This window comes from Desarmillaria tabescens, assembly GCF_030435595.1.
Source record: "Desarmillaria tabescens strain CCBAS 213 chromosome Unknown EV420scaffold_3, whole genome shotgun sequence".
NCBI lineage: Eukaryota > Fungi > Basidiomycota > Agaricomycetes > Agaricales > Physalacriaceae > Desarmillaria > Desarmillaria tabescens.
The window spans coordinates 320,762-568,535 of NW_026848302.1; the positions used below are offsets into that span (position 1 = coordinate 320,762).

A 247,774-nucleotide genomic window follows, 5' to 3' on the forward strand; every position below is an offset into this window, starting at 1 on the left:
AAGTCTCGGTGACCGGAACGATTGATGTGTCTTGCCCGGCTCGAACTTGGCTTGGATTTCCCACTCCCGCTCCAAGCAAAAAAATGTGATGCAGATGTCGAAGGCGTTGATGATGCAACTGAGTTCATACAGAAGAATCGACTGCTATCGAGGGTGAGACAGGTTCGAGTGACCAGTGTATCGGTCTTGCTGCCGGCATTGGAACAGAATGAGCTGGATCGGTCCTTTACTCGTTGTCTTCGTGAACCACTACCGGTGTCAGAGGTGCCTTTGTGAAAAAATTCCCGTATGTCGACGACCGCCCATGACAGTGACATCAGATGCAGGACGTCGGCGACGCGCCGGCCCAAAAGCAACTTGGACTCACAAGCTGTGATTTCAGTTGTAACTTCACTCTTAAATTTTCGGAGGTGTTTCTCATGTGCATGTAGCGGCCATTATTGAGAGAGATTGTTGCGAGACCAGTAAGTTGAGAAAAAGAAATCTCAAGTTACAATCTGTGCAGGGACTCAGTATCAATGTCAAAATGTTCGTGTCACTCATTGTCTTACCAGACATAGGCGATACACACTTGTCGTTGCAACGCTGTCGTCGATTCATTGCGTTCGGACAGTCAGTGGATACTCTGACATGTTGGTCGGTGCCCAGAAGGATCTATCATATGCAGTGAATATAATTTAGCCAGAAATCTTCGTCCATGGGCCATGGCGATCGTACCTGGATGGTATGGTAAAGAACCGGAGGTGATCTGTGCCTGCTACTGATTTCACTTGGAGGCATAGGTTAGTATGACGCATTAGAGGCAACCTAAATATGAAAGACTTGTCGATTTTGGTGTCAAGAACACCTTGGAGTAGCTTTGAATCAAGGAAGGATAGTACTCACTGTGCGAACTTTCTGGGTGTGAATGATTTGACACGATACACAAGAGTCCACAAGTCCCTGAAATGAAACGACGCATCGGCAGATGTCAAATTAATTACTGCACCGCAATGCGCGGTCCACTCTAGTTAGTATTCGTCGTGCTTGACTGTCCCTGAAACAAAAACGGTTGATGAATCCTTGTGCCTAGCGATCGTTGTCGCCCCTGCCCAGCGGCGATTTTCCTAGGTAAGGGCGCCTCAATCTCAAGGTCCAAGATTCTAAGTTGCCTGCTCATACAAATTTGTTACATGGAGACTCGACGGAGGATAAGAAAGTCCAGACATTACCCTGGCGGCCGCAGACTATTTAAGCAAAGCGTAAAGAATAGAGAATAAATTTGAGAGTAGAGCTGAGATAGAGATGTACACCAAGTAAACAGATTACTCGTTGGATCTTGTTTCTGATGTACGTCTGGTCAAAATGACTGCAAAGCTTCAGGTGACGCGCAACGCGGTCACGTGATCGGATCCGCCACACTTTGCCAAAGCGACACAAACACTGATGGAGTATAAGAACTGGGCGAGACACAAATACGAACCCACCTTTCCTTTCCTTCCTACTTCCATTTGCTCAGATCCCGGTGATCTTCGAGCCTTTACACTCTAATTTTATCCAGCCTATTTGCACATCTCTATAATCCTATTCCCCGCTTCTTTTTTTTACCACAACCTAATACGCCATTCGAAATGGTTTTCGTTCCTGCTCGCTTCACCGTTTTCGCTGCCTGTGTCTCTCTCGCCGCCATTTCTCAGAATTCGCTCTCTGTCGATGCCGCTGCTCTACCTCGCTCTGATGTCACGAACACTAAGCCCGCCGTTCGCAAAGAAGCCCTGCTTATGCCCCTTCCTCATCATAAATCTGCGCCTGTATCTCACAAAGGCAAGAAGACTGAGAAGAAGGGAGACAGAAAGCACAAGGAGAAGCAACATAACGCGGTTCGTTGTCTTATTTTCTGTTGATGTGCCCGAAGTTGACGCATATATGCGCCTTGATTTGTAGAGATTTGACAGTCCGGACGAGGAGCCTGCCGCCGTGCTGAAGATGTCGGAGCAGCAAGCCTACTTCGACCGTGATGGAGCTCGCGCCCATGGTGGTCATGGTGGTCATCGCAAAGTCATTTCCGATGGGAGGAACAATCACGCTCGCGTTCACCAGCGAAGTCCTGATCACGACCATGATCATGAGCACGACCATGACCATGACCATGACCACGATCATGACCACGACCACGACCACGACCATGACCACGACCACCATCACCATCGACGCTCTGCACTTGCTTTCGCGATGTCCTCTAGAGTTTCTTCCTCGACGAACAGACACTCTCGTCGAAGTACCTTAGAATGCACCGAGGAAAATGCGCAACAAGGAACTATCGATGTTATGGTACGCCGGCAAATCTATTTCGTAGATACATCTAACCATCTCTTTATAGTCCGACGACAAGAAACTAGGGTCGCTCTTGGTAAATGGCACAGACAATTCCGTATTCGTATCACCGAATGAGCAGATGCTCTTTTGTCTCATCGGAACGGCTGTCGACGTCTCAGACTCGCATAATTTCGTTCAACTTCAGATACCCACCACTTCTGCGGAGTGTCCCCGTTGCGTCACATACCGTACAGAATCTTCGACGCCCTCAAGCCTGTACCTCGCACCTTGCGGACAGATCAGTGCTGGGAGTGATGAGAGTCAGGACTTCACATTCGCTGAGGATACTAATACTGTCAATCCCACGTCCCGCGACGCGTCTCGTCCTCAGGCAGCCGATGTCGGTGAACGCGTGACGGACTTGGAGGAGAGGAACGAGGTGTTGAGAAACGCATCAATGGTATTCAAGCCGAGTAATGTTACAGAGGATCCGGGTGCGAGCGCCGAGGAGAACACGTCTACGGTGACCGTGACGGAGACTCGGACTGCTACTGTTACTGCCACCATCACTAGCACGGCATCAGCGCTTTCTTCGGCGACGGCACAAGATGCTTTGACTTCTGACTCTGACTCCTCTACGACTGTCATAGTACCCGCCTCGACGGATTCCAGCAGTACTCCCTCGACTACACCCAGTTCACTCAAGATCGAAGTCTATGTACCGGAAGGAGCTTCTGACAGCCAGTCGTCATCCTCGCAAGCGGCGACTTCAAGCGCGTCTGGCACCGCAGATACTCTTACATCGACATCTGTCAATCCTGCTCAAGTCGCTTCTGCAACTGCTGCTTCTGATAGTTCTGCTTCTTCGGCAGTATCGACTACGGACACTTCAAGTTCGACCGCAATGGTGGCAGCCCGGTCACGGACGACGGCGGTGAGTACCGCACCCTATGAGTGGAAGTTCAGCAGGAAGTAAGGAAGTTAACTACGGAGCCTTTGTGTACTGTAACAGCGAATGGACGTTTTGAAGATCTTTGAGGAGTCTGCACTTTTATGTTCTGAGTAATATCCATGACGATCTCCTTTGATAAAGATCGAGATGGCATACACCTGATCAATATCACGGTCCCACTAACGCGTCTTCATTGAAGATGACACGTTAAATTGCATTAGACATGCGCACTGTAACATCGAACATTACGAAGGATGCAATACTTATCATAGAATACCCCTTCACCCCAATAGCCGCATTCTGACCACCGTCCTCTGTCCAGGAAAAAAGGGATGCGAGTACTCTGGGAGGATAGCAATTTCTAATTCGCCATGCATGTCTTTGGCGATTCTTATATCATCATTCTTCTCTGCTCGGTCATGCATTGTAACGTGAATACGATGCACGCAACGATAGCGCGTAAGGATCCCTCCATGAGCAAGGGTTACAAGACGAGTCTTTGGACTGGGAAGGAGATCAATTAATGGAGCCAACATTGAAAAGTGGAGGGAAGACACTGACTCAAATGCGACGCCGCCAACCCTTTCTATCTCGCCCCTCAACCTGCCGACAAAATCGACCACAGCGGCTTGGCGGTCACAAATTGCATAGTCCATCGCGACAACAGAATATTCACCATCAAAAGCAAGAAGCTCGCCTTCCTTAGCTGTTGTCTTCTCTTGACCGGGGCCCCCGGTATCATGTTGGTCCCTTGACGAGTGCTTATCCACTCCGTCGGCTTTCTTCGGACCGTTTCCCTTTTCATTTTCCTGCCGATGCTTCATGACAATCCACTCTGCCTGTGCCTCAAAGAACCCTCGTAGACGCTGCTGATAATCGTCAAGGAGACGCGGGAAGGAGGCGTATTCAGGGTATACCGGTTTGCGTGGTTCCTGGTGCTCTTTCGTTTAGCTGATGCTTCAGAATCCGGACGTAGGACCTCACCATTCGAGGGGGTGGTTTGTCATTGGCCATTGGCACTTCTACCCCTTCCTGCCTGCGCCTCCTCAGCATTTTGGTCCTGTGACGACATGCTTTGCACATTTTCCACTTGTACACCTCCACAGGCGGAATGACAGTATTACAATACCGAATCGTGCATATTCGGTACCCGGGCGGGAGGCTTTGCGGATCTGGTTTTGGCTGCTAAGAAGATATCAGAAAGGGACAGAGTAGCGAGGAGGACGACTTACACTAGAACTCGTCTTCTCCTTATCGGGGGTATATGTTCCCTTAGTGATTCCAAGCCGCTTGCGCTGATACTCCCGGTGATGTTTTCGACAGGCTTTACAGCATTTCCACGCGTATCCTTGATCGAGGAGAGCACCACATGCAGTGATTGCACATTTTCTCTGGGGATCTGGGGTACTAGAAGACGAGGCGACCGACGACGACGGAGTAGCAGCGACTTTCTCTGGGCTCCTGGGAGGTATCCGTATTACCAACCTCACTGGCTGTGCGGGGGGACGTGCCGGTTGGGGAGGAGATTCATCATCATCCTCGCTTGTAGTATCTCCAGAGTGTTGTCCAGATTCAGCTGTTCGTCGTCGACTCATTCCTTCGAAGAGTGCCTCTTCATCGCTGCTGCTCAGATCCGTGAGGTCACTATCCCATCCAGATATGGATTCCTTTTCAGGGAAAGGGTCGGGAATGCTGGGTACGGAGACTGAGGGAGTAGTAGCCGGTTCCGAGGCCTGGAACTGCTCCCTCTTGCGCTTGGCTGGAATAACGATTATCCCCGCGCGTTCCTTCCTCTCTCGTTCTTTACCTTTGTTGGATATTCTGTTTTTCCAGTCCTTCATCACACATGACGGACAACGATGCGCAGAAGAGGAGGCATGGATGAGACCTCTGCAGTTTGGCGTCGCACAAGGACGGAGAGGCTGTGAGAGAGCAAGGCTAAGAATTATGTTTTGAGTCAAACTGCTGGGGAGAACGTACCGCAGGTGCAGTCTTTTTCTTCTTGGGAAGAGGAGGTGGTGGTAAACGTGGTATGGTCGGTGCTTGTGGTATTGATACTATAACTGGTGGAGGTGGAGGTGCCAATTCGCTATCCCTGCGTACAGTCACCTCAGGCTATTCCCTTAAAATCAATACAATTCCAAAGACACAAGGTAATGATATCATACCTCGGGATACGATAAATCATCCGGTATCGGAGTACTTGCAACATCATCCGGAATGACGATTGGCGAGTCCTTTGACTTCCCAACGACTTCCCTTCTCTTCATAGAAGTAATGGGTACATCAATATCGAACGCGCGCCGGGGCTTCGCAGTCTTGGGAAACTGTCCCACCGCAGCCAAAGGTCTGCACCTCGCGCAAAACACGTCTTCATCAGCAGAGTTTCGCGGCGTCAAGATCGAACCACAGCCGAAGCGCATGCACATACGGATACTGTGGGGCGCGATCATCTGTGCTGGGGTGGGGATCGTCTGAAAGGGTGAGTGGGGGAAGACAAATTCGCCTTTCGAGTTAAAATGCACTGGGATAGAAGGTGAACCCGAAGGTGGGTAAGGATTGAGATTTGGAATTGGTGCTATAGGTCCAGATGTGGCTTGTTTCGGCGGGAAGACGGAGCTGGGTCTGTCAAGGTACTTTCTTGCATTCTACAACATTTGAGCATTAGTTTTGGATTCAAGCCTTTCTTAAACATTTTGATACTCACCTTTGGGTTCATATTTCTCTCCCCGGCTTTGTCCTTCAATCGAGTGGGCGCCAATCACAATCAGTCAAAAAAGTCCTGAAAATAGGCGCTGATGACATACATTCTGCTTCTGCTACGCACGATTTGTCAGTTCTCTATGTTCGCATGGAAGATCCGGGAACATCAACCTTATCGTTGCCGAAGAGTCTCTGCATGCTCTCCTTTTTTTTCTCCTCCCATGCGCGAACACTCGCTTCTACTGCATCCATATCAGGGTATCATCAATTAAGCGCACTCAGTCTCCGACGTAACACAAAAACACTTGAACAGCAAAGTAGCACGGCGAGGTAGGCTAGGGGAACAGCGACGACGACTGTTCATTTGATTTTAGAGTCTAAAAAAATTTTAAGTATGAAATTGAAAGCCCGCAGTGCGGGCGTGTGAATTCTTTTTTTACGACTCTGCCTGACTGGTTGAATGAAGTTTATCTCATTTGGCGACACGCTTGGGACTGTATGTACGTTGACCAAGTCCGTTAAATACACGCCACGGAGAAAGATCCAACCGTGATAGAACAAGCTGAAGGGTCAATTGAAAATAAATCCTGGGAAAACTTCCTATCCTCAGCGTATATGGTATAAGCTGGGGGCTAAACATGAATAAAGGCGGAGTGGTGAAGTACAAAGGGGATATGGACGATGGCCAGAATGGATGTATTACGCTGTCGTTGCGACGCAAGAAGGTGGACACCATCTAGAAATGTCAAGACAACGACGCGCGAAGTCGTCTCAAAAGTCTGACGCGCCCGGGAAGGTCTAACGTACTAGAAAAACGACGTAGTCACTTGAAGAAAGCTGTGCGGCGGTGAAAGGCAAGTTCGATATAGAAATTGCATGTACTACCGACGCCAACGCCAACACCGCAGTTGACCGCGCCGAGAAAAAACGACGATGGCGATGTTGCCACGGACAGTACTAGCCGCAAGGAAGAGAAAGCAATATCGAGATGCCCGAAAACTTGGATAGAGATGTCCGAATGATCCTGGGCGCCACCGATGAACGTATCATAGTGTGTATGCATTGTATAATAAGGGATTTGTAGCTTTTCCACCGTGGACCGCGGCTTGAGTACAGCCCAAACAGACGTGATTTGTATTCAGTATTGGTTGGTGTTGGTGTTGGTGTTGGTACCGGCACAAGGTCCCAATAAGGAACGGCCGGGCCCACAGTCCAAACATGGCAAGCCATGCGCTGTGGCCACGAAGGCTCATACCGTTGTGATCACACTGTTGAGTGTGTCGCGCGGAGTAGAGACACATCGCGGGGTATGTAAGGAAGCAATACAAAGGACAATGTAGAGACAGCATTAAAGTTTACGGAAAACATCAAATACATATTTTGCTAAAGATCCACAAGTCTTATCTATCTGCTGCGAGGAGTGTACGAGTCCCATCATACCCGGATACAGAGGAATACAGTAATGATGGTGTTGACTCCATCTCAGAATCTCGACGGCAAGGGAATGGGAAGAAGTCAGTAAGTGAATGAGTGCCTTCCTGTGTGCGGGAATAGGCGCATTCAGATAATTATCGAGCGAAAATTCGCAACGGCAAACTTGCAGACAGCACTGTGGCACGAGAGCTAGTATCGGTAGAAAGATAAGACAGACTTGGAGGACGTTTCAATGAAGGAATTGATATCCATTAGACACAACTTCACCGCTGCCATAACATTATCTATATCACCTAGGATCCATGGTGGGGCTGCTGTAAGACACGGGCAAGGTCAGATAACGAAAGCTCTTCACAGGGTACACAATTAAATCAAAGGGAACATATCTCGCTCGGAAAGAATTGTATCGAAACCGGTGGAACCGACGAGTCGGAACGACATAGTAGCGGAAGGCGACGAAAGAAAGACATCAATTCAGACCAACAACCATCGAAGGCTGTTGAACACCACGGTTACTGTGATCCAAGTCGTAACGGAACAAAATTCAACAGGAGTACCAAGAGCCAACCAGGAAGCAATTCGAGAGATGTGCAGTGGCACGTCATGGAACCGGGTAAGGGATTGTTCCAAATTCCAAGCAATGAGACATGTGCGTCAGCGATGACGACAAAAGAACATGTTAATAAACAAGAATACATAACAGACTCAGACATGGCGCACAGGCCATGCGCTGATGGAGAGGGAGATTACAGGTCAGCAGCGGGCCAATGAAAGATGCTAAACACAATGGCAGCGTCTGACCCATCCACCGACAAACATTGACAAGGAACCAGACAGCGGGAAGGGAACGCGAGCATCAGGCGAGCATAACTGACAAGGTCCGCCATTTCCCTGAACAGCGTGCCTGTAGCAATGCTCGAGCCTTAGCCCCTGAAAACCACAAAGCGGAAACCGAGTACAACCAAACAGGCAAGCTCCTTCGAAAAAGAGACTGCCTGCGGATGGAACACCGAGTACCACCAAACTGGTGAACTCCTTCGGAAAGGAGGCCACCAGCGGACGTAACAACCGAGTACCACCAAACTGATGAGCTCCTTCGTAAAGGAGACCATCAGCGGACGTAACAACCGAGTACCACCAAACAGGTGAGATCCTTCGCAAAGGAGACCACCAGCGGAGAGACAACCGAGTACCACCAAACTGGTGAGGTGGACTCCTTCGTAAAGGAGACCATCAGCGGACGTAACAACCGAGTACCACCAAACTGGTGAGGTGGAATCCAAGATGGGGAAATTAGTATTGCACCCTTGTCTGCGACCCTAGAACGACGGGGAGATGCACTCTTATCACATTTTGCCAGAGTAATGGGTCGGGTAAACTGCAAATGAGTACGACAAAGTAACACGACAAACCTTCTTTCTTGCGGCGGGCTCTGCAGGGTTGAGATAGAAATTTCAGCGATGAGCCAATAGATCAGACAGTCGGCACAGTATGATCAGAAGCACATATAGTATCGGTTCCTCCTGGGATCTTGGACAAGGGATGAGTATTGGGCCAAGTCATTGCAGACTTAGCGATATTGAGCTTTTGAGGTAGTCGTAATAGACAGACATATGGAGACGGTAATTGAGCCAGAATCGTACATGAACGAGAGCACAAAGTTGTAATGAGGCTTAAAGCGGACTTGATATACTCGAGGGGATTCTTTTCGGCGTTCGGAGCGGTAGAAGTTCACTTGACACAAAAATTCACTTCGTGCGATGGTTCGACAAGGAGAGTTTGGCTTGAGGTGGTTTATTCTTTGAGACAAACCAATTCATATTCCATCGTTTCGTCCCTAGTTGACGTGGTTCGCCAATTGAATATCAGAATGGGCACGTAGCATGTGAAGGACAATCACAAAACTAGTCAAATGTGCGTGTATCAGCGTGAGAGAAAGGCGTAGAAAGATGCACGGATCCGAAAATACGCATTGAATCTTGAGAGAAGACGAGTACCTTAGCGACGATGTACTCTCGTGATCACTTATCAAGGAGGAGTTGGATTCAAAACGCCTCGGTAGAATTAAACAGGGAAAAGGATGAAGCCAAGACGTTAGAGCGCAGCAATAATAGAGCCTGGAGTGCGCCATTAATAGTATGAACGGGAATAGACAGATGGCGTCTGACCTTGCTCTCAAAGATAGATTGTTAGCCTGAGAACTTGGTGTGTGATGCGGTTTCTGATGTTCCGATGCCACGTCGGGCCACGTTGTATAGACAATTTGACGCAGGAGATCTGAGATACAATTATCGGCGTCCTTGCTTTAAGAAGGCATGAAAAAGGATATTAGGACGAACCTAAGGGTTAATATACCGTGAACAAACTTACCGGACTCCAAAAAAACCCAAATGGTTCTTCGAATGATTCTCGGAGGGTCCGTGATGGCGCGATAGGGACCAATAGAATCGATATTTATGATCTGAAAAGCTGAGCGCATGACCAGTAAAAATGAACGTACTATTCTGCCCTGAACGGCTGATATCATGGCTATAGTTATCCCTTTGGAACTAAGGATTTATTGGCTGGAAACAATAGCAGATACGAAGGAAAAATCTGGTGGGATTCTCGAATCGCGAAGTGCGAAGCACGGACTTCAGCATGGCACTTGATTCAGAGCGATATCGGCTGCAGGAGGACAGAGGAGAAGGCACGCCCCTCGTTGTCGGGGACGACGCGTAGAAATAGATTTTGGAAGTGGTCATGGTGGTCGAAGACAGAGAGGTAGGCGTTGTTTGGCTATCTTTGCACTATCGCCACTTCCTCGCTGGACCATGAGTTCATCCTTGCTCACAACTTTACCGTCACCTTCAATCTGCCCGCAATTTTCGCCATGACGTCCCTAGGTTACTGGAAGAATTGCGAGTACAACACCAATGGGGCTACGCGCTCTCTTCGCCGTCTCCATTGCCTTTGAAAAGTGACATGCAGCGCAACGCTCCGACGCGTGTCGAACTAGTCGTGACTTGGACAGAACAACGCGCAGAAAGCCCTGAAGGCCTCAAAATCTTCGAACACAGATGGACGTAGCGCTTAGAGGGAACGTGACAGCGATATTGCAGAAATCACTAGCTTTCCATTGATGCAACGGTGCGTGTGCAAGCTATGGACGTGTATATAATCTTTATGTGTCTCCAGAATATCTACGAAGGCCACACTCAGGGCCGAATCAACTTGCTTTTATTGGTCCCCACTAGTGGACCATTTCACAATGCCGAATCAACATTACCGCTGCCACGATGGTGCGGCGGTTTTCTCACCGAGAAAGAGAAATGGCGCGGTTTTCATTTCAGTATTCGACTGAGATGACCAGCCTCTGCAACCGAGATGCATCACCGGCACAATACCCGGCAATTCCGTCTATTTTATGCCATTTGGAAGGCACCAACAGCTGAATCACTGCCTCAATCACCGCGCTCTGACCTTGACTACCAATTGACGAATCCTGTCGAATATGGTATTTTCGTCTGCCTCAAACCCTAGTGTCTATGAACCACCCGACAGCGGGTACTATGATTCCGATGCCAGTTATGTACCCCCTTCATCCGACATCCACGGCGGCAAATGCAGCATCCTTTCAGCACATACCGATCCATCTACACGCCCGACAACCTATAACCAGCTCATTGATTATCTCGGCATGCTTGCTGTCCAAGTTATCGATCCTGCAGATCTCTCCATCGGGAAGTCTATCGGCGTTGGGGCGACATTTCATGTCCAAGAGGGGACCTTGAAAAACCATACTGTTCTTTCAACCCTGGTTGCGGTCAAAACACCTCGCGTGAGCGTACATAAAGATACCTTCCTCCTTAGCTCCCTCATTCGGGAGGTCCTCGACGAGATCAGAGTGATGTCGTATTTTTCGTTGCACCCAAACGTGCTTTCGATCTTTGGCGTCTGTCTTCAGAAGAGTGGCGAGGAACGACTTTTACCGCAGCTTATTGTTGCTCGTGCTGTCGGGTCCCTGGGGTCATTGCTGCGAAAGTCAGCTAGCAACGGCGGTGAAGGAATGCCTTGGGAGCTGAAGATGAAGTTCAGCCTCGAAGTGGCAGCTGGTCTGGAGGCGTTACATCAGATTGAAATCGTTCACGCAGATGTCAAAGCAGACAATGTTCTCATCTTCTACGATGCGAAGAATTGGGACGTTCCGACTGTGCCTCAGCTATATGCCAGGGTGTCGGATTTTGGCTTCTGTGTACCGGATACGTCGTCGAGAGCTGCATATGCTGCGTCCAGGGGCACAGCTCGCTTCAGAGCGCCAGAGGCACTAGCGGAGGCACCGCCTTCCTTGAGGCAATATGCGAATCAGCCAGAGAGGGATGTGTATTCCTATGGGGTACTGCTTTGGGAGATTTTTAATGACGGGACTATGCCATTTGTGGGCGTAGGTGATGCGGATGTGGCAGCCCTGCAGCTAGGGACAGAGGACGGCGCTGCTAAGCACCTCATTTCCACTTTTCGTGGAAATAGCGGTGGCTTAATGATAGGTCCTCTCGGCGCTATCCAAAGGACAGTTCATAGAGACCCTCTAAGAAGAAGCAAGTGGCAAGAAATCTTCGATGTTATTTGTGCGTCGAACGACCTTCGATGTATGTCTCCGGATCCCAACAGGTCATTTGTCGACGTAAGAGTAGACCTTTTCATGCTCGCCATACACATGGCTTATGTGTTCCCAGTATTTTACTCAATCGTGGTGTCGTCAACGAGAAATATCGTGGAATATCTTCCAGTCTCAAGGATTATGGTTGCCAACCATTCCGATACCGTCTACGGTACGTCCTGGTCTGCTCACGCTTTTGCTACTAACCAATAGTCTATGCAGTCATCTGCTGATGATAATGCCTATTCTGATGTTGTTCTTCGGGAGTTGGAAAGCTCAATACAATCGAGACCTTCTGACTGGATCACCACTATCAGACTCGCCCTTCACTATTTCATGAGTCGCGACTTAGATATCATGGAGAGCTTGCTGCGACGTTTTGTCCAAAGTGATATTGCCGAGCTCGGTGAATATGGGAGTCCTCTCCTCCACCTAGCCGTTCGAGTGGACGCTGTCGATGTTATACGTGCGCTGCTCGTCAAGGGAGCTGACGTTCATGCCGCTGATATCATAGAAGATCAGACACCGTTACATGCAGTTCGCTCTGCTGAAGCCGCACGAGCATTAATAGAGTTCGGAGCGAACGTAAACGCGCTGAAGCGCTCTACTCCTCTTCATTTGTGTATATCAGCAGACATAGCCGAAGCTTTGTTGCAAAACGGCGCTGATGTCAACGCCCCTGACAATTACTACCGTTCCCCGGCTCTACATACTGCTCGATCTCCCGGCATCGTTCGGGTTCTCCTCAAGTACGGTGCAGATCCGTTGAGTAAGGATCGATTCGGAGATACAGCGCTGCACCGCGCCGTTTCTGACGAGGTGGCTCAGTGTCTGATGGAGACCTGTCCTGAACTTGTCTACGTCAAAGGCGCTCTTGATGGTACACCCCTTCATCGTCGTGTGGCAGATTGGTCTGCGGAGACCATACGAATGGTGATTCGTCTGGGTGCAGATGTAGATGCACCCAATTCGGATGGAGACACTGCCCTCCTCAGGTCGCATGAGTTCACCGGTTTCCTGTCCAACGTGGAGGGCGTGCGTGTCCTCATCGAGGCAGGAGCCAAAGTGCCGTTACCCAAGGGTGACTTCCTTTCGGCGACGCCGTTGCACGAAACTGTTTCACCGCCTTTGATGGAGTACCTCCTGGAACATGGCTTTCGGCCGTATGTTAACATTCGACTGAAAACGAATGATCAGACTCCGTTACACGTTGTAGCCGCTCGCGACATGGCGCTTCATAAATCATGGTCGGTTCGCCTTGGTAACCAAGGTCGCAGGGGCGGAGAGCCAGCATCTTCGTCTACGCAGTACGGTGGAATAGCACATCTCCTCGAGCAGTCCTCCTTGGTTCCATCCGTGGACTTGATGAAGGTTCTCCTTAAATATGGCGCCTCCCCAAACATCGGTGATGATGAGGGAGACACACCCCTTCATTTTGTGGCGCGAAATTCTGTTGGCCACCTGGAGAATCTCGACCTTCTACGTCTTCTGTTGGAAGCAGGCGCAGACATCAGTGCTCGGAACTCTGCAGGCGAGACGCCTCTTCACTGTGCTGCTCGCACCGAGACCGTCCTCGAGTTTCTTCGTTTGGGGGCGGATCCAACGCTCGCTGATCACCAAGGTGTAACCATCCTTCATAACGCATGGCGCTTCACTGGAGATTGCGCGCGCATAGTCAAAGCCCTTACTGAGCATGGTGCAGATGTTGATGCTGCAGATAAGCAAGGATCCAGGCCATTGCACTATGCGTGTCGTGGCTATGGGAAGAGTAGCCTAGGCCTGTCGCAGATCCAGCGCTGGGCACAAAGTACGCGCTTTCACCAAGGGACCCCTCATTTACAACCTACCATCTTCGCTGCATTCGAGAATGCTCTCCCGACCGTCAGGGCTCTGTTGGATTGTCGTGCTGATATCCATGCTCAGAATAAGGCTGGAGAGACGGCTGTGAGGGTGGCATCGAGACATCCCTTCGGACGGGAGGTGTTTAGGTTTTTGTGTGCGAGGGGAGCTGACATAAGTGAGGTTCCGAGGCCCTGGTGGAATTTTGACTGAGCAGTAAGGGAACTGCATCGAGGGAAGTCTGGATATATACATGAGTTGACAGACTCTGACTGATTCACCGTCCGACGTCACATCATCCTGTTGTTCTTCAAACTTCACGCATCTTGTCTGTCGCTTCGCTTCCCTCCTGTCAAACATCGTTTATCGCCGCGAATGAACAGAATTATTGTACAGATGAATATATTGCAGACTGGAGTTTATTCGACACAGTCCGGAAGGACAAGATATCGTGGATACGAAGTATTGTGCTCGATGACACGCTACCAGTGTGCTGCTCAAGTCTTCTATCATGCTATCTCACTATATCGAAGTATAGATAACTCTTTGTCATCGAGGTAGTGCTTCCGACAGGGGATGACTTGGGCGAAATGGCTTAATCATTCATGCCATTTAGTCGGAGCGCTCCGCATAAGGAAAAGTGCGCCCTTATCATGATTTTCTATAATATACATCACTTCTTTCCTTTAGATTTTCCGAAATGAACGGCGTGCGCCGCCATACTCAGGAGATTTATTTCTCTACACTCGTTTCTTCTTCTACCGGCAAATCAGCACAAAGAACGAGTAATCCAACGCATTATGAGACAAACCTTGAATCCGTCCATTATCTCCTGCAGAGGACATAAAACGTCCTCGTAAAACTCCTTCCTAACCTCCTCCGTCTTCTTTTGGAGGGGTGTACTCTTCGTAAGGCACGTCATGGCTACACCTGCGTACTTCGAGCCCATCTTGGTGCTCAGCCGATGAGCATGGTCTAGCAAGCGCTTATGATTGTCCTCCCTCGATCCAGTCGTCGCCATCGCCAAAGAAAAAAGCACCTACAACGTCTTCCCGAAGCCGATCTCGATGAGTAGAGCCCCAAGGCTATACATATCATGTCTGATATCAAACGTGACAACACTGTCGTTGCTTCCACCTTGTCGCTCAGGATGGTGATACAGACGGTGAATAGGATCTGTCACAGGAAAGCGACCTGAGGAGACCGCCTGAGAGCGGGCAGTTGTGAAGCCAACGAGGTATGCTGAACTGACATCAGCGTCCCCTTTCCTTCCCTTTACCCCTCCCCTCGTCGATACGAGCACATTGTCACTGCGAATGGATTTATGAACCCAACCAGCCGCATGAATCTCCATCACTGCCGTGGTGATCTCCACTGCAATACGAAAACTACCTTCGAGCGCCATCCGAATGTCATTGTCCAAAACGTAGGCGAGCATGGGAAGACGAGCCGGATTAACGATCCCTGGGGTCAGGGTTGGAATTTGGTAGACAAGGAAGCGTTCACTCTCATGCCACACAGTAAAACCGAGGCATGAGAGAAGGTGCATTGAAGGAAGATCAGGTGAACGGAACGCCGCGGCCATCTTTGTGAGCGCGTCCGAGTGGGTCTCATGTTTCTCCAAGTAAACTAGACTTGAGCCGTATTGGGCAAGCACACGATCGGTAATGACAGGTTTGACAGCAGGTATCAGCGAAGACACTGGAATATGGTAGGTTTTAAGATTTTGGCCGCCGTGAATTCGTCTTGCCAGTGCCAATGCGCCGATCAACGGTTGATCATCTGTACGAGATAGGCGCTCATACAAGGAATCGAAGTTTTTGATAGCCAGGACATTCAGCAATAGACTGTACGTGAATATCATCGATCCGACCTCCTCCTCCCACGTCTTGAGTTGAGAAAGCAAATCGTCGACTCGCCTTTTCTTCCACCCGATCCAGCTCAGTTTTGTCCTAACCCTGATGTCTGAAGGTAGTTGGTCCCTTAGATCATACAGTAGGTCCCCAACCTTTTGCAAGGATTGACGGAAGACTCGTTGGGCGTCCTTGGTAAGACCTTGCTTTTGTTAGGAATATAACAGCTCAGTCAGTCACACGTAATGGTAGTGAACGGCTGAGGTGTGTCGAGGGGCAATTGGTAAATATAAGTGGCCAGAGAAAGGAGGTAAAAATATATATAGTAAGTAAGTTGAAGAAAGAAATACCGAGAACGGGCTAGGGTGAATCCTCAACACTCCCCCTGAAGCCTACGCCCGTAGGATTCTACACCTTGGTCATCCCCATCCTCTTCAACAACTCCGTCGCTCGTGGTTTCAGAACACTCTTTGTGAAGATATCGGCAAGATTATCTTCAGATGCTATGTAACGTACATCCAATTCACCTAGTTTGACGCTGTCACGAATCCAGTGATAGTCCATTGCGAAGTGTTTAGATTTGCCGTGACCTTTGGTATTTTGCGTTAGGTTGATCGCCGAATTGCTGTCGCAATTTAAAGGGTATGGGCGGTCTTTTGACAACTCGATTTCGTCTAGAAACGATCCCATCCACAATGATTGACGCCCTCCATGAACTGTGGTGACATATTCCGCTTCAGCCATTGATAACGCGACTCGTTTTTGAGATCGAGAGCTCCAGGAAACAGGTCCACCAGCCATGGTGAAAACATATCCCATCGTTGACTTCCCAGATGTCCTATCATCACCATGAGACGAATCCACGTATCCAACGGGAGTCAACCCATCATCATCAGCGTTTCCTCGATGGTAAGTGATCCGATATTCAATTGATCCTTTTAGGTATGCGAGAATGTGCATGGCACGATTCCAATGTATAGGGCGAGTGTCTGAGGCATATTGTTGGAGGTAGTTCATAGCAAAGGCAATATCAGGCCTCGTTCCATTGGCAATATGATTGAGTGATCCGAGAACACCACGATAATCTTTATCCCCCATGAATTCTCTATCCGCATTTGGAACTGGCTGGGGCTGCGTCTCGAGGTTCATCAAGCTTCCGACCGGAAGCGGAGTCACTTTTGGCTTGCAGTCCAGCATCCCGAAGGTTTCTAGTGTCTTCAGTATCAAATTCCTTTGGTGCAAAGAGATGGTACCAGCTTCTTCATCAAACTCCACAGTCATTCCTAACACACTATTGTGCTTTCCCAAGTCTTTTATCTCATAGACGCTCCCAATCTCCTTTCGGACACATTGGCCTTCCTTCTCTGATGTAGACGTGCCTGAAACATCATCCGTGTACATGCATGTGTACGTTCGTTCGGGTCCATTCTTTAGAAGGCGTATGCATGGATCCGCTCGTGATTGTTTATGTCCTTGGGCTAATAGAGTATTGTTCAGCTCATGAAACCATGCATTCCCTGCATCCATCATCCCATACATCGCTCTCATCATCTGCAAGACATATTCTCCCTTTGGATAGTCTCTTGTTACTATGTCCTCATATCCTTGTGGCAGTGAGACGTAATTTTCTCCTTGAGGCTCTGCATTCAGGTATGCACTGACGAAATCTATGAGCCAGAAGTTGAGTCCATGGGCAGCGACAATTGCGAAGAACATTCATAGAGATTCATATCGAACAACGGCGGCAAAGGAGTCATAATAGTGAAGACCTTTGATTTGGGTAAACCCTTTGACGACGAGTCTGGCACGGCGTTTCACGAGTTCTCCAGTTTCACCATCGAGCTTCTTATCAAATACCCACTGTGTGTCAATTACCTTCATCCATGACTCCTTTGGTATGACTCTTCAAACGTCTCTCTCCTCCATGCATCGGATTTCTGCATCCATTGCGGCTTTCCAAATCCTAGCTTTGGTCATAGCTTGGTGGTAGTTCTCCGGTACCCACATATCATGTCTGTTGACAATGTTACTGATTTCGGAGGCTTTCAAGGCCATGATGTCTTCTACGTCGTCTTCCTCTGCAAGTAGTGGGACGATGTTGTCATTTGCCCAATTATGTCCTTGTTGTTTTGCAGTTTCCTCACGTCGCATGTACTCGTTTGACTCGAGTAATGCTCTGGTAGGCTTTGGAATGTGGGATGGACATCTTGCTGGAGCAGTATTTTGGATTGCACGAGGTGGAGGCGCTTGAACATGTACATTTGGTAATTGGACCAGAGGCAATTGAACTGGTTGATCACGATCAGGGCTATTATTATCGATTGGTGGCTGTGGAGGATTCTCGATCGTTTCGACGAGTGGTTCAGCAATTGTTGGGATTTACAACTTCAAGCTTGTACTAGAAGATTCCCGAAGCTTCGGCTTACTCATTTGTCACGATACTTAGATATATTTAGTTACTTTGGTAGAATATTCTAGATACTTTTCGTAGTATATAAGGAGCTCATTAGGAGCTCTAGTAGCTAACAATTCAGTATTATACCTACTGCAAGCCTCCCACTGCAATAATTCCAACAGCAATATCTTCATACGCTATCTCCCTCTCATGAGAAGAAACGGTATGCGTAGGAGCCAGTTCCTTGAAGATAACATCACGAGAGACTATGACAGTGTTGCCAGGTACATCCAACAGAATTCTGTATGATCCATGGCCTGCCAAGCCAACAAATCGGCCCTTTTGTCCTCATGGAGATAACTTGCTGTGTCCTTTTTCAGTGGGGATCTTTGCATAACACGTTGATCCCCACACTCACAGATGACCTACTGTCTGTCGTGTGCCAGTCCACTCTGCTTCTGGAACTTTCCCCGGATGTCATGCAGATGGGAGCAAATTTCCGACCTTGATCGCATAATCACAGGCTTCAGCCCACCACCCGTCGGACATCTTCGCCTCTAGGAGCAAAATCCGGACCATCCCAGACACAATCCCCAGTGTATGTTCAGCCATCCCATTGGCTGCCGATGAGTAGGGAGCAGTAAATTCAAAGATTACTCCCCTCTCTAATCCCCATTTCTTCCACAGGTCATTACGGAATTCATTATCACAACGAATTTTCTTTAACTTCTTCCCCATTTGTCGTTCAGCCATGACAGTGAATTGGTTCAAGGCCTCGAGCATAGTTTTGGCCCTTCGATCGGATATATAATATGGCGTTTTCTGTGACGTTGCATCATCTGCAAATACAAGTGCATACTTTGCTCCCCCAATAGATCGGATGTGAGCAGGTCCCCAAATATCCACCATCACCCATGCTAAGGCCACTGTTTCCAGGACCACATTAGCATCAAATGGCCATCTTTTCTGATTCCCCAGGATGCAAGGTTTGCATTTTCCCTCAGCACGTTCCCCTTCCTTTATGTTCAGACCATCAACTAGCGCAAGTTTCTGCAGCTCAGTGATTCGGCTGATACCATGGTGAGCAAAGCACATATGCCATGTTTCCATGGGTATGGCTGTTTCCAGAGATCTAGCAGCAAGTGCAGTATACTCTTCGCTGCGTAGCAATGACCCATTGATTGCATATAGGTCATTTACCATGGTCACGGTGAATTGCGGGATTCCTTTCTGGTCAACGAAGGTTGCTTGGTTCCCCCCAAAGGTTATGAACCACCCTTCCTTGTCTAATCGACTGATTGATATTAGATTCGCCGATACATCTGGACAGTGGAGAGCTTTGCTGAGCGTGAATATGTTGTTAACGCCTGAGACAGATGATTTCAAGGCTATGGTACCGATCCCTTGTATGTTCAGTGATGCGCCAGCCTTTGACGAGGTTCCTAGGGCTGCACGCCATAACCATATTGTATGGAAATATGGCTTCCATGTACAGTATACGTACCGACACCGTGAGCACCTCGAGCCATACCGTACAACACGGCTGTCGATGGCCATATATTTGTGGCAGTGTTACAAGGGGGGAGCACGCATTTTTAAGTCCATAAATGCTCTTGAAAACAGACCAGAATTACTCACCATCATGTTCTATGTGTCTCCGAGTCAGATGCAACATATTGGGCACCTTTGCGAGTTCAAAATATTGCATGCAAAGCACTATGACATCACCAATGACCCCTTAAGTCTTGTGAACTGGGCCAAAATGGTCAATTTCATGACCAGAAGTGCTCTGACGATGTTGAAATGTATGGTACATTGATTTTCATCACATTCAGCACTAAAATCAAGTCAGTTCTAGAAACATACCCAGTAGCCATGAATACGGCCGTATATATGACCGTCACAGCTATAATTGTATGGTCCGAAGCCATCAGTGCCCTTGACCATACGGTTTATGGATGGTTATGGATGGTGCGCAGCCCTAGAGGTTCCTGATGTTTGCACCCAAGGGCATGTAGTGGAAGAAGCAATCTCTGTTTTGGATGAAATGGGTGGATGCTCCAGAGTCCCCATACAGCAGTGAGTTGTCTATAAGTCCTTGACTAGTATTATTGACCACGAATGCTGCTTCCTTCTCTTCTAAGATCTTCTCGATGGCCTTCATGTCCTCTCTATCAATGCGCATGTTCAGCGCCAGTGACGTTTGTGTAGACGGAACCTGCTTCGGACGATGTCGCATTGGAGGTCGCTAGATTTGCAGAGCTCAGCACGGGTGCATCCCGTTTCCCTTTCCACCAAGGCGGATACTGCCCCTGTCTCCCTCCTCCTAATTTCCAGCATTTGTCGAGGGTGTGTCCCAGTCCCTTGCATGCATCGTTTGGGGTGTGAGATTTGTCTGTCCTGGGGGCTGCATTCCTTCTCGAGGAAAGGCTTTGTACTTGAAGGGTGAGCGCTTGAATTGATGCTTGCAATGCTTGCACAGTAGACTCCTGAGTAGTTGAGGGGCTATTAATGGAGTTCTGTCTGACTACTCATTCACCCACCCATTAATTGCCTGGTAATCTATTACAGACTGCCATGTCAGTACAGGTGTAATAGAATAAACCCTTGCAATTGTACTTTAGCATGATACATTATTGATTCCCGCTGCAAAGGAAATTTGGTAGAGGAAAATGGGTGGCCAACCAGCCTCTGCATTGTGACCTCATGGCCAAGAGGTGTGGTCATTGTCGACGATGACGAACAAGGTGCAACCTGCTTGGTAAGATCGCGCCTTGGTTCCCACTTGGGTCCAACATGCTGCAGATCAAAGATTCACTGTTCCTTGCCAGCAGATCAGGTTTGTTAAGTTCTTTTGATGTGAAACCTGATGATGATGTTGTACCTGTCACCGTTTCATCACTTTGATTTATTCCCTTCACCCTTTTAAGTCTGTCCCATCCATCGCAGTGTTGTTCTTGTGTGGCTTCCAATGTCTGGCACATATGTTTTCCAAAAAAGATTTTTTTCAGACCCATGTTTTTTGACTTGTCGTATTGAAACAAAATATGAATATATCTACACGACTACATGGTTCGATTTTTTGGGCTTGCAGGGACGACCTCGCCTCGCAAGCGGGACTATGCCGGTGGCCAACCATGTGGGCATGTTCACCCAGAGGTCGATGCAATGCTGTTGCATGCGAGCACATATGTCAGCCTGACATAGGGAATATGCATGCTCGCCCTCAGAGATGTCCTCTCGTGCAGCACGTACCAACCAGGTCCTTCCTTCTGATGCAAAAAAAGCCTTCACCTGTTTCATCTTCCTCCTCTAATAGAATCACCTCCTCACTGCCAGCGATGAGCGCGTGCCCTTGTCTTGCACCATTCAATTCTCAAGGCTACACGTCATTGCGATCAGATCAATCAAAGCAACAATGAAAGTCACTTACCCTCCACGGTCTTTTCGGCATCAGTGTCATGTCGATGCACCTGCCAGATCCAGCTCATTGCGCGCCATCCCTCTGTTTCCCCTGGTAAAATCTCTTCCAGAGGACGGACATCTGTAGCGCTCAGCTCCTGCAGCTGGCGGTCCCATCCCGACTTTCCACCATCAATCGCACTTGCTAGAACCATGAGATCACCACAAAGTTTCCGATATCTGGTCACAGCTTCATCAATGTTATGGATGACATTGGAGACGGTGGATCTGGCTCATGTGCTCATCATTTGTCCAGTGACGTGTTTGTCCTTGAATTTGTAGAGATGGGAACAATAGATCAGTAGTCAGCACATAGTCATCAAGCATTCATAGGCCTCCACCTCCTGCAGTCGGAATTTGAAATCCATGAGCTTTTGTCTCTGGCGAAGGCATCCCAAGCAAGCACTTGGGAGAAAGAGTGGCATCGCAACAGCATCGAGAGCTTCCTCCACAGACACCTTCGGTCGCCATTTACTTTGTCGAGCCTTCTTCTGTCTCCCTCGTCCCACTGTTTCTGCAGTGATCTGCTTCTGCACTCAGGGCCTCAGCCTGAGACCTAGCAAGCAGTTGTGCTTTGTTCCACTCAGCCCGCCACACTGCAATGCCAGGTATATATACCTGCTGGACCTCGAACCACGTATCCATACAGCATCGTAGTCTGTTCAGACCTTCGGTGACTTTGGCCCAGTCACGATCCGTCAAATGAGCTCCCAGAGCTGCATGAGCTAATTTGAGATGTCATCTACAGTGAAGCTCATCATCAGCTGATTATCAAGTGAGATTTACATGCACACTCACTGATCGGATTCCAACTCAACACCTTGCAGGATCATTGTGCTCGGCCTGACTTCATGGCGCACCACAAAGATATCCTCACTATTTTCCTCAGTGAAATCTGCGCTCTTAGCTGTGCTCTCAGCCATGTCCTCATTCACTTCCTGGGCTCCCTTGTCGTGCTCCTGGATCTCATGGGCAGCGATCTTTGCTATTTCCGTGGCTTCCTCTTGGGCGAGGGTAAGATGGACTTTGGAAGTTGTCAGTTCTACACATGGTGATAAGAATCTTCAACCCAAAAATAAACCTAGAGATACGTACAAGCGACAGTGGTTTCAAATGGATTGACAGCATTGACTGGATCTCGCTCCCATGCCTCAATAGCCTCACTCCAACATTGAACATCTTGCTTGGGTAGAGATGCAGTGAACTCAGCGTAGACAGCGCTATGCAAGGTTCTGGCTGGGATGGCCTCCAGGATCCCTTTCAACAGAGTGGAGCCTGCCAAATGAATATAAGAAGTGGTGATCCAAACAGAGACGTCAAGACCCACCCATCAACGCTGACTTCCTATAATTGTAGTCGCCGATATGGTTGTCCAGGGTGTCGAGATATCCTCCCGGTCCCATAACCTTCAAACTGGCAGCAAGCTGGTTCAGTCTACTCCAGCCATGTTCGGGGGCCTCTCTATTGGTCAGCCCTACATAGGGTGTCTTGTTGAAGGAATACTTCACATGGCAGCTGGGTATATGGGCTGGGAGATGAAACTTCGGAATTAGATAGACAAAATCGCCGGGGTCTTGATGTGGTGTCATCGAAGACGGATAGATTGCAATTCGTTCCCACAGTTTTTTAGACCACTGGCAATTGATATCGTATGAAACCACAATGTGCTGCAGTGTTGACTGTTGCATTCGGGAGCAAAATATATAATCCATCCAGACTTGTCTTTTGGTCCCATTCAGTCTCAGTCGGCAACATAGATAAACTGGACTCACTCTTCACTGTGGTCAAGTATTGTCACCGCTCCAGGTCCCTTCGCATCATGCCGAGCACAATCCACTGTCGCAACCCTGCTCATTGCCAAGCCAGCACCATGTTTGGAAGTCACCAGTTTGACGGCCTGGTGGTCTCTACAATCACTAGGGTCATATGGTATGCACTTGCCGTATTCTGCAACATGCTTCCTAAAGCTTTCCTGTGCAACAACAAAACCAGCTCCATTGACAAGGCTTGGATCTCGTGCTGCGTTTGAGACTACGAATTGGACAAGTCAAAAGTTGGCGTCGATAGCGAGGAAGAGACTGTATTTCCACCTAAAAGGGTGATCAGGAGCACATCAACATCAATACATTCAGTATTCACTTACAGATTCATGGTATCATTTTCCCAACCCTCCTCCAGGTTAATCCCAGGCCAAGGACAAGCCGGGCATTTCACTGCCAATGATCCCACTGGAATCGGCAGCTTCCCAGGTGTCAAGCCTTTCAAATCGCGTGGAGATTTGTCTAGCATACGCTTGAGGAGCTTCAGATAGCGCCATTCACGAACCATCCTCATGAATGCCTGGAACTGACTCTGCAAACACCAGTCAGGAAACTGAAACGCAAAGCTGAAGGCATGACTTACTGGAGGTTGACACGTTCCTGTGTTGTCTGTGAGCCGGACAAGGGTGTGATAGAACTCGTACCCAGACACTTTCAACATAAACGACAGCAGGTGGAATACTTCCAGCATCTGAAATGTCATCGCCATCTGGGGGTGTACAACAGTGGAAGGAAAGAACCAGGACCAGAGGAGTTGTCACCAACGAGGGAGAGATTGCATACAATCGCAGTAGTCGACATGTACGGTTTGAATTCCTTCAAGATCCAGAACATGCAATTGGCCACGAAGTGGAGTGGGACAGCAAGTGTCCGGGTCATGACCCAAGGCCATCACCAGACCCAGCACTCCAAGTGTGGTCCTCTTGAAGAAAGTTCCAGTCCATTCCTAATTACTGTGAGAATGCGCATCGTAAAAGCAGATAAAGGAATACCTGAATTCTATGCAGTGGATTGCCATAGTGCCAGCAGACCATACACTCGTCGCAGTACATGAAACGTTCGTTGCAGGAGGCACATCGGTAGAGGGTGACTTCCGCTGCAGAAGTTTGACACCGAGCACATGAGAACCCAAACTGCCTAGGGTGTTCATCCAGAAACATCTCTTCGAGGAAACTCCCATGTGAGCTGGCAACCAATCCTGGAAGTGAGGATCATCCTGAGATATAGATTAGGAGGGCACAGCATGAGAGAGACTGACCATACCTGGTGGACTTCTGCATCCTCAGTCGACGCCCCTGGGATCCATTGCTTGATCCTCTTCCTCTGAGTCAGAGTTGCTGTTTTCCTCTTCGAGCGTAGGACCATTGAGCCATGACAGATCTACTCCTGAAAATTCCTCGAGAACAGGATCGTGCAACGCAGAACGAGCTTTGGATGGACTGGGAGGCGCTTTGTGATAGGTAGTCGTCGTTTGAAGCCTTGAGTGGCTGGTTGCATTGACATTATAATCTGTATGTCATAGCCGCACAGGACATGGTGCAGTCACAGTTTCCTCGAGCTGATCTTCTGAGAACGAAACATCGGCCGAAATTTGCGGTCATTTGATTTTTCACATGTTTGGGAGCATAAAGGATGGTTTAGCTAAGCCTAATGACCTGACAGACCAAACACCACCAAACCAAAATGAGCAGCACAAAAGTACTTAGATATGATTGTAGGACCTAGAAAACATGTAGAAGTACTACTAGTCCTCGTAAATGGTAGTAATCCCAGCCACTGTCATACTGGTAATAGGAACTTGGGCATCCAGCTCATCATACCCCATAGCAGTAACCCATGCATCAACATTCGATTCGCTCCCACTCTGCAGGATTGACATCACTTCCTGACAGGCAACGCCACTTGCCAGTACAACAGCCTCGTCTTGGCTCTCATCTTTAACTCCAACCCGACTTTCTTCGCTTTCTTCCCTTGTTTGCCATCAGTCAAGAGGATATCATGGCCATCATCCGCCCAAGCCAGAAGTGAAGTCGAACAGCTAACCTGAGAAGAGAGAGTGCTTGCATCGTCGTCATCATCGTCACCTGATAAAAACTGATCTGTCGAATCCTCGCTAGTACTGGATGACACCGAATCGTCGCTGACAGACTCTGGGATACTGCACATGAACTTATACATCGCAAGCTCATTTTTGGCGATTTGGCTGCCCATAAGATCCAGCCTGGTCTCGATCCGCTAAGACCAACAGTCAGTTGGATGCTAACATCAAGGTGGGATGACCATGCACTCAGTAGCACTCTTGTACGCTGGCTTGGTATTCCTTTGCCCAGTGATTTGTAACAGTTTCTGGGTACAATCGCACCCATATGTCCATAAACCACTCCCAGAATTCGTCGGTCTCCTCATGCTCGATGGCATGCACATAGACATCAAAGTGCTCTTTTAAGGTTTTTTGCATAGAGCAGCTGAATAGCGCTTGAGGGATCCGTTTCTACACAGAGCAAAAGTGAGGATTGGTTGTATGTTTGGAAAGATACGACACCAGACATACCGGACATGGTGGCAGACCCCAGACATTCTTGTCATCGTCGTCAGTCCATTGCAGTGAGAGGGAGGATAAGGGACCAACGCTTCGAAGCGGGGAGTTGGGAGACATTTGGGAAGCTCGTGGTTGCCGTATATGGTCTGATGAGTCATCCAATCTATGAGAAGGCTCGGAGAAGCCAAAGAGGGACACATGGTAATGCTCGCTGCATCAAACGATCTGCAGCATTGGTGAGATATATCCTTCAGTGAAATTTTGGGAGGGATCCATGTGAGGCATGTGTGCAAGAAACTGAGATGATGGTAAGAGAGGAAGAAAAAAGTGCAAGCATGTTGGGATATGTCACATGGGCTTTGACATTACAAAACAAATCAGGTAACTATAGCCGAGGAGGACACGGAGTAAGGCAAAATCCTATGTCTGTTGGTATGCTAGTGTACCCTCATTGAATGCCATCCTGAGCTCACTGATGCCAGATAGTGCTGAGCATAGGAGGTCCTGCAAGAGGTTGACCACTTCTTGAACTTGGCTACACAACTTCTCAGCGACCTTCCACAAGTTGGTACATCCCATTCGCCAATATATGCTAGTGCTGATGATGTTGATACGAGTTTGCATTCTATTGAACGGCTCGAGGGCTTCTGATATCACCATGCTCGGGTCAGTGACATGAGCCTCACAGGCACGCAAGCATACAGCAGCGGCTAGCATGGCTGGAGGTTGGTTGTTGAGATGTCGAGTCAGCCACGCCTGGTTTTTCTCGATGCTAGCTTTCCAATCATCCAGCATGGTTGTTTTCGCAACAGATCTGGATAAATGAGTCAGGCATTAATACAGTAATCATGACTGAGTAACGCATGGGTAAGTGGCTGAGGGATGACAAGGTTGACGTGGCTCCTTGGGAGTGACATGGCGGCAAGGTCGTTCATGGTTATCCGAGGACGAAGGTGCATAGTGTCTGCATGCTTTCCTGCAGACTACCTCGCGATTTCTGTAGAAGCAAAGCACATCAAGTTCGGTCATCTGCGGTTGATGGGGTAATCATACCTTTCGTAGTATCCCTGCTGTGCCAAGGCATGAGCACCAGCTTTTTCATCTGCTGTGTGGTACTTGCGTGGACGACCCCGTGGCTGACAGGAAGGTAGGGCAGGCGAGGTGGTGTTTGGCGTATCCACAGCGTCAGATACTGTGATGCTGGCAATCTCGGTAGTAGCAGTGATGAGGTCAGGATCCATCATGGTCAGCGGTGAAGGGAAAATTACGTGCCGAGCGAAGATGCCATGGCTGGTTTGCAGGGTCCAACCATAGTGGTTTCTGCTGATATTAATTATATATTGAGCTTAGAGGACCTCTGGAATGGAATTTAGCTGCATAAATATCATCATCTGACCTTTAGCGTCCCTAACGAACAATTAGTTGCAGAGGGAGGACCTGCGAAGATGTGAGATGAGGGTCGACAAGATAGAGCAAGCACTCATATAGTGATCACTAGTGGTAATCATCATCCATTCGTCTAATGACTTTATACTGATTTAAATTCGTTTGGGCAGTTGGACGGGATCGTCTTCATGTACCATTGCCCAACTCATATGCAAGGTTTTCAGGCTCATTTCGCACTGGTCCTAGGATTCTGATCTAAGATTTTCTCGTAAATAAGACCTGGGGAGGGTAGATACTGGGTGTCAGGGAGGGTCTGACCAGGATTTGCCAGGCACGTTGTTCAGTTGGCTGCTGAGATCGGGTCACTAACTTCATTGGTAGGTGCGGTTGGCCTGTCTTTGGAGATTTTCATTGGATGACTACAAATGAGAGTGTAGATACTACAAGCAGGACAGATAGAATACATGACAGGGGTTATGAGTACGGTAGATAGTCATCGCTCCTGCAGAACTCCAGGCCCTCTCTACGGCCTCACCATCAGTGTCTCCATGAGGGTACAGGTAACTACCATGGTATCCGTGTTTGTGCGTATGTGTAAAGTGGTGCATCTTGATTCGGAAGTTGGTGTCAAGAGTACTAAGGAGTGAGTGCTCAAACGGGAGGTACTGCGGTCTGTATTCAGCATCAGGGGCATGAATGATGCTGTGTCACTGGCAGGTACTCACATTTTGTACAATTGCGTAGAGGGGCAATGCCACCGGACCATAGCAAGGGCGGCGGCTCTAAAAAGACATTAGTATATTGACCATATGGCACGTGGTAATTCACAACTTACAAGTCATTTTCATCAACGTCGACAATGCATGCCATGGCGAATGATTGTGCTTGAGAGTCAATGGGAGTTTTCCCATGGTTTATATCCTTATTTGATTCTTATACGGTAGTTTCTGAACTTCTGAGCTGCAACTGTACAGTTTCAATCCAAGCCACCAGATACTTCGGCCATAACTTCGGCTGCGCTGCTAATACCTCGGACTGAATGTGTGCCATGGAAGCATTTCATTTAGTTCATATTGTAAGCTGCAGAGGTATTTTTTTCGGTGCGACTGGTATTCCGCAACACTGCAGCAGTTTTTTAAAGGTATAATCACAGTATATATTTTGGGTGGCTAGCTAAATCTAACTACGATACTAGAGATATTTTTTTTTGGCACAGTTTTATATCAGAATATCACAACAAATGAGTCAATAACAGCATGAAAGGAAAGCAGGTGGGAACATGAGATGAGAGCTAAGATAAGTCCAAGAAAAAAAGTGGCGACCTCAAAGAACACAGACTTTGCCCTGGCTGAGTGCCGTCTGGAATGCCTCCTCGGCCTCTGCACACGTCTTATACTTGCAATGGCATGCATGTGCAATGCCAGACACCAAGGGCTGAATGACTTCCCTGTGACGCCTGTCAGTTAGATTCAAACAGCAAAGAGACTGACATACCAATTGGAGAATATACCAACCTCACGGCCTGCAGTAACAACGTACCACGCTTCACTGGACTGCCCAACAGCGGGATTGAATGCACACCATAGTGCGAACAATGGAAGCCAGAGTGGACTTGTGCTGGTGGCTGTTGGGTAGGAGGGACACAAGAGGACTGACGACGATCTGCCTGGCTGCATAGACAGCAGGGAGGAGGGTTCTAGTGAACGGATGCAACACCACACCGGGCAGTGTTGGAGGAAGCACCAGAGGTTACTAGTAGGAATGAGAATTAGTATCACTCTGCACTGACAGGCGTAATTGGGAGACTTACCCAGGAGCTTGGGCAGGGGAGGGACTGGCGACGGCGGAACCAGCGACGGCTCCCTGAGTCGACTCAGCAATGGGAGCAGGAGCTGGTTCACCCTCCGGCTCTCCAGGAGCAGAGGTGGACGTGCTGGCATTGTTGGCTGAAGAAAAGTCAGTCAAGGTGGTAATGCGGGTGAAAAAAAGACTGACCATTCAAATTGAGCGCATTAAGCGCCTCTAAAAGCGCCGCCAGGGCCTGAGGAGTAAGGTTAAGCTGCGATTGCTGGGTCATTTTCAGGGTCGAGTGATGGTATCAATCAAGGGATGAAAAGCTCCCATAAGATGATTACCGCCTTTTAAATAGCCTCCACAGCAATTTGCTAGTATTTGTAGCGAAATTAAGATTCAAATGAATGAGCATAGTCCTGGCTTCTCAGCTGGTGCATCGGCAGCGGAGAACCCACTGGTCAACTGTACAGTTGCTGTGGCTTTTCCCCCTACACGGAGGTAAAGCATCACTGTTCTTATGGTAATTTCAAAGACGGTAATTATGCTATTGGTTATTTTAAAAGCTTCCGCTGATGTTCTTTTTTAGATGGCAACATTAGGCTCACCTCCATCACCGCCACCACCAGGTCCCACTGCATCGCCGCCACCAGTCCCTGTAGAGCAGAAGAAACCTGGGCCAAAACCTTGGGCAACACCCGAGCAGTGGACATTTCTAGAGGGGGGAGTGCCTGAATATCATACCGCCCAGTCAGCCAAAGGGAAGAATGCGGCAATTGCTAGTTTCATAAAAGACTTTATGCCCAGATTTTGGCTTGAGTTTCCGCTGGAGGGTGCCAGATCTAAGGATGGTGATATCAAGGTTAGTCGAATTACCTTGCTTACTGTGACTGGCTTGATGGACTTGGAGCTAGCGCATGAGAGAATGGTTTCAAAACCACAGGTCTGCCAAAAAGGTCGAGAATGCTGCTCGCATTGCTGGCATCTTTGTGAAGCCCAGGACTCGTGCGTTAAAGGCGGAAGAGGTGTATTCATGCAATTACTATGTTGATCGCATCAAACCGCTGGTGGATCAGAGGAAAGTTGGTATTAGCAGTCGAGGCGAGGTACTTAAATTGATTAAAGATACGACCAAAGAGGTGTTTGAGGTGGAGAGCGAGGTGGTTCAGAACCAGGTGTTGGAATGGACAAAGGAGCAGGTTCCGTTGTCAGTCATGGAGGATGGTCCCATCACTCCGGAAATGTTTGCTGCATATGTTTGACGTCCTACCACCCACATATTTTGTCTAAATAAGAATTATAGTGCAATTGCTGCAGTTCCCGATCAAATAAAGACTTTTATGGCGGCACTCTCTAAAGTGACAGGGTGCGCAATGATGATGATATTTGGAGGACCCGACCCTTGGGAAAATGGCAAGATCTCAACATATGGGTATGTCTGTGGCTTACACAACTAGTTCTTGCAAGCGTTGCTGATGTAGAATTCAGTTTTCATGCAGGAGAAGATGAGCATGGAAGAACCTTTGGCCAGGTCTTTCCTAAGTTCAAGGAGACATATCTAACGCCATTTACAAGGTTCCTTCAGCAGGTGTATCGTACGTGATTACATAAATGAGCCTGGCATTAATTGACGCTGTCATGACAGCCACGGATGTCCATTTGGCCTGAGCTCTTCGAACATGATGGCGACTTGGTGGGTCCATCTCAGTCAGTCAAGGATGCTGTAGATGTTGAGATGGATGTTGGGGAGACTGGGCAGCAAAAGCTAGATGAAGAGAAGATCATGGAGAATGCAGAACCAGATGACAACATCGACAAAGAGAGCCATGATACCGGTAATAATGTTGACGTCAGTGTCCCAGCTGGCAAAGAACTCGGTGCTTCCGATTCACTGCTTTCACCATTGCCATTGTCACCTGTACCATCTGCTGAAGTTGAGGCCCAGCCTCCTTCACAAGTTACGATGCCCAATCCTCACATCAATGGAGACGACTCTCACCAAGCCAGTGAGGAGGAGAAAATCAAAGAAGAAAACCGTGCTTGCTCTGCAGAACCGCTAGATGAAGTTCCCTCAGACAAACAGCCATCAGAGACAAGGACATCGGAATCTGCCACCGCTGCTTCTATTTGGACTGAACTCGAAGAACCCCAGCCAACTGGCACGAAAACTCATAAGCGCCAAGGCACCCAGGTTGAGGATGGTCTTACAGCGACATGGGCCAAAAGGGTTCGTTCAGGCCTGGCGCCAAAGGAAATTCTTATGCTTGCTGAGTGTGCAGAGCTTGAGGGAGGGACAATAGCTGTACCCAAGGTTCCTAAACGTAGAGTCAGGAAGACGTAGCTAGTTGAATGTAATGTAGCGTTGTGTAATAGATGAAGTTGGTCTTGAAAATCTGAATGTGATTCCCTCAGACTTATTAAGCAGTTAGAAGTTCAGCGTAACGGTAGCTACTCATGATGACTGAAGAGCAGTGTTGCCAAGTTCAAAGTCTTTGGATTGGGGCGAGCGAGAGTGAATGCTGATTCGAGGCGACTGCCAAGGCAGAAGCAAAGTTGGGCAGGACTTTTTTAAGAAATGTTTTCACAACGAAGACATGAGAATGGAAGACATTTCACAATGAAGACATGAGAATGAGAATACGAACCAGGGAATGTGGATGGGGATCAGGGAAAACCTCCAAAAACATATCAAGGCTAGGGAGAGGAGGGCATGACATGCGAAGGATCTAAAAATAGTGCTCACACCTGGAGTGTAGCATGAGATTCGCAGTAGGGGATGACATGACAGGCGAGGAAGCCCATAAATAGTGCTAACGCTCGACGGTAGTGATGGATTCTATATTTACCAGGTAAGGAACAGGCTTCAGGAGAAAAACAGACTAAAAATACCTGATCTAGGGATAACATCTAAAATTATCAGACCGAAAATCGGGTACGGATCGTGGACAAACATTAACGGTATAATCTATTCCATCAAATGATTCATGCAGACTATTTTTGGTCTGCATAGCGAGTGCCACGAGAGCCCAAGCGCGCCCAACCCTGATGCTGGCCTCACTGCTGGTCTCAATTAATTAGATGTTGACTACAATGGGAGGGCTTGATACATTAAGGCATGCTCTGCTGCCGCAGTCCTTTAATTGATTGTAAAGGGATTAATGCCTGGTTCGCCATGGGCAATAAGGTGTGCGATAACGACAGTGAGGTTGTTTTCAGCATAGAGTGTGCTGATGACCGAGTCCCATGCCTCAGGGAACGAGTCTAGGAGTGTGGTCTTGAAGCTTTTGTCGTCAATACCTGCGCCTGCATCGTTGGCCTCCTTCTGTAGCTTTCGCATCCTTTCAATATATCCACCGTCTCCGCTGACCTTTTCTCCATCTTGGTACTTCATTGCCTTCAGTGTCTTCTCCCTGCGGTTACAGATTAAGTCTGAATATGCACCGTATTGGGTCTTGAGTACATTCCAAGCCATGTGCGATGGTTTGTGGGGATCAATTCCGATGCCAAATACATCCTTGACATTCCGAATAATCGACACGAGTGCAACACTTTCACGTTGGGCATATTCGAATAAGTTCAGGGAAAGACTGTTGATAGGAGTGGATGGTAACGATGTGAGTGTAGTTCCAGGAATTACGACTTTATTTTCCCAGTAGTTGATGAGGCCACTGGGTATTTCCTTCAGTCATCATGACCATTTCAAAGGCTGCCCAATTCTCGCCATTAAATTTCTCGTCGTCCTCCAGTTTAATTGGGAGGACATGCTGTGAGGAGGTAGTCGTCATGATAGGGGTTGGACAATGTTCGATTTGCACTGGTCTGTGCGATTTAATGAGTCATTCAGTAAGTACGTGTGTGTTATTGACCAGGAGGGATGAGCACGGGAGCCCATAACCTGTTAGGAATATAACAGCTCAGTCAGTCACACGTAATGGTAGTGAATGGCTGTATTAAATACGCTACCTGTTAGGAATATAACAGCTACATCAATGTAGCATAAGAAAGAGGCAAGTAAAGATAATAAGAACAATATACACACCTCAGTCAGTCACACGTAATGGTAGTGAACGGCTGAGGTGTGTCGAGGGGCAATTGGTAAATATAAGTGGCCAGAGAAAGGAGGTAAAAATATATATAGTAAGTAAGTTGAAGAAAGAAATACCGAGAACGGGCTAGGGTGAATCCTCAACAGCTTTGCATTGCTAAGATGTTCATGGAATATCTCCAATCTTATCTCCACACACTCCAGGTGATGCTGCATGGACCTGATGGTTTGATCTGCGGAACGATAGTCTGAATACTTCGTGTGGATGCTGTTTATCAGTTTGATAACTTTGATGGTAGTGGAAAAGATGTCCATCTGAAGATTAGGCGGTCGACGTAGAAATTGAAAGAGAAGGGAAGCCGGTGATGAGCCTCAAGGCTCTGTACGCTCAGAATTCATGGTTTTTAAGCATTATAATAAACGCCTTGTCCACTTAGCGGACTTTCACTAAGTCAACGATTGCAATCATGGCAATACCCACTTTTACCACCAACTATCCATCCCAACTCGTATTCCGCATCAATATGCGCCACTTCATTATTGCCACCAGGCACTTGATTGCAGATCTCACAGAATTAGGACCATCATTGACTGCTCAGCACAGCCATTGCTGACATCAGCATCAAGCATCACTTAATAGAATGCTGCCGCCAAAGTACCTATTCCATGGCAAAAGACTTAATATCATGACCTTTCCACCAGCTTTACTAAGGCTGTTACAATGCCAAGACAATGCCGCACGCATCTACTTCAGTGTACTACCTTCAGTGTACTTTGCCGCAGCAACACAGCAGCCCAAGAATCCGTATGTCGGCAGAATTCTTTCTGATCACTAAGTCTATACGTGGTAAAACCATGTGGGTGCTGTTACTTTAGAACTCTGGGAGCATGCGTTTTGTATCATTTCTTACCAATCAATGTACTAAGGACTTACTAAGGACTCGTTTCAAGTATTCTAATTTTATTCCGGACTTGTAGTATAAAAGCTAGTGTAGTAGTAGTTGCTAGACACAAGTTACTGGACACTAGCCATCATCCACGTTATCGACCACTGTTATCGCTTGTACTCGCTAGGAGATAGACAATAACAACATAGTCACTCCAAGTTATACTCTCTGTCATGGCTTTTCTTCTAATGGTATTGGTGTACACTCATATTGCGCCAATACACGGAATTTGGTATCCACAACTCGCTTTTATCTTTTAATCCACCAGCATTGTTTCACTTTCACCAGCCAGCATCGTTTTCATCAGTTTTCACCTTCTACATCGCCATCGTTTTACCCAGTTCAGTTCAGGATCGTTACGTCCCCGTGTGGACTCAGATTAGTATTGTTATTGCTGCCAGCAGCATCTGTCACGGAATTTCGGTCAACAGCTTCAGTATAGGATCATCAGTCACGGTATTTGGTATCTTGCCATCAGTTTCAGTATAGGATTGTCTCCATGTAGACTCAGGCTTAGTATCAGTTTTGTTTTGCCATCGTTAACCTCAGTATAGTTTCAGTTTCAGTCCAGCCCAGTCTCAGCCATCGTTTTGCCGTCACTAGTTCCCCCTCATATCATCGCCAGCCAGTCTTATCTTCGTTTTACCGCCAGTTTCTCATTTCTCAACTACAGTTTTCGTCTCTTGCCACCACAGTATTTGTTATCTTGCCAACGGTATTTCTCTTTGACGGCATTTTCGCTAATTCTGTCAACATCGCCCACGGCTTTTACTAGTTAAATTGCCGTCACTTCGTTCACGGTTTGCTGGTATTCCCAGTTATACCAGATTCTGTTCCTTCTCGTCTATCGAGACCCTTCCCGGCTTACAGCCAACGTTTTCTAGTACTCGATCGTTAAGGGTACTACTTCGCTGACTGAAAAGTCGCAGTGTATACTTGTGTTCTTGAGGAATTCATCGCACGGAGGTGCACCAAAACACTCGCACAACAACAAAGCCTTTATTGCCGCTACACGCCATTTGCCGTGAACTCCTCTAGAGTTTTGGTTTTTGCCATTGCCATGGAAGTTTAGGCTCATCACTGGATTGTTTTTCAGTAGATTATGGAAGACGTAGACAATGCTACCTGCTGACAACCATCATAGAGCACAGCGCTTACAGGTGGGAGTCACAAATCACGAGAGACCGGAACTGTGCTGAGGCTAACCTGGTGTTGACTAAGACAATGACTTGAAGTCATTACACAGTATCTGCCGCGACACCTATAGTCAAATGCAATACATGTAGCGCACCACCCAATGTCAAGTGCAATCCTTGTTCAGGGCACTCTGAACGGCACTTACAATGGCAAGTTGAAAAGGAGCACAAGGATTGCAGCGAACAGTGCCGAATCAAGCACCTACAAGTTACTCCGGCGGTGGACGTAAACCTAGTATTTGTGGATTCAGGAAAAATAGCGCCATGTCAAAAGTGCCCATCTAAAGGAGATCACAACGAGGTGATGAGTGTTATGGTCAGCACTGGGAAGACTTCGGATGTACCTACTTTTGCTCTTCTTCTCAATGATTCGAGTTTTCTCAAGAACTCGAAGAAGTAGTGGTATGTGTTATGGTGAAACAAGCCTCAGTGACTGTACGACCAAAGGGTTCCCTTTAGGGCTTCGCACCGTACCGTATACAGTATACAGCCATATAGCCACGGTACAGTGACAGGCGACGGGTGGTCCATAACTGTACCGTCAAGGCTCTTAGAACTGGGTTGACGGTATGGTACGGGTATATAGACGGCCGTGCCGGTCGTCAATATGGCCGTTGAATAATACATAACTGATATTTGAGGCTTTGGAGCAGCTTCAGGTCCTGCCATGGGCACGTCATCATCTGCATCGTGATAAAATTTGATTTTCAAGTTTCCGTTGGCATTGAGGGCACACTGATCTGTCATGATGCTCAGAATGTGGTCGTAAGTCTGCGAAAAAAAGGGCCATTATATACTCTTTCGTGAACTCCTCTGGCTTAAAATTCAGCAGTATTTGACAGGTGCACAGGCTAGTGGGGGGCAAATTATTGCGCAATATGTGTGGGTAGTCAAACTCAAAGGATGAAACAGTAGTAGAATAGAGGCAGCAGAAGCAGGAAATAGAAAGTATTCTATGCTGGTAAGGATTAGAGCTTGAGTAGAGCGAGTGAAAGAAGATCGGGTGGTAGCACTGAAGAGCTTGTGGTGCCAGCACATTGTGGTACGATGTTAAGTGTATGGCAAACACATGTACAGCATGATCTAATGACAGTTATTTTTAGATACATACATGGCCATTGATTACCATATGACAGCCATGTTTATACGGTTGCTAACGGGATACGGGATGTCCGTATACCATCCGTTTCTGGGTGAGTTATTTCACCAGATGGAACGGGTATGGTACCTGTATGACAGCACCCATATAACCATACTATACGGTGATGGTGCGAAGCCCTAGTTCCCTTATTGGATCTAGATTGAGTGACCTGGAGAGTGACGAGGTGCATATCACATCACGTGAAACCACGCTAATGTGATACACATCCAAAGCTGTCGTGTACATACCGATGAATCATGGTCAAAGGATAGCGGCCATCAATAACTTCATTGACATTGGCAAGTAGTGCCATTTTTCTTGCATGTCTATTGCCTCCCACACATTTGTTCAGGTGACAACTGTTCCTGAAATCAACGAGACGAATTGTGTTGTGTGGTCAAGTGGTGGTTCAGAGCATTGTTGTGATAAATTTGTACCGTCATCATTTCACCGTCAATCTCACTCTGAGTCATCCCGGGATCCTGAATATCTTCCATGTTATACAACTGGCTTTAGTTGTCCGCTACCCAGGATACCACCTCGCAAACTCGATAACTTGACACTTCAATTGAATCTACAATTAATCTCACCTTTTTTTTGCGTTATCTACGGTATTCAGAAATTCCTAGGTGTGAGTATTGCTGTACACCTGTGAGTCGGCATTCACTAGGACCTCTTGAATCTTAACTGATCCTTTTTAGATCGGTGTCCTCTGTGAAAATTAACAGGGAGGAGTCCAAGTAGTACGGACTGAAACCAGTTACCATGGTACCACACAAGTACCAGAACATTAAATCATTATCCTCTATTGGAGACCGGGGTGCCTCTCGTCCCGTTATAGTAGCAGGAAGGCATTTTGCTGCTTCGGTCATATCAGTACTCTCTTTTTGATTAGGAAGAAAATGGCAGACAAACTCCTGTTCTCTAAGATTCTACGATCACGTATATCATTTTATAAAGGGAACAGGCCAGACGTCACTTCGAACATATCATATTATTATCTCAAACTCTGCAGCCGTTATATTTCATATTTATTGACTCCTGGTCGTACTTAACACCGGCAGATATCTTCAATTCGGAAGATGTCAAGGCATATCACACCCATTTCTGCCATGTTTTACTTGAATCAAGTACCATATCACGGTACTTGAAATGCACAAAGATATCTTACACTTGATATCTATGGACGATCAATTATACGTCAATGTTGTCGCATGTATCATTTGTATCTCCGCACGTGACCGTTAAATTGCCTTGTCAGCGTGAAGCGCGTGGCCTGAGAGTAACATAAATATCGCTTTTTCTCGGAAACATGTCAGTAGTAATCAATTCTATGGTTGAAATTACGAATATTATCGGTTTAGACTGAGAACGCGTGGGTTATTTGAATAAAACCAAGAAACAATGCTTCAACCATGGAACGTTGGCCGCGTTGTTTGTCGTGTTAGATGAGGATAATCTCTCTTTAATCGCCTGCTCTCTTCTACTCTCCTGCCTGATAGTTATAAGCATAGTGCATGGATAGGGTAACCTGAGACGGAACAAACCTTGAAGCCGTCCATTATCTGCCTCAAAAGACACAAAACATCCTCAAAGAGCCTTTCCCTGAGCCTTACTGGATCCTTCGGTTGCCTACTCAACAAGAGGCACATCATTGCCGCATTGGCGTACTTCGAACCCATCTTATTACCCAATCGACGGGCGCACTCTTTCAGGCGCTCATATTCTGTCTCTCCACGCTTCGGCTCTCCCAACACCGTGCGTGCGGTTGAAAGTATTGCTCCCAATGTCTGGCCAAACCCGATCTCGACGAGCACGGCCCCGAGATGATACAAATCATATCTAACGTCACCCTGTTCCGCAAAGTCGTTTGGCGCTGGGAGCTTTGGAAAGCCTGGATCTTGAAGATGTACAGGTTTGAAACCTATAAGGTACGCAGAACTGATTTGAGCGTCTGTTATAGCACCCTTCTCTCCTCCTTTAGTCGACAGGAGCACGTTATCGCTGCAAATGGCTTGGTGTACCCAACCCACTGCGTGCAGCTCCAGCACCGCCATGGTGACCTCTGCTGCGATACGAAAGCGGTCTTCGAGCGCCATCCGGATGCCATTACACAGGGCGTTCGCAAGCGTTGGAACGGGCGCCTTCTTGTCGGGCTTCGGGCTCATGGGCGGGAGCTGGTAGATGAGAAAATACATTCTACCATCGTACTGCTTTGCAAAGCCAATGCAAGGCAGGAGGTGCTCTGGTATAAAAGGAAAATCCGGCCCATAGAAGATCGCCGCCATCCTTTCGATGGCGTTTCTCGTTGCGGAGTCTTCAACATGGCAGTGGGCCTCCGCGTACACCAGGTCTGTGTTGTTTAGGGTGGCAAACGCGCGGTTCTTGATGGCAGGTCCAACCCTTCTGAGGGCAGAGTTGGGGATGAGGGGGGGCTGTGCTTTCTCTGCGCGATTATGAATTCGTCTCGCTAGTGCCAACGCGCTCGTCAAGGAGTGATCGTACATCTTCAACGAGTGACCGTCCATCGTCAATGAATGATGGTACGTCCCCAACAATTGTTGGTACAGAAGGTCAACGGTTGTGATCTTCAGTAATACACCATAAGCGCGGATCGTCAATCCCGCTTCTTGCACCCACATCCTGATCTCGAAGACTAAATCCTTGATCCGCCTTTTCCTCGGCTCAATCCACTTCAGCCTGCCCATGACGATATTCGGTGAAAGCTGGACCCCCAACTCGAACAATAAATCCTCGACATTCTGCAAGGATTGAAGGAGAGCACTTTGGGCGCGAGGTGAGAGAGTTGACTCTGCTCTCCTGAGATATTCGTGGAAGATATCGAGTCGAGTTTGGACACACTCTAGGCAGCTTTCTGTCAACTGTATGGTTTCAGATACAGCACGGTAATTTGAACATCTTGCGTGGATGTCGCCAATCAACTTGGCAACCCTGTTGGCCGTGCTGAGACTGTCCATGCAAAACGTCGACGTTCAGCGATTGCCATTCTTTCAACGAAAACCAGCTCACCTATTGCCGGGTTGCTTGGGATCCATGAGAGAAGAGGAAGACAAGGCGCTTGAAGGTGGGAACCGCAGATCACGGGAGACTGGGACCTCGCTGATAGAGTGCCAAGGACAATCTGGTGTCGAGGAAGAGCCTGATTCGATGTCTTTACACTGTGTCTGTCGCGATGTCTATGACCAAGGGAAATATTCAGATGGCGTACCACACACTGTAAAACAGAAGCTGTCTGCAGAAAAGTCTCTGTAACACTTATAACTGCAGGAGGAGAAGCGCAAACATTGTACCAGGCGGCGCCTAATCAAGCGCCTACGAATTCTTCCGGAAGCGTACGGATGCTTAGCGCTTGTGGGTTCGGAAGAAGTGACGCCATCTCAAAAGCGCTCATCTCAAGGAGACTGCCATGCGGGGATGAGTGCGATGGTCAGTAGGGAGACTTTGCACGTACTTGCCTTTGCTCTTCTCTCAAAGATTCGCGCCCTCTCGAGAAGCAGTGGCGTATGTCATCGTTCAAAGTGGTATGGTAATTGTCGGTGGAGGGCTGCGGCATTATATTATACTGAACCAGATAATCACAGCTGCAACTTAAATTCGTATCCGACGGACTGGTTGATCAGGGCTAAATCGAGTTTTGGAGTAACGATGGCGCTGGCGTGATATACATCAGGCTACATGCCATACCATTGGACCTACATTGCCTATGTTGATATGAAACGTCGCCAAAAGATTACAGCAGACGAACCTCATTGCTGTATTCTTTGGCGCAGAAACGCATCCTCATGGCCAAACTCTAGGAACGTGTTGTATGCTTCCCATATTGTTCTGACTTGATAAGACGTAAAGAGTAGTGGTCATGCAGGATGTAGAATGCCGTATCAGAGGGCCGGAGACGTTGTACCCGGAATGAGCCTGTACGCTAGAAAATTAGACCTTGGCTAATTAAAGCTAGGACCCCCCGCGACCCGAAAAGGCTCGGAGCTTTACAAACAAATCCATACTCTCTATGCTCAACTGAGGGGAGAAAGACATTGCTTCGTGGGCAAGCGCTGGCTTAGGATCTCCGTCCAAATGAGATCAGCGGGTCTGCGCAGCGCTGGCCTGAGACAAGACCTGTAGTGATCGACGCCATATGCTCGAGATTACTCGTCGTGCGAGGACTATGGTTCAAAAGCAACGAACGATAAGGTCTTATTTGGACAAAAGTGTAAGAATTGCACGACAAGACCTGTAACACAATGGAACAGGCAAAATAGACACAAACTCCAGCTAATAACGCAACAAGAGCCTTAAAGTTTATCAGGACATTTGATCACAGTTGAAGCAATTCAAACTAATATACCTTGGGCTGTCTTTGAAAACGGAAACAGAGAACATAGCGTGACTGGCTGACATTTGAGTAACGAGGCGACTCCCTGAACTTTATGAAAAGGATTGAATTGACAACTCGAGCAAAAACAGCACCAACACACCTTAATGCCCCGGAGAATTCATTCTACTCGATTTGCATCTGACCCATGCTCACGATATGAGGGACGTAAGGACAGAATTAAGCCGTAGGATCTCATAAAAGAAGCCCTTTCCAAGTCCAGGAGACACATCAATCCTATAGCTAGAAGCGGCACACCTTTAAGGGACATTGATATACAGCATATATGCGTCAGTCCTCGTTAGGTCCAGACATAGCTAGCGTTCTCCACGGTTGATTTGTTGTCATCGAGATCATTGTAGCGAATCAAGATCTCAGACAGCCCGAGTGCTGTCCGGGGCTATGCAGAGGTATCGATATACAGCTCAGCGGAAGTGATGATGACGGCAACAACGGAAGAAGTGAAGGTTGTTGTGGTATCTTTGTACCGTTCCCTTCGCTTGTTCCAGTATGCTTTAGCCGTCTGCGACCCAAAGTACCTTTGCTACAAGCTTAGTAGCTTCGTCCCAGTTGAAATCCTCATCTAATCGATGTTCTTGCTGTGTTATCTGCACTCTCAGCTGTATTTTGCTGTACTGTTCGTTGCGAGTCGAAGTTCAACGAGATCTACCTGATCTTTTCGTGCTCATCTTTCGTAGGCTTTTCTTTATTATTCATTGAACCCAATCATGCCCCCCGCCATCGTGATACGAAGTCGCCTACGCTCCGCTCAGTCCTCAGGTCTTCGGGGTTTCCGAAGTTCGATTCCAAACGTCGTCATCTCGTCCTTCGCCCTCGAGGCCATCCATTTCTATGTCCAAGACAACTCGAGACGGTCCGATTGCTCCTGTATTCCTACCACCTTATTCATCACAATGTACATATAAACATTAAATTTATTGCCACGCGTCAGTTATGTGGTGGTTGCACGTGAGAGACGTAAATAACGGTAAACTACCGTATCAAAGCAAATGCCCTTGAGGAGGGTCAGGTCAAAATCTTAACTTATTCCCTTAAAGGTTTCGCGTTGGGGGGGGGGGGGCGCTGACCTCAGGAAAAGATTCTGTGTTTCTGATTTATACTGCCCCAGTGAGGCTCGAACTCACGACCTTCCGATGTCAATATAACAGTCGGACGCTGTAACCAACTCAGCCATGGGGCACACAGGCAACTTGCCAAGGTAGTCCAATAGAGCACTGCGTAGACTGCTACCTTGTATATACTTTTCTCATATGTAGTAGTACTCTAAACAATCAATCCGATTTAACCTTATCCGACGGTTTCCACCTCCCCAGCAAATGATTTGCCCTAACAATCAACAAATCCCTCAACATCTGCAAAGACGCTGTCACAACATTTAGTTTGCTCCCTGGGACCTCGTGCCAGTCAATAGGCACTTCCGCGACAGGTATACGGAGCTGCTTGGCAAGTAGGAGGAGCTCGACGTCGAATATCCACGTAGGCAGATGCTGGTGAGGAAATATCTGCTGTGCCGCAGAGCGCGAGAATAGCTTGAACCCGCATTGAGTATCACGGATGTGTCCGACGCCTACGATTCGTAAAATGGTGTGTAATCCGTACATGAGGATGTTCCGTAGTAGCGAACGCTGAGTAAAATCCTAAGTCACGGCGAAGGGAAGGGGTAGATGTTTACGTACCTTTACGACCGCGTCAGTTCTGACGAGATGTGCCCGACTCCCGACGACGACTCCAGCACCGCAGTTTGGCGCAATATCGTCCATGGCGCGCCAGAGAAGCTCCAAGTCATTGAACCGACTCGCTCCGTCCGCATCGACCATCAAGAGCCTCTCCCCACTCGCATAGAGCATCCCATGACGCACCGCACCGCCCTTACCCAGGTTCTTCTCCAGGGTCACTACACGGATATCACACTTCGGGTACTTCCCCGCGAGACTGAGAGACGCGGCAGAGGTGTCGTCAGAGGAGCCATCGTCAACGATGAGCACCTCAAATGAGTGCGTCGTTTTGCTGAGGTGGTCGATAGCGGAGGCGAGCATGATGGGGAGGCGTTCGGTCTCATTGTAGGCGGGGATGACGACGCTGAGGTCGACAGTGCTGGGGTCGGAGAGACGTGGTAGGGGCTGGGCATCGGTGCGGTGCTTGTGTGAGCGGTATTTCTTTTCGGAGTCGTGTGTGACTATTGGGTCGGGAGACCATGCGATGAGTGCGAGGTATAACTAATAACACGGTTAGCTCAGGAGTTTGAAACATAATAACGAGGAATCAGAAAGGGTTATTATATACCCTGACCCAGATGTTTTCGTCCTCGCCACGGCGTACAAAGACCCGTGACTCGAAGAACAAGGATGAAACGGGTTTTCATCTCGCTGAGAGATATTGCAGAGCAGGAACACGTACAACTATCACCACCCCAAAGACTGCTGCGATGCCAGCATAGACGATAGTGGAAGTTTCCATAGCGAATGCGGTTACGTTTTCTTGTCTACGAGATACTCATTCGACCCCAGACAATTCCTGATTGAAGAGAACGAGAATAATGATAGGACGATGTTGAAGGGAAGGAGGCACGCTGGTGCGAAGACATGGTGATCGAGCGTGAGAATCTGGCGACTACGCAGTCGACGTGGAGCTTTACAGTTGCCTTATGTGGAATTCTACAATATTTACGAAAATAAATGTTAATGAATACTTCTGCCTGCGAGAGACAAGGTTGATGAACGTCTGAACAGTCGAAGGTAGAATGATTGGTTTATAATAAGATGGTCATATTCACTAGAGATAAAATCAATGACTGAGATAGCCAGTAAATCAATACATGGGCATCTCCACATGATACAGCTATCCTTCAGGTCCGACTAGAATCCTTGGAGACGCATCATATTCGCCTCGGTGTGTCGGCTGCGCCGCAGCGGCCGCGTCAGATGTCAGTGAGAATATCCTTCAGCGGGGTTATGCTCGGAACAGAGTCGCAGAGAGAGCTCTAAGGAGGCGACAACCTTGAGAAATTTGGGCAGATATCCCTTGTCGCAGATGTATCTGATGATAATGTCAGAACCCCAACGAAAAGATGAACAGAAATCGACGATGATTATCGAGAGGAGCAAATCGAGTTCTTGATATCAACAAAGAGACACATGGACTTGAAGTGAAGACGACATGATTGCTGGTTCATCACAATGAAAGACAGACGTCTCCTAATGACTTGCAGTGTTCGCGTTAACCCTAGAGACAGCCCCATGACCAAGACTCAGTGGTTGCAGTTTTCCCCAGCCGAGTCTTACATGAAAGCGCCGTTACACATTATAACGCAACTTACGAACTGCGAAGACGGGCATTATGCGATATATAACGTTCTCCGACCTCCAGACGAAGGGGAAGAAAACTGCGAGACGAGCCGCGGTCATTGGGCGGGAAACGTGTTGAATGTGTACATCACAAAAGGCCTCTTATCTGCCATACCGCAGCACCACCAGTACGATGGGAACCAGTTCGCTTCGGCTAAGCGAGAATAAGGTCCCAGCACCAAATTTATGTACGCGACCATCAGAGACTACGGTCACGCGCAGGCTTTCGAGCTGTATCGCAAGCAATTTCCAGCAGTGGTAGTATGTAGAGCAGCGATGACGGCGGGAGGAAACTTAGGTCGAGTCCCGATAACGGCGATCTCCGAACAGGGGAGACATTTAGTGCTGTGTCTCTCTATTAGTGCACCCACCACCACTGTTTCTTTCTCTTTATCCCGCTTTCTCCTCTTTAGATAATGTCCTGGCAAGGTCTCTACTCGTTTACCTTTCCGTACAAGGAAAGATACTGATGATGACGCCCGGCAGCATACGTCGATACGAATCTCGTTGGTAGTGGCAGGATCCAGAAAGCAGCTATCATCGGCCAACAAGGAGGCATCTGGGCTGCGTCGCCGGGTTACAACGTGAATACCCTCTCGCGATCCATGCCTTGATCGTGTGCTCATCATCGTCGTTCTCTGTAGCTCTCGACGGAGGAGCAGAACGCTATCATCAAGGGTTACACGAATCTTACGAGCGTCCAAGCATCAGGTATCCGTGTCGCTGGGCAAAAGTTCTTTACCCTCCAGGCGAATGAGCGTAGTATATATGGGAAGAAGGCGGTATGTGGACTTTTGGTTGTAGCGATGGGCTGGGATGCTGATTAATTGTCTTGGATAGGCGGATGGCATCGTGATTGTCAAGACAAAGCAGGCGATCCTTGTTGCTGAGTACGTCGCGCCCATTCAGGCGCCGGAGGCTACGCCCATTGTAGAAGGGCTTGCGGATTACTTGATCAGCGTGGGGTACTAGGCTCGAGCTCGCTACGCAGAAGAAGTTTCGGAATGTATTAATCTAACGCCTTGAAAAGACAGTTTTATATGTATATGAACCCTTGAACATTTCTGCAAGGATTAAATAAATGGAAGAGTGGTGAGTCTACTGAACGCCGGATCTACAGAATTTCTGATTTTTATATCAGTGCGTAAAACCTCCGAACGACACCGACGTGTGATCAATTGCTGTTGCCGTACGACCGCACTCGGTTGAGGGCGACAAGGTGGTCGATGAATTCGAGTCTCGGTCCTGATACCCGCCCTATTCGAGATGAAACTGACTGAAACGTCGATTGCGGTCATGATTCTACAGCACCACGGACACCATGGGTGTCCTCCAAGAGGCTACCTTTTCGTCAACAGAGGGGAGCACCTGAAAGAAAATCCCTGGCGCCCAGGGTAGAAGCGACGCCACAACCAAGTGTTAGGCCACCGAAGCAACCCCATTTCGCGACCGATATGAAAAATGAAAAATTACCAGTCAGGTATAAGTGAACCGGCTCGACTATCGGTTGATACTGCGGATCATATTGGTGCTCTCCACAGCTGCTTTTACTACCTTTCCGCTGCGTTCTGCTGCTTCCATACTCTGTAAAATACAGCAAATACAGCACCAGTATGTAGAACCCCCGGCCCGGAGGAAAAACAGTTGATGAAAGTGAAACCAGGGATCACGTGCGGACATATGACAACCATTCTGGCCAGAAGGGAAATCGAATTTGGCTTGTCAACTCATCATCAATTCACCGCCAACGAACCGACCAGCCCAGTCAAACTGGATTCCACATTCTTTTCTTTTCACGCCCTTTCTTTTCTATATATAAAATTCTAAATGCTTGGACTTGTTCAAGACCACCGTATGCTTCGCGTACGACAAGCCAGTGGAAGCCAGGGAGGGGGGCAGAGCACGGATAGTGGTAGTGGGACGTCTGCTACAGCGTCGCAGGGTACCTCACCATCGGCGACGGCGACGAGCTCAGGTGCGTATTCGGTGCTGTTCATTGAGCCACGGAGCTTGACCGTAGATTGATCAGGGACTTCAGAGACTACGACCTCTGCGTCGCCCACCAGCGAGACCTCGACTAGCCAGACACCGTCCGTGACTACGTCGCCGACCTCTACTTCGTCGTCTTCATCGACATCAGCTACGTCGGCCACCTCTGCGGAGACGACAGCAACAACTGCTACCACAGCAAGCAACACCTCCACTTCGGCCTCGCCCTCTACCACCACTACTTCGGCTACTTCGAGCTCTACATCTATCACCAACACCTCAGCTTCGACTTCTGCCACGAGCGCCGCCACGACAACCAGCGTACGTTGCTCATCATAACCGTTCCTGATTTTTTCTCATACCGGCATCTATAGGCCACCTCGTCGGATACCCATGTGGACACCACAGCAGCAGCAGACGAGTCGTCTACGGGAAGCTATACGACTTTCACTTATACTCAGACGAGCTCGTACCGTACCGTGACCCGCGTTGGCACGTCGCAGCTCCCAGGCTCGACCGTCAGTGCCGGAGCTTCAGGGTCAAGTTCGAGCTCGCTCAATACCAAGGCCCTCGCTGGAGGGATAGCAGGTGGTCTCATCGCTGTAGCTATTCTAGGATTCGGTATTGCGTTTGTCCTGGTGAGTGCTTGTTTTCTTTTAGGTTGGCCTCAAGTGGCGTGTCCGACCGTTTTTACTCGACCGAGGTTTCCCCTTCTCAGCTCAGGGCCGAGTAAAGAGGCCGGTTTGGCTGACCGTGTGATATGGGTGCCTTTTTTCAGGAACTATTTGATTTTTAGTTCCACTCTCCTGTCCTGGGAGGCGGAGCGGCGCAATAGGGCATTTTTTCGGCCTTCTTTGCTGGATGGTATCGTACAGCTCGTTAGCCGAGCTTGTCGCGATAGATGGATGTTTCAGCCCTTTTTGATAACTTGTTTTATATCACTTTGTTGGGACCTTCGGGTGCCCGAAGTGCTTTCATTCAAACCAGTTACTGACTCTTTCATACAGCGCCGCAGAAGGAACCGTCGTCGCGCCGATGAATTCGAAGCCTCACAATTCCGCCGCTCTGCCATAGTGCTGGACGAAGATACTCTCGATCCCCACCGACCTGCTGCTACTCCACCGCAGATGTACGAGCGTGGACACTCTGTCGCACCGTCTATTACGAGCACCACCAGTCCCGGAATGGCGGGACAAGGAGCGTATTACGCTGCGCAAAGTGATGCCGAACAGTACGAGCCATACACTGCCCATCCTTACGCTGCCACCCCGTATGCCACTACCACTGCACCTCCCGTCACTCAAGGCCCGCCTCAGCCGACACACGTCCTCCAGCCCCGGCCACAGTACACCTTTGGCCAGGTTCCTACTCCCGCGCAAAATGTCATGTCAGATGACGGACATGAGAATATGGAAGGTGCCTACAGCTCGGAACCCACCCCACAGGCTCCGTACAACCAGGAAGCATACGGTAACTACCATGCTTACTCACCGGATAACGCGGGATATGGAAATACTGCTGGCGCGCACGCGAGGACCAGAACGAATGACGATGATGCCTATGGCGGGATTTGAGATTAGAGGGCCTTGTTGTATTTTCTGTGTGCTATCCCTCGACCTCGCTCGCTCTAAACAAACAATTTCCTCTATTTATACCTTTAAGCTTCTTCCGGACTCGCCTACATTTTTTTGTTATTTTTATTTTAGAAAACCCCCGATTCCTGTGGCGAGTCCCTGTGCCTTGACGCCCTTCTCCCCCTTCCTTTGAGTCCGTCCTTCCCCCCCCCCCCCCCCCTTCTCACTTCGTATATCGCTTACTGTATACCAATTGCGAGCGATACCTGTCAGGTACAAGGTTTATTAACCCATTCCCCCCACCTTTTCGTGTACACCACACTTTTTGTGTTATGGTATTCTTGTGTGTGTTCGTATATAGCTTATTACTATCAATCGTATGGGATACATTTGTATTATCTATCGGATGCTTGATACAATGCTGTGCGATGGGTAGTGAGTGTTGGGTCCGAGACTAGCTGGTTGACGGTGGCTACAGATGGCAGATGTCCCGCTGTAAGACGATGTTGATGCATCGAGCCTGCGATGAGAGGAGAGCTGAAATCGTTTCATCGGCAACAGTCAGATGGTGTGGAAGAGAAGCCCATATCCGCCAGGTTAGAGAATGATCATCGCGTGGACAATACTGAGTATAGCACCGGCGACAAGATGTATCTCGCCTATGGCTCCAAACACAGATGATAATTGGGCTTTGCCTTCGATCAGACCATGACTAGTACGGTTATTGCCATCAGAGCCAGGGCGATGCTCGCTTCCAGTCTAGGTCGCCTCCGCGGACTAGGATATGATAGTCACGGTACATCATGATGGATCAAGGGCATCAAGCAGACCGTCGTTGCGTCGGTTCCGCAAGTTAAACGACATATGAGTGAGAACCGAGACTAGAACATAGTCACATAATCGGGCAACAAGGAGCTTACATGAGGCTTGTACGAAGTGTTATCAACTGGTTCGTATGCGGGGCCCTCCTTCACGCCCTTCCTCCGAATATCAGATAGGACGTCCATGCGTAGCTTGAGCTTCCCGAGGTTTCTGGACTACAGACCTTTAGGTCGGACTCGAAACCCAAGGATAAAGCGACGTACCTGGATGTCACACCGCTTCTGCCTAGTCCTGAACGCTTGGATCTTGTCGATGCCGGCAGGTACGCAATCTAGGAGCAACGCTAAAACTAGAGAAAGTTTGAGCGTTCTACGTCCGTCTGCGCAGCGTTCCCAATCTCGAAATCGGCACATAGAAGGGTCGGTGCTGACTGAGCGTCATCGTACATGCGGCTTAAAAGACGTTGAAGCAGCGCCTGCAAAGTCGTCGCAAAGAGATGACCGGGTTTCTTGTGCGATCTTAACCGAAGACTTGGCAGTGGTTCGTTCGCTTGCCATTCTGCCATATCACATACCCAGAACAGTGCCATCGGGATAAGAGGGCCCTCAGAGGTGAGAAGATCGTGCGTAGTGCGGTCCCATGAGGACCGATTCAACCGTAATTTGTCTGAACGGGTCGGGTCATCGAGTTCTACGGGTTGTCGTAGATAGATATTCAACTCGACATCTGTGCTCCGGCATTGGAGAATGGAGAGAAGACCAGAACAGTGATGGGCTTGGTTGGTAGGAGACAAAAGGCAGTCCCGAGAGGATATTAGCAATGATATGACCTGTTTGGGGTGGTGTATGAATGCAGAATCTTGTCTTCTATAAAATGCGCCATGAGGAAGAAGCATGAAGAATGTTTTGAGGGAATTGACTTACATACAAGGGGTTAACGTCCTCTACGAGTCCGAGAAATGTCCTTCTCCAGGCCTGCCTTATGCGACATGTGTCTGAAGGCCCAAGAAAACAATGAGTGGTGGATGTCGCCGGCCAGCAAACGATCCATGAAGGAGGTTACGTATAAGAAGGTTTATAGCTCAAATGAACGGGGTTAAAGGAAGCGAGGCAAGAGACGGAGGGACGAAACTGGAAAATGGGTGCCAGAAAAGACGAAGTTATAACCCAGAGGCTTAGCGACGGTTAAAAAAGAGGTGGAGACGAAGAAGAACCAAGCGAAGGCCCAAGATTCAGAGTCGTACGTGAAAGGAAGACATCTGCGGCTCGTCGTCGATGCTTCAGCTTTCCGTTCCGGTCTTGATGAACGCAAGTCCACAGCGCTTGATAATGTTATGGATGACCTTCGACCTTGATACCTCTTGTAAGGACCGAGATGGGCAAAACTTGGTCAGAACCTTTCAAGGCTGGGAGGAAAATAAAACACCCACCAAAGGAATTCATTCCTTCATGGACTCCCTATCCAACAAATTGGTGGCCGGTAACGACAACGTGGGAGTAGATCAGAAGGCAACTCCGGTAAGCGGTCGAAGGGAAGGCATGACCGATAACGCGTGTTCGTCGTGTTCTTCTGCAGCCACAACCATCGACAACGACTCCTTCAACAATGAATCCTCAGATAAACACTGTGTCTCTTGCCTCTGAACCGTGGCATGGATACGACCTCAGCAACAGCCCTCTCCAACACCCGACGTTGAGCCTTGATGGCTTCGACGAGAATATCAACGATGATGAAGACCCGAGCCAGACCTTTGTCATTTCCTCTCCACCTATTCCCTCCGGTGGCACCAGCAGCTTCGGAAGCGGCAGATCCTCCTCTCGCACTCGAAGGATCGGCACCAAGGAAATTCGCAACGATTCTGTAGCCAGTGAGTGTATGCATGGACTCTTTAACTCGAGTGACCTGATGAGGCTGTTCTTCTTAGGCGAGGTTGATTTTCTCCAAACGAGCGGCGATGGACGTACCAGTGATCCGTCTAACGGTCGAGGACATGAACGCACAAGAGAACCAGAGAGTCATAGCCACAATGTGGCGCATCCGGCGGCCCGTCATTCAGCCTCGCACAGCCGCTACTTGCCGCGGCGGAGTGCTCCTACTAGCCAGGCTACGAGTCCATTGACGCCAGTAGCTCCTTTACCCCCAACAGGCGGTAATCCATCGGCAGGTCCGTTCCCAGTAGCTGATGATGCTACATCTCGTATGTCGCTTGTTCTTTTTTGGCATCAATTCCTATACCAAAGTGATATCTTAGAATTCACATCGGCAACAGCCCAGGGGCCACCGCCGCGTGCAGGGACTGATGTCAAGTCAACACTCTGGGAATTCTATAACTATGAAGCTCGTACTTCTGACAAGGATATGCTGAAGCACTGGCATGATGACATGAGTACACTCCTCATTGTGGTAAGTGATAACTCTGTCTGTAATGATTAATTCTCATTTATTGACTAAGGCTGCCCTCTTCTCTGCTGTGCTAACTGCATTCATCATTGAGTTCTACCGCAAGCTGGAGCCTGACTACACTGCTATCTCTGCTTACCAGCAGCATACTATGTCTATTAACATCCAAGCTCTGCTCAATGCTAGTCTGAATCTGCCTGCTGAGCCAATTTATGATGCTGTTGATCCAGTCATGGAATTTCAGCCATCCCCAGCAATTGTCTGGACTGTAGGCTTATGGTTCTCAGCCTTGGCTTGTAGCATATCAGTTGTGGTTCTTGCCTGGCTAGTAAAGCTGTGGTTCCTAGCTTATATGAAAGGGATGAATAATGGAAATGCTTATGACTGTGCTCATCGTCGCCAGTATAGACATGATGCCTTGCTTATGTGGAAGGTTCCTGCAATTGTTGCAGCTCTTCCTGTGCTTATTCATATGACAATTACTCTTTTCTTGACTGGACTAGTTATTCTGTTATGGTCACAGATTAATAGTCCTGCTGCCTATATTGTTTTGATTATTACAATCTCGATGATCTTAGCTTATTCTATTACAACACTGCTTCCCTTATTTTATGAGGCTTGCCCTTATAAAAACATAGCATTGCTACTGTTTTTAAGAATGATTATTCCTCTTATGTTGAGGCTGAAAAAAGTTGCTGTTGTTTCATTCAAAAGAATCATCAATTCATCTGACCAGTGGAATGAATGGACTAAAAGTCATCAAAGCTATACTCCAGAGCATGATACTTACTATGAAAGAAAAGCTGTTCAAGTTAAAGATACTGAGCTAACATGGAAGAGCATTATATGGCTTCTGAAATACTCTCAGAATGGTGTTGCTATAGATGTGGCTCTAAGATCTATTGATGGTTTGAAATCTATACCAAAGATGATCCCTGCTTTATTCAAAGTCAATGTTACTGAATTTCTCTCTATAAGACTCAGTGCATTATTACCTGATACTTTAGATGATGAATTCTGGAGAGAAACTCTGTTTTTCAGACTAATAAGCTCTGCATCTGAACAATCACCATATTTGCAAGCAACCTTTCATCTTTGGAAACTTGTATATCTATATAATAGTCCAGTAACTTTCATGTTTAAGCAGAGTCAGAAGAGTGATGCACAGTTTTATGGACAGTGGTTGTATTTATGGAGAAAACTAAAAGAAAACAGATCTCTCATTGATACACATAACTTAGAGGAATCATGGAACACAGGAGTTTTTGTGAAAATCATATGCAATGAGGCTCTGTACTACTATCTTCACCCTGAAAATCAATTGCAAATACAGGAAGATATAATTTATACCACTGATCCTCTCTCAGATTTACATCATCTCATAGAATCATATCTAACTCAGGATTCAATTTCCACTTCACATATTGCTGATTTGACTCAAATTTTGGAAACAATCATCTTTATTTTATCTAAGAATGATTGTGAAGAACTTATAATTCACAAAAAACCAACCTTTATGCTCCTTCTAAAGCTTGTTAGCTTGTTAGAAGCTAAACAGTCTAAATTATGCATATTAGTTGCTTTATGCCTTAAAATGTTTTCTTTAAAAACACAAAACCAGAGACATCAAATATTACTTGAACATTCTCAGACTAATAATAATATCTCAAATATATTGAAGTATCAGAAAAACATTTCTGAAAGCAAAGCCTATATTAAAATTATTCAGACTATGAATATTTTGCTTACACAGTCTGAATACCAGCAGAAACATAAGCAAACAGTTGAAGGAATTACTATTGCACAGGAGGTTTCATCTAAATTTCTTGAGTTTGTCCTAAGAAACAATACTAGTAATCAAAATGGCACTCCAGGAGAAGTATTATTGCCAGAACAGCTATCAACTGCCAATATCTACAGTCTTATTGATTTGACTGATATTGAAAGATGGACTTGGAAAGAATCATCTCAAGCCTATTGGTTTATAAATCTTCTTAACAAGTATTATGAATCTGGAATGCTTTCCTCTGTCTATGAAGCTAAAATTATAGCTTTAATTGGCAAGCTATTGTGTTTGAAATGGCCCAAAGCTGAATATGACCAAATTTACCCAATGCTCTTCTCTTCATTAGCTTCTAAACTGGAGCCTGTCAATGCAGGAGCAACATATTCAACTCTTGTGAAAGTGCTTAATCATAGTCTATCAACTGATCCATCTTGTTTACTTTTGCAATTGTTTATCAGTTTGGGAGTACATGAGAAAGTACTAGAATCATTACCTGCAGCTTCAACTTTGGATCGTTTACCCTGGCTTGATTTTTGTAGCTCAATGCAGAAGGAGTTATACAAGTCAAACTTTACAGATGAGCAGAAAGTAGCTTGGAGTAAAATACTCACAGTTGCAGAACAAGTAAACAATTCTACCATTGCTTAGTGGTATTTCGACAATGAACCAGTGGCCCAGAGACCAAGCAAAAGACAGCTTCATATGGTTGGAAGTACAGATGTAGTATAAGCTTGTACAGTACATACAAATTCCTTGTGAAAAATATGTGAGACTGTGAGATTGCGAACTCTCATAATATGATGACTACATTAGACCTATGGCATCTCAGATGATTCTGAACACAACACAATATGTAGATTTGTGGGTGTATCAGGAAAGCGTCCCTCCAAGTATTCGACATCATGAAAGAAACCGGTGAAATGTGTGTGACCGACCATCCAATCTACTACCTGAATGCTCAGTTTGCGCTCTGACTGCAGGATCTGCATCCTCGCTTCGTGACTAGCCACAATGGCTTTTCTATGTTCGACCGTGGTAGAGCTAAGGTCAGCTTCATTGAGGTGGACCGATAAGTAACGGGCTAGAACTGTCAGCACATCGCCAACGGTGACGCCAACGGCATCATCATCAGGTCTGACAATAAATACCCACGGCATACGTCGCGACGCAATATGGAGGATTGATACCCGCGGCAGCGTCGCAGGTTCAAGACGGAAGGAATCAAATGCTTCACGTACGTTCTTCCGAACGCGTTCAGCGGTGGAAGGAGGGTATATCATATTCCAGATGAGATGATCGTCGTCAGAGGGCGGCGATGATAGCACAGGGTGAAGCAAAGGATGAAGGCGCAGTTTTGCTACGCTTTCAGCATTGAGAACAGGCCCATCTATCGCGATGAATTAGTTGTTAGTATATTGTACAGAGACGCGACGCACAGCCAGGACCGGCAGTCCATTTGTCCAACATAATATCCCTGAACTCTGGGAATTCATCTGCCTTCCCCTCCGGACGAGTAAAGGGTTCCTGCAGCGACTGTGAGGCAATTCTTTGAGCACGAAGTTGGGCAGCGAGCTGCAACACCAGCGCCTCAAGGTGCCGTCTACTTTGAGTTGCCGGTAATAGTAAGGGAGGAATTGGGCCATCCTGGGGGATCTCGAGCGTATATATTGATTGACTAGAAGACTCTGAAGACGAAGGGCGAGATGGTGACGTCTGAAATCGAACTGAAGGTCCCTCCTGGGGCGGAGAGCGACGCGACGCCGAAGAGGGCCTTAGGATTGAACGTACCGCAGGCGCCTTCGCATCACGATGCCGGGGATTATGATTGGGATCCATGGATACGAGAGAAAAGCCTATGAGAAATCAACACAGAAAGATCAGGTCGATCTCGTTGAACTTCGACTCACAACGAACAGCACAACAAAATACAGCTAGAAGTACAGATATCACAGCAAGAACATCGATTAGATGGCGATTGTAACTGGGACGAGGCTACCAAGCTTGCAGCGAAGGTATCTTGGGTCGCAGACGGCTAAAGCCAGTGGTTGACATGGAAGACATCCCGGAACAAGCGAAATCGGCGAAGAGATGACGGTACAAAGACACCACAACAACGTTCGTTCCTTTCGCTGTTGCCATCATCATCGCTGCCGCTGAGCTGTATCCAGATACACTTATGCATAGTTCCGGACACGGACCACCCAGGTTGTCTAAAATCTCAAGTTCGCCAAATTCCCGCAGGAATTACCGAGCAACAAGGACGCCGGATGTGTCTTCGACCCCGGACTAGGGAAGGCTGACAAGCCTATACTGTGTATCGACGCCCTTCGACACCGTGGAGTTCCTAGACGTAGGATCAATATCTCTTTTGGACCTGGAGATGGCCTCTCCGATGAGAGTTGGCGGCTTCAACTTGTCTTTGTGTTCTGCACGTTGTCTCATGAGATCCAGAAGGATTAGAATCGGATGGGAGGAGGATCCTGGGCTAGGATGGATGCTGCAAGGTGCGTTAGTGTTAATCTATGTTGGGGGCCCCCACGTTGACCTCTTTGTATCAAGGTCGACGACGGCATATCGTCCCTCTCCTGATCGATTTTTCTCTTCGCGGAATGGCAAAATGTCATCCCAGCGACGCTCTCTCCGATTGACACGATCGCTACTGTGAAGCCGTGCGCTGATTCTTGTACGCCGTTCTGAATAGCAAGGACCCTTTGATCCTGCCTTCCTCATATAAGTACTTCATTATACTCCAATATCTCGAAACTCGGAATCTAGGTAAAAATTTCTTCCTCTTTGGCGTCGGACAGGAAGGGTCGCCATTCTAATGCTACGAGGTGTATTGATGCTTCTTTTCCGTGAGTTCAACACACTTATTTGGACCAAGATTAGATCTTGATGCGTATATTCCTGGGGTTCTTTCCGATTCGTGGCAATTCATCGAAGTCTTATTCCCAGTCATTACCCGCTCTCTCGATGGCTTTATCGCTACACTTAAAATAACTCGGCTACATGCATTAAATCGAATGCACCCGTTGCAAAGGCCATCGCATCCGAGTCAACCTTTACTTCAGTTTCCAACTCAGCTTCTGAATAGCTCCCTTGTACATTCTAGTGAATACAATTCCAGTACGATTTCTGCTCGTTGCTGTTGTTTTATCTTATGAATGGGGTGTGGTATACAATGCTAGTCCGAGATATTACTTAGAGGAAGATGCCTTTGAAATACTGCTTCAACCCGTCTACTCCACCTACAAGCGCTCCAATCATCCCATCTGGCCGAACTACGACAACCCCGTGGCGGCCGTTATAGTTTTTGCGTGCATAATCCTCTCCATCGGTGAGGGTAAAGTCAGCGGATGAACTATCGACAGCAGGACCATCGTTCTGAGGAAGTATCACGACCGACTTGACAGTACCCGCTGGGTACGCTTTCAGAAGGTCCAGGATTTCCTTTACTTCCAGCCCAGCACCAGCGAAGATGAGGACCGTATGGTACGACGTGCGGAATATATCAAAGAGGCGCGTCTTCTCTCCCTGCGAAGACACCAGACCCGGTGCGTCAGGAGCACGATCCCCAGCACGCAACTCTCCCCCTTCTCCCGACCGATACGGATCGACGCTCTCCGGCGTCCCCGCCTCGTCAACGACAATCGGGCTCCCACGGTAGTTGATGCCGTACTGGTACAGCTCAGGCCCTCTCTGCCACCCGTCATATGATGAGGCTCCGGGTTTGAAGGTCTTGTTGAGGAGCTCGGTGGTTTTGTTGAGCATTGCTGCGATGACTGGGATGCGTTCCTGCGTGTAGGTGTCTAGGAGAGTGGGTGCGGCTAGGCCTCTGTCGACGAGGGCGAGCTTCCATGCTAGGTTGATCTGTTGGAGTGTGGGTTATAGTAAAGACTGTTGAAGAGAGGTGAGGAGAGGTGTTTACCGAATCTTGGATGCCTGAGTTTAGGCCCTGTGTACGTGTTAGGTGTTGATCAATAAGTGATTCGATCCAACAACTGACCTGACCTCCCGTAGGACTGTGGACATGGGCAGCGTCTACGTTCATTGAATATCACCGATATTTGGTAAACAAAGAAATGTCAAACCTCCAGCTACAAAGGCTCTCCCTGCACCGTACTTGTCCACCATTCGAATATTGGGCCTGTAGGAAACATAAGAATACAGACATATTTGTGGCAAGGGTCACTCCCCGGAAGTTGAATATCCAAACGAGTTCACCGAATTCGATGTCTGTTCGGCCAGATATAGCATAGAACTCTTTAAGAAACGCATCACGTCCTGAAGCTGCTATCGTCGTATCCAGCTGATGCCCCATGAAAAAGAACTGATACTTATTCGCAGACCGATCCTCAGATGGTCGTATGACCACTCTATAAAACCGATAAGAGGATGTTTCTACGTGAACTTTAGTAAACGTACGTTTTGTCTGTCATATCTCCGTAAAAGTGCAAGAACTTGACATGATTTTCTCAATGGAGGAAGCGCTAGAGTCGGCTGTGAACCTGCTCACCTCGTCAAGTTGGGGTTTTATTATTTTGATGTCGCCGACGACCATGTTCTCCCCTTCTCGCGTCTCGCCGAGGAACGTCAGGCCTAGTGTTTTGCGTACGACGCTACGGGCGCCCTCTGAGCCAACAAGCCATCGAGAAGAGATCGTTTCTTCGACGGTTTGGCCGTCACAGGTTTTGAGAACACGAGATACAACGCGATCGGCAGACTGTTCGAATGATACCAGTTCAGTGCCCAACTCGACTTCACAACCAAATTTCACTAGGTGCTCTCGTAAAATTTCTTCGTGACGGTCCTGCCCGAGCAGGATCACATTGTTCTGGAGTAATTACTGCGGGTCAAGATTAAGTCCGACGGGATACGAAACCATATACGTACATAAGGCTTGTCTGGGGTATCTTCGCTTTTACGGGCCATGCTTATAGTCTTAGTCTCGCCATTTGGGAGGTGATGGATGACAGAAGGGACGGGGCCTCCCTTCTCCAGGATATCAGGTAAGACATCCATGAATTTGTAAAGTTCGAGAATCCTAGGCTGAAAAGAGACGTGTATAATAAGTCTTAGAGAGCAATGGACGCGCCAATGTGTATGCAAACCTGGATACCACACCCTTTCTGTCCTATCTTGTGTGTTTCACACTTGTCTATGATACGAACGGACAAGCCATTCTGCAGTAAAGCGAGAGCTAAGGCAAGGCCCGACGGACCTGCTCCGGCCTATCATAGGTCAAATGTAGGAGTTGAGTCTCGGACAAGAGGGATTGGCAGAAGACGTACAATGAGAACTGAGGTCGAGGTGTCGGTCATGATGGTAGGAGATGGACCAATGAATCGACTTACAGCACGGGCGTATACTTATAGAAGGGCGCTGCTGAGGTCCCCTTGATCTATTATCAGATAGCCTTCATGTCATCATGACTCCAATAAAATAAGGTGGATGGCCCTAGACTGATGTGATTATGACTAGACGCGGCACCGTGCGAGTCAATGTGACTGCCGGATGGATACGTCAGTGCCAACTTTAGAACGAGGGCTTGTAGGCGCCCCTAGTAGGTGGTGATTGTCAGGCATGACATTGACTATACAGTTCACTGATTCCAGTAACATGAAAAAGCTCACAGAATTTTATGAACTTGAAGCCATGCACGGAGTACTTGCGTATTGCATGGTAGATATTTCTCCCTAGGCCCAGAGCACGTCGCTTGTTCCTATCACGCATGTGGATGCTTGCAACCCTGTTTTTTTTGTTTTGTTTTTGTTTTTAAATCTATATTTCGAAACCGCAACCCGTAATCTATGTACAGAGACGCGGCGGCGCTTGCTCATAGCCAGCCCCAGTAGCTACTGTAGGTACACAAGGGGATTTTCAGACCTTTAATGGTATAGATTTCTCGTGTCTTTATGTGTTGAGTTCTTGGTATCCAGGAGGGTTGACGCCACCATGACTCAGGCTATGGGGCACGGGTTTGTGTGCATGGAGCGAGTTCCTTGGTTGTTCTCCGGGTCTGTCAGCATTTCCATCCTCCCTCTACCACTTTTCAACCTCCGGGATCTTCCTCTCGCTCCAGGTCCTGTTCTCCCAGCCAGTCTTCAAGCGTGGTTTCTTCTTCATCCAATGTGGGTCACATTGGTGGCCGTTTGGGGGCGCCAGTCTTCGTGAATGCGCCAGACATCTCCAGGAACGCTGCCAGGGCTTCTATGCCCCTTTTCGTCCCTAAGATGTCCGGCAAGTATAGGTCTCTGGAGACTTTGCGGAGTCCGTCTCGGTGACCATTGTATCGGGGGCATTCACGGGCTTGCAACGCTGTGTCCCGGCAGCTAAGCCTAAGTCAGGTGGTCGCTCTCCGTGTTGTGCCGCTACTTATATCTACTTTTTACGTACTCCGAAGCACGGCCTGCTTGACTCATTGAAGGTAATTCTCCGACACAAGTTGTCTGCATTCGATGCCTACCTCTAATGAGTCAGTATTAAGGAATACGTTTCATTTCGGTTTCAAAATAGGAATCCTCGGACATATCTTTGCTCAAAGTCCTTGTAAATCGTTTGATAATGATATGAACCTTCCCTACCTTCCTTTGCGTACCGGTAAGTTACCTTGATGAGTCTGACAGCCCCTTCAAGTTCAGCGACTCGGAGGGGAGGTAGGTTCCCTAAAGGTTACCAGAAGCTCTCCAACTAACTGGTGACTTAGGGCCGGCTCTAAACCCCGGGCTTCGTGCGCCCCTACCAAGTATGTACTCATTTATACTTTCTCGTCATATTGATCAATCCTACGACTACCACCACTGGGTGTTGGAATAATCCCTGCTGAAAACAGACATAACATGTAATGAACTCTCGATTTTTACGGTATGGCAACTTGCCAAGATGGTTCAGTCAACTGTTACTGCAGGCTGTTATTTTCTTCTAATAATTCCTCATGCTTGATGCTTATGTGTACATTGTGATGAGTACATTCTAATATGACGTCTGCGGTTTTATCTTATAAATGAGGTGTGATATTCAATGCTGTTCCGAGAATTCTGAATTACTTAAAGGAATATGCCTTTGAAGTACTGCTTCAACCCGTCTACTCCGCCTACGAGTGCACCAATCATCCCATCCGGTCTGACCATGACAACCCCATTGCGATCGTTATAGTTTTTGCGCGCATAACCCTCTCCATCGGTGAGGACAAAGTCAACGGATGAACCATCGACGACAGGACCATTGCTCTGAGGAAGAATTACGACCGACTTGACAGTACCCGCTGGATACGCCTTTAGAAGGTCCAGAATTTCCTTGGCCTCCAGTTCTGTACCAGCGAAGATGAGGACCGTATGATACGACGTGCGGAATGTATCGAAGAGACGCGTCTTCTCTCCCTTCGAAGACACCAGACCCGGTGCGTCAGGAGCACGATCCCCAGCACGCAACTCTCCACCCTCTCCCGACCGATACGGATCGACGCTCTCAGGCGTCCCCGCCTCGTCAACGACAATCGGGCTCCCGCGGTAGTTGACGCCGAACTGGTACAGCTCGGGCCCTCTCTGCCACCCGTCATATGATGAGGCTCCGGGTTTGAAGGTCTTGTTGAGGAGCTCAGTGGTTTTGTTGAGCATTGCTGCGATGACTGGGATGCGTTCCTGTGTGTAGGTGTCTAGGAGAGTGGGTGCGGCCAGGCCTTTGTCGACGAGGGCAAGTTTCCATGCTAGGTTGATCTGTTGGGGTGTAAAAGACAGTGGAGGAGAGGTGAGGAGAGGTGTTTACCGAATCTTGGATGCCTGAGTTTAGGCCCTGTGTACATGTCAGGCGTCGATTAATAGATGGTTCAATAACACAACTGACCTGACCTCCCGTAGGACTGTGGACATGGGCAGCGTCTACGTTCGTTGATCATCAACGATATTCTTTTTACTAGGAAAATGACAAACCTCCAGCTACAAAAGCTCTCCCTGAACCGTACTTGTCCACCATCCGAATATTGGGCCTGTAGGAAACATAAGAATACAGTCATATTTGTCACAAGAGTTACTCCCTGGAAGTTGGATATCCAAACGAGTTCACCGAATTCGATGTCTGTTCGGCCAGATATAGCATAGAACTCTTTAAGGAACGCCTCACGTCCAGAAGCTGCCGTCGTAGTGTCCAGCTTATGCCCCATGAGAAAGAATTGATACTTGTTCGCAGACCGGTCCTCAGATGGTCGTATGACCACTCTATAAAACCAATAAGAGGATGTCTCTACGTGAACTTTAGGAAACGTACGTTTTGTCTGTTATATCTCCGTAAAAGTGCAAGAACTTGACATGATTTTCTCAATGGAGGAAACATCGGAGCCCTCTGCGAACCTGCTCACCTCGTCAAGTTGGGGTTTTATTATTTTGATATCGCCGACGATCATGTTCTCCCCTTCTCGCGTCTCGCCGAGGAATGTCAAGCCTAGCGTTTTGCGTACAACGCTACGGGCACCCTCTGAGCCGACTAGCCATCGAGAAGAGATGGTCTCTTCGACAGTCTGGCCATCACGGGTCTTGAGAACACGGGATATAACGCGATCGGCAGACTGTTCGAATGACACAAGTTCGGTGCCTAACTCGACTTCACAGCCAAGTTTCGCTAGGTGCTCTCGTAGGATTTCTTCGTGGCGGTCTTGCCCGAGCATGATCGCATTGTTCTGGAGTGAATTACTGCGGGTTAAGATTAAGTCCGATGGGATGCGAAATCACATACGTAAGGTTTGTCTGGGGTGTCCTCGCTTTTACGGACCATGTTTATAGTCTTAGTCTCGCCATTTGGGAGGTAATGGACGACAGGAGGGACAAAGCCTCCTTTCTTCTGAATGTCAGGTAGGACATCCATGAACTTGTAAAGCTCGAGAATCCTAGGCTGAAAAGAGACGTGTATAATAAGCCTTAGAGAGTGATAGACGCGCCAACGCACACACGAACCTGGATACCACACCCTTTCTGACCGATTTTGTGTGTTTCACACTTGTCTATGATGCGAACGGACAAGCCATTCTGCAGTAAAGCGAGAGCTAAGGCAAGGCCTGACGGACCTGCTCCGGCCTATCGTGTAGTAGTTAGGTCTCGGCCAAGAGGGATTGGCAGAAGACGTACGATGAGAACTGAGGTCGAGGTGTTGGTCATGATGGTAGGAGATGAACCAATGAATCGACTTGCAGCACGGGCGTATACTTATAGAAGGGTGCTACTGAGGTCCACTTGATCTATTATCAGATAACCTTCATGTCATCATGACTCCAATGAAGTAAGGTAGATGGTCCTAGACTGATGGGATTATGAATAGACACGGCACCGCATGTACCAGTCAATGTCGGTGCCGGATGGATACGTCAGTGTCAACTTTAGAACGAGGGCGTGTAGGCACCGCTAGTGGATAACGTGAGAGTCCGCGTTCAACCTACCGTCGGCGTCCGTCGGCTTGACGTGGTTGAGTTCTATGTTTCTGGTGATCGTCGGGCATGGCTATACAGTTCAGTAGCATGATATCACTCACAGAATTTTATGAACTCGAAGCCATGCACGCAGAGTACTTGCGTATTGCATAGTAGGTATTTCTCCCTAGACCCAGGGCATTAAACGTCCCTTGTTCCCATCACGCATGTGGATGCTTGCAACGCTGTGCCATCCTGGCAGCTAAGCCTAAGCCCTGTCATAGGCCCCGGGAAACTCCTGCCAAGGTTTGTCCGGCAAAATAGCCAATTTTGGCCCTCAAATATGCAACGATTTAGGGCCAAAATATGCTAACTCGGACAAGGGTCTTTCGGGCCGGTCCTCCGGGGGCGCAGGTGGAAATTTTCGCCCAATATTTGGCAAATCTTCCTCTATTTTGAAAGGACTTCCCTCATTTATAGTGGTTTTCGCGATTTTCGAGAGGAATAGAAGCACTCCGCACAAACAGGGGGTCGACGAGTCCCCTCCTTCATCCCTCCTGATGCCCTCGAATATGCTAAACCCGGACAAAGGTGCCTCTCTTGGATCCCTCAAATATGCTACATGCGGACAAAGATTTTGCATTTTTGGGGTCTAAAATATGCTAATTTCCGGCCAAACCTTGGCAGGAGTTTCCCGGGGCTTCCTGTCATGTGGTCGCTCTCCGTGTTGTGCCGATACTTCTTCCGTCCTCCGAACAAAATCCCTGTAAACCGTTTGATATGAACCTTCCCTACCTTCCTTTGCGTACCAAAGTTACCTCAGTGATTCTGACAACCCCTTCAAGTTCAGCGAGGGGAGATAGTAGGACCTAGTACTTAGGTTGCCGGTAACCAACCGGTCCGAAACCCCGGTGTACCAGTACGCGCACCCCTACCAAGCCTCATACATTCACTTGCATTTTCTCATCACATTGATTAATCCTTCTACTATCACCAGTGGGCGTTTGCACGATCCTTGCTGATAACTGATATAACATATACTGGACTCTCGGTTTTTATTCCGATCTCACAAGTGTCAAGTGTGCCCACGCTTACCGGATATGAAGTACAAGAGTGACAACTTGCTAAGATGGATCCGTCAACCGTTACCGCAGTTTCTAATTTGGCTATCATTTTCTCCGAATAACTCCTCATTCTCGATACTTACCTGTACAATGCGATGAATACATTCCAGTATGACTTCTGCTCGTTCGACGTTGAAGTTGTGATTTATCTTATGAATGGGGTGTTGGATAAGGGGGTAGATTATTAAGCGACAGGGAACCCTTGAAGGCAAACGCACAAGGGTGTCCCGTTCTACATACAGACTTTTATACTACTTTGTAAAGAAACTACTAGAATTTTCGTGCAGAGAAAAGAAACATAGCTGAGTAATACTTACCAATCCCGACGGTGAGTCTGGCGAGTGTGGGCGCTTGCGATGATCCGCACTAAAAATAGCACATGGGGTGTGATATACAATGCTGCTGCGAGAAATTACTTAGAGGAAGATGCCTCTGAAATACTGCTTCAACCCGTCTACTCCACCTACGAGCGCACCAATCATTCCATCCGGCCTGACTACGACAACCCCGTTGCGGCCGTTGTAGTGCTTGTACGCATAACCCTCTCCATCGGTGAGGACAAAGTCAGCGGAGGAACCATCGACGACAGGACCATTGCTCTGAGGAAGAATCACGACCGACTTGACAGTACCCGCTGAGTACGCCTTCAGAAGGTCCAGGATTTCCTTGGCTTCCAGTTCTGCACCAGCGAAGATGAGGACCGTATGGTACGACGTGCGGAATATATCAAAGAGGCGCGTCTTCTCTCCCTTCGAAGACACCAGACCGGGTGCGTCAGGAGCACGGTCCCCAGCACGCAACTCTCCGCCCTCTCCCGATCGATACGGATCGACGCTCTCCGGCGTCCCCGCTTCGTCAACGACAATCGGGCTCCCGCGGTAGTTGACGCCAAACTGGTACAGCTCGGGCCCTCGCTGCCACCCGTCGTATGACGAGGCTCCGGGTTTGAAGGTCTTGTTGAGGAGCTCGGTGGTTTTGTTGAGCATTGCTGCGATGACTGGGATGCGTTCCTGTGTGTAGGTGTCCAGGAGAGTGGGTGCGGCTAGGCCTTTGTCGATGAGGACAAGTTTCCATGCTAGGTTGATCTGTTGGAGTGTGGGTTATAGTGAAGACTAGCGAGGAGAGGTATTTACCGAATCTTGAATGCCGGAGTTTAGGCCCTGTGTACGTGTTAGGTGTTGATCAATAAGCGGTTCAATTAAACAACTGACCTGGCCTCCCGTAGGGCTGTGGACATGGGCAGCATCTAGGTTCGTTGATCATTTACGATATCTTTGAGTAAAAGCGATGTCAAACCTCCGGCTACAAAAGCTCTCCCTGAACCGTATTTGTCCACCATCCGAATATTGGGCCTGTAGGAAACATAAGAATACAGGCATATTTGTCACAAGAATTACTCCCCGGAAGTTGGATATCCAAACGAGTTCACCGAATTCGATGTCTGTTCGACCAGATATAGCATAGAACTCTTTAAGAAACGCCTCACGTCCAGAAGCTGCTGCCGTCGCGTCCAGCTGATGTCCCATGAGAAAGAACTGATACTTGTTCGCAGGCCGGTCCTCAGATGGTCGTATGACCACTCTATAAAACTAATAAGAGGATGTTTCTACGTAAACTATAGGAAACGTACGTTTTGTCTGTCATATCTCCGTAAAAGTGCCAGAACTTGACATGATTTTCAAAATGGAGGAAACATTGGAGCCCGCTGTGAACCTGCTCACCTCGTCAAGTTGGGGTTTTATTATTTTGATGTCGCCAACGACCATGTTCTCCCCTTCTCGCGTCTCGCCGAGGAACGTCAGGCCTAGTGTTTTGCGTACGACGCTACGGGCGCCCTCTGAACCAACAAGCCATCGAGAAGAGATGGTTTCCTCGACGGTTTGGCCGTCACGGGTCTTGAGAACACGGGATACAACGCGATCGGCAGACTGTTCGAATGATACCAGTTCAGTGCCCAACTCGACTTCACAACCGAGTTTCGCTAGGTGCTCTCGTAAAATTTCTTCGTGACGGTCCTGCCCGAGCAGGATCGGATTGTTCTGGAGTGAATGACTGCGGGTCAAGATTAAGTCCGACGGGATGCGAAGCCATATACGTACGTAAGGTTTGTCTGGGGTGTCTTCGCTTTTACGGGCCATGCTTATAGTCTTAGTCTCGCCATTTGGGAGGTAATGGATGACAGAAGGGATGGGGCCTCCCTTCTTCAGGATATCAGGTAAGACATCCATGAACTTGTAAAGCTCGAGAATCCTAGGCTGAAAAGAGACGTGTATAATATGCCTTAGAGAGTGATAGACGCGCCAACGTGTATGCGAACCTGGATACCACACCCTTTCTGGCCTATCTTGTGTGTTTCGCACTTGTCTACGATGCGAACGGACATGCCATTCTGCAGTAAAGCAAGTGCTAAGGCAAGGCCTGATGGACCTGCTCCGGCCTATCGTGTAACAGTTAACGTCTTGGGCAAGAAGGATTGACGGAAGACGTACGATGAGAACCGAGGTCGAGGTGTTGGTCATGATGGTAGAGATGAAACAATGAATCGAGTCGCAGCACGAGCGTATACTTATAGAAGGGCGCTACTGGGGTCCACTTGATCTGTTATCAGATAACCTTCATGTCATCATGACTCCAATGAAATAAGGTAGATGGTCCTCGACTGACGGGATTATGAATAGACACAGCACCGTAAGTACCAGTCAATGTCAGTGCCGCATGGATACGTCAGTGCCAACTTTAGAAGGAGGGTGTGTAGGCATCACTAGTACGTAGAAGTGGATAACGTGAGAGCCCGCGTTCAACGCTGCCGTCGGCGTCCGTCGGCTTGACGTGGTTGAATTCCATGTCCGCCGGGCATGGCTATACAGTTCAGTAACATGAGAAAGCCCACAGAATTTTATGAACTTGAAACTATGCACACGGAGTACTTGCGTATTGCATAGTAGATATTTCTCCCTAGGCCCAGAGCATTAAACGCCGCTTATTCCCATCACGCACGTGGATGCTTGCAACGCTGTGTCCCGGCAGCTAAGCCTAAGTCAGGTGGTCGCTCTCCGTGTTGTGCCGATACTCATATCTACTTTTTCCGTACTCCGAAGCACCGCCTGCTTGACTCGTTGAAGGTAATTCTCCAACGCAAGTTGTCTGCATTCGATGCCTACCTCTAATGATGAGCCAGTGTTAAGGGATACGTCTCATTTCGGTTTCAAAATAGGCGGAATCCTCGGACATACCCTTGAGCAAAGTCCTTGTAAACTGTTTGATATGAACCTTCCCTACCTTCCTTTGCGCACCAAAAACCCCTTCAAGTTCAGCGTGGGGAGGTAGGTTACTAGTAACCAACCAGTAACTAACCGTAACTTAGTGGTCCGAAACCCCGGTGTACCAAATACCTGCATTTTCTCATCACATTGATCAATCCTACTACTATCACTAGTGGTAGTTTGCACGGTCCTTGCTGATAACGGATATAGTATACTTATACTGGACTCTCGATTTCTATTCTGATTTCATAAGTGTGCCTATGTTTACTGGATATGTAGTACAAGAGTGGCAATCTGCTAAGATGGATCCGTCAACCGATGCTGCGGTTTCTAACTTGGCTGTCATTTTCTTCTAATAATTCCTCATCCACGATGGTTATCTGTACATTGTGATGAATACATTCCAGTATGACTTCTGCTCGTCTCTACAGTTTTATCTTATGAATGGGGTGTGATATACAATGCTGGTCCGAGAATTCTGAATTACTTAGAGGAAGATGCCTTTAAAATACTGTTTCAACCCGTCTACTCCGCCTACGAGCGCACCGATCATTCCATCCGGCCGAACTACGACAACCCCGTTGCGGCCGTTGTAGTGCTTGTGCGCATAACCCTCTCCATCGGTGACGACAAAATCGACGGAAGAACCATCGCCAATAGGAGCATCGTTTTGCGGAAGGATCACGACCGAGTTGACAGTACCCACAGGGTACGCCTTCAGAAGGTCCCGAATTTCCTTTACTTCCAAACCAGCATCAGAGAAAACGAGGACCGTATGGTACGACGTGCGGAATATATCAAAGAGGCGCGTCTTCTCTCCCTTCAAAGACACTAGACCCGGTGCATCGGGAGCACGGTCCCCAGCTCGCAACTCTCCACCCTCTCCCGACCGATACGGATCGACGCTCTCGGGCGTCCCCGCCTCATCTACGATTATTGGGCTTCCGCGGTAGTTGACGCCGTACTGATGCAGCTCAGGCCCTCTCTTCCACCCCTCATCTGAAGCGGTTCCTGCTGTGAAGAGTTTGGTATGGAGCTCGGTGGTTTTGTTGAGCATGGCTGCGATAACCGGGATACGTTCCTGCGTGTAGGTGTCTAGTAGAGTAGGTGCCGCCAAACCTTTATCGACGAGGGCGAGTTTCCATGCTAGGTTGATCTATTGGCGTGTGAGTTAGAGTAAAGACTGTTGAGGAGACGGTCAGAGAGCTCTTTACCGAATCTTGGATGCCTGAGTTTAGGCCCTGTGAACGTGTCAGGCGTTGATCAATAAGTAGCTCAACAAAACAGCATACCTGGGCTCCCGTAGGACTATGGACATGGGCAGCGTCTACATTCGTTAATCATTAACCATATCTTGTAATAAAGACGATGTCATACCTCCGGCTACGAAAGCTCTCCCTGAACCATACTTGTCTACCATTCGAATATTGGGTCTGTGAAAACATGAGTGTCCAGAATATTGTGTACGAGAAATACTCCCCGGAAGTTGGATATCCATAAAAGCTCACCGAATTCGATGTCTGTCCGGCCAGTGATAGCATAAAACTCCTTCAGAAACGCTTCACGTCCAGAAGCCACCGCCGCCGCGTCCATCTGGTGCCCCATGACAGAGAACTGGTATTTGTTTGCAGTCGGATCCTCAGATGGTCGTATGATCACTCTATACATACATTAGGAAGATCATGGTTCTAAATAAACTCCAGAGAACGTACCCTTTGGTTGTCATATCTCCGTAATAATGCCAGAACTATCCATGATTTTCTGAATGAAGGAATCATTGGACCTGACTGTAAACTTGCTCACCTCGTCAAGTTGGGGTTTTATAATTTTGATGTCGCCAATGACTATGTTCTCTCCTTCTCGCGTCTCGCCGAGGAATTTCAAGCCAAGCGTTTTGCGTACGACGCTACGAGCACCCTCTGAGCCAACCAGCCATCGAGAAGAGATGGTTTCTTCGACAGTCTGGCCGTCGCGGGTCTTAAGGACACGCGATACAACACGGTTGGCAGATTGCTCGAACGATATCAGTTCGGTGCCCAACTCGACCTCACAACAATGTTTCGCCAGGTGTTCTCGTAGAACTGCTTCGTGACGGTCTTGCCCAAGTATGATCATATTGTTCTGGAGTGAATGACTGCAGGTCAACTTTTCAAGTCCCGAGGGAATGCGAAACCACATACGTATGGTTTGTCTGGGGTGTCTTCGCCTTTATGGGTCATGCTGAAAATCTTAGTCTCGCCATTTGGGAGGTAATGAATGACAGGAGGGACAATGCCTCCTTTCTTCTGAATGTCAGGTAGGACATCCATGAATTTGTAAAGCTCGAGAATCCTAGGCTGAACAGAGATGTGCATGAGCACACTGGCAGGAAAGTGACAGACGCGCTAATGCGTGTACGAACGTGGATACCAGCCCCTTTCTGACCGATCTTGTGTGCTTCACACTTATCTATGATGCGAACGGACATGCCATTCTGCAGCAGAGCGAGTGCTAAGGCAAGACCCGATGGGCCTGCTCCGGTCTACCATAGGTCAAACGTAGGAGTTAGGTCACGGGCAAGAGGGATTGGTAGAAGACATACAATGAGAACTGAGGTGTCGGTCATGACGGTACAGATGAATTCAGACTCGCAGCATGCATAGCCTCTTATAGAAAGACGCTGTTGAGGTCCATTTGATCTACTTGATCTGTTATCAGATAACTTTCATGTCATCACGCCTCTGATGAGATAAGATAGATGCTCCTGGACTGATGTGATTAGGAATAGGCACGGCATCGTACTTACTACTAGCCAATGTGCCGGATGGATACGTCAGTAACTTCAGGACGTGTAGTAATGACATCGTCAGTAGAAGGGGGTAACGTGAGAACCCGTGTTCAAGGCGTCCATTGGGTTAGCGTGATTGGACTCAGTGATCCTGATGATCTCGCGACGCCCTTGTACAGTTCGTTAACATGAGAAAACTCATAGAATTTCATGAAGCCATACAACAGGGTGCTTGCATATTGCGTAGTAGAAAATCCCCCCACCCAGGGGGAGGTACAGGGCATTAGATGTCACTTGTGCTACGCGTCGCGCATTTGGATGCTTGGATTGGTGGCCACCTTCCTCCGTATTGCGCCGATAGCCTCATATATGATGATATACTTTTTCCGTCGTCCGAAGCACCACCTGCTCGGCCGTTCGCTGAGGGCAATTCTCCGACGCAAGTTGTTCATGTACGATGCCTGTCGTCTAATGATCATTTAACATTAAGAAAGACGTCTCATTTCAGTTTCAAAATAGGCAGAATCCTCGGGCGTACCATTGAATTCTAGACACAAAATCTCTGCAAACCATCTGATACATATGAACCTTCCCCACTTTTTTTCCGCGATTTGTGACGCGGCTTTGAAATTCGTCCGTGATGGATGTTGTCAACAACGATAGATGGCATCTGCACATGGGAACAGTTACTTACCTTCATCTGTTTTGTTTACAACTCGAGTTTGAACTCGGAAGCCGATAGTTGGATCATCGTTGGGTATGTTTTCTGCGAGCATCATCTAGACGCGTTGCTTTACTACATGGAATACTTGCCATGCCCACTGCTGTAAAATGACGACGATCAATTATCATGCCGTGCCGTTTATAAAATTAGCCTAGGAACAATAAGATCCATTTACACGCTTTTCAACCACGAGGCGCTGTTTTGATGCTGTAACTCTTAGGAAAAATGCTGTCGCTGTCGATTGAAAACTTGAGATGAGAACATTCAAAAAGACAGACGACCTACGAGGAACTAAGATACCATCTCTATCACGATAGTATTCCTTACGATCTCTCCTAAAGGCCAAATCATGTCAGAAGGATCTCCAGGACCAGCACGATGCACGCGACATGATGGCAACGGATTGGGCGAATTGTGACCGTGACTGTTACTAACCTTATTCTTTTCCTTCATCCGGGACGGCCTCGGTTGAGTTTCTCTCCATTCAACGCTTCACGTCTTCATTCTTTTTCACCATTATATTATCCACGCTCTTTACCGAAAAATGCTGCACGGAATGAATGAGAGACGCGCTGCTCACCGTGGCCTGGAACGCCGTCTGGGTCCTACGCCGTCTTCCATGCTCACCACGACCACCAACGCACTGGAGAGCCTCTTGTCTACAGACAGTGCCGGTGAGGAACCCAGTTGGGTGGAAAATGGAAGAGAGCACTAACTAGAATTGCAGAGGAGACGACGCTCACCATTCGTCGCACCAGTACCAGCTCTGTCTCCGTGACTTCCACCAGTGCCACCTCGTCTGCTACTTCTAGCGAGACAACCACCTCTACTCACACGTCGTCGACGTCGACGTCTTCTTCAACGTCTACCACGACGACCTTGACAACGACTTCATCTACCCAGTCGACGACGACTTCCTTATCCACCTCTTCCTCTTCGTCCTCCTCCTCATCACATACGTCAAGTTCAAGCACACTAAGCGCGGAAGCGACAATTTCATCCACTCATACCACAGGGACAGTCTCTGTTACCGTCTCAAGCTCGACAAATGTTGCCGCATCAGCATCAGCCAGTTCGACTGGTCGTTCGAGCAACACGGGTGCAATCATTGGAGGTGTGGCCGCAGGAATCATCGGACTTGCGCTGGTCATTGGAATAATAGGATTCTTCTTGGTACGTTGTTATCTCAATCCCGGTGTACAACAATTGATTTTTCTTTTCTTTAGCGTCGATGGCGTACAAAACGTCGTGACAGGGATGAATTCGACGCCAGTACATTCCGACGTTCAGCCGTTCTTATGCATGACCCGCCTCCAGATTCCGAGAATGACCGTCCGTTCAATCCACGTCCTCCCAGCATGCTGGAGCGTCGCAACCATCCAATGTCGTTCGGAATGCAATATGGAGCACCGGGACCTGTGTATGCTCCTCCAGAACGTTCACAAGCTTACTACGATACAGGGATGAGTCGTGACTACTCACCGTCTCCGGCCGCAAACTCCGCCAATCCATTGTTCGCCCTCGCTATGTATAGACAGGCCGACGAAACACCTCGACCATCCCCAGCACCAATCGATACTTCCCAGTATGTCTATAGCCACGATTTAGATGACGGACCGCTGCCCTCACCAGTGTATGGACTGGGGGGTCCCACCATACCGGCAAGTCCACCAGCCAATCGCGCTTCCGAGAACACTACCGCGTCGGTTCCACGTAGTGTTGCCACTTACGATCAGTCTGTCTATCGTCCATCCATGGCCTCTAGCACTCTACCAGCGAACGATTACATTGATGTCACTCGGTCCAGTGTCACTCCCTTCCAAGCTGCTCAATACGTAGAGATCGCGAACCGACTAGCCACCGAGGTTCCTCAGGGATTGGATACACCGGCTGTGAATGAATACGTGCATAGCAGGAATGCGTCGCTAGCAACTAATGGTTCAGGGACACCACCTGTGGTTCCGCCGAAGGATGGCCATTATTCCCAGGCTTCCACCGCGTCCCCCAAACGAACATCTGCGCAGTCTCAGGCGTCAGTGGATATTATGAAGGACCTTGAATTCCCTACCCCGCCGTCCCCAGTTCTATCCACCTCGTCTCGCTATCGCGTTGACTCCACGCCTCCTACTCTTCCCGAAATATCCATAGATCGTGGATCTGTCTCGCAATATTCCTTGCCGATCTCTTACCGGGATAGCACCAGCAGCACTCCGACATCTTCTCCATTCCCAGGATCTGGTTCCGGCTTCCCCAGCGGTGTCAGTCAAACCATCACCGTAGGCGGCAAGCTGGGCCCTCAGAGCAGGTTCCCAACCACGCCAAGCCCACTTGGGAACAGCTTTGTGATGACCTCCCCGCCTGCAGAGGGCGACAGACAGCTCCCTTCTAGTCCTACGCCCTCGAGTCCCACGATACCTGTGGCCAAGAGGCCCGAAACGATTTACGATGCGGATGATGCATATGGGGGTATCTAAATGGAATTTTGGTTAAGATCTCTTTTTTAATATAAAGGTTGATTTCTACGGGATCTGGGATCTCCGTATACCATTGTACCCAATCTATCATTTCCTGCTCGCGGTCAGGATTTTACTGATAGTCGTCTCTCCTTTTCATCCTTGGGATACGGAATCTGGTAATTCCCGTAGTTTTATCCACCTTGATCGGTGTGCTATATTCGTTGCTCGGCCACTCTTCACTGTATTTCTGTTCATTGGTTAGTTGTAGCTGCTCTGTTTTTTTTCTTCTTCCCGCATTGCATATGTTTTTCTTACGAGCTGCTATGAATTGTTTATAATGGCGCTACGTTCTTTTGATACCCATTTGTGTCTTTTTACTGGCGTTTATATTTAGAGTGGGGGAATCTTATTTATTGTATCGTTGCTTCTTGTTGTAAACGAGGTATATTTATTGATTTTAAGTTATATTTGGCTTTGAAGGTGCGTATATGTAGTTCGTGGCTGCCGACGTATATGATACGACGAACATGTGTGGCAGTGCTGAATATCCGGAAAGATCCGGAGGCACCTGTTGTTGGGAAGTCAATGAATAAACCGTACGTGCATAAATACATCGTTCTGCGTTTTTTCTGATGCTTGTTGGGAGTTCAAAAAGTCAGAAGAGGTGATCCCATCTGAGCGTGCCAGAGACGACGTCTTATTGGTCGGAACTACGAACCCACTATCTATCTAAACTCGAGACGGAAATTCAACGTCTAGTAGTACAGGTCCGAGGAGGCTCTAGTCCTTTCCACCGCAACGCGTCCAACGTGGAACGTCATCAATGCCTGTTAAACGCTACGACGACTCGGCTGCGTAAGGAAGGAGCGTTCTTTTACAAACGTCCTTCATTTCCCATCTTCACCGGGCTCTCAGAGCTAAGCGCCGACAATTTTTACTATCATGATCAAGGCCCTGCCGCGCTTCGGAGGAGAACGTAGGTAAACGTAGAAACAACGTTCTAGCGTAAATGGTGCCCAGACGCTGTCAAGGTCATAGGTACCGATAAAAAAAAGCCTTGCCTGAAATCGCGCCCAGCAATGAGCGTTTCTATCTCTGGAAGGAAGAAATCTGACCACAATTCAATAATATCTTCAAGTTCTGTAGTGCTCGACTTGGATCAAGACATTGATGGTATCGTCTTCTGAGGGTTCAATTTTTTCGTCTCCTTACGCGACCAAGGGTCAGGTTACATTCACCAGGTCGCCACCCCAAAGACGCTAACACCACGAACAAGGGAAAGGGAAAGCCGATGAACTGGTCTCGTAGAAAGAGATTCCAAGTGTTTATGAAGGAGGTGCGGGCTCGCCTAACCTAGTGAGTACCGTCCGTAGCGGCAAGTCCTCGTCTGACGAGCCATTGTAGTCCGTGGCTCAAGATATGTTCCTCGAGCTACTTCGTGCTTTGATCTGTTACCTTGCTCGCGGCTGCTATATTGACGGTACATTTATTTCGGCTCCGGCGGGTAGGTTCGTGTCTTGGCATCACAAGGTTGGAGCGCTACTGGCGAAAAGGGCTGCCAAGAATAGATCCCTATCTTCCGCCAGAGGCGCGCACAGTTATAAAGGGCTGACACAGAGCACCATCGAGATACTTCAACACTTCAGATTCATAACATTTTGACGACTCGGCAAGTTTGAATATCACCTAGGATGTGTTCTATGGTCAGGTGTGATGTTAGACTGTATGGATCTAACGGTGCGTGTAGGGCTCAGTTAATAGAACCCTGGTTTAAATATATCTTCCTTTCAGCGTGGTTTTTCCTATTCCAGCCTTCGCTCTGTTTTTCTTCCGGCGCTCTTTCAGTTTCCGTTCCAGTATTGTTACTTATGCTTTCTCTCCATCGGTCCTACCTATCACCCGCTTATGCTCCAAAACGCAATCTTACCTTCGCACTCGCACCTTCAGCAATCACCCGTGGGAGAGAGTGAGAGACTGCTTACTCTTTAAGGTATTGATGCGATCCTCGGCACATCTTCAGTCATGATCTAGCAGCGGGTGCCTGTTCATTTGCTGTCCTTCCATCCAAACGAAGCCAGGAAAGTATATACTTGCCAGCCGATTGGGTGGAAAATTGCTTTCTAAAGCTCTTACACTTACATGCTCCGTTAGCGCGCAAAGCTTCTTCCTGTCACCCGACGATGAAGCCAACGCGGAGGCCTCCATAAGGGAACTAGTTCTCATTCTCCTCCCTGCCAACGGATATAATTGAGAGTCGGAAAATATATAAGTTTGTCAGTCACCTAATTCCCCTAGTCAGTCTCGTCATTTACCTCGATGTCTCCTAGCGCTCTTGCAGAAACCTCCGTCGATGTCCTAATTGTTGGTGCTGGCCCAGCAGGTCTTATGCTCGCTAATGGCCTTGCTAAGGCTGGGGTCAACTTCCGCATTATCGATAAGAGGTAAGCCCACAGAATACTGCGAAACAGCGCTAAACTATCCACGCAGGCCCGACAAAGTTGTAGCAGGTCAGGCTGACGGTATTCAACCTCGAACAATTGAAGTCTTGCAGGTGTGCTGGTATCATAGGTGTAAGAGTGTCTGTATACGACTGATCTGTCATAGAGCTATGGACTCGCCCAGCGATTGCTCGGCGAGGGGAATCAAATACACATGGCGGTCAGTATCACACTATGACTTATTCGAGCGCTCATACAATATGTTTCAAGGCATTCTATAATCCCTCCGCAGATGGCGGAATCAAGGTCTGTTCGCTATCTACGCTTCTAAATTGATCACCCATTGATCCTAGCTCACCGACCGTGTCCCTGATATCACCGCCGAGAACGCGAGGTACCCCTTTGAAGTAAGTCCAAAGCTAGATTTCGATGCCCGTCGTGCTTCTTATCTCGATGTAGGTGACTCTTCACCAAGGCGCCATCGAAGCTATATTTTTGGACTCGTTACGTTCTATGGGAATCCAAGTCGAGCGACCGGTTGTGCCGATATCGATGGAGATCACAGAAGACGTTACAGAACGGAGAGACCCAAATGCCCATGCCGTTCGGGTAAGACGGGCGTTTGTTCCTGTTCCATATAGCGTACTGATGACGATCCATAGGTGACATTGAGTCGTCTTGACCCTGCACCAGGTCAAGCTCCCATTGAGATAGTGAACGCGAAGTTTGTTGTTGGGGCTGATGGTGAGTCACTGGAGTCACCGCAGCAACGACTACTTACTTGGTCCCCAAGGTGCACATTCATGGGTCCGCAAGTCGCTCAACCTCTCCATGGATGGAGAACAAACGGAATATATCTGGGGTGTCGTTGACATGATTCCAGATACTGACTTGCCTGATATTCGCAACAAAACAGCAATACATTCTATCAATGGCTCTTGTATGGTCATCCCTCGAGAAGGGGATAAGATCCGATTGTATATTCAGCTAGAAGGAAAGGACGCCATCAATGCCGCGAGCGGTAGAGTGGACAAGTCGAAGATGGGACCAGAAAGGCTGCTAGAAGTTGCCAGGCGATCATTCTATCCATACACTATTAAAAATCCTAAAGAATTTGACTGGTGGACCATCTACATCAGTAATTCTCTCCTTTCTAATATTCCTACGGATCTAACATCGTTTATTAGTCGGCCAGCGAGTCGCTTCCAGGTACTCTGTTGGCGAACGTGTTTTCATTGCTGGAGATGCATGCCATACTCACTCGCCTAAAGCTGGTAAGGTAGAACGGTCCACATACGTTTTACCACGGGCTAACTGCTCATCAGGCCAAGGAATGAATGCGAGCATAAACGACACGCATAATTTGGGTAAATCATGCGCATTACAATAAAAGAATCCATTGTTGACGTTTCCATTCTAGCTTGGAAGCTTGCATATGTCCTACGCGGCTGGGCGGACCTTTCCCTGCTCAAAACGGTTAGTGCACCCTTTCTTCCCGCAGTACAGTAACATAAGTACTACCCCGGACCTCCAGTACGAATCTGAAAGGCGACGATACGCGCAGGATCTCATCAACTTTGACAAGAAGTTTGCCAAGCTCTTTTCCGGTAAACCGATAACCAAGGAGTTCAAGAACGGCGTCTCTCATGAAGAATTCCTTCGGTAAGGCTGGCTATCCAAGCTTGCTCCATTATCACTAACTTTAAATATTTCAAGGGCCTTCCAAACATCCGGAGCATTCTCATCGGGCATCGGCGTACATTATAGCGAATCGAGCATCGTTAACAGTACATACCAAGACGTTGCCTCCAAGCTTGTCATCGGGATGCGCATACCTCCCGAGATGGTTGTTCGAGCAGCTGACTCACGTCCATTCAACATTCAAGATCTCCTCCCATCAGATGCACGATTCAAGCTAATCGTCTTCACTGGGGATACATCAAGCGCATCTACTCTTGCCGTGCTGCAGCAATCAGCCAACGAGCTCCAGTCCGTTCTAACCAAATACTGCGCTTCAGGACCGATTACGTCCGTGTTCGACATAATCTCAATCAGCTCTGAGAGCAAAGCGACGATTTTGTATAACGCACTACCTCCCTTTTTGAGGAGCCATTGGACGAAGTGAGTTCCGATCCTTTCAAAGTATTGAGTTTAATACAAGCATCTATCAAGGGTTTACATAGCCGATGTTAATGGCCTCGGGGACAACAATGTCTATACCAGATACGGAGTTGCTCCCGAGGGTGCTGTGGTGGTTGTTCGTCCCGATGGATATGTCGGGATGGTCATTCCACTGCGAAAGATCGAAGGCTTGAACTCATATTTCGAGTCGTTCATGGGATGTTAAAATCTTGAAGTACTAGTAATCTATGACTGTAAATTACATGGGCCACGATATATAATGCGATCGACGATACGTAATGTAGAACCGAAATGACACCTGGGAATACAACAAACGGTAAAGATTATAAGTGTTTCTACACTCGTCATTTACTGGTCCGAGCGCTTCTGCACCTTCGACCGGTCTTCGCAATGGCAACAATATTTACATGTCGGGGACTGCTTGGATGGTGTAGGATGTAAGACAAAGCTAATCTATCGTATTTTACGAGAGCAAGCGTTAAAGGCGCATTCTCACATATATCAAAGACGAGTCGCAAGAAGATCGCAGATGCTCTGATTGTAGACGAAAAGTAAATCCTCGTTGCATATTATCCACTCGTGAATCCAACAAGAACGGAAGGGACAGTTCTTGATTATAGACGAGAAATTCTCATTTCAACGGTAGGTGATCAGTAATAATTTGCTGTCCGAAGTAAGAGCATGTTTGAGAGAAATTTGAACTAGTGTGCATAAATAATATCGGGGGAGCATCCCAAATTTCTATCAGTATATGAATCAGACGAAGATCCCCTTGAAGTACTGCTTCAGTCCATCTACACCAACCACGAGCGCACCAATGATTCCATCAGGTCGGACCACGACGACCTTGGTAACCTTCTCTGCGATGTTGTAGTGCTTGTACGCATAACCCTCACCATCCACCAGTACGTAGTCAGCCAAGATACCCCCTGTCGGTTGTTGCGGAACAATGACCACGGACTTGACGGTACCGGCCGGGTAACTCTTCAGAGCATCCAGAACCGCCGCGTTCTCATCAGAGAAAATGAGGACAGTGTGGTAGGATGGACTGAAGATATCAAACAGGCTGGTCTTACGCGAGGAATCGTTAACAAATACGAGACCAGGAGCATCGGGGGCTCGGTCACCACCTCGTATGGTGCCATCGTTCCCTGATTGATAGGGGTCGACGGTCTCTTCACCCTCGACTGGAGTTTCATCCACGATTACGGGACTGGCGCGGTAGTTGACGCCGAGTTGACGAAGTTCGTAGCCTCTGGCCCAACCAGCCCGGCTAGCTCCTCCGGGTTTGAAGGTCTTGGTCAGGAGTTCAGAGGTCTTGTCGAGCATGGCTGCGATGACGGGAATCCGTTCTTGAGAATAAGTATCGAGGAGACTTTGGGGAGCCAAGCCTTTCTCGATGAGAGCGAGTTTCCAAGCCAAATTGACCTATAGGCGCGTCAGGAAGTCTGAAAAATCTAGGTGCTACTTGCTTGACTCACGGAGTCTTGGATGCCTGAGTTGAGTCCCTACAGGTCGGCACTAGTTAGACACGATGACGGAAAAAAAAGAAGTAGATATACCTGGCCACCAGTAGGGCTATGAACGTGGGCGGAATCTGGTCGTCCATCAGCATACAATTATTATACCGTTGGAAGGTGAACCTTACCACCAGTAACAAAAGCTCGGCCAGAGCCGTAGCTATTGACCATTCGAACATTGGGCCTAGAGATACTGTGTTATTGGCAATCACAGTCCAGAGAAATCATGCTTACTGGAAGTTGGAGATCCAAATAAGATCACCGAATTCGATATCGGTGCGTCCACTCGTTTCATAAAACTCTTTGATAAATTCGTCGCGGCCAGACGACATCTTAGCGGCATCCAAACCGCGACCCATACAGATAAAAGTGTACTTGTCGTCTTTGGTCTCGAAAGGGCGGAGGGTCACTCTAATAAAACGACTTAGAACTCAGTAATCTGAAAATGAACGTACAGACGTACGCTTTTGTCCCCGGTTCGCCCCATACGTGCCATACCTTTATAAAAGTCAATTGTTGAATAGGGGAAAATCAAATGCGCAACACACATCTCTGTCTAAGAGTGGCTTCTTGACATGGATATCACCCACGACTAGATTATCTCCTTTCCGTGTCTCTCCAAGGAACGTCAAACCAAGCGTTTTGCGCACAACACTGTGAGCGCCTTCTGCACCTACAAGCCATCGGCTCTCTACAGACTCTTCATATTGTTGGCCATTGCGAGTCTTGACGATACGCGAGACCACTTGGTCCGGGAACTGTTCAAAGGACACCAACTCGGTCCCCAGTTCGACCGTGACGCCATATCTGGCCAAGTGTTCGCGCAGTATTTCTTCGTGTCGGTCTTGTCCCAGCATGATGGGATTGATCTAAAAAGTCAGAGTGAGTTAATACTAGAATCGACGGCCAGCAAGGGCACGTACATAGGGTCTATCGGGGGTATTTTCCATGAAGGCTAATGTCTCGACCTTAGTCGCACCCCCAGGAAGGTATTGCAACTTGGGCTGAGGCACTCCGGCTTTCTTCTGTATATCAGGGAGGACACCGAGGAGCTTGTAGAGCTCAAGGATCCTGGGCTAGGATAGGAGTCAGACGAAAGATCTTGAAAAGGCGGCGAAGGCGAGTACCTGGATACCAGAGCCTTTCTGGCCGACCCGGTAAGTAGCAAGCTTGTCAATGATTCGAACAGAGACGCCATTCTGTTGCAAAGCAAGAGCTAGGGACAGGCCTGAAGGTCCAGCGCCAACCTTTGGAACGATTAAGTAAAGGATAGCGAACAAAAGCGATGGTCGCTTACGATGAGAACAGCTGCAGTCATTGTAGTGATTGTTGCGGGAAAAGATGTATGTGTCCAAGAGCACAAATATCGTCAATCTTATAGCATTTCATGTTTTTTGCTGATTAACAGAGTAGATCGATATCGATGTCGGAAGGAAGGAAGGAAGGAACTTAGGCAGGAAGGAAGATTCTGCATGGTAAGCATCATTATGTCACCTCTCCCCACGATTTATTTATATAATGTATAGAGATTGCTATCAGTTACAACCACCAACAGTACACCAGGAACGCAGCAGGGGTACCCTAAACCCACTCATGACAATACGAAAAATGAAAAGATCGTTGCAGCTTGATATTAGCAGGGGGATTCTTCTGCCGAGATGGCCCGCAGCTGGCCACACGGCGATCAGGAAGAGTTGATATCGTGAGGTCGAAAATATGGACTCATATGCATAAATAAGTAGTACTCGATGCCTCTTGGTATACGAATCAGATGAAGATTCCCTTGAAGTACTGCTTCATTCCATCTACACCAATCACGAGCGCACCAATGATTCCATCAGGTCGGACCACAACGACCTTGGTAACCTTCTCTGCGATATTGTAGTGCTTGTACGCATAACCATCGCCATCCACCAGTACGTAGTCAGCCAAAATCGGCCCTGTCGGTTGCTGCGGAACAATGACCACGGACTTGACAGCACCGGTAGGATAGCTCTTCAGGGCGTCCAGAACAGCGGTGTTCCCGCCGGAAAAGATGAGAACTGTATGATAGGACGAACCAAAGACGTCAAAGAGACTGGTCTTTCGCGAAAAATCATTAACGAATACGAGGTCAGGGGCGTCGGGAGCCCTGTCACCACCCCGGATGGTACCGTCGCTACCTGATCGATACGGGTCAACCGTCTCTGCACCCGCAACCGGAGTTTCATCAACGGTTACGGGACTGGCGCGATAGTTGACGAAGCTCATAGCCTCTGACCCAACCTGTCTGGCCATCTCCTCCGGGCTTGAAGATTTTTGTCAGGAGTTCAGAGGTCTTGTCGAGCATTGCTGCGATGACGGGAATGCGTTCTTGGGAATAACTATCAAGGAGACTTTGGGGAGCCGAGCCTTTCTCGACGAGGGCGAGTTTCCATGCCAAGTTGACCTATAGACGCGTTAAGCTTCAATGTCCAGGTCCTACTTGCCGTACTCACGGAGTCTTGGATGCCTGAATTGAGCCCCTGCAAGATGGCACAGGTCAGACACGATGACAGAAATAACACATTAAATATACCTGGCCACCAGTAGGGCTGTGAACGTGAGCGGAATCTTGCCATCCATTAGCACACGCTCATCTTATTAGAGGGCAAACTTACCACCAGTAACAAAAGCTCGGCCAGAGCCGTAACTATTGACAATTCGAACATTAGGCCTAGGGATACTGTGTTATTAGCAATCACGATCCAAAGAAAATCATGCTCACTGGAAATTGGAGATCCAAATAAGATCACCGAATTCAACATCAGTGCGTCCACTTATTTCATAAAACCTCTTGATGAATTCCTCTCGACTAGACGCCATCTTGTCGGCATCGACATTGCGACCCATACAAATGAAATTGTATCTGTCGTCGTCTTTGATCTCGAAAGGTCGGAGGGACACACTGATAAATGGTTCAGAACCCTACTGCTTGACAATCAACGTGAAAATGCGTACGATTTGATAGCAGGCTCGCCCCATACATGCCATACCTTGAAATTTTTGAACAATAAAACAGTCAATTGCTGGGCGCAAGAAATTAAATGGGCAACACACGTCTCTGTCCAGCAATGGCTTCTTGATATGGATATCTCCCACGACTAGATTATCTCCCTTCCGTGTCTCTCCAAGGAACGTCAACCCAAGGGTCTTGCGCACAACGCTATGAGCGCCTTCTGCACCGACAAGCCATCAGCTCTCTACAGGCTCCTCAGACTGTTGACCATTGTGAGTCTTGATGATACGAGAGACCACTCTGTCAGAGAATTGCTCGACGGACACCAACTCTGTCTCCAACTCGACTGTGACGCCATACCTGGCCAGGTGTTCGCACAGGATCTCTTCGTGCCGGTCCTGCCCGAGCATAATGGGGTTGATCTATATTCCAAGGGAGTTAATACCAGAATTGACCGCGTATACGGATACGTGCATATGGTCGATCGGGGGTATTTTCCATGTAAGATACTATCTCGACGGTTTTGGTCGCGTCCCCAGGAAGATACATCAACAAAGGCTGGACTACGCCGCCTTTCTTTTGTATATCAGGGAGGACACCGAGGAGCTTGTAGAGCTCCAGGATTCTGGACTAAAGAAGGAGTCAAGCAAGATGTCTTGAGAAAATGGCGGACGCAAGTACTTGGATACCAGAGCCCTTCTGGCCAACTCGGTAAGTAGAAGTTTGTCAATGATCTGAACAGAGACGCCGTTTTGCAGCAAAGCGAGAGCCAGGGAAAGGCCTGAAGGTCCAGCGCCAACCTTTGAAAGGATTAAGTGAGTGGTAGGGGATGGTGGCTTAATGAGAACTGCCGCAGTCATTGAAGTGATTGCTGTGGAGAGAAGTATATGAGTCCAAGAGCATAATTACCGTCATTTATATGATATCTCATAGTGGTTGCTGATCAGCATATGGCATCCCGGTCCGCGATCATTTCGCGTTTCATCTTATCAGATAAAGAACCACTGATCAGATTACGAGTATCAACGGGGTGCCCTAGGCCTTGCAAATGATGATCCACGCAAGGAACAGTCCAGGATTTCGTGTGAAACAAATTACAAGGAGCTGCCCAAACGTGAGACTTATGGAATACAAGACCAAATGCAGGTACGTACCCTTCAACTCGGCATCTTGACAGAAATATCGATATCGCCATGTCAAATAGAAAGCATGTATAATAAATTGTGATCAGCGCACAGAAAGCAACAATACATAAGACTGGTAAAAACGTCAATGGGTAAATTTTACATCAACAGTCATAGAACATCTTCATTCGCCATTCCTGCAGCCTTTATGCTGACGGAAGATTTGCATGGATCTCCTCCATCAACTCTTCCGCAATTTTGGGATTCGCCAGCTACAAAGGTCAAAATTAGCATGATTCTCCGAATAGTGGACGAGCTCACCCTGAGGTTATAGTGTGTTGTCACTCCATCTTGGATGACACTGAAGCGTACGTATCGCGGGTCCTGCGCGAGCACGCAACGCATTCCATGGAACAAAGTAACGTTGAGCAGTACGGTGTATACCGCCTCTTTTCGCATCACTGTGTATGCATCACCATTAGTATCAGTAGAATGAAATTACGAACAGGAGACGACCCACATAACCTTGCACCTCCTCCATCTGAAGCTCGCACATTCAGCTTCAATACACCGGTACCGCGCTCCTTCCAGGCAGTGCCGTCAGATAGTGCAAACAGCTTTCCTCGAACTTGATGAATTGTCTCCTCTTCTTCTTCGCCGGTCATTACTACACAAGACGTTAGAACTGAAAGGTACGAGTTATGTCCAGAATACTTACCTTCTTGCTCAGTCAAAGCAATCTTAGGAACCTCGAGCTCCTCATCGGACTGGTCCTTTCCTGCCCGTAATTTTTCGCCAAAGCTAGCACCTTTTCCGTCGCTACTGTCCTCTTCTGCACAGCTGTCTGAACCATTGAGAACAGACTCGCTCGATTTCTTCTCCAAATTTGACGTTGCCGGGGATCCCGCTCGAGCACGCTTGGATGCAGGCAATGCAAACCCTTGGCTAGCGCCACTATATGCCGAAAAGGCACTCGAATTAGCGGAGTTCGCTCGGCGCGTGGGGGATTTGCTCCGTCCGAGCTTGGATGCTCCACCTCCTAACACAGATGATTTATTCTGGGCGATGGAAGCAAAGGGAGATGCTGGTGAAGCGAAGGCCTCAAAACCAGAACGCTTTGCGGGCGTCGCGGCCGAAGTAGAGGCCGTAGACGATTCTCCTAGAACGGGTGTCCCAAAGGAAGAAGAGGATACCGAGGGCGTAATTGACGGGGTCGACGAGCCTGACGATTTTTTGGATCCAAACACGTTAGGCCCTTTTACTGAAGCAAAAGGAGACTTGGTAGCAGCGTAAGCTCCAAACCCGCCCTACGTAAAGTGTTAGTTATAAGATGGTGTACTACTGAAAGATAAAAGCGCACGAATTTCGGTGCAGGAGAATTGGGAGGTAGACTTGCACTCTGCTCCGGAGGCGGTGAAGGTCGCTTAGTCTCACGAGGATTATCGTCCTTGCCAGCGTCATCTCTAGGCCGTTTCACGGGTTCTGAGGCTGCCTTATCAGATGGTCCCGTCTCCTGCGGACCCTGGCTGGTCCCACGTTCCAGGAACTTTCTCTTCAACCCTTTGTCTCTCTCGCCAGAATCGGAATCGGAGTCTCGTCGCGAGCTCTTCGGAGCTTCATCCGTCGCAGAGGGTGGTGTGGGCGGGAGAATAGTAGGCGCCTCATCAACGTGCGAGACATCATGTTCTTCTTGTTGGTCCTTTATGTCGGCCGACCCATTGGAAATGGTGCTTTCTTCGTGCGTGTCCAGCTTGTCGCTATCAACAGGCATCTCCAGAGCGGAATCTTGTTCATCGTTGGGACCCATCACAAAGTTAGGCTTCCTCCGCCAGCTAAGGTCCTCGACGCCCTGGCTGATTTGCCGAACCTTGATTTTCATCTCTTGGGGTGGCGAGCCAAAGGTTGGTGAAGGCGAATTCGACCGAGAGCCTGTTATGCCATCATCTTCTTCAGCTGTAGAACTTAAGGCGACTCTGTTCTTCTTTGCCGGGGTGCGAATTTCTCGATTGTCGCGGGTAGAGGTGTCGGTATCCTGGGAAAAGCACAGCGTATCGGTTAGTGACGACATTTCAGGAATGGTCGCGATGACTGACAGCGACGGCCTTCGTTGTTGTAACTGGCTCCTGAGAGACCTCACGCTCTCGTTTCCGGGATAGCTTGACTTCTGTGAAGGTCGCCCAACAATGAGCCATGCCTCAGCGGAGCATGATAAGTGAATCCGACCTGTTTCTGAGCCGACTGGTGATGGCGGCGTCGGTGGAGGCGAGTTTGCTTGCCTGATACTGCTCTTTGAGCTCGACGCCTCGGTTGGGGGAATGTCAGACATGACTAGGGCGGTGGTGGTGCTGCTCAACATTGAACAGGACTGGACTTGCGATCAGGGTACCCCCTTCGGGTTCTCCCGAAATTTGCCTTTTTTAGCCACTACCGGTCACCAGTCCGGCAACGTTGTATTCTATTTCGAAACCCTATTGTGCGCCATTGGGTTATGCACATGCAAGCGCCGTGCGGACAGCATTCGCTCGTTCATTCAATGCGCCCTACGATAACGCAGAAGTACAGGATACAGTAACTACTAATTATAAGTTTAAGCAAATGAGTCCTAACTTTTCCCTAGCAAGGCTTAATCCTCAAAGCTAAATTCCAACCACCGCTGGGGTATGGACTCTTAGATCGACGTCCCAGTACGAGAACACCTGAAAATACATAAGGACTCCGGAACCGAAGGTTCAGCGTTGCGATCGGTGGCCTTGAAGCTATGAATGAAATTTAGACGACTAGGATAGGAAGAAATCTAAACGCACCAGACATTAAGCGTGTTTAGACCCCATTCGAAGTGGCACTATTCATTGGATACTGTGGCGATCAACCTATCCAAGTCAGAAGTGTGTTCGGTCCTACCCATTGCGCTGCGAGAGAATCACCATTTAAGTGATAGAAAGCGCCGTAAGTCTTTTTCGGTCAGAAACACGGTGTTCGACATTGTCTCGTCAGGCTTGACAGAGAAGTTAGCACGACTTCTCATCGCTCTGTGCAAGTTATATGAAAGACGAGCACTATGCTTTGAGAAATACACTTTCCTTGGCATCTCTAGTGAAACACGGTGAACAAACATCGCACCTTTGAGGCCGCCGAAAGGAGGTGAACAGCATTGTACTGCCAGACGCTTCGAAAGCCGCGGCTGAATTGCATCGCCGCTATTGATTTAATGAATCCCGGAAGCAATTGCTGACCTCGATGTTGACCGACAACGTAACACCGTGACGAACCTCCGCCACATGCAGTACCGCTGCCCACATGCAGAATACCGGATTAACCGTAGAATAAGACCCTAGTACGACGCTCCCTGTTATAGGTAGGGAGGCTATAAAGCTGGCAGCCCTTGATCTAGATCTAGTCCATAGATGTGTATCCATCAAGCCAGATTTCCTACCCCTGATAATTAGCAAACGCATCTACCACCCCGAGCTTCAGCATGGCTCCCATCTTGAGTGGAAGCAGTCGTCGACCTGGCAGTAGAAGTTCATGATGCACCATGTTACAATCAGAATCGACCGAATTGAATTTTGGTGCGCCAAGCCAGCCCAAAATTTGAATGTCTGTTGAAGATGTCAGCGTAAACTGGGACTAGCATGCAAAGTCTCCAGGCCTGAGATCTGGTGAAGGGGCGGACTCGTCATGATTGCGCGTCTACGCCAACTTTCACATAGTTACTTGGCAAAACTAAAGTGGAGCCGCTAGCAGTGGTTGCGAGGAAGATGAGTAGGGAATAGACTCAGTTTAACAAATCCAGCGCCAAGACTAGGTCCATTCCGCAGTATGAAAAGGCAGAAGACAACGAGCCAGGGAATAAGATTTCACCACCAGTCAGGTGGTATTATGTGCGGGCGAAAGATGGAAGAGACATCATGACTTCGTATTTTGGGCACCTTCCATGGGAAAGATGTTGCGACCTGTCTGAAGATATATTCCCATGGTTATGGCAACTAGTCCGTTAATGTTAATTGATGTGTGAACGAGCACGATCATGGAGACGATACTTAGCTAACCGGCTTACAATCAGGATCGCAGGATCGTCGAGACGCAACGATGCGATGGCTAAGTGAAAAAGGCCAACAAGAAGGATAGTAGGAAGAGAGTCAGTCCTTAAATAAGCATGTATTCCGGCAATTGACTTGGATTTGCCGAATGGATTGTGGCTGACTGCGACAACTATAGCACTGCACTTCGGTCCAGGGTGAGAAGAGATGCTGACACTAGCGACAATAGAAAAGGCCCACCGCGACCAGCACCCTTGAAAGGTATCCGAATAGCGGTGATCTTTCGAGGGCCTGCATTTAAGTGATTTATCGTTTTCCGAGGCTGCGAGGCGGAAGTCTCCCAATCGGATTGATCGGACACAGTGTAGAAACTTTATCTTCGTTGTCTCAAGACAAGGCGTTACTCCCCGCCAAGAATCCCGGCATCGTCTTCAATTGTCTCCCTCGAATTCGGCCCTGTCGTGATTCGAAGTGACAACGAAGGAGAAGCTCAAAGGGGATATTACCTTTTTTGGCACATGCCCAACAAACCATCGGCGCGGAGGCAATTCATCAGGCACAGCTAAAACCCGGAGACGACGAAAAACGAGGGCTGTAGGACAGCGGAGAATACAATTCCTCCCGGAAACAGTGTTTCATTACTAGTACTTTTGGTCTGTAAAAGTGAATTTTTTATTTGTGGAGTTTATTTGGCCCGCCTTCGAGTTGGCCGCCGCCATCAACGATTCGCACAGGAATAATGCGATTGAAGCCATGGCGATGGAGCACAACTATACAAAAACTAGCAAACATGAACAAGATATAAAATCTCAGTCGGTATCAGCCCAAGTTTTTGTGTGTGGACCGAGACTGAGTCCGTTTGGCGTCTTTCAGAAGAAGACGTCCAAAACAAGGCATCGACGATGGATCGGTGGCACTGTCTGAGTTTGAATTTCCGTGCTTTCGTCTCCCCTCACCTTTCCGCACTTTATATCTTCCAAGGGCTTCAAAATTATTGAAGCACCTCTTCCAGCCTTTTCTTTCTCGATAAGCTGGAACCCTTTGTATTTTCTCTTCCTTTACAGCTTTTCTCTCCCTTTCTCAGGCTATTCCTGTACCTGAACCCGCAACCCAATGTCTCCTTCACATCAAAATGGTAACGAGACACAGAATTCCTCTGGACCTCCCGTTTTCCTGAAAAACGGTGAACGTGTCCGTATAAATGGTAACATTTCTTGACATCCTCTCCTTTTTACCCTTTTCCCTCTTCTGATATCTATATTTCAGATCACGTTTATTGTTCTCCCAGTGCAGAGGCCCGCGATGGCACCCCTTATTCCATTGCACGTATTATGGAATTTCTGAGACCGCTCGGTAAAACACAGGAGATATTTCATTATACTCGTGTTCGCCTTGCTTGGTATTACAGGCCTTCGGACGTTACAGAGCGAACCGTCGCAGATTCACGTCTCTTATTGGCTGGCATGTACACTGAAGTGTGCGATATCAATCAGATACGCGCCCGTTGCCACGTTGTACACAGAGACAAAATATCCGACCTAGCGGGCTGGAAGAAGCGGCCTGACCGCTTTTACTATAATCGGCTCTTTGATCCGTACATGAGGAAAGAGCTGGAAATCATCCAGGCCACCGACGTCCGAAATCGTAAGTGCATTTTCCATTCATTTCCTCCAACATGACTAATCTACGTTTCAGTTCCGGATAATATTAGAGAGACTTTGATCTCACGCTACGAATATGTTGTGGCGGAAAAGGAAGTTATTCCTGACCTCACTGATCGTCTTCGTACGTGCGATACTTGCTCGGAATGGTGTCCAAGGCGAGTATAGTTTATGCTTTTTGGGGTTACATCATTAATATGTGATTATCATCAGTCTGGAGTCCGTTCAATGTGACAGATGCAAGCGTTTTTTCCATATGCAATGTGTCAATCCTCCGCTGATGGCCAAGCCATCACGAGGATATGGCTGGACATGCGCGCCTTGTTCACGAAAACACGAGGAGGAAGTCGATAGTCATCATACTCGTCAGCACACTCCAGCCACCAATAGGCCGTTGAAATCCAATGCACCTGCTGCACGAGGACGGGGACGACCACGGAAAGACAAGTCGCAGCAAGACAGAGAGGAGAATCTTCCTATCAAGTACTTTAAGATGTGGCCCTTTCGCTACTTTGGGTGAGAAGCTAGAATGTGAATCTGGGTATCTACTGACAGCTTGCCATAGACAATATACCGTAGCAGAGGATACCCTAGGTGAGCATTCAGAGGGTGAACCTTTCAACTACAAGCCAATGTAATGTTATAGATCCGGACGACCTTATATCACCTCGAGCACCAACGCGTGTGGGCCCCAAGTTCCAGGCAACCTTGATCGAGAAGAATGCCCCATATCCGGGTGAGCCTGTTTTGCGGAGTGATCGACGTGCACTAAAAACGGTCATGGTAACAGATGAGGAACGAGGTGGTGATAGCACCGTGGAAGTGTTGAGTGCAATCAACATCTTGACAGGAGCGGAAGGTGGGCTTCTATATCGGTATCATGACGTCAAGTTCCTGACCCCATTTTCCCCACAGTGGACGAAAGTAAAATTGTTTTTCCGGAGTTTTGGTTGCGGCGTACTAACATTATTTGTGTAGTGGAATCATGTAAACGCAGTCTCACCAATGATCCCAAGGTCTCGTCTTCTATCGATTGGTTGACCGAAGTTATCCGTCGGTACTCGGAGGCCGCTCTAGCGGCAAAGTCGATGTATTCAGTCAATATGAAGACAATCACTCGGCAGGAGCAGGCGAGCAATTTCAATTTCTTCGCCCGAGATTTTCGTTATTTGCTAACTTCTGCATTCTGACAGTGGAAAACCCAGCCGACCAGATATACCGATAGAGAATGGTCCCGAGAAGAAATAGGCGCCTTTGAAGACGCCATCTTTACACATGGTGCACAACTCCGAGCTGTCAGGGAGGAAATTGGTACCCGGTCGATGCCGGAAGTTGTCCGATTCTATGGACATTGGAAAGCGTAATTATTCTACCGATGTTACTTCGGATATCCTGCTCATTACAGCTTCAGTGGTAAACTTGGGGAAGAGAACGAACGCCTTAGGACACATGGCGCACTCCCAGAGCCTCAATATGAGCAATGGGGAAGTCCGGAAGAGGCTTATCAAGGCCAGACCGTAGGACCGGCTGACGATGAATCATCGATAGTCACTCAACCTTCCAAGGCTCCCAGTTGTGGTGCCTGTCGGACTCGAGATTCCAAGGTGTGGTGGAAAGCGCCGAAGGGCCTCGCCACCAATTTCCTTTGTGATAATTGTGGTCAGAACTGGAGGAAGTATGCTGACCTGAACGTGCGGAGTGTGCGTGAAGAGTCCGTACCTTCAATGAAGTCCCGATCAGCAGAGAAACGGGAAGGGACTCCTTTAACGGGACCTGTTACTAAGCGTACTAGGGTGAGTCCATTGTTCTCAGTACATGATGAGTGGCTCATTTCCAACTTGCTTTTATGCAGCTATCCACCTCATCTGCTAGTGTTGTGTCTACACCACCCCCTCCTCCTCAGTCAGCGGTCCAAATTCAATGCGTCTGTTGTCGAAAGACTGGACCTATCGGCAAGGTGTTGAAGTGTACGAAGTGTGGGTTCCGTGTCCATGCTGGTATGAGAATCTCCTTCCGGTTCACTTCGCTTCTAATTCTCCCCTGCCAGGTGTCTGCGGTGCCGTTGTCAACCCCGAAGATGTCGAGAAGTGGCGCTGTGATCTGTGTTCTAATGATGAGACTCTGGAAGCGTCCCTGGTCAGCCTCAGACATCTAATCTTCTTCTCATTTCATCGATAGTTTTTCCGCAGATTATGGAATGCATGCTGTGCCCTCGAAATCAACTGTACGACAAGAAATTTGGTCCGTCGACCAACTCTGTCCTTCGTGCTTGCAAGCCAACGGAGGGTCAACAATGGGCTCATGTCCTTTGTTCTGTCTTTATTCCTGAACTCACCTTTTCCGACGCATCCCGGCTTCGACTGGTCGAAGGAGCAAGTACAATCGTTCCTCACCGATGGGCTTCGGCAAGTCATCTTCGCGCTTCTGTGCCATCCACTTACTGATATACTTCTTCTACAGAGATGCTGTATATGCCATGAGAAAGGAGGCGCTGTTATTCGATGCTCTGACTGTAGTAGGGAATACCACGTATCATGCGCCTGGGACTTTGGGCACAAGTTTGGGTTTGAGATACAGCCAGTAAGAAGTTTACGAACAGAACCGTAATTGACAAGACTTACTAATATTTCTCCTAGGTGAAGAGCAGTCGACGAGATACCACCATCACCACGACCTTCCGCGACGAGACAGGATGTATGAACGCTATCATATCATGCAAAGATCACGATCATAGTCGACGAATGATTTATGGTTTGTGCGACACAACCGACGGCGGAGAGGTAAGTACCTGGTTTTACAGCATGATCTGACCGCAAAACTCAACCGGCCGCCCATCAGACTGCACTGCAAGTTTACTGCCGTAATTACAAACAGGCGACGGGTCAATCCCACGCTCTCCTCCGCAAGGCCCGGCGTCTTGATCAACTTCTCAATGTCCGGAGCGACGTTTCTGTATCTCCTCCCCGCGACCGCGAAGCGCCAGTCTTCAATCCCGACCCCTCATGCGATACTTGCCATACAGAGTTCAGCCCCGCCTTCCATCTCATTGATGAAGCAGCCCAGACGTACAGATGTCATCGTTGCTACTTTAGTCAAGTCAAACCCGTGGTCAATTCTGTAGTTCACGATGCTCCTCCCGAGCTTTTAGTTAATTGATCTGGTATCTCATGTAGTCGGTAAACAACGCTTTGAATGTGAAGGATGGATGATAATATACTTTTGTGTGCGACGTGGTCTCTGAACGCCGTTTGGACCGCTTCAACACCCAGTATTGGTCTCGATGGAGCATCGAGACCAAACCTCGCTGAGGCTCGCTCACTCCCTCGTGTCAATCGTGCGGTGCAGGATACATCATTGAGTTGCACGGTGCTGTATACCGTATAAAATGTCCTTTTGCGGTTCAGGCTATGCGCAGGCCCTATACAGCTTGACTTCAGTCGACTGTCAAAATGCCTATCTGCAAAACCGCAGTCTCGATCTGCCACTAATCCAGTGCACAGAATTTTAAAGTACAGTATAAGGATCTTGATCGTCGCAGTAGTCACTGTTTCATGGGTTCGCAGCCAAGACTTGCGCAGCACTCTAAGCCTATGAGGCTGATAAAACTGACTCAGGATAGTGAAGGTTGTATTTTATTGAAGCAGTTTACTCTACCTTCCGTGAGGGTCGGCGGCTCCTGCCGTACAATTTAGTTCTTACAAGATATTGCAGCATCCTATTTTTTCGTGATTCTCATTTTGATGATAAGTAGCTCAAGGGTCACCATGCGCTGCCGCAATCAAGAATTATGACTGGTAATGTGACTACATACCAAGGACGAGGTTTCTCTGTGAAAGTGCTCGAAGTTAGGGTGAGAGCCAAGGATCTATGCCCATTTTCGGAATGTGATTATTTACTTATTTATTTCAGCTGGTAATAGCTGGAAAATGGTTATGTAACAATATTCACTCTAATCCTACCTTCACCCACCCTTCCTTATTGCGCTTGCGGCGCTGGTTTGTGGATAGCACATTGAGCTAATGCTCAGCGTCTCACCGCCAAGTGCACCTGGTCTCGGAGGACCACCCTTTGGGAGTAAGCTTTCGCCGGTAGCACTCGTCGCAGCAGCCAGCACGAACGGCTTCGTAAAGACAATGGCGAATATGACGACTGCAGAAATTAAAAGCCAAGCATTGGAGTCCGTTCAGAGGGAGACGAGAGGAGCGACCCCCATTAATCTTATTAAAACGGCTCGTAGGCTGTATGACCAAGGGAAGGAGTACGACGCTCGCAACGACCTCAAGTCTGCGTTGAGTGCGTACGTGAAAGCGGCTTGCCTTATCAAAGGTGCAACCGAGTCGGCTGAAATGCAGGCGGAGAAAAGTAGCGGTCTGGTTCACAAGGAATTCAATGACTTTAAACCTGTACGTGCTCAATTATTACACACAGCTTCCGTTGACCGGGATTGCCAGATACTCAATGATCTCATACCACGAACAAAGACAGTAGAAGAGAAACTGAAGGCGACAGAGGTTCAGACTTCGAGGTACGTGCTCAGCCACTGCTGTGGTGGCCCTTTTCGTTGATGGTCCTCTAGCCCAGGTGATGGTCCGATACACAAATACGGAGGGACTCTTGCAGACCGATTGCAGGCACTACGAGACAATGGTTTGGCTGTTAACACGACGTCTAAGCGGCTGTCGGTGCAGAACTCGTCTCCAGTACAGTCGCCGCCGTCTCCTAGTCGCGTTGTGCGTCATTCCCAACCGCCACCACCGCCGGCATCATCAACATCGCTGTCGGTCGCTGCGCCATCGCCATCTCCCCCTTCACCTCACTCTTTGGTGTCTCCCTCATCGTTCGGCCCTCCATCGCCCTCTTCGACACCGTCGTCTTCTCCGCTGTCGTCTCAGTATAACCTTTCCGAATTCACCCAAACTTTTCCACCTATTGATGAATTGGATGAAACCCCTGCGTTCCAACTACCTTCGGTTCCTACCGGGATCAGCAACAGCTCGAGCAAGTCGTCGAAAGATGGCCGTAACGGCCTATCACCGGTCTCTACTGGCTTCAGCGTCGGCTCTCCACACAAATCGCCGTCTCCACTCAAGTCCCCAACGCCTTTGCCGCATGTTTTGCGTAACTTTACGAATCCCATCGAGAGGCCGTCAAGCACACCAATTACACCTATAACGAATTCGTTCACTAGTCGTCCGGGATCACCATCGAGGGCTACAGCTACTCTAAAACCTTCCAACCTCTCCTCATCATCCACTTCTCCGCTCCCAAATGACTATTCGTCCTACGCTTCTCCCACCTTGAACGGTAGCTCGTCTCCTGCTCCACTCATCAATGGCAAATCAGTCAGCAATTCTCTTTTCCCCAAAGATCTAATGGGGTTGCCGACGGGCGCCAAGCTGCTTCTTATCGACGTACGAGACAGGGCCGATTTCCAAAGAGAACACATTAAGCGTGATGCCGTCATTTGCATAGAACCAACAATACTACGCCGGAAAAGGTACGCTCACCTGCAATCCGCTGTTCAGTTATTTAACCAGAGTCCTTAGTATAAATGCGACGTCATTGATGGAAGCATTGATCATCAGTCCTGCCTCCGAAGTTAGTTTGTTCGCCAATCGTGAAAAATTCGATTACGTTGTGTTATATGACTGGAATTCGACAAGCTTCGGCCCTCTAGACTCGCCGCTTTCCGTCTTGGTGCAGACAATCTATGAACGGGAATTCACCCGGATGTTGAAACATGCGCCAATCATTCTTGTGGGTGGACTGGAGGCGTGGAAGAAGGAATTTGGTGACGCAGAGGTCACTAAAGGGGACGGTGAAGTTGTGAAGCCGCCGCTTCCTTCAGCTGAGACGTTCACGCCTGTAAATCCACCGACGGCTCAATCATCGGCAAGGAATCCTTTTGCGAATGGGACTATCCCTTCTGCTCTGTCTTCATCATCCGTAGGGCAAAATTCCACTGAGCAGCATCAAGTGTGGACTCCAGCGCGATCACGTGCCGACACTAACCCAGGCAACAATTCTGTACGTGAACACAGACCATCGTATTCTCTAGATCAAACATATAATCATGTTCGGTAAGTATCCTGTTTCCTAGGTCCGAACCTAGACCATGACATCAGAATATCTAGGTCGCCTGCTGAGGTTAATTATCCTAGTCGTCCTCAACCTTCAGATGGACAATTGGTCAGAAGACCGGCGCTATCCCGACCGGCACTTTCTTCCTCTCCTTCCTCTACTCGGATACCAGACTCTGTACGTGGTGTCATGTTTACAATAGAGAAGTGCTAATAGTTCTATCATTTCTGTAGTTTGCATCTCCCCCGATGTCTCCATCAATTTCGGGGTTCAATGGAATACCTATCACTAACGGAATGCCACCAATATCATACCCTAATTTCCCTCGCCATATATCCCCTGCACCTTCGCAGCCCTTCGTGCCAGATATAGCTTCTCCACCCCAGGCTTCTATCAACTCATCTCTTTCCAGAAGGAGAAGTGATTATATTGATCAAACACAAGAAGCACTCGCAGGACTGCATGGTTCTCAACGTGGACCAATAGACTATCCTGACCTTGCGACCACACGACCGCTAATCCGGCCTCCCCCGGCCGCCGCCCCGAGTGCTCTCGAGAGGCAAGACAACCGACCTCGTATGAGTCGTCAGCAGTCATTCTCTTCGCCTGTTGCTTCCTTGACGCCTCAGACCGGAGCTATCGTGCAGTCGCCTTCTCTACCCGCCCACACTAATTCCTTGGCTTACTGGTCCGACGTCCAGATTGGCATGTCTGGTTTGAAGAACCTCGGAAATACGTGTTACATGAATGCTCCTATACAGTGTCTGAGTGCGACCGTGCCGTTTGCTAGATTCTTTACTGGTAAATTTATTCGTCTTGCATTTGTCGCAAGTATACTGATTTGAGGGTAGACGGTAGATGGAAACAAGATATAAATAAATACAACGGATTAGGCACGAAGGGCAAACTTAGCGGAGCATTTGCCAAGGTATTGCACGACCTTTGGAGTCAGGATTTGCCCTACTTGACGCCGCTGGACTTCCGAGTGAGTGTTGCAAGATTGTGTTCCCATGTATTGATCGCCTGACAGTCTACAGAGAACAATAGCACAACTACAGTCGCAATATGCTGGCACCGAGCAACACGACTCGCAGGAGTTCCTCAGCTTCTTGCTAGATGGTATACACGAAGACCTCAATCGCGTTACTTTGAAGCCGCCTGCAGTTGCCCTGACACCCCAGGAGGAGGCTGAAATGGAGAAGCTTCCTGCGTGCATTGCCAGCGACAGAGAATGGTCACGATGGATGTCCCGGAATAATAGCGTCATCGCTGATTATTTCCAGGGCCAGTTCCGGAATCAATTGCAGTGCATGACCTGTAACACAGTAGGTCCTAGCTATTTGCGTGTTCTCTTGGGTGTTAACAAATACCTTTCAGACTTCAACAACGTATAATGTTTTCTCTATCCTTCAACTTCCCATTCCTTCCGGCAAGCGAGTAACACTACAACAATGCCTCAACGCTCTTTTCAACGATGAGATCTTGGACAAAGATGATGCATGGTAAGCCTTATCTTCTTGGTTCGTGGTGCATTTTTTCATGGAGTGATAGGGATTGTCCCTAAATGTAAAACTAAACGAAAGGCGTCCAAAAGACTATCATTAGCACGATCACCGCCGATATTGCTCATACATCTAAAGCGCTTCGAAGCCAATGGTCGGTTCTCGGACAAGATCGATACATTTGTCGAGTTTCCGCTGAAAGATCTTGATTTGACGACACGGATGCCCATTCCGCCTAATAATGAATCTCTACTTAATGGGGGTATTGTTATGTCTCCTAATGATCCTCGGAGGCAGATGCCACCTTACAAGTATGATTTATACGGTGTCACGAACCATACTGGCAATTTGAGTAGTGGTCACTGTAAGTCTTTTCCATTTCCATGAGCCATTTCCGTTCCTCAATTGTTCATTAGATACCGCTCTGGTTCGTTCCAATGGTCGGTGGAACTATTGCGACGATAGTAGCATCAAGACTGTCGACGACAGAGAAGTAGTGGTATGTGTCTTTTCTGTCGGTCCACTCACAGATATCCTGACAACCGTTTCAGAGCCAGAAAGCCTACGTTTTGTTTTACAAGAGGAAAGCATAATTTACTCGCTTGGTTATTAACATTATTCTTACCTCATTCATCGTCTGTGTTTGTTACCATCTATACTTCCTTGCTATAACTATGCTATCATCTGTATACTACACTTGCATTATATCCTTCGGAACAGGGGACTTCTTTCTTGTACTTACTTTCGTCCAAATCAAGCCTAAGATTGTGACCAAAAACGAACACGTGATGCGACGCGTTGTTGATTTGAATTTGAATTGGCTTTGCCCCCATCTACCACGATGACCACGCCGGCCAAGAAACTCGTACACTGGGATGTCGCCAGTCCAAATTTCTCAGAGTTTGGATCCCCAGCGTCTAATGCATCATCAGAGTCGCTGGTATCGACGTCAAGTCTGCAGTACATCAATGCTCAGCTAGCGGCCCACGGATTCGCGCCACCACAAGGTCTCTCATTGGAAGGTATCTCGAACGCGAACATGGATAGTGCTGTTAAATGCTTGACGGAACTGCTGGGACAGCGTGTGGTGAGTGCAGTGTCTTCTGCGAGGATCAGTTAATGACCCGTTCTACAGAAAGATATGTCTCGAGCGGAAGAGTTGGCAACGGAGCTACGTACCCTCAGATATGACCATGAGCGGATGAAGTCTATGCATAGCAGCGCAGCGGAGAAGGCGGCAAATTTTGAACGTGAAATGAATGTGCACAAATCCAGGCTCAAGTGAGTTCGCTGCGTACGACATATCTACCATGTATTCATCTCCATTAGCACGACCACGAAAACTCTCCAGTCTACGGAACAATCACATCGGCAGACGACGGCAGAGCTTCAGCGATCACGTACTGTTCTGCAGGCCGTTCGAGCAACTCACCAAGCAGAACTTAAGAAGAAAGAAAAAGAGTTCGAGAAGATGGCAGAAAAGTGGAACAAGATTTCAGATGCGCAGGCTAAAGTCATGGCGGCCTCAAGCGGCTTTGCTTGTTCTAATTTGCGTATTGTGAACGGAGGCAGCGATGAACTCGTTGGAAGAGGACCCGGAGTGTTGGAGGTTGCACTTCAAGAGGCTGAGAAGGCTCGCTCGCAATTCGCGACGGAGTGCTCGGGGCTCAAGACAGTTATTTTGAATGCCGTAAATGGACTGCAGCGCCTCATATACGACACGAAGGGTAGCGACTCTGAACCCGATGTAAGTTTGTAAGGTTATATATTGATCGAACTGACGAAGAAATCCTCATTAGCCAACTCCTTTTACTATGGCGACATTATTCCCATTCGCCGCGCCGGAAGTTGCAGGTGACAAACTGGCATCGGTCCTTTTATCCTTCCACGAATCTCTTCGGGTCCTTGCAGTTCCCACCACCCCAGTGGCGCTACCAACTGATAACTCTGCGCTAGCAGATGAAGAACGAGAACGACTTCAAGCCGTCATTGATTCGTTAAAGACTGAGCTTGGTATGCCGTTTGCTTCTACTCGTTTGCAATTCTGAAGAGAATGTAGAACTCGCACAGCAAAATGCTTCGAGCCGTACAACAGAGACGCAGGTATTGTTTGATAGATTCGCCACCGATGAGCGTCTCGCAACGGGTCATGATCCTGCGGACGTCAGTGTCGACTTCATGACTGTGCCTGAGCGAGACAAACACAGAGAACGTTTGGACGACATCAAGAAACAATTAGAAGAAGAGCGGAAGAAGTTTACTGAGGCTACAATCAACCTAGGCAAGGAACGGGCGTCTCTAGAGGTAAAACCATCAATCTACCAAGGTCTTCGTATTTCTCACAAGTGCTTCCCTAGATGGAAAGGAAGAAACTCAACGACGAGAAGCGTTCCTGGCAAGTTGAGATGATGCTTGCAGACTTGCCCCCGACCCCCATCCCTAGCGGGCAACCATCCGAGGCAACCTCGCCACGTAAATCTCCTCGCAAGTCACCTGCTAAAGGGAACAGCGGAGCGGCGCGCAAGACCACGCGTGTCAGGCGCCGCTCCTCTCTAACTGCGTCGCCGACAAAGAAGAAAGTGGAACCTGCCTTTGAAACAGAAGTGATAGTCCCATCGACGTCAAGGATAATCTCAGATGTGAAGGGCCTCGAGTCATCCCCATCATTACTGCCCAACTCCTTTGTTTTGCCTCCTCCTTCTCCCCATTCTGTCCTCCCATCACAGCCATCACTGTTTTTGTCTCAACTCGCTGCGGCACCTCCGGTTCCGGTCCCGACCTCTTCCGCCCTTCCTGATAACAAGAGCTACCTGCTCCATCGAAGATCTTGCCGCCTACATCCAATACTGAACCCCTATTTGCATCAGTGCCTTGTACACCTCAACCGGGTTTTCGTCGACCAGTTCCCAATGGCAAAGCCCTTCGCTCCACGCATGATCCATGCATATTCGCCGGTGCGACCAAGTCCATTGAGTCGCATACTGCAGCTGGGTAACTCGCCCACGAGCCCCAATGGATTAAACTTCGATGATTCTTCGTCATCAAGTGGACTGGAGGTTTTACCAGAAGAAGATGAAGAGGTAGCGGTCCAAACGCCCCAGGAACCGGTTATGACCTTAGCCCAAGAACTGGGAGTGCCAGATTCCCCGCCCGAGCCTGAAAGGGCCCCAAGTCCTCTAGGACATAAGCAGGTGCCCTCGAACACTATTGATAGAGGACGTACAAACCAGAAGGCCAACGTATCAATGACCAAGAAGGGTAGAATTATCCAGCCTGAGCCAAAGAGATTGACAGCTCAGGAGAAGGGGAAAGGTAAAGCTGACGGTGTGGGGCCAGGTGTTGGGAGTAAGGGTAAACTCGGGATGGGCGAGAAGGAAAACAATGCGATCAAGAGGGCTCCGACTAGGAAGGAGCCCTCCGTCATCAACTTTGAAGCCTCCGGCTCCTAGCACGAAACCAACTGTTAAGCTTCGCAACCGGTACGGCCACAGTCGCGCGGAAAGGTGATGCCCAAGATACCTTTCGCTAGTAAAAGCATCGGTGGTCCTAGGCGGGTACCTATCAATAGTGCTGAAGCGCCGCCTATCAGCAAAAAACGGGTGTAGAAGCCTTTTTTTTTTTTGCTGTTTCTTGCATTTCCAGGCATCATTTGGATTCTATAGCATCTATCGTCTATCACATTCTATATCATTTCTCAGTTACTTTGCAGTTATGGATTACTAGTACTTCAGAGTTTCAACATTCCATGAACGACGCAAAATACGGGTTCAAGTCTTCGATCTTTTGTAGTGGAGTCACCATCCCGACATATCCATCGGGACGAACCACCACCACAGCACCCTCGGCAGTAACTCCGTATCTGGTGTAGACATTGTTGTCCTCGAGGCCATTAACATCGGCTATATAAACCCTTGATAGATGCTTGTATCAAATTCCGAGTTTGGAAGGATAAAAAACTCACTTCGTCCAATGGCTCCTCAAAAGGGGAGGTAGTGCGTTATACAAAATCGTAGCTTTGCTTTCAGAGCTTATTGAAATGATATCGAACACAGACGTAATCGGTCCTGAAGCGCTGTATTTGGTCAGAATGGACTGGAGTTCGTCAGCTGATTGCTGCAGCGCAGCAAGAGTAGATGCATTCGACGTGTCCCCCGTGAAGACGATTAGCTTGAATCGTGCATCGGAAGGAAGGAGGTCTTGGATATTGAATGAGCGCGAGTCGGCTGCTCGAACAACCATCTCGGGGGGTATGCGCATCCCGATGACAAGCTTGGAGGCAATGTCTTGGTATGTACTGTTGACGATGGTCGATTCGTTGTAATGTACTCCGATACCCGATGAGAATGCTCCAAATGTTTGGAAGGCCCTTGAAAGAAGTCAATTATAATGAAGCAGGTTAAACTGAGTAGGATCTACCGGAGGAACTCTTCGTGAGAGACGCCGTTCTTGAACTCCTTGGTTATCGGTTTACCGGAAAATAGCTTGGCAAACTTCTTGTCAAAGTTAATGAGATCCTGCGCGTATCGTCGCCTTTCGGATTCGTACTGCATTCCCAAGGTTGTGTTTATGTCATTGTACTACTGGCAAAAATTATGCACTAACCGTTTTGAGCAGGGAGAGGTCCGCCCAACCGCGCAGGACATATGCAAGCTTCCAAGCTGGAATGGAAACGTCAACAATAGAATCTTTCATTATAATGCGCATGATTCACCTAAATTATGCGTGTCGTTTATGCTCGCATTCATTCCTTGGCCTGATAGGCCGTTAGCCAGGTTGTGAAACGCATACGGACCGTTCCACTTTACCAGCTTTAGGCGAGTGAGTATGGCATGCATCTCCGGCAATGAAGACACGTTCGCTAGCAGAGTACCTGGAAGCGACTCGCTGACCGACTAATAAACGATGTTAGATCCGTAGGAACATTTGAAAGGAAAGAATTACTGATGTAGATGGTCCACCAGTCAAATGCTTTAGGATTTTTGATGGTGTATGGATAGAACGATCGCCTGGCAACCTCGAGCAGCCTTTCTGGCCCCATCTTCGACTTGTCCACTCTGCCGCTCGCCGCGCTGATGGCGTCTTTTCCTTCTAACTGAATATAGAGTCGGATCTTATCCCCTTCTCGAGGGATGACCATACAAGAGCCATTGATAGAATGTATCGCTGTTTTGTTACGAAAATCAGGCAAATCAGTCTCGGTCATCATGTCAACGACACCCCAGATATATTCCGTTTGTTCGCCGTCCATGGAGATGTTGAGAGTCTTGCGGACCCATGAGTGTGCACCTTGGGGAACGTTAGTAAGTCATTGCTGTGATGACTCCAGTGACTCACCATCAGCACCAACAACAAACTTCGCGTTCACTATCTCAATGGGAGCCTGACCTGGGGCAGGGTCTAGATGATTCAATGTCACCTGCAAAAATAGTTATCAGTCAGGTTATACGGAACAGAAGCACCCATCTTACCTGAACGGCGTAGGCATTTGGGTCGGTCCGTTCCGCGACATCCTCTGTGATTTCCATGGCTATCGGCACGGCCGGTCGCTCTACTTGGACTCCCATAGACCGCAGGGAGTCCAAAAATATAGCTTCGATAGCACCTTGATGAAGGGTCACCTACATCAAGATAAGAAGTACAACGGGCATCGAAATCTAGCTTTGGACTTACTTCAAAGGGATACCTCGCATTCTCCGCGTTGATCCCAGGGACCCGGTCGGTGAGCTAAGATCAATGAGTGATCGATTTAGAATCCTAAGATGACGAGAGGACCTTGATGCCGCCATCCGCCGAGGGGTTATAGAATGCCTAGGTTCACTCAGTGTGGGTGCTGGAATACATAATGTGACACTGACCGCCATGTGTATCTGGTTCCCTTCGTCGAGCAGTCGTTGGGCGAGTCCATAACTCTGTGTGATTCAGTAATAAGCGACAGGGACACAGAGTATCTTTGATATCAGCGCACCTGAAGGACTTCGATTGTCCTGGGCTGAACACCGTCGGCCTGACCTGCAGCAACTTTGTGAGGTCTACGAGGAAATTTAGCGCTGTTTGCAGTGTCGACAATTCGAGAGAAACCTTTGATCGATAATTCGACAGTTGACCCCAGCCTTAGCAAGGCTATTGGCGCACATGAGGCCTGCCGGGCCTGCACCAATGATGAGGACATCGACCGAGTTTTCTGCAAGAGCACTAGGAGACATGATAAGTCGAACTTGGGGGATTAAGTGATTCAATAAATTTGCTAGTTCTCATTTTATGTCCGCTGGCAGGGACGGGAATGAGAACTGGTTCCCTTATGGAGCACTCCGCATCGGGCTCATCGTCGGGTGACAGGGAGAAGCTTTCTGTGCTAACAGAGCCTGTAAGTGTAAGAGCTTTAGAAAGCAACTGTCCACCCAATCGACTGGTAAACGCACTTTTTGAGCTTCGTTTGAATAGAAGGTCCAGGTAGATCATGATTGGGGGCATACCGAAGATCGCGTCAATACCTTAACGGGTACACAGTCTCTCATTCTCTCCCACGGGGGTCATTGTTGAACAAACGAGTATGAAATTGCATCTTCAGCACAAAAGCCACTGATATGTGGTTCGAAAGCAAAAGGTAATAGTACAGCAGGAGTGGAAACTAGAAGAGCATAGGGAAGCAGGGCAAAGGCTGGGATGGAAGCATAACAGAGAAAAGGCGCGCTGAGAGGACGTATTTAAACCGGGTTCAATGAATAGAGGTACAATACGCACCATTATCTCTACAGTCATCACACCTGACCATAGAAGACATTTTGCGCATAATCGGAACGGTCCCTTCCCTGCCGAGTCGTCAAAATGTCATGAATCTGAAGGGTGGAAGTTCATTTAGACGGGGATTTCTGTCAGCTCTTTGAAATTGTGCGCACCTCGGGTGGAGGATTGAGGCCCATCTTGGAAGCCCTTTCCCAGCGCTCCAACCTTGTGACACCAATACACGGACCAAACTCGTAGGAGCTAAAACACATGCACCGTTAATATAACAGCCGCGAACAGGGTAATGTTTTTGACTGACAGATCAAAAACTCGAAGTATTTCGTGGAAATCGTCTTGATCTTCGCCATGGACTGCAATTCATTGTAAGACGAAGACCCCGGCTGCTACAGATGCTACTCACTAGGCTCTTTGACCTCGCTTTTCTTCTTATATGCGCTATAGATGGATTTCCATTTGGGGTCCCCTTCCACAAGGCCAGTCTCATCAGCTTTCCCTTTCCCTTGTTCATAGGGTCAGCGTCTTCGTGGTGGCAACTTGGTAGATGCAACAAACCTTTATTCTTGATACTTGACCCAACGACAGCCCGCTTATCCTTGTGAGGAGACCGTACAATTTGAACTTCTTCGTCTTCATCCTCGGAAGACGATAGATCAATTTCGTTAACCGAGTCGAGCACTACAGTTTTTGGATTCCCAGTAGGTTTCTTGTTTCCAGAGCTAGAAGTACGTTTCGAGGTAGCAAAACTCAGCCTCTGCTGACGAAGAGTAGAGGTAGATTTGGATCTAGGCATGATGGAAGTTTGCGAATAGGCTGGAAAACGAGGGCAACAAAGCAAGTAAAGTCGAAGTCAAAAGGCTCCTAAAGTCGAAACGGAAGGCAAAAACCCTTAATAATAGCAAGCATAAATATAAATATTAATTATTCAAATAAATATTCTATGTCTGCCCGAACCATCACCGAAGCCAAGCTCCATTGAACGCACTGAGTATCATCCACCTACTTACACTACAAGGTCCAGTTTGTTGAGATAAGCGGTAATTCTCCAGCCGCTCACCCGGATATAGCAGGGAACCCTCGCAAACAGGCGAGGGTTGTCTTCATTCGACTACCTATTTATCTACTCACCGTGTACACTAATAGAAGCAACAGGATGTAATAAACGAGTTCTTGCCTGACTAACCCTGACAACCGATGATCCCGACGTCAACTGCGCTGTGATGCGCGACACTTGAAACTCCAACACAGTTATGTCCTTATTACCTTACCCGACGCAGGCAAGGACTTGATTGTCATGATTATATAGTAAGGACCCTGCGACGCTTAGCCTTTAGGGCCTAGTGAAGATGGTCCTGCAGTCCCACAAGAATCTTCCATCTCCTGCTCTTCCTTACGCAGTCGAGCCATCGTAGCATCTAACAGACGCCGACGACGTTCCTCGTTGGACTCGTCACGGTTAAAAGAACCAGATCCTCCGAGGACCTGTATACGGGCTTCCGCCTCGAGTTCAGACGATGGCTTCGTATGCATCGTATGTCTCCAAGCCAGAGAGAGAATGCGTGCCGTCGTCTCTAGCGCGCTCAAATTCGGTCACCTCTCTATTGAGTTTCGAATTGAGCTCCTTGAACTAACGAAGATCAAGCATCAAAAAAGGACGGAGAACAATGCCTTTCATGCACATACGTTATTATCATGATCCCCCCAGACGTTGTGCGTCAGCTCATGGCATAGGACGCGCCGGACTTCCTTATATGTGCGGAATCCATCATAGCGGTCCGTGCGTAGTCTAAGTTTAATCTGCTGCCCGGCATTAACATTGAGTCCAAGCAATTCGGGATGCTCGTGTGGTGCCAACTCGGTCAATACACCAACAGAGAACTGGTGCTGCTGCATGATGTGCTGGATAGCTGGATCATCTGATAGACGCTGTAAAAGATTGTGCGCTGAGGCAGGGTTGGGCAAGTGCGGAAGAGGCAATAGTTGATGAAAACGATAGTTGAGTGAAGCACTGTTCGTCACCCCTGTAGAGCGAACCTATACACAGTGAGTAGCGACGCAGCTGTGGCATTGAGGGAAAGTACCTTGTAAGCCGGGGCCTTCAGCGCTCGTTCTCGCAGTATTCGGTCGACCCGCCTTTGTTCGCTCTCCGTCACCTGTATTCCATCCAACTCGACTGACGTAGTCCCCAACATTTGAATCTTGCTGCCATTACGAAGACCAATTGAAACTACAGTCTCTTGCCCGACCCTATTCTGCTTGAGATTCTTGCCCTTATAAAGGAGCTTCTGCAAGGAGGGTGATACCGATGTAGCCTTCTCCAGCTGGTCCTGCAAGTCGCCCAGAGTGCTCTCGGGTTGCAGAGTGATGCGGTGAGAGGTACCACGAAATACGACAGTAATTGAGATATCAGAAGACGCAGAGGCCATTGTTAGGGTGGGAGACTGCAAAGTTGCATGACGGCCGTAAGCAGATGTGTTCCTTATGAAAACAATTAGTCAGAAACTGGTCAGCGCTCAGTAAGCATCTCGGGCCCGGAACTTGATGAAAAAGGTCGAGAAAAGACGAAATGAGAAAGAGAAAGAGAGAAAGGTATATCTGAAATCGATATCCTTTCACAAATTCGAGGTGAATGTCGAAGTCAAAAAAATAATGACGCGCAGAAGACGTCGCCGGTGGCAGTGCTACTTCCCTTTCCAGCTAACCCTCATCTTCAAATTTTTATTCCAATGGCAAGGGCCTCTCCCCCTCCCCCGAAAAAAGTAAAAGTTCAACTAAAACGCGACAAATCCAAGGCTGTGAGTTCAGCACCATCCACCAAGGACAAGGGCAAACAGAAGGCAGTACCGCAAAACGAACTGTCTACTCTACCTTCTACATTCAAAATCGTCGCTGGTTCATACGAAAAACTACTCTACGGCTTGGAAGGGCGCGTGTCTGGAGACGATGACAAGCTCGAGTTTCACCTAAAGCCAATATTTATCTTCCCTGCACACGTCTCGTGCATCAAGGCTGTCGCTGTGTCACCGAGTGGAGGCAAATGGCTCGCTACCGGGAGCTCAGACGAGATAGTCAAAGTGTGGGATCTACGAAGGAAGAAAGAAATTGGTGGTCTTATGCATCACGAAGGTAGACTATCCTTTTCTCTGCCATGCTACTCCCTCTTACGCTAAAATTATCTAGGTTCAATAACCCACTTGAGCTTCCCGTCTCGGGGACACCTGCTCTCAGCATCCGAAGACGGGACGTTATGTTTATTCCGTGCACGGGATTGGGCCGTTCTACGATCTCTAAAAGGGCACAAGGGACGTGTCAATTGTGTAGCCGTCCATCCATCTGGAAAGGTAGCGCTGAGCGTCGGTAGGGACAGGACCTTGCGTATGTGGGATCTCATGCGGGGAAAAGGAAGTGCAAGTACCAAGTTGGGCAAAGGTCCGTCATTTTCCCGAGCTGTTCTTTACTCTGAATATTAAATATGCTTTTAGAGGGCGAAGTAGTTCGATGGTCCGTATCAGGCTCACTCTTCATCGTTCAGTCGGGATCGACAATAGACCTTTACAACACTGTCTGTATCCTATATCAATACCCTCATTTTATTCTCATCTCATTCCGGTTCTAGGACATGACACTTTTGCACACAATAAAGCATCCATCACGACTACACGATGCAAAATTCTGCAAACGCGTTGACAGCGACGAGGAAGTACTCCTAGTCGGTGCCGAAGACAAAAAACTGACCATCTACGACGTATCGAATGACCCCGAAAAAGCGCCAACCATAATCGGTTTGATGGTTGGCCACGAAAACCGGTAAGTTTCAGTGTAATGCTCCCTCCTGTAATTTATTTACCCATCATAACAGAGTCAAAGCCGTCCAGACGCTTTCCATCGCCTTGCCGGCATCCAAGAGGACCTCCACGACAATCGTGTGCACCGCTATCGTCCGATGGCAAAATCCACGTATATGACTTGGCAGCACTTGACAAGTCAGCACAAAAAGTCCAGGAGATTGAGCCGGTGGCGGTTTACGACTCAAAAGGGACTAGGCTTACTTGCATCGCTGTTGCAGATGGCGAGACAGTAGCCACCAATCCGGTGACTAAGAAGCGGAAGCGCGAGGAAAACGCGGGAGGTGAGGACGAGGACGAAGATGAGGATGCTGCCGATGAATGGGATATACAACCGGAAGATGTCGAAGAAGAGGAGGACGAGGATGAGGATGAGGATGAAGGTGAGGACGAGAGTGAAGAGAGCAGTTAGATTTAGATTTAGATTTATATCATTAAATAATATATCCATCTACATAAAATCGATCGCCCTCTTCCTCCCCCTCGCAGGTACATAACTACTATCAACTGCAACATTCGAGTCGTCGTCCTTCGGTGGATGGTATTCCATGACCTTCACCACCTCTGGCGGCGGTTTCTCAACCCACATAGCGTCATCGTCATCCTCACCTTTCACCCTTTCCTTTTTATCCTTGTCCTTCCGTTTCTTCTTCCTCGCAGGCGGAGGAACATCAGCACCACCCATATCCTCCTCCATCGCAAAAGAAACCAGGACAGATTTCTTCTCCTTGTCTTTCTTTTTCTTTTTCTTCTCCTTGGATTTTTCTTTATCCTTCTCCTTACCTTCCCGTGGTATGAACGTTGGCTTGAACGTGCTCATATCCACCGGTCCAGAATCCTGACTCGGGGCTGGAGCCAGAGCCGGTGTTGGTGTCAAGTCCTTTGGAGCCTCAATCTCTTCATCCTTCTTCTCACCCTTCTCGTCATCACTATCCTCATCATCACTAGCGAAAATAGCTTTGAACACATCCATCGAAGGTCGCTCATACGTGAGCGTATCTTTCCCCTGGCTCTCATCCTCTCCCAATCCAATATTCGACAAATCCCTCCGGCCCGGCGTCGGTGGAACTGCCGGAGTGGCGAAGAACGACGCATCGGGAGCAGGCTCCTCAAATGTCGGAGCTGCTGCAGGCTCTTCCGGCGGCGGATTAGGATCCTTCACGCCAAATCGTTTACAGAGAAGCCTTGCCGGCTGCCACGGCTTCGTTTCTCTCGTCATAGGGCCATACATTCCCATTCGCGCGGCGTGCACTTTGGGACTGACGTTTTGCTCCTGTTGTTTTCGCTCCTCCTCTTCCTTCTCAGCGATTTCCTCTGCTGAAGGAGTATGCAGACCCTCGTAGATCTTCGGGCCATGATCAATGACGGTGGCACTAGTAAAGCGACCTGCCATGGCGCCAGAAACGGGTTTGAAGATCTGGGCAGACTTGGAGTAATCTTGCAGTTCCTTATTGAACTCGTCCATGCGTTGGCCAGGGAGAGGCTTGAGCGAGAAAGGATACGTCGCCGGGTCTGCCTGGGATTGTATATACGATGTGTACCGGGCTTGCTTGGCTGGGTCAGAAGTAAAAGGTTGAAAGCCGCGGAGTGCTGCGGTAGCTATATGAGGCTCCAGGTGTGGTATGGTAAGTGTTGCAGGTGCAGCAGGTGTAGGCCCTGTCGGTACACCTCCAGAGGCAATATTCTTGAGCCGTTCCCGGTCTTTCTTTGACATAAAATCGAACACAGACCGAGGCGCAGAAGGTAGTGGAGTTTCTCCCAGCATCTCACCGCGCTATATTTCTTTTAAGGAACACTGGATATACGAAGAAAAAGCGGGCAACAGACCTCGTCAGCGGAAGGTCTAGATGCTCTCCATTCCTGATGAGGCAGAGCAGAGGGAGTTTGCTGTATATTCTCTTTCTCTGGTCCTTGATCCCAGATTCGTTGGGGGTCAGGCTTCCATCCTTTGGGAACTTCTGGAAGAGGGTACCTGGACAGGATGTCAGCTTGGAGATTACTGTCAACTATTGTTTTGACTGACCATCGGTCCTCCAACACAGGCTTGTCCGACGCTACAAAGCCAGCAAGGATCGGTCTACGGTCATTAAACGTTCCTGGCGTTGACCTCTTGAAAAGATAAGCTGGAATAAAAGGACCATTTTAAGAAGGTCTTACAACGCTCGATGTTTTGCCTCTTGCGGAACTCCCACCAATAGATATCCTATCTTCACTTTGGCTGTCCGCGATGTCGTACGCGACACGATTCCTCAGGGTCGAGGCGCCTTCATAAACGTCCAAGTCATCCTCGTCAACATCATTTAAGGCACCCAGACCAAAGCCAGCTGAAAACTAACTCAAAAAGGATGTCATAACAATGCAATTGGGTCAACGCACCAGATAGGTTAGGTCCTGATGATGACTTTCCACCATTGACACCGAGGCTCTCATTCAGACTCATACCGGGGCGATAGCCCAAGCCATGAAAATTATCCTTACGGTCAAACCTGATGACAGGTGTATCTCGTGGAGCGTATGTGTGCTTGCTAGCCTCCTCGTCATCGTCAGCTACTTTGATGACATCGCTACTTGACGCTTGGCCGGTGTACGCTTGTAAGTCTTGTAGCTTTCGCTGCTTCAGACTGACGCGGGGGCCGATGCCATTACCCATACGCCATCCCATCTTCTTGAGTATTCGTGCACCCACCGAGTCCTTCGGAGCAGGGAGCATTGACGCTTCAAGGATACTGGCTATAGAGCTGCCAAAAATTAGAAGTAGTCAATGTTTGGGGGGACAGGACGTACTCGTTCTCGACATCAGCATTCTCTTTTCTCTGTTTCTCCGCTTGCGTTCCGCCCATAAAGTCCATCTCATCCGTGGTGTCAACAAGGTTGCGACTATCCTTGAGTTCTTGAAGATCCTCCTCGTCCATGAAATCTTCGGGGCGAGCCGCTTTCTGCTTCGCACGTTCATTCCGAGACGACACAAATGTAGACGGCACCCATCCTAGTTTGATATGAGAGATAATACACCGATTCTTGCATGACTCTAACCTTCTTTGGAGCCGACGGTATTGAAGTAGCCTGCAGAGAAACCTCCAGTGAAGGCGCCGTGTAGGCGTCTCCGACCCTTTTCGTCTCGAACCTACACCCAGTACATAAGAAAACGAAAGATAGGGTATTTACTTCACATACATCTTGCTTCCATATAGGTACGAACTCTCCGCTATCCTTTGACTTTTCCAGGGGCGGTAATGGTGTCCCAACCTAAAGTAATGCTTAGTGAGTCCTAAGACGCATAGGCGACAGAACACCCACCAAACAAAATGATTCATTGGCCTTGGTACTAGATGTGTCCACCCCAAGGTCGCCTAGTTTACGCTTCAGTCGACCGGTACTCATGACCGTTCCCCAGTAGTGGTCGACGTCGAAGTGAGAGAATAAGCTGTGCAGTTTAGTGTGTCTCTGTGTGTCAGGTATCTCCCAGGTCTCTAAAACAAATAGGGACCCACTTAACCCTATACCACGATCGTCAATGAGGTGAAATGAAGCCACTATGAGGCCATAAGGAACTTGCTGTTCCGGCTTATCCTCAGTCTGCGAGCTTGGCATCCGAATACGCGAATGATCGATGATGGATAACATCCCTTGCTACTTCTCGTACCGAGGGGGTCCAAGTTCTTTGCTAGTCTACACCAGACTACTCAGGCGATAAGGCACCGTGCTGGATGTCGAAACATTGACTGAAGGACTATGACTGGGTTGGACTTCATTAAAATTCCAAGGAACGATGCGAGGCTCCCATGTAAATGTTACCTGTCCGGCTCTTATATGGCAACATCTCCCGTACCATCGGTACTGACTCTACCCCCGGTCTGTGTACTTACAGCAAGGTTCTTGTTGCCATGGATAGCTCCCGTTTCCTTATCTCTTCTTGCATAAGCACACTAATCGTAGGTGCCATAGACCATCGTCAATAACGCCATTTATATGTCACCAACTCTGCGGGCGTATCATGATGCATGGTCAATCAGCTTCTTTCAATTCTTTTGACGTGGAAGCATATGGCATTCACCAGGACGGTATTTATATCCGGGCTTATATGGTATAAAGGTCTGGTCGCCGCCAGGAAACAAGCTTCTTGCAAACGTTTCCCTACGAATGTCAGCACCGTTTTCCCATGAACGACATCGAGAAACAAGTAGCGCCAACTCCAAGGCTGCGAGCGCTGAGGTGCAATCACCTGACAGCATCGCTGCCCCCATTTCCAAATTTCAGGCTTCAACGCGTCTCCCGAAATCTACCAATGGCCAGGCTCTGAGCAAACTTACTGCGGAAATCATCACCACCGTGCCTCTTGGATCTGTCCTGATTCACCTAAGCACACGCCTGTTGCTCGTGCATTTTTGCTATGATATTCTATCTCGTTTTGTTCCTGCTCAGTTATGTGATTTACTCATAGTATGGCACGAAGATCATTCATATTTGAATATTTATCTATGAGAGGTGGGTTGATGAATACAATCTAGCACGCGACGTTACACTATATCAATCACAGAAGGATCCCGCTGAAGTACTGCTTCAACCCGTCTTTCCCATCTACGAGCCCACCAATCATCCCATCGGGCCGCACAACAACAATTTTGGTGAGCTTCTCCGCCATATTATAATGCTTGTACGCATATCCATCACCATCCACCAGTACGTAGTCCGCAGAAACAACACCCGTCGGCTTCTGAGGAAGAATGACCACCGTCTTGACGATACCTGGCGGGGTAAGCTCTTCAGAGCATCCAAAACAACAGTGCTGTCATTGGAGAAGACGAGCACTGTGTGGTATGACAACCCGAAGATATCAAAGAGACTCGTCTTGCGCGTGGGGTCATTAACAAAATGAGGACCAGGGGCGTCGGGGGCTCTGTCACCGCCTCGGATGGTGCCATCGTTGCCTGAGCGGTACGGATCGATGGTTTCTTCGCCTTTGACCGGGGTTTCGTCCACGACGATCGGACTACCGCGGTAGTTGACACCCAATTGACGAAGCTCGTAGGATCTGTTCCAGCCCTTGAGTGTCTGTCCGACGCCTCCAGAGGTGAAAGTTTTAGTAAGGAGCTCAGAAGTCTTGTCAAGCATTTCTGCGATGACGGGAATGCGCTCTTGGGAATAACTATCGATGAGACTCTGGGGAGCTAAGCCCTTTTGAACAAGAGCGAGCTTCCAAGCTAAGTTGACCTATAGGCACATCAGAAAACTTTCATATATACTGGAAACCATTTGTTCTACTGACGGCATCTTGGATACCCGAGTTGAGTCCCTGACCACCAGTAAAGCTGTGAACGTGTGCGGAATCTTGTCATGGATTAGCATTCAAGTATAGAAGCCGTTGAAATTGAATCCTACCGCCTGCAACAAAAGCCCGTCCGGAACCGTAACTATTCACCATTCGAACATTGGTTCTGAAGTTGGCTTATTACTGATATCCACAGTACAAATGAGTCACACTCACTGGAAGCTCGAAAGGTTGATAACATCACCGAACTCGATGTCAGTACGTCCAGTTATTTCATAGACAGCTTTGACAAATTCCTCTCGACTGGACGCCATTTTATCCGCATCTAAATCGCGTCCCATACAAACAACACCGTATTCACCTGTATCTCCGGTGTCATATGCTGCAAGGATCACGCTACAAAGTGGTTCAGAACTTGTCCGCTTAACATGTAGAGATCTACCTTTTTGTCGCAGCTTCGCCCCATAGATGCCATAGCTTCAGCAGGAGGTCAGGGCTCAGTGGGAGGAAGAAAAATGTCCGACTCGCAACATACATTTGTATCCAGCAACGGCTTCTTCATATAAATTTCACCCACGACGACATGATCTCCCTCCCTTATCTCTCCGAGGAAAGTCAAGCCAAGCGTTTTACGGACGATGCTATGTGCGCCATCGGCGCCAATGATCCATTGGCTCTCGATGGACTCCTCAAATCGTTCCCCATCACGAGTCTTGATAACGTGAGAGACTACTCGGTCAAGAACTTGCTCAAAGGACACAAGCTCGGTGTCCAACTCGACCTGCGACGCCATATTTTGACAAGTGCTCGCGGAGAATCTCTTCGTGTAGGTTTTGGCCTAATATGACGGGGTTTATCTACAGTCTCGAGTAGTTAATATAGGAATTAATAAATAATATAGTTACGCACGTAAGGTCGGTCGGGGGTATTCTCCATGTATGCTATTACTTCGACGGTCTTTGTCTGACCCCCTGGAAGATACTGGATCATAGGCGAAACGAACTTTCCTTTCTTCTGAATATCTGGCAGAACGCCAAGAAGCTTCTGTAGCTCAAGGATCCTGGGCTATGTCATGATTTAGACGAGACGTTTTGATGAATAGCGAACGTAGAACCTGGATACCGGCGCCTCTCTTGCCGGTCTGACATGTAGACACTTTGTCTATGATACGGACAGAAATTCCATTCTGGAGCAAAGCGAGAGCCAAAGAAAGACCTGAAGGCCCAGCACCGACCTATGCAAGTGACGGTGAGTAGTGAGTCCGACTCGAAAGTACGGAAAGAATACCACGTACAATGAGAACAGACACGTTCATTGTTATGATAATAGTAGAAAAGTATGGGAGTGTGTGTTAGAAACAGAAGCAGAGTGGACTTCATTTTTATAGCACTCCATCATGATGGTGGTTACTGACGGACTTTAGACAATGTCATCATGTTTATCTTATCAGATAACGATTATCTTCGGCATTTTTCAAATGACGCGTACGGCGGCAAGCCACAGTTGATGAACGGCTAGTGAACGCGTCAACAAAGCGCGTTGACAGGAACGCGAAACCTCAGGGACCCTGCACAGGATTTGTTATTGACCGTGTGTTGAATACTGTCATCCGAGGATCACGCTTCAAGCTCACATTATGAAATCAAGACGATTATTCAGTGGAGGATGTTTAAGAAACAATTCTCTTTTCACCAGTGGACGTGCACGGTTGGAGTTGTGAGAAATATCTATACCTACCTCGGCATCGATGGCACTAACTCACCGGTAACTGTCAGCAATTGTTACACTTCCACATTTGTGGTTCACATAGTACATGTGATATTATTCTCGTTGTTCCCTATGATATTGCGTTCGCTTGTCCCCGCATTTCCTTCAAATCCGTGAGATGTTCTTGGCTGGCAACTGAGGATATCACAGCGGCATGAGGGAGTGTAGTCTGCAGTGACACGTTTTGTGTCGGCACAGAGCCCCGGCGTTCCTTTTTGGGACCTCGACCGGTTATCTATCTATCTTCAATTTATCGGCAATGTATTTTGGCTTACAAGTTACAATCATCACGACTAATGCGCATTGACAACACGGCCCATCAGTTGAAGTTTACGCTAGGCAATGGCACTGATCGCAGCAGCTAGCAGGCAGCAGCTAAAAGGCCTCATGTCGCCATTGGTCTGTTGCTGTGGAATCTGGATTCATTTTGATATAATGTCCTCTACATCAGCCCGTAACGCCCCGTTCGCCACACGCCCAGGCAATTATTTTATCGTCGGTCCACACTTTAACGGCCGATGCATATTTCTGTTGGAGCATGAGCCTCACATGGTCAGTCGCCGTTAATATTCTTGTTGGGATCCACTTATGTATTAGTTCATTTCCGAACCAGAGGATTTTGAGGTATATGAGCCTGGGCACGTAAACAGTGAGTCGTTCCTTGTCCTGGATGGAACAGATGTGACCACCTTTTGCTGTTCATGAAGGCTGAATCCGGTTTTGTAATCCTGATGGTCTCGCTGTAGATGAACATTGTCCTTGTAATCGGAGCAATCCCCCTAGAGGATCCTCAGTTTCGTCAACAAATACGTGGCGCGAAATTAACTGATTTATCAGAAGCAAAAGCTAATAAATTAAAATAGTAACTGTATTGGAAAACTGTACTCAGAAGAGTTCCACTGCTGTATGCATTTCTTGAGGATCCGTAGGTGGATTGAATATATATATATAATCAATAGAGCTTTCGGTAAAAAAGGTATTGTACAAATCGGTGATGGTCAAGATCTGAAGACTTCCTGAATGCTTTCGAGAAAAACCCTTTTGGCTTTCTTGCCTACTTTCGCAATCTTCTTGGCAGTCTTTGTCTTTGTTATAGAAATAGACACCTTCTTCGTCTTCCTAGACGCAACCAAGATAGTTTCCTGGGATGTTATCACTGAGTCTTCGATGATAGGTCCCGACGCGTTTCAATTAAACGGAAGCCTTCCGAGGGAAGTATGAGTCCGACGAAGGGGTGAATGGCGAGGCGACAGGAGAGAAGGCGATTTGGAATGATGACGACCTGCGTCGCGCAAACAGCCTCATCTCAGCCTTGGCTGTCTGAGCGAGGCGCCTGATTTCCTTCTTCATGTGGACGAGCATAGGAGGCAGGTGCTCTGTATACTCGTGCCAAGCGACACGGTCTAGCAGCAAGAAAAGGAAAACTTACTCTTGGGGCATAACTTTTTGGGTTTCGCAATGACGTTGTCACATACTGGCGACGTTTCGACCAAAGTAGAGAAATCATCAAGGTTGCGACTATCTTTGAATTCTTGAAGATCCTCCTCATCCATGAAATCTTCGGGGCGAGCTGCTTTCTGCTTGACGTGGTCATTCCGAGACGACACAAATGTAGACGGCGCCCATCCTGGCTCGACATGAGAGATAGTACACCAATTTTTGCATGAATCCAACCTTCTTTGAAGCCGACGGTATTGAAGTAGCCTGCAGAGAAACCATCCGTAAAGGCACAATGTAAGCGTCTCCGACCCTTTTCGTCTCGAACCTACACCCAGTACATAAGAAAACGAAAGATAGAGTATTTTCTTGACATACATCTTGCTTCCATATAGGTACGAACTCTCCACTGTCTTTTGACTTTTCCAGAGGTGGTAATGGTGTCCCAATCTAGAGTAATGCTTAGTGAGTCCTAAGATGCAGAGGTGACAGAGCACTCACCAAACAAAATGATTCATTGGCCTTGGTACTAGACGTGTCCACCCCAAGGTCACCTAGTTTACGCTTCAGTCGACCGGTACTCATGACCGGTCCCCAGTAGTGGTCGACGTCGGAAGTGAGAGAATAAGCTGTGCAGTCTAGTGTGTCTCTATTGTGTCAGTATCTCCCACTGGGGTCTCTGAAACAAATAGGGACCCACTTAACCCCATACCACGATCGTCAATGAGGTGAAATGAAGCCACTATGAGGCCATAAGGAACTTGCTGTTTCGGCTTATCCTCAGTCTGCGAACTTGGCATCCGAATATTCAAATAATCGATGATGGATAGCACCCTTGCTGCTTCTCGTATCGTACGACGTAAGGGGGTCCAAGTTCTTTGTTAGTCTACACCAGACTACTCGGGCGATAAGGCACCGTGCTGGATGTCGAAACTTTGACTGAAGGACTATGACTGGGTTGGACTTCATTGAAATTCCAAGGAACGATGAGAATGAGGCTCCCATGTTACCTGTCCGGCTCTTATATGGTAACATCTCCCGTACCATCAGTGCTGACTCTACCCCCGGTCTGTGTACTTACAACAAGGTTCTTGTTGCCATGGATAACCCCCGTTTCCTTATCTCTTCTTGCATGAGCACACCAATCGTAGGTGTCATAGACCATCGCCAATAACGCCATTTGCATGTCACCACCTCTGCGGGCGTATCATAATCCATCAGCTTCTTTCAATTCTTTTGACGTGGAAGCATATGGTATTAGCTAGGACGGTATTTATATCCGGGCTTATATCGTATAAAGGTCTGGTCGCCGCGAGGAAGCAAGCTTGTTGCAAACGTTTCCTTACGAATCTCAGTACCGCTTTCCCACGAATGACATCGAGAAACAAGGTAGCGCCAACTCCAAGGCTGCGAGCGCTGAGGTGCTATCGCCTGACGACATCGCTGCCCCATTGCCAAATTCCAGCTCTATAACGACGGCCCAGATCCTCTTAAGCGTCGATTGAAACAGCGACATGTACAGATGTAAGATACGTTTTGGTCTCTGGATTGTATTTGTTGACCAACTTTGTTTTCAGGATCGCCGTAAGTCCACTTATCGATGATCATCATGTTCCTTGTTTGAGGGAATTCCTGAACTGTGTATCAGATTGCCGGTACTATCGGTACCGGGCTTTTCCTCGGATCCGGTGAAGCTCTCCATGTTGCAGGACCTCTTGGTGCACTCATTGCGTATATGTTGGTTGGGACGGTGGCATATTCGTGCGCATGAATCAAATTTAAGAAAAGTATCTTCTGCTCAGTATAGTCCTGTTATCTAGTTCCTTGTGTTCAGTTGGAGAGATGACTACATTTGCACCCATATCTGGAACCTTCCCGCACTTTGGTGAGTTTCTCCACGGTTTGATATACTTTTTAATTCAAGCGCTACACAATAGCGGCCCGTTGGGTCGACCCGGCGTTCGGTTTTGCCGTTGGATGGGTAACTCGAATCGCTTGATTAATCGCTTATGACTGACGGTTAGCCTGGTATTAGAACTATTTTTATGGACAAGCGTGAGTGCCTTCCAGTCAATCTTGACGTTGAAAAGAGTAATCTATCTCTATATAGCATCTCTGTTCCAGTAGAGGTCGCTGCAGCCGTTATCCTTCTCAGTTTCTGGGACGAAAATGTAAGTGTGAACTAATCTGCTAAACATCGTGAACTACAACAACGGTATCCGCTCTCTACAGACCAGCCATGCCGCCATTTACACAGCAGTCATATGTGTACTCATGTGCGCTATCAATATTTTTGGTGTTAGGTGAGTGCTTTCGTGTTGAACTTGGCCATAAAACCTGAGACTATCTGTTAGGTATTTCGGAGAAGGTACGTGGACGTCTCATATAATGTTCCTTCTATATACCGAGCCGCGTAGCCGAATTCCTCTTTGCCTTCATCAAACGTGAGTGACGCACCTCCTTATGTCGTAACGCCATATTCACCACTCCACTCAGTTTCAACCATCATCGGCCTTCTACTAGCTGGTCTGGTGATAGATCTCGGAGGAGGACCCAACCATGGACGAATTGGCTTTCGGGCAAGTACATCTCCTCTGTGAGCATCAACTAAAATTCCTGACTTTCTGTAGTACTGGAAGCACCCTGGAGCACTTGCCCGAGCCGGCTTAGTATCTAGTATCAATACAGACCGCTTCCTAGCAATTATGTCTGTCATCATCCAAGCTGCCTTCTCGTTCACAGGCATGGAGCTAGTAGCAATGTAAATGAAATGTGCTCTCGTCTCTTTTGACGTTCTGCTTATAATTTGACCGTTTCTAGTGCCGCTTCGGAGACAGAGAGTCCTCGTCGTAATATAGGCAAAGCTGTTAACCGAGTCGTTTATCGAATCGTCCTGTTCTACGTACGTTCGCGTTTCTAGCAATCTCGCATCCTATCCTTGACTGATGTCACGAAGATACTGGGCATACTTATGATTGGCATGCTTGTTTCCTACGATGACGATGCCCTGTTAAACAGTAAGTAGCCCAATTATTCCTCAGGCATACTCACCACAGCACACTACTTGCTCCCAGCATCCGGAAACGCTGCCCAGTCACCGTTCGTCATTGCTTTTAACCGTGCTGGTGTCAAAGGTACGTTCGCTGGGTCAATGTGAAACACAGTTCACTTCATTACCGCTAGTTCTCCCTCACATCATCAATGCTGCCGTGTTCACGAGCGCCTTCTCCGCTGGAAATACCTACTTGTTCTGTGGCTCGCGTATTCTCTATGGACTCGCTCTCCGCGGACAAGGGCCTCGTTTCTTGACGTATTGCACAAAAAATGGCCTACCGCTCACTGCTGTTCTTGTTACGGTATGTGCTCGTTGTCTTTATCGTCGTTTGAAGGTAGCCGACATGAGAATACTATCACTAGTGTTGCTTCTCATTATTATCTTTCATGACTGTTAGTAGCGGAGCGGAACGGGTTTTCTTGTACGTGTCTTCTCATAGTCGAACACTTCTGACACAAACTTTCGTAGCTGGTTGCAGAACCTTACGGCTACTGGAGGTTTCATCGGCTGGTTTTGTATTAATTTGACCTATGTATTCTTCCGTAGGTTTCTATACCTCTCTGGGTCTCATTCCAGGAGCTGACGCCTCTCAGGTCGAGGCATGCTCGCACAAGGCTTTGATCTCAAGGAGAACATCTATAACCACTCTTGGCAACCTTACCTTGCATGGTGGGGTATCTTTTGGACGATATTCTTCACCCTCGTCAACGGATACGCAGTGTTTTTCAGTTTTGATATATCTGATTTCTTGGTTGCATGTACGTACCGCTTTCTTCGCTAGAATGACATGCTAACAGTGCCTGGCAGATATCAATCTGCCAATTTTTGCCTCGTTATACTTCGGTTATAAATTGATAATGCGTACAAGCGTGTGGAAACCGGAGGATATGGACTTGGTGACTGTGAGTGCATGTGGAAGATCTTTCCAAGTAGTCCTACTGACGACGCTGTACTTAGGGTATTCCAAGTATTGAGGAGACAGAGAAGCCGGAAGTACCACCACGCACTTTGCTAGAAAAGATTGCCGCGATCCTCTTTTAAGATTAAAACCACGGGTTATGAATTACTGGGTCTATTTTGTGTAGATAGTGAAGATCTAAAGTTTGCGAAACTTGCCCTGCATCCAGACGCGGTACATCTTGATCTGACGCTTTCGGTTGACAATCAGCCGCCTATCGACCCCGAGCTGCTCTGTAGCGAAAAGGGGAGGCGAGAGGCGAGGTGTTAGCAAGTTAGGGTGTATTGACGTTGCCTGTGTGTCTTGAGGTGTATCCGCCGTTGTAGGTATTTCGAGATCGGCTGGAGCATCCACATCTCTTTCGAGCATGGAGGGTCCATCTTCATCCTCAACGGTGGTGTTGACTGTATACTCGCTTTCCGGTATCCTGGAGCCAGTGAACAAAAAGGATAATTCGTCTAATTGATGAGAATATTAGAAAAGCGAGACAGAGCCAAACGACGTAGTTACTAACCTAGTTCGAAGAAGTACACGCGAGTTTTATCACCTCGAATATAAAAGTTGTCATCGAGTAAACGGCCGCCTTTGAATCGTAGTTGAGTCAAGTCGTGGCGGCCATAATCGCGGAACATGACAAGGCCACCGGGTTTGAGCATCTAGAGAATATTAAGCTGGGGCTGCAGCATAGAGCACTGCAAGAAGTGAACGGCCTACTGACCTAAAAAGCACTGAGTAAATGCAAGGTAGTTTGGTCAGATTGGACCGATTTGGCAATGCGTTACCTTGACGACGAGTCAGGGCCTCGAGTCAGACTAATCAACGTTGGGCTAAGATCCGGAGATTTCGTGAGGATACTTATACTATAACCTTGCCGTTTACTCAGTACTTTTTAGGCCTAGTCAGTCGTCCTTCTCGAAGTGAGCAGGGCAAACATACCGTATGTACGTTTCTCAGAGCATTATGCCATTCATCCGGATGTAGAGCGCTGAGAACAAAGACCATGATTGCGATGTCAATGCTCCCGGGCTCTATTTCTTCGGGAAGTTTGTCAGAGGATAGATCCCAAGGTGCTGCGCGGATGGAGCCCACGGGAGGGGATTCATATAGAGGATTTGACTAGAAGCGAGTGGCTTAGAATATGCATCATCGCCAGGGGCAAACAGCGATAAATTTACCTGTACAAGTTTGACAGCGTGATGGGCGTAGTCGAAGGCAAAAAGCGAGAGGTCGGGGTTTTGGTTCGAGGCTAGGAGGGGGAACACAGAGTTTCCAGCACCACATCCGATTTCGACGATAGTCTTAGTACCAGCCTTCATCCTCTCAAGTAAGGTCAAGTAAAGACCAAAAAACACAAAAGATTACCTTGGCCTGAGTAGCCTCCACTAGTTCTGGAAATTCATTATGTAGCCTACAAAAATGGTCAAATTAGCGAAATGCAGCAGAGTAAGCCTCGCACCATTTTCTATCACGGAAGAAGTTGCTCGAATTGGCCTTGTAAAAATTATCCCTAGTCGTTTTGACTGACGGATTGAATGGTAAAAAATGGGAAAACATACCAGAACTTTGCTGGCTTGTCATTATACTTGCACTTCTCATCTTCAGGGACTGGAGCAGAACGTTGCTTCGTTAGCGAAGCGGCAATGATTTCATCCTGGTCGTCGGGAGGGGGAACATGATCCCAGGCATTCTGAGTCCAGACCTCGGCCTCGTCTGTCAAGAACCTGTCTAAAGACTGAGCGTCTTCAGTGTCAGGGATAACGACAGCATACCTGGAGCCAAAGGGGGGCTTTTCTTTTGTCACGTCGTGTACAGAAGACGTGCACTTCAGATTGTTTCGTCCATCATTCAAATTTGTCTGATCCTCCATTGCCGCTTTGCGATTAGAATCTTTTCGTTTTTGCGTTCGGATTGTCGTATCGTCGAATGGAGGGTATTCGCGTTTTGTCTTTCAAGTGTTGGAGGGCGATGAGAACGTCGAAGTCGGTGTTCAAGAACGACTTCCTTCTTTAGTAGATACCCTTCCATTCCTGCCGGTCTTGCTTTCTCTTCGTTACCTTCATCGTTGCGCTGCATCGCCGCCCTCGTCGCTCTCCAATAGGTCAGGACTCTATCGTATAATCTTCTTGTACATTACAGTGACGAGGTGCTCTTAGTCGCGCAGGCAAGCCCTCTCAACGTCAAGTTTCGCGGGCGCCTGTCCCACGCATAGTAATGACCCGACTCTCCGACGACGACCCTTCGGATCCTAACGACGAAGACTTCAACACGCTATTCGACAGGGTATGGGTGGGATATTCACCCGATACGAGCACGAAATTAGAATCTAATGGCAGTAAAGTGAATGGGAGCAAATGGTCTCTGAATAGTGCGCATATATTCAGTCCATGTGCATATTTTCTTGACCATGTATTCTTCAGATGATCCACCAGAGATATCGCCAGTGTCGTCGCCGTCAAAGACGACAGCAGCAAGGCCGCCCGCGAGAGTCCGGCCATTACCTCCAACGCCGGTCTCTTCTACGACCACTTCGCCCGTCTCGCAGGATCTTGGCATCCGGCAGACTAGCTTTGACGGTTACATGTCGTCAGTAGATTCGACGAGCCGACAACTACCTCCACCACCAGGATCCTCTATCCGTATATCCGACACCCCTTCCGTAGCACCTTCGTTCCACCTAGATGGCACCATTCCAGACTATCTGCCATCTTCCAATGGCGCCCACATTTCAGGTCCTACCACCAGTCCCCAGAGCTCCATCAGGCCGGCGATTCCAGGCTCGCAGTCGATCCCAGCTCACACCTATGTCGAGTCTCCAACTTCCAATCTCCACGACCACGAAGATACACCGGAATACAGTTCTCCTACTTCTCCCTTTTCCGCGGCTGGATTCAGGCAAGGCAGTACGTACTCGACAAGTCCGCCGGAGCCTTGGCTTCCTCCTGGTGCACACTCTCCCTGTCAGTTCACTTGTCTCGAGTTCAGAGCTCAGAACTCATTTATATCGCAGATGATGGATATGTGGATGGCTCTCTAACTGGATCATCGGGTTACGTGAATTCCCATTCCCCTGCCGCCCCCACAGATATCGGCCTTGCCCGAGGTGATTCAACGGGATCTCATGCAGAGTCTGATCATTATTTTACGTTTGGTGGGTCGAGCGCAAGTGTTGCAGGGCCGAGCACCTTCAATCGAAGACCGACTGAGCTTCTCCAAGCGATCTCGACGTATGAGGAGGACAAGACGTCACAGCTCGAACTGCAACCGGAGGCTGAGGAAGAGGATCAATACTGGGAGGATGAAGAAGAGGACGAGAACCTTTTCGTGAATTTCTCCCTCTTGTCCCATATTGCTGTCCAGCTGCGTGACAAAGTGCCCCGAGGGACTCACGTAAAAGGAAGCATACCTTATCCGCGCGCATTCACCGGAAAAGATATTGTGGTATGTGCTAACAACTTTGCCCTTCAACGTTATCTAAGCTCTGTCACAGTCTACGATACAATCTCAAATACAACGAGAGTTGGCCATAAACCACGGCTTCTCAACAAGCGACCGGCGGGCCGCGCTTCAAGTCGCTCGAAGTCTGCAAAGCCAATTGTTTTTCTATGAAGTTGAGTGGGGCGGCCAGGTACTGCAGGACGGCGTGGAGGATGTGTACATGTTTCTAGATGATCTTCCTGGAGCATCAGATGAACCTCCAGAGAGGGCAGAACTTCCAACAGGTGTCGTCACTGTCCTGACCAAGTGTTATTCTCCGGGGTGCGATGAAGGTGCCGTTTGTTATTCCCCTCGATGTCCACGCAAGGTTCGACAGTATTTTGTTTTTTCTGTGTGTTGCTTAACTGTATTCTTTAGGGCGATTCGGTCGTTGGCCCTTCGGCTGGACCTGAAACCACTACCGTGGCGAGTAGACAGGAATGGATTAACACGGTTCCGCGAGAAGTTCTAGTCTCACTACCCGAGAGTGAGATCAGCCGGCAAACGTAAGGAGGCAGTCATACCGTCTTGATTCTTCTGACTTTTTCCGGAAGCATAATCCACAAACTCATTGATAAGGAAGAGCAATATATTCAAGACTTGAATCTCGTCGAATCTGTCTTCATTCGGCCTCTGCGCAATGCAAACCCTGCTGTCATCCCTTCTTCCGAGTTGGACGACTTCATCGACGAAGTCTTTGGCAACATTCTAGATCTTCGGGAATGCAATCGCAGACTTCTAGAGGTCATGTATGTACGGCAGCGTGAACAGTTTCCAGTCATACAACGCATTGGTGACGTCTTTTTGGACGCTGCCACCGAGTTTCGTTGGGCGTACCCGGTCTACATCGGACACCATCCTTTGGCCGAGAAGAGGCTGAAAGAGGAGATAGAAAATAATTCTGAATTTCGACTGTTCATTGAGGTGAGATCTCTCGTTAGTTGAATTGTTACGCTCATCATTTACTCTGATTACTCACATCAGCAATGTGCTCGTGATACCGTGCGGCCTGGAGAGTCCATGCGCTTGGATTTGAAGCTTTTTCTCAATCGCCCTTCAGAACATTTGCAAAAATATCCAGTTTTACTGGAAGCCATCTACAATGAGACTGCACACGGCAATCCCGATGGTGACTTCCTGTTGGAGGCTATAGATGCCATCAAAAATCTGCAGTCGGTTGCTCAGCTGCGCACGTTCCAGTCGGCAATGGGGAGAGGTGCCCCCGGAAAGTGGGAATGGCACGATCTCGTCTCAAATGAGCTCCGACAGAGCTTGACTAAAGACCAATCCAAGCGGCAGTCGTGCGTTTACACGCTGTCATTATGGGTTTGCGCCACTGATGACCGTAACGTCCAGGATTATATTTGAGCTCATCAAAGGTGAGATGGCATACGTCAAAGATTTGGAAAATATCGATGTGGTTGGTAACCAAGATTTGTCTCGAGCTGTCATGAAAAACTGATTGATATCTCTGCGGCAGATGTACATTCGCCCACTACGCGCTGCTGATCCGCCCATTGTTCCTCGGGAGACACTGGAGAAATTCATAACCGACGTATTCCACAATTTCGCCGAGCTGCATGCTCACCATCGACGGCTGGTAGAGAAATTCCATGAGATCCAGCGAGAGGAGCATCCAATCATCCGAACGATCACTGCAGCAGTCTTTGATGCCGCCTTGAACTTCCGTGACGCATACATGGAGTATATCCCCAACTACCCGATCGCGGCTTATAGAATCGACGATGAAATGAATAATAATCCGGCGTTCAAACAATTCGTCGAGGTGAGCGGGCGTGAAAATGCTTTCATCTACCTGCTGTTGTTGACATTCGCGAACAGCAATGTGTCAAGCACCCTGATGCTCACCGATTGGATATGAAGAGCTTTATTAATCGTCCAATACCTAGGCTTCTGCGATACGAACTTCTGTTGAAGGGTATTTTGGATGAAACTCCACCTGGCCATGATGATAAACGCGAGATACCCGAGGTCTTGGATGTCATCAAGGCGCTCGGAAAAGATACTGAACCAGGTGTTGTATCAGCCAAGCAGAAAGTGGAACTATGGCGGTACAATTCGAATATCACATTCAAGAACGGAGAGTGGATTGTACGTGCATTATGATGGCGCTGCGCGGGTTCTAATGTTTCTTCCAGGATATGGATTTGCTTGATGACAACCGCTCATTAATTCATACTGGAAAGCTCCTACGGCAACCTGATGGTGGACTGGAATGGAATGGGTGGAGTGAACTGTTCGTTCTTCTGTTCGACAACTACTGTAAGACGGTCGTCGGAGCATCATACTGCGCTCCTTGTACTCACGCTGTAAATCACAGTGGTTATGACGAAGCCTCGGGAAGATCGTAATGGTGTGCTGAAGTATCATGTCAATCGTCGGGTAACCAATGTCTTATTTTTGTTGTTCTACGCTGACAGTTCAACTTAGCCCATCCCTCTTGATCTATTGACGCTTGTCAATTTCACCGACCCACCCGCTCAACGTGGCACTGGTCTTCTCCGGAATCTTCGAGGTGAACGGCATGATTCTCTCCCTGGAAACGCTGGAGTCCGGTCTCCCGAGAGTGCTTCGGATTCGCGATCTGTGTTTCCCTGTACCATTCACCACAATGGTCGGCTAGGAGGAAACTACATTCTCTATGCTGAGTCTGCCCAAGTACGCTCGGAGTGGAAGCAGAAGCTAGAAGAGGCTATGGGACTTCGTAAGGTTGTGCAAGAATCCAACAAAGTTTTCGAAGTTGAGACTCTGAGCTCGGACACGTTTTTGGTGCCTTCAATGACGTCAGGTCAAGCGGCACCGTCGTGGAATCTTGAAAACTCCTTCACCGGAAAGGTCACCTGCTCCGTACCATTCAGTAAGACCAAGCTCCTGCTCTTTGATCAATGACTCTCATTTGTTGTGTAGACACTTCTGATGGACGAGGACTTGTGGCTATCGGGTGTGCCGAAGGAGTATGGATTGGCTTCAGACATGATTCACGATGTACGTGGGCGTGTGTTCAATCATGTCACGCTTTCTCATGTTCTTGTAGCCATGCGACGAGTGCTTCATCTCAAGATGGTAACGCAATGCGCCATGTTAGAAGACTTTGGCATCTTTCTGGTATTGGCTGATAAAGTTAGTGCTATTTTCCAAAGCGTCGAGCCCGAAGCTAACATCTCTATAAGTCTCTTTTCGCGTACCACATTGAGGCATTGGTACCTTCGTCACCACAGAGCAGTCATGCCTCACAGACTCCTCAGAAACTGAACGGAAGCAAGGATGTTTTGTTCTTTAGCGTTGGGATGCTACAGGGGCGCACATTAGTAGTTTATATGAGGAGAAAAGGCGTATGTTTTTCTCATAAATCCACATTGCATTTTCTCTGACACTGATTTCGATGTGTGCAGCTCGAGAGTATCTTCCATGTCGTTGAACCAGTCGTGGATAAAATCAACGAAAAGGTCAAGTCTACACCTGCGATCACATCCCGATTCGGGTTCCGTACCCCAAAATCCGACTGGTTCCGACACTACAGGGAGTTCTTCGTTCCCTCAGAAGCCTATGATGTTGTTTTCCTAAAAGCTAAAATTGCTATTCTTTTCACCAAAGGGTTTGAGATCATGGATTTAATGGAGTACGTTATGTCCTGGAATCATGTGTCGATGTCCAAGCTCATGACTGTAACAGCTTCAAAAGTAAAACTATTCCCACACTGAAGGAAGGCTTTGCGCCCCTGGCCAAACGATGCGAAGGGTGTCGGCCACTAGGAATGTTCCGGTCAAAGGAGCACGAATTCCTCCTATGCTATGACGGTCAGTATTAACAGTTCAAGTTTCTTTTTAGTCACTCACCCCATCTGGTAGAATTCGGTTTATACGTCGACAAACATGGTGAACCCAGCCGAACAACGACAGGTACTATCGAATGGGAGGGAACGGCTGAACGTGTCGCCATTCATTCGCCTTACATTCTCCTCTTTGATACGCGTTTCATCGAGGTCCGACATATCCAGACTGGCAGGCTGGTCCAGATCATCCCTGGCCATAATATACATTGCATCTGGGACGGTCGAGGTACGGACTTGGCGAGCGCCAACATCGTCACACCGGGTGTCGACGACGAGCGCATGATCCAGGAAGCACGTATTCACTGTGTTTCATCCAATGACAGCATGTTTACTGGCCGCCACTCAAGGGCTATAGCTCAGCACGTATTCGAACTTATCCCTACCCTCCCATTGTACCTCCCAGGATCTCTCTCATCTCCTTCTACGGCCACTTACTTCCCACGTACATATTCTCCACCTCATTCGCCCCAGCTTCGGGCGAATCACTCCTTCAGTGCATATTCAGCTACATAGTATACCATGCATTTTTGTGATATCATTTATGGAAGATCCTAATTTATATTTCAACGAACCAGATGGGACAGCACAGATAGCGATACAATACTCAAAACTTGGGTCGTAAGTAGTCTCACTGAGGCGGTGGTGGCGGAGGCGGAGCAGGCTCTTGAGGAGCAGGGGCGGTGGGAGCAGGACCAGCAGACGGGTCAACAGGGTTGTAACCTTGAGCATCGCCCCCCGCATAATATTGACCGTACTGCTGTTGCTGAGAGGCCGCCCATTCTTTAAACTGCGACGAGTTGACATCGTAACCGTACGCAGCCCTGAAGAGACAAGGCATCAGCATACAGTAAAAAAAGATGGAAAATGATGACTGACCAATATTGCGCATATGCTTCAGTACTGGCGGCATCCGTACCAGGTGCCGGAGGGTCGCCTGATGCACCACCAGGGGGCGGAGGTGGTTGATCACCGGGAGGCGGCGGGGGTGCGCCAGAGGGGGGAGGCGGAGGTTGTTGACCATAGCCCTAGACGCAAAGGTCAGTTTGCTCATACTCCACGCCGACAAATCCCATGCTAGAGGTAAGCAGGTATACCAGAAAGGCACACAGGAAAGAGAAAGAAGATACCCAAAGTACAATGTAAAGTCAACACCTACCGCCATAGTGCTGTATGCAGCATATTGCATTTGAGCTTGGTGTAGTTCCATTTGTTGTTGTTGGACTATAGCCGCCATCTTTGCGTGTTCGGCTCGGACGACTAGAAGTAAGTCTTCGGTCAGCACTTTTGCTCTTGCAACCTGACCTTCCTCAGGGCCGCTAGTTTTTATAAGAAGTTAAACGAGAAATGACGATCTGAATGGCCAGGCGTACGTTATATGAATGTAAAGGGGCTCATCGCTCTCTCGGCCTGTATCCGGTTCAAGGAACGCAGAGCCAATTCCCTTGACCTGGACACGAGTGCCCGTTTCTTGTTGTATATATTTGACAAATTGACCCTTGAACGAAAGTGAGACAAGATCGATCTGCTGCAGGACATAACCATACACACCTGAGGACCCACAACCTTTGCACGAATATGAAAGTTCCGAATAGACTCTAAACCAACAGGTAGTTTTTCTTCTGGCCATTTTCGCTACGTTCACGTAAGATATATAATTGGAAGAACCAGACGGTGAGAAAATAAACATACCTTCTCTCGTAGACGATCCTTCTTATCCTCGACAAGCGACCCAAGATCAATGGCGATGAGCTGATTGATGTGGTCAATAGCCTTTTGTAGTACTTCTGGAGAAGGCGCCGTGACATGAAGATATAATGGAGGGTCCTTTTCCGTTGCTTTACTCCTGTCGGGATACCAGGTGCCTTTTGTGCTAACAGATGCGCCTGTGTCTTCGTGTATCTATAACATGATTGCTTGAGCTTAGGCAAGGAAACCAGAAGACACAGCAAACGCACCTCCTGCTGAGTAGATCCCTTTGTCAACATATACCTATTCCTGACATCGTTAATGTCAATATCTTTCGAGTAGTCGGCTTCATGAGCGTCCTTGGCAAGACCCTCTGCGAACTGCGCGGCGATTTTGGCAGCGATAGGCTGCCGCTGCAGCAGCTGCGTCGACCGCAGTCTTTGTCTCTTCAGGAGCGCCGCCACCTTCTGCTGCTGCCGGTCCTGGCTGATCCCATTTTCGTTTCGAGGACATGGTCGAGGAATAAGAGTACTCGGTCACGCTTGTCACACCACTTTTCATCATGACGCTCTCTTGTTGAAAGTGCACCCTAGTATGTCCTCCTCTAAAAGGCCCCGAACGTCCGTCTCGCCGACAGTATCGCCTTCGTCGTCATCTCCAGAGCCAGAACCGACGCACAAGGCCTTGCGTACGGCTGCCAGTGCTGGTCACCCACTACTCTGTACGCTGCCGCCGACGTGCAGTCATAAACCCACGCCTATCGCTAATTCGAAGGACTTGGAGACGCATTATGCGACCTACCATGCTCATGTATGCGAGGAGCCGGGATGCTCATGCGTGTTTCCCGAGGCAAGGCTGCTGGAATTGGTGAGTTGCAGTGGCACTAGCTGATTAGCGCCGTTCATTGACGGTCGGTACAGCACCAGACAGAATGCCATGACCCTACTAGCAGCTATTCGTAAAGAACGTGGAGATAAAATTGTGAGTTCCGAGTCTGGATGCCCTCCATTTTTATTGCTCAGTTTAAATATTCTAGTTTGCTTGCCACCTCACGACATGTCCTAAAGTATTTCAGACGCCCAAAGCACGACGACTACATCTAATAAACGCGCATGGCTTTCCAAAGGAGTATTTCTTTGCTGTCACCAACAAGGGCGTCGGAGGCCTATTGAAGAAGTGGGGTGAAGGCGCGAGTATGATACGCGGAGAATGGAAGAAAAAGGAGGGAAACGACGACGAAGAAGAAGAAGGCAACGACACTCAGTCAGATACTGGTACTGCCGAAGAGATCAAAATCGAGGAACCCAGCCACGAACACGATCCACGCGCCGGAGAGAAAAGCGAAGATCTAGACGCGTTAGCCGATTCGATGACCTCACTTTCTTTGGTGCCCAACTCGATACGGTTCGGTCGCGGTGGAAAAGGCGGAGGGTTCCCCCATTCTCATACCCATCCCCATCACGCCAGCCCAGACTCGACCGATGGCCGGACACGAACGCGAGGTAGAGGAGGAAGGAGGGGAAAGCGTGCAATGTCCCGTTACGCGCCTGGTGGTGGTGGGCAAGAAGGTGGAGCTGCCATGGATGTCGACAGTGGACCTTCAGTTGGGCGCCGAGGCTTCCCTAGAGGAATAAACCGTGGCTTCGTTCCCCGTGCACGCGCTCGAGGTCTGGCGCCGCCGTTACACACTGTATCACGAGGTGGACCAGGGATCATCATGAGAGGCAGAGGAGGCGCAGGCACCGGATTTGTCTGATGATTTAGGAGATATTTATTCAGGTTTGTAAACCAACAAATCTGTCTGTAATAATATCAAGTTACAAGTGTCCGAGTCTGTAAAGGAGCAATAAATAACAACAGATGATATACAACAATCAAAACTTCTCCGGATAACGGCTAGTCCTTTTAGAGTACCCCCATCCAATTCCAAAATCTCTGAAACGCGATGAAAGTGATAGTTGTCGAGACGAAGATGCATACTTCTCCGATCGAGCGTTGTTCGACACGAACAAGTTTGGATCAAACCGATTCGGTACAAGAGGTGTGCGAACTTCGATGGCCTCCGTATATGATTCGGGGGGAGATAGCGCTCCAGACGCGACGGTAGCATCACCAAAGGATGATGAGCGTGAAAGGGCAACTTTTCGCTTTCTACCCCTGCACCATATGACAACAAGCGTCGCAAAGACGGCCAAAAGCACGATAGCTCCAGCTACCGCACCAGCGATGGCCCCTGAAGGTACTGCCGAGCTCGAAGCACTACCCCTTGTTGAAGGACTCGGAGGAGAGACGCTTGCCTGGGGTTGGGGGAAAAGATAGGGTTTGTCGGATAGAGAGTCGAAAGATGGAGTATAGACGATGTAGTCGAGCACGAAGGACTTGTCGTCGGTCACGTTGCACATTAGGGTATGGTTACCTGGCCCAAGTTCATGGCTTTGAAAGAACAAGACATTGACAATGTTTTCGTCGTCCTGTGAAGGAGGACTCAGAGACACAAACGATGGTGGGGAGTTGTCCACGCTGCATGTCACCGCATCGGCACCTTCCCGTACACCATAAACATACACAGCGGTACCTAAACTTGGCGTTAGTAAAGAAACGAACACCATCCCATGATATTTACTCACCGGCGAACTCGAAGGAAAACGAATCATCGCCCGCTAGACTCTCCGTTGTACCACCACCCAAGGGTGAATACAATGATACCCCATCCGCCGGATCACCTGGCAGTGATTGGTTATTCTTTGGTTCCCAGCCTGCAGAATACCGAATTTCCCTGCTACTATCGTCGACTACGAGGGACGAATTGGCTAGGGATGTCGAATAGCCAGCCTCAACGAGGACATAATCCACAGTAGTACCCTTCACTAGCCCACTCAGGCTGATGTTATGAGGTCCATCTGCTAGTGGCGGCGACTGATACCACTGTTCATAATGATTCCAATCCGGATACTGCGCTTCTTTAGACGTTTCACCATCGATGCTGACTCTGAATGGCTGCAATACATCTGGCACGTCCGGCGTATTACCAGTAAACGCTATCGAAGTACCTGAGAGAAGCGCCGTCACTTTCCCGCACTCGAAACTTGAACCCAATACGAAACACCCACCATTGAAAGTCACGGATACACTACCGCCGTCCTCACCACCATCCAAACAATGGTAGTCTCCATGGTCGGAATCCTCGAGACTCCATGGCCCGTCATACGAGATCAGAGGGTCAGAGTCGTCCAACAAGAGAAAAACGTCCGACATAACAAAGTGAGGGTGGGTTACAAGAGTGCGAGAATCAAGCAATTAAAACGCCCGCAGTAATGAGGCGAGACGATGAGTAACGCATCTCTTTGATACATGATGATTGCCTGGCAGAAGGAACAGTGCGATCCTATATATAAATCGCTTGGCTGATACTATCTATCCGTTTCATTACAGTTCCATCAGAGAAGCTGCTTCTGGTCACTAGTTGTGAGTGCGCGCAGACTTGGATCAATCACGTTGCAGATGTGGATAGACGACGGCCCAGCGAGGATCCTGCCAGTGCACAGCCCGCAGATTATGGTTATCCGGTGTAAATCCTGTTCAAACTGAAGTGATTCAACTTTCAGGGAAGACGTGCGGTGAAGTTCGAGAAGATGTGAAAGTCTGAAGAGTGTTGTCGTCGTTCGTAGAGTTTGGGACCGGCTTCCGGCACGAATTCACTTGTCTTGATCGAAGATTCCCACCGTAGCCGACGCTGAATACAAGTAGTATTATTGGTCAACTCAAATGTCCGGATGACACACAGTTATCTAAAAGCATATGAATATTGTACATGTATGAAAGCAAGGATAGCAATCGAAGCACTAGCAATGGGACAGCATTCATCAATTTTTGGTATAGTTTCGGACGGTCTTCTTCAGCAGGGCTAGCATCAGCTTCTGCTTCACCGGGTCCTGAGGCAGTTCGATCTTACCCGTGGCCAAGCCGTACAGATACGCGAAATCAGCTTGAGCCACCAGGGGCAAACGAGACGTAGCTCGTTGAGACTGCTTCGCCTCGATCCGTTCTTTGAACTGCTGAGCAAACTTCTTGGACACAAGGTCCGCGCGCTCAACAACATCCAAAGGCACGCCAGCAAGGTTTGCAACATGCGTTCCGAAAGATGATGTAGCCACGCCGTCTATCAGTTTGTACAGGAAGACAATCTGGGATGAACTTTGTCAGAAGTGATATCAGAGATGAAAGACGAGGACGGACATCACGCTTTTCCTCATCCACGATAGTTGACATATACATGTTTCGAATGTTAGGATGGTACCGGAAATCGTCCGTCAGAGAACCATAATGAGTAGCAAAGAAAGAAAGAGGGAGGGTGTGCGTCGCGAGCTCGTGTAAAACGGCCTACATCAAGGGTCTAAGTTGTATAGAAAAGCCAGAGATCAACACGGGCGTACCGATGCAATAGCCATGCCATCCTTAAGAAAAGGTTAGCAAACGTTATTAGGATAACAACGGAAGTGACATACATATGTAGATGTTCCTCGTCCCAGTTCTATTCGTCGAGTGTCATGGTTAATGGAAGGTAATTTTGAAAAATGAATCCATACCATCTAGGATGACAAATGATTTGGGAGTAGCATCGCGAAGAATTTTGCAGCATTCATCAAGTTCAACCTTGAAAGTACTCGCATTGGAAAACATATTGTCGTAAGCACCCATTCTCGTCAGGATCGCATCCACCGGACAGATCCTGCATCACAGTCAGAACGCGTCAAACAAATGATAGTTATTACAAACCGAGCTTTTGCCGCGGGAACGAGCATCCCAAGTTGTGCCATGATCTGAGGATGCTGTCAACAAAGATAGGAGAAGTACAAAATCATGCGTACTATGCCGGTGGCTGTCATGCGCATAACCTAGGAACACCACTTATCATGAGCCCCGTTCCCGTATGTGACATACAACATGCTCACCGTGGATTTTCCACTACAAAACAGAAGCGCACACATGGTCAGCCATCAAAATGTACTCAGTGAGAAACAGGACACCCACGCCATGTTCGGTCCTACCGGTCTTATCAGATCGAATATCGCACATAAGAAAGGGCGTAAACTTACCTGTAAGCAACGCGATCCTACCGGCCTCACCCCCAAGCTTGACATCGTTCGGAATGAAGCTCTTCATATTGGCACTAATCGCCAGTGTCGGGTGCCTCAAATCCTTGAAGTCCACAAATGCCGAATCACCCTCCACGAGTTCTGGCCTACACACAGGCTCACCCAACACGCTTGATGACTTGGCCAAACTGAACAGGCAATCCAGTTCAGCAAACACACGGATCGCCCGCAACCAGACACCGCGATCAGAATCAAATTCTTCGAAAACACGATTCTTGAATGCTTTCATGATCGTGTTACGGGTTTCTCGCGCTTCTTTCAGGGCGCGAACAGATTTTTGTAGGCTGCTGACCTGCCATCGAGTCTTGGCCTGCACGGCGGCCGTAAGCGCTTGAATGTGGAGTGGGTGTCTAAGCTTACTTTGGTACCGCCGTTCTTTGTCCAATCCTTGGGAATGTCCTTTTGACCAGCACTTGTTTCCACAAGATAGATTTCCTTCTCAGCCATTAAGTTTGATGAGACGAATTGGTTTGTCAGACCCGACACACCTTGTTCCCGATAGCGCTATGCCACCAGTTTAACTTGCACCTACAAAAGATCTGAGCACCACCCAGGATACGAGGATATAACACATACCCAATTTTCTTCTCGAATCGCTTGAGTTCTCCGTCAAGTTCCTCTTCGAGCTCTGCGATCTCGGACATAATCGTATCGTACGCTTCATCTTTACCTTCTTGCGGAACCAACTCGTTAGCGTCTACGACATAATCAGATCATGTAGATAGGGGAAGAGGCAGAGCGGCGACCTTTTTCTGATGGCTTGATGTACATAGCCTCTACGTTCTTGATATTTTGCAGCAGGTCCGGAGCATTCCGGAGGAGGCCTTGAATGGTCTTCGACTTGAACGTCTCAGAAGTATCGGCAAGACTATTGAAACCGCGGCTAAGCTTTTTGAATGCCTGTACAGAGTCATCAGATACGGTTGAGCAGAATATCTGCTTCTCCGACTTACACCTAGCACCTTCAAGAAATCTCTGACTTTGCAGCTCTTCGCATGGATACGAGATACGATGCGCTCCAAGTCAGGGAGCCCCTTGGCAACCTCGGTGAATTCCTGCTCGAACGTTGGGTGATCCATAATGTCCTCGACGGCATCTAGTCTGGCATTGATATCGGACACTTCCCGCAGGGGCATGCATAGCCATATGCGGAACAGCCTCTTTCCTGCAAAATAGAATAAGCGACAAACAATATTTTCTTAGAAAGGAACTACCGAAAGGAGTGATGCAGCGACTCAATAGCTGGAGAAGAGACCCTTCCGATGTGCCCTCATTATTAAGCAACACCTACTGACAGTTCAACAGCGTTTGGAAGACATTAAGAAATAGGACAAACCTCAATGTGTGCCAATGTCTGTCCGTCAAGTACCAGACCTTGGCCTCTTTTCATAGGATCGTAAACATTGAAATTCTTCATACTAAGTATATCCTTGTCTATGTTCAGTTGTCGGAGGTACCTGCACCACATACGGATCAGTACAAGTATCCGAGGAAGCACACGCAAGTGGACAAACCAGATCATAGCGCCAAGTGCTTCGATCGGAGGCTTCGAACCGGCCATGTCTCTTATTGGCTGAGGAACAGCCTTAGGCAAAATGCAGTCGTCGTCTTCGTCCATATCACCCTCATCAGCAGGGTACAAACTCGCCAATTCTTTCATAGTGTCTTCGTAATCAAAACCTTCGACTTCGCGTAAACTTGTCCATAAGCACGCAGCAGGAAGGACGGCTTTCAGGAGTCGCGTCGTTGAGACAGATAACTGCCCCTGTATAGGCATATAAGCATCAAAAAGCGCAGTCGATGCACAGAACTTACTTTCGTGAACAGCATCTCTTTGGGGCGAATCTGCCTCATCAAGGTTTCGAGTTTGGTGCGACAGATATCGTCTTGGAAAACACTCAGATCAAACTGCGAGGTCGCGCAGTCCAAGACACAAACGCCGAAAGTATTATTCGAGCCGCCATCAGATTCAACTTCCCTGATTGAAATGCAGTGGCCGGCATGGTCATCGGTGAGCATTGCAGCATCAACAAGAGTACCATTAGTATAAACTTTGTTCAGCTCCCTAGAGTCAGACATCAGACAGTCGTTCCCTAGGAGATGAAGCAGAACCCACCGTCGGACGATCTTTTCTTTCTCACTGCCTTTAGGTTTACCCTTGCCTTTGTCAGTAGCTAAACGCATCTCGGCTCCGAGAGCAGTTTCAGCCTGATCTACGCGACCGACTTTGTATCCTTTGCCGAGGAATTTGCTACATAGATGACTTTTAGAGGGAGGTGACCGCATCATCGAAGAGAACATACGCCGCCCAAAATTCGAAGGACATTTCCGGGACGCCGACCTAATAGTGTATCAGCATCATAAAGCGCGACCTAATGGAAAATCTTTACCATCGACATCTTGACTCTCTGGGTCAGTTTCAAATCAAATTCTTGATGACCAACACGAGCATCATCCTCATACAACTGAAGCGAAGACAATGAGAATCTGACTTGTTTGAAAGCAAAATGATAATACCTCAAAGAATTTTCTGACATGTACGATGAGCTTGATACTCCAAGAGATAAGCAACACTCACCCTTTTTGAAAGAACAATATCTTTAAGAAGGTGAGATTTCGAGCATACATGACAGCTACGGATAGTACGCACTGTGTCATAGTGATTTTGTTTGATTTCCCAAAACTGTAGATTTATTAGATCTATACGACATACTACTAAGTCATTCCATACCTGCTTCTCGAAAGGTGTGAATTCTTTCCAGGCGCGGTTCGGAATGTAGAGCGTCCGTGGGTCATACTTGGGATCGCCAGGCCTGTGTCCGTCTTTCTGCAAGACGGTATGGTCTGTCAGCCATAGGATCGCGAGGGATAGAGAGATCTCACATCTTTAACATCCAATCAGGAATGCGTAAGGATCTTCGGCAGACTTTTTCTCGTTCTTCTTGTCCTGCTCCCGTCGTTCTGCCGCTGTCAAGAAAGAGGTACCACCAGATGCTGCACTGGACGCATTCTTGGATGACGATGCCTTCTTTGGAGCAGGTCTCGACTTCTTTTTCTTCCCACTGTCCTCATCTTCGTCATCGAAGTCAGTATCCGGCCCAAGCGAGTGACGAGAAGAGCCGGAACTGCGCGACTTGACAGACTTGGCGTCGTCGTCTGAGTCGGAGGGAGCAATGAAATCATCATTATCCGAGGACGCCGTCGAACGTGAGCCTGCATATATGTAAATGAGTATACAGTTATAAGCCGGGAATTACAGGCCAACCTTTCTTTTTGGGTGATTTCTTGAAATGTGTCAACCGCTTGGAGAAAGATGCTGCGACTTCTTGATCGTCTTCGTCGTCAGATGGGGGAGCAGATAGCCGAGGCTTCTTGGCCCGGCCTAGGAGACGTGAGTATGTTGATAGAGGTTGAATAGTGACTTACTTTTGCTTTGAAGGGGTGACGATGGTGGTTGGCTTCCTCCGGTTGTAGAAGATGCTCGAGTTTCTTCATCGGAATCGTCTTCGTAAGCAAGTTTCCGTTTTCCTCCACCCTTTGAAAGTCAAGTGGTGTAATATCAAGAAAGGTGAAAAAAAACTCACGGAGGAAATACGGCTCCTTTTCCTCGGGGCATCTTCTTCCTCAGAAAGCATATCCACATCAATGGGGTCACTCGTCGGTGGTGTATCCTTAATGCTGCTATCTCCAAAGGATGACACGGATGCAGATGAGTTCAATACGCGTATGTCTGGCTTGGTCGACTCTGGAGTACGCGGATTTTTCGGTTTCGATGTCGACGCGTTCGGTGCCTTCAAAGCAGGCTTAGACCCGTTCGATTTTGCCGGTGTCGCGTCTGTGCCTTTGGATAGCCAGCCCATGAGGCTTTTCTGCTTCATGTTTTCGGTGGACGATTTTGTCTTTGGCGGCATGGTAAGTGGTAGAGACGTGAAGAGACGCGTTGATGCCATTTATTTGTGTAGTGGCGGTGTTCAATATTTGCCATAATCGTTCCATACAAGCTTGAGCTTAGAACTAATTCCTGCACCATCTCAAGGCAAATAATCATCCAAGAATCGAAATGGATGTGCAAAATACTTTCGTATCATCTTTTGTTGTTGAACTCATGAATGCACACTGCGAAGCCGCGTAAGGACCTACTGTGTCACTCATGTCACGTCACGCCGGCTTGTTTTTGCTCTTCCATTGCCTGCCTGCTCTGCCCTGCCCTCTTCCATGATACGCTGAAGCGGCCCACGCTTCAATGAACCTCGAAGCGACGAAGCAACTATGGACTGGCTTGCGTTGCCTGTACCCTTCTTCTCGTGCCATATCATCCTACAGCAACCGAACTCTTCGTGATAAAAATTCGAGCATAAACGCATTTGTCTGCACGAACGACACAGTCCAATCTTTGGGAAATCATTTCCCACTGGGGAATATTACTATTGGAGTCAAAGGACAACATATGCACCTCCAAGCTTCCCACAACATGTTCATCTGCGATACTGCAGGGTCTGTTTCTCACGAAACTGTGCTTACTGTGCTCTCATTTGTCCTCGTTCAGGTTTCGTGCCCCCGTTTGATGCCACGGTCGTCAAATTATTAGAAGATGCAGGTGCTGTAACCCTTGGAAAGACCAACTGTGATGAATTTGGAATGGGGTCTGTCAGCTAGCTCTCGGCCTGCCCTTCTGTACTCAAGCTTCCATAGCTCTCTAAATGTACATTCAATCCATGGATCAGTTGTCAATCCCTTCCAACACCCGTCGTCTTCCGTCGCCTGGGAAAAGCGTGAACGCCGATCAGCCGGAGGAAGTTCTGGAGGCAGTGCTGCGGTCGTCGCTGCCAAAATGTGTGACGCGTAAGTTCTGTGCGTTATACACGGCCGAGCACGGTCCAACCAGATGAAGTGCAATTGGTACAGATACAGGTGGTTCTATTCGGTTGCCGGCCGCGTACTGTGGCGTTGTGGGGTTAAAGCCGTCCTATGGGTTGCTGAGTCGATGGGGCGTCGTTTCCTACGCGGATAGTCTGGACTGTGTCGGGATTATCGCAAAGGACATCGGCACAACAAAGCGGATTTTCGGTGCGTACGGCCGCCTACTATGGAGAAGTCACTGTTCATCTCTTTTCAAGACGTTCTCAACGTGCACGATGAACGAGACCCTACCAGCACCAACCGATCAACCAGACGTGACGCTTCTCATGCCGTAGAGATTCAAATGAAATCCTGGGGCGACTTAAAAGGGGGAAACCTCCATGGAATAAAGATAGGCATACCCGAGGTTATAATCCCCCCCGCGCATGTTCGGTCCATATACTCATCGAATATATTTAGGAATATTTCCCCCTTGAATTGTCGCGTTCTGTATTGAAAAATACTCGAAGCACGATTGCCTCGCTAAAGAGCCTGGGTGCCACGGTTGTCCCTGTGTCTTTGACATCTACGTCGTTCGCTCTCAGCGCGTACTATGTCATCGCTAGCGCAGAAGCAAGCAGTAACCTGGCTCGGTATGATGGTATCCAATACGGCATGTGTCAACCTTCCGTTCAGATTTCCGTATCTGACTGACAAATTGAATTAGGATTGCATATCAAGCCGCCACCCGGAACGGACCTAACTAAGACTTCAAAAATCTATGCACATACTCGGTCGAAAGGATTTGGGTCTGAAGTTCAAAAACGAATTCTCCTAGGGACTTACTCTTTAACCGCCGGAGTATGTCTCCTTTTGATACGTCTTACGCATACCACTAATTTGAGTCTACCCCAAGTTCATTCGATAACTACTTTCTCCAAGCCCTTCGAGTACGCCGACTAGTCAGGGACGACTTTAATCTTGTGTTCCGCATGCCCAATGTTCGAGCTCCAAATCAAATCCCCAATGCCGACGGAGTCGATGTATTGATGCACCCGTCGGCCATTCGTACCGCTCCTCTTCTAGATGGAGAAGATGCGTCTGGCTTGGAGGCGTACGTACAAGACGTACTGACTGTGCCGGCGTCTTTGGCTGGTTTACCGGCTATTAACGTACCGATAGTCAACAAGGAGGGTGATGGTTGGCCGGTGGGGATTAGGTGTTGTCGGACAATGGGGCTCTGATGATATGGTTATAAAAATCGGAGAAGTAATCGAGTCGCTCAATTCTAATCTTTGATTCTCATCCAGCGCTATCGGTGTGGCGTTGTGAGTGAAGGCCACATATCAGGGTTCATCTACGTGCTGAAAGATATGTTCAAGATATAATCGGCATACGATACGTTGCCATGAGCTCAAGAAATTAAGGAAGACGACCAAAGAGGGCCGCCATTTCCTCTTGAAAGATATTAACTCTCTGCTGCTTCTCTTCGCAGCGCCGCCCAACGATCTCTCAGCGTATCAAATTCATCTACCTTGCGTTTCAACCCTTCTAGTTCGTTTCGTATTTCTCCAAGTCCTTCATCTCCTGGAATCGCGTAGTCGATAGGTGTGCGTCGACCTGCAGAATCATTCTCTTGCTCCGGATCTGGCTGAGGAAGGAGCTTGTCAAACGTTGGATTGATGCCTTTCGGGAAATGCTGCAACCGATACGCCACTGCCTTGCTCCTCTTCTGCGGAGCCGTATCCTCGTCTGCCTCGCGAAGACGCTTCGAACAGCGTGGCGAGCGATTTTCAAGGTGTTGAATCTCCAAGTCAATGCTATTCTCTTCCTCTCGGGACGAATTGGAGCTTCGCATCCTTTTCTTTCGGAATTGACCGTTTGGTCCTCTCTGAGTGCCTTGCGATGTCAGCTCGGGATCACTACCAGCAATAGTGCACCTTGCTTGCCGAAACATGCACTCTCGGCACCTTTTTTGTTTTGGAGTACCAGTGCGTTCGCAGGTCCATCCGCCCTTGGTGCACCCGGTGCACTGATCCAGGAATATCAGCGAGATCTTTTGTTTCATTGATGTAAAACCTTACCGGGCTTGCAGCCTTCACCGGAATAGCATCCCATTCTCTGACATCCCTCGGACCGATCTTGGTCCCTTTGATATCTCTTGCATGGGTCGCACGAATTCCGGCGAACACCATGCGGCACCATACCCTTACATCTGTTTGTTCCTTCGCTATCTCCCGTTCTTCTGGAGAGACGGAATGAAGCTGGGCAACGAGCTTTCTTATTCCTTCATCATCCAAAATTCGTCCTCGATCTAAATTTTGAAGAAGATTCAAGTACTAGGTGAAAACGTTCAGCATCTTGTACCGAGATTGTATCTTGAGGGATTAAATTTACGACTCACTTCTTTGTATTCTTCCGAGAGTTCTTCATCGTCCGAATCCGAGTCATCCCTATGATCATCGCTGATCACTTTGTTTTTTGGTCTAGTCGAATCGGATCGACCGGCACTCCCAGTCAGGGTACATTTCTTCTGGCGAAGAACGCATTCTTTGCATCTCGCGACTCTACGGACACCCGTGTATTCACACGGATAATTGGACTTGACGCATTCACTACACTGTACATGAAAGTCTCGATTTCCTGATTATTGACATGAGAAGGATGACCCACCGGATTCAGTGCCTTCACAGGGACGATGTCCCAATCCCGAACATCAAATTTCATAATCCTATAGCCCGTTAGCTTGCGCGCGGCCGTGGCTCGTGTACTCGCGAAAACTAGACCACACCAGACTCGAGGATCTGTCTGTTCTTTTGCCATAACTCTCTGGTCCTTGGTAAGTCGACGAAAGTGGAAAATGAGTTTCCTAGCTGCCTTCGTCGTCCAATTCTTTTCCTGCGTTGTATCGGTAGAGTAGCCCGAGGTACTGCGCAACACCCTCAGAAAGTCGAAAAATAATTGGACGGCCTTTAAACATACCTTGCCGTAGTCGTTGGATCTTCCGGGCATGGTACTCTCGTCCGAGTCATCAGAGCTGGAGGAAACAAGGTCCCCGCGACCAGAAGAGTTGTCTTTGTTAGGTGTCTTTACCACCGGTATGGGCCTTGAAATCCTTGGGTTGAATCGGGCTGCTCTTACAACGTCCTCGGGCTCAAATATCTCCTTCGAATCCTTCTCAAGGAAATGACGGCCCTTGAGAATCTCCCATCCTTCGTCACACAAGCACAATGACTGGAGAAACGCGGTCTGTTGCCGTCGAATTAATACGAGAAAATTTTCAACACATCTCTGACTTACTCTGGCCTGGACGAGGCGTCGATCGTTTTCTAGACACCAAGGCTGATTCTTGAGTTTGTCGTAGGCGTATACTAGGTCAGGAATTCTTGCGCAAATAAATTGGACGGCATCTTTTGGAACTGTGAGAGAGGTAGAAACTTCGACACCAAGGGCACCGAATTTCATCGTGTCAGCGAGGAGAAATTTGTTTGGTTGGGTCGATCCCGACTTGCGGCCATTTTGTCACAACAGGCTTGTCTCGCTCACGGCATCCCGCACCTTCTGAAGCTTCTTGTATCATTGACAAGGTGTTAAGCTCACTTAGCAGCGACGATCAGACTGCAAATATATAATCAGGTAACTAATACAGTCCACGTTGTAAAAAGTCATGCCATCGTCGTGGTAGTAAGTGTGGCGGTCATAAAGTAAACAATATCCATCCAGGTTCATCGGAGCACGTATTCTCTCTCTCGTATCGATACATAACATCTTACACAAATTTCATTCCACCCTTGCGTTGAACCAAATACTGTCTCGCGACCGCAAGGCATATCGTGCCGGAGATGATCACGACCTAGGTGCCGTAAGTAATCCACCCAAAAATGCAAAACTCAGAAAAGGTACTCACGCAAGCAAACAGCAGGGGTCGCCACCATATATACTCTGGGGATTTCAGCAGTGCTCCAGCGATGGGATTTCCCGTTAAAAGGCCGAGCCCGATGAAGAAGCAGGAAATGCCTATCCGGAGTCTACCATATCTCTCAATAAGCACGCTCGAAAATCCACACTCCAGGACTTACCCTATATCATCCAAAGTAGGGCTGCGAGTGAACGACGCAACAGCTGGCGTCGCCACAGTTAAGAAAGCCCCGGAGAAGAATCCGTACAGCACGCCAAACACCGCCATGCCCGCAATAGAATGTACCCCGAGCAAAGCCCACACCAGGCTTCCCGTTATGAAACCACTTGGTATGATAACTGATGGGCAATGGCAATCAGCGAAAAGCTCACATGGGGCCCGAAGCACGCAAAGACGTACCTGTGAATGGGCCGTACTTGTCGGCCAGGAGGTTTGGAATGAATCGCCCGAAGAGCGATCCAGCATTCAGGATGGGGATCTGCGCGCCTCGAATCAGAGATGTTGTCAAGTTAGTGAGGAGATGAAGAATCGTACCGTCCATGTCAGGAAACTAGTATCGACTCCGTGAAGCTCCGCAAACACTTGCAGGTAAAAGACTGCGAGCCGCACTCATGAGTTGCGCCAGTTGAAGGATGTAAAACTAGACGTACAGGGGATGAAGAGTCCCCAGAACCCTAGTGTTATCCTGGAAGGCCGTCAGTCTAACGTGACTCGGAAGATGGCGGAGAACGCTTACCCAACCACAGTTAACCAGTACGGGAAATCGTATAAAATCTTATCCATATCGATGGGGGCGCGTTTCCGTGGTGGGACTGCCAAACGACCGTCAATACCCAGGAACAGCATCGGAGATGAAGAGAACACACGTCTCGGCCGCATTAGTAGGTTTGCAAGCGTCAAAAGGAAGAGGTCTATGAAAGCTATGAAACTAGAAGCCAATTTAGCAAACCATTACTCTGATATGGAAACCAAGACTCACCGAACTGCCCAAGGGAATCCAAGGCCAGTCTTGTCAAACACCTTGTTCAGTAGAATTGGGTAAATAATGGCGCCCAAAGCGCCACCTTCATAACGCTTCGTCACCAGATACTTCGGAAGCAATGTTTAATTCATACCTGATACCACGAATCCCATCGCCACGGCTCTCCTCACCCGGAAATAGTGTGATAACACACTCATCGAAGGTATGAACATGCAGCCCATTCCGAGCCCCATGCCAAATCCTTGCGACAACAAAGTTTGATAGAATTGGTGGGGTTGCGTCAAAGATAACATGAACGAGCTGCAAAATGCATGGGTGGGTGAGATTTAAGCTTCGCTTAATGCGATCGGGGCATTCAACGTACGAAAATAGGAACAGAAGGCTTCCACCCAACATGAGGTGATGAAAGTATCCTTGATCGAATAGTTTACCCGATAGCAGACCAAGGGAGAATAATAAACAGAGTTGCACGGAACCGATCCAACTTATTTGTGAAGCGGAATGTTCGGATAAAGAGGTTCTCTGTGAAGTGTCAATTCCGAACGGGCTCCGGATGAAATGGAGACGCACTGTATAATAGTCCTGATACACTGAATGTATAGATCAGTATCACATCCACATAGAAGTACACCATGCCCGACTGACCCCCAAAACTCTGTGAGAGTGAGAATGAGCCTTGGCCAAAAATACGAAAAGCATAGATGTTCTCACCTGGACATTCCCAAACGTGCCTAATGTGTAAGGTAAATATTAGTTTCGAGATTCCACCGTAATTAGAGCACGTACACATCCCGACGAAAGCTCTGAAATCATTATTCAATCGAAAATTCCAAATTTTCAAGGGGTTAAAATACGCACCCTCCACATACTGTTGCCCAGCCGCGGAATGAGCCCTCAGGGAACTGAAGTTGAGCTTGTACTTTCTGCTTTTCAGCGTCAAGGTCGTCATCTTGGTCAGAAATTCGTTTATCGAGCTCCTCGTCACCAAGATGTGTCGCAGTAGGGGATATACCCATCTGCCGGTCGTCGGCATCGCTTGCGCTGGCAGCGATGGAATCATTAGACGGCGACACAAATCGTGACGACGGTGGTGAACTCATGAGGGAGGGAAACGGGGATGATGGAGGGGGGGAAGAGAGAGAGGAAGGACGCTGACCGCAAGTCCTGGCACCAAGACGATGTAAATCACTTGGGCACGTCGTGGCAATTAGAACATTGGTTCATAAATTGATAGGGCTCGGACATATTTGTCGAGTTCTATTCCTGGTGCCCGAGGCACGTCCAAGTGGCAGGTCTCGCGCCGGGAATCACAGAACACGTTCAGCTGCGAATTTCGAAAGGAACAGAAGATGACGTTCGGCATCGGGTAGATCTGGTCCGACAAGTTTAGTGATGAGATGGCCTCATTGGCGACGATACAGATGGCCTTGCCAAACAACACACACAGAACCAGGTCGAGGCAGCTTCCAACCGGAATTCATTCAATTGCCACAGCGGCGCAAGGAGTGCATGGTATGATGGAAGCGACATTAATACCGAGACAGGGAAATACCCGATCGTGGAATTGGAAAATGGGAGAGAACATGTTGTCACAGTAGGTTGTGCTTTGTCGTATACATAACGTTAAAGGTTTTGTTTTCTGATCACTATGGAATTGTAACTGCAAGCGATCAAGAACAAAGATCAAGTGACAGTGACTGACCGAACATCACCCAGCGACAAGTCTGCAATCGTATCCACATGGTTCGCACCAACTAATTCTTCTTCACTAATATACACGCGTGCGTTACAACAAATCTAAAATTATCCAGGTATCAGTGCAGGGTATCGGATATGAAATGGCAGGGCAACAATCCAGCTGCAGCAAAAAAAAAGAGCATCAGTATGAAAAACCTCGGCGAAACCCCACTGGTCCGCCCGCCGCGGCGCAAAATTTCTCACAGCGACACAGGCCGTACATAACTAGCGAGCGCCCAACCTACCTCACCGTCACCTTTGCCCCCGCTCACCACACGCCTTACCAATAGCAAATTGTCCGGCGCATTCGCCTCCTCCTCATCCATAGAGAGTCTCAGCCCCTTGCTGATATGCAGTTTCGGATGACCGGCCTCACGGAGGACTTCGTAAGCCTCACCCGGCCCCATGATCTTCAAAAACGGATACGACTCGTAGGTGTATTCCTGCGGAGGTGAGAACGGATACACCGCCTGTACCGCATACATCCCCGGCAACTCCTTCCGTCTACTGCTCGTCCGACTCTTTATCGAAGAACTCGAAGGAGTCCCGGGTCTTCTGATCTTCTGCGACGACACGGGAGAGAGAGGCTGGGGACTTTCCACCACCCTTGCTGCGCATGCATAATCGTACCCGATATCATAATCGTAATCCGTGCTTGACTTGGTCGTAGTTTTTGACCTGATACTGGCACTCGACGAACTTATCAAAGGGATTGGTGACGAGACTCGCGGAATTGATCCCGCAGAGGACGAACGTCGCGTAGGCGTCTTTCGCAGCCGTTCGACAATTCTGAAACGCGCCAGGACAGCATCGACTTCTTCCCAGCGTTCCCACCATACACGTACAGTGTCACCTGTCTGAAGGTCTTCTCCTTCTACGCTCAGCATGTCCCAGAGATCCCGCCATGCAAGCCCCGCATCTAGCCAGTAGGCTTCTTGCACACGCGCAAGACGTATTATGCATCCCGACAAGACCTTTTCAGCCATGTTTACATATTTTGGGAGCTCTTCAGCTAGTTTGGCGCGCAGAGCGAGGTACTCGTTGGAGGCTTTAATTAGATCAGGAGGCGGGCGGTTCTTCTGCGAAAGAGGCATGTGGATAAGGTGTGTATGCAGAGGTAATAGAGTGTTCTGGAGGGTGTTTAGCAGGTGAAGGGGGTTAGTGAGGGTGTTGAGGAGATCTGTGAGTGGGTTCATCAAATTTGTGGTGAGATGCTGGGACAATGTCATGGCAAGGGGCAATAAAACATTCGTGATGAGACCCATAAAGGCACCGAATGAATCAGATTGAACTTCCCCAGTCAAACCAATAACGCTGGCAAAGGACAAAGAAAACAAACGGAGATGATTTGTCGCTGTTACCACAGAATGTGACCAGTCAAGAGTATTCTGTGCGAGCTGGTTGGCAAAGGACTGTATGCGCAATATATGCGTATGAAGTCGTGAAATGAGCAGACTTTCATCTGAATCGGGCGGTGGCGGTCGCCTGCGGCTGATACTCTTGATGCGAACAAGGAGATCTTTGTTCGTACGTTTCAAAACGTCTTTGACGACTTCTGTACGTCGTCGCTCCTCGTTGACGCGCTGGGCGACTTCCTGTACGGCATCCCTCGCGAGACGGATGTTTTCCTTGTCCGGGTGATCATCCGGAGTTTCTTCAAGAATCGTGGTAAGGAGAAGGGGATATTTGAGCAGGCGTTGGACGGGCTTGATGAGCATGGAGTGCAGGTCCCAAGCATGAGACAGCGAGGCAGCAATGGTGCGTGTCTGGGCGTGGTATGCGGTGAGTGCCGGGGTCACGGGTAGCGACTGGAGATGGCTCGACGCCGTGTCCTGGCGAGATATGTAAAACTTGTACGGGCGCTCCATCTCGGGTATCGTTTTGAGGAATAGGTCGCCAACGTTGTCCTCATCGAGAGCTATTTGCAGTGCATCGCAAAAGTCATTGGCGAACATGGCCAGATCAGCGATGTTGCTAAAGATAATCCTGGCGTCTTCCGGCGTCATGGGTGGCGAGTCCATCGTCGATGACGATGAGGACGTCGCCAGCTCTATGTCTTGACCTGCGCCCGATTAATGAAAGAATATCGATAGCCGCCATTCACGCACCTCTTGCCAACGGCATGTGTACCTCCCGTACCAGAGCCAGGTCAGATGCATACGCCCTTTCCGAGGCGAGCAACTCCTGTAGAGCATGCTGTCTCTTTGTCGTCGGCCGCGGTGGCTCGGATGAATGTTCAGCGGTGGAAGAGGTCGGCGAGCCCATTGTGTTGGTTACTCTCAAGTTACGTTTCTGTACAAGCGCGTGTTTGATCGTGGGACTCCAAATTTTACCTTGTACTTTCTTTTACGACTACGAAAGTGGCACAATGAAAGACTTTCCAGTAGCTCTTTGAGCCTCCAAAGCATTGAGAATATGGTTAATCAGCGCCTCTAGGCCGGTCTTCCAGATTGTTGACATCGATTAAAGATCACTCCGCAGTGCAGGGCTGCGTATGACGCTTATATGATCCAGTATCATTTACAACTCTAAGTAGATATATATCGTCAAGAAAAATAAGAGGTAATAAAGGTTTCCACGGAGGCATTTATTCTCCTCGCTCACATGGCCAGCAAAAGCTTTGTTCCAGATTAGTAGCGTCGAAAAGAACAAAGGTGTACATAAAATATGCTCATTATAATAAATATCTCGCCTGCTGTAAACTTCTTCGGTGCTAGAGCCTCAACGATTGGTGGAATCCAGGAACAGCAATGAAGTAGAGCTTCCGCGGGTCGCAGACTCGGAGTCTCGACGCCAAAGGCGGGAGAAGGAACGCCATCCGGACACATTTATGGACAGGACTCAGACTACATATGTAAAATCTTCAATTACACCAAAGCGGAATATGTGACACCGCAAGATAAGGAAACGGATTTGCGCGATGATAGGGCTCCAAATTTTTGGCAAGTGGCCGGTACAACGAATCCAAGACGCTTGGAGTCTGCCAAGATCATTATGACTGGCAAATTGAGCATACAGCACGGAGTAATAAGTCACGGTGCTTGAACTGATAACACCAGCGCTCACTTGCGCGCATGTAGGGTTCGGTGACAGGAACATAACATCAAGCCACGCCGAGGAGTGGTAGCTGGATATACATGAAACTATCACCTCGGGGTGCAACCGAGCTCCGGTAAGGGATATGTGAGCCACAGACTCGGAGGAGTAGGTGCATGAGTCTGGCACGCACTCGGTATTCACGGTATTCCGGTAACAAGGAACAGTGAAAGGCGATGACTCGATACGTTCGCAATGATCCGGTTTGGACACAAGCTCGGAGCCTGAAGCTGAAGCTTTAAGGTGGAACCTCGCAGTCCAGGTCTGGGAGACAAGTAACAAATAGACGATATCGCAAACTATGCGATCAGGATAAGATAGCCCAAGGGACAGTTACTCGGGCTCAACAAGCCGGTATGGGACCTATAAACAAGGAAATCCACGAGCTTAAAACGCTGCAAAGTATAACAGAGGCATGCCATGCCCATCGTCTCAGTTACAGGCCGGGTCCTAAAGGTTGTGATCATCGGAATCAATAATATCTCACTCTAATCTCGACCGAGCATCTCCTTCACAGCAGCAAGACACGGCCAGGTCAACAGATCCCCGAAACCGAAGTGCTACTAGTCTTTGATCATGATGGCAAGTTAACAGGGTTAAACGAGAATGGATGGTCCACACATCACGCCCCAAGGTGGGAGGTCACCGAGTAATTATCAGTTACTGAAGATGCCAGAAGCGCGTTAGTCCGAATGTGCGGTCCCGTGAAAGCGAATCATATTGAAGAGCACATCTCCTCTAACCTGGGGTCAGTGAACATTCGCAAGGACAGGCATAGTATAAATCAAATCCGCTCATTTCGAACGATGATGTAGTCTATAAATATGGAAGAGCAGTCCCACGACGTTGGTTAGATGAAAAGTAAGCAACAGCATGCATAGATGATGACAGAGCAGCCTCCCGCTCGTCCGATAGTCGTAGTGTATGTATGTGCATCATGTTGCTGCTTGGACCTGGATGGTGGTAGATTGTTGAACCGCGGGACTTCAAACTTGTGATGGCTACAGGGCGGAACATTCTCAATGATCAAGGCTGAAAGCCTACGGAAAGCGAAAGTGATGTAAAAAGATACGAGATAAATGGAAGCTTGCCTTGCACTCATGATCAGGAAGTGGGAAATCAAACTACCGAGTCCATGTTTAATGCTGATTTGCTCCGCCGTTCAGGGTGAACGCGATTAAGAGGCCGGATAACTAGAATAAAAATCAGGAAGTTCTTTGCTGACTTGACTGTCATAAATCAGGTAAGTTTTTAATTCCAAGGCACCTAGCACCCACCAAGCGGCTGAGTGATCCAGTATGCGTAAGTCCGATTTGCTCCGTGATGGACACAGTGGCTGTACACTCCCTTCAATACAACATATTCTTGGAATTTGTAGAATAACAGGTTGCTCGGCCGGGTTCTGCCAGACAACCGTAGGGCCACCGCTACTTCACAACGCAGCATTCGAGTTGCCTATGGCAGATCCAGAAGCCTAGGCCCATCCATTCTGACCAGGTGTCCTTGTCCGGCTTTCTTATCAATCGCGTTCGTTCGTAGTGCGTCGAGAAACCGTATATGAACGGGGTTAAGCGCTAGGAATCCTCGGCGCTGTCCATTCTTGCTTTGGCGCAATAACTGGCAACTATTTAATTGGCCGTTTTCCGAGCCTGCAAAGGCGATCAAAATGAGAACACAGCAGAAAAGGGCATTAAGGACATTACGGACCGAATATGCGCTCAGTCGCAGCCGTTCAATAACCATACGGTCCGAAATCCGAGCCATGGTCGACCGTAGAATCTGGATGTTTCGTCCTAAGTCTAAACGTCAACCGCGTACTTCCGCCCTTGCGCGACATGTACGGTCATAATGTCATATCAAAAACGATGTCAAGTGTCTACCCTTAATCTGAATCCGTAAGCCCAGAGCCACAAGAGCGGTATTCGCATTAGAATTCGGCATGAACCGCCGGGAAGTCTTGTCAAGAAGAATGAAATAAGTTTTGACAGATGCGAGGGTGGCCTTAATGAAAAGACGTGTTCTTCAAGTACGCGATGTCTGAAACAATGATTGGAACAGACAGTTGACGGTCCTCTTCCTTGCGTCAGCGACACGAATATAACGAGGATATGTCGGTTGGAAACCCCACCCAACGAAGCTATTTTAGGGTAAGCCCTCATGCTGGGCGGGTCAAGAAGTGGGGCTGACGTAAAAATTCATGTAAGCGCAGCGAGATCAAAGGGCAAACCTGCGGTCCTGCGATGAAACAATCAACATGCGACAAAACACAGTACGATTAGTTGGCTCCGACAGCGACGGATGTGAAACTGGGTTACTTTTCAAGACCAATACGAGTATGCTGAACAACTGCATCCAGCACACTACCAGAAGAACAAACCTACAACGAATGTCAGATGTCTTCGTTACGATTGCCGGACTCGTACCAGAATGATAAGGTACACTTGAGTCGCGCTTAGAGGTGATGTACGAAAGAAACCACGAATAAAATGGTGTCTAGAATCACTGAAATTTTCGTCAGCAAGTTGTCAAGCCGCAACTATCACCATCGGACCGTAAACCACGCTCAAAACACTTCGGTGTTGGAGGAGAGCCGAACAAATTTGCGCAGGGCTAAGCGCTCTGAGCCCCGAGCGGGAGAAGGTCTGACATTCTTCTCGGAAACAAACTGTAAACTAGTAACTAAGAGCCTTGGCCTGTCAGAAAATAGTTAATTGGCGGAAGAAGTCAACATGGACTTACATCTATCTGTTCGTCGGAGTCGATGTGTGTAAGGTAGTTATGAAGACCTCGTGCCCGTGGAGTGACCGTTGCATCGGTACGTAGGTCCAAGAGAAAAGTCGAAGGGCCTTGCTGGGCGATCCCGTCGGCTGCGATAGAGCTTTAACTCAACCTTCGATAGGACCTCGGTGGGCCGATTGTTGTGAAAGGAAAACAATGGGATCCTTTTGTGTAGCAATCGAACCACGTTCAAGGGTGTTGGAAAAGAGAACATCTAGGTAGGGCACTGGCCCCGTCTCTTCATGCTTAAAGAAAAACCACGAGCGGCAGATTCAAGGCCCGGTTCCGGTGTAAGAGTCTAGTCCACAACATCCCTGTTGAGAGTCTCCCCAGGTTCGCAGGACTTCACAAGCTTCTAGTACTCCATAGGGCGCGCAGTATGAGCGAAAAGCGTAGCGGTCGTGTCCACTAGCTCTAAGGGACACCTGTTCCACTGTTTTCAAAACAAGGGTCGTGTACTCGTCCCATAAGATATCAGTCGCCATCAGTGGAGTAGGACAGTGCCGACGGAAAAACTACGGGACAGAAAAGTTTCACCCACGTGCGGGGTAGGCGGGCCGGCTAGAGCTCACGTGTTATTGTCGGACTCAGTCACCGACCACCAATCACTATGAACTTCAAAGGCATTTGAGAACTATCTGGCTTGGGTCGACTCCACAGGGGCGGAAATTTTGCTCCTTCGTAATCTAATCCATCGGATATCTGGGAACGCGGTGATTTGTGTTCCGTCGATTCGCCATTAACCTCAGGGAAGCCCCGAGTCTTGTTCGAATTGGACCACCAGAAAATCGACCGTGTGGTTATAATACTTTCTTCCCACCCTCGGATTAATATCCCTTTGGTCCTCGGCCTCTTTACTGCCATTATTGTTGGTCGCTTGCTACTAGTAACTACGAGCTAGGTCTGGGAGCGCCTCTAACCACCGAGACGCGGGATATTCGTGGATTGAAGAGATGCTAAGTATAACAAGAAGCTCAGTTTCTTTTAACTCAATTCAGTGTCTAAACTTAGAAGCTGTCCTGACCTCGTCTTCTAACCGATCGCGTCGCGCTTTTAAAGTGGACTGAGGGCTCACGGTCTAAGCGCTAGACGTTCGTTGAAGGTGGCTCTTTTGTCATTCATTTTATGCACCGTCCCTCACCTTTTCAGATAGACATCAGCATATTCGAGCGACAAGTATTCTGCCACACCCTCTACATGATGCTGCGCAGTAGCACGGGTCATTTGCTGTCGGGAGCTTCTCGGCAATCTGAAGTAGTTTGGGTCTTGTGAACTTATTGATGAAAGTTGATATCTGCAAGACCGAAGAGTTTCCGGTAGCGAACGATGTGATCAGTTATTTTCCTGTCTCTGGACAGGTTGGCTGGCTTGAGACGATTCTTGGACCTCTTGGGCTTCGTCATTCACCTCCAGATTTTCTCCGAGGAGTGTGGTATATAAACGATGCCCCTCATGTTAAAATTCTCACCAGTCCTCTCTGCATTCCAAACAAAATGTACAGCGCGGCAGCTATCTTCGCCTTCGCCCTCCTTCGCTCTGTCCGTAGCCAGCAGGTCGGCACCTACACGACGGAAACCCATCCCACTCTCACCGTTCAGCAATGTTCTGCTGGCGGTAGCTGCACAACGCAGACCAAGTCAGTTGTTCTCGATTCTAACTGGCGCTGGCTCCACAGCACCAGTGACTACACCAACTGCTATACTGGTAACGAGTGGGACTCCACCCTCTGTCCCGATGTCGCTACCTGCACTGCCAACTGCGCTTTGGAAGGTGCAGACTATTCCGGCACTTACGGTATCACGACCAGCGGTAACGCGCTCACTATGAAGTTCGTCACTACAACCTCCAATACCAACATTGGTAGCCGTGTTTACTTGCTCGATGACGAGAACACGTACCACATGTTCAACATGAAGAACCAGGAATTCACCTTTGACGTCGACGTGTCCAACCTGCCTTGCGGGTTGAATGGAGCCTTGTATTTCGTGCAGATGGACGCTGATGGTGGCAAATCGAAGTACTCCACCAACGCAGCTGGCGCCGAGTATGGTACGGGCTACTGCGACACTCAGTGCCCCCACGACATCAAGTTCATAAACGGACAGGTATTTGTTTTGTTTTAATTTTGTATAGCAACTTAATATTTCGACAGGCTAACATCCTTGACTGGGCTCCTTCATCCAGCGACGTCAATGCGGGTACCGGTTATTACGGCACTTGCTGTAACGAGATGGATGTCTGGGAAGCCAACTCGCAAGCTTCGGCTTTCACTCCCCACGTCTGCTCAGGCATCACCGGCCAGACTAGGTGCGAGGGCACAGCTTGCGGTGACGGCGACGAGAGGTACGATGGAGTTTGCGACAAGGATGGCTGCGACTTCAACTCGTGGCGCATGGGAGACGAAACCTTCTACGGACCCGGCTTGACCGTCAACACCAACTCCAAGTTCACCGTCGTCACCCAATTCATCACCTCCGACAACACCACTAGCGGCGACCTCGTCGAGATCCGCCGGATCTACGTCCAGAACGGCAATGTCATCCAAAACTCGGCGGCAGACTTTTCCGGCCTCAGCGCGTACAACTCCATTACTGACAACTTTTGTAACGCCCAGAAGACGCTCTTTGGTGACACCAACTCATTCGAGAGCAGGGGCGGACTCGCAACCATGGGCGATGCCTTCGAAGCTGGAATGGCATTGGTTATGAGTATCTGGGATGACCATGCCGTCAACATGTTGTGGCTCGACAGTGACTACCCTACTGATGCCGATCCCTCCCAGCCCGGAATCTCTCGTGGACCCTGTGCCACGACCTCTGGTGTCCCCACTGATGTCGAGTCCCAGTCTCCCAACGCACAGGTTATTTACTCCAACATCAAGTACGGTCCCATCGGCTCTACGTTCTCGTAAATTGTAGGCTTTCGTTATCGCCTCTGCTATTTCTTAGTTAACACTTGACTTCGCAGAATATATCCATTGCGCACGACGCATACTACCCTTCTTTAATTTCTTTAACAAAGTCAGTCTCCATCATCGCCACTGTGTTTCATTGTTCTGACGTTCCGCAGAGTCCCATTCTCTTTCAATACCCTCTTTCTCCACACTCTCTTGGCTGGCTCCTTGTATATTATAACAATGTAACGTAATTCCGTGCTCATGTAGTCTTCTTCTGCTAATGCGGACGTCGCAGACCATCGTTGTTGCTTGGCGTTCATTCATTCCGCATCTAGGGTTCATAAAGGTTGCATATTGTAAGTAGTTATACTTGGATTTGATTGTCGTAACTAACCAGCCCTTAGGTCTGTACATACTCTTGCTCTGACATGATGAAAAAGGTGTTCGTTGGTAGGTTGAAGTTATAGCAATGTTGTATGTACAGATGAATACAAGTGAGGCCTTCCGATCTACTCATGCCATTGCGCCTCCCCATTGAACACACACTCGAAAAGCCAAGAAGATCTCCATTTTTACAAACTGTCGGTCTTACTCAGATGCCGTTACTCCTTCCAGTGTGCATGCAGGCGGATCTCTCTCTTGCAACGCTCGAGAGTGGGACGTCTCGGAAATTCTGCGGACTAGCGAGCGATGAGTAACATCCTCGAAACCGGTTATCTGAGTACATACCTTCTACCGAGCGTGTCAGAAGAGAAGTCGGGTAGAGTTGCTGCTTCTACCAGTGACATCTGTCTCCTGCGAGCTTCGTAGTCTTGTGGAGTGCACGAGTTGGCTTGGCTGTTGTGCGTGAGGTCGGCCTTCTCCATGCTCGGGGAGAGGGGACGACTCTCGGAGATCACTTCGACTTCTTGACCTGCGATCGACATTGGTTCGAGCTGTTCACTATACCATGGTGAGCGGGACTTCTCTCGGTGGGGAGAAGCATCTCGAGTAACGAAAAGTCCTTCTTTTTCATCAATTGATGCAAGTAATCAATGATCGCACGTACGGTTAGAGATAGTAGAACACGCTGCTTTTTGTTGCTTGTAACGTCGCTACCAGCGCTTCGGTTACCCTCAACTTCCCATCGCATCGTAAGGTTCTGTCCTGCGAGAGCTCGCTTTGGTCGCAGGCAATTTGGCAGTCCTTGTGAAGGGCGGATAGCTGTCGCTCCAATTCCTCGACCTTGTTTTGGAAATCCCGTCTCTCCTCGTCAAACGTGGTAATTTGTTGCTCCGCAGTTCCGAGCTTACTCTTTAGTGATATAGATTCAGACTTCGATAGTTCGAGAGCTATCGTTAAGTCTCGGTTGGCTTCTTGTAGACTCTCGTTGGTCGCCCTAAGTTCAGGCATGCAGTTCGTCATCTTGATAATTTTGGTAGTGGCCCGCTTGTGGACCGCTTCCCAAGTTTGGGCACTAGCTACCTGAGCTTTTATTCCGTGTAGAGCTGCCTGAGTTCTGAGCGCTTCGGTCTTTCTTCTTTCGCACTCTGATCGTAGCTCGCCAAGGGCTTTCTCTAGCTGGGCCTTTTCAGGATCGCAGATTTCGGACGAGAAATCAAGGAAAATCGGTCGAATACCGGTTCCCAAGGGCGGAAGGTTTTGATTCCAGGTAGAAAATGTAAGCCACACGAAGACAGGAGAACCGTAATTTATCACATACGGTGGAGAAATCTATTTGAGGGGTCCTCTCCATCCATATGGGTGTAGAGAGAGCCACTCAACCATAAACTTACTGCCAATGAATATTGTCCTACAGCTAGGGCACGAGGCCTTTGTAGTTCCATCGCCATTACTGACGCCTGTTGCCGCGACGTGCCCCAGCAGACGTGCTGAACAGAAAACATGACCTGAAAGGACAACCTTTGAGTATTTTAAGACACCCTGGAATTGTACAGTAGCTTACCGCATGGAGTACTCAGAGGGTCCGAAAGAATAGAAACGCATACATTACACGACATACTACTTGCGGCGGTCGTAGGTGGAATGCAGGAATACCAGCCTGCTAGAAACTAGAAAGAAAAGAAAGAAAGATGAAGGGATGAGTGAAGTAGCTATCCTGTCCCTGCAACGATGGGATAAGGTACGAGCCATTCCTTTGTGATGAACATGGAGGAACGTCGAAAAGGTGCACTCTGACGAAACGGGCGTGGCGGGCCGCTTTTGCGGAAAGGTCACGCTTGCATCGAACGACGGCAGGCAGGCAGGCAGAGAATGACTTCATACCGTCACCCACTGGCAGTCTTTTTCAAGGCACTACACGAACGAGCCGCCAGCGAGTTTCATATACTAAAGGCGCGACTATTCGGTCTGACCTCAGTGGCGGTGATAGTCCGATAATTCGCCGTGACGTCAATGCCGGTTTATCACTTAGTCATACTGTATTACTTCGTGGTGAACGCCTCTTTCGCTTTTCCGCTCGACGCTGAACATGATTCACATTGCCAACGTTTCGGTAAGTACTTGAGATTTGTACATTCGTGATGAAATTAACATTTGCTTTAGCTGTTGTATCTCTGATCACTAGGGAGGCACTCACCACTTCTCTGTACGCTTCACAGCCATTTCTTGTTCCTCGATCTCGACCTCGCCTCAACAACCACAGATACAGCCTGAGATGACAGCTGCTTCGCTCGCACAGATCGTTGCCGGGACTGGTGCTATTGATTCAATCAGTATCCCGCCTGGTGTCCAACAAGGGATGCCCTGTGGACGCCGGAAGCGTTAGCTTTGATGTAGCAGTGAATGGGGTATGTTGGCTGGGCTTTTTGGGAGGATTGGCCATCTGAGGCCATAACAAAAATTGGGTACGTGGCCTCTCACTCAGTCCAGTCTGCCGACCGACGTGAATCACATATATTGCCATCTCTAGCCTTCTCCGTTGCACACTGCGGTTCCACCTGTTACTTGGGTATGGTTCACCATTGCCAAGGCTATTCAACTTCCCACCCTCGCTATCATGAATGTATTCGTTGTCGTATCCTTGAACGTCGTCGCCTTCGTCGCCCAGGCTTGAGGTGCTGTTCTCAAGATCAGTAGCCTTGTACCGTGTATCACTAGACCATTATTCAATTAATTTGAATTTTCAAGCGTACCGCCGTAACATCCGTTAACTGTGAGCCTGTCAGGAGAGCAGGGGACCTCATCCCCGTTCCTTTTCTTTTGATTTATGCTCCGGAGTCTTCTTCAGCTTGTCGCGATCATCGTAAATATTCTCAGTTGGTCGGTTCAAGTTCAGTATCGCTATTCTATTGTACCATTCAATGCACTTTGTGCCGCCCACGCAGGGCAGCCCACCCCATCGTCAGGATTCGGATCTGCCACGCCCTGCAATGGCCCACCGCTTCATCACTTGTGGTAGGCATGTCCGACTTATCCGGTGACTCAGTGCCCTGGCCCTGGTCTTGCGTTTGCGAGGCGTTCGGAAGAGGTACCTCCGAGGATGAGTTGCTATGACAAGGATGGATTCAGTGTCAGTACACATCAATGACAGATAGTACCGGTCGCCACTTCACACAGCTGTTTCTCCTTGATCGTTCCTGCGTGCTAACTGCTCCTGTTGACTAGTTGATCAACACTGGTGTTGTTGGTTTTCAGAAGCAGCAGTTCTTCTTGGAGGGCGTTGGACTCGATCTTGTACGTCTCCACTTCCTTCGTCAATTCGTCCTTGCATTTCTCAAGATTGTTGGCAACGTTTTGGCAGTTTGTCAGCGCAGCTTTGAGTTCAATCGCGTTACGTTCGGATGCTGTCTTCAGCTCGTCGAACTCTCCATGCAACTGTCCAAGACGCTGCTCCAGGGTCTTCACCATAGCTTGCGATATATCCAGCTCCGCCTTGGCTTTTTCGCTCTGGTTGATAAGACTTCTCTTGTCCCCTTCGAGTTGTACAATCTGGGCATCTGTGACAGTCTTGAAGGAACTGAACTTAGCTTTCAGCGACTGTAAGTTCGCTGAAATGCTAGTCTTCTCCTCCTCCAGCAGCGAAACGCGGGGCTCTGAGATCGACAATCTCTTTGTCAGGTCGTCTTTCTTCCGTAGTCGTAGACATGAGCTCAGTTTGACAGCCCTGGAGTTCATATGTCAGCTCTTCGTTCGTAGCTTGCAGCTGCGAAATCGCTGTCATGGAGTCGACCATCTGCTTAGAGAGGTCCAGAAATTCTTTGCGCAGAGTGGCGACGGTGTTCTCGTCGCAACTGGCGTGGTCTGGGGGAGAGAAGGAGGAAGCCCTTTCAAGGGTCTGCTGAGCTGCCACTGTTGGCGTTCGAAATATCCTACGAATGCTTTTTGTGACAAGCCATTCTGCAGGTACCTATATAACGAGCTCAGCATCAGTATATTTTAGAGGTGAGTCAAGCCGCTCACTTCATCATCTGTAAGGTCTGTGTGTTGTTCAATTTCTATCAATCGCGGCACGGTCTTTCAAAGAAAAAAAGCTTACCGAACAGAATGGATGCCTGACAGACACAACAGAAACATATGCAGGGTACGCGCCCGTTAGAAGTTAGGCTTCGTAGACACCCGCTGCAGTACAAGTGGCCTAAAGTATCAAAGAGAGTCAACCAATGCCATCGTCCATAACTAAGAGTTCCACCCACCACATGGCGTACAGACGACAGACGGGGTCTTGAGGCTCGGAGTGACACTTGGAGCACTGAGTAGTCATGTTTTGAAGTGAGTAAGAGGGGAAGACTTCGATAAAGGAGGAGTGGCTACGAAATTCGAGCAAGTTTGAATGAAAGATGGCGACGACGCGATTAGCCTCATTTATAGTGAATGAATGAATGCATCTTGTTTAAAGTACCTGGGACCCGTCAAGGCTCACATGTACAATCTATGACTATGTGGCATGGTAGGGTGGCTGTGGTACGGTGTTTTTGTATCTAGGGGAACTTTCGTCTTTCTTGCGACGCTGGCATGAGTATCTGCAGTGCTGAGTACGGGTATTCTAGTTCTACGAGGGGAGGTATGCGTCCAATCGTTGATTCGTCTGTTCCACTGGCAGGGGAGAATCGGTCGTGCCTGTGGATGACCTAGACTCGAGCCGGTCCCCTACCTTCGGTTGATGACAGTCGATCAATCATCCGCCTGCTCGAGTTGATCGATTGTTGGCATCAACTTCAACTGGTGGGGAGACTGGCTCGGGCCTATGGATGACCGGATTAGCTCAGGGTTTGGGAAGGGGGGACGCGCGGTTTTGACGATCGGGGATCGTAGGTGCCAGGTGTCCATGGGGACTTCGTTATGCGGTCGAGGTCTCCTAAGAATTCAAGAGGCCATATCATCATCTTCCTTGGTGCTTCAGTGACCTATGAAAATTCTTTGAATAATTATCCTTGAGTCTACATAGAACTACAGCTGTTTTGCAGGTGACAATACATGCACGTGATCTCTGTATGTTACCTAGTTGAAACCCCCCTCAGGACCCCTGGTAAAATACTGTAAAAACCATTTGGTAAATAACCTTACCCTTTTTGCCCTAATTCCATGTAGCCGCCCCGCGACGGTCACGTGAGACTGACGCCTGTGTCTTAGTACTGCCCCTATTCGCGCTCAGCAGTTGCCTCCGCGGAACCATCCTTTGTATAACGCGATCTTAGTCGAGCTTTCTGATACTCATGAACTTGGCAGCAGTCGAAATCCTGGTATGGATTTTTATCTTTTGGTGACATGGCTCTTTCATTTGTCTAATCTGGAGAATTGACGTAAACCAAAATATGGCACGAGTATCATACCGGCACTTTCACGTAATGAAATGACCGTTTTTATCAATATGACGGAGTCCTCGTCATTCTCTGACGCACTGAGGGAAGGAATTGCATGTTCGAGCGCCTCGCCAGCAATGAAGGTCCGCTCCTGCAGTACTTCCCTCCGTAGAGCTTGAACCCAATGGAGGCTGGTCAAATGACTGGTCCCTAGGAAGATGATTGCATTGAGCATCAAACTAATAAATGATAAATGTGATCACTCACTCCTCGTAATCAAACACTGCGCCTTCAACCTCCTGCTCCTCATACTCTAGCAGTCTTTCCTGCAGTTGCAAGTTCTCTTGTGCGAGACGTACGGACTCGGCCTGTAGCGCCTCAAAATGTGGGTTTGGGCTACGAAGATCTGAGACCGTTTGGAGAAGCAACTCGTTGTTCATTGTCACGAGAAGTATTCTCTTCTCGGTAGATTCGAGATCCGAGGCCAGCCTGGCGTTAACAGCCTCTAGCTCGGTGGTCCCCTCGCAATACCCTTCGATCTCGGCCCTCATCCGACCGGATTCAACCTTTGCAGCAAGCATGCTAGCCTCCATCTCTCCAAAGTGCATTCTAAGAGTCTCCACGGTAGTTTCGTATTCCTCTAGTTTCGCCTTCGCCTCTTCACTTTCTCGTTTAAATCGCATTATGTCGGCCTCCAAACCTTGGTTTACTGCATAAGTTGCTTGAACGTGCCTTTCTAGCAACGACGTCATTGACTGGAACGTTTGCAATGCCGCCTTGGTCTTCTGATGTTCAGCTAAGATATTCTTCTTATCGTTGTCCATCCGTTCCTTGAGATGTCGGATTTCGGCTGCAGAGTCCGACCTGTGCTTGTCAATGGTTTTTCGGAGAGCCTGAGTGAGCTGTTTGAGATTATCCACATCTCCCTTCGATTGTGCCAACTTGGCCTCTGCTTTATGAACCTTCCTAGTGAGGAAAGTCTTTTCGAGATCTAGAAGAGATATATCGATGTCTTGTTTGACTTTAATTTCAGAAAATTTGAGTTTGAGGCCATCCATCTCTCGTTGATGGGTAGTAATGAGATCTGTTTTTTCTCGTGTGAGACGATCCTCTCTGGCGTGAGCGGCGTCCAGCTGTCGTTTCAAATGTTCCACTTCCGCTGCGAGTTCTAAAGGAGATCGTGATGGCGGAATAAAATCTTCACTCGTGTGCGGGACGCGTCTTGCGCCATCAGATGATTGCTGAAGTATAATCTGAGAAGATGACGCTCAGCTGGGTATCAGAAGAGAGATGTCTTCTCACTTTTGGAAATCCTGCTATAAGGAGCGGTACACGATTAATTAACGACAATGCTTCCAAAGTCAAAAACCGTTCTACGCACCCAGTAGAAATTCAGAGCTGTTAGCGCAGTCACCGCAAGAGGATTGCTCCAGAGAACCATCGAGATAAACCACAGAGTCCTTGCTACTTCCTTTCAAACAAGTAAATGAGCTCGAAAGCTATACTCTTTCACTTAATGCCGCTGACCGTCGGACCTCAGTGGCTCGTATTGAATGCGGCTTTCCAAAGCTTCCGAATCGTCTTTGAAGCACTGAGAAGCCATAATTTGCTTGTGTTGAGTACAGGGTACCAGCTGGTAGTCGTGAAGAGGGACAGAGTAAAACAAAGCTGAAAGAATGTGGTGAAAGAGAAGAGGGGAAGTTCGGAAGAAATTATTGACGCGTCGCGTCAGTCACGTGTCGTCACGCCCGCGTTTGTATCCGAAAATCCTTGTTTGTTTTCTCTCTTCTTGCTCCTTCTTATATCCTCCTCCTCTTCCCGCTACCACCATGTCAGGCCAATGCACGATTTGCCTCTGCGACTATAAGGAGCCGGTCTCCATACCCTGTGGTCAGTTGCAAGTTGTAAGCGCGAATTCTGAATTTTATTGAAATTTTATCCTCAGGCCACGTCTACTGTATGCAATGCCTATCTGACTACATTTCGACCAGTAGCAGAGATGGATTCACAGCGAAGTGCCCTACATGCAGAACGAAGTTTACTATTGGTAAGCCATCTAGTCATGCTTGTTTCAGTGCATCTCTGACATTAAAGTTGCTGTTTTAGTTGTGCCGGAGGTAGACCTGTTTTCGCCTCGTCGCTTCTCGTCTAACAGTTTGTCCTTGTAGCTGCATTCCCTCTCCAAGCTGTTCCATCGTTACGTGACTCCAAGTATACGACGCGTCTTCGTTGAACCCAATCCCTCCGAGACATACGAAGAACTCAAGCACCGACTCGAAGTAGCGGAAGCGCGCAACGCCACCCTCGAACGAGACAATCGGGACCTTATGGATTCATGCGAAAGGTACATGGCTGAATCTGCGGCTCATGCCAGGGGAGAGCGGAGTGCAACAATCGAGTTGCAAAGGGTGAAGAGGCAGCTGGAGACGGAGAGGAAGATGGCAAAGGAAGAGGCTGCGCGTATGCGTGAGCTGCTGGAAGAATCGCGTAAAGAGGCGAATTTGGCAAGGTACGGTGTTGCTTGCCTCCTTTTATCTTCTGTTAAAGAGTATCAAACAGGACATTGTCATCAACTCCCTCTCCCGCGACCATTGGTATCAAGCGCGTGCGATTCGAGAATGGCAGCTCTGATGGAACTGAGGATGATTCCCCAGTTCGAGACCGACTCACGCGTTCGCTCCCAAGTCGTAGCATCAAGCGTATCCGGCGAGAGCGTAACAACATCTTAGATGCCCATCCCGCTGGAGAATCTTCACCATCCCAGCCTGCCCCTCCGGTTTCCCTCCCCGCTATCATCGATTCGAGGCAACCGAAGATGGCGCAAGTACCCTTAACAGTCCCAAGCCCTGCATCGGCACAGGTCAGGAAAGGGCGAACGAAATTCCTCAGAATTCCAATCGGCACAACACCACGTCTATCTCAAAATACCTCGAGTAACCGCCGAGATAGCCATGGCGCCTGGGCTTTTCTTGAATCCGATTCCGACTAACTTCATCATCTATTTTCATCATCTCATCGGTGCTTCACATAGACCTCGAATTTACTCAATTGCCAGTACCAGGTGCTGCAGATACTACTGCTCCTCGTATAACCATGTCATTCATTACTACTGCTCATAACATTGCTTACAAACTACTGCATCTACTTAGGAACAAATTGCCGCGACTCTCATGGAACACTCACGTTGGCTTTCTTGACCTCAACTAGCTACGTCGATATTTATTTGAATACTGCATTCTGATCTACACTCTTTTTTGTATCTACATCTCAACATATGTATGGCTATCAAAACACTCAATGGATGCTCAGAGCCTGATAACTCGATTCGTCAGTGGGAAGGTTCCGGGCGGAATTCAACGATGACTCGTACGGCATGCTTGTTTCTTGATATTTCAACGGCGTTCCTTTCCGTTTGGCTTGAGGGCTTAATACCATCTGCAGATTGTCATTATTGGGCGACAAGAGTCACAGATCATCGTTCTAGAATGTCCCCTGCATCTATTGCGAGGTGGGGTTTAAACATACCATTGATGCCTCTGACTGAGAAAATTCATTCCCAGCCTCGTATCGTCCTCCGCAGATACGGTCCGGATCTCTGTATTGCACAACGACGCCAAGTGGAAAGATTGCGGCTGTGAGCTTGCTGTGCTACTGGCGTCACGAGCTCATCGCGGTTTCAGTTTCAGTTTTTTGAAACCTCAAGAAAGAAGCCCCTATTCGCGCTCTGCAATTGCCTCCGCGGAACCATTCTTCCGTACACATGGACCCACAACGCGACTCATGCAGCGGATTGAATGTGCTTTCTGATACTAGCAGCCGGAGAGCGCGAATGAGTGCCTTAAAGGCCCACTGTGTGGATAAGAAATATTCTTCGAACTCGTACGTGAGTTGTCTCACTATACGGGTTACTGCTCCTATACTCGTCTAGGAAGGAGGCCCCTCTTGGCGTATAAATACCCCCAATATTCGTTCATTTTCCCCACTGAACACAAACATGATTACCAACACCCAATTCATCCAAACCACTAGTTCCCATTTCGCCGTTGCGCTTGCGATGGCACAGGCCGTATTCGGTCTTATCAAGGTGTGTATCTTCAATTGCTCTCGTCACACGCGTACTGATTGCTTTCATAGAGCATTATTGCTATGCTATTGTTTTGGGCGTGTCCTTCGATGACACCTTCCTTGCCCGAATACCCCCGCATGGCTGTTACGACTAAGGTAGAGCGTAACACATCTCGATACTCAATGATGGTGGCCCCGTCTTCATCGGTATCCTTCTCGTCATCCAGCTCTACTTTGGTCGAAACGTCGTCAGTATGTGACAACGCCATTGCGAAACCCAAGAAGTCAGGCCCCAAGAGTAAGCTTTCCTTTTCTTGCTGTAGACCGTTTCGCTCACGAGTATACAGAGCGCTTGCCTCCTATGTCCGTGCACATGAAGAAGGACATCAGGCGTCTCGCTCAAACTGCCAAGGCCGAGATGAGGCCTTTCGCACGACGGATGTCTTCGTCATTCCAAATCGCCTTCTCTCCCGTCGCCTCTCCATTCACCCCTTCATCGGATTCGTACTTCCCTCGGAAGGCATCCGTCCAATTGAAACGCGTTGGGACCATCGTCGAAGAGGCAGTGATAACGTCCCTTGGTTGCGTCTAGGAAGACGAAGAAGGCGTCTATTTCCATAACGAAGACAAAGACTACGAAGAAGATTGCGAAAGTGAGCAAGAAAGCCAAAAGGGTTTTTCTCGAAAGCATTCAAGAAGTCTTCAGATCTTGACTATCACCGTTTTGTACAATACATTTTTTTTTACCGAAGGCTCTATTATTATATATATTTTCAACCACATGTGTCCTCAAGAAATGCGTGAAGCAGTGAAATTTCTTCCAAGTACGGTTTTCCACACAGTAGTGAACTTGAAGACATACCGGCCAGGATGACGGAAATTCCCGGCAACTCTTTCCTTTTCACCACCACTACCGACAGCCCTTCTGCGAAACCTTTTCTTCTTGCTCTATCCCGCCTTTGCCAGATGGCCCACTCTTGCGCGATATGTTTGTCTCCATATGACAGCCTCGTTTCTACGCCCTGCGGTACTTGGTTGGCGTTTCAGGTTGAATTGCGATGGTTGACACGGCGTTCCCGTAGGGCACATTTTCTGCCAGGCATGCATATCGGAGTATATCCTCGTACGTTCTAATGGCTTTAGCTCGTCCTGTCCTACTTGCAGAGAAAATTTTCCGATAGGTCAGTCCTTCGGTTTATCTGTGATCCTAGGCTTCATTACAGCATCCGTTTCTCATAGCAACTCCCGAGGTCAGTTGTCTCGCACCTAAGTTGAAAGTGTGTTTATCTGCTCACTGTTCCGTAGCTTGAACACCTACCTCGCTCTTTTCACCGATTCATATTCCCTGGTATACGCCGCGTCTTTCTCGACACCTCCCCAGATCCAGAGATCGACAACCTGAAGCAGGAATTGAAGACCGCGAAAGATCGTATCATACTAGAACAACAACATCTCGAAGAACAGTCAAAAGTCTACTCGCTCGCTCTCTCGCAGCTCAGTGACCAATTGGAAGCAGAGAAGAAACAAGGCGAAGAATTTCGGGTCGCCTTCGCTGAAATGACGTACCACAAAGACAAGTATATAAAGCTCAGGAAAGCGTTCGATGACATACTGTACGTTTTTACTTCTCCCATAATCCATTTGACCTGCAGTCTAAATGTGTTTTAGGTCGCACGTTACTTCCGGTGTCAAACGCCGTAGATCTGATAGCACCGGTAATCTGGACGATAATCGCCACTCTGACCGACGCTCCTTACGCTCGCGGATGACCAAGAACCTGGCACAAACAGAAGAATATCAGAGGTCGACTGTAACTGCTTCTACTGCTTCAAGACGTCGCCAATCAATCAGAACATAAACGAAACGATCAGCCTGTAGTGGTCTAGCCAGAAGACTTGTCGCTCCTTAGAAGATCGTCCCCTCCGACTGCATACCGTCCATTTCCGCGGCATACAAACACCTGTCAAAGACATAATTTAGAGCTACGCCTTTTTTCTTGTTGAATCTTCTTAGATTCTACCATTATAGTGAGTGGGCTATGAAATACCATTAATGTTATCGCTGATTTCGTTTAATAGTACTATCATGTTGTTCGTGTTGTATAATGTAATTGTCATGCAATTTAGGGATCTACTTTTAGACGTGGGGCGCGTGTCCTTGCGCTGCGCCTTTAAGCTCCTGCTTCGTCTATGGTCTACTGTACGGGCTTCAATGTGTATCTAGCCAGGACCTCCGACTTGGACTACAGGCATATCGGCATATCCTATCAAGTGTATCTTACCCTTGAGAGAGGTAGACTTTCCTTAAGACGTGCTTACAGAATCTCATCTCGCTCAAATATACAAAAGATAAATACACATAGGCTCGTGGCCTTCTCAGAGTAGTTGCAAACGATCCGTACAGTTGTATCGCTCGTCTGTTGAAAGCACTTGAAATCACTTTACTTAATTATTTTAGTTCAGTTCTCCCATCTTGGCCGACCAACAAGACGGGCGAAGCTGCCACTGGCTTGAAGCATCAGAACCTATTTCAGCTATGCCGGCGATCTCTATAGCCTATTGCCATCGACATCGACACGAGGGAGCAGAGCTGTTTTGTCGGTGTTTGCTTCTGGTGAATCAGTTAATTTCGCGCTACGTCTTTGTTGACGAAACTGAGGATTCTTTAGGGGGATTGCCCCGACTACAAGGGCAAAGTTCATCTACGATGAGACTATTAGAATTACGACACCGGATTCAGTCGTCATGAACAGCAAAAGGTGGTTGCATCTGTTCTATTCGCGACAAGGAACGACGACTTATTTACCTGCTCAGGCTTATATGCCTTGAAAATCCTCTGGTTCGGAAATGAACCAATACGTAAGTGGATCCCCACGAAAATATTAACGGTGACTGACCATGTGAGGCTGGTGTTTCAACAGATATATGCACCGGCTGTTAAAGTGTAGACCGACGATAAAATATCTGCCTTTATGAGGCCTGCGCGTGTGGCGAAAGGCTAGCCTAGAAGTCATTACATCAATGTGAATCCAGATTTCACAGTAACGGATCAGTGGCGATATGAGGCCTTTTAGCTGCTACGATCAGTGCCATTGCCTAGCATAAACCTGATGGGCCGTGCTGTCAGTACGCATTAGTGATGATGTTTGTAACTTGTAAGCCAAAACTTGTTTGCTGATAAATTGAAGGTGTAAGAATCGCTGACAGTTGTCGGTGAGTTGTCACTACCTGATGCGAAGGTTAGTATAGATTTTTCTCCCAAGTTCAACCGCACCACACCTCCACCTGTGAGAATTGCTTTTTTCAAACATCCTCCGCTGGATAATCGACTCGACATTGCAAACTTAGATTATAAATCGACAATGACAGTATATAGCTATGATGCTACCTATGAGCTGGTATTTTTCTCTTCACGTTGAGCCTGTTGCGGGATGTCGGCTTTGAGCACCGATCTATCGCATTCTACCCTGACTTGCCGCCGTACGCGTCATTTGAAAAACACCGAAGATAACCATGAGATAATCCTTATCTGATAAGATGATCATGATGACATGGGCAACTTGTAAATTCATGTGGATCTAGCGTCCAAGGTCCGTCAGTGACCACCAACATGAAGTGCTATAAAAGTGAAATCCGCTCTGCTCCTGGTTCCAACACACACTCCCATACTTTTCTACTACTGTCATAACAATGAACGCGTCTGTTCTCATTGTACGTGGCATTCTTTCCGTACTTTCAAGTTGGATTCACCATCACTATCACTTACATAGGTCGGTGCTGGACCTTCAGGTCTTTCCTTGGCTCTCGCTTTGCGCCAGAACGGAATCTCTGTTCGAGTCATAGACAAAGTGTCTACATATCAGGTCGACCAGAGAGGCGCTGGTATTCAGGTTCTACTTTTGTCGTGCATCGAAAATACCTCATCTAATTCGCAACGTAGCCCAGGATCCTTGAATTACTCAAGTTCCTTGGTGTCCTGCCCGATATTCTGAAGAAAGGCGGATTCGCTCCGCTCATGATCCATTATCTTCCCGGGGGTGGAACGAAAACCGCCGAGGTGATAGCCCGCATGGAGAACACCCCTGACCGACCTTACGTGCGCGATTTTATCGTTTCTCAATCTTGATATTAACACTCTGGGGAATTTAGATTAATCCTATCATGATAGGCCAAGACGTACAAGAAGAGATTTTCCGTGAACACTTGACTAGATAGGATGTCGAGGTCGAGTTGGGCACTGAGCTCGTGTCTTTCGAACAATTCCCTAGTCGAGTGGTTTCTCGTGTTGTCAAGACTCGTGATGGACAACGGTTCGACGAAACCATTGAGAGTCAATGGATCATCGGCACGGAGGGTGCACATAGCGTCGTCCGTAAAACGCTTGGTTTGACATTCCTTGGCAAGACGAGGCAGGGAGATCATTTAGTCGTGGGTGATATCCATATCAAGAAGCCGTTGTTGGATAGAGATGTAAGTTGCAAGTTGGACTCATTCTTTCCGCGACTGACCTCTTGTTTGAGCTATGGCATCTATGGGGTGAAGCGGCAACAAAGAGGTGCGTACCTGTACGCTGATTATCTCGTGTGGATGAATTCCGAATCACTTTTTAGCGTGACTCTCCGAGGCTTTGAGACCAAAGACACTGACAAATACAATATCTTCTGTATGGGACGCGATTTAGATGCCAATCAAATGGCGTCTAGTCGAGAGGAATTTGTCAAAGCCTTTTATGAAATAACAGGACGCACCGATATTGAGTTTGGTGATGTCATCTGGCTTTCGAACTTCCAGTAAGTACGGAGTTTTGGACTGCGAATATTACTAACATGCTATCCTCAGACCCAATGTTCGTATGGTGAATAGCTATGGTTTCGGACAGGCTTTTGTTGCAGGCGGTATGATTCGTTTTTTCAATGGCTTCTGTACTTGGATGCTAATCTACGACAAGATTCCGCCCACGTTCACAGCCCTACTGGTGGTCAGGGACTCAACTCGGGTATCCAAGACGCCGTCAGTACAACAGATAGTTTTTATATATGAAAAATTTCTGATACGCCTATAGGTCAACTTAGCTTGGAAGCTCGCTCTTATTCAAAAGGGCTTAGCTCCCCAGAGTCTCCTCGATAGTTATTCCCAAGAGCGCATTCCCGTCATCGCGGCAATGCTTGACAAGACTTCTGAGCTCCTTACCAAGACTTTCACCCCTGGAAGCGTCGGACAGACACTCACGGGCTGGAACAGACCCTACGAGTTCCGTCAGCTGGGCGTCAACTACCGCGCCAGTCCCATTATCGTCGATGAAACCCCGGTAAAGGGGGAAGAGACCATCGATCCGTATCGTTCAGGTAACGACGGCACTGTCCGAAGCGGTGACAGAGCCCCCGATGCCCCCGGCCTCATTTTCGTCGATGACCCCATGCGCAAGACGAGTCTCTTCGATATCTTTGGCTCGTCATACCATACAGTGCTCGTCTTCTCAGACGACGACACTGGAGTTTTGGATGCTCTGAAGAGTTACCCTGCCGGTATCGTCAAGACCGTGGTCATTCTTTCTCAGAAGCCAACGGGTGTTATTTCTGCTGACTACTTACTGGTGGATGGTGATGGATATGCGTACAAGCATTATAATATGGCGGAGAAACACACCAAGGTTGTTGTTGTGCGGCCCGATGGGATGATTGGTGGGCTCGTAGGTGGGAAGGATGGGTTGAAGCAGTACTTCAGCGGTATCCTTCTATAATCGAATTAGCGTAACATTGCGGACTAGATTATATGCATCAACCCACCTCTCATAGATAAGTACTCCAATGTGAATGATCTTCGTCCCATACTATGAGTAAAATCACAGAACTGAGCATGGAAAGAGCGAGAGAGAATGTTATAGCAAAAATGCGCAAAAAACAGACGCGTACTTACTACTTAGGTGAATCAGGATGGAACTGAAAGGCACAATGGTGACGATTTACGCAGCAAGTTCGCTCAGAGCCTGGCCATTGGTAAACTTCGGGAGACGCGTCAAGTTTGTTCGAGTTATGGAGTTCGAATTACGGTCCGCGATGATAATCATAATGATGTCACTCCGAGACCTACACGCGACGCGTCAATCACGTGTAGCGTGATCCTTCCTAATTTAATACTAATGTAAACTCTTGTTCCTCTCTTCCTTCCCACTATGCCTATCCAATGCGCCATATGTCTCTGCGGCTATACCGAACCCGCCTCGATACCTGCGGTCAGTATCAGCAGTCTGCAGATACAATATATTGCTGAAATTTTCTGTCTTCAGGTCATATCTACTGCCTGAAATGCGTATCCGACTATATCTTGTCGAGTAGCCTCGATGGATTCACTGCTTCGTGTCCTACTTGCCGGACCAAGTTCTGTATTGGTGAAAATCTTTCTCTTTCTGAGTCTGTTCTCCCGTCGCTCATCCTATCATAGTCCTGCCAGAGGTGGGCTATTCTCGATTGGCATCGTTCTCTTCCCTTATTTCTCCGCCATAGCTCAAATCCCTCCCCAAACAATTCCACCGCTACATTACTCCAAGCATCCGGCGCGTCTTCGTCGAACCAGAGGCATTCAAACAAAGACTTGATGCATTGGAGGCTCGCAACGCCACCCTCGAGCGAGACAACCGTGTCCTCATGGCAGCGGTCGCGAAGAAGAATCACCTGCAAAAAATGAAGCGGTTGGAGGCAGAGAGGAAGAGTACGTGCGTGCATGACGATGCCAGGTACGTATGCATCATCATTGGCTTATCGAATCTCTTTACATTGTTCGTATTAGATCCGAGGTAGCTCTTCCAAAGCGCGAGCATCTCGAAGACGACGCTTCATCGCAACCCTCCTCTTCACATCCAAGTTCAGCTCTCAGTGTTGTACAAGGATGGCACAAAACCTACGTTCTACGGCTTCGTCCAGAATTTCGAGTTCACCGTGCCTGGAATCCGTACGGCTGCTCTTCCCTGGCCTCTGAATCTGATTCACCGCAGGGAAGCTTCATGTAATTGCAGATGTTATATTATCATACAAGGCAAATAAACCTAGACCGATATCAAAGAATCCAATACGGAACGAGTGTATCTGCCGAAGGCATCGTACAGGGCGAGACCCGCAATAGACCCTGCCAATATCATCAATCCAAATCTACGACAGCATGAGCATTGATTTTGAGATCCAGGTCGATAAAACCCACATAAATGTGTTCGCCAACCACCTCATGCGCGACGCATTACGCTCCTCTCGAGGTACCCACGACAGGGACCCTGAACCCGTACGAGGTGTACGTGCAAGCCACGGCACAGACCGGCTGTTCCTCTCACTTTGCTGGTGCATATATCGAGGTGGCAGCAACAAGTGTTTCATTCGCAGCCGATGATTCTCCCATTCCAAACTAGTGATGCGCTCCTCCAGTCTCTTCACCTTTTCCTCAAAATTAACCCGCAATCCATTCACGTAGAGCCTCCGGAGGGGGTAGCCAGAGTAGTCGTTGAAATCGCGCGGGAGCTAGGCGTTTGGTGAGCGTTCGAGTGATTATGAGGGGAAAGGCACCAACGGGGTCGTCACCGACAGAAAACAACTTGCGACAGGTAGGACATGGGGCTATGGTTGACGTTGACCCTTCATTGCGCTGAATGCTGGTGGCTTGTGCGATGCACTTCAAGCAATAGACATGTCCTGCCACTGGTAATCAGTGTCAGAGTTACAATGAGAGCGAATGGAGCGTACCACAGGGTGTGCAAACGGGGTCAACAAAGTCGGAGAGGCAGATGCTGCATACACAGGAGGTGGACATGACGGTAAAGTAGCAGAGAGAAGCGTCCAGCGAGATTTTATAGCTGTGCATTGTTCAAGTGAATATTGTCATTGTTTTCGACGGCCAGAGCACCGCGTGAATTTGAGATATTTTCCGAGTGGCATCTGGAATAGAAATGTCGATAATTGCGGGCGCATATACTTAGTAGAGGAAGTCAGGAATCAGGATGAGAATGGACATGTTGGTACCGAAGCAAAGACGACTTTAGGGTTGGTTGAGCATAAGCCAGTTCGGAATCTTCGGACCCGAACCCCGATGTAGTCACTTTTCGTGATTTTCAACCTCAAGTTCATTTCTCTGTACATTTACTGACTTCTTCCCGTCTGCTACCAGGCTTTCGCGACTTAGGCTGGTCGTTCTAAATTCACTCATCTTGAGCAGTTCGTCTCCGAGCATACCAGTTCTACATTTCCAATTATTTCTCCAATCGTACGCGAATCTTCTTCATCTACGGTTTACAGCAGTACTAACATGGACTCAACAGTATGGATAGGTCCGGTATATGTCCTCTGACAGATACCTACCCTGGTTCTTGCTGATTTCCATGTACTACGAGCTGGTGTGACCGAATCTACCCATGGATATCTCAGACTGTCTTCTTGGTCTCTGAAGCCTTCCTAGCACAATTACTTTACATGGCACTTGTGGCCTTTTTCCGCCGCCCAAGTCGCGTCTCAGTTTCAAAAGATGATCCCTATTTGTGTCTTGCATTGCCTCCGCAGAGTCTTTTGCAAACATGGAATAGTACAGTATGTACAGATCCCAGTTCTGAACGTCAGTTGGCGAACATACAAGATTTCTTGTCAAATATCCATATACATTTACTACTGGCATTAACTGGTTGTAATCTTAGTCTCTGAAGCTTTCCGACACGACTCTCTAGCACCTAAATTTAGGCTTCTTTCTTTTTTTACCCTCTTTTTCCGCCGGAGTGAAATCGGCGGTGCAGTTCAATAGGTAGGTGGCCCCTGTTTGTGTCTTGCATTGCCTCCGTGGAGGCTTTCTCGCCCGTCGGGCATCATATGGACCCACAGCACAACTCTGTGTGGCCGACGGACCTGGAAGGGTGGCGTCAACGCAAATGACTCGTCAGACAATATTTCTAAAACTCGTGAGTGAAGAAATAAGAGAATTCGTAGTAATCTCCTTCTCGAAGTCGGTGAGACTCTTGTTTCACCATACAAGCTTCTGCTCCAAGACTCACTGTGATCAAAGGGTAGGGATACCCCTCTTGGCGTATATATACCTCCGCCATTCGTGCAATTCCCTCTCTCAACACAACCATGATTACCAACAACCAACTTATCCAAACTACCGGTTATCTCTTTGCCATCGCGATTGCAATGGCACTATCCGTCACGGTCTTCGTAAAGGTACGTGCGATTTTGCGTGTGTACCTTATCATCTAATATGTTTTATAGGACATCCTCGCTCTTCTTACATTCAGCGCATCATCTACCGTTGCGCACGAATATCCTCGCATTGCCGTTACGGTCAAGGTCGAAGTCGTTACCACCCACTACTCGACAATTGAACCCTTGTCTTCGGTGTCGTCTGACTCTACCTTGGTCCAGGTATCATCAGAATGTTACAGCGGTTCACGAGTAGGCAAGCATAATTGGTATGTCGCTTTATCATTGACTTTGCCTTAACACTCATCACTACGTTTAGCTTGTTCTAAATTATATGAACATGAAAACTTGTCGGTCGTTCAGACCACAAAGACAATTTTCGCCCCCTGCATGGACTGTCGTCCTATCAGTCAGCCTCCTCATCTATACGGCTCCATCCCTACCCTGTGTCCAGTCGAGGGACGAGGATTCAGTGGTGCAGAGGGAAAGACAAGTCCAGTAAATTACCTCACGCGACTCATGCAAGCCTAAGACAAAAGCGTCTTTCTTTCATCTCAGAGGAGGCATTAAATACCATATTTCATCACCATGGTGCGATCGCTGCAGTCTCCCTGACATCCCATATGCTACCTTCTTATGTACATCCTATCTACATTTTTAAATGGATAAGAGTATTACAGACACGAAGTCCGAACACCTTATTCTCGTCTGGTGAACACAAGCGGTATGTGAACAGGCCTTTAATTCACAACATCAACACACACACCCATAGCAAAGAAGAAGGATACTCACGTTAAAGTAATACCCATTCTCGTTTTCAAAACTCTTTCCTTTCTTTCCTCGAAAGTTTCTCCAGGCTTTTCCTTAATGGTGATTTTGTACCTCGAAATGAGTATTGTCAGTACAGCAACACCCTCAGTTTCAGAACATCTATGTATAATCATCAGCAATGCACTACTGGGTGACTTTAGGATGTACTTTCGACCGATGCACGTATGTGCACCTTGGCTGAATGGCATGAACGCCTCCCTGGACCAGTCACCCAGGAATCTCGACGGGTTGAACATCTCCGGGTCTTTCCAGTATCGCGCTGAGTTGATGGTGAGTTAAACAATTATATGTAGTCATATGCAGCCTGCTAGGTGCTCACGATTACGATGCAACCCCACCATGTCGAATCTCAGTATGGCACCCTGAGGTACGGGGATCATCTTGCATTCTCCTGCCTTGTTGGTGGTGACAAAGACGGTATCCTCGACGCTCGTCTTGGGAATCGTTACGGGTGGGAACAGACGAAGCGTTTCATAGAATGCACTAGAAAAGATTATAACAAACTGCGGGTATGATGAAGAGTCATTTCTCATGCTAGAGAAAGCGTGAAGAGAGGCATTTCTTCATAGGTCTGTGGACCGATTAATCAGCAGAAGGAACTTGCAACTGTAGGTACACACCGGGTTCCGTCCGTCTGGAATGATGGACTTGATATGGCAGTAAAGGATCTCTTGCTGATCAGGATAAAGCGCTAACAAGACAAGTGTAAATGCCAGTGTATGGCCCGTGGTCTGTGATAAAATAAGTACAATGCAGTCATTGTTCTCGGTCATGAATTTCAGCTCACCTCGTGTCCAGCGAGTAAGAAGATGTATATGTTCCCTTGGAGAAACAACTTCAATTGCGTTGAACCAAGATGCGATGAAATAGAAACTTACCCAGTAGTTCCCTATCCGTCAATTTAGCCTCTGCTCCTCCACCTGCATCATCATTGGCATCCAGAAGGCTACTGAACAAATCATGCCTTTCCTCCTTCTCCTCTGCTGTCTGCTGATTTCTGATCATTTCCAGCATATACAATTTTCCATAGCTTTGTTGAGGTCAAAGAATCCAAAAATGAGCGGCTTTGACTGACCTCTAGCTCATCAAATGCAACTCTCACCCTAGCCCATTGGCGCATCAACCCCATGGCCCATGAGGGAATACTGAGTTTCAAAACCATTCCAGTACTGGCAAGATGCAAAGTATCATGAAAGGACATCATGTGCGTCCCAGGGACGACGGTGTCCACTTGCCAATCCATTTCGTGCCCAAAGCCCGCTACGCTGATGACATTCAACGCTATCTATACCGCTTTGATGAGAGTCATCGAAGAATCAATGCGTGATGCACTTACTGGGAGCGTAACATCAACCACATGTTCTACTTCGACCACGTCCTTATTCTTCCAGACCGTGTTGATCAGGTCTCCCGTGATTTTCAAGGATTCTTCCCATACGAGTCGGTTATTTCTCTGCGACACGTAGACAATTATGTGAGACAAGTCAAGGATCCCTATATGAAGATATGCACATCAGAAAATGCCGGAGCGCTTATCTTTCGGTATTTCTTCCACGCATCCCCTTCGGATGCGACAATGTTAGGACCAAATATGGATAGTCTGTGGAACATGGACACAGGCTTAGGGAAAGATACGCGGGTTGCAGTTATATCCTTCAAGTCCGTCAGTGGAGAACCTTGAGCATACAACAAAGTCATACTTTGATGATTGTAGCGTCAGCGATAAGGAATTCAATCCTCGCTAGGAATGCTGTTACGCAGGCAACAATGTCTCATCCTGTCTGTTTGTACACTGGTAGAAATATTAGTAGATGCTTAAATAATGTTGGTACGGATTTTCTCGCCTTCGTATTTCTTGGTAAAGATATAGTTGGTATCACTCGTCAAACCAGGAATTGGTGGAAGAAGGTATGAGAGAGGCTGTCTATGCCAGAGGATCGTGCGGTATCCCGGGTGGTTTCTATATAGTGTTCATGATTTTGTAACAATTTTGAGAGATGCAGAGAAACTTACCCAACTGCTTTGACTTTCCGACAGAACTCGGTAGATTTCTGGATGACCCCGAGAGTGAGGGTCACAAACATGGTGATGAGAGTCGTGAGAATCCACCATAGCGGCACTTAAATATCTGAGTATTAGGTACGAAATTAAGCATTACAGCGCGGGAGAGGGTTGGTCCGGTGAGCAAGTATCATTTGAAGGAGCCACTATCCAGAAGAGAATTAGCTATGGTTTGGCCTAATACAATGGCTGCTTGGATCCCAGAAGAAATCTCTCTGTAATAACCCATACCATTATAAGGCCATACACTCCCATAACCCATAGGATTGTCTGTCCAGCAAAGTGCGAATTCCCCTCAAATCCCTGTGAAGGCCTAGAAGAGGTGCGAAATCGGCAAATGCCGGACCATCCACTGGTAGCGACCCTTTCATCTTGAATATTTCCATCATGCGTATCCGACTGTACTTTGACAAATAGCCTTGATATATTCATCACTTTGTGGCCTACTTGCCGGACAAAGTTCCGTATTGGTGAGCTTTTCCTCTTTCCTCGTCTGCCGCTTATCCAGTGCCTAGTCCTACCAGAGGTGAGCGCCAGCTCTTTCAGTGCTTTAGTATCTTCTTCCCATCCTAGCCTCACTCTCTTCTCAAAAAAAATCACTGCTATGTCGCTTTAAGCATCCGACGAGTCTTTATCGAGCTAGAAACATTTAAATAAAGACTTGACGTGCGCAACGCCACTGTCGAGCGAGACAACCGTGTTCTCATGACGGCAGTCGAGAAGGCGAAGAATGATCTGCAGAAGATGAGGCAATCAGAGACGAAGAGGAAGAAGGCGTGTTGGGTAATGATGTCAGGTGCGTATGTATTAAATTTACTATCGAATCTCTCTACATTGTTTGGATTAGGTTTCCCTCAAACGGTCCGCACAGCCAGACGACGATACACGATACTTCTTCACTGCCTACCGCACCTTTGCCAAATGCTACTGCAGACCACTGGCAGAAATCTGGCTTGCAACCTTCACTATGCCAACGTCGCGACTTGAATCCGTTTACCCGCTTTCACTCCGACACTCCGATTCAAGGCAAACTATGGACGTTGCTCCGCATATATTCACCTAGACCTCGACTCTGACTTGCTGCCGTTTCAGAAAACTTCATACGCCATCATAATAATGATTTTGTAACGACGAACGATGCGAAGAAAGCCCTACTCTTAGTATATCTCGGGATCAAATACTGGGTGCCTAAGGAAGACACCGTACAAGGTAAGAACTGCAATAAACCCTACCGTCATCGTCAATCTGAACCTACAACAGCATGAGCATTTCAAGCTCCAGGCCGGAAAAAAAAACTCACACATATGCGTTCGCTAACCACCTCATGCGCGACGGATTATGTTCCTCTCGTGGGGCCCATGACGGGGACCCTGAACCCGTACGGAGCGTGCGTGCAAGCCATGGCACAGGTCGGCTGTTCCGCTCACTTTGCTGGTGTATATCGAGGTGGCAGTAACAAATTCCTAATTCGCAGTCGTTGATTCTCTCGCTCCAAGGTCACGATGTGTTCTTCCAGTCTCTTCAATTGGTCCTCAAAGTTGACCCGTAGTCCATTCATGTAGAGTCTCCGGAGGGGGGTAGCCAAAATATTCGTGAAAATCGCGTAAGTTAAATGTTTGGTCAGCTTTTAGTTGATTGATGGGGAGGAGGGGCACGAACGGGGTCGTCGCGTATAGAGAATGGCTTGCGACAGGCAGGGCGTGGGGCTAGTGCAGTTGATCTCTCATCACGCAGAATGCTCGTGGCTGTGTGATGTAACTCAGGCAATAGACATGTCCTACCACCAGTAATCAGCGTCAGAGTCGTAATGAGAGAGAGAGGAGCTTACCACAGAGCATGCAAACGGGATCAATAAAGTCGGAAGGTAGATGTTGCATACGCAGAAAGTAGACATGACGGTAAAGTAGTGGAAAGAGGCGTCGGGCTACATTTTATAGTTGTGCATTGTTCAAGTAGATATGGTCATTATTGCCGAAGGCGAAAGCACCGCGCGAATTTGAGACACTTTCCGAGTAACATCTTGAACAGAAATGTCAGTAATTTCAGAGCATATCATGTATGATACAGAATGTCTGGAATCTGGATGAGAACGGACAGGATGGTAGAGAGGCAAAGCGACTTTAGGGTCGGTCGAGCAAGAGCGGTCTCGGACCGGAACCCTGACAAACTCACTCCACGTTTTCTACCTGCATTCACTGCCTTCTTCCCATCTGCTATCAGGCTTTCATCACGAATTATGCCGGAAATCCAGCTTCGTAGTACTCACCTTAATTGAACCAAGTGATACCACGACAACTGTGGGTAATGAAGACGCCACATGCCATCAGTATTTTAATTTATAGCGCCACAAGGTAATCTGGTAACTGTGCCCTGCCCAGCTAAGAACAATTTGTCCTGGAGTGTCAAGAATAACATAGCTGCTGCACACAATCAAGAACCGCGAGTGCGGGGGAAAAGATATGCATACTGAATAGCCTGGCCTGCTTCTAAACCAACACCGGCAATTAATCAAACTTTGCTGTAAAAAGATTGAACACAGTCAAGATGCCTTCATTGAGGCCCAAGTTGTACCTTGTACGAACCGGTTCAACCGAATGCGAGGGTAAAGTCAACTATATACGCGCTGCTTCATGACTTGTTGATAGATCACGGTATCCCGAATGTCAACGTTGGCTTCGAATGGGACATGCGTCACAGCCGGGTCAGGATTGAGGATATATGGCGGCCACGGGAGATTTTGCGAACGTATGAGTGTATTTACTGGACAACAGTCGGCCAACGATTCCAATGGTAATGATGGCGACTGGCTTTCTCTTTGAAGGCACATCGTTCGCCGAGCTCGCCATTTTTGGATGGTCAGAAAGGAAATGTACGTTTGTAAACGCGATTGACGATAGTTGAAGAAAGTTGTCGATACGTGAAATAGTACATATGATGCTGGCATCAAGAAGTTCACCAAGCGGTAACCGATGCCGTCCTCCAGGTCAGGACGCCACTAAGAAGTTCTCGAGAAGCTGATAAATGCGGTTACTGTGGTTACATGAGAATATCGGCGTATGTTTTTGCTTGGAAACCAGATGCACTGCCATCGCGTGCCGACAGGTCCGCATACGAAGCCGCGGGTACTTTCAGTCATTTGTGCTGACACAATGGGTCCCGATTCTGAGAGGGTTATAGCGAGTCTGGACAGGGGCTATATCTGACTAAGTAATAGCCGACCTCCGGCACGTGTCGGCATGTACACGGCTGCATTCCCGATATCTTCCTATTGGTTCTGGACTGAATTTCCGTGCATTTCTACTTCAGCCTTTGAATACGTCTTTGTCAAATGTCCCCCAGACCTGCTTGAGCTATATATTTTTTTCGGTAAGCCTGTGCATTGTTGAACTATGAAATGTGTATTTTTTGATCCTAATCCGTGCAAAATGCGAGCTTTTTGCACTAGCACTTTAACGCGTCTCGTTTCATTGGACTTTAATGTAGTGCTGATGAGCCCGCTGCCCAAAGCCGACAAGCCTGCGAACCAGCTGCCGGTTCTTCGTACAAAGGAAAAGAATCGGGGACCCGGCAATTGCCGCTACTGGATGCGTGGGTTCACAGAAGTTTTCAGTTCAATACTGATGTGATCCTTCGGCATCGGGTATGTCAGTTCCCAGAAAGCCTTTTTCCTTATATTAGTAGTAGAAGTTACTACAAACGCCCAACCACTGGATATGCAACGATACCGCAGTATCAACTCTGACCTCGCCCACAGAACTACGCCGAAGCGACGGGTACAGAGAGCGTGTGACCTTTGTCGACGGAAGAAAAGTGGGTACCTTTTCCCGGTCATCGCATGGCTGGCCCTGACGGACAATTTCGAGCTCGATGTAGGTCGCGTCTTGGAGCTCGGCAGATCAGCCTATGTATGCACTGAATGATTATAGGTGATGGAAACCGACTACCAGGAAAGCAATGCTCCAATTGTACTGCCGCCAACTTGATCTGCGCGTATCTTGATGCTAATACTGTGAATTGCCATTCTGTGTTCTCCGTATAACCATGGTTCTAATTATTCCGACAGCCAATCCTGTCTCAACAGTTCGTGAACCTCTACTTTTCTTGTCCAAGCCTTTCTGCCTCACTTTTGGATATATAGTTACGTCGAAGACCTCGAGAAAAAAGTGGATGAAATGGAAAAGTTACTACGCGAAGTAAGAACATCCTTGTGTCCTTTTCATTCAACTCCTCTGATATTCGAAACGTCTCAAAGATGCTCCCTCCTGGCGCGGACTTGGCTGAGGAATTAGAAAAAGAGACTATTGCGATGCCGGCCTCTGACTCGGATGCTGGCAGTTCGATACCTAACGTCATGCGGTCTCTTTGTAGGGACACCACCAACGAGAAAGGTCGCTCAGTTTCCGAGGATGACTATGATGACGTGCTGGAAAGCAACCTTCGCCGATTTCAGAGCTTCACTCAAGGCAGATTTTTCGGCAAGTCCAGCCACGCCCAGTTTATACAGACAGCACTCGACGTTAAATATGGACGCCCTACTTATGTGTGCGATCCATCGAACCTTCCTCTGAGAAGACCCGAGTTCTGGGAACCACTCACTTGGCATACTCCCAGTCGCTTCTCACAGGTCCAAATTGATGTGGAATACGACTTCCCGGACAATAATCTACTGTGGTCATTGATTGACCTATATTTTTCAGAAAGCAATATCTTCCTTCCTGTTTTGCACCGACCAAGTTTTGAACGGTTGGTCGCAGAGTCAGCACATCTCCATGACTCACCGTTTGCTCGAGTGCTGTTGGCTGTCTGTGCTATAGCTTCAAGATACTCGACCGATTCACGTGTCCTGATCGAGAATGATCCGTCTTCCAGTGGGTGGAAGTGGATGCAACAGATCCTTGTGTGTGGCAGGGAAAATGCACTATTGGGCCCGCCGCTACTATACCACTGCCAATCAGCATGTGTAAGCCTGAATTTGACTTCCTATAGATGCAGACTAACGGTGCCTACAGCTCATCGCAGAATTTATGAAGGGTTGCTCTATACCTCAGGCAGGCTGGACTATCGTAGGCGTTGCTCTCCGTGTGGCACAAGAGGCAGGGGTTCATCGAAAGAGGACCCATGAAGGCCCTAATAATGCAGAGGCAGAATCGTGGAGACGAGTTTTTTGGTGTGTATTTTCTTGTTACGTGAATAGTGTAACTGACTTTCTGGGTCCGTATTTCAGGTGTCTCGTATGTATAGATAGATATGTCAGCTCTGCGCTGGGTCGTCCATGTGCCGCCAACGACGAAGAGTATGCTCTGCATTATTAAATTTGGTCGAATTGTAGTCTCACAAGTTTTACAGCATTGACACTGACTTACCTGCCGACTGCGATGACGAATATTGGCCCGATCACGTAGATCTAGAACAAGCCTTCAAGCAACCTAAAGGACAACCTTCGCTAATATCTTATTTTAATTGTCACATAAGACTAACTAGGCTTCTGACGCTCTGCTTGCGCACCCTCGTACGTAGATCATTTACTCAGATATGCACTAATACTCATTATCTCCAGCATGGTATAAATAAGTGGAAGGCCATATTTGGTGTGGTGGAAAAAAATTGGGAAGAACAGATTGTCGCGGAGTTGGACTCGGCGCTCAATACATGGATTGACACGTTGCCAGATCATTGTACGTTTCGTCTGTTCGATGAAACCAGTTACTAACACCATGAACCCTAGTGCAATGGGATCCCAATCGCGAGAATTTCATACACTTCAAGCAATCTGCAGCATTGCTAGGAGCATATTATGATCTGAGAATGCTAATTCACAGGCCGTTTATTACCACCCGTTGCCACTCATCAAAGTGGCCATTCCCCTCGCTCACAATATGTACCGACGCCGCACATTCATGTTCTCACATTGTGGATATCCAGCATCAACGTGGGGGCAAGTCCCCGTTTGCTGGCGTGAGCCCAATTCACTTACGGGCTCGTTCGATTTGCTGATTTTTTCAACATGCAGTATCTAGCATTCAATGCTGCACTTGTTCTATTGTTCAACATCTGGAATAGGCAGCAGTCCGGTATTTCGGTTGACGTGAAGAAGGAAATGGACGATGTTCATAAATGTATGAGGATTCTCCATAGCTTGGAATCAAAGTACGTTGCTTGAGACGTATAGATGATCGAGTAACTGGATGACAAGCAGGTGGCGATTTGCTGGCGTATACTGGTAGGCTTTCATTTCTCAGCCACTTGGATTTTTATCGATCACGTTTTCATTAGGGATGTTCTCTATCAATTGACGGCAGCTGGCGATCTACCGCTGCCTAGTCCTGTCTCAAGAAATAAGCGAGAACGAGATTCTGACTATCCCTTTGATCCTAACGAACGCGGGAGGTCCGACGTCGAAAAGGATTCTTATGCTGTCGGAAATTCCTATGGTGGATCGAGCTATCCCCCCACCAACGAGCCCATGAATCTGTACTATGCACCAGCACCCCCCGAAGCCCCTTCTTCTCAGTGGGGCACAACATCCATTCTTCTGTCAACACAAGACCCTCAATGGGATTATCAATCGACGTCCGCATCCTCATACTCACAGTGGACACGATCTCCGGCTTGCTCCCTTTCCGTGAACAGCAACAACTCGGAACGAGTATATCTCCATGGCCAAGATGGCCAAGCCGCTTTTTCTCACGATGTTCCTGAACAGGACCCTCAAATATATGGCTATCGCGAGCCTTCCAGCAGCTGTCCTCCAAGACAAGAGTATAATCCAGGATACATGTCATATTACCGTTGTGATGGCGACTTGGGCAGGACCAGAGTGTTTCACTCCGGAGAAAGTGATGATGACAGAAATTGTGACAGAATGAGAACATTGTGGGGAAGTATCCCGAGAAGGATGGAGTGCGTTATCTTCTTCCCTACTCTGTTTGTCTCGCTGATTGTATCCAGGTTAAGTGACTGGGACAGATGTCTCAGAAATCCGAATGAATTGCCCTGGTCGACTCAGTAAAGGACTTTAAACGGTCACAAATTTCAATGTAACAACATCACCTACCTACCCAACGGCAACGTACCTTATCCAGCCTAATTAATATGATGATACGATAACTTCTGTCTGATGAAATCCTGTCTTTGAATCTAAGTCGCCTGAATTTCACAGCAAGTATGCGAATACATAGATGACGAAGGTCCTCATCTATGGCAGAAAAACATCTACAGAAGAATGCCTCCAAGAAATCCCAGCTAAAACATTATCCACGTCAGACAAACTCGTTCCCTTCCTCGATACCTCGAGGTAAACATCTCCGTCCGTATCTCGATTCAGCGCACACTGAGCGATATGCCTGTGCTGCGGATTCATGCCGCAAGAAAAGACTTCGTGGACATCAGGTTATCAGTTAAAACGGGCAGAACCTCAGAGTCGTAGGTATCGTGCCTTGCGTACCTTCCCAGCAGATGTTGCGTAAGATAGGACTCCTCCAGCTTGATCGCGAACTTGTCGTTGGACATCGTGAATTGGCCCTGGAAACGAGGCATCTCCGGGTCTTTCCAGTATCACGCCGAGTTGATGGTGAGTTTAAAAAACTTATGGTCGGCGTGTCTAGCCATCGAGCTACTCACGATCATAATGTAACCCCACCACATCAATTTTCACCATGAAATACAGGGATCGTCTTGTGTTCTCCTGCCTTGTTGGTGGAGACAAAGACGGTATCTTCGATGCTTATCTTGGAAATTGTCAGGCTCGCAGGTGGGAACAGGCGAAGAGTTTCGTAGAATGCGCTAGGAAAGAATATAAGAAACTGTAAATAGGATGAAAATCATTTCTTCGCAAGTCTGTAGACCATGTTTAATAAGCAGAAGGAACTTGCATAGACTCTGTAGAGAGAAACACAGTTTAAGTAAGAATGAAGTTCAAAGAGTATGGGAGACATGGATTTTTGAAAGCCACAGACGCAGAGATGAAGAGGGAAAGGTAAATCGACAAACGCCAGGCCGTCAGCCTTTGAGCAAAACTCTGGACTCGTAGGGTCGAGGCGTTGTAGTTGCCCCCGCGTCAACGTCAGATAATAGGTACGGCATACCTGTCTCCCTCGAACTTGAACAGCCGTTCGATATCAATTGCTAGGACCCCGAGAGTGACGAGAATATTCAAAAGGCCTTCTTGCAGCAGCTCTTCGCTTTGGATTCACATAGACGTGTACATGATATGGTCCCAACAGCCTTACCATAGATACGAGTACCGCGAGTACCTATAAAGTGGCGACTTGAATCCGTTCACCCGCTTTCACTCCGATTCAAGGGACACTCTATGAACGTTGCTCCGGCTAGCGCATATATTCACCTAGACCTCGACTCTGACTTGCTGGCGTTTCAGGAAACTTCATATGCCATCATAATAATGATTGTAACAACGAACGACGCGAAGAAAGCCCTACTCATGGTATCTCTTGGGATCAAATACTGGGCGCCTAAGGAAGACACCGTACAGGGTAAGAGCTGCAATAAACCCTACCGTCGTCGTCAATCCAAATCTACAACAGCATGAGCATTGATTTCAAACTCCAGGCCAACAAAAAACTCACATAAAAGTGTTTGCCAACCTCATGCGCGGGAATCCTGAACCCGTACGGGGTGTGCGTGCAATCCATGGCACATGTTGCTCTCACTTTGCTGGCGCATATATCGAAGTGGCAGCAACAAGTCCTTAATTCGCAGTCGTTGATTCTCCCGCGCCAAAGTTGCGATGCGTTCCTCCAGTCTCTTCACCTGTTCCTCAAAGTTGACCCGTAGTCCATTCATGTAGAGCCTCCGGAGGGGGTAGCCGAAGTATTCGTGCAAGTCGCGTGAAAGCTAGATGTCTGATGAGCCTTTGGTTGATTATTAGGGGAAGGGCACGAATGGGGTCGTCACGTATAGAGAACGGCTTGCGACAGGTAGGGCATGGGGCTGTGGTTTATCCTTCGTTACGCAGAATGCTGGTGGCTTGTGTAATGCAACTCAAGCAATAGACATGTCCTGCCACCGATAATCAGTGTTAGAGCCGTAATGAGAGCGAACGAGGCGTACCACAGGGCGTGCAAACGGAGTCGATAAAGTCGGAGAGACAGATAATGCATACACAGGAGGTGGAAATGACGGCAGAATAGTACTGAGCTCGGGAGGCGTCCAGCAGCGACATTTCATATAGTCGTGCATTGTTCGAAGATATTATTGTTTTCAATAGCCAACGCACCACGCAAATTTGAGATCTTTTTCCAGTGGCATCTCGAGTTTGAGTGTCGATAATTGCTGGGGCATATAGAGGATGTCTGGAATCTGGACGAGAATGGACGTGATGGTAGGAAGGCAAGGCCGACTCTGGCTTTAGGGTCGGTCGAGCGCTGGCTAGTTCGGGACTTCGGACCCGAGCCCCGACAAACCGACTTGTGATTTTCACCTTCATGCTCTTTGCACATTCACTGCCTTCCCTCCTCGCGTGGTAGGTCGGATATTCTGAATTCACTCGTCCCGGTGCTACCTCCACAGTACTTATCTTGGCAACTGAACCAAGCGACGCCAGTTCTACATTTCTGGTTTCTTCTGACCATACGCAAATCTTTTTGCATTTACGTGATTAACGAGATTAAGGTGGACTGGTACAGTATGAACAGGTTCTAGTTCTCTGATCTGTAGCCCTTTGGTCGATTGAGCTACTGGATTCACCCGGCAAGTACCACTGCAGCACGAACGTAGTCGAACCAGTCTCTGGAGCTTTGGAGCGATACCCAAATTAGGCTCTTTCTTTTTTTTCGTCGGAGTGGAATGCGCGTTATAGTTTCAACTGGGTCCCCATTTCTGTCTTGCATTGCCTCTGCGGAGTCTTTTATTCTTCCATCGGACATCATATGGACCTACAACACAATCTGCGTTGCCGACGGACCTGGAAAGGTGGCGTCAACGCAAATGACTCGACGAAAGGTGTTTCAAAGCTCGCAGGTGAAGAAATAAGAGCACTTGTAGTAAATCTCCCTCTCGAAGTCGGTGAGACTCTTGTTTCACTGTTTAAGCTTCTGCTCCAAGACTCACTGCGATCGAATAGTAGGGGTAGATACCTCTCTGGCGTATATATGCCCCAGCCATTCCTCCAATTTCTCTCACTCAACACAAACATGATTACCAACAACCAACTTATCCAAACTACCGGTTACCTGATCGCCATCGCCTTTGCGATGGTACTATCCGTCACGGTCTTCATAAAGGTATGTTCTCCGCGTCTATACCTATTGACCTCATCTAACATATCTTACAGGACATCCTCGCTCTCATCACATTCCGCACGTCATCTCCTGCTGCAGCGGAATACCCTCGCATTGCCGTTATGGTAAAGGTCGAAGTCACTACCACCCACTACTCGACGACTGAACCATCGTCATCGGTACTCTCGGACTCTACTCTGATTGAAGTATCATCGGAATGCTACAGCAGCACACGGATAGGCAAGCGTAATTGGTAAGTCACCTTGTCGTTTTCTTTGGCCTATATCTCATTGACACGTTTAGCTTGTCCTAAATTATATGATATTGAATGAGATCACCGGTCGACCAGGCTACAAAGGCCGTCAATGATCTTCGCTCAGTGCATGGACCATCGTTCCATCAATCAGCACCCTCGTGTATGTGATTCCATCCCAAGGATTTGGCGGCGCTAGATAGTACGACAGGCTCAATAGTCACGTCGTGTGAGCCTAAGTGTCTATCTCCACCTTAGTGATGGAGCATATGTCCAGTAGGCGGGGAGAAGGTAAACGGAGTCGTTAGACACCATGATTAATCAGTAGTAGTCGTTGAAGTTCTGTCGCACGGTTCCATATACTATACATCTGTTCTGCACATTTCGATGTGGTTCGAGTCCGAGTCTCAAAATGTTGTGATATGAGAAGAATTTAGCTTGAAGCAATCGAGTCGTAGGCTCAGAAGCAACACTAATATTCGGGAACGAAAGGCTCTCTATCGCAACATGTATGAAAGATAGCAGCCCTCTGCTTTAGTTTCCAGAACTAAATTCAAGTGTACTTGTACATGGAATGGCCGAAAGTTCTTCATGATGAATTATAACACTTCGCGCGTCTTCATACCAACACGACAAGAACCTGGCTTCCTCACAACGCTCTCATGTATTTGGAGCTTATCCAAAAATCAGCAAGACAAATGTCAAAGAAAGTACCACCACCCACCTTTTCATCAGGATTCTCCAAAACGAAATGGAAGCGCCTGAAAACTGACGCAACAATAATCTGCAGTTCGAGATTCGCTAGATTACGCCCGATGCATGCCCTGTGATGTTATGAACTCAACCTTGAATATCGATTTGAAGAAACTCGTGATCCATATGTGACATACCGAGGGCCAACAGAGAATGGATTAAATGCCTTAGACATGCTGGCACTGTCACCTTCAAACCATCTCTCAGGTCTGAACTCCTCGACATCGTCCCCAAACACCGCTGGGTCCCGATGGACTGTATAAGTCGGGACGCTGACAATCGTGCCAGCAGGGAAGTAGTTTCCTAAAATCGTCATCCCGCCCTCAGGTGCTACACGGGGAAGCCCAAGAGCCAGCGTTGAGAACAGTCGTAATCCCTCGTCTATGACAGCCTGCAGGTAGGGGAGATTTTTCACCTGTTCGGCTGTAGCGATGCCAGAGCCCAGGTGCTTGTCCAGCTCTTTCTGGAGCTTCTCTTGTACACTCGGGGTGCGCGCGAGGTAGTTTATGATGGCACATGAAGAGCTGGGAAGATCATTGAATTTATGCATTACTACTTGATAGAACAGAGGAAGACCTACTTGGCGGTGGTGTCAGATCCCGCAATGAGAAGAGTCAACGCTTCTGCGGTGAGCTCTTCTCGACTCATCGGGTTACCCTGAGTACATCAAGGAGGTTAGAACCATACCGCCAAAGTAATCGACAAAAAGGTACTCACGTCTTCGTCCTTTCCAGCTTGCAGCTTGCTAAGCAAATCATTCCTATCCGTCGGCACTTCCAACCTCTTCGACACTGCCAGAATTCCCATCCCAATCATGGCATCAAAATCTTTTCCGGCCTTCCAAAACCATGGAGTTCGCTTGAGCAGTGGCCTCCACCACTTAGGAAAAGGTCCGAACGTCGCCGTGAGAGGTGATAGTCCACTTAAAGTCTTGATAACCTTGATCTCCCTCGTGGCGTACTTCGCTCCTACTTTCCCGTAAGAGCTCATCACAGTATGTTGATCTTTAGGCACCAGAGCGAAATCCTTGGCTGCCGTGATCATCCCGAATGGAGCACCAAACGCTAAATCACTGATGATATCGAACGTGAGATAGTTTGTCCCTACGAACAGCAGTAGTAAGCACGAGACGTAAAATGAAAGAGGCTTATTTACATGGCAAGCACTCAAACCAGAGCCTCCCGTTGCGACCAGTCCAACCTTCACCTTCCTCACCCGACATGCCTTTCAAAGCCTCGTCATACAATTTGTCCCACTGTCCCAACAGTTGACTGACGTAACTGCGTACATGCGGCTCAAACTCTAGTACGCTCTTCTGCGAGAAAGTATGCGAGATGATCTTTCGTTTGCGAGTATGCGCATGGCGATCGCGAATGTCAAATATTCCACGGGATGTACTCGCAAACACATCATAGAACGACGACTTCAGTGCCCCATTTCCATGCCCGTATACCAAGGGCTGCGCATCTAACAGGGCCACAGAAATGTGATTGGGCGCTATGCAGACAAAGGGACCTTCAGTGACATAAATTAGCCTTGAAGAGCACGGGACGATCTAAGAACAGACTGACCATATTTCCTATGCAGATCATAAATGACTTCCGAGAGATGTCCTTGGTAAGTCACGTATCCTAGCTATGCATCGGAAAACTTGGCAATGAGAGGACCGGGATACGAGCGAAGGCGATGAGAGTCAACGAGGTAGGGGGCCAGGTGAACAACGGCGACCAATATCGTAACACTGGCGACGACCGTTGGGAGGTTTGTGCAAAGCGACTGGAGAGAAAGAGAGAACATCGTGTTGTGTATGAAGTTCTTTCAGACGAAGGCTTCTTATATGGCTACGTCCTAAAGAACGGAGCCTTGTAATGATAGATCCAAGCATCGGGCCCGGAACTGCGTCAGAGTAATGACAATCGTTGGAGCTCATGTGGATAGCAGCATTGACGCCTGAGAAGATGTTTGTCATATGGAGAGGGGAAAAGTCGACATCAGCTTACCGTATTAGTAAAAACGTATCGAAAAAAAACGCGAAGCGACTTCTCGAACATGATATCCTTCTATAGCGGTGCCCTTTCAATGTCAGGAAAGTGTAGAACAACTTCCGGATGAGTCGTCGTTGATTGTCATCAGTCAAAGATTATCCGCATCCGAGTGTATTTGGACGCCTCTAATTACTGGACCGGAAGCAAGAGCCCGTACTCAAGTCCTATTTAATGGGATTCTCTAAGGGTGTCAGGCATGCAATAAAAAGCAGACAAACTTCAAGTGTGGGCCATCAAAAGCACCGTTTTTGCTTTAGAGTCGTCAATTTTGATTGCTTCGGTTCCTAATGATTGTTGCTGCTCGAGAGTCACCTGGCACAGTCTGGCAGTAGACTTGAAATTTCGCCTCTAGATCTGGCGCAGCCGTCAGTCTGAACAAGCCATAACTTTGGAGCTGCCATCGGTCGCAGTGAGAAGAAAAATTATAAGAGGTTTCACAGTTTGTTGAACCGACGAACCAGATACGAGTTACGCCTTCTTCTCATGCACTGAATTAATCCATGCAAGCTTGGATACCCAAAGTCGGCCTACATCATGAAACGTTCATGATTCCCAGAAATGATTACAATCCTACACAGACCAATAACCACGAGGAATACGAACAATGAAAACGTACAGCACGATAGCGAAAATCATCGCCGAGGGAACAATGCCAGTGAAAATCTACACATAGAACACCGCCTCCGTCAATGATTCCTCTAAACTACGTGCCAAACGAATTTGAGGTCAAGCGAGATGGTCTCTTGCAGGATGATACGTCCAGTAGTTGCAAGAGCGACATATGACGCAGTGTACTCCAAGCAAAACGGAATCTGGCAAAAAGACAGTTTTAGTGATGGTGAAAACACAATATAGGATGAATGCGAGTCGATCTCTCCTTTGCAGCTAATTATCTTCCATACATGCCGCGGAAACTCTGCCGAGAAAATTTGGAACATACGTGGAGCTCCGCCAGGGTCTTTGGAACGCAACACTTCAACTGTACCCTAGCCGATGAATTTCATACATCGTGGGGTCATTGAACGGTATTCTCGTTCCGGATGAGTCAGTCATCGTAGACATAAAGAATGGCGGGATTCTATACAACTTCGAAGAGGGTTTGAAAATCCAGATTCGATACAATCATAGCTCATTTCTTTCCCCGGCCTTTTTCTTTCTTGCAGACGAGATTGATGATGCGACATATTGGTCCATATTGAGAGACACCAGGATACGGCCGAAATTTCCAATGACAGAAGATCCACGAAGATTATAGGTAGCGACACCTTTGAAGGTGGAAAACAAAGCGTGTTTTTGAATGGAAGAAGGAAACCAATGTCGGCAAATGCCGGTCCCCGACTCTCCAGTGAAATGTACCGTAGCTTCTCATCTGCTACCAGGCCTTCTTCGCGAGGTAGGCCGGTGGTTCTCAATTCACTCGTCCTGGTGCTAGCCTCGCAGCACTTACCTTGTCAACCGAACCAAGCGATACCAATTTTACATTTCTGACTTCTTCTCTGGCCGTACGCTTCATTGGCGTGACTCAAAAGATAAACGTGGACTGATGCATTATCAACAAATCTCACTTCTCTGATCTGTAGCCCTTTGGTCCATTGATAGACGCTACTGGATTATCCCGGCAAGTAGCCACCACTGCACTGGCACGAACTTCGTTGAATCAATGTTATCTTAATCTGTGAAGCTTTGGAGCGGAACATAAATGAAACACTTTCTTTTTTTCCGTCGGAGTGGAATTCGCGTTTTAGTTTCAACTGGGGTTCCTATTTTCTGTCTTGCATTGTCCCCGCGGAGTCTTTATTCTTCCGTCGGACATCATATGGACCCACAACACAACTCTGCGTTGCCGACGGACCTGGAAAGGTGACGTTAACGCAAATGACTCAACGGAAAGTATTTCTAAACTTGCCGGTGAAGAACTAAGGGTACTTGTAGTAAATCTCCTCCTCGAAGTCGGTGAGACTCTTATTTCACTGTTTAAGCTTCTGCTCCAAGACTCACTGCGATCAAAGAGTAGGGGTAGATAACTCTCTGGCGTATACATACCCCAGCCATTCCTCCAATTTCTCTCACTCAACACAAACATGATTACCAACAACCAGCTTATCCAAACCTCCGGTTACTTGTTCGCCATCGCGATTGCAATGGCACTATCCGTCTCGGTCTTCGTAAAGGTATGTGCTCCATGCATATACCTATCTTCCTCGTCTAACATATCCTATAGGACATCCTCACTCTTATGACATTCCGCGGGACATCTAGTGCCGCGCTGGAATATCCTCGCATTGCCGTTATGGTCAAGGTCGAAGTCGCTACCACACAATATTCGACGATTGAACCTTCGTCGTCGGTATTCTCCGACTCTAGTAGTTTGATTGAAGTATCACCAGAATGCTACAGCGGCACACGAGTAGGCAAGCGTAACTGGTAAGTCACTTTATCATTATCGTTAGCTTATATCTCATTGGTGTATTTAGCTGGTCCTAAATTATACAATGTCGAAGGAGATTAACTGTTGACCAGGCTAGCAAGTCTGTCAACAATATTCTTTTCTCCCCGTAAAGACGAATGTTCTATCAGTCAGCACCCTCGCGTATATGGTTCCATCCCGTTCATAGTCGAGGATTTAGTGGTAGATAGTACGACAGGCTCAATAGTCACGTCGTGCCAGCCTAAAGCGTCTATCTTCTCCTTAGGGATGGAGCATACATCCAGTAGGCGGGGAGATATTGATCAATCGCATGGATCCTTGCAGTCGTTGTAGTTCTGCCATACATATTTCGATGCATTCGAAACATATTTTTGAGATAGGGCCATTGAAAAGGATTTACCTTGAAGCGATTGAGACGTGGGCTGTTAAATGTGTTAGTATCAGCTCCGAAAGATTTCCGCACCTGATATATCTAATCTGAGAAGAGAACGGTGTTCCATTCGCACTAGAACACGTTGATTGCTTGGATCTCCGGGAGCGACAATAACATTATGAGATGAAACGCCTTTTATAAGAACATGTATGAAAGCTAACAGCTCTCTTCTAAAATTCCTGAACTGAATTCACATATATTTGTACATGAGATTGCCAAAAGCTAACTACAACACTTCACGTCGCTGAATACCAACACGACAAGTAACGGGTTTCCTGACGAAGCCTTCTTATACCTCGAACTAACTCAAAAATTAGCAAGACACATACCAGGGAAACATCAGCACTTGCGATTTCATCAGGATTCTCCAACACGAAATGGAAGCGCCTCAAAATCGACCCGATGATAATCTGCAACTCCATGCTCGCCAGATTACGCCCGATACATGCCCTATGATTGTATAGGCACTGAACCCTGGATCTCATTAGGAAACCCAAGATCGCTTACCGAGGACCAACAGAGAACGGAGCAAACGCCTTCGACATGACAGCACTGTCATGCTCAAACCACCTCTCAGGCCTAAACACCTCGACATCGTCCCCAAACACCGTTGGATTCCGATGGATTGTATATGTAGGGACACTGATAATCGTACCAGCAGAGAAGTGGTTTCCTAAAATCGTTATCCCGCCCTCGGGTGCTTCGCAGGGGAGCCCCATAGCCAGGGTAGAATACACTCGTAGTACCTCGTTGATGACCGCGTGTAAGTAAGAGAGGCTTTTTACCTGCGCGGCCGTAGCAACGTCGGAGTCAATGTGATCATCCAGCTCTTTCTGAAGTTTCTCTTGTATGCTCGGGTTGCGCGCAAGATAGTAGATGATGGCAGAGGTAGTGCTGAGCAAATCATTGAGTTTATGCATTGCAGTGAAAAAGAGAAGGGCTTACTTGGCAGTGGAATCACTTCCTGCAGCAAGAAGCGTCATCGCTTCTGCAGTAAGCTCTTCTTTGCTCATTGGGTTACCCTTGGAAAATAAAGCGGATCAAAAGAGCCGAAGAGGTATCGGATGAAAGGTACTCACATCTTCATCCTTCGCAGCTTGCAACTTGTTGAGTAAATCGTTCCTGTCTGTCGGTACCTCTAACCTCTTCGACACAGCCACGATTGCCAACCCCGCAATGGCTTTGAAGTCCTCTCTGCCCTTCCGAAGCAACGGAAGTCGTCCGAGCAGTGTCCTCCACCACCCAGGTACAGCACCCAGAGTCGCCAGGAACTTCCCCGTTGCTTCACCCATAGTTTTGATGACTGCGACCTCCTTCGTAGCATAATTTGCGCCTACTTTCCCGTAAAAATCCATCGCATCATGTTGATCCTTAGGCACGAGGGCAGAATCTTTGCCTGCCATGATCATCCCGAAAGGAGCCCCAAACACTAGATCAGCAATGATATCGAACGCGAGATAATTTGCCCCTGTGAGAACTGGCAGTCAGTACGAGGTGGGGCCAATATAGGAAATCGACTTACACGGGAAACAGTCCAACCAAAGCCTTCCATCACGACCTGTCCAACCATTTCCTTCCTTGCCCGACATGCCTTTCAGACTTTTGTCATACAACTTGTCCCAATGTCCCAGAAGTTGGCTGACATAACTGCGTACATGCGGCTCAAACTCCAGCACACTCTTCTGCGAAAAAGTATGCGGGATGATCTTTCGTTTGCGAGTGTGTGTCTGGCGATCGCGAGTATCAAACAGTCCTGGAGATGTGGACGCAAACACCTCATAGAAGGACGACTTCAGCGCCCCGTTTCCGTGCCCGTATACTATTGGCAGTGCGTCCGACAACGCCACAGAAATGTGATTAGGCGCTAATCGAATAAAGGGTCCTTGAGAGATAACAGTTAGTCATTGACGGGAGTGAACAGCTACGATGAACTGACCGTATTTCCTATGGAGGTCATGAACGACTTCCGAACGATGTCCGTGGTAAACCACATATGCTAGCCATGCATCGGAAATTTTTGCAAGTAAAGGACTAGGATACGAGCGGAGTCGATGAGAATCGATGAGGTAGGGTACCAGATGAACCAGGACGGCCAAGACAATAACAGGAGCGATGACCGTCGAGAGGTCAGTATACAGCAATTCAAAGCTAAGATAGAACATTGTTATTCCATAGCTATCATGATGCGAAGACCTTTTATATGGTTATGTCTCGAACGGAGGACACTGCCTTAGCACGACCATATTGACACCGAGCCTTCCCCTCTCGAAGTCTTATGAAGCATCGAAGCATCGGAATCGGAAATATACAATGCATTGCGTCAGAGCAATGACAATGACTGGAGTTCATTCGGACGGCGGGCCTCCAATTCTTGAACAAACGTTGGCCCTTGAGAAGATATTTGTCACAAGGTTTGATCTAGAAACTCACTGTATCAGTGGAAACACCTTTCGGCTAGTCGCTCTTATTAGCCGATGAGTCAAATTTTATTTGTCTCAGAAACCTGGTTGGCGGACAAAGTAAGGATACTCGTTGGAGTTCATTTGGACGGCAGTATTGACCCTTGAGAAAGTCTTTGGCACATAGAGGGAAAACAGTCGACGTCAACTCACCGTATTAGCGACTTCTCGAACGTAATGCAATTCTACCGCTTCACACTTTCAATGCCAGGAAAGAGTGGAGCAAGTACCGACTGAGCCGTTATTGATCATCATTAGCCAAAGAATACTTCTGGCTACTGGCCCAGAAGTTGGGCCGCACTCCAGCCGTATTTGGGCACCTTCCAACGAAGTCAGGCTTGGAAGCAGATGAGAGTCAGTCAAATGCAACCATGCGCATCGAGGTAATCAATTTACACTATGTCGCTTCAATTTTTGTTTTGCTTGACTCACGGTCACTTGGTGTAAGTGTCCTTGAAATTTCATGGGCGTTGAAAGCAACCTTGAATTCATACAGGGAAGCTATTTTCCACGCCACTTTCGTGTCCTATAAGGGCCGGCCCGAAGCAACACTATCTGGCCGCGCGCGTTTTGAAGGGTATTCTGGATCTGTAGTTCAGATGCAAAGTGATTAGGTTACCAACGTAATGCACACGCATCTGGCTTCATCGGCAATGGCAAATGTATCCTTCCTCACCAATAATTCACTTATTTCCATCTCCGAACCCGACAAAGTTCCCTATTGGTATTGGTGATCTTTTTCTCCTTAGCGGGCATTCCTCCGCTATGTTGCTTCAAGCATCCGACGCATCCTTATCGAACCAGAAGCATTCAAACAAAGACTTTCCGCGTGTAACGTTGCCCTCGAGCGAGATGGCCGTGTTCTTATGACAGCGGTCGAGAACGCGAAGAAAGACCTGCAAAAGATGAGGCAGTTAGAGTATAAGAGGAAGAAGGCATGCTGGGTAATGATGCCAGGCGTATATGTATTGGATTTACTATTGAGCTTCTCTACATTGTTTGGATTAGGTCAGAGGTATCTTCCTCAAAGTACGTACAACAAGACTGCACCTTTGTCGAACGCTACTACAGACCACTGGCAGAAATATGGCTTGTGATGTTCCGCTGTGACTTGAATCCGTTCACCCACTTTCACTCCGACTCTTCCTGGGAAACACGATGGGCGTTGCTCTGACTGGGGCATATACTGACCTAGACTTCGACTTCTACTTGCTGGCTTTTCGGGAAACTTTGTATGCTATCACAACAATGATTTCGTAGCAACCAACGTCACAAATGCAATGTAAAGCCCTACCCGTAATATACCTCGGGATTCAAGACTGGATGTGTACCAAAAGCATCGTACAAGATGAAGCCTGCAACAAACCCTACCGTCATTGTCAATCCAAACCTACGACAGCATGAACACTGGTTTCAAGCTCCAGGCTGACAAGACTCACACAAATGCGCTCGCCAACCACTTCATGCTCGACACATTACGGTCCTCTCGCGGCATCCACGACGGGAATCCCGATCCCGTGCGGAGTGTACGTGCAAGCCATGGCACAGACCGGCCGTACCTCTCATCTTGATAGCGCAAAGATCTAGACGGCAACGAGTCCCTATTTCGCAGTCACTGATTCTCCCGCTCCAAACTCGCAATACGCTCCTCCAGTCTCTTCATCTGGTCCTCAAAGTTGACCCTTATTCCATTCACGTAGAGCCTCCGGAGGGGGTAGCCGAAGCATTCGTGAAAGTCGCGTGAGAGCTAGATGTCTGATGAGCCTTTGATTGATTATCAGGGGAAGGGCACGAACGGGATCGTCACATATAGAAAACTGCTTGCGACAGGCAGGGCATGGGCTGTGGTTAATCCCTCATTACGCAGAACGCTGGTTGCCTGTGCGATGCAATTCGAGCAGTAGACATGTCCTGCCACCGATAATCAGAGTCAGAGTCCTAATGCCAGGAAGAGAGTGTACCACAGGGCATGCAAACGGGGTCGGCAAAGTCAGAGAGGCAGATACTGCATACGCAAGAGGTGGACATGGCGGTAGAGTAGTAAAGAGCTCAAGAGGCATCCAGCAGCGACATTTTATACCTGCGCATTGTCCGTGGATATTGTCATTGTTTTCGATGGCCAAAGCACCACGGATTTGACATATTTTCCGAGTGGCCTCTTGACCAGAAATGTCAATAATTGCTGGCGCATATACTCAATAGAGGAAGTCTGGAATCTGGACGAGAATGGACGTGATGGTAGGGAGGCAAGGACGACTTTAGCTTTAGGGTCGGTCGAGTGTTCGGCCACTTCGGGACTTCGGACCCGAGTTCCGACAAATTCACTTTTCGTGATTTTTATCTTCGTGTTCTCTGTACATTCATTGCCTTCTTCCGTTTGATATCAAGTCTTCTTTGCGACGTAGGCCGCGATTCTCAATTCACTCCTCGCTTCGCAAGACTTGCCTTTTCACTGGAAGCCAAGCGATACCAGTTCTACATCTCTGGCATCTCTGGCCGTACGCGAATATTTCTTCATCTTCCATTAACAAGATTAAAATGGACTGGTACCGTATGAATAGATCCTTTGTCGGAGATTCTGCAAATACCTTATTTGGGCAAAAAAAATTGATTATAATGCCGACTCTCGGCAAGTAATGTCTAATAAGGTCAATAATGCGTCACGTGATATTATATTCCACTAAAAAATGCATCTGAACTAGAAGGCCTAGGAAGGAAATTTTGGTGCCAGCTGAATGTGCACGTCCATGAGATAATTCTGACCAAAAATCGAGGCTCTCAGACCTTCCTAACACTTTATAATGCGGCGGCATAAGTGCATACTAGAGGAGAGTTGACGTAATAATGCTTATGCAGAGTTTCCGACAATTTGTTCTCTGATCTGTAACCCTTTGATCAATTGATGGACGTCACTGGATTCCCTCCGGCAATGCAGCACCAATTGATGTTAACTTGGACTCTGAAGCTTTGGAGCGGTACCTAAATTAAGCTCTTTCTTTTTTTTCCGTCGGAGTGGAATTCGAAATCGGTAGTCCCTATTCCTGTCTTGCATTGCCTCCGCGGAGTCTTTTATTCTTCCGTCGGACATCATACGGACCTACAACACAACTCTGCGTTGCCGACGGACCTGGAAAGATGGCGTCAACGCAACTGACTCAACCAAGAGTATTTCAAAGCTCCCAGATGAAGAGTTAAAAGTACTTTTCGTACATCTCCTTCTCGAGGTTGGTGAGACTCTTGTTTCACTATACAAGCTTCTGCTCCAAGACTCACTGCGATCAAAGGGTAGGGGTAGTTGCCCCTCTTGGTGTATATATACCCCCGCCATTCATGCAATTTCCTTCCTCATCACAACCATGATTTCCAACAACCAACTTATCCAAACCATCGGTTATCTCTTTGCCGTCGTTATTGCGATAGCATTATCCGTCACGGTCTTCGTAAAGGTACGTACTCCGCGTGTATACCTATTGACCTCATCTAACCTGTTCTACAGGACATCCTCGCTCTTATGACATTCCGCGTATCACCCTCTGTAACGCCGGAATATCCCCGCATCGCTGTTATGGTCAAGGTCGAAGTCACTACCACACAATATTCGACGATTGAACCATCCTCTTTGGTGTCTTCTGACTCTACCTTGGTCGAAGTATCATCACAATGCTACAGCGGCTCACGGATAGGCAAGCGTAATCGGTCAGTCACTTTGTCATTGTCGTTGGCTTATATCTCATTGGTGCACTTAGCTTGTCCTAACTTATACAATGTCGAAGGAGATTAACTGCCGATCAGGCTAGCAAGACTGTCAACGTTAGTCTTTTCTGCACGCATAGACGATTGTTCTATCGATCAGCACCCTCGCGTATATGGTTCCATTCCTTTCATAATCGAGGATTGGGATAGTGCGACAGGCTCAATAGTCACGTCGTGCGAGCCTGACGTGTCTATCTTCTCCTTACCGATGGAGAATACGTCTAGGAGGCGATGAAGGCATTAGACACCGTGATCAATCGCACGGACTCTTGCAGTCGTGATAGTTCTGTCGCACAGTTTCACCTACTATACCATCTGTTTTGCATATGTTCAAACCTTGTTTTCGATACCTTGAAGCAATTGAGTCGCAGGCTGTTAACCGTGTTAGTATTAGCTTAAAAAATATCCGCACCTGATATATCCGAGAAGAGAAGAGAACGGTGTCTTCCTCGAACTAGATTAGGTTGATCAGCGGTCGGATCTCAGGAAGTGACAATAATATTAGTAGATGAAAAAGTCTTTCATAACAACATGTATGAAAGCTAGCAGCTCTCTGTTAAGATTCCAGAACTGAGTTCACGTATTGCAAGAAATTGCCAAATGTATCTTCGTGATAATTTAAAGCACTTCACGTCGCCGCATACCAACGCGACAAGTAATGGGTTTCCTCACGAAGCCTTCGTGTATCTCGAACTAACCCAAAATTCAGCAAGACACATACCAGGAAAATATCAGCACTTACAATTTCATCAGGATTCTCCAACACGAAATGGAAGCGCCTCATAATCGACCCGATGATAATTTGCAGCTCCATGCTCGCCATATTACGCCCGATACATGCCCTATGATTGTATAAGTACTGAACCCTGAACCCCGTTAGGAAACCAAAGATCACATACCGGGGACCAACAGAGAACGGAGCAAACGCCTTCGACATGCTGTCACTGTCACCTTCAAACCATCTCTCAGGTCTGAACTCCTCGACATCGTCCCCAAACACCGCTGGGTCCCGATTGATTGTATAACTCGGGATGCTTACAACCGTGCCAGCAGGGAAGTGGTTTCCTAAAATCGTCATCCCACCCTCAGGTACTACACGGGGAAGCCCAATAGCCACCGTTGAGTACAATCGTAATCCCTCGTTGATGACAGCCTGCAGGTAAGGGAGATTCTTCACCTGCTCGGCTGTAGCGACGTCAGAGTCCAGGTGCTCGTCCAGCTCTTTCTGAAGTTTTTCTTGTGCGTTCGGTGTACGCGCGAGGTAGTAGATGATGGTGCTAGCGGAGCTAAGAAGATCATTGAGTTTATGTGTTGCACTGACGGAACGGAAAAATGCCTACTTGGAAGTGGTATCAGATCCTGCAATGAGAAGCGTCAGTGCTTCTGCAGTGAGTTCTTCGTGACCCATGGGATTGCCCTGATAAGCTCAGCACGGTTGCAGAATAATTGGCAAAAAGTTACTCACATCTTCATCTTTCGCGGCTAGCAGCTTGCTAAGCAAATCATTCCTGCCTGCTGGTGCTTCCAACCTCTTCCCTATCGCCACCGTTGCCATCCCTACTATGACGTCGAAGTCTTTTCCAGCCTGCCATAGCCATGGAGTGCACTTCACCAATGGCCTCCACCACCCAGGTAGAGGTCCCGCTGTCGCCAGGAAGGGCGCTAATCTGTTCAAAGTCTTGATAACCTCGATCTCCCTTGTGGCATACTTTGCCCCTACTTTCCCGTAAGAGCTCAACACGGCATGTTGATCTTTAGGAACCAGAGCAAAATCTTTCGCTGCTGCAATCATCCCGAATGGTGCACCAAACACCAGCTCACCGATGATATCGAACGTAAGATAGTTTGCCCCTGCGAACAGCAGTGGTAAGTACGAGGTGGAAAACGAAAGAGGAAGTTCACTTACATGGCAAGCAGTCAAACCACATCCTCCCATCACGACCCGTCCAGCCTTCACCTTCCTCCCCCGACATTCCTTTGAGAGCCTTGTCATATAGCTTGTCCCACTGTCCTAGGAGTTGACTGATGTAACTGCGTACGTGCGGCTCAAACTCGAGGACGCTCTTCGGTGAAAAAGTATGCGAGATGATCTTTCGTTTGCGAGTATGCGCATGGCGATCGCGAATGTCAAATATTCCATGGGATGTTCTCGCAAACACATCATAGAACGACGACTTCAGTGCCTCACTTCCGTGCCCGTATACCAAGGGCTGCGCATCCGATAGGGCCACAGAAATGTGATTGGGCGCTATGCGGACAAAGGGACCTTCAGTGACATAAATTAGCCTTGAAGAGCGCGAAAAGATCTAAACAAGGACTGACCATATTTGCGATGCAGATCATAAACGACCTCCGAACGATGTCCTTGGTAAGCTACATATGCTAGCCACGCATCAGAAAATTTGGCGAGCAGAGGACCGGGATACGAGCGAAGTCGATGAGAGTCGATGAGGTAGGGGACCAGATGAACCAAGACGACCAACGCAACCACAGTTGTGATGACTGTCGGGACGTCAGTATGCAGCGATTCGAAGCTAAGAGGGAACATTGTTGTTCTGTAGCTACTTGATACGAAGGCCTTTTATATGGCTACGTCGCAAAGATTCAGAGGGTACTGCTATGCTTTGACACGGTTACACGGTTACATCAACGCCGAACGTTCCTCCTGCAAGATAGGTCTAAGTGTCAGACCCGGAAATATACAGCGTCAGCAGTAATGACGATGGCAGGAGCTCATGTGAACAGCAGCATTGAATCTTGAGAAGATATTTGTCAGCCAGAGGAAGAAAATGTCGACATCGCATTGCCGTTTTAGTAAAAACGTATCGAAGAAAAGGGCGAAGCGACTTCTCAGACACGATATTCTTCTATAGCGGTGGTCTTTGAGTGTCAGGAACATGTGGAACAACCTCCGCATGAGTCGTCGTTAATTGTCATAAGTCAAAGATTATCCGCATCCGAGTGTATTTGGATGCCTCTGATTACTGGACCGGAAGCGAGGGCCCGTATTCAAGTCCTATTCAATGGGATTCTCCAAGGGTGTCAGGCATGCAATAAGAAGCAGACAAACTTCGAGTGTGGGCAACCAAAGGCACCGTGTTGCATGAGAGTCGTCAATTTAGACTACCTCGGTTCCTAGCGATTGTGGCTGCATTGGGACCTTTTTTGCGGAGAACATCAGTAGTTACACGTCCTTGCCGCCCGTATCATAGATCCCATAGAAAAATCATAAAGACACAGTTTGTGTAAAAATGACATTGAAGGAAAATCATGCTGGAAGATGGGGGACGTTAAAACCAAAGACGAAGAGACGCCGGCAAGAGGAAAGTAATGCCAGCAAATGCCGCGCCGGTGAGCAAATCTCTGAATTCTGTACTAATTGTTGTGGGACGACGTAGCACCTAAAGGACAAGCGCTATGCGCCACATTAGCTAAGCGTAGTTGGACATTCCTGGGGCGACGGTCAATTCTTCTTCAAGCAATTGACCGTCACTCCAGGTAAGTAATTAGCGGTAGCTTACCTCTTCTTTAAAAGCAATTGACCGTCACTCCAGTATTACGCTCCTACACCGAACGCTGCGCTCCATACCTGCAACACTAATTAGGGTCGAAACGTCGTAGCTGCCGAAGTACAGAGCTACCGTCAGATTTAAAAGGTACTGCCTCATATTTCTTGTCCTACAACAGCTGAGGATTATTCATATGATATGATCACCGGAAACAAGGATGATATTCGGAGAAAGACGACGCTTTTCAAGTTTGGCACCACAGTGTAGGAGAAGAAACAGACATAAGCGTTGCATTCTACAACTGAATTTGTGTATACTTGCACATGAAATGATCGTAGAAGCGTATCGTAATGAACTAGAGCACCTCGCGTCTCTTCAAGCCAACACGACATCCGACCGGCTTTCTCAAGATGCCCTCATGTACTTTGAGCTAACCCAAAAGTCATTCAGCAAGAGGCATGTCAAAAAACACCGCTACTTACCTTCTCATCAGGATTCTCCAACACGATATGGAAGTGCTTGAAAATTGACCCAATGATAATCTGCAGTTCGAGGTTTGCCAAATTACGCCCGATACAAGCCCTGTAACAGTACCGGCTCAACCTCAGTTCTGTTCCAAATATGGGATCACATACCGAGGGCCAACAGAGAACGGAGCAAATGCCTTCGAAACGTCGGCACCATCACACTCAGACCATCTCTCAGGCCTAAACTCCTCCACATCGTCTCCAAACACCGCTGGGTCCCTATGAATCGTATACGTAGGCGCACTGAGAATCGTACCCTCGGGGAAGTGATTTCCTAGAATCGTTATACCACCTTCGGGTGCTACGCGGGGAAGACCCATCGCTACCGTGGGATACAGTCGCAGTCCTTCGTTGATGACCGCCTGCAGGTAGGGGAGATTCTTCACTTGTTCAGCTGTAGCGACTTCGGAGTCCAGGTGTTCGTCAAGCTCTTTATGAAGCTTTTCCTGTACGCTCGGGGTGTGTGCAAGGTAGTAGATGATGGCAGTGGTAGAACTGGGCAGAACATTGAGTTTATGCATCGTATTGATAGAATATTGAAAGACATACTTGGCAGTGGTATCAGATCCGGCAATGAGAACAGTTAACGCTTCTGCAGTAAGTTCTTCTTTGCCCATTGGATTACCCTTAGTATATCTAGTGCGTTAGCACTAAGCATAGTCGAGGTAATTGGGAAAAGCTACTAACGTCTTCGTCCTTCCCAGCTTGCAGCTTGCTAAGTATATCGTTCCTATCCGTCGGCGCCTCTAACCTCCTCGATACAGCCATGATTGCCAACCCTATAATGTCACGGAAGTCCTGTCCGCCCTCCCACATGAGCGGATTCAGCTTAATTAGTGACCTCCACCACCCAGGCAAAGCTCCCAACGTCGCAAGGAACGTCTGCGAAGGACCACCTATCGTCTTGATAACCTGAATTTCCCTCGAGGCATGTTTCACCCCCACCTGTCCATAAGAGTTCATCACGGCATGTTGATCCTCAGCCATTGGAGCGGAATCCTTGCCTGCTGCGGTCATCCCGAACGGCCTTCCAAATGCTAGATCACTGATGATATCGAACGTGACATAGTTTGCCCCTGCAAGGAGCAAGTCATAAGTACGCACAGAAGACTGATAGAGGATGTTGCTCACATGGAAAGCAGTCCAACCAAAGCCTTCCATCCCGACCCTTCCAGCCGTCACCTTCAACCTCACCCGACACGCCTTTCAAAGCCTGATCATACAGCTTCTCCCACTGTCCCAGCAGCTGAGCGACATAACGGCGGACATATGGCTGGAACTCCAAGATACTTTTCTGCGAAAAGCTGTGTGAGATGATCTTCCGTTTGCGAGTATGGCTCTGGCGCTCGCGGACGGTAAACAGACTACGAGATGTCGTAACGAACACATCGTAGAACGATGACTTCAGGGATCCATTTCCGTGTCCGTATATCAGTGGCTGAGCGTCCGGCAAAGCTATGGAAATGTGGTTAGGTGCTAGGCGGACGAAGGGACCTTCAATGAGACCAATCAGTCCTTGAACAGCGCGAAAACAAATTTCAGAACACACTGACCATATTTCCTATGCAGATCGTGAATGACTTCCGAACGACGTCCCTGGTAAGACACGCATGCTAGCCACGTATCGGAGAACTTGGCGACGAGAGGACCGGGATACGAGCGAAGGCGATGAAAATCGATGAGGTAGGGGACCAGATGAACCAAGACGACCAAAGCGACAACAGTGGTGATGACGGTCGGGACGTCGGTATGCAGCGATTCGAAGCTAAGACAGAGCATTTTAATCCTGAATGTATATGCGAGGGCTTTTATATGGCCGCAATCTCGAAGGAACGGAGAACATTGTCATGGCCTAGCGAGGTCACATTGACATCGAACCTTCCTTCCATAAGGCCGTGTGATGACAGGTCCATACATCGGACGGAAATGTACGTTACACTGTGAGAGAGTGCAATCACTGGAGCTTAGGTTTTCGAATGGGAATAAAGATTATCCTTGAGAAATTGTTAGTCATATAGAGAGAAGACATCCAACACCAACTCACGGTATGCATTAGTGCAAAACTTATCGGATAACAAGGCGAGGGGCCCACTTCTCGAAAGGCGATATATTTCTACCGCAATGCATTTTTGGTACCAGGAAATAATGGAAGGGTTCTGATTACACGCAGAATACATTAAATCTGCGTATTCCATCGGCCAAGATGCAACGAGCTACGGGCTTAGTCGTTCTTATTAGCCAATGAGTCAAAAGTTTATCCGTGCTATCCGAACGCAGGTAAATTTTGTCGAATTTATTGGATAGCGAAAGACATCCCACAAAGACACAAAGACACTAGCCTTGTCGTCAGAAGCAGAACTGAGAGGTCTTGAACTTTAAGCGTTGTCGATGCGATAGTTCGAACGTTCGTATGAAAGCAAATGTTGATGGCCTTGCGAGTCCTGCGAGTTCGCAAGTCCGGTCCGGCCGCGGGTTCGATATCCGCCCCTGGATAAGAAGTTTTCTTTCAATAAGCACCTAGCACCAGCTGTATAGAAGGGTTGACGCCCATCCTTACCTTCTCCACAAGCGTTTTAGGGCTGGTCAAGCTTAGGCCCCAGCAGCGTCGGAGTTATTCGGAGTCTTGTCCAACTCATCATTAATTCTTTTGAGCCCGCCTGCCTCGATGAACTCGCTTTTCGTCTATTAAACCATGAACGTACTAAAGTTCTCATTGGATGGTCGATCTTCGTTGAGTTTCTTCTCCTTCATCACCTGCCAATATACAAGGATTGACTCCTTACAGGTAGCCGTTCCAGAGTAGACATTCTTTCTAAATTCTGCATGTTTGCCTCGATGGACGTGGGCGCCGATTTTAAATGATGAACTTGAGCCCCAGAGTTTTATCTTAGCTTCACAGGACGCGCAGGTACTACAACGTACAGCTCCACGACTAAATCTCCCCGTCACCATCACTGTCTTTTCAGCGCAGTCACCCAGCACCCAACCTGAAACATGAAGGCACGACCGCTTGGACTCGGAATCTTCTTTCCTTTGTTCCGCAGAGTGGAATATCGAGGCGGTGTATTGTCGTTTCAGATGCATAGGTGGTGTCTTGGCATTGCCTCCGCGGAGTCTTTCTCGCCTAGCGGTCGACATCATATGGACCCACAACGCGACTCCGTGTTGCCGACTGACCTGGAAAGGCGGCGCGTCGACGCAAATTTGACGGAGAGTATCTGCTGGTACCTGGTAGGGGAGATACCTAAGAGAACACAAGTAAACCTTCTTCTCATGAATGAGACCCTTCTGTCTCACTATACAAGTTTCTGCTTCCAGACTCACCGCGATCAAAGGGTAGGGGTAGGTACCCCTCAAGCGTATATATGCCCCCGCTATTCGGTCAATTGTTTCTCACTCAATACAAACATGATTACCAACAACCAACTTATCCAAACTACCGGTTATCTCTTTGCCATCGCGATTGCGATGGCATTATCTGTCACGGTCTTCGTAAAGGTATGCAGCCCACATTGCGGCTGTACCTCCTTCATCATCTAATCTCTTCATAAATTAACAGGACATCCTCGCTCTTATGGCATTTCGCGCACCATCTACTGTCGTGCGGGAATATCCTCGCATTGCTGTTATGGTCAAAGTCGAAGTTGTTACCTCACAATATTCGACATCATCCGACTCTACCTTGGCCCAAGTGTCGTCGGAATGCTATAGTGGCGCACGAGTGGGCAAACGTAGTCGGTAAGTTGCTTGACGCTTTGTTGTTCTGAACTCGTTACTCATTGCTGCATACAGCTCGTTCTAGCTTAGACGAGCCCCCATATCTCAGACCTCAAAGGCTACCAATCACCGTCGACACGGTCCATTTACGGTCCATTTTTGTATGAATCGACCTTCCCGTGGCACTGGTCACACCTTAACTTGTCTGGTCGAGGGGGACGGTGCAGAGGGAAAGACAAGCCCAAATAGTAGACGACAACGCCTTTCTTCACCTTAAAGACGGTGCGCATGCGGAGGGCCGATGACGCTGGAAAGTGGCAGACGGAGGCGTTATACATCTCAACGCATCACAAGATTTACAACGGACGTGCCGGATAGTACTAGTCGCGGGCTTACCTATCCTGTCGTGCTGTGCCATCTACTATTACTTCACACCCATTGTTTCCACCTTTGTCGATATGTTCGTCTTCTTGCAATCGACGATACTTGCCATATTGCTGCCAGTGTACTTGAAGCGAGCGCAAGCCTATTCCGCGGCAAATGCCGGTTCCCCTGAGTCTACCTCTTGACCTCGACCAACATTACTGTTCCTGCTGTGCTGAGCGCATCACACTCTTTCAAAACATAAGGGCACCATGCTAGCATATTCACTATTACTCGGTGTCACCAAACTGAAGGCGTCGAACGAGTCTCTATCGTTGGAAAGCGAGCATTTTAGATTGTATCTAGCCCCTATTCGCGTCGAATAGCTGCATCCGCGGAGCCATTCTTCGAAATACTTCCGCGTGTGTACATGTAGACCCACAACGCGACGGGAAGGCTATGTTAAGAGACCATAGTCATTTTCCCTCATTTGCTATAGGTTCCAGTGCTCATCAAGAGGCCCGTATAGTAATAACACGTACTTGCCCCTTTATTTATCATTTATCAACCTGCCTCGCCAACCAATGTCATGATCCGAATTCGTCCAAACCATCGGTTACGCCTTCTCCGCTAGCTACATAATGATATTTCGCCTGGCTGTCCTACCCGCTCTCCGCCAATCTTTGTTGGCCCTAACACGACACGCAGGACATCCCTCGATCTGGACCTGGGCCAAGGTGGAGGTTATCATATCCCATTATCGGACTATACATGAACATAGTTGGCGTAAAGTGTAAGATATCCATTCTACTTGGCAAGTCTTGCTCATCAATTTTGAGAATAGCTCGTATGTACTCGTACCCTGCGTCTTAGTTTGGCATAAATCCGACAAAGACCGCGCGCGACCTCACGGAAAATCCCCAACGGCAAAGTCATGATTCGCGAAAAATTTACGCGGCGAACTCGATCTTTATTATATTATTTAAGCGAGGCGTCGTCGCCAAGTACGAGGACCGTTCTATCCTCGTCGACGTCGGTTAAGTTGTGGGTAAAAGAAAGAAAGAAAGAAAGAAAAAACACGCCATTCTGAACGGATACGTTCGAGTTTGGAGATACAAGGGCCCGTTGGACACTGAATCGTGGATTGTGGGTGATTGACCCTTTGCGATAGGAGCGCACGTTCCGACTATGACCGATATGCATGTCAGGAGAGAATATGACTTTGATTTTGCTCACTGTCCAGGCCCCCCCCTAGCTTCTCGATACGACCTTCGCCCGTGGAATATGGAATGCGAATACCTAACTGCGCTTGGTGAAATCTCCCTTTGGCTTTCACTATCTATGCACTTAACTGCGCCTTAGATCCGGGTTTCATCCCTTTTTTTCTTTGAGGAGTGCAGAGAATGGTGCGTTTGGCAGGGACGATCCCTGTAGAAAATGACGCATCGCTCCGACAAGCACGAAAGGAGAAGCAAGGCGTGCGGGCGTTGAGCGGATAGTGGGTTGCGAGTACCTAGGAGAACGTCCCGACAAGCACGAAGAACTGTTGAGGCGACTTTGAAATTCCCCCACTGCGGTTTAGGAAATCGTATGTTTGTTTCGAGTTCGAAGAGTGGGTGCTTACTTTTTGAGTTGGACAGGAATTAATTTTGAGGAATGTTCTGGGAGAAGATGCGAGTCTAGCCCCTTGGACCTTGGATTCGAAGAAGTGCTAAGATGTCACAGACTTGGACGTCGGTGTGCAGGTTGAACCGCGGCATCCTTGGTAGAGTAGTCGTGCAAGATTATTATGATTACGCTCTGCCGTCGAGGCTTGTCTCGAGTCATCGTTTTATTTCAGCCGCGCAATCATCATATCTGATCGTCAGACTTGCTCTGGATTTTCCATAACTGGCCGCACAATCATATCATATCGCCTACGGTGTTGTGTTCTCGATTTTCGGCTAGCCGCATAATCGTAGGTTGTTTCCCCGCAGAGGGACCTAGGCCTCCAATGTTAATCCGAGCATTAGGCTGGGCGATGGAGGATGTTTTTTCGCTGAGGCTCAAAGTTGGAGGCATCCATTAGTGGGAACCTGAAGGAAGCACAGAACACCAATAAGGCCCAAGTTGGAACACCGTAGACATCGGTCGGATAATACGTGCGGTGGCGATGACGCGGTTGGCTAATTTTAATGGCAGTCACTGGTCAAGTCAAAAAATGAAGTGTCCTGACAAAATGCACAGTACGATGGAAGGGTGCTGTATTATGTGGCGGTGGCGAAACATGAAATCCGTTATTCTCTACTAGAGCTCCATGATTCGCGCAGTAATTGGCGTTTTGGTTTCCGTGTTAGTAGGGACAAGGAACCCTCGAGGTGTTGGGTATGCCAAGTGCGGTGCAAGAGATCTGCGCTAAAAGTTTCGGAAGTAAGGAGGCGGTGAATTGTGAAATGATGACGCATACTCGGTGACAGCGGGCCATCCTCGCGTCGACATGATCCGGTTTCGGCATGGCAGGCTGATATATAAGGTACGCACTGGCCTGCCTTGGAGCCTTGTCTTTGCTGGCCTTCCCTCGCCTACCTCCTAACAAACCTTTTACCTCTCTTCTCTACTCCCAAAACTAACGATCTCACGATGAACTTTACGCTCTTCATCACCGCCCTCTTCGCCCTCCTCTTCCCCATGTCGGTTCTCTCAGCACCTGTTCTCGTTTCTCGAGATGTATATGCCCCAGCTGTCGTTCTCCCAGATAGCGGTTCAGTGTGGACTGTTGGCTCTACACAGACGGTCACTTGGGATGCGTCTAGTCCCCCTACGCAAATCACGAACCCCACTGGGACGATAAGGCTCAGGAAGGGGAACAAGACTGATATGACTTGTGAGTTTTCTTCTTTCGTTATTTGATTGCGTGATGTCTGACAACGTGGGTAATGTAGCGGTTCTTGCTGAAGGATTCAGCATTCTTGACGGGCAAGTCGAGGTGACGGTACCGAGTGTTGAACCTGGCAGTGATTACCGAGTTGTCTGTGCGTACCATCGTTCTTTGCTTTACTGGGCACAGTGTTGACCTCTCCGTTCAGTGTTTGGAGACTCCGGTAACTGGGGTGAAACCTTTACCATCACCAACTGAAAAGCGGCATGGCTTCTACCCACAGCCCCCGCACCACACCTTTAAATCACATCTCCCTTTGGACACCTCCCTTTGTACCAATGCTTAATTGTACCACCAAACAATGTTACGAGCGGGGTTTATAGCCCTGCATATAATGATGGAACGGACATGACTTTTCGGACAGTATCTCAGTGTATAATGTTGTTACGTATAGTTGTACTGTTTTGAGGACTTTGCTTAGTCTACTACTTAGTTAGAGCGTTGTAATAGTTTTGATGACATTTAATGACTTTCGTTCTGCGAAAAACGTGTTGGATATTGGCTACGGTGATTGTCCTGTATGAAGAAGGCCCTACTGCGTCGTGGTCAGTGCGATACAGGAGTTATTAAAAAAAGTACACGAGGAGACTTTAACCTAAAACGACATGTCCATGCTGCTGCTGCTCCATGCCCGTACAGCCCTACTGCGCCGTCATACTGTGCTCTTTCATATGCGGGGTCGGGAGCCCTAAAGACCAAATTTGCCAAGGGACGCCTGCACCGCACCGTAGCTGCGCTACTCCGAGTCGGGACTGAGCACGCAGTAGTGGCACGGCCAGAATCGCCAGCCTGAGTACTACTCTTTCACATGACCATGAGTTTTCCAGGTCGATACCGCATGCTGCAGGCGAGGTCATCGTGAAGAGATGCGATGCGGCGTTTGCCGATCCGGGTTTCCTTCTTACTATCACCTTACCTCACCCTCACTCAGTCACCGGTATGCTTCAAACCGTAACATCGCCACATACTGGGTCTCGCCCAGCGGGTTCTTCGCGTACAGCCTGCCGTGTGTCTTCTCCGACGACTGCTACCCATAATAGCTGTCTTTAGGGCATATGACGCACATGGACAAGAACGATACCGTCCATGTTCATGTAAACTCAAACAGGCCAGGCCGGTGTTCCTGAACGCAACTAGCTAAAGGTTCTGACCATTGCAAAGGCCGCTGATTTACAAAGTTGATGTATTTGGCGGCATTCGAAGGTCTAGGCAGAATTTCATCTGTCCTTCAAGGTTTCCGGGCGGCGCTATATCCGAACACTGCATCCTCTATGGTACCCCTTCCTCGCCCGGCTGACTCTTGACCGGTGACAGGATATGTCTACTGTGCAAAGCAAGGCTCCGCGTCATTCGTTCCCTCGCTCTGTTAATGCCCTCAAGCAGATAGCCCTTCCGGAGTTCAATGAAGGGTTTGGATCGTTGAGCTCGATTCCCCGGGGGGGCGGGCGTTGTTTGGCGTAAGAGAATAGAAGGCCGTAGTGTAGGAATGATAAGGATAGGGTTGGTCGAAAGGCGGATGCCGGATGGAGCATGGCAAGCTGGGCGATGCATACCGTGATTTAGGTGAGCTTCGTCGTTCTCCCAGCTCATGTCGAGCTCATTTCTTAGCATAGATTCGACTTGAAGTGCCTGTCGATACTTATCTAGTCTTGCCGGAAACCTGGGCAGGGTACCTCTTTGAAAAAACGGAGTTATTCGGTTCCTGCGCGACGTGACCCTCTGAGCAATATTTTGTTCGAATGCGACGTTTAGCACCACGTTCCAAAGACTCTTCGTATCTGCAAACATTTCCGGTGGATTTTCCTACGCTCGTCAAGGGCATATGTATCAATGCGGCACCTGCCGATCGCGCCTCTCCTTCCTTTCAGGCGCCTTTGTTCTCGAATACAACAAACCGTCTTGTCATGCACCCATCATTTTCAACGCCACTATTCTACCCTCAACTTCCATTGTAGACACTATGACAACATCTACGGACATGGTTGTCATTGTCCTCTACAATGAATGCCACAAAGAGTCAGAACCAGGATTGATATTTATACTCTCAGTGAGAGATTGTTCGCCTGTAACTTTCCCTTCAAAATGATCGAGTGCATTATATGCTACGACCCGCTCACGGATCCCTATGCAGCGGCCTGCGGTGAGCTCCAATGGGTATTGACGTCGACTGGGATCGTGCTTAACGCCCTTGCCATAGGTCATATATTCTGTCTGGCGTGCATAGACAGATGGTTCGCCTTCAACTCGCCACAACAACGCGTATGCAAATGCCCTACCTGTAATTCAACGATCAATAAGTGTGAGTCGCCCTTCTCTTTCACAGGGCTATTCTTCTGATAGCCGATTAATGGTAGTCGGTGTGAGTAATACGTGTCAACAACGGTCATATCCGTGTTGACCTCCCCCTCCTCAGCTTCGCAAGGTATATGTCCCCCCAGTCTGAAGCGCTAGTGGAGGAGTTGTCTGCGTTACGCACACAAGTCAAGGACCTCGACGCGTGCAACGCGTCTCTGAAAACTGAAGTAGAAGGGCTGAGAAGCGAGGTGGAGGGCTATAAGAGTTTGACTGAAGAGCTCTTGGCGGACATGTACACCGAAGATGAAAACCGGCAGCAGGAGAGAAATCGAGTGGCATGCGCCCTACATGGCGTTTTTACCAGCATTAGAACTGTCTTTCTGCGAAAGACCGTTTTACTTGGGGTGCTCTCCGCACTCTGGAACGCTCTTGTTAGCGTTGGATGTGCCCTCTTCCTGCAGACCGTTTGGCTTGGCATCGAGATCGTTTGGCGCGTGGTGACTCGTCCGGAAGAGTGTCTGAGGGAGGTGGCATTCTATGTGTGGCTATTCACTGACGTCGCTGCATCGGCAATGATTCTTGCTCTCGCGCTGTACGTGTTCCTTCGTTAGTGTTTTCGGTTCTCGTGGATGTTGACTCTCTCTGTGTAGGCTTGGGATTCTTTGTGGGGACTATGAATGTATAGTGATCTGGCTCGACTTCGGGTATCCGAGGCTGTGCGGATTGCTTGAGTGCATAGGGAGAAAGAGTAACGCGTGTTTGGTTCGTCGGTTTAGTGAAGAATGAATTATCTGTTGGTGCTGAATAAGAAAATAAGATGATGTGAACGCGCGCTGTTGGTGAGGGATGCTGGCTTTGGACCAGGGGAAAATTCAAAGCGTGCCAAGAACTGGAAGGCCGTGCCGGACTTGCGAATTCACTGATTACCCTCATGCAACGAATGGCTTGTATCGCTACCACTAGAAGCACAAAGCTCGACGTCTGTCAGCTGTGCGTCTCTGGTCTTTCCTTCTGGCCGCAACCTTACCGTCTTTGAAGAGACGAGTTGATTAAATATGCTTCGAGTCCGGCTCCCAAGGCCCGGTCTAGTAATCAGAAATACCCAACCACATTCGGATGCGGAGAAACATTGGCTAATGATAACGACTCAGCTGGTCGTTGTTTTCCTATGGGTCGAGCTATCTCCCCTCTAGTTGGGATTCTAGGCTTTCTCAACATGAATGGATAGCCCTATTGCTGGTCGTAAAATCACCTCCATGCGATACATTTTTCGCCACTGCTGTGCAGTTGACGTCAAAAGCATTCTCTACGCGAAAACTTTGTTCCAAGGGGGATTTCGAAATTATGCCGTTCGGATGAGGCTCACTGTTGCTCTGGTCGTTTTCACACAGTATAACGTACATCAGGTCCGATGCATGTATCACAAGGTCTTCGAGTAGGGGACGATTCGGTGTCAATGTGACGCCGTTGGCATTTTGCCGCACTTGATTGGCTATAACAGCTATGTCTCCATTTATTGGGCCCCTGCAGTGAAAGGATAAAAGGCCTTCGTTTGGAATATCTTCATATACGACAAGATGTTTTCCCTTCCTCTCGAATGGCTTCACGCAGACTTTCCATCGGTCATCGTTAGTGTTATGGTATTGGCCGTCCTGGTTCACCTGGTCCCCTACCTGATTGACTCTCATCGTCTTCGCTCGTATCCCGGTCCTCTACTCGCAAAGTTTTCCGATGCTTGGCTGGCGTACGTGGCTTACAAGGGACATCGTTCGGAAGTCGTCCATGATCTGCACAAGAAATACGGTTAGTGTATTCCTTGGATTTTTTCATGCTCGTCAAGGGCTAATTAAAGTCTTTCAAGGTCTCTTCGTTCGTATTGCGCCTAACCACGTTTCCGTAGCCGTGTCGGATGCGCAGCCGATGGTCTATGGGCACGGAAACGGGGCCTTGAAATCACCGTTCTACGACGCTTTCATTACTACGGAGCTTGGTATATTTACTGCTCGAGACCGCCAGACTCATACACGCAAACGAAAGATCATCTCGCATACTTTTTCGCAGAAGAGCGTGTTGGAGTTTGAGCCGCATGTGCGCCGTTACATCGGTCAATTGCTGGGACAGTGGGACAAGCTATATGATAAGGCTTTGAAAGGTATGTCGGGGGAGGAAGGTGAGGGTTGGACGGGTCGTGATGGAAGGCTTTGGTTGGACTGCTATCCGTGTAGGTGGAGGTCCTCTATCATCTTCTTCGTGTGCTAACTACCGCTGTTCGCAGGGGCGAACTATCTCGCATTTGATGTTATCGGCGACTTGGCGTTTGGAGCTCCGTTCGGGATGATCATGGCAGCCAAAGATTCCGCTCCCGTAGCTCAAAACCCTCAAACTGTAATGAAGTCTTACGGACAAGCAGGAGCGAAATACACTTCGAAAGAAATTAGGGTTATCAAGACTTTGGGTGGACCGTCGGAAACGTTCCTAGTGACCATGGGAGCGATGCCTGGGTGGTGTAGGTCGCTGCTCAGGCGAGCTCCGCTGTTTTGGAAGGCTGGAAAAGACTTCGATGCTATTGTCGGGATGGGAATTACTGCTGTGTCGAAGAGGTTGCAGACACCTACGGACAGGAACGATTTGCTCAGCAAGTTACAAGCTGGAAAGGACGAAGATGTGAGTGGCTCTTCTCCAATTATTTCTGCGGTTGTGCTGACCTGCATTATTTGCGAAGGGTAACCCAATGGGAAGAGAAGAGCTCACCGCAGAAGCGCTGACGCTCCTTGTTGCAGGATCTGATACCACTTCCACGTAGGTCTAATTCTGTTCCATTGGTGCAATGCTTCAATTGAATCATCGGTTCAGCTCTACCTGTGCCATCATCTACTACCTCGCACGCACACCTAGCGTACAAGAGAAGCTTCAGAAAGAGCTGGACGAACACCTGGACTCTGATGTGGCTACAACCGATCGGGTGAAGAACCTCACCTACTTGCAGGCGGTCATCAACGAAGGACTGCGACTGCACCCCGCAGTGTCTATGGGGCTTCCTCGCGAAGCACCTGAAGGTGGAATGACGATTTTGGGAAACTACCTCCCTGCTGGTACGGTTATCAGTGTTCCTATTTATACGACCCATCGGGACCCAACGGTGTTTGGGGACGATGTCGAGGAGTTTAGGCCTGAGAGATGGTTCGAGTGTGATAGCGCCAGCGTTTCGAAGGCGTTTGCTCCGTTCTCTGTTGGTCCTCGGTATGTGATTTCGGTTGTTGAACAAGATTGGAGGCTGAACTTATACTGTCACAGGGGCTGTATTGGGCGTAATCTGGCGAACATGGAGTTGCAAATTATCATCGCATCGATTTTGAAGCGGTATCATTTCGTTTTGGAGAATCCTGATGACGGTGTAAGTGCTGATGGTTTTTGTTTGGCGTCTGTCTCGCTGAAATTTGGATTAGCTCAAAACACAGGAGGGCCTCTTGAGAAAGCCGGTTGGATGTCGTGTTGGCATAAAGAGACGTGAAGTGCTCTAGTTTATGGTAAGCTAATGGTATGATATCATGTACGAGTATATGCATCCAAATCAAGATGTGAAATCTAAAGTAACTTCGAACTTTGGCATATCGTTTGAATATACTGCGTACATGGGAAGCAAGGATCTAGAGCAGGGAACGTCCGGGTATAGCTTTATAGGCTTGGTCGGTGAACCTTTCTGCTACTATTCGAATTTTATTGACAAACACCTTTCCTTCCGAAAGTATATGGTTCTCGACTCTATTTGCATGGTTTTAGTACGCCTCGTTTGTCCTACTGATAGCAAAACGGGTTCCGACTACCGATGTCAGGTTAAAGTACTTAACAATGGTTGACTTCTAGCAGGCGTTCAAACTGCCATCAACAAGTCACTAGCAGGCAAGACTTCGAGGGGCCCTGACCCATTCTGGCATTTGCCGATTCTGCTTTTCCTTTGTCTTCAGGATGTTGGTGTTGGCAACGGCTCAAGGCCCTAGGGTATGCGCACTTTGGGTTTGTCACCCTTCGCCCTGTTTTGTTGAAACTACTGTGACAACTGAATTTCTAGCCAATGCATTTGGGAATATCTTTGCCTTCGCGTAGTTTCCCTCGGTGGTAACTTCTTCGAGGCCTTTATCTATACTGCCTCACCGAGGGTTTCTTGGGAGTCCCTCCGAAGTGACTGGATGCATAATATTTATGCCACGAACCCCTCATGCTGCCTGTTGTGGGTGAGTCTGATGGATACCCACTTTGGCGACTGGCGCCGGTTCCCGCTAGGACGTGTTTTACGTCCGCCGTGCATCGAAGAGTAGTTCTCAATAGCTGCACGTCTGTAAATATTCCAGCTGTCAGGTCGTGATCAATAGAGGAGATCACGAATCGTTTCCTCCCTCTTATACATTCTCATGATCCTGTATAGCCAGCGCGCGCGATCCGCTCCTAATCCAACTTCCCTCTTTCCCAGCCTCGACGATGTACGGACTGACGGACCGACAAGCCGCATTATCAGCCTCGGAAGAAAGGAAGCAATGATGAAAGAACCAACTCTTGCGAGCTTGGATTCTCTGAATCTCACTATCCTTCGTGTCCACTATGACTGGCTCATGCAGCATCTGCATCTCCGAGCCCGATACACCTGTCTGTCCGCCGTGCGGTGAGTCATTACCTCCACTCCTCGTCTACTGTACCAAGTTTTTGACCGTGACTAGGCCACGTATACTGTTCAGCATGCCTGGATAACCATATCGCGAGCTATACCACCATTGAGCAAGGCGTACATACCTCTTGGTGCCCAAACTGTCGAGTCCGATTTCCTCTGGGTGTGTTTCCTCTCTTGGTGCTGTTTGTGTCCTTGCTGTTTATCTATGGTTCTAAAGGAGAGCCAGACAGCAACGTCAGTACCCCTTCTGAAATCTTCCCCTCTCATATCCTAATGCACACTTAAGCTCCATCATGTTCCACTCAAATTCAGGCCATTCATCACGTCTGCTGTTCGTCGACTCTTCCCAGGCGAGGGATCCGGCGAACCCGAACCCGAATCCCGCGGATCAGAGGGAATACGCAAATTGAAGCGTCTACTCAAATCCAAATCCAAAGCTAACTACCGACGAAGGAAAGAGATCGAGCGACTGAATGATGCACTGCGCGTGGCAAGGGATGGGGAACATAAAGCCAAGGATGACCGGGCTGTCTGTCAGCGTGAAAATTACCGCCTGATGGATACGCTACGCGTCGCAAGGGATAGGGAACAGAAAGCCAAGGATGACCGAGCTGCCTGTCAGCGTGAAAATTACCGCCTGATGGATGAGCTCAGGTCTGAACGTCAGCGTGATCCATTGAAGGAGCTGGATCCGGATTTGAAAGTCGTATTTGGCATTGGGCTTCTAACCGTTGGGGTAATGTGAATGACTATTACTTGCGCAGTCTTTATCCTTTTGCTCACGGATTATGCAGCATGATTTGTTTGATGGTCATTGCATTCAAAGTGATAAAGAAGATACCCTTCCAGACTTTATTCAACTGGTGTATGATCTTCCTCCGTCACGCGCTGAATACGATGTACCGCCATTGGGTGGAACATGGGTACCCTCTCCTCTTACAGTTGTTGGAACATTGCTCAGACCCGGAATTGACTGAAGGTGCGTACCGCTTCCTGTGTCCATGTGATCTCGGTACTTAACTGATACTTATCGTAGGAAAGGATGGACAGACATGAGTAATTTTTGTACTAGAAACATCAGAAAAATGCAGCAGTTAATCCTAAAATCGATCTGACCTCAAGATGGAAGAGTCATTCAAAGCGTGATAGGATAGCTTCCGTGAGTGACCTGATATTTTCCAGCTCTTTCATCCTCCCTACTACTGGTGCTTTCCAGGACCGCGTATGCTTGTTGGTGGTATCCTTAGTATAAATGAGGTCCCCACCCTCTCCTAGCCTCCGGGTTAACCAATCTCTGAGGAAAGTACTACAAGGAAGGAGAGTGCAATCCAGCAAATGCCGGCATTGCTTTTCCTTCCTCCACACCTCGTTAGAGGATTCTTTACTTGCATTTCCATAGATCCTATGTCCGTTAGTCGATCGGGCCATTTCGAGCATGTCTTCATACCGGCATAACGGGCCGACAAGCCGCATTATCAGCCTCATACATAAGCTAGGTGTTGACAAGCAAGGTAATTGCGTGGACTCGGCACCTTTCTTTGTGTCCACCATGACTGGCTCGTGCAGGACCTGTCTCTCTGAGCTCGATGCGCCTGTCTGTCTGCCGTGCGGTGAGTCATCCGATTCCGCCTCCGCCGTACCCAGTTTTCATTCCGACTAGGCCATATATATTGTTCGGCATGTCTGGACACCCACATCGTGGGCCATACATCTGTAGAGCAGGGCGTCCATACCTCATGGTGTCCATATTGTCGAGATAGGTTCCCTCTTGGTGCGTTTTCTTTCTTGCCAATCTGTCCCCACTGATTGTGTACTGGCCTGTAGGAAAGCCAGACAGTAACGTCAGTGCCCCTCTGAAATATTCTGTTTCATATCATGATCCAAACTCAAGCTCAAACGGGTTCCACTAAAATTCCGGCCCTACGTCATAGCTGCCTATCGTCGACTCTTTCCAGGCGAGGAACCCGACAGATCTGAAGATACTCCTAGAACAAAGGAAGAACTGCGAACACTGAGAGAGCGACTCAAATCTGAATCCCGATCCAACCGCCGAAAAGAGAGAGAGATCAAACGGCTAAACAGAGTACTGAGACAGAGGGGAGCTGTTTTTCGTGGCAATCTTCGCTTGAGGGATGTCTCGGACGCCATATCCAACCCCAGGTTGTTAGCTTTTGGAACACCGTGAGTGGCTAGTGATTAGATGGTCTTGATACTTTGCTAACGGGCTATGCAGGATGCTTCGTATGTTGGTTGCATTTGCGGTGATGAAAAAGACACCTTCCCAGGCTTTGCCTGGGTGGGTTACTTTAAGCCCTGCTTACAACCAAACACTGATGTACTGACCGAATCCTTTCCTATTGGGCTCCGTGGCACTGTATCTTCCCTTCATTTTGACATCCCATCTACCTGTACATGTTATATTATGGCGACCACAATACTTATATACATGTAGTACACATATCTTGTTCTTTCTTCTTGACCCCCACCATCATATTTACCATACCCCGCCTTTCGTCTTCCCTTGTACGTCTACTACTACCGGTAGTCTTCTGCAATACAGACACTCTCCCCGTTCTCTCCCTCATATTGTAAGTCACCCCCACCGCTGGGCATGAGTGATTTTTGAAATAAAATTGTACATAAAATGAAGCAGTTGATCCCAAAATCAGTCTGACCTTAACCCGAGTGAAAATGGAAGAGCCATTTAAAGTGTGACAGAATAACTTCCATAAGAGATACCATCTCTTTCGTCCCCCCTACCACTACAATTGCTGCTGCTTCACTGTGAACATGGCCGGCTCGTGCCCCGCATGTCAATCTGAGGTTAAGGCCCTGTTTTCTCTTCCCTGTGGTGAGCTCCTTATGACTTCGTTTCTTTCACTTTCTTCAAGTCGCCTGTAGGTCATATATACTGCAAGCAATGCATAGATAAGACGGAAACACTGGATAGCAATCAACACAGAGAGTTCACCTTCAATGCTTCGCGGTGTCCAAACTCGAAGTGCCGCAAGCCGTTCCCCCGCGGTATGCGCGTATTCGTCGCTTTTGCTTCAAAAGCTTATTACCCTTGCGTCCCCAGACCCATTAGAAGGGAACGTATGTAATTCCGTTTCACCGTGTTCTGTGTGTCAAGACCTTCTTGTTCAGATACAGACCGTGCCGCGTAAATTCCGACCCTACTTGCTCCCCGCTGTCCGTGAGATCCTTACCGACCCTGATGGCTCGGTAAAGCGCGAGAACGAGCGACTCAGGGAAGTGCTGGAGTGTCAGCAGGCGCGAGGTGAATATATGATGCATATGATACGTGAAAAGGACCGACAACTGCATCAGCTACGAGAGATGGCGGTGTGGAGGAAGCTGCCGCTGTTGCACGTCAGCGTGTATTTGCTTGGGTGTGTTTTTATTGCTTTCATGTGGGTTGCTCTCTATGTCGTCTACCTAATATTACTTATGCGTTGTGCAGAATGATTCTGGGATTGAGTCAGATTATTTCTATTTTGCCTATACATCCCAGTACATGTTTCCGGTCTACGTGCTTCTAGTAAATGGGCTCTAATTATTCTATATGTATCTTCCATTCAGCCCTTCTTGTCTTTTATCTATGGAATTTTCTATTCGGTTCATGATGCTCTGGATTCATCTTTTTGTATGGAGCATCCCTGTGTGGCGTATGATAAGAAATTAATAGGTACTAGATGGTACGTTTTACAAAACAAGCACTCCCAAATATGTGTCCCATGATGCTGTCCGTTTCATCATATGGCTTGTTTACGGAGCTTTAGTTCCATACCTCGCCGCCTTTAAGTCCCTCGGCGAAGTCGGCGCGTATGACAGCTCCTAAGGCGCCAATCACGTTTATATCTACGTGCTTTCATTGGCCTCCGACTGTCAGGTGCTCGTCGTAACCTGAAAGACATCTCCTTTTAATTTAGCGATCTCCCTCCGCTGGCAATACAATCTGGTAGCACTTTATATTGAGCGAAATAAGTAGGGCACAACTCTTGTATGATTCAATCATGACGAGATTCATTATTCTGGTTTGCACTATTGCCCGGACTCCGTGACGCGACGCGTCGCGCTACACGCGTATAATTAGGTCCGTGATTTGATAATCAGATCACGCGGGGAGCATGGGAACTTTCTCCTCGGTTCCGGTTTTCGTCCCTGTCTGTCGCTGCCAGCGTCGACCAGTACAAGCCTGAGCGCAATGTCAATGTTCGCATGATAAAGTTCTGACTTTCGGTATGTGTTCCGTTATCAGACGTCTAAAGCTCACTAGCGCTCAAGTTTTGACAGCGTATAACTTTCTAGGCTCGTGTTCAAGCGATTCTCGCACCGGCTATTTTCCAATCAGTGGGCGTGTTAGCATCGAATATTCCGAGATAAGCCTGGAGCGAGGTACGAGCGTAGGGCTTATCGGAGGATAAGTTAAGGTAGCAGACACAGAGGCCTTAGGCCACTCATTTATACATGTACAAACATTGTGTCCCAATCCCCAAAGTATTGGCTCGCATCCTCCGAGTCGTTTGACGCGTCGCCTAGATCATCCTCGCCTCGTTCGCCATTACTCCGCTCCCTCGTCTCGCTTTTTCATTGACACACCCACTTACGCCCTTCCGTGTTTGGTGTTCCCGGATTCGGTCCTTCCGCTCTCTGGTTCACCGAGCGCTCTGGACTTGAGACTTCGCGACGGTATCCCAACTCTGGGACCTCTACGAGTCGACCTCAATTCTCACGCCACTTCTCCCTTCGGCCGTTTCACTCCCCCACTCACAAAGTCCAAGTCTTAGACAACCCACCATATACAACAGTATCTGGTGTACATTATCTTCCCTCCTCTCAGGCGACACTTAGCTTATCGTCGGTAGACTGTCCATAATGATACCCTAGTGCTTGGAATGGTTCCTCAATTCTCGATACCCTGCTCTCAGCTTGAGACGTTGGAAGAGCAAAATGATCCCAGCACAAGGGTCTAGACATCTAGTATCATTGGAGTCATCGTACCGTGCAATCCGAGGATAGACTTTACGGTGACCCGATTAAACACCGATGGGCGAAAGGGTTATTTAAGGCGCGGGTCTCTCGTCAGTCCTCATTTCTTTCATCCTGTTGCTCATCCTTGAAAAATGTCAGACACAGATGTAGGATACTATGATCCTCTGCCCGTCAGTAACGTTGTTGACGCTAGGCTTCTAGGAGAAACGCGTCAGCTTCTTCTGGCCATCCTTTGCAAGTAGTGGCGACGGAGCCTCGATTATGGCTCGAAGAGGGCGTTTCCAGTTGAAAGGGAAGTTGACATTCTAAGAAGGGAAGATTCATCGTTTGCGGGAGATGAATTGGTGGCCTCTGCAGGATAGCGACGAGCCTTGGTGGCATCCGCTACGGCTGCCTCACCTGTTCATATATCTCTTGGGATGGATGCTTCTCTTGTATTTGTGCGTTATTATTGTATGCAAATGTCTTCATCCTGTTAACTGATGCATCCATCTTAGGGGACAGCTGTAAAGAAGCTTGGCATTTGACGTTTGAACGCCTAGGTAGCATGAGGGCTCTCATGTTCACTATATTTCACTAAATCATTATGTCTATCCTCTGCGCATGTCTAGCTAAGGCGGTGTTTGAGTGCCTGTGTCTTTCATCTTCATGACATCCTTTGACTTGGGCTAGCGCTGGCCTTCTGATACGTGCAATCGGCATCAACACTCTATCCAGCCAAGATCTAAATATAATCAATCCAGAAAGATGAAAACTCGACTCGGCGTCAATTTATGCATGATTGAGACAAGTATGGTATTTATCAAGAAATGATCGTGATCACGAACGAACTTCCTTTCTCTTTCCTCTCTACCATTCATTCGGAATGATTGAGTGTATCATTTGCCAGGATCCTCTCACAGAGCCTTATTCTGCACCCTGCGGTACGTGTGCTATCGCCGTTATCGGTACTTACTACTGATCGGTACTCATGGGTTTCAGGGCATATATACTGTCTGGAATGCATAAACAACTGGTTCGACGCTACCATGCGTCAACGGAGACCATGTACTTGCCCGTCTTGTAGCGCCGTAGTTCCCAAAAGTATGTTAAGCGGTTCAGTGTAGTAGAAGCGTGCTCATTACCTGACCCCTATAGATCAAGTGAGCGCAAGCCCATGTTTCGAAACCAGCAAAGGCATCCTATTGACTGTCGCTTCTAGTTGCGCAAGGTCTTCATTCCCCAGACGGATTCGCTGGTACACGAGCTTTATGCACTCCGGAAGGAAGTCAAAGAGCTGGATGCCTACAACACATTTCTAATATCCGAAATGGAACGCTGCGAAGAACTTCGAAGTGCCGCCGAGGAAAAGGCAGATTTGGCCATGAAAAAGAGCGGCTACTCAGCTGCTGTTAATACGTTTCTCAGTATCCTTACCAACATAGCCACTCTGGCGGGGATTTTGACGGCGCTGTTTGATGATGTCATCCATCTCATCGTCGTAGTTCTGTGCCTCATTTCGAGGTTGATCTGGCGCTTATCGACTCGGCCTGGGGAGTGCTTTCAAGAGTTGGGACGCTGCGTCTGGATTGTGATCAGGGTGATCACTACAATGATACTACTGTCATTTATATTGTGAGTGTTCACACGCTCTTGTGATCATCAACTCATAAAGTTCAATCCAGGATGGTGATGTTTTGGGCCGTGAGGTCTGCGAGTGTCAAGATATTCCAGCTCTTTGTAGCGCATGTGTATCCTCCGCTATGCGAACTCGCAAAGTGGGCATGGAAAGAGGTTTCGACCCGCTTCATCGACATTTCGACTACCTTCATCAGGAACCACATCATCGATTTCCAGGCGTATAGAAAGCAAGGAACATCCCTTCGAACGGGAGTTCCAATGCTTGATCGTTTATTGTCTAGGAACCTTTGATCTGAGCCGTCCCCAAGATACCGCACCGAGACCCGGTTATGTCGCCATTTGAGCGGCCGTCTAGGCCAAGTGCGTACTTAAGCCGCTAATGATGAAATACCGTTCGGAAGGTGGCGATTCATTCTGCTACACGTGTTCTGAGCGTGTTAAAAGCGGTCTTTATCTTTCTTTTTCCCTCCTCCTGTATGTACCATGGACATAGATGAAGACTGCTGCGTTATATGTCTAGCCGGATTTACGAACCCCGTTTGTACGCCATGTCGTAAGTCGTCCGTCTTGCCAATAATCCATTCGGATAAAACTTCGACATTTCGCCCAGCTGCGCAACACATGTTTTGCATGCATTGTCTAAATGGTTGGATCTCAAAGGCAGCGGAGGCAGGGAGAGCGGCGTATTCATGCCCATCATGTCGTCGTACGTTTGACGTAGGTAAAGCAGTCTCCTCATTGGCCTATCATCCGAACAAGACTTTGAACTTGGTATATTTAGCAAAAGGTCTTGCAGATGCAAGTGGTCCTTTTCTTAGACCCTTTATCACACCTAAAAGATCCTTTTAGCTTCGGAATCACAAGCGGCGATTAGAGAAGACTAGATCGCAGGGTTTAGATCACGAGAACGCGTGGGATGCAATCGTGTTCATCATCAAAGTAATAGGGTAAGCTCGCTTGTTTCATTTAGTACCTCCGAAGTACGCTCAAAACTCTTTTTTAGGATGATAATGCTCGGCGTGGTGCTTTTGGTCTTGGCGCCTACCGTAATTGATTGCTATACTCGAGGTGATGGTCTGGAATACTCTGCTTGTGTAGATCTGCTTTCACTCTCTCGTCGTGAAATGTATTAGGAATGGGCGTAATTCCAAAAGCTTTTACCTCCTGGCATTATTGGATTCATCTGGTGCAAGAAATTAGCTGAGATAGATCTTAAGTTTAACAAGCTATGTTCCTTTACGCTGGGTGCTCTCGATACGAGAGGCAAGGCATAAATATCAAAGGACGGTGTATAGCATAGTATGGAACCGTGAGACGGAGTTGTAACCACCAGGACTAATGTGATGAATGACGCCCCCGTCTATGCCTGCCGGTTGTGTGTCTGGCAATCTTCAAGGTGAACCCTTGTCTTTGGCTCAGACGAGGTGAATATTGGATGTGTCGGTCCATTTACATGGTTGAATCCTCACCCCTAAACCAGGAAAGGGATAAAGCCGTATGGGCGAGGAGGTTTATTGATTCTATGGCAGCGGTCCACGCACGAGTGTGTTATCGATGACTTCAGTGGCCTGGGCGGTCTGGATAATCTCCTTCAAGACCGTATGGTTCAGGACAAGCTAGATTTCGGCGATGAGAAATGAGTCGGGGACGAGGACAAAGTGACCTACCAATTACGCTTGCCTACTCGTGCGCCGCCGTAGCGTTCTGATGATATTTCAATCAAGGTAGAGTCGGAGAAAGACGACGATGGTTCAACCGTCGAGTATTGTGTGGTAACGACTTCGACCTTGACCGCAACGGGAATGCGAGGATATTCCGGCACGGCAGTGCATGACGTGCGGAATGTGATAAGAGCGAGAATGTCCTATAAAATATGTAAGACGAGGAAGATAGGTCTAGATAAAAAGCACGTACCTTTACGAAGACCATGACGGATAGTACCATTGCAATAGCGATGGCGAACAAGTAACTGGTGGTTTGGATAAGTTGGTTGTTGGTAATCATGTTTGTGTTGTGTGAGGGAGGTTGAGTGAATGGCGAGGGTGTACATACGCCAGAGAGGCCTCTACCCTATCTTTTGATCGTTGTGAGTCTGGAGCAGAAGCTCGTACAGCGAGACAAGTGTCTCACTGATGAGAAGGGAGTCGTGTTTATTACGGAATCTCTTTAAAATATTCTTGAAAGATTCCTCTGGGTTTCTAAGCTTACAGACACATCTCGTCAAGCTGTTTGCGTCAAAACGTAAACTGTCCAAGTCAGTCGGCGTTGTGAAGTCGTGTTGTGGGTCCATATGGTGACTGAAGGAGGAAAAAGACTCCGTGGAGGCAGACAGAAATAGGGGGTACCTCCGTATTTTCGAAACTGAAACGAGTCAGAGTGGTAGCCAACCGAAGTCGGAGAGTTCCGAAGACTCCAAAGCAATATACATCCTGAGCCCCCAAGCATCCGATGTGTCTCAGTAAATTTCAACCCAGCTTTGACGTGCTGGAGCCGCTTAACGTTACCCTCTGACCAACTCTGACCGTGTTCATGTTCGCGAAAGAGAAGAATAACGCCCTGCAAGAAAAAAGAGGCAGCTAGAGTGCCGTCTGACAGTGATAGTGTCCTTTCGGGCCGGCCCCTATAGAACGCGAAAGTGGCGTGGAAATTAGCTTCCTTTTCTGACTTTGTACGAATTCAGGGTTGCTTTCAACGCCCATGATCCACGTTACGTGCCATCCCGGCTCGTTATTGTTTTGCCTCGAGGCTCGGTCAATTCCTCAAACATGTTTCCCTGGGAGCGAAATTCTAAGTACACTTGCAGGCCACACCAAGTGACTGTGCTTGATGCGCACCGTTGCGTTTCCTCCCCCCCGCTCGACTAACTCTTATCTGCTTCCAGACCTGACCTCATTGGAGGTGCCCAGATAGGGCTTGAGTGCCGCCCAACTTCCGGCCTAATAAGTAGCCAGAAGGATTGATTCTTTGACTGCTGATGATCATTAACGGCTCAGTCGGTACTTGTTCCGCACTTTCCTGGCATTGAAAGTGCGCAGCGGCAGAAGTACATTTTGTTGGATGTCGACTGCTCTGTCCGCAAACCAGGTCAGAAGACTGCTCATGCACGATCCGGTTGATCTAAGTAGGAATCAACGGTAGCAACTACACTCGAAGACAAATGAAATTTGACTCGTCGGCTAATGAGAGCGACTCGCCGGGAAGTGTTTTCACTGATTCAGTAAGTTTCTATATCGAACTTTTGTGACAAATATCTTCTCAAGGACGAATGTTTGTTCGAGAATTGGAGGCATGCCGCCGAATGAACTCCAGCCGTTGTCATTTCTCTGACACAATGTATTGTATATTTCCGATTCCGATGCTTGGACCTGTCATCATAAGGCTTCGAAGGAAGAAGGCTTGGTGTCAACATGACCGTGCCAAGTCATAACGGTGTACTCCGTTTCGTTGAGGCATAATAGTATAAAAGGCCTTCGTATCAAGCAGCTGCAGAACAATAATGTTCTATCCTAGCCTGGAATCGTTGCATGCCGACCTCCCGACAGTTATCACCACTATTATTGTATTAGCCATCTTGGTTCATCTGATCCCGTACCTAATCGACTCTCATCGACTCCGCTCGTAGTATCCTGGTCCTCTGCTCGCAAAATTTTCCGATGCATGGCTAGCTTATGTGGCTTACCAAGGATATCGTTCGGAAGTCGTTCATAACCTCCATAGGCAATACGGTCTGTTCACTCTGGGATCTGTTCACTCTCGTCAATGGCTAATTGTTATTCCTCAAGGACCCTTCGTTCGATTAGCGCCTAATCACATTTCTGTGGCGTTGTCGGACGCACTACCAGTGGTATACGGGCACGGCCATGGGACACTGAAGTCGTCGTTCTATGACGTGTTTGCGTCCACATCTCCAGGACTGTTCGATACTCGCGATCGCAAGACACACACTCGCAAACGAAAGATCATCTCGCATACTTTTTCGCAGAAGAGTGTACTGGAGTTTGAGCCACATGTACGCAGTTATGTCAGCCAACTTCTGGGACATTGGGATAAGTTGTATGATAAAAGTCTGAAAGGGATGTCGGGCAAGGAAGGAAATGGTTGGACAGGTCGTAACGGAAGGCTTTGGTTGGACTGTTTCCCGTGTAGGTGGGCTTCCGCTATTGTTCTCGTCTCGTACTGACTGTTGGCTTTCGCAGGGGCGAATTATCTCACGTTCGACATCATCGCTGATCTAGCGTTTGGGGCTCCTTTCGGGATGATCATGGCAGGCAAAGATTCTGCTCTGGTGCCTAAGGATCAACATACTGCGATGGATTCTTACGGGAAGGTGGGCACAAATTATGCTACGAAGGAGGTCGCAGTCATCAAAACTGTGGGTGGTGCATCGGAGACGTTCCCGGTGACTATGGGTGCTGTACCCGGGTGGTGGAGGACACTGCTCGGGAGAAGTCCGTTCCTTCGAGAGGGCGGAGAGGACTTCAAAGCCATCGCGGGATTGGCAATCGTGGCTGTGTCGAAGAGATTGGAGGTACCGACAGACAAGAACGATTTGCTCAACAAGCTGCAAGCTGCGAGGGATGAAGACGTGAGTACCTTTCATCCGATACCTCTTCGGCCTTGACCTGTTTTATTTACCAAGGGCAACCCAATGTGCAAAGAAGAACTTACTGCAGAAGCGGTGACGCTTCTTGCTGCCGGAGGTGATACCACCGCGAAGCAAGTCCTTTTCTTTTCAATGAGTACAGTACACAAACTCAATTATTTGCTTAGCACTACTTCTGCCATCATCTACTACCTCGCGCGCTCCCAGAGTGTACAAGAAAAACTCCAGAAGGAGCTGGACGAACATCTTGATTCCGACGTCGCTACAGTCGAGCAAGTTAAAGGACACTCTTATTTGCAAGCAGTCATCAACGAGGGGCTACGAGTGTATTCTACACTGGCTATGGGGCTTCCCCGCGAAGCACCTGAGGGTGGGATAATGATTTTAGGAAACTACTTCCCCGGTGGTACGATTATCAGTGTCCCTACTTATACCATCAATCGGGACCCAACCGTATTTGGTGACGACGTGGAGGAATTTAGGCCTGAGAGATGGCTCGAGCCCGGCAGTGCTGCAATGTTGAAGGTGTTTAGTCCATTCTCTGTTGGTCCTCGGTATGTGATCTCGGTTTCTTAATGAGGTTGAGGGCTGCATTTATACCGTCATAGGGGATGTATCGGGCGTAATCTGGCGAATATGGAGCTGCAGCTCATCATCGGATCGATTTTGAGACACTTCCATTTCGTGTTGGAGAATCCTGATGAAATTGTGAGTGCTGATTTTTTCCTGGTATGTTTCTCGCTGATTTGGGGTTAGTTCGAGGTACATGAAGGTTTCGTCAGGAAACCCGTTACTTGCCGCGTTGGTATGCGGCGACGTGAAGTGCTTTAGATCATCGCGAAGAGACGTTTAACAATTTCTTCTATATACTATAAGCACTCGTGAATTCAGCTCTGGAATCCTAACGCACGGCTGCTAGCTTTCATACATGTTGCTGTTATGAAAGACCTTTCGTCTGCTAATATTATTGTCGTTTCCGAAGATCCGACCGCTGACCAACCTATTCCAGTGTGAGGGAGACACCCTTCTCTTCTCGGATCAGATATATCAGGCGAGAATATTTTTTTTGAGCTTATACTGACATGTTTAACAGCCTACAACTCAATTGTTTCAAGGTAAATTCTTTTCATATGACACTATTTCGAAAACAAGGTTTGAACATATCGAAATATGCAAAACAGATTGTATAGTATGCGACAGAACTATAACGACTGCAATGACCTGTATGATTGATCATGGTGTCTAATGCCTTAATCTACTTCCTCGCCCACTGGACATATTCTCCATCCTTAAGTAGAAATAGACGTGTCTGGCTCGCACGACGTGACTATTGAGCCTGTCGTACAATCCGAATCCTCGACTATGAGGGAATGGAATCATATACGCGAGGGTGCTGATTGATAAGACAATCATCTTTGCACGGAGAAAGGGCTATCGTTGACAGTCTTGGTAGTGATGTCGACCGTTAATCAATATTGTATAATTTAGGACAAGCTAAATGCACCAATGAGATGTCGCCAACGACAATGACCAACTGACTTACCAGTTACGCTTGCCTATTCGTGTGCCGCTGTAGCATTCCGATGATACTTTAATCAAAGTAGAGTTGGAGAATACCGACGACGAAGGTTCAATCGTCGAGTATTGTGTGGTGGTGACTTCGACCTTGACCATAACGGCAATGCGAGGATATTCCGGTGCGTCAGCAGATGGCGCGCGGAATGTGATGAGAGTGAGGATGTCCTGTAAAACAGGTAAGATGAGGTCAATAGGTGTACGCACGGAGCACATACCTTTACGAAGACCGTGACGGATAGTGCCATTGCAATTGTGATGGCGAACAGGTAACCGGTGGTTTGGATAAGTTGGTTGTTGGTATATTCATGTTTGTGTTGAGTGAGGGAAATTGACCGAATTGGGGGGGTATATATACGCCAAGAGGGGTAACTACCCCTACCCTTTGATCGCAGTGAGTCTTGGAGCAGAAGCTTGTATAGTGAAACAAGAGTCTCACCAACCTCGACAAGGAGATGTAAGAAAAGTACTTTTAACTCTTCACTTGCGAGCTTTGAAATGCTTTCCGTTGAGTCAGTTGCGTTGACCCTATCTTTCCAGGTCCGTCGGCAACGCAGAGTTGTGTTGTAGGTCCATATGATGTCCGACGGAAGAATAAAAGACTCCGCGGAGGCAATGCAAGACAGGAATCGGGACTACCGATTGAAACTGAAACTCAATTTAGGTACCGCTCCAAAGCTTCAGAGTCCAAGTTAACATCAATTGGTGCTGCATTGCCGGAGGGAATCCAGTAACGTCCATCAATTGATGAAAGGGTTACAGATCAGAGAACTAGGATCTATTCATACGGTACCAGTCGATGTTAATCTTGTTAATGGAGTAGATGAAGAAATATTCGCGTACGGCCAGAGATGCCAGAGATGTAGAACTGGTATCGCTTGGCTTCCAGTGAAAGGCAAGTCTTGCGAAGCGAGGAGTGAATTGAGAAGTACCGGCCTACATCGCGAAGAAGGCCTGATAGCAAAGTGGCAGGAAGGCAGTGGGTGCACACAGAACGTGAAGATAAAAATCACGAAAAGTGAGCTTGTCGGAGCTCGGGTCCGAAGTCCCGAAGTGGCCAAACGCTCGACCGACCCTAAAGCTAGAGTCGTCCTTGCCTTCCTACTATCACGTCCATTCTCGTCCAGGTTCCAGATGTCCTCTATACGGCCCAGAAATTATCACACTTATACTCGAGATGCCACTTGAAAAAAATCTCAAATTCGCGTGGTATTTTGGCCGTCGAAAACAATGAAATATCTTCGAACAATGCCAGCTATAAAATGTCGCTGGACACTTCTCTCTACTACCTTACCGCCATGTCCACCCCCTGCATATGCAGTATCTGCCTCTCCGAGTTTGTTGACCCCGTTTGCACGCCCTGCGGTATGCTCCGTCCGCTCTCATTACGACTCTAACTCTGATTATCAGTGGCAGGACATATCTATTGCTTTAGTTGCATCACACAAGCTACGAGCATTCTACGTAACGAAGTATCCACCACAGCCCCGTGCCCTGCCTGTCGCAAGCCATTCTCTATACGTGACGACCCCGTTCGTGCCCCTCCTCTCCATCAATCAACTAAAAGCTGACCAAACATTTAGCTATCACGCGATTTTCATGAATACTTTGGCTACCCCCTCCGGAGGCTCTACCTGAATGGACTGCGGGTCAACTCTGAGGACCAATTGAAGAGACTGGAGGAACGCATCGCGACCTTGGAGCGAGAGAATCAACGACTGCGAATCAAGAACTTGTTACTGCTAGCTCTATATATGCGCCAGCAAAGTGAGTGGAATAGTCGGTCTGTGCCATGGCTTGCACGCACGCCCCATACGGGTGAAGCGGGTTCAGGGTCCCCGTCACGGGTCCCACGAGAGGAACATAATCCGGTACGCATCAGGTGGATGGTGAACATGTGAGTTTTTATCAGCCTGGAGCTTGAAATTAATGCCCATGCTGTCGTAGGTTTGAATTAGTGATGATGGTTGACTCGGAACGAAGGTATATTCTGTCGTGCGGTGTAGGGACAGTGGGTGGTCGGAGTTAAGATACAATAGGTACGAAAATGTCAAAGTAAAGTAAAATGGCAAATAGGTATAAATAAGATGTGGCGTTGAAGCCGTGAAATCAAACCGTCAATACTTTCCGACAGGCGTTGATGTAACCGTGTCAAAGCATAGCAGTACCCTCTGAATCTCTGAGACGTAGCCACAGAACAACAATGTTCCATCCTAGCTTCGAATCGTTGCATACCGATCTCCCGACAGTTATTGCTACTGTTATTGTATTGGCCATCCTGGTTCATCTGGTACCCTACCTCATCGACTCTCATCGACTTCGCTCATATCCTGGTCCTCTCGTCGCAAAGTTTTCCGATGCATGGCTGGGATCCGTGGGATACCACGGACATCTTTCGGAGGTTGTTTATGATCTGCATCGCAAATATGGTCAATCAATGTTGAGATCTTTTCGCGCTCTTCTAGTCTAATTTGTGTGCCTGAAGGTCCCTTTGTCCGTATAGCGCCCGATCACATTTCTGTGGCTCTGTCGGATGCGGAGCCCTTGGTGTACGGGCACGGAAGCGGGGCACTGAAGTCATCATTCTATGATGTGTTTGCGAGAACATCGAGCCGTTCCCTATTTGACGTTCGCGATCGCCAGGCCCATACTCGCAAACGAAAGATCATCTCGCATACTTTTTCGCAGAAGAGCGTACTGGAGTTTGAGCCGCATGTACGCAGTTACGTCAGTCAACTTCTGGGACGGTGGGACAAGCTATATGACAAAGCTCTCAAAGGCATGTCGGGAGAGGAAGGTGAAGGCTGGACAGGTCGTGATGGGAGGATGTGGTTGGACTACTTGCCATGTAAGTGAGCCTCTTGCATTTTCCATCTCGTGCTTACCACTGCCATTCGTAGGGGCAAACTATCTTGCGTTCGATATCATCGGTGATCTAACGTTTGGTGCTCCATTCGGAATGATTGCAGCAGCGAAAGATTTTGCTCTGGTGCCTAAAGATCAACACTCCGTTTTGAGCTCCTACGGGAAAGTAGGGGCAAAGTATGCCACAAAAGAGATCGAGGCTATCAAGACTTTAACTAGTGGAGCGCCCTTCGTGGTGACGGCGGGACCTTTACCTGGGTGGTGGAGGCCACTCGTCAAGCGCACCCCATGGCTTTGGCAGGCCGGAAAAGACTTCGACGCCATAGTAGGGATGGCGATGGTGGCGGTAGCGAAGAGGTTGGAAGTACCGACAGACAGGAACGATTTCCTTAGCAAGCTGCTAGCCGGAAAAGACGAAGATGTGAGTAGCTTCTTGCCAATTAATCTGCAACCGTGCTGAATTTATTAGGGCAACCCAATGGGTCGCGAAGAGGTCACTGCGGAAGCGTTGAATCTTCTTATTGCAGGATCTGATACCACTGCCAAGTAGGTCCTCTGTTCCGTCAATGCCAAACTCAATGATCTACTCAGATCTGCATGTACTATCGTCTATCTTCTCGCGCGGACACCGAGCGTACAGGGCAAACTTCAGAAAGAGCTGGACGAGTACCTGGGCTCTGATGTCGCTACAGCCGAGCAGGTGAAGAACCTCCCTTACTTGCAAGCCGTTATCAATGAAGGGCTGCGACTGTATCCCGCGGTGGCTATGGGGCTTCCTCGTGTAGCACCTGAGGGCGGGATGATGATTTTAGGAAATCACTTCCCTGCTGGTACGGTTGTCAGTGTCCCTACTTATACAATCCATCGGGACCCAGCGGTGTTTGGCGATGATGTCGAGGAGTTCAGACCCGAGAGATGGTTTGAACGTAACAGCGCCAGCATGTCTAAGGCATTTGCTCCGTTCTCTCTTGGCCCTCGGTATGTGATCTCGAGTTTCTTATCGATATTCAAGGTTGAGCTCACACCATCACAGGGCGTGTATTGGGCGTAATTTAGCGAACCTCGAGCTGCAGATTATCATTGCGTCAATTTTCAGGCGCTTCAATTTCGTTTTGGAAAATCCTGATGAAAAGGTGGGTGGCGGTACTTTCTTTGACTTGACTTGCTGACTTTTGGAAAAGCTCCAAGTATACGAGGGCTTCGTGGTGGAACTAGGACCTTGTCGTGTTGGTATAAAAGCACGCGAAGTGCTCTAGTTCAATATGGTAAGGTGTTGGGACCATAATATGTACATGTATGTGTGAATCCCGACAAGAATATATTGAAGCAGATGGCTATTCTCTCCGAATGTTGCCGTCGCGTTCAGAGATACTACCAAATGACCCCGAGTCACAGCATCGATGGGGATAAGTACTTTGTATCGAGTGGGGCAGCTGCTTACCATGCCTCACCATTTGACTACGAGTTCAGAGTAGAAATGAAATTCGACCGTCATGCGTCTGATCCGCTTATATTATTTTGGATAGCCTTTGCCACACAAGTCGCTACGGTTTACTCTGCGACGGTTCACTCAAACCGCTATTTATCTTCCAATCAGTTAAAGAATCGGCGTTCTCATTTTAGTCTCGAGGCCTTCAGTCGCTGAAGCGTTCATTGTCCAAGTAGATAGGCCTTGCGCGGATTCGCTTTTATTTCCAGTAGGTGATATTTCATAGCTAAGATTCAAACGTGGCGGCCCAAGGATGTACAGTACATGGCACTGTGGGGCAAGCTAGGGAGACTGCGAGTACCACCGGAAGAACGGTATCTGCCTCTCGCGTATTAGATATGTGCCCGATTTGACCATGAGGTGAACAAAGACGCATTCGTCTTAGGCTCGCACGAGGTAGTTTATTGGTGCCTCTTCACCTCTAGTACACCGCCAAACCTTCACCTCTCGACCACCCCTCGAAACGCGGTAAAGCCGTATAGATGAAGAGGCTACTAATTGAGGGGATGACGGTCCATGTATACTGGCAGGACCGCCTTTCTGGCCTGAACCATCCGCCGACAATGTTTCAAACTTCGTGTGGTTTAAAGCAAGCTAAATGAGGCAATTAGTGATGAACTAAGACAACGGCGAGATGACTTGCCTACTACACTTGCCTACTCGTGCGCCACTGTAGCATTCCGATGATACTTCAATCAAAGTAGAGTCGGAGAATACCGACGAGGAAGGTTCAATCATCGAATATTGTGTGGTAGTAACTTCGACCTTGACCATAACGGCGATGCGAGGATATTCCGGTGTGGCAGCGGATGGTGTGTGGAATGTGATAAGAGCGAGGATGTCCTGTCAAACAGGTAAGATGAGGTCAATAGGTGTACGCACGGAGCACATACCTTTACGAAGACCGTGACGGATAGTGCCATTGCAATCGCGATGGCGAACAAGTAACCGGTGGTTTGGATAAGTTGGTTGTTGGTAATCATGTTTGTGTTGAGGGAGGGAAGTTGAGTGAATAGCGGGGGTATATATACACCAAGAGGGGTATCTACCCCTACCCTTTGATCGCAGTGAATCTTGGAGCAGAAGCTTATATAGTGAAACAAAAGTCTCACCGACTTTGAGAAGGAGATTTACTACAAGTCCGTTTAGTTCTCCACCCGCGAGTTTAGAAATACTTTTCGTCGAGTCATTTGCGTTGACGTGACGTTTCCAGGTCCGTCGGCAACGCAGAGTTGTGTTGTGGGTCCGTATGATGTCCGACGGAAGAATAAAAGAGTCCGCGGAGGCAATGCAAGACAGAAATAGGGACCCAGTTGAAATGAATTCCACTCCGACGGAAAAAGAAAGAGCTTAATTTGGGTATCGCTCCAACGCTTCAGAGACTGGTTCGACTACGTTCGTGCTGCAGTGGTAGCTACTTGCCGGGTGAATCCAGTAGCGCCTATCAATCGATTAAAGGGCTACAGATCAGAGAAGAAACCAGAAATATAGCAGCAGAACTGGCGTCGCGTGGTTCAGTTAGCAAGATAAGTACTGTGGAGCTAGCACCGGGACGAGTGAATTGAGAATAACCGGCACCTCGCGAGGAGGGCCCGATAACAAAATGATACGAAGGCAGTGAATGTACTTGCAGAGAAATCATAAGTCAGTTTGTCGGGGCTCGGGTCCGAAGTCCCGAAACAGCCAACGCTCGACCGACCCTAAAGTTAAAGTCGTCCTTGCCTTTCTACCATCATGTCCATTCTCGTCCAGACCCCAGACGCCCTCTATATGCCCCAGAAATTATCGACACCTAAATTCGGGATGCCACCGGAGAAAGTTCTCAAATTTGCGTGGTGCGTTGGCTATTGAAAACAATGACAATATCTTCGAACAATGCACAACTATATGAAATGTCGCTGCTGAACGCCCCTCGAGCTCAGTACTACTCTGCCGTCATGACCGTCTCCTGTGTATGCAGCATCTGTCTCTCCGACTTTGTCGACCCCGTTTGCACGCCCTGTGGTACGCTCTGTCCGCTCTCATTACGACTCTGATTATCGGTGGCAGGACATGTCTATTGCTTTAGTTGCATCACACAAGCTACGAGCATTCTGCGTAACGAAGGATCGACCACAGCCCCATGCCCTACCTGTTGCAAGCCGTCCTCTATACGTGACGACCCCGTTGGTGCCCTTCCTCTAATAATCAACCAAAGGCTCCAGACATCTAGCTTTCACGCGACTTTCACGAATACTTCGGCTACCCCCCTCCGGAGGCTCTATACGAATGGACTACGGGTCAACTTTGAGGACCAATTGAAGAGACTGGAGGAGTGCATCGTGAGTTTGGAGCGAGAGAATCAACGGCTCCGAATGAAACACTTGTTGCTGCCATCTGGAAATATGCGCGATGAAAGCCAGAGGTACAGCCAATCTGTGCCATGGCTTGCACGCACACCCCGTCTGTTGGCCCTCGGTATGTCGAGCATCTTATCGATGTTCAGGGTTGAGCTCATATCATCACAGGACATGTATCGGGCGTAATTTGGCGAACCTCGAGCTGCAGATTATCATTGGGTCAATTTTCAAGCGCTTCCATATCGTTTTGGAGAATCCTGATGAAAAGGTAAGTAGCGGTGTTGTTTGACATGCCTCTTGCTGACTGACTTTTGGGTTAGTTCAAAGTACACGAGGGCGTCTTGAGAAAGCTGGTCGGATGTCGTGTTGGCCTGAAGAGACGCGAAGTTCTCTAGTTCATTACGATAAGCTTCTACGATCATTTCATGTGCAGTTTACACAAATTCAGTTGTGGAATGTAACGCTGATGGCTGTTTGTTTTCCTACATGGGTCTCTTCGTAACTGTGTCTTTGTGATTTCTCTTTGATATCTATGCTACGGGCGGCAAACAGGTGTAACTACTGATGTTGCCTGCAGAAAAAGCCCAATGCATTCCTGACCATTAAATTCCTGGCTTACTCCCACCACCCAATGTCCGTTTCCTAAACCTGAAATCCGAAATGGATGTTGATGACGAGTTTCCGTCTAGAGCTCATGAATCTGCGGGAGCAGGATGTATGCTGCGAAGTAAAATTTACGTTCTCTTCTGCGGAAGGCCAGCGCGTTCCTTCTGATGCCAATGTATCCTCACCATTCTTCATATTCCTTCTTTGGATCCGAGTATCCTTCGCAGACCAATCCACCGCTAGTTCACTTCGGGGTAGTGGCTCCTTTGATTGATACACGCTCACCAGACCAACCTCACCTGCGATGCGATGCGGGTTGACTTCGTACCTATTTTTGGATATTTAAGCGTCGTTATGGTGGATTCTCACGACTCTCATCACCATGCTTGCGACCCTCACTCTCGGGATCATCTTTCTCTGGGTCGTCCAGAAATCTATCAAGTTTTATCGAAATGTCAAAGTAGCTGAGTGAGTTGCGCATCTCTCAAATTTGTTACGAAATCACGGACACCTTGTAGGAACCACCTGGGATACCACACGATCCTCTACCATGAATATATTCTTTCCCACTTCCTTCCACCAATTCCTGGTTTGACGAGTGGTGCCAACTATATCTTTAACAAGAAATATGAAGGCGAGCAAATCCGTACGAACGTTATTCAAGCATCTACTAATCATTCTACTAGTGTACAAACAGACAGGGTGGGACATTGTTGCTTGCGTAACAGCATTCCCAGCGAGGATTGAATTCCTTATCGCGGACGCTACAATCGTCAAAGTATGACTTCATTGTATGCTCAAGGTTCTCCACTGACGGACTTCAAGGACATAACTGCAGCCCGCGTATCGTTCCCTAAGCCTGTGTTCATGTACCGCGGACTATCCATATTTGGTCCTAATATTGTCGCATCCGAAGGGGATACGTGGAAGAAATACCGAAAGATCAGCGCTCCGGCATTTTCTGATGTAAGTTCGTTCATCTAGGGATCCTCCTCACATCATTGTCTACATACCACAGAGAAATAACTGACTCGTATGGGAAGAGTCGTTGAAAATCACGGGGGACCTGATGAACACCGTCTGGAAGAATAAGGACGTGGTGGAAGTAGAGCATGTGGTTGATGTTACTCTCCCGGTAATTGCCGCATCACGCAACTCATTGAAGTGGTATAGATAGCCTTGAATGTCATTGGCGTGGCAGGCTTTGGTCGGAAAATGAATTGGCAAGCGAACACTGTCAGTCCCTCCGGGGCACACGATACCCTTTCATGACGCTTTGCATCTTGCCAGTACCGGAATAATTTTGAAACTCAGTATTCCCTCGTGGGCCATGGGGTTGACGCGCCAATGGGCTAAGGTGAGAGTTGCATTTGACGAGCTAGAGGTCAGTCAAAATCGCCCTTTCTTGAGTTCCTTGACCTCAACGAAGCTATGGAAAGTCGTACATGCTAGAAATGATCAGAAATCGGCGGACAGTGGCGAGGAAGGAGGAAAGATACGATTTATTCAGCAGTTTTCTGGATGCCAATGATGACAAAGCCTTCGTCGGAGGAGAGATTAAATTGACAGATCACGAATTACTGGGTATATTTCCATTTCATTGCATCTTGGTTCTTTGCAATTTAAGTCATTTCTCAAGGGAACATTTACATCTTCCTGCTTGCTGGACATGAAGTAAGTCGAAATTTGTGGCTAAGGGCGTTAATCATGGTACTCACATAATCATAGACTGCGGCCCATACACTGGCGTTTACATTTGTCCTGCTAGCGCTTTATCCAGATCAGCAGGAGATCCTTCACAGCCATATCAAGTCCATCATTCCTGACGGACGGAACCCGGTGTGTATTCTCCATTACAAGTTCCTTCCGCCCATTGATCATGCATCATGACCCACAGACCTATGAAGAAATGCCACTCTTCACACATTCCGTAGCGTGTGCAATTTTCCTTCATTATAATACAGCTCGGTGTTGAAAATCTTCTCTAGCGTAATTTACGAGAGTCTTCGCTTATTCCCGCCTGTGTCGTCAGTTCCTAAGATGAGCCCCAAGGATACCGTCTTGGTTTCCACCAACGAAGCGGGAGAGCGCAAGACGGTCCCCGTACCTCAGGGTGCTATAATGAGAATCGACGTGGTCGGGTTACATTATAATCGTGAGTCCATCGCTGGCCGGACCAAACTTCCGCACATCGTTTGACCTACCTTCAATTTCAGCGCATTACTGGAAAGACCCAGAGACGTTCAAGCCGTCGAGATTTCTGGATAATTGGCCCAGGGAAGCATTTATGCCATTCAGTCAGGGTGTGCGTGCATGTATGGGTCGGAAGTATGTCCTCCAGTCACTCAATGATAGACTACTAATGAGCATGTGTAGTGAGGGGGGCCGCCCCTAGATTTTTTGAAACTGAGGGTATTGCTGTACTCATGATGATCATCTCGAAGTACAAAATAACTGTCAGAGAAAAACCTGGGGTAACCTTTGGGGAACGAAAGGAAAGAATCTTGAAAAATAGACACGGTCTTACTTTGACAGTGAGTGTGCATTTCATCTTGGCTACTGCGTGTATATCTTCCTGATGTAAAATTGAAGGCCTGTTAATGCACCACTTGTGTTTACCAGACGAGAATGAAGTATATGGAGTTTTTGTGGTGTAGCCTACCTGCCACACGATTAATAGGTTTGCAGTATATCTTATACTTAGTACTCTCACCGTTGGACCAAGGGGGGGCTCTCTTTTCTAGATAAAGTAGGGAGAACTATCCTATCCGAATGGACCTTTTGACGAGATTATTCAAAGCCATTCAAATTTTGACATAAGCGTACATCAGGATAGCTAGGAACGATTCGTTCAAGCCACATTTCGGGACCCGGCATTTGCCGGTACTGCTTTATCTTCTCCCAATCAACAAGTTCCAACTTCAAAGATGTCGCTACCTACACCTACGTGGATCTTCGTCATTGAAAATTTCGAGCGTATCTTAGTGTCTCTCAATATGGACCGACAAGCCGCAGTATCAATCTCGTCTGCAAAAGAAAAAGGTCGATGAAAGAACGAGTCATGATTGTTTCAAGTCTGGATTTTCAAACTCTCGTAGAAGCTGCATAGAATCCCGCGTTTCTTTGCGTATGCCATGACTGACTCATTGCGGTCCAGAACGAGAGTACCATTCGACCCCGCGATGTATGAATTCATCGGCGAAGGTATGTATCCTCCTAAAGTTCGTCTGCTTCTTATTGCATGCCTGACACCCTTGGAGAATCCCATTAAATACGACTTGAATACGGGATCTCGCTTCCGGTCCAGGAAATCAGATGTATCCAAATACACTCTGATGCGGATAATCTTTGACTAATGACAATCACGACGACTCATCCGGTAGTTGTTCCACACCTTCCTGACATTCAAAGAGCACCGCTTTAGAAGGATATCGTGTCCGAGAAGTCGCTTCGCACTTTTCTTCGATACGTTTTTACTAAAACGGCAACGTGATGTCGACATTTTCTTCCTCTGTATGACAAATATCTTCTCAAGATTCAATGCTGCTGTCCACATGAGCCCCAGTCATCGTCATTTCCTTGACGCAATGCGTCGTATATTTCCGGGTCCGATGCTTTAGACCTATCATGTAGGAGGAAAAGTTCGGCGTTGATGTAACCGTGTAACCGTGTCAAAGCATAGCAGTACCCTCTGAATCTTTGAGACGTGGCCATATAAAAGGTCTTCGTATCAGGTAACAACAGCACAACAATGTTCCATCTCAGCTTTGAATCACTGCATACCGACCTCCCGACAGTTATCGCCACTGTTATTGCATTGGCCATCCTAGGTTCATCTGGTCCCCTACCTTCATCGACTCTCATCGACTTCGCTCAGTATCCTGGTCCTCTACGTCGCAAAGTTTTCCGATGCATGGCTGGGATACGTGGCTTACCACGAACATCTTTCGGAGGTTGTTCATGATCTGCATCGCAAATATGGTCAGTCCATGTTGAGATCTTTTCGTGCTCTTCAAGGCTAATTTATGTGACTGAAGGTCCCTTTGTCCGCATAGCGCCCAATCACATTTCTGTGGCCCTGTCGGATGCGCATCCCTTGGTATACGGGCACGGAAATGGGGCACTGAAATCGTCGTTCTATGATGTGTTTGCGAGCACATCCCGTTCCCTATTTGACATTCGCGATCGCCAGGCCCATACTCGCAAACGAAAGATCATCTCGCACGCTTTTTCACAGAAGAGCGTCCTCGAGTTTGAGCCGCATGTACGCAGTTACATCAGTCAACTGCTAGGACAATGGGACAAGCTATATGACAAGGCTCTCAAAGGAATGTCAGGGGAGGAAGGTGAAGGCTGGACGGGTCGTGATGGGAGGATGTGGCTGGACTGCTTGCCATGTAAATGAGCTTCCTCTTTCGTTTTCCACCTCGTGCTTACCGCTGCTGTTCGTAGGGGCAAACTATCTTACGTTCGATATTATCGGTGATCTGGTGTTTGGTGCTCCATTCGGGATGATCACAGCAGCGAAAGATTTTGCTCTGGTTCCTAAAGATCAACATGCCGTGTTGAGCTCTTACGGGAAAGTAGGGGCAGAGTATTCTACAAAGGAGATTGAGGCTATCAAGACTTTAGGTGGATCACAGCCCTTCGTGGCGACGGCGGGACCTTTACCTGGATGGTGGAGGCCACTAGTCAAATACACTCCATGGCTTTGGCAGGCAGGAAAAGACTTTGACGCCATGATAGGGATGGCGATGGTGGCGGTATCGAAGAGGTTGGAAGTACCGACAGACAGGAATGATTTGCTTAGCAAGCTGCTAGCCGGGAACGATGAAGATGTGAGTAGCTTTTTGCCAATTATTCTGCAATCGTGCTGAACTTATTAGGGCAATCCAATGGGTCGCGAAGAACTCACTGCAGAAGCGTTGACTCTTCTCATAGCAGGATCTGATACCACAGCCAAGTAGGCATTTTTCCGTTCCGTCAGTGCAACGCATAAACTCAATGATCTACCCAGCTCTACATGTGCCATTGTCTACCATCTCGCGCGCACACAGAGCGTACAAGAGAAACTTCAGAAAGAGTTGGACGAGCACTTGGGCTCTGACGTCGCTATAGCCGAGCAGGCGAAGAACCTCCCCTACTTGCAAGCAGTCATCAACGAGGGGCTGCGTCTGTATCCCGCGGTGGCTATGGGGCTTCCTCGTGTAGCACCTGAGGGCGGGATGATGATTTTAGGAAATTACTTCCCTGCTGGCACGATTGTCAGTGTCCCTACTTATACGATTCATCGGGACCCAGCGGTGTTTGGGGATGATGTCGAAGAGTTCAGACCTGAGAGATGGTTTGAACGTGACAGCGCCAGCATGTCTAAAGCGTTTAATCCGTTCTCTGTTGGCCCTCGGTATGTGATCTCTAGTTTTTTATCGACGTTCAAGCTTGAGCTTATACCATCACAGGGCATGTATTGGGCGTAATCTAGCGAACCCTCCAACTGCAGATCATCATTGCGTCAATTTTCAAGCGGTTCCATTTCGTTTTGGAGAATCCTGATGAAAAGGTGGTGGCGGTACTGTTTTTGACATGTGTCTTGCTGACTTTTGGATAAGCTCCAAGTGCGACGAGAGCTTCGTGAGGAAACCAGGTCCTTGTCGTGTTTGGATATAAAGCGCGCGAAGTGCTCTAGTTCATCATGGTAAGGTGTTGGGACCATAAAATGTACATGTATACGTGAATCCCGATGAGAATTTATTGAAGCGGAGGCTCTTTTCTCCGGTTAATGCCGTCGCTTTTAGAAATCCCACCAGATGACCCTGAGTCGCACCATCGAAGGAGATAAGTATTTTGTATCGAGGGAGGCAGCTACTTACCATGCGTCGCCATTTGAATCGAGTTCAGAGTGGAATTGACCGCCAGACCGCCTGATCCGCTTATATTATTCTGGATAGCTTTTGCTGCACAAGTCGCTACTCTGCGACAGTTCGCAACTGCCGTTTATTGTCCAACGGTCGAAGGACTGGTGTAATCCTTTTTTGGCCTTGGGACCTTCAGTCGCTGAAGCGCTCAGTGTTCAAGCAGATAAGATAGGCTTGAAAAATCTACTACTCGAGCAGATTCGCTTTTGTTTTCCGGTATGCGATGTGTCAATATTTTTTCATAGCTATATACTCAAATGTGCTTAAAAAAAATGCAGAAAAGATGTATAATACATGGCACAGTGGGACAGGCCAGGGAGACCGCGAATACCAGAAGAAGAATTGCGTTATATAATGCTGCGTACTAGACGTGTGCCCGGTCATCAAGCCTGAGATGAAATAAGACACTTTCGTCCAGGCTCGCATGAGGTGATTTATTGGTGCTTTTGCACCTCTACACCGCCAACCCTCACCCCTCGACCACTCCTCGAAAAGGGTAAAGCCGTCGAGAAAGGAGGCAAGGCAAATCGATAAGACAAGCGGTCCATGTACACTGACTGGGAAGACCGCCTTCCGGTTGACAAGGCTTCCAAACCTGGCTTCCTGGCCGGCAGACAACGTTTCAAAGTCCGTACGATTTAGAACAAGCTGAACGTGACAATTAGTGATGAACCATGACAACGACGAGATGACTTGGCCAGTTACACTTGCCTACTCGTGTGCCGCTGTAGCATTCCGATGATACTTCAATCAAAGTAGAGTCGGAGAATACCGACGACGATGGTTCAATCGTCGAATATTGTGTGGTAGTGACTTCGACCTTTACCATAACGGCAATGCGGGATACTCCGATGTGGCAGTAGAAACGACACGGAATGTGATAAGAGCGAGGATGTGTTCCTGTAAAAATAGGTGTAGCTGGAGGTCAGTAGGTATAACGCGTGGAGCACATACCTTTACGAAGACCGTGACGGATATTCCATTGCAATCGCCGATGGCTAACAGGTAACACGTAGTTTGGATAATTGGTTGTTGGAAATCATGTTTTGTGTGGGGCTGATAGAATTGAAGGATGCGGGGGTAAAATAACGCAGGTATCTACCCTACCCTTTGATCGCGTGAGTTTGAGCGGAAGCGTGTTGGTCAAAGTTTCACCACGAGAGGAGATTTAACAACAAGCTAGGCGTTCTTTTTAGTCTCACGCGAATCATCTGTCGAGCCATTGTTGGTCACCTTTCAGGTCCATCGGCGTCGCGCGAGTCATGTTGTGGGTCCATATGATGGCTGACGGAGAAAAAAAGAGTCGCACGGAGGCAATACAAGACAGAAATAAGGACTACCGATTGAAACTGAAATGCGAATTCCACTCCGACGGGAAAAAAAGAGAGAGTATAATTTAGGGTATCGCTCCAAAGCTTCAGAGACTAAGGCGACACTGGCTCGACTGTGTTCGTGCTGCAGTGGTGGCTACTTAGTACTTGAGAGGAAAGGGTCCTAACGTCCCGGATCAGTTGACCAAGAGGCTACAGATCAGAGAACTAGGACCTTTTCATACCGAACCAGTCCACGTTATAACGATCTTGTTATCAAGTAAATGAAGAAAGATTCGTGTCCGGCCAGAGAAGAAACTAGAAATGTAGAACTGGTGTCGCTTGATTCGAATGTCAAGGTAAGTATTGCGAAGCTAGCACCGGAATGAGTGAGTTGAGAATCGCGGCCTACGTCACAAAGAAGACTTGATACCAATCAAACGGAAGAAGGCAGTGAATGTACAGAGAACATGAAAATAAAAATCACGAAAAGTGAATTTGTCGGAATTCGGGTCCGAAGTCCCAAGTGGCCGAACACTCGACCGACCCTAAAGCCACAGTCGTTCTTGCCTCCCTACCATCATGTCCATTCTTATCCAGATACCTGTCTTCCTCTATTTACTCTTGAACATATACGTCAGCAATCATTGACATTTATGGTCAAGAGGCCACTCGGAAAATATGTCAAATTCGTGGTGCTTTGGCCATCAAAAACAATGACAATATCCACAGACAATGCACAGCTATAAATGTCGCTGCTGGATGCCTCTCGAGCTCTCTACTACTCTATCGCCATGTCCACCTCCTGCGTATGCAGCATCTGTCTCTCCGACTTTGTCGACCCCATTTGCACGCCCTGTGGTACGCTCGCTCTCTTCTCCTGGCATTAGGACTCCGACTCTGATTATCGGTGGCAGGACATGTTTACTGCTCGAATTGCATCGCACAGGCAACTAACATTCTGCGTAATGAGGGATCAACCACAACCCCATGCCCTGCCTGTCGCCAGCAGTTTTCCATACGCCACGACCCCGTGCATGCCCTTCCCTAACTTTGATCAACCGCAGGAAGGCTCATCAGACATCTAGCTTTCACGCGACTTTCCCGAATACTTCGGCTACCCTCCGGGGGCTGTACACGAATGGAATATGGGTCAATTTTGAGAACCAGGTGAAGAGAGTGGATGAGCGCATCGTGAGTTTGGAGCGAGGGAATCAGCGACTTTGAAAGAAGGACTTGTTTCTGCCATCTAGAAATATGCACCATCAAAGCGAGAGGTACAGCCGGTCTGTGCTATGGCTTGCACGTACACCCCCGTACTGGTTCAGGATTCCCACGCATGTGGTTCGATGTCAATGTGACCTCGCTAGGCCATGACAGTGTTTCCGCTCCTTCGAGATTGCCGCCGTATTAAAGCGCTTGCATGTACATTCAGAATTAAAATGCTCACGAAATGGATGGTTGATTGCGAGTTCCTGTCTAGAGCGCATGAATCTGCAGGAGCAAGACGTATGCTGCGAAGTGGTATTTGCCTTCTCTTCTGCGGAAGGCCAGCGCGTCTCTTCTAATGCCAATTTATCCTCACCATTCCTCTCATTTCTCGTCCGTATCCGGGAATCCTTCGCAGACCAATCCGCCGCTAGCTCACTTCGGGATAGTGGCTCCTTTGATTAGTGCACACACCAGAACCAACCTCACCTGCGATGCGATGCGGCTTGACTTCGTACCTGATTTTTGGATATTTAAGCGCCGTTATAGTGGATTTTCGCTTATTCCCTCCTGGGACGTCAATTCCTAATATGAGCGCTGAAGATACCGTCTTGGTTTCCACCAACGAAGCGACGGTCCCGTACCTCAGGGTTCTATAGTGAAAATCGACGTGGTAAGGCTACATAATAATCGTGAGTCCATCGCTGGCCAGACCAAACCTTCGCACGTTGTTTGACCTACCTTCAATTTCAGCGCATTATTGGAAAGACCCAGAGACGTTCAATCCGTCGATATTTCTGGATAATTGGCCCAGGGAGGCGTTTATGTCATTCAGTCAGGGTGCGCGTGCATGCATGGGTCGGAAGCATGTTCTCCAGTCGTTCAATGATAGACCACTAATGAGCATGTGTAGATTTTTTGAAACTGAGGGTATCGCTGTACTCACAATGCTCATCTCGAAATACAAAATAACCATCAGAGAAAAGCCTGGGGAAACTTTCGAAGAAACAAAGTACAGAGTTTTGAAAACGAGAATCGGTATTACTTTGACGTGAGTGTCTTTGTTCTTGGCTAAGGATGTATATGTTGATGTTGTGAAAATGAAGACCTGTTCACACGCCACTTGTGTTTACAAGACGATAGTGAGGACCACAAACTTCTTGCTTGTAATTTTGCTAGTTGACTTGTAGCTTACATTCGTACCACCGACGGGACCACAATGTATTGCGTGAAAAATTAGAGGTTTTTCACCAAATTAGTTTTTCACGGTAATTTTCCAATAAGTTACCAGGCTGGGAGTAGGGGTTTGGCACATGGATAGGTTATTTACCAAATTCAGAGCTCGACTTCAGGCAACACAGAGAAGGAAAAATGACGGGTAGTCTGGAGTGCAGGAAAAGATAGTCTGAGGCTTCTGGCTGAGATAGATGAAGCAAACATAAAAGATGCACAATTGTACTCACCATGGTGCCGTGAAGCGGCGAGAAAAAAATATTCGATTTTACCATGTGACTTGGTAATTTACCGTAATATATTATATACAGATACGAGTTCCACGAGTATATAATAAAGACGGCTTGCCAGGCTAATATACTTGGTAAATTACCACCCCCTTTCTTGGTAACTTACCGTAACTAACCTCGGACAAGGGTTTTCATGCAGCACTAGCCACCAACTAGTTGCGCTCAGAACATGCTGCAGATTGGAGGCCAGATTGATTACTTACTCGGATTTCCATTCTGATCAGCGCCATGAGGATCGAGCTCTCCGCCGCTACAATACTATTCAGCTAAGCTCGACAACCGCATGCAAACTAAACATACGTGTCACCTCCGGAGTTATTGATCGAAACAGTAGGAAGAGAAGAGACATGGTCATCAGTGTTCCAAACTTGGTTGGGGCTGGTTCCGCAAGACCAAAGTTGGATCTAATAGTATATCGTATTAGCCAAAATCGTTCTGGCGGGGAAAAAGACGCGGACCTGGTTCCCAGCTGATTGGTTTCCATCGGTGAGATCGAGACACGTGCTGTGACTGGTCCAAGCAAGATGGTTGTCGTACTACAAACAGTCTGAGCCAACACAAGTGCGAAAGAAAGGACCGTTAGACTTACGGTGTAATAGAACTGCTGGTTGGGATTCGAGTTGGTGGAGCAAGTCCAGACTTGCAGCTTGACACCATCAGCAGTACTTCCATTAGTGACATCCAAGCATTTAGTGCCGAATACTTGGACAGTGCCGCCAGTGAAGGTCCACTTTTGAGAAGTCGCTCCAGTACAGGCTTCGATAGTGACAATGGCGCCATCGCTGTCGCTCGCCGCATTCAAACACATGCCTGCGATGACAACGTTAATGGAGACCGCCTCAACAAATCTTTCGTCCTCACCATTGTTAAGGAGGGGTTCAATAAGTAGCTCTCCAGGATATGAAGGTGTCTGAGCAGAGGCAAGAGCAGCAGCCGCAGACACAACGACAAGTAGTTTTTGCGCTATCAACATGGTTCTGAATGAGTGTGAAGAGAAGAGATGAGTAGAAAAGAACTGAGGACACTCGTGCGCGTTTTATAGGTCATCGTGGATCCTTGTTCGACGTAAAAAGATCGTAAAACATCAAGGACCAAGCCGTTACCGAGCATCAACTCCATCGGCGGTCCCATGCCCAGCCGCCGCCAAAATGTATTGGAAAAACCTGAGCGTAAGCCTGATCAAAGCGCCACCCCAGAGATGAATTCTGCGAATTTTTGAAGATTGATCGGTCTTCAAGCTTCAATAGAAGATCCCTTGACCCTGGCGCTTAATTTTCCATGCAGTACCAACTGTAAGGCTCTCCCCTTGCTGTAGAAAGACCAGAATCTGCAGCGCGTCCATGAATATACCATATGTTGAAACCCACTAGAAGAATTTGTGATTAATGAAAGGCAGAATGGACGGTAATACTAACCGACTATCTTCCGGCCCCATCATGCGTCATGACCCTTAAACTCAACCCGGTACCGTGACTTGCTTAACGAACTTCATTACTTACATTGTATCTTAAGGTATCGCTGCGTTTCGGCCTTACCCGTTCTGACCTGCCAGTTACGATCCGTTGCCTTTCACTTATTATGTACGTTGTCCTCTGTTACTGTCATTACTGACTCTCTCTGACGACAACGACATGCGTCGGTCGGCATCCGGATTTTTCTCGCTATTACTACTTGCAATTGACATGTTTTGAATTTACATACTGTCTCTCAAATATGCTTGACTTCGTGAAATGATATTCGCATTGCTAAGAGGTTAGAACCGAACTTGGCTGTGCGATGGTAAAGACTCGTTGCGTCACCCCCGCCATGTTTCACATATAGCGGCCCTTATATGCTATGCACCATACCTACCACCTAAGCTGCATGGTTTAATGCAAAACAACCTATCCTGTCAGAAAAGTGTATTTTCTCCAGTAGTTATAGTGGAACCGAAAATACATTTTCTCCAGTAACAATAGGGAGCTGACAGCGTGTCAAATACCAAATTAAATCTGAAAATTTTGAATTTTATCCAATGATTCGCAATTTCACGTGCTCCAAACCA

General features: G+C 48.1%; 91 protein-coding genes and 1 non-coding gene across 92 annotated transcripts; 46 read left to right on the forward strand and 46 right to left on the reverse strand.

Annotated features, from left to right (window-relative positions):
• The first annotated feature begins 1,316 nt into the window (after positions 1-1,316).
• EV420DRAFT_649660 (uncharacterized protein) lies at positions 1,317-3,335 on the forward strand. The gene is made up of 3 exons (XM_060482922.1): positions 1,317-1,859; positions 1,924-2,310; positions 2,360-3,335. The coding sequence occupies exons 1-3, from the start codon at positions 1,611-1,613 to the stop codon at positions 3,269-3,271; spliced, it is 1,548 nt and encodes a 515-aa protein (XP_060337393.1). The 5' UTR covers positions 1,317-1,610; the 3' UTR covers positions 3,272-3,335.
• A 3-nt stretch (positions 3,336-3,338) lies between these two features.
• Positions 3,339-6,357, reverse strand: EV420DRAFT_1505440 (uncharacterized protein). The gene is made up of 8 exons (XM_060471285.1): positions 6,055-6,357; positions 5,955-5,987; positions 5,416-5,895; positions 5,228-5,362; positions 4,480-5,169; positions 4,232-4,432; positions 3,809-4,179; positions 3,339-3,751 (listed from the first exon to the last, which is right to left on the reverse strand). Exons 2-8 carry the CDS (start codon positions 5,964-5,966, stop codon positions 3,529-3,531), a joined length of 2,112 nt encoding a protein of 703 aa, XP_060337394.1. The 5' UTR covers positions 5,967-5,987; positions 6,055-6,357; the 3' UTR covers positions 3,339-3,528.
• A 5,534-nt stretch (positions 6,358-11,891) lies between these two features.
• Positions 11,892-14,156, forward strand: EV420DRAFT_649742 (ankyrin repeat-containing domain protein). Its single transcript, XM_060482924.1, has 2 exons — positions 11,892-12,195; positions 12,246-14,156. Exons 1-2 carry the CDS (start codon positions 12,088-12,090, stop codon positions 14,073-14,075), a joined length of 1,938 nt encoding a protein of 645 aa, XP_060337395.1. The 5' UTR covers positions 11,892-12,087; the 3' UTR covers positions 14,076-14,156.
• Positions 14,157-14,602: 446 nt separating this feature from the next.
• EV420DRAFT_1635843 (uncharacterized protein) lies at positions 14,603-14,811 on the reverse strand (the record flags this gene model as incomplete). Its single annotated transcript, XM_060476497.1, has 2 exons — positions 14,603-14,620; positions 14,674-14,811. The coding sequence occupies 2 exons, from the start codon at positions 14,809-14,811 to the stop codon at positions 14,603-14,605; spliced, it is 156 nt and encodes a 51-aa protein (XP_060337396.1).
• EV420DRAFT_649715 (uncharacterized protein) lies at positions 14,663-15,925 on the reverse strand. The gene has a single exon (XM_060482923.1). It carries the CDS (start codon positions 15,724-15,726, stop codon positions 14,902-14,904), a length of 825 nt encoding a protein of 274 aa, XP_060337397.1. The 5' UTR covers positions 15,727-15,925; the 3' UTR covers positions 14,663-14,901.
• A 3,694-nt stretch (positions 15,926-19,619) lies between these two features.
• On the forward strand, positions 19,620-20,310 carry EV420DRAFT_1698730 (uncharacterized protein; the record flags this gene model as incomplete). Its single annotated transcript, XM_060479457.1, has 4 exons — positions 19,620-19,915; positions 19,963-20,081; positions 20,129-20,189; positions 20,255-20,310. The coding sequence occupies exons 1-4, from the start codon at positions 19,660-19,662 to the stop codon at positions 20,308-20,310; spliced, it is 492 nt and encodes a 163-aa protein (XP_060337398.1). The 5' UTR covers positions 19,620-19,659.
• A 2,056-nt stretch (positions 20,311-22,366) lies between these two features.
• EV420DRAFT_1635847 (uncharacterized protein) lies at positions 22,367-24,757 on the reverse strand (the record flags this gene model as incomplete). The annotated part of the gene is made up of 11 exons (XM_060476498.1): positions 22,367-22,596; positions 22,668-22,847; positions 22,900-23,294; positions 23,345-23,603; positions 23,652-23,662; positions 23,716-23,924; positions 23,976-23,992; positions 24,045-24,101; positions 24,158-24,338; positions 24,429-24,608; positions 24,656-24,757. The coding sequence occupies 11 exons, from the start codon at positions 24,755-24,757 to the stop codon at positions 22,367-22,369; spliced, it is 1,821 nt and encodes a 606-aa protein (XP_060337399.1).
• Positions 24,758-25,270: 513 nt separating this feature from the next.
• On the reverse strand, positions 25,271-26,048 carry EV420DRAFT_1635848 (uncharacterized protein; the record flags this gene model as incomplete). Its single annotated transcript, XM_060476499.1, has 3 exons — positions 25,271-25,627; positions 25,698-25,883; positions 25,944-26,048. The coding sequence occupies 3 exons, from the start codon at positions 26,046-26,048 to the stop codon at positions 25,271-25,273; spliced, it is 648 nt and encodes a 215-aa protein (XP_060337400.1).
• A 303-nt stretch (positions 26,049-26,351) lies between these two features.
• On the reverse strand, positions 26,352-27,172 carry EV420DRAFT_1635849 (uncharacterized protein; the record flags this gene model as incomplete). The annotated part of the gene is made up of 2 exons (XM_060476500.1): positions 26,352-26,745; positions 26,985-27,172. The coding sequence occupies 2 exons, from the start codon at positions 27,170-27,172 to the stop codon at positions 26,352-26,354; spliced, it is 582 nt and encodes a 193-aa protein (XP_060337401.1).
• Positions 27,173-28,640: 1,468 nt separating this feature from the next.
• Positions 28,641-29,394, reverse strand: EV420DRAFT_1635851 (uncharacterized protein; the record flags this gene model as incomplete). Its single annotated transcript, XM_060476501.1, has 4 exons — positions 28,641-28,764; positions 28,812-29,069; positions 29,128-29,263; positions 29,313-29,394. 4 exons carry the CDS (start codon positions 29,392-29,394, stop codon positions 28,641-28,643), a joined length of 600 nt encoding a protein of 199 aa, XP_060337402.1.
• Positions 29,395-29,628: 234 nt separating this feature from the next.
• EV420DRAFT_1635852 (uncharacterized protein) lies at positions 29,629-31,449 on the forward strand (the record flags this gene model as incomplete). The annotated part of the gene is made up of 6 exons (XM_060476502.1): positions 29,629-29,646; positions 29,698-29,970; positions 30,023-30,351; positions 30,412-30,540; positions 30,597-30,696; positions 30,754-31,449. The coding sequence occupies 6 exons, from the start codon at positions 29,629-29,631 to the stop codon at positions 31,447-31,449; spliced, it is 1,545 nt and encodes a 514-aa protein (XP_060337403.1).
• Positions 31,450-35,134: 3,685 nt separating this feature from the next.
• On the reverse strand, positions 35,135-36,306 carry EV420DRAFT_1698732 (uncharacterized protein; the record flags this gene model as incomplete). Its single annotated transcript, XM_060479458.1, has 4 exons — positions 35,771-36,306; positions 35,443-35,498; positions 35,259-35,306; positions 35,135-35,180 (listed from the first exon to the last, which is right to left on the reverse strand). Exons 1-4 carry the CDS (start codon positions 36,041-36,043, stop codon positions 35,135-35,137), a joined length of 423 nt encoding a protein of 140 aa, XP_060337404.1. The 5' UTR covers positions 36,044-36,306.
• A 1,400-nt stretch (positions 36,307-37,706) lies between these two features.
• On the reverse strand, positions 37,707-39,627 carry EV420DRAFT_649787 (uncharacterized protein). The gene is made up of 3 exons (XM_060482925.1): positions 39,468-39,627; positions 37,985-39,407; positions 37,707-37,932 (listed from the first exon to the last, which is right to left on the reverse strand). The coding sequence occupies exons 1-3, from the start codon at positions 39,491-39,493 to the stop codon at positions 37,921-37,923; spliced, it is 1,461 nt and encodes a 486-aa protein (XP_060337405.1). The 5' UTR covers positions 39,494-39,627; the 3' UTR covers positions 37,707-37,920.
• Positions 39,628-41,947: 2,320 nt separating this feature from the next.
• On the reverse strand, positions 41,948-42,028 carry EV420DRAFT_t52. The gene has a single exon. It is a non-coding gene; the product is annotated as a tRNA-Asn (tRNA).
• On the reverse strand, positions 42,024-43,485 carry EV420DRAFT_1505473 (glycosyltransferase family 2 protein). The gene is made up of 3 exons (XM_060471286.1): positions 43,246-43,485; positions 42,525-43,064; positions 42,024-42,473 (listed from the first exon to the last, which is right to left on the reverse strand). The coding sequence occupies exons 1-3, from the start codon at positions 43,303-43,305 to the stop codon at positions 42,120-42,122; spliced, it is 954 nt and encodes a 317-aa protein (XP_060337406.1). The 5' UTR covers positions 43,306-43,485; the 3' UTR covers positions 42,024-42,119.
• Positions 43,486-44,496: 1,011 nt separating this feature from the next.
• EV420DRAFT_1505476 (profilin) lies at positions 44,497-45,253 on the forward strand. The gene is made up of 4 exons (XM_060471287.1): positions 44,497-44,621; positions 44,679-44,776; positions 44,837-44,974; positions 45,033-45,253. The coding sequence occupies exons 1-4, from the start codon at positions 44,609-44,611 to the stop codon at positions 45,162-45,164; spliced, it is 381 nt and encodes a 126-aa protein (XP_060337407.1). The 5' UTR covers positions 44,497-44,608; the 3' UTR covers positions 45,165-45,253.
• Positions 45,254-45,837: 584 nt separating this feature from the next.
• On the forward strand, positions 45,838-47,939 carry EV420DRAFT_1505482 (uncharacterized protein). The gene is made up of 4 exons (XM_060471288.1): positions 45,838-46,167; positions 46,222-46,502; positions 46,556-46,819; positions 47,189-47,939. The coding sequence occupies exons 1-4, from the start codon at positions 46,020-46,022 to the stop codon at positions 47,753-47,755; spliced, it is 1,260 nt and encodes a 419-aa protein (XP_060337408.1). The 5' UTR covers positions 45,838-46,019; the 3' UTR covers positions 47,756-47,939.
• A 2,837-nt stretch (positions 47,940-50,776) lies between these two features.
• On the forward strand, positions 50,777-51,605 carry EV420DRAFT_1260941 (uncharacterized protein; the record flags this gene model as incomplete). The annotated part of the gene is made up of 2 exons (XM_060467037.1): positions 50,777-50,980; positions 51,030-51,605. Coding segments are annotated over 2 exons (780 nt in total), but the record flags the coding sequence as incomplete, so codon positions are not given.
• Positions 51,606-52,450: 845 nt separating this feature from the next.
• EV420DRAFT_650086 (uncharacterized protein) lies at positions 52,451-53,495 on the forward strand. The gene has a single exon (XM_060482926.1). The coding sequence runs from the start codon at positions 52,494-52,496 to the stop codon at positions 53,409-53,411; it is 918 nt and encodes a 305-aa protein (XP_060337410.1). The 5' UTR covers positions 52,451-52,493; the 3' UTR covers positions 53,412-53,495.
• EV420DRAFT_1505533 (uncharacterized protein) lies at positions 53,374-54,866 on the reverse strand. The gene is made up of 2 exons (XM_060471289.1): positions 54,200-54,866; positions 53,374-54,150 (listed from the first exon to the last, which is right to left on the reverse strand). Exons 1-2 carry the CDS (start codon positions 54,597-54,599, stop codon positions 53,579-53,581), a joined length of 972 nt encoding a protein of 323 aa, XP_060337411.1. The 5' UTR covers positions 54,600-54,866; the 3' UTR covers positions 53,374-53,578.
• A 1,098-nt stretch (positions 54,867-55,964) lies between these two features.
• On the reverse strand, positions 55,965-58,084 carry EV420DRAFT_1698736 (FAD binding domain-containing protein; the record flags this gene model as incomplete). The annotated part of the gene is made up of 10 exons (XM_060479459.1): positions 55,965-56,633; positions 56,692-56,718; positions 56,770-56,804; positions 56,855-56,910; positions 56,936-57,139; positions 57,189-57,223; positions 57,280-57,597; positions 57,657-57,812; positions 57,875-57,994; positions 58,055-58,084. 10 exons carry the CDS (start codon positions 58,082-58,084, stop codon positions 55,965-55,967), a joined length of 1,650 nt encoding a protein of 549 aa, XP_060337412.1.
• A 1,725-nt stretch (positions 58,085-59,809) lies between these two features.
• Positions 59,810-61,909, reverse strand: EV420DRAFT_1635862 (uncharacterized protein; the record flags this gene model as incomplete). The annotated part of the gene is made up of 9 exons (XM_060476503.1): positions 59,810-60,478; positions 60,528-60,554; positions 60,606-60,640; positions 60,702-60,976; positions 61,026-61,060; positions 61,117-61,434; positions 61,491-61,646; positions 61,709-61,828; positions 61,880-61,909. 9 exons carry the CDS (start codon positions 61,907-61,909, stop codon positions 59,810-59,812), a joined length of 1,665 nt encoding a protein of 554 aa, XP_060337413.1.
• A 1,788-nt stretch (positions 61,910-63,697) lies between these two features.
• EV420DRAFT_1635863 (FAD binding domain-containing protein) lies at positions 63,698-65,800 on the reverse strand (the record flags this gene model as incomplete). The annotated part of the gene is made up of 10 exons (XM_060476504.1): positions 63,698-64,366; positions 64,415-64,441; positions 64,493-64,527; positions 64,588-64,633; positions 64,679-64,862; positions 64,912-64,946; positions 65,003-65,320; positions 65,381-65,536; positions 65,599-65,718; positions 65,771-65,800. The coding sequence occupies 10 exons, from the start codon at positions 65,798-65,800 to the stop codon at positions 63,698-63,700; spliced, it is 1,620 nt and encodes a 539-aa protein (XP_060337414.1).
• A 1,231-nt stretch (positions 65,801-67,031) lies between these two features.
• On the reverse strand, positions 67,032-69,149 carry EV420DRAFT_1474250 (FAD binding domain-containing protein; the record flags this gene model as incomplete). The annotated part of the gene is made up of 10 exons (XM_060469194.1): positions 67,032-67,700; positions 67,759-67,785; positions 67,837-67,871; positions 67,922-67,957; positions 68,053-68,204; positions 68,257-68,291; positions 68,348-68,665; positions 68,725-68,880; positions 68,907-69,065; positions 69,126-69,149. The coding sequence occupies 10 exons, from the start codon at positions 69,147-69,149 to the stop codon at positions 67,032-67,034; spliced, it is 1,611 nt and encodes a 536-aa protein (XP_060337415.1).
• A 1,430-nt stretch (positions 69,150-70,579) lies between these two features.
• Positions 70,580-72,509, forward strand: EV420DRAFT_1474251 (uncharacterized protein; the record flags this gene model as incomplete). The annotated part of the gene is made up of 3 exons (XM_060469195.1): positions 70,580-70,709; positions 70,763-71,208; positions 71,262-72,509. 3 exons carry the CDS (start codon positions 70,580-70,582, stop codon positions 72,507-72,509), a joined length of 1,824 nt encoding a protein of 607 aa, XP_060337416.1.
• A 2,298-nt stretch (positions 72,510-74,807) lies between these two features.
• EV420DRAFT_1260642 (FAD binding domain-containing protein) lies at positions 74,808-77,276 on the forward strand (the record flags this gene model as incomplete). Its single annotated transcript, XM_060467013.1, has 14 exons — positions 74,808-74,932; positions 74,979-75,042; positions 75,096-75,149; positions 75,200-75,235; positions 75,283-75,336; positions 75,389-75,538; positions 75,592-75,673; positions 75,723-76,067; positions 76,117-76,203; positions 76,255-76,296; positions 76,350-76,405; positions 76,464-76,591; positions 76,646-77,050; positions 77,102-77,276. 14 exons carry the CDS (start codon positions 74,808-74,810, stop codon positions 77,274-77,276), a joined length of 1,803 nt encoding a protein of 600 aa, XP_060337417.1.
• A 204-nt stretch (positions 77,277-77,480) lies between these two features.
• On the reverse strand, positions 77,481-80,056 carry EV420DRAFT_1758749 (FAD binding domain-containing protein). The gene is made up of 10 exons (XM_060480558.1): positions 79,889-80,056; positions 79,719-79,838; positions 79,515-79,667; positions 79,140-79,460; positions 79,055-79,089; positions 78,826-79,002; positions 78,720-78,775; positions 78,634-78,668; positions 78,553-78,579; positions 77,481-78,499 (listed from the first exon to the last, which is right to left on the reverse strand). Exons 1-10 carry the CDS (start codon positions 79,907-79,909, stop codon positions 77,828-77,830), a joined length of 1,617 nt encoding a protein of 538 aa, XP_060337418.1. The 5' UTR covers positions 79,910-80,056; the 3' UTR covers positions 77,481-77,827.
• Positions 80,057-80,358: 302 nt separating this feature from the next.
• On the reverse strand, positions 80,359-82,428 carry EV420DRAFT_1474254 (FAD binding domain-containing protein; the record flags this gene model as incomplete). Its single annotated transcript, XM_060469196.1, has 11 exons — positions 80,359-80,777; positions 80,812-81,019; positions 81,069-81,095; positions 81,149-81,183; positions 81,231-81,286; positions 81,338-81,517; positions 81,571-81,605; positions 81,670-81,788; positions 81,837-81,990; positions 82,079-82,193; positions 82,250-82,428. The coding sequence occupies 11 exons, from the start codon at positions 82,426-82,428 to the stop codon at positions 80,359-80,361; spliced, it is 1,527 nt and encodes a 508-aa protein (XP_060337419.1).
• Positions 82,429-82,898: 470 nt separating this feature from the next.
• On the reverse strand, positions 82,899-85,018 carry EV420DRAFT_1260797 (uncharacterized protein; the record flags this gene model as incomplete). Its single annotated transcript, XM_060467024.1, has 7 exons — positions 82,899-82,964; positions 83,014-83,153; positions 83,213-83,359; positions 83,411-83,999; positions 84,053-84,724; positions 84,786-84,856; positions 84,916-85,018. 7 exons carry the CDS (start codon positions 85,016-85,018, stop codon positions 82,899-82,901), a joined length of 1,788 nt encoding a protein of 595 aa, XP_060337420.1.
• Positions 85,019-87,661: 2,643 nt separating this feature from the next.
• On the forward strand, positions 87,662-91,630 carry EV420DRAFT_1505603 (uncharacterized protein). The gene is made up of 17 exons (XM_060471290.1): positions 87,662-87,936; positions 87,999-88,376; positions 88,428-88,551; positions 88,607-88,909; positions 88,959-88,987; positions 89,040-89,129; positions 89,184-89,252; positions 89,309-89,317; positions 89,372-89,523; positions 89,587-89,753; positions 89,805-90,186; positions 90,246-90,390; positions 90,441-90,529; positions 90,583-90,798; positions 90,854-90,973; positions 91,030-91,173; positions 91,232-91,630. The coding sequence occupies exons 1-17, from the start codon at positions 87,846-87,848 to the stop codon at positions 91,547-91,549; spliced, it is 2,826 nt and encodes a 941-aa protein (XP_060337421.1). The 5' UTR covers positions 87,662-87,845; the 3' UTR covers positions 91,550-91,630.
• Positions 91,631-92,319: 689 nt separating this feature from the next.
• On the forward strand, positions 92,320-96,807 carry EV420DRAFT_1505605 (ubiquitin carboxyl-terminal hydrolase 4; the record flags this gene model as incomplete). The annotated part of the gene is made up of 14 exons (XM_060471291.1): positions 92,320-92,327; positions 92,421-92,796; positions 92,845-92,918; positions 92,970-93,890; positions 93,940-94,473; positions 94,528-94,651; positions 94,708-95,275; positions 95,326-95,459; positions 95,512-95,799; positions 95,852-95,976; positions 96,026-96,030; positions 96,080-96,340; positions 96,393-96,475; positions 96,528-96,807. The coding sequence occupies 14 exons, from the start codon at positions 92,320-92,322 to the stop codon at positions 96,567-96,569; spliced, it is 3,543 nt and encodes a 1,180-aa protein (XP_060337422.1). The 3' UTR covers positions 96,570-96,807.
• A 10-nt stretch (positions 96,808-96,817) lies between these two features.
• On the forward strand, positions 96,818-99,861 carry EV420DRAFT_1300091 (Afadin and alpha-actinin-binding-domain-containing protein; the record flags this gene model as incomplete). The annotated part of the gene is made up of 6 exons (XM_060468379.1): positions 96,818-97,063; positions 97,112-97,257; positions 97,306-97,723; positions 97,776-97,989; positions 98,036-98,280; positions 98,334-99,861. 6 exons carry the CDS (start codon positions 96,818-96,820, stop codon positions 99,423-99,425), a joined length of 2,361 nt encoding a protein of 786 aa, XP_060337423.1. The 3' UTR covers positions 99,426-99,861.
• EV420DRAFT_1325685 (FAD binding domain-containing protein) lies at positions 99,602-102,301 on the reverse strand. Its single transcript, XM_060468743.1, has 14 exons — positions 102,055-102,301; positions 101,942-102,005; positions 101,832-101,885; positions 101,749-101,784; positions 101,647-101,700; positions 101,445-101,594; positions 101,311-101,392; positions 100,918-101,262; positions 100,782-100,868; positions 100,688-100,729; positions 100,579-100,634; positions 100,393-100,520; positions 99,938-100,342; positions 99,602-99,886 (listed from the first exon to the last, which is right to left on the reverse strand). Exons 1-14 carry the CDS (start codon positions 102,177-102,179, stop codon positions 99,712-99,714), a joined length of 1,803 nt encoding a protein of 600 aa, XP_060337424.1. The 5' UTR covers positions 102,180-102,301; the 3' UTR covers positions 99,602-99,711.
• Positions 102,302-102,488: 187 nt separating this feature from the next.
• EV420DRAFT_1758755 (DNA polymerase delta, subunit 4-domain-containing protein) lies at positions 102,489-103,607 on the reverse strand. Its single transcript, XM_060480559.1, has 6 exons — positions 103,273-103,607; positions 103,121-103,219; positions 103,019-103,070; positions 102,873-102,960; positions 102,718-102,812; positions 102,489-102,666 (listed from the first exon to the last, which is right to left on the reverse strand). The coding sequence occupies exons 1-5, from the start codon at positions 103,508-103,510 to the stop codon at positions 102,735-102,737; spliced, it is 555 nt and encodes a 184-aa protein (XP_060337425.1). The 5' UTR covers positions 103,511-103,607; the 3' UTR covers positions 102,489-102,666; positions 102,718-102,734.
• A 271-nt stretch (positions 103,608-103,878) lies between these two features.
• On the reverse strand, positions 103,879-105,394 carry EV420DRAFT_1505615 (WLM-domain-containing protein). The gene is made up of 4 exons (XM_060471292.1): positions 104,799-105,394; positions 104,401-104,751; positions 104,312-104,344; positions 103,879-104,235 (listed from the first exon to the last, which is right to left on the reverse strand). The coding sequence occupies exons 1-4, from the start codon at positions 105,141-105,143 to the stop codon at positions 104,041-104,043; spliced, it is 924 nt and encodes a 307-aa protein (XP_060337426.1). The 5' UTR covers positions 105,144-105,394; the 3' UTR covers positions 103,879-104,040.
• On the forward strand, positions 105,395-107,006 carry EV420DRAFT_1505618 (WD40 repeat-like protein). The gene is made up of 6 exons (XM_060471293.1): positions 105,395-105,843; positions 105,898-106,146; positions 106,200-106,279; positions 106,334-106,524; positions 106,577-106,655; positions 106,702-107,006. The coding sequence occupies exons 1-6, from the start codon at positions 105,444-105,446 to the stop codon at positions 106,972-106,974; spliced, it is 1,272 nt and encodes a 423-aa protein (XP_060337427.1). The 5' UTR covers positions 105,395-105,443; the 3' UTR covers positions 106,975-107,006.
• A 7-nt stretch (positions 107,007-107,013) lies between these two features.
• Positions 107,014-109,943, reverse strand: EV420DRAFT_1617123 (uncharacterized protein; the record flags this gene model as incomplete). Its single annotated transcript, XM_060475199.1, has 9 exons — positions 107,014-108,336; positions 108,390-108,534; positions 108,586-108,671; positions 108,720-108,886; positions 108,939-109,300; positions 109,347-109,548; positions 109,596-109,686; positions 109,737-109,808; positions 109,860-109,943. The coding sequence occupies 9 exons, from the start codon at positions 109,941-109,943 to the stop codon at positions 107,014-107,016; spliced, it is 2,532 nt and encodes an 843-aa protein (XP_060337428.1).
• A 1,092-nt stretch (positions 109,944-111,035) lies between these two features.
• Positions 111,036-113,241, reverse strand: EV420DRAFT_1743430 (FAD binding domain-containing protein). The gene is made up of 10 exons (XM_060480072.1): positions 113,126-113,241; positions 112,946-113,065; positions 112,741-112,896; positions 112,367-112,669; positions 112,274-112,308; positions 112,048-112,227; positions 111,942-111,997; positions 111,829-111,890; positions 111,372-111,773; positions 111,036-111,348 (listed from the first exon to the last, which is right to left on the reverse strand). Exons 1-10 carry the CDS (start codon positions 113,144-113,146, stop codon positions 111,094-111,096), a joined length of 1,590 nt encoding a protein of 529 aa, XP_060337429.1. The 5' UTR covers positions 113,147-113,241; the 3' UTR covers positions 111,036-111,093.
• A 1,620-nt stretch (positions 113,242-114,861) lies between these two features.
• Positions 114,862-115,705, reverse strand: EV420DRAFT_651333 (uncharacterized protein). Its single transcript, XM_060482928.1, has 5 exons — positions 115,537-115,705; positions 115,414-115,485; positions 115,273-115,363; positions 115,028-115,225; positions 114,862-114,942 (listed from the first exon to the last, which is right to left on the reverse strand). Exons 1-5 carry the CDS (start codon positions 115,618-115,620, stop codon positions 114,905-114,907), a joined length of 483 nt encoding a protein of 160 aa, XP_060337430.1. The 5' UTR covers positions 115,621-115,705; the 3' UTR covers positions 114,862-114,904.
• Positions 115,706-116,184: 479 nt separating this feature from the next.
• On the forward strand, positions 116,185-116,666 carry EV420DRAFT_651320 (uncharacterized protein). The gene is made up of 2 exons (XM_060482927.1): positions 116,185-116,559; positions 116,613-116,666. The coding sequence occupies exon 1, from the start codon at positions 116,287-116,289 to the stop codon at positions 116,506-116,508; it is 222 nt and encodes a 73-aa protein (XP_060337431.1). The 5' UTR covers positions 116,185-116,286; the 3' UTR covers positions 116,509-116,559; positions 116,613-116,666.
• EV420DRAFT_1743432 (general APC amino acid permease) lies at positions 116,550-119,131 on the forward strand (the record flags this gene model as incomplete). Its single annotated transcript, XM_060480073.1, has 20 exons — positions 116,550-116,585; positions 116,684-116,796; positions 116,856-116,920; positions 116,973-117,016; positions 117,071-117,090; positions 117,146-117,206; positions 117,268-117,338; positions 117,390-117,403; positions 117,453-117,479; positions 117,532-117,614; positions 117,666-117,796; positions 117,856-117,937; positions 117,992-118,052; positions 118,110-118,169; positions 118,219-118,391; positions 118,453-118,511; positions 118,559-118,632; positions 118,684-118,848; positions 118,898-118,992; positions 119,048-119,131. The coding sequence occupies 20 exons, from the start codon at positions 116,550-116,552 to the stop codon at positions 119,129-119,131; spliced, it is 1,518 nt and encodes a 505-aa protein (XP_060337432.1).
• Positions 119,132-119,186: 55 nt separating this feature from the next.
• On the reverse strand, positions 119,187-121,047 carry EV420DRAFT_1743433 (S-adenosyl-L-methionine-dependent methyltransferase; the record flags this gene model as incomplete). The annotated part of the gene is made up of 8 exons (XM_060480074.1): positions 120,818-121,047; positions 120,605-120,769; positions 120,505-120,555; positions 120,411-120,456; positions 120,224-120,358; positions 119,985-120,164; positions 119,563-119,704; positions 119,187-119,506 (listed from the first exon to the last, which is right to left on the reverse strand). The coding sequence occupies exons 1-8, from the start codon at positions 120,913-120,915 to the stop codon at positions 119,187-119,189; spliced, it is 1,137 nt and encodes a 378-aa protein (XP_060337433.1). The 5' UTR covers positions 120,916-121,047.
• A 39-nt stretch (positions 121,048-121,086) lies between these two features.
• On the forward strand, positions 121,087-126,946 carry EV420DRAFT_651518 (Dbl-like domain-containing protein). Its single transcript, XM_060482930.1, has 20 exons — positions 121,087-121,146; positions 121,202-121,413; positions 121,466-122,005; positions 122,056-122,486; positions 122,536-122,850; positions 122,901-123,028; positions 123,077-123,446; positions 123,507-123,823; positions 123,879-123,942; positions 124,003-124,308; positions 124,365-124,634; positions 124,682-124,805; positions 124,864-124,913; positions 124,974-125,400; positions 125,451-125,528; positions 125,578-125,663; positions 125,714-125,875; positions 125,936-126,162; positions 126,216-126,340; positions 126,392-126,946. Exons 2-20 carry the CDS (start codon positions 121,260-121,262, stop codon positions 126,886-126,888), a joined length of 4,671 nt encoding a protein of 1,556 aa, XP_060337434.1. The 5' UTR covers positions 121,087-121,146; positions 121,202-121,259; the 3' UTR covers positions 126,889-126,946.
• A 57-nt stretch (positions 126,947-127,003) lies between these two features.
• EV420DRAFT_1617127 (uncharacterized protein) lies at positions 127,004-128,574 on the reverse strand (the record flags this gene model as incomplete). The annotated part of the gene is given in 8 exon segments (XM_060475200.1): positions 127,004-127,196; positions 127,252-127,400; positions 127,532-127,691; positions 127,746-127,870; positions 127,924-128,007; positions 128,065-128,274; positions 128,331-128,474; positions 128,494-128,574. The coding sequence occupies 8 exon segments, from the start codon at positions 128,572-128,574 to the stop codon at positions 127,004-127,006; spliced, it is 1,146 nt and encodes a 381-aa protein (XP_060337435.1).
• Positions 128,575-128,655: 81 nt separating this feature from the next.
• On the forward strand, positions 128,656-129,817 carry EV420DRAFT_1635883 (uncharacterized protein; the record flags this gene model as incomplete). Its single annotated transcript, XM_060476505.1, has 3 exons — positions 128,656-128,928; positions 128,992-129,042; positions 129,098-129,817. The coding sequence occupies 3 exons, from the start codon at positions 128,656-128,658 to the stop codon at positions 129,815-129,817; spliced, it is 1,044 nt and encodes a 347-aa protein (XP_060337436.1).
• Positions 129,818-129,876: 59 nt separating this feature from the next.
• On the reverse strand, positions 129,877-131,407 carry EV420DRAFT_651487 (uncharacterized protein). Its single transcript, XM_060482929.1, has 3 exons — positions 131,172-131,407; positions 130,689-131,111; positions 129,877-130,636 (listed from the first exon to the last, which is right to left on the reverse strand). Exons 1-3 carry the CDS (start codon positions 131,314-131,316, stop codon positions 129,936-129,938), a joined length of 1,269 nt encoding a protein of 422 aa, XP_060337437.1. The 5' UTR covers positions 131,317-131,407; the 3' UTR covers positions 129,877-129,935.
• A 342-nt stretch (positions 131,408-131,749) lies between these two features.
• On the reverse strand, positions 131,750-137,128 carry EV420DRAFT_1698831 (muts domain V-domain-containing protein; the record flags this gene model as incomplete). Its single annotated transcript, XM_060479460.1, has 30 exons — positions 131,750-132,245; positions 132,298-132,441; positions 132,495-132,515; positions 132,567-132,592; positions 132,648-132,790; positions 132,838-132,881; positions 132,930-132,956; positions 133,014-133,026; positions 133,093-133,105; positions 133,158-133,527; positions 133,578-133,652; positions 133,706-133,745; positions 133,794-133,914; positions 133,964-134,117; positions 134,171-134,382; positions 134,432-134,504; positions 134,554-134,674; positions 134,732-134,982; positions 135,033-135,282; positions 135,334-135,468; positions 135,521-135,558; positions 135,608-135,682; positions 135,735-135,747; positions 135,796-135,815; positions 135,868-135,900; positions 135,949-136,102; positions 136,145-136,430; positions 136,483-136,599; positions 136,644-136,752; positions 136,802-137,128. 30 exons carry the CDS (start codon positions 137,126-137,128, stop codon positions 131,925-131,927), a joined length of 3,726 nt encoding a protein of 1,241 aa, XP_060337438.1. The 3' UTR covers positions 131,750-131,924.
• A 332-nt stretch (positions 137,129-137,460) lies between these two features.
• EV420DRAFT_1617130 (amidase signature domain-containing protein) lies at positions 137,461-139,300 on the forward strand (the record flags this gene model as incomplete). The annotated part of the gene is made up of 9 exons (XM_060475201.1): positions 137,461-137,583; positions 137,651-137,711; positions 137,764-137,860; positions 137,910-138,059; positions 138,109-138,284; positions 138,335-138,408; positions 138,537-138,746; positions 138,825-138,917; positions 138,962-139,300. The coding sequence occupies 9 exons, from the start codon at positions 137,461-137,463 to the stop codon at positions 139,298-139,300; spliced, it is 1,323 nt and encodes a 440-aa protein (XP_060337439.1).
• A 2,494-nt stretch (positions 139,301-141,794) lies between these two features.
• Positions 141,795-144,318, reverse strand: EV420DRAFT_651668 (major facilitator superfamily domain-containing protein). The gene is made up of 16 exons (XM_060482931.1): positions 143,816-144,318; positions 143,744-143,760; positions 143,669-143,688; positions 143,603-143,612; positions 143,528-143,547; positions 143,322-143,479; positions 143,091-143,257; positions 142,955-143,039; positions 142,842-142,903; positions 142,712-142,787; positions 142,626-142,660; positions 142,510-142,571; positions 142,375-142,453; positions 142,136-142,313; positions 141,964-142,084; positions 141,795-141,909 (listed from the first exon to the last, which is right to left on the reverse strand). The coding sequence occupies exons 1-16, from the start codon at positions 144,055-144,057 to the stop codon at positions 141,826-141,828; spliced, it is 1,416 nt and encodes a 471-aa protein (XP_060337440.1). The 5' UTR covers positions 144,058-144,318; the 3' UTR covers positions 141,795-141,825.
• Positions 144,319-144,473: 155 nt separating this feature from the next.
• EV420DRAFT_651731 (Dbl domain-containing protein) lies at positions 144,474-147,150 on the reverse strand. The gene is made up of 3 exons (XM_060482932.1): positions 146,803-147,150; positions 144,660-146,756; positions 144,474-144,603 (listed from the first exon to the last, which is right to left on the reverse strand). Exons 1-2 carry the CDS (start codon positions 146,957-146,959, stop codon positions 144,895-144,897), a joined length of 2,019 nt encoding a protein of 672 aa, XP_060337441.1. The 5' UTR covers positions 146,960-147,150; the 3' UTR covers positions 144,474-144,603; positions 144,660-144,894.
• Positions 147,151-152,061: 4,911 nt separating this feature from the next.
• EV420DRAFT_1260467 (cellobiohydrolaseI) lies at positions 152,062-153,479 on the forward strand (the record flags this gene model as incomplete). The annotated part of the gene is made up of 2 exons (XM_060467008.1): positions 152,062-152,673; positions 152,721-153,479. The coding sequence occupies 2 exons, from the start codon at positions 152,062-152,064 to the stop codon at positions 153,477-153,479; spliced, it is 1,371 nt and encodes a 456-aa protein (XP_060337442.1).
• Positions 153,480-154,338: 859 nt separating this feature from the next.
• EV420DRAFT_1698851 (uncharacterized protein) lies at positions 154,339-155,296 on the reverse strand (the record flags this gene model as incomplete). The annotated part of the gene is made up of 2 exons (XM_060479461.1): positions 154,339-155,177; positions 155,240-155,296. The coding sequence occupies 2 exons, from the start codon at positions 155,294-155,296 to the stop codon at positions 154,515-154,517; spliced, it is 720 nt and encodes a 239-aa protein (XP_060337443.1). The 3' UTR covers positions 154,339-154,514.
• Positions 155,297-156,171: 875 nt separating this feature from the next.
• On the reverse strand, positions 156,172-157,442 carry EV420DRAFT_1743442 (uncharacterized protein; the record flags this gene model as incomplete). Its single annotated transcript, XM_060480075.1, has 3 exons — positions 157,055-157,442; positions 156,845-156,953; positions 156,172-156,559 (listed from the first exon to the last, which is right to left on the reverse strand). Exons 1-3 carry the CDS (start codon positions 157,311-157,313, stop codon positions 156,172-156,174), a joined length of 756 nt encoding a protein of 251 aa, XP_060337444.1. The 5' UTR covers positions 157,314-157,442.
• A 1,497-nt stretch (positions 157,443-158,939) lies between these two features.
• EV420DRAFT_1505782 (uncharacterized protein) lies at positions 158,940-160,874 on the reverse strand. Its single transcript, XM_060471294.1, has 6 exons — positions 160,733-160,874; positions 160,587-160,676; positions 159,473-160,472; positions 159,387-159,415; positions 159,279-159,364; positions 158,940-159,142 (listed from the first exon to the last, which is right to left on the reverse strand). Exons 1-6 carry the CDS (start codon positions 160,806-160,808, stop codon positions 159,044-159,046), a joined length of 1,380 nt encoding a protein of 459 aa, XP_060337445.1. The 5' UTR covers positions 160,809-160,874; the 3' UTR covers positions 158,940-159,043.
• Positions 160,875-161,003: 129 nt separating this feature from the next.
• On the forward strand, positions 161,004-162,569 carry EV420DRAFT_1505783 (uncharacterized protein). Its single transcript, XM_060471295.1, has 5 exons — positions 161,004-161,095; positions 161,151-161,252; positions 161,312-161,322; positions 161,374-161,714; positions 161,765-162,569. Exons 1-5 carry the CDS (start codon positions 161,035-161,037, stop codon positions 162,192-162,194), a joined length of 945 nt encoding a protein of 314 aa, XP_060337446.1. The 5' UTR covers positions 161,004-161,034; the 3' UTR covers positions 162,195-162,569.
• A 490-nt stretch (positions 162,570-163,059) lies between these two features.
• On the forward strand, positions 163,060-164,051 carry EV420DRAFT_651939 (uncharacterized protein). The gene is made up of 4 exons (XM_060482933.1): positions 163,060-163,084; positions 163,134-163,289; positions 163,340-163,568; positions 163,618-164,051. The coding sequence occupies exons 2-4, from the start codon at positions 163,200-163,202 to the stop codon at positions 163,860-163,862; spliced, it is 564 nt and encodes a 187-aa protein (XP_060337447.1). The 5' UTR covers positions 163,060-163,084; positions 163,134-163,199; the 3' UTR covers positions 163,863-164,051.
• A 123-nt stretch (positions 164,052-164,174) lies between these two features.
• EV420DRAFT_1505787 (uncharacterized protein) lies at positions 164,175-165,417 on the forward strand. Its single transcript, XM_060471296.1, has 6 exons — positions 164,175-164,297; positions 164,353-164,451; positions 164,510-164,520; positions 164,576-164,883; positions 164,939-165,297; positions 165,349-165,417. Exons 1-5 carry the CDS (start codon positions 164,237-164,239, stop codon positions 165,126-165,128), a joined length of 669 nt encoding a protein of 222 aa, XP_060337448.1. The 5' UTR covers positions 164,175-164,236; the 3' UTR covers positions 165,129-165,297; positions 165,349-165,417.
• Positions 165,418-166,872: 1,455 nt separating this feature from the next.
• On the forward strand, positions 166,873-169,009 carry EV420DRAFT_1758772 (FAD binding domain-containing protein; the record flags this gene model as incomplete). The annotated part of the gene is made up of 10 exons (XM_060480560.1): positions 166,873-166,980; positions 167,040-167,159; positions 167,210-167,365; positions 167,419-167,445; positions 167,485-167,739; positions 167,790-167,824; positions 167,880-168,059; positions 168,109-168,164; positions 168,218-168,279; positions 168,332-169,009. The coding sequence occupies exons 1-10, from the start codon at positions 166,960-166,962 to the stop codon at positions 169,007-169,009; spliced, it is 1,590 nt and encodes a 529-aa protein (XP_060337449.1). The 5' UTR covers positions 166,873-166,959.
• Positions 169,010-169,443: 434 nt separating this feature from the next.
• On the forward strand, positions 169,444-170,553 carry EV420DRAFT_1505792 (uncharacterized protein). Its single transcript, XM_060471297.1, has 5 exons — positions 169,444-169,501; positions 169,556-169,683; positions 169,773-170,117; positions 170,171-170,414; positions 170,464-170,553. Exons 1-3 carry the CDS (start codon positions 169,453-169,455, stop codon positions 170,064-170,066), a joined length of 471 nt encoding a protein of 156 aa, XP_060337450.1. The 5' UTR covers positions 169,444-169,452; the 3' UTR covers positions 170,067-170,117; positions 170,171-170,414; positions 170,464-170,553.
• EV420DRAFT_1635898 (uncharacterized protein) lies at positions 170,312-171,063 on the reverse strand (the record flags this gene model as incomplete). The annotated part of the gene is made up of 4 exons (XM_060476506.1): positions 170,312-170,414; positions 170,464-170,774; positions 170,824-170,945; positions 170,997-171,063. The coding sequence occupies 4 exons, from the start codon at positions 171,061-171,063 to the stop codon at positions 170,312-170,314; spliced, it is 603 nt and encodes a 200-aa protein (XP_060337451.1).
• Positions 171,064-172,367: 1,304 nt separating this feature from the next.
• EV420DRAFT_1758775 (uncharacterized protein) lies at positions 172,368-173,010 on the forward strand (the record flags this gene model as incomplete). The annotated part of the gene is made up of 3 exons (XM_060480561.1): positions 172,368-172,457; positions 172,506-172,705; positions 172,756-173,010. 3 exons carry the CDS (start codon positions 172,368-172,370, stop codon positions 172,763-172,765), a joined length of 300 nt encoding a protein of 99 aa, XP_060337452.1. The 3' UTR covers positions 172,766-173,010.
• Positions 173,011-173,224: 214 nt separating this feature from the next.
• On the reverse strand, positions 173,225-175,351 carry EV420DRAFT_1698870 (cytochrome P450; the record flags this gene model as incomplete). Its single annotated transcript, XM_060479462.1, has 11 exons — positions 173,225-173,366; positions 173,415-173,526; positions 173,587-173,770; positions 173,888-173,998; positions 174,055-174,089; positions 174,146-174,254; positions 174,343-174,552; positions 174,604-174,720; positions 174,780-174,943; positions 175,100-175,227; positions 175,281-175,351. 11 exons carry the CDS (start codon positions 175,349-175,351, stop codon positions 173,225-173,227), a joined length of 1,383 nt encoding a protein of 460 aa, XP_060337453.1.
• Positions 175,352-178,945: 3,594 nt separating this feature from the next.
• EV420DRAFT_1505812 (fungal-specific transcription factor domain-containing protein) lies at positions 178,946-182,445 on the forward strand. The gene is made up of 15 exons (XM_060471298.1): positions 178,946-179,138; positions 179,192-179,197; positions 179,255-179,337; positions 179,392-179,408; positions 179,467-179,521; positions 179,581-180,288; positions 180,338-180,495; positions 180,553-180,621; positions 180,675-180,837; positions 180,886-181,003; positions 181,054-181,283; positions 181,339-181,475; positions 181,525-181,548; positions 181,602-182,228; positions 182,277-182,445. The coding sequence occupies exons 1-15, from the start codon at positions 179,042-179,044 to the stop codon at positions 182,335-182,337; spliced, it is 2,553 nt and encodes an 850-aa protein (XP_060337454.1). The 5' UTR covers positions 178,946-179,041; the 3' UTR covers positions 182,338-182,445.
• A 3,034-nt stretch (positions 182,446-185,479) lies between these two features.
• EV420DRAFT_1758778 (uncharacterized protein) lies at positions 185,480-186,224 on the forward strand (the record flags this gene model as incomplete). The annotated part of the gene is made up of 3 exons (XM_060480562.1): positions 185,480-185,569; positions 185,620-185,819; positions 185,870-186,224. 3 exons carry the CDS (start codon positions 185,480-185,482, stop codon positions 185,877-185,879), a joined length of 300 nt encoding a protein of 99 aa, XP_060337455.1. The 3' UTR covers positions 185,880-186,224.
• Positions 186,225-186,278: 54 nt separating this feature from the next.
• Positions 186,279-188,369, reverse strand: EV420DRAFT_1698871 (cytochrome P450 monooxygenase; the record flags this gene model as incomplete). The annotated part of the gene is made up of 8 exons (XM_060479463.1): positions 186,279-186,493; positions 186,544-186,643; positions 186,710-187,096; positions 187,153-187,229; positions 187,290-187,675; positions 187,728-188,087; positions 188,144-188,207; positions 188,271-188,369. The coding sequence occupies 8 exons, from the start codon at positions 188,367-188,369 to the stop codon at positions 186,419-186,421; spliced, it is 1,548 nt and encodes a 515-aa protein (XP_060337456.1). The 3' UTR covers positions 186,279-186,418.
• Positions 188,370-191,704: 3,335 nt separating this feature from the next.
• Positions 191,705-193,640, reverse strand: EV420DRAFT_1260839 (cytochrome P450 monooxygenase; the record flags this gene model as incomplete). Its single annotated transcript, XM_060467029.1, has 7 exons — positions 191,705-191,766; positions 191,825-191,928; positions 191,986-192,372; positions 192,424-192,500; positions 192,558-192,946; positions 193,001-193,360; positions 193,415-193,640. The coding sequence occupies 7 exons, from the start codon at positions 193,638-193,640 to the stop codon at positions 191,705-191,707; spliced, it is 1,605 nt and encodes a 534-aa protein (XP_060337457.1).
• A 1,126-nt stretch (positions 193,641-194,766) lies between these two features.
• Positions 194,767-196,069, reverse strand: EV420DRAFT_1743456 (uncharacterized protein). Its single transcript, XM_060480076.1, has 6 exons — positions 195,899-196,069; positions 195,745-195,848; positions 195,554-195,684; positions 195,377-195,520; positions 194,988-195,327; positions 194,767-194,927 (listed from the first exon to the last, which is right to left on the reverse strand). Exons 1-5 carry the CDS (start codon positions 195,963-195,965, stop codon positions 195,228-195,230), a joined length of 546 nt encoding a protein of 181 aa, XP_060337458.1. The 5' UTR covers positions 195,966-196,069; the 3' UTR covers positions 194,767-194,927; positions 194,988-195,227.
• Positions 196,070-197,293: 1,224 nt separating this feature from the next.
• Positions 197,294-197,693, forward strand: EV420DRAFT_1635907 (uncharacterized protein; the record flags this gene model as incomplete). The annotated part of the gene is made up of 3 exons (XM_060476507.1): positions 197,294-197,383; positions 197,434-197,633; positions 197,684-197,693. The coding sequence occupies 3 exons, from the start codon at positions 197,294-197,296 to the stop codon at positions 197,691-197,693; spliced, it is 300 nt and encodes a 99-aa protein (XP_060337459.1).
• A 601-nt stretch (positions 197,694-198,294) lies between these two features.
• On the reverse strand, positions 198,295-200,439 carry EV420DRAFT_1758783 (cytochrome P450 monooxygenase). The gene is made up of 7 exons (XM_060480563.1): positions 200,013-200,439; positions 199,597-199,956; positions 199,156-199,541; positions 199,031-199,107; positions 198,590-198,976; positions 198,433-198,532; positions 198,295-198,383 (listed from the first exon to the last, which is right to left on the reverse strand). Exons 1-7 carry the CDS (start codon positions 200,236-200,238, stop codon positions 198,309-198,311), a joined length of 1,611 nt encoding a protein of 536 aa, XP_060337460.1. The 5' UTR covers positions 200,239-200,439; the 3' UTR covers positions 198,295-198,308.
• Positions 200,440-201,234: 795 nt separating this feature from the next.
• Positions 201,235-203,556, reverse strand: EV420DRAFT_1758784 (cytochrome P450 monooxygenase). Its single transcript, XM_060480564.1, has 7 exons — positions 203,280-203,556; positions 202,858-203,220; positions 202,414-202,802; positions 202,276-202,352; positions 201,835-202,221; positions 201,682-201,781; positions 201,235-201,629 (listed from the first exon to the last, which is right to left on the reverse strand). Exons 1-7 carry the CDS (start codon positions 203,503-203,505, stop codon positions 201,555-201,557), a joined length of 1,617 nt encoding a protein of 538 aa, XP_060337461.1. The 5' UTR covers positions 203,506-203,556; the 3' UTR covers positions 201,235-201,554.
• Positions 203,557-204,241: 685 nt separating this feature from the next.
• EV420DRAFT_652444 (uncharacterized protein) lies at positions 204,242-205,618 on the forward strand. The gene is made up of 5 exons (XM_060482935.1): positions 204,242-204,456; positions 204,512-204,984; positions 205,032-205,224; positions 205,286-205,464; positions 205,519-205,618. The coding sequence occupies exons 2-4, from the start codon at positions 204,721-204,723 to the stop codon at positions 205,435-205,437; spliced, it is 609 nt and encodes a 202-aa protein (XP_060337462.1). The 5' UTR covers positions 204,242-204,456; positions 204,512-204,720; the 3' UTR covers positions 205,438-205,464; positions 205,519-205,618.
• A 2,725-nt stretch (positions 205,619-208,343) lies between these two features.
• EV420DRAFT_1505906 (uncharacterized protein) lies at positions 208,344-209,212 on the forward strand. The gene is made up of 3 exons (XM_060471299.1): positions 208,344-208,669; positions 208,728-208,817; positions 208,872-209,212. Exons 1-3 carry the CDS (start codon positions 208,426-208,428, stop codon positions 208,919-208,921), a joined length of 384 nt encoding a protein of 127 aa, XP_060337463.1. The 5' UTR covers positions 208,344-208,425; the 3' UTR covers positions 208,922-209,212.
• A 1,593-nt stretch (positions 209,213-210,805) lies between these two features.
• On the forward strand, positions 210,806-211,804 carry EV420DRAFT_1474298 (uncharacterized protein; the record flags this gene model as incomplete). The annotated part of the gene is made up of 5 exons (XM_060469197.1): positions 210,806-210,863; positions 210,952-211,022; positions 211,047-211,082; positions 211,162-211,610; positions 211,669-211,804. The coding sequence occupies 5 exons, from the start codon at positions 210,806-210,808 to the stop codon at positions 211,802-211,804; spliced, it is 750 nt and encodes a 249-aa protein (XP_060337464.1).
• A 416-nt stretch (positions 211,805-212,220) lies between these two features.
• On the forward strand, positions 212,221-214,629 carry EV420DRAFT_652278 (cytochrome P450 monooxygenase). Its single transcript, XM_060482934.1, has 7 exons — positions 212,221-212,821; positions 212,880-213,239; positions 213,294-213,682; positions 213,741-213,817; positions 213,872-214,258; positions 214,313-214,412; positions 214,465-214,629. Exons 1-7 carry the CDS (start codon positions 212,596-212,598, stop codon positions 214,537-214,539), a joined length of 1,614 nt encoding a protein of 537 aa, XP_060337465.1. The 5' UTR covers positions 212,221-212,595; the 3' UTR covers positions 214,540-214,629.
• Positions 214,630-215,427: 798 nt separating this feature from the next.
• EV420DRAFT_1698881 (uncharacterized protein) lies at positions 215,428-216,775 on the forward strand (the record flags this gene model as incomplete). Its single annotated transcript, XM_060479464.1, has 6 exons — positions 215,428-215,670; positions 215,731-215,841; positions 215,899-215,919; positions 215,968-216,422; positions 216,476-216,660; positions 216,718-216,775. 6 exons carry the CDS (start codon positions 215,428-215,430, stop codon positions 216,735-216,737), a joined length of 1,035 nt encoding a protein of 344 aa, XP_060337466.1. The 3' UTR covers positions 216,738-216,775.
• Positions 216,776-216,955: 180 nt separating this feature from the next.
• On the forward strand, positions 216,956-218,414 carry EV420DRAFT_652639 (uncharacterized protein). Its single transcript, XM_060482936.1, has 5 exons — positions 216,956-217,291; positions 217,342-217,452; positions 217,506-217,522; positions 217,573-217,862; positions 217,915-218,414. The coding sequence occupies exons 1-5, from the start codon at positions 217,117-217,119 to the stop codon at positions 218,021-218,023; spliced, it is 702 nt and encodes a 233-aa protein (XP_060337467.1). The 5' UTR covers positions 216,956-217,116; the 3' UTR covers positions 218,024-218,414.
• EV420DRAFT_1505929 (uncharacterized protein) lies at positions 218,262-219,425 on the forward strand. The gene is made up of 5 exons (XM_060471300.1): positions 218,262-218,532; positions 218,583-218,705; positions 218,761-218,777; positions 218,829-219,094; positions 219,145-219,425. Exons 1-5 carry the CDS (start codon positions 218,472-218,474, stop codon positions 219,221-219,223), a joined length of 546 nt encoding a protein of 181 aa, XP_060337468.1. The 5' UTR covers positions 218,262-218,471; the 3' UTR covers positions 219,224-219,425.
• A 1,927-nt stretch (positions 219,426-221,352) lies between these two features.
• Positions 221,353-222,735, forward strand: EV420DRAFT_652820 (uncharacterized protein). The gene is made up of 5 exons (XM_060482937.1): positions 221,353-221,599; positions 221,658-221,759; positions 221,814-221,818; positions 221,878-222,290; positions 222,341-222,735. The coding sequence occupies exons 1-5, from the start codon at positions 221,542-221,544 to the stop codon at positions 222,585-222,587; spliced, it is 825 nt and encodes a 274-aa protein (XP_060337469.1). The 5' UTR covers positions 221,353-221,541; the 3' UTR covers positions 222,588-222,735.
• Positions 222,736-223,816: 1,081 nt separating this feature from the next.
• EV420DRAFT_1635916 (uncharacterized protein) lies at positions 223,817-224,300 on the reverse strand (the record flags this gene model as incomplete). The annotated part of the gene is made up of 3 exons (XM_060476508.1): positions 223,817-223,912; positions 223,981-224,160; positions 224,211-224,300. 3 exons carry the CDS (start codon positions 224,298-224,300, stop codon positions 223,817-223,819), a joined length of 366 nt encoding a protein of 121 aa, XP_060337470.1.
• Positions 224,301-225,792: 1,492 nt separating this feature from the next.
• On the forward strand, positions 225,793-228,014 carry EV420DRAFT_1758790 (cytochrome P450 monooxygenase; the record flags this gene model as incomplete). Its single annotated transcript, XM_060480565.1, has 6 exons — positions 225,793-225,855; positions 225,919-226,438; positions 226,493-226,881; positions 226,936-227,453; positions 227,508-227,607; positions 227,656-228,014. The coding sequence occupies 6 exons, from the start codon at positions 225,793-225,795 to the stop codon at positions 227,728-227,730; spliced, it is 1,665 nt and encodes a 554-aa protein (XP_060337471.1). The 3' UTR covers positions 227,731-228,014.
• A 2-nt stretch (positions 228,015-228,016) lies between these two features.
• EV420DRAFT_1758791 (uncharacterized protein) lies at positions 228,017-229,029 on the reverse strand. The gene is made up of 4 exons (XM_060480566.1): positions 228,918-229,029; positions 228,693-228,857; positions 228,443-228,642; positions 228,017-228,393 (listed from the first exon to the last, which is right to left on the reverse strand). The coding sequence occupies exons 2-4, from the start codon at positions 228,720-228,722 to the stop codon at positions 228,384-228,386; spliced, it is 240 nt and encodes a 79-aa protein (XP_060337472.1). The 5' UTR covers positions 228,723-228,857; positions 228,918-229,029; the 3' UTR covers positions 228,017-228,383.
• A 536-nt stretch (positions 229,030-229,565) lies between these two features.
• On the forward strand, positions 229,566-230,591 carry EV420DRAFT_1505958 (uncharacterized protein). Its single transcript, XM_060471301.1, has 3 exons — positions 229,566-229,839; positions 229,891-230,006; positions 230,058-230,591. The coding sequence occupies exons 1-3, from the start codon at positions 229,737-229,739 to the stop codon at positions 230,373-230,375; spliced, it is 537 nt and encodes a 178-aa protein (XP_060337473.1). The 5' UTR covers positions 229,566-229,736; the 3' UTR covers positions 230,376-230,591.
• An 86-nt stretch (positions 230,592-230,677) lies between these two features.
• Positions 230,678-232,805, forward strand: EV420DRAFT_1626364 (cytochrome P450 monooxygenase; the record flags this gene model as incomplete). The annotated part of the gene is made up of 7 exons (XM_060476006.1): positions 230,678-230,903; positions 230,960-231,322; positions 231,375-231,760; positions 231,809-231,885; positions 231,931-232,317; positions 232,373-232,472; positions 232,521-232,805. The coding sequence occupies 7 exons, from the start codon at positions 230,678-230,680 to the stop codon at positions 232,593-232,595; spliced, it is 1,614 nt and encodes a 537-aa protein (XP_060337474.1). The 3' UTR covers positions 232,596-232,805.
• Positions 232,806-232,967: 162 nt separating this feature from the next.
• On the reverse strand, positions 232,968-233,811 carry EV420DRAFT_1758794 (uncharacterized protein; the record flags this gene model as incomplete). The annotated part of the gene is made up of 3 exons (XM_060480567.1): positions 232,968-233,422; positions 233,489-233,671; positions 233,722-233,811. The coding sequence occupies 3 exons, from the start codon at positions 233,809-233,811 to the stop codon at positions 233,210-233,212; spliced, it is 486 nt and encodes a 161-aa protein (XP_060337475.1). The 3' UTR covers positions 232,968-233,209.
• On the reverse strand, positions 233,784-234,154 carry EV420DRAFT_1505978 (uncharacterized protein; the record flags this gene model as incomplete). The annotated part of the gene is made up of 2 exons (XM_060471302.1): positions 233,784-233,884; positions 233,941-234,154. A coding segment is annotated over one exon (214 nt), but the record flags the coding sequence as incomplete, so codon positions are not given.
• A 390-nt stretch (positions 234,155-234,544) lies between these two features.
• On the forward strand, positions 234,545-235,272 carry EV420DRAFT_1505979 (uncharacterized protein; the record flags this gene model as incomplete). The annotated part of the gene is made up of 2 exons (XM_060471303.1): positions 234,545-234,831; positions 234,877-235,272. Coding segments are annotated over exons 1-2 (239 nt in total), but the record flags the coding sequence as incomplete, so codon positions are not given.
• Positions 235,251-235,562, forward strand: EV420DRAFT_1635922 (uncharacterized protein; the record flags this gene model as incomplete). Its single annotated transcript, XM_060476509.1, has 3 exons — positions 235,251-235,285; positions 235,336-235,435; positions 235,488-235,562. 3 exons carry the CDS (start codon positions 235,251-235,253, stop codon positions 235,560-235,562), a joined length of 210 nt encoding a protein of 69 aa, XP_060337478.1.
• Positions 235,563-236,155: 593 nt separating this feature from the next.
• EV420DRAFT_1617136 (cytochrome P450) lies at positions 236,156-238,168 on the forward strand (the record flags this gene model as incomplete). Its single annotated transcript, XM_060475202.1, has 14 exons — positions 236,156-236,241; positions 236,292-236,407; positions 236,460-236,551; positions 236,599-236,739; positions 236,819-236,908; positions 236,947-236,967; positions 237,002-237,157; positions 237,213-237,357; positions 237,413-237,447; positions 237,502-237,612; positions 237,671-237,708; positions 237,762-237,928; positions 237,990-238,101; positions 238,150-238,168. The coding sequence occupies 14 exons, from the start codon at positions 236,156-236,158 to the stop codon at positions 238,166-238,168; spliced, it is 1,329 nt and encodes a 442-aa protein (XP_060337479.1).
• A 1,356-nt stretch (positions 238,169-239,524) lies between these two features.
• On the forward strand, positions 239,525-241,326 carry EV420DRAFT_1474308 (cytochrome P450 monooxygenase; the record flags this gene model as incomplete). Its single annotated transcript, XM_060469198.1, has 7 exons — positions 239,525-239,581; positions 239,604-239,754; positions 239,811-240,170; positions 240,226-240,611; positions 240,660-240,736; positions 240,791-241,177; positions 241,233-241,326. 7 exons carry the CDS (start codon positions 239,525-239,527, stop codon positions 241,324-241,326), a joined length of 1,512 nt encoding a protein of 503 aa, XP_060337480.1.
• Positions 241,327-243,548: 2,222 nt separating this feature from the next.
• Positions 243,549-244,162, forward strand: EV420DRAFT_1505995 (uncharacterized protein; the record flags this gene model as incomplete). The annotated part of the gene is made up of 3 exons (XM_060471304.1): positions 243,549-243,859; positions 243,916-244,031; positions 244,087-244,162. Exons 1-3 carry the CDS (start codon positions 243,748-243,750, stop codon positions 244,159-244,161), a joined length of 303 nt encoding a protein of 100 aa, XP_060337481.1. The 5' UTR covers positions 243,549-243,747.
• A 745-nt stretch (positions 244,163-244,907) lies between these two features.
• Positions 244,908-245,833, forward strand: EV420DRAFT_653282 (uncharacterized protein). Its single transcript, XM_060482938.1, has 2 exons — positions 244,908-245,258; positions 245,314-245,833. Exons 1-2 carry the CDS (start codon positions 245,032-245,034, stop codon positions 245,348-245,350), a joined length of 264 nt encoding a protein of 87 aa, XP_060337482.1. The 5' UTR covers positions 244,908-245,031; the 3' UTR covers positions 245,351-245,833.
• A 49-nt stretch (positions 245,834-245,882) lies between these two features.
• On the reverse strand, positions 245,883-246,703 carry EV420DRAFT_1474309 (ricin B lectin domain-containing protein; the record flags this gene model as incomplete). Its single annotated transcript, XM_060469199.1, has 5 exons — positions 245,883-245,902; positions 245,934-245,980; positions 246,031-246,134; positions 246,189-246,266; positions 246,320-246,703. The coding sequence occupies 5 exons, from the start codon at positions 246,701-246,703 to the stop codon at positions 245,883-245,885; spliced, it is 633 nt and encodes a 210-aa protein (XP_060337483.1).
• Between the last annotated feature and the right edge of the window lie 1,071 nt (positions 246,704-247,774).

What these genes read in the sequence shown, in the direction of transcription:
- EV420DRAFT_649660 (XM_060482922.1), top strand. Translation starts at nt 1,611, where the DNA reads ATGGTTTTCGTTCCTGCTCGCTTCACCGTTTTCGCTGCCTGTGTCTCT. An exon ending in AGGAGAAGCAACATAACGCG is followed by an intron (nt 1,860 to 1,923) that starts GTTCGTTGTCTT and finishes CTTGATTTGTAG; the next exon opens with AGATTTGACAGTCCGGACGA. An exon ending in AAGGAACTATCGATGTTATG is followed by an intron (nt 2,311 to 2,359) that starts GTACGCCGGCAA and finishes ATCTCTTTATAG; the next exon opens with TCCGACGACAAGAAACTAGG.
- EV420DRAFT_1505440 (XM_060471285.1), bottom strand. An exon ending in AGAAAAAGACTGCACCTGCG is followed by an intron (nt 5,170 to 5,227) that starts GTACGTTCTCCC and finishes GCTCTCTCACAG; the next exon opens with CCTCTCCGTCCTTGTGCGAC. An exon ending in ACAAACCACCCCCTCGAATG is followed by an intron (nt 4,180 to 4,231) that starts GTGAGGTCCTAC and finishes AAAGAGCACCAG; the next exon opens with GAACCACGCAAACCGGTATA.
- EV420DRAFT_649742 (XM_060482924.1), top strand. Translation starts at nt 12,088, where the DNA reads ATGTGTTCCCAGTATTTTACTCAATCGTGGTGTCGTCAACGAGAAATA. An exon ending in CCATTCCGATACCGTCTACG is followed by an intron (nt 12,196 to 12,245) that starts GTACGTCCTGGT and finishes TAGTCTATGCAG; the next exon opens with TCATCTGCTGATGATAATGC.
- EV420DRAFT_649715 (XM_060482923.1), bottom strand. Translation starts at nt 15,726, where the DNA reads ATGATATTCACGTACAGTCTATTGCTGAATGTCCTGGCTATCAAAAAC.
- EV420DRAFT_649787 (XM_060482925.1), bottom strand. Translation starts at nt 39,493, where the DNA reads ATGGATCCCAAGCAACCCGGCAATAG. An exon ending in CCCAAGCAACCCGGCAATAG is followed by an intron (nt 39,408 to 39,467) that starts GTGAGCTGGTTT and finishes TTGCATGGACAG; the next exon opens with TCTCAGCACGGCCAACAGGG.
- EV420DRAFT_1505473 (XM_060471286.1), bottom strand. Translation starts at nt 43,305, where the DNA reads ATGGAAACTTCCACTATCGTCTATGCTGGCATCGCAGCAGTCTTTGGG. An exon ending in TCTTTGGGGTGGTGATAGTT is followed by an intron (nt 43,065 to 43,245) that starts GTACGTGTTCCT and finishes CCGTGTTATTAG; the next exon opens with TTATACCTCGCACTCATCGC. An exon ending in GAACTGACGCGGTCGTAAAG is followed by an intron (nt 42,474 to 42,524) that starts GTACGTAAACAT and finishes GATTTTACTCAG; the next exon opens with CGTTCGCTACTACGGAACAT.
- EV420DRAFT_1505476 (XM_060471287.1), top strand. An exon ending in CTGCGTCGCCGGGTTACAAC is followed by an intron (nt 44,777 to 44,836) that starts GTGAATACCCTC and finishes CGTTCTCTGTAG; the next exon opens with CTCTCGACGGAGGAGCAGAA. An exon ending in GTATATATGGGAAGAAGGCG is followed by an intron (nt 44,975 to 45,032) that starts GTATGTGGACTT and finishes TGTCTTGGATAG; the next exon opens with GCGGATGGCATCGTGATTGT.
- EV420DRAFT_1505482 (XM_060471288.1), top strand. Translation starts at nt 46,020, where the DNA reads ATGCTTGGACTTGTTCAAGACCACCGTATGCTTCGCGTACGACAAGCC. An exon ending in GCGCCGCCACGACAACCAGC is followed by an intron (nt 46,503 to 46,555) that starts GTACGTTGCTCA and finishes CGGCATCTATAG; the next exon opens with GCCACCTCGTCGGATACCCA. An exon ending in TCGGTATTGCGTTTGTCCTG is followed by an intron (nt 46,820 to 47,188) that starts GTGAGTGCTTGT and finishes TCTTTCATACAG; the next exon opens with CGCCGCAGAAGGAACCGTCG.
- EV420DRAFT_650086 (XM_060482926.1), top strand. Translation starts at nt 52,494, where the DNA reads ATGCTCCTTCTAAAGCTTGTTAGCTTGTTAGAAGCTAAACAGTCTAAA.
- EV420DRAFT_1505533 (XM_060471289.1), bottom strand. Translation starts at nt 54,599, where the DNA reads ATGGATCCCAATCATAATCCCCGGCATCGTGATGCGAAGGCGCCTGCG. An exon ending in ATGGACTGCCGGTCCTGGCT is followed by an intron (nt 54,151 to 54,199) that starts GTGCGTCGCGTC and finishes TCATCGCGATAG; the next exon opens with ATGGGCCTGTTCTCAATGCT.
- EV420DRAFT_1758749 (XM_060480558.1), bottom strand. Translation starts at nt 79,909, where the DNA reads ATGACTGCAGCTGTTCTCATC. An exon ending in CCGAGCTTTTGTTACTGGTG is followed by an intron (nt 78,669 to 78,719) that starts GTAAGGTTCACC and finishes ATGGACGACCAG; the next exon opens with ATTCCGCCCACGTTCATAGC. An exon ending in ACTCAGGCATCCAAGACTCC is followed by an intron (nt 78,500 to 78,552) that starts GTGAGTCAAGCA and finishes ACGCGCCTATAG; the next exon opens with GTCAATTTGGCTTGGAAACT.
- EV420DRAFT_1505603 (XM_060471290.1), top strand. Translation starts at nt 87,846, where the DNA reads ATGTCTCCTTCACATCAAAATGGTAACGAGACACAGAATTCCTCTGGA. An exon ending in GGCCACCGACGTCCGAAATC is followed by an intron (nt 88,377 to 88,427) that starts GTAAGTGCATTT and finishes TCTACGTTTCAG; the next exon opens with TTCCGGATAATATTAGAGAG. An exon ending in TTCCTCACCGATGGGCTTCG is followed by an intron (nt 90,799 to 90,853) that starts GCAAGTCATCTT and finishes CTTCTTCTACAG; the next exon opens with AGATGCTGTATATGCCATGA.
- EV420DRAFT_1325685 (XM_060468743.1), bottom strand. Translation starts at nt 102,179, where the DNA reads ATGTCTCCTAGTGCTCTTGCAGAAAACTCGGTCGATGTCCTCATCATT. An exon ending in CGGCGGATGGCGGCATCAAG is followed by an intron (nt 101,701 to 101,748) that starts GTCCTCTCGTCA and finishes CATTGATCTTAG; the next exon opens with CTCACCGACCGGGTCCCTGG. An exon ending in TACTCACTCGCCTAAAGCTG is followed by an intron (nt 100,730 to 100,781) that starts GTAAAGTGGAAC and finishes ACGGCCTATCAG; the next exon opens with GCCAAGGAATGAATGCGAGC.
- EV420DRAFT_1758755 (XM_060480559.1), bottom strand. Translation starts at nt 103,510, where the DNA reads ATGCCTAGATCCAAATCTACCTCTACTCTTCGTCAGCAGAGGCTGAGT. An exon ending in AAGCGAGGTCAAAGAGCCTA is followed by an intron (nt 103,071 to 103,120) that starts GTGAGTAGCATC and finishes AATGAATTGCAG; the next exon opens with TCCATGGCGAAGATCAAGAC. An exon ending in GCCTCAATCCTCCACCCGAG is followed by an intron (nt 102,813 to 102,872) that starts GTGCGCACAATT and finishes TCCACCCTTCAG; the next exon opens with ATTCATGACATTTTGACGAC.
- EV420DRAFT_1505615 (XM_060471292.1), bottom strand. Translation starts at nt 105,143, where the DNA reads ATGGCCTCTGCGTCTTCTGATATCTCAATTACTGTCGTATTTCGTGGT. An exon ending in TGAAGGCCCCGGCTTACAAG is followed by an intron (nt 104,752 to 104,798) that starts GTACTTTCCCTC and finishes CACTGTGTATAG; the next exon opens with GTTCGCTCTACAGGGGTGAC. An exon ending in GGGGGGATCATGATAATAAC is followed by an intron (nt 104,345 to 104,400) that starts GTATGTGCATGA and finishes GATCTTCGTTAG; the next exon opens with TTCAAGGAGCTCAATTCGAA.
- EV420DRAFT_1505618 (XM_060471293.1), top strand. Translation starts at nt 105,444, where the DNA reads ATGGCAAGGGCCTCTCCCCCTCCCCCGAAAAAAGTAAAAGTTCAACTA. An exon ending in CAATAGACCTTTACAACACT is followed by an intron (nt 106,280 to 106,333) that starts GTCTGTATCCTA and finishes TTCCGGTTCTAG; the next exon opens with GACATGACACTTTTGCACAC. An exon ending in ATGGTTGGCCACGAAAACCG is followed by an intron (nt 106,525 to 106,576) that starts GTAAGTTTCAGT and finishes CCATCATAACAG; the next exon opens with AGTCAAAGCCGTCCAGACGC.
- EV420DRAFT_1743430 (XM_060480072.1), bottom strand. Translation starts at nt 113,146, where the DNA reads ATGAACGTGTCTGTTCTCATT. An exon ending in TGAACGTGTCTGTTCTCATT is followed by an intron (nt 113,066 to 113,125) that starts GTACGTGGTATT and finishes TCACTTGCATAG; the next exon opens with GTCGGTGCTGGGCCTTCAGG. An exon ending in AGCCGTTGCTGGATACAAAT is followed by an intron (nt 112,309 to 112,366) that starts GTATGTTGCGAG and finishes CTCCTGCTGAAG; the next exon opens with CTATGGCATCTATGGGGCGA.
- EV420DRAFT_651333 (XM_060482928.1), bottom strand. Translation starts at nt 115,620, where the DNA reads ATGAGTACCGGTCGACTGAAGCGTAAACTAGGTGACCTTGGGGTGGAC. An exon ending in CCAATGAATCATTTTGTTTG is followed by an intron (nt 115,486 to 115,536) that starts GTGAGTGCTCTG and finishes GCATTACTCTAG; the next exon opens with ATTGGGACACCATTACCACC. An exon ending in CAAAAAGTTATGCCCCAAGA is followed by an intron (nt 114,943 to 115,027) that starts GTAAGTTTTCCT and finishes GTCCACATGAAG; the next exon opens with AAGGAAATCAGGCGCCTCGC.
- EV420DRAFT_651320 (XM_060482927.1), top strand. Translation starts at nt 116,287, where the DNA reads ATGGTATTAGCTAGGACGGTATTTATATCCGGGCTTATATCGTATAAA.
- EV420DRAFT_651518 (XM_060482930.1), top strand. Translation starts at nt 121,260, where the DNA reads ATGACCCGACTCTCCGACGACGACCCTTCGGATCCTAACGACGAAGAC. An exon ending in TCCTGGTGCACACTCTCCCT is followed by an intron (nt 122,006 to 122,055) that starts GTCAGTTCACTT and finishes TTTATATCGCAG; the next exon opens with ATGATGGATATGTGGATGGC. An exon ending in TTCTGGTATTGGCTGATAAA is followed by an intron (nt 125,664 to 125,713) that starts GTTAGTGCTATT and finishes CATCTCTATAAG; the next exon opens with TCTCTTTTCGCGTACCACAT.
- EV420DRAFT_651487 (XM_060482929.1), bottom strand. Translation starts at nt 131,316, where the DNA reads ATGTCGGACGTTTTTCTCTTGTTGGACGACTCTGACCCTCTGATCTCG. An exon ending in TGTATCCGTGACTTTCAATG is followed by an intron (nt 131,112 to 131,171) that starts GTGGGTGTTTCG and finishes CGCTTCTCTCAG; the next exon opens with GTACTTCGATAGCGTTTACT. An exon ending in GTTTTCCTTCGAGTTCGCCG is followed by an intron (nt 130,637 to 130,688) that starts GTGAGTAAATAT and finishes CGCCAAGTTTAG; the next exon opens with GTACCGCTGTGTATGTTTAT.
- EV420DRAFT_651668 (XM_060482931.1), bottom strand. Translation starts at nt 144,057, where the DNA reads ATGAGTTCACCACCGTCGTCACGATTTGTGTCGCCGTCTAATGATTCC. An exon ending in GGATTCCCTTGGGCAGTTCG is followed by an intron (nt 142,904 to 142,954) that starts GTGAGTCTTGGT and finishes ATTGGCTTCTAG; the next exon opens with TTTCATAGCTTTCATAGACC. An exon ending in CAAGTACGGCCCATTCACAG is followed by an intron (nt 142,314 to 142,374) that starts GTACGTCTTTGC and finishes ATTGCCCATCAG; the next exon opens with TTATCATACCAAGTGGTTTC.
- EV420DRAFT_651731 (XM_060482932.1), bottom strand. Translation starts at nt 146,959, where the DNA reads ATGGGCTCGCCGACCTCTTCCACCGCTGAACATTCATCCGAGCCACCG. An exon ending in ACACATGCCGTTGGCAAGAG is followed by an intron (nt 146,757 to 146,802) that starts GTGCGTGAATGG and finishes AATCGGGCGCAG; the next exon opens with GTCAAGACATAGAGCTGGCG.
- EV420DRAFT_1505782 (XM_060471294.1), bottom strand. Translation starts at nt 160,808, where the DNA reads ATGGCTTCTCAGTGCTTCAAAGACGATTCGGAAGCTTTGGAAAGCCGC. An exon ending in CGAGCCACTGAGGTCCGACG is followed by an intron (nt 160,677 to 160,732) that starts GTCAGCGGCATT and finishes CTTGTTTGAAAG; the next exon opens with GAAGTAGCAAGGACTCTGTG. An exon ending in CAGCTCTGAATTTCTACTGG is followed by an intron (nt 160,473 to 160,586) that starts GTGCGTAGAACG and finishes TACCCAGCTGAG; the next exon opens with CGTCATCTTCTCAGATTATA.
- EV420DRAFT_1505783 (XM_060471295.1), top strand. Translation starts at nt 161,035, where the DNA reads ATGTCAGGCCAATGCACGATTTGCCTCTGCGACTATAAGGAGCCGGTC. An exon ending in GCCGGTCTCCATACCCTGTG is followed by an intron (nt 161,096 to 161,150) that starts GTCAGTTGCAAG and finishes TTTTATCCTCAG; the next exon opens with GCCACGTCTACTGTATGCAA. An exon ending in AAAGAGGCGAATTTGGCAAG is followed by an intron (nt 161,715 to 161,764) that starts GTACGGTGTTGC and finishes AGTATCAAACAG; the next exon opens with GACATTGTCATCAACTCCCT.
- EV420DRAFT_651939 (XM_060482933.1), top strand. Translation starts at nt 163,200, where the DNA reads ATGATTACCAACACCCAATTCATCCAAACCACTAGTTCCCATTTCGCC. An exon ending in CCGTATTCGGTCTTATCAAG is followed by an intron (nt 163,290 to 163,339) that starts GTGTGTATCTTC and finishes TTGCTTTCATAG; the next exon opens with AGCATTATTGCTATGCTATT. An exon ending in CAAGAAGTCAGGCCCCAAGA is followed by an intron (nt 163,569 to 163,617) that starts GTAAGCTTTCCT and finishes ACGAGTATACAG; the next exon opens with AGCGCTTGCCTCCTATGTCC.
- EV420DRAFT_1505787 (XM_060471296.1), top strand. Translation starts at nt 164,237, where the DNA reads ATGGCCCACTCTTGCGCGATATGTTTGTCTCCATATGACAGCCTCGTT. An exon ending in CCTCGTTTCTACGCCCTGCG is followed by an intron (nt 164,298 to 164,352) that starts GTACTTGGTTGG and finishes GCGTTCCCGTAG; the next exon opens with GGCACATTTTCTGCCAGGCA. An exon ending in AAAGCGTTCGATGACATACT is followed by an intron (nt 164,884 to 164,938) that starts GTACGTTTTTAC and finishes AATGTGTTTTAG; the next exon opens with GTCGCACGTTACTTCCGGTG.
- EV420DRAFT_1505792 (XM_060471297.1), top strand. Translation starts at nt 169,453, where the DNA reads ATGCGCCATATGTCTCTGCGGCTATACCGAACCCGCCTCGATACCTGC. An exon ending in AACCCGCCTCGATACCTGCG is followed by an intron (nt 169,502 to 169,555) that starts GTCAGTATCAGC and finishes TTCTGTCTTCAG; the next exon opens with GTCATATCTACTGCCTGAAA. An exon ending in ATCTTTCTCTTTCTGAGTCT is followed by an intron (nt 169,684 to 169,772) that starts GTTCTCCCGTCG and finishes TCTCCGCCATAG; the next exon opens with CTCAAATCCCTCCCCAAACA.
- EV420DRAFT_1505812 (XM_060471298.1), top strand. Translation starts at nt 179,042, where the DNA reads ATGCAACGATACCGCAGTATCAACTCTGACCTCGCCCACAGAACTACG. An exon ending in TGGAAAAGTTACTACGCGAA is followed by an intron (nt 179,522 to 179,580) that starts GTAAGAACATCC and finishes AACGTCTCAAAG; the next exon opens with ATGCTCCCTCCTGGCGCGGA. An exon ending in CGCTCTGCTTGCGCACCCTC is followed by an intron (nt 180,838 to 180,885) that starts GTACGTAGATCA and finishes CATTATCTCCAG; the next exon opens with CATGGTATAAATAAGTGGAA.
- EV420DRAFT_1743456 (XM_060480076.1), bottom strand. Translation starts at nt 195,965, where the DNA reads ATGTCCACCTCTTGCGTATGCAGTATCTGCCTCTCTGACTTTGCCGAC. An exon ending in TCGCAAGCAGTTTTCTATAT is followed by an intron (nt 195,685 to 195,744) that starts GTGACGATCCCG and finishes TCAGACATCTAG; the next exon opens with CTCTCACGCGACTTTCACGA. An exon ending in AGTTTGGAGCGGGAGAATCA is followed by an intron (nt 195,521 to 195,553) that starts GTGACTGCGAAA and finishes GTTGCCGTCTAG; the next exon opens with ATCTTTGCGCTATCAAGATG.
- EV420DRAFT_1758783 (XM_060480563.1), bottom strand. Translation starts at nt 200,238, where the DNA reads ATGTTCCCTCTTAGCTTCGAATCGCTGCATACTGACGTCCCGACAGTC. An exon ending in TGATCTGCATCGCAAATATG is followed by an intron (nt 199,957 to 200,012) that starts GTCAGTCCTTGT and finishes ATGTCACTGAAG; the next exon opens with GTCCCTTTGTCCGCATAGCG. An exon ending in GGATCTGATACCACTTCCAA is followed by an intron (nt 198,977 to 199,030) that starts GTAGGCATTTTT and finishes TGATCTTCTTAG; the next exon opens with CTCCGCTAGCACCATCATCT.
- EV420DRAFT_1758784 (XM_060480564.1), bottom strand. Translation starts at nt 203,505, where the DNA reads ATGCTCTGTCTTAGCTTCGAATCGCTGCATACCGACGTCCCGACCGTC. An exon ending in TTGGTTGGACTGCTTTCCAT is followed by an intron (nt 202,803 to 202,857) that starts GTGAGCAACATC and finishes TGCTCCTTGCAG; the next exon opens with GGGCAAACTATGTCACGTTC. An exon ending in TGGAGAATCCTGATGAGAAG is followed by an intron (nt 201,630 to 201,681) that starts GTAAGTAGCGGT and finishes CTTTTGGGTTAG; the next exon opens with CTCAAAGTACATGAGGGCAT.
- EV420DRAFT_652444 (XM_060482935.1), top strand. Translation starts at nt 204,721, where the DNA reads ATGAAGGCACGACCGCTTGGACTCGGAATCTTCTTTCCTTTGTTCCGC. An exon ending in AGATACCTAAGAGAACACAA is followed by an intron (nt 204,985 to 205,031) that starts GTAAACCTTCTT and finishes TCACTATACAAG; the next exon opens with TTTCTGCTTCCAGACTCACC. An exon ending in CTGTCACGGTCTTCGTAAAG is followed by an intron (nt 205,225 to 205,285) that starts GTATGCAGCCCA and finishes ATAAATTAACAG; the next exon opens with GACATCCTCGCTCTTATGGC.
- EV420DRAFT_1505906 (XM_060471299.1), top strand. Translation starts at nt 208,426, where the DNA reads ATGAACTTTACGCTCTTCATCACCGCCCTCTTCGCCCTCCTCTTCCCC. An exon ending in GAACAAGACTGATATGACTT is followed by an intron (nt 208,670 to 208,727) that starts GTGAGTTTTCTT and finishes TGGGTAATGTAG; the next exon opens with CGGTTCTTGCTGAAGGATTC. An exon ending in CAGTGATTACCGAGTTGTCT is followed by an intron (nt 208,818 to 208,871) that starts GTGCGTACCATC and finishes CTCTCCGTTCAG; the next exon opens with TGTTTGGAGACTCCGGTAAC.
- EV420DRAFT_652278 (XM_060482934.1), top strand. Translation starts at nt 212,596, where the DNA reads ATGTTTTCCCTTCCTCTCGAATGGCTTCACGCAGACTTTCCATCGGTC. An exon ending in TTGGTTGGACTGCTATCCGT is followed by an intron (nt 213,240 to 213,293) that starts GTAGGTGGAGGT and finishes CGCTGTTCGCAG; the next exon opens with GGGCGAACTATCTCGCATTT. An exon ending in GGATCTGATACCACTTCCAC is followed by an intron (nt 213,818 to 213,871) that starts GTAGGTCTAATT and finishes TCATCGGTTCAG; the next exon opens with CTCTACCTGTGCCATCATCT.
- EV420DRAFT_652639 (XM_060482936.1), top strand. Translation starts at nt 217,117, where the DNA reads ATGTCTTCATACCGGCATAACGGGCCGACAAGCCGCATTATCAGCCTC. An exon ending in GCCTGTCTGTCTGCCGTGCG is followed by an intron (nt 217,292 to 217,341) that starts GTGAGTCATCCG and finishes CATTCCGACTAG; the next exon opens with GCCATATATATTGTTCGGCA. An exon ending in TTGTTAGCTTTTGGAACACC is followed by an intron (nt 217,863 to 217,914) that starts GTGAGTGGCTAG and finishes CGGGCTATGCAG; the next exon opens with GATGCTTCGTATGTTGGTTG.
- EV420DRAFT_1505929 (XM_060471300.1), top strand. Translation starts at nt 218,472, where the DNA reads ATGGCCGGCTCGTGCCCCGCATGTCAATCTGAGGTTAAGGCCCTGTTT. An exon ending in CCTGTTTTCTCTTCCCTGTG is followed by an intron (nt 218,533 to 218,582) that starts GTGAGCTCCTTA and finishes AGTCGCCTGTAG; the next exon opens with GTCATATATACTGCAAGCAA. An exon ending in TGTGTTTTTATTGCTTTCAT is followed by an intron (nt 219,095 to 219,144) that starts GTGGGTTGCTCT and finishes TGCGTTGTGCAG; the next exon opens with AATGATTCTGGGATTGAGTC.
- EV420DRAFT_652820 (XM_060482937.1), top strand. Translation starts at nt 221,542, where the DNA reads ATGATTGAGTGTATCATTTGCCAGGATCCTCTCACAGAGCCTTATTCT. An exon ending in GCCTTATTCTGCACCCTGCG is followed by an intron (nt 221,600 to 221,657) that starts GTACGTGTGCTA and finishes CATGGGTTTCAG; the next exon opens with GGCATATATACTGTCTGGAA. An exon ending in ATACTACTGTCATTTATATT is followed by an intron (nt 222,291 to 222,340) that starts GTGAGTGTTCAC and finishes AGTTCAATCCAG; the next exon opens with GATGGTGATGTTTTGGGCCG.
- EV420DRAFT_1758791 (XM_060480566.1), bottom strand. Translation starts at nt 228,722, where the DNA reads ATGGCACTATCCGTCACGGTCTTCGTAAAG. An exon ending in CCGTCACGGTCTTCGTAAAG is followed by an intron (nt 228,643 to 228,692) that starts GTATGTGCTCCG and finishes CCTGTTTTACAG; the next exon opens with GACATCCTCACTCTCATCAC.
- EV420DRAFT_1505958 (XM_060471301.1), top strand. Translation starts at nt 229,737, where the DNA reads ATGTCGCTGGACACTTCTCTCTACTACCTTACCGCCATGTCCACCCCC. An exon ending in CCCCGTTTGCACGCCCTGCG is followed by an intron (nt 229,840 to 229,890) that starts GTATGCTCCGTC and finishes TATCAGTGGCAG; the next exon opens with GACATATCTATTGCTTTAGT. An exon ending in TCTCTATACGTGACGACCCC is followed by an intron (nt 230,007 to 230,057) that starts GTTCGTGCCCCT and finishes CCAAACATTTAG; the next exon opens with CTATCACGCGATTTTCATGA.
- EV420DRAFT_653282 (XM_060482938.1), top strand. Translation starts at nt 245,032, where the DNA reads ATGTCATTCAGTCAGGGTGCGCGTGCATGCATGGGTCGGAAGCATGTT. An exon ending in AGAATCGGTATTACTTTGAC is followed by an intron (nt 245,259 to 245,313) that starts GTGAGTGTCTTT and finishes GTGAAAATGAAG; the next exon opens with ACCTGTTCACACGCCACTTG.